Source organism: Eublepharis macularius, chromosome 2 (assembly GCF_028583425.1).
Source record: "Eublepharis macularius isolate TG4126 chromosome 2, MPM_Emac_v1.0, whole genome shotgun sequence".
Classification (NCBI taxonomy): Eukaryota; Metazoa; Chordata; class Lepidosauria; order Squamata; family Eublepharidae; genus Eublepharis; species Eublepharis macularius.
In genome coordinates, this window is record NC_072791.1 from 218,403,490 (window position 1) to 218,631,993 (window position 228,504).

The following is a 228,504-nucleotide window of genomic DNA, read 5'->3' on the forward strand; positions in this document are numbered from 1 at the left end:
CATAAGCTTTCGAGAATCACAGCTCTTCGTCAGATGCATCAGTAACATAAGCTTTCGAGACCCGGCAACTCCAAATGCAATCCTGTGCGGAATTATTCCAGACTAAGCTCCTCTACGCCCACCGGTTGACACTGGAGTAACTTTGTTTAGGATTGCAACGCAAAGCAGGTCGCCAGTGGCAGGAAACTCCGGCTGGGGAGGGAGTGGTGGTGAGAAGATGAGATCGGTTTGCCTTCTGCCGTTTCCTTTTGCGCATCTGTTCCAAGGCAAGATGGCCAGGAAGACGCGAAGCGCAGATCAGGGGGAGAAACCCCCAAATCTGGGACAGAGGAACAAAGGAAACCCGAGCAGCAGAAAGCCCGAGCGCAGCCTCGCACTTCCGGCAACGAAGGCGGAGCTGGGGGAGGGGGCGGGGAGCTGCTTTGCAGGGCTGGGGTCGGTAGGAGGCGGCCTTGTGCACGCTCAGGCCCGGCGGTGCGTGTGCATTTGTGTGTGTGTGCAAGCAAGCGGTGTGTGTGTGTGATGTCAGCCCAGCTTATGCCTCCCGTCCTTCCTGTATCAGGCGGGCTTGGCTGAAGACCAGCCCGGGCTCCTCTGCTCGGGACCTGAGCCGGCTGCAGGGCAGGAGGCGGGATCTGGGCCGCTGCTGCTGCTGCCTTTTGCAAGCGGGGCTTTGACGTCTCCCGCCGAGGAGAGCTGCATGTGGGGGCGCCCGACGCGGGGCAGAGAATGGCGGTCCTCAAACTCGCCGACCAGGTCAGGATGGAAACCAGAAAGGGGGCCGGGAGGGAGATCGCAAAAGCAAACGCCTGGTGGAGGAAGATCAGGGGGTGGGGGGAGATGCATGTGTGTCCTCAGGGGGCTGCAGCCAGTCCCCTCCATTGGACCGAACGGCATCCTTTCTCTTTCGGAGGAGGGTCGAGCCTTGCAGCTCAAAGGGGGCTTTCCTTTCTTTCTTTCGCCTGGGAGAATTCGTGCAGAATAATTCGCGCAAAAAAATAGAGCGTGCAAAGAAATGCCTCCAGAATGTCTCGTTTGCAGATAGTCTTTTTTTTTAACCCCCCAACTCCCCCCCCCAGGCAAATCCCCCTTCGCCAGTCAAGTTCCTCATTGTCTGGGAAGCCCCGCAAGACCGACGGGGGCTGGGGGAGCCGCGTGTGTTGCGATGGCTTAAGCCGGTTCGGCGGCTGGACCAGAGAGACGAATCTTTTTTTCTTTGAGGGGGGGAATGATTCATTGTGTGGATTTGAGACCCCCCCACACATATTTCTTTACTTTTCTTTTCAGACCTCGACGCAGACCGCCGCCCCCTTTCCCTCATAATAATCAATTTGAAGCCCCCCCTCAGAAGCAGCCTGAGGGGGACGTTGTAACGACCGCCTTTCCCTGTCATCCAGCCCTGACAGGAAGGGCTTTTTAAATCGACCTTGACGCCTTGGGGGGGGGAGAAACAGCCCCCCCCTTTCCCTCATAATAATTGATTTGAATCCCCTCAATAAAAAGCGCCAGGAAAGGCCGCCTGAGGGGGGACAGTGTCAGGACCGCCTTTCCCTGTCATCCAAGCTTGACAGGAATGGCTTTGAATTCTCCTCATCTTTTTCTCAGTGCGCCCCCCCATTCCTCGCCCCCTTTTAAAAAACATGACACTTTACAGCTGGCTTCATTCGGGGCTGCTGATTGGCTGCTCTGTCAGCCCCCCCCCCCAGTTGCTGCAGGAGCTCAAATATATTTATGCCTTTTTTTCCTCCCTCAGAGAGAATCCTAAAAAGGGGAGGGGGTGTTGTTCTAATAGGCTGTTTATTTAACCACAAGCCACAGGACTGGGAGATCCGATTAAGGAGAGGACTGGATTTAGTGGCCAAGGAGATCCTGGCAGACCTGAAATCTAGCAGGGCCTTGAGGCATTCGCATTTCAAAATACAGGCTTTTAAAAAGCATTTTGCTGTTTTCTTTATGCTTCTGTAGAATTATATGTGCTTAGTGAAGGACCCGGTTTTTGAAGGGGATTTTGGGCCCGGCTCGTGCATTCTTAGTGTCTGCTTTTTGGGATTTTTATCTCACTGTAAGATTTGGGTCTAGTAGTACCTTAAAGACCAACTAGATTTCCAGGGCATGGGCTTTTAAGAGTCAAAGCTCCCTTGAAAGCTCATACTTTGGAAATCTACTTGGTCTTTTAAGGGGCTACTGGACCCAAATCTTGCTCTCCTCCTACAAACCGACACGGCTGCCCACCTGAAATTATCTGAGTTCAGTGACACCTTTACAGAGTGACTAGATTTTCAGTATAAGCTTTCTAGAGTCAGAGCTCCCTATTTCAGATAAGCTTTGTACCTGAAGAAGGGAGGTCTGTCCCTTGAAAGCTTATACCCTGAAATTCTTGTTGGTCTCCAAGATGCTACTGGACTCAAATCCTGCTGTTCCGCTGCAAACCAGCACAGCTACCCACCTAAAATTATCTCACTGTCTGGCTGTTTTAGCAAAACTTGTGACTCCCCAGTCATTAACTAGCTTAGCATACTGTAATGAACGGTCTCTGTGTTTTTCCTGAGTGGATTTGAATTTTACATAATGACATTTCTCCATGAATACACTTCCTTATTTTGTGGGCCCTTTGACCCTGCTGTTTGTTTTTAAAAACGAGCCACCTCCATCAAATAACTACATATCCGCTTGTAACATCTGAAGAAGTGGGTTGTAATCCTCTTGAACAGTTTATGCTGGAATAAAATGTCGTTAGTCTTCAAGATGCCATCAAGATCCTGTTTCTTTTCACTCATAAGCCATTTATAAATGTTTATGACGAAGTGTGTCGAACCAGTTAGCTTGCTGGAGAGGTGGCAGTGCCGCCGGACTGCCTGTAGGTATTGAACTGTGATGGCTTATTGACACATGCAGCATTAGTGCTATTTCCTAGAGTATCGTGAGCCCTGTAACTGTAATTTTTGACACTTATGGGAGCTTCCATCCCCTACTTTTCACCCTGAGTGGGGACCCAAAGCATTTTTTCATATAATTCTTTCTTTCTTCACTTAATCCTCATGACAACCACCTCACAAGAGGTTAGGCTGAGAGATTGTGTCTGGCCCGAAGTCACCTGGCGGACTTCCATGACAGAGCAGAGGATTCGAATCTGGTAGGCCCAAATCCTAATCTGACACTGTAACCACTAGGCAACACCAACCGCTTCAACTTGTTTGAGTGTTACAAAAGGAGGCACAGTCCTAAGCAGGCATGCATTTTCCTGCTTCTGGTAGGCAATCTCCCAGCTCTCTGGGCCAGTGGGGAGAGAGTGGGGGCTGGAAGTGATGTTGCACATTGCATCGATGTCACATTTGACTGAAAAGTATAGTTTTCTCATAGATGTAATGTCCAGTAATGCCGTAGAATTTCCAGAGTGTTGGTATCCGCATTGATGCTATATCTGGGTGATGACAATACAATGTGTGACAACATGACATCTTACCCTGCCCCTCAAGCTCCTGGGGTGCCAGGCTGCTGCCTACTTCTGGTATATAAATTGAGCTGGTTTTCATTCTATTTTTCAACGGAAAGGATTCCAGCAGAGAGAGGGATGCCACTTGGTATCCATGGACTGTAACAGGCAATCGCTGTCTTCAGTTGAATACCTGACGTACAGGTTTCGTGTGATGCTGATCGTTTTCTGTTTCTATGAACAGCTCTGAAAGTTCCTCCAGGCTCCTTCCTGCCCCTGTTGAGTTGGCCTCTGGCTGGAAATTATTAACCAATAAGGAAGTTTTTTGCTCTCTCTGACCCAAAGTCTCATCCAATCAAGAGGTGAGATTGATTAGAACTCGGGTCAGGGCCTTGTTGAGTTGTGGCCCCATAAACTCAGCTACCCTCTGAGATCTGACCTTGTAGGCCACGTACAGACAATACAGGCATTTTGCTTAAACTTGATTTTGCAGTGCAGCTTATAAGGCTCTCATGGTGTCGTTTTCAGGATGCGGGCCTCCACAGGGCTTCTTCGGCTTGCCACACATGCTTAGAAATGAGGCGGTACAGGATGTGCTAGTGAGGATGGAGGGGGAAGTGTGCGGTCCACAAAATTTTAAAATCAAAATGGGGTTCTCTGAGTTACTAACGTTTCAGTATTGTGTCCTGGCAGTGTCCTCTTTTATACAGCCTTGTCTTCATATTTGACATGTCTAGCTAAGGGCAAAATTGTTTCACGCCAGGAGACTTTCTCCATGCACTACAGGGTAGCAAAGAGTCTTATAAATCAGAAAATCCAGATAGGCTTTGTAAATTGAACATCCGGGCTGCAGTTGCTATTGGAGGTATCTGTGTGACAGCTGATAAAAGTGTGGCATTTCAGGTCTTAGCTTGAAATCGTGTCTATAATGGAATCCTCCTGGGAATTACCGTTTGAAAGGTTTTAAACCTTTGCTGAACCTCTGCCAAAAAATTAATTTTTGCTTCCGACAGTGGTAGTGATAGGAATAAACTTGGGTGAGAATGAAGAGCTTTGCTGTGTTTGCATCTTTAGAGGCAACTGGTTTGGTGCCAGTTCTCGCTCCCCCCCCCCCCCGCCCTGGGATGTCGGCTGAACTGCTAATTACCTTCTTGGGTGCTTCCGGTTTCCTTTTTATCTTGCCAGAAATAGAAACTTGTAGGCAGCCAGAAAGATTGGGTGGATTGAGAATAGACTAGAAGCAGCAGCTGTTAATTGAGGGTAAGGACCAGTGTACATAACAGGCATATTATATTTAGGATTTTTTCAGAGGTTCTCAAGGTGATTAATAAAAAAAGAAACAATACAATGAAATCAGCAAAACTCTTAGACTAGCAGCCAAGATTACATTTCCAGCAGTTTGAACAAATAGTCATAGCAATAATAAGCCGTTTTTAAAAATTAATTAATAAGTGATTAGTAGCCGTTTTAATGCGATGTCCCCTCAAGAGAACTGTTTTAAAGAACAGTTGAAAAGGAAACCGCAAGTGTTAAAAGCAAGAATAGATCCACCTAAAACAGTGTCATTAAATGCCTGAGAAAATAAATCAGAGGCATCTGCCTGATGCTTAGAACTTGAGAGTAGGCCCCAGGTGAAGAGTTATGGGGAGGGAGTTCCAGAGAGACAGAAACCACCATTAAAAAGCCCTCTCTCTTATGCAGATCTGTCTTGCTTCTGAAGGTCTGGTGAGGCTCTTTAACAGTTGCGCAAGTTTCCTGTAGGATCAGGCCATCCAGAAGGTACCTGTTCCCATTAGAAATTGCCTTTGGAGTCCTTTTAATACTGATGAGCTATGTTCCTAATAAAACAAAACCAATTGGCAGTCTTGTCATCACATTCTGCATCAACTGAATATTTCAAACAACTTTTAAAGACCGCCCCTCGAGTATAGCGGACTGCAACAATCCAGTATTGGTGTGGTTATTGCATGGATAGTTGTAGCCAAGCCTTGCGATTCCAGGAAGAGAGAAGGCTGGTGAATAAACCAGAGCCTGTTAAAGGAATTATTAAGTGCTCCGGGTGCGATCTGAATGCCCATCTATTGACGTGGATCTAACCTTACCCTAAGAGCCCCGTGGCGTAGAGTGGTAAGCTGCAGTACTGCAGCCCAAGCTCTGCTCATGACCTGAGTTCCATCCCGGCGGAAGCTGGGTTCAGGTAGCCGGCTCAAGGTTGACTTAGCCTTCCATCGTTCCAAGGTCGGTAAAATGAGTACCCAGTTTCCTGGGGGTAAAGTGTAGATGACTGGGGAAGGCAATGGCAAACCACCCCCTAAGAAAACGTCGTGATGTGACGTCCCCCCCCCATGGGTCCGTAATGACTCGGTGCTTGCACAGGGGACTACCTTTACCTTTAACCTTACCCCCGGCTGTGAGCCTGTTCCTTTAGTGCATTCTAAAACAGGTCGATTATTTTCTTCTTGGCTAACTATTTTAGCCACTAACAAAGCCTCAATGGTCTGAATCAATAAGACTGTATAGTTCATGATGATATCAGAATCGCAACAGAAATTAAAGTCGTTTCTACCCATCTTGTCTCTGGACTTGGATTTTGCTAGATTTCATGCAGTGGATCTGTTGGGAATGGATTGCCTTGAAGAATGTCGTCTTATGAAAATATGCTTTTGTGTGTCCGTCAGCCAGTGTCCTAGGTAGGCTTGCCAGTCCCCAAGTTGAGGTGGGGGATACCCCTGTCCCCAGGTCATGGAGAACAATAAATATATAAACGGCAGTGTCACATGTGTTGTTACGTTACTTTTGTTTTTTTCACAGAAGTGACAGAGAGTAGCTAGAGCTTCATGGCATCATGCCCCCGCCCTTAAACCTCCCACCAGTTGCCAGACATGGCCTAGTCCTAGGTTATACTGGTTTGGATTTTATCAGCTTTTCCACTGGTGCAAGAAAAAGTAGGTGCTAGATCCTCTTTCTTACTGCAGTGGCAGCCCTACATGGCTTTTTGTCCAGAAGATCTTTGGCTGAAGGAGCTGCTTCTTCCTCTCGTGCTGGGGAAAAGCTTGTTATTAGTATATATTTTTTAATCCTCTTACTCTCAGGAGCAGCTTGTCATGAAATGTGGATGATAGTAGAAAGAACGAGATGGTGAAACAGATCTCTTCCATGAGCAAAGCCTTGTTTACAGTCGTCTGGATCCACCTTGATGTTTATGATGTTGTGCAGTTTAATTGATCAACTAAAATTCATGTGATTAATTGATGAAGGTTTCCTAAAATTGGCTGTCTTTGAAGTTGATGTCACACCGAGTGATTTATGAAAGGACCGTCTGTGGTTATTAATCTGCAGTGGCTTGTTCACACATGCAAGACATTCTCTTGGTGGTGCGTTGAACTCGTGAGGAACATGCATGTCTGAATTATCATCCCCTTGGGTGATCATAGCTGGTATGTTTGCATATTGTTGTCGCCGTTGATTTTGCTTGGCATGATTGGCTGGAGACATCTGGGGATTGTTTCGGCAGTGTTGAGACAAGACTCCCTTGAAGACACCTTTGAAACAAGTCAAATGGAGAACTAACTTCTGCTGGTTGGTGCGGGCGGAGAATTAGTGGTTTCTATAAACATCCTGCCTGTGAGTGTTGCATACATGAGGTTGGAGCAAGGTCTACAGTGACAAATCACTGGTTATGGCGATACAGGTTTCCATGCAAAACAAGAGGTTGTACTTCCTTTGTTCCTCAAGCAAATGTTCTGAATTTGATTAGCTCAGCTTTTGTATGATAATGAGTAACTACAAGCCCCCCCCTTTCTACTTGGATGCTGCATGCACATTGCTTCTAAACCTCAGGAGGAGTTTGTGCACTATGAATGTTGGATCTGTGATTAAGCAAGCACTCAACAGTTGTATGTTGTAATAAGTGACGCAGCTCTTTCCGTTGGTGAAAGAAGCAAACCAAATACCCGGCAAGAATCTTCTTCTTTCCACTTGCTCTGTTTTTTTACCAGCAAAGTATTGGAAACCAGCTTGACCTCCAGATTTTGAGGGATAGGCTGAGGGAGACCTGTAGGAAAGCTGATTTATTTAAGTACTATCGAATAGGCTAATTCTGGTATTGAAAATGAGAACGCCAGCGATGATTAAATGGTCCCAGTTCTGCTTTCTTGTACAGACTCAAGGAAAACTGGGCTGCAGCCAGGATCCAATTCTGCATTCAGGTGTACGTGCTACATGCGCCTTGTAGCTAATTGAACATGCGATATGTGTAAGAGCTTATGGAGCCATATGTGGAGGGGTGCAAGTGATATTCACTCTTCAGCTCATGGTGTGCTCTTTGTTAGCCTGAATATATCTTCTGTTAGAAAGCACAGAGTTGCAGCTTTGTAGTGGGGTTGCTGACTTTTTAAACTGGTATCTGGGATCCATATGGAGATGGAGGAGGGAGTGTAGCATTGCGGAACCGCACAACCACCAATTGCATTGCGCTCTTGAAAAAGGAAACCACGAAACAGGAGTTCAGCTTGCGCCCTGTTGAGCGCTTGGTGGTCTTCTGTCTTCCCTGTGGGCTCGGCGTCCCAGCTGCTGATTCTCCTGGTTGGGTTGGTCATCGGAATGTGTTCGTCGTAGACCACTGCAGTTAAGAAGAAAGGAATACCCTCTACATCATTTTGGAAGTGACGGTTTTGGGACGTTACCCTGAGGGGGGACTTTTGGTTTGTGCATTCCTTGTGTTGATTACTGAAGTAGCTGACATCAGCAGCCTTACTTTAGAGATTTTCATATAAAGGGGTTGGCTTATTTTGCTACATTAGTGTGGTTGTATATTTCACCACATTGTGTTGGTCTGTAGACCTTGTTACTGCAGGTTCCTCCTCCTGGCCAGTTGGCTAACTTGTTCTGTGAATTAGGTCTCTTAAATTGCTGAAGTCTTCTTCGCATACTCTTGTCAACAACAGAAACTACCGATGTTCATGTTGGTCTTCAGTATTTAGCTTGAATTAGTATAAAATAGAGTAGTCCAATTGCTTTGATGCTTAGAATGAGAGCGAGCTCATATTAACACGGCCAAAGAGAAGTTGCTTAACTTTTTGCGTTTGAAGAGTCATACACTTCTGTTCTTGTTTGAGCATCATTCTACACCAACCTTGTGGTTGAAAAGTATAAAAATTACGCAAATACCCACACAGGGAAGGCTTGTGCTAGATAAGCAAGCTATATGAATTTTTAAAAGGTCTGTGTAATTTAGTTTGAATGCAGCCTTTTCTTAGCAGAGAATCTGTAGTTGTTACTGTAGTTGTACTTTTGCGATTGTTAAAGGTGATGATTATTAAAGATTACGGTATAGGGATTGGTGGCTATTTGAGAGCGGAACTACAAGTGACAAAAGGCACAGGTTGGACACTGGTCAGCTTCCCTCAAGTTTTGATGGGAAATGTAGGGATCCTGGCCTTGCAGCTTGGCTCTCCGATGGCTGTCCAACGGACTTTTCAACTGTCACTTGTCCAACATTCCGCCAAGCTGCCTACATTTCCCATCAAAACTTGAGGGAAGCTGGCAAGTGTCCAACCTGTGCCTTTTGTCACTTGTGATTCCGCTCATAGATAGACCAGTTTGGGTTTGCTCTGTCATCATTATGTTCGTGGCAAACAAGCTTTGTTCCCATTCTCTGATTTCGAGGAAGCAAGAGGTGAAATGATCAGGTGGTCTGTGTTTTTAAAAAAATGCTGTTCCAAAAGGAAGCAAACCGAAACATAGTTCTCTTGCGGAAGGTGACTAATGTAAACCCTGAAACAGTTATATCATGAGAAACGGGGAGGAGTGGCGTTCTACTGACGGCTGTCAAGTTATGCACATGAATCTCTGGGTGTGTGTTATGGGCATCGCTGGTCCCTAAAATACACATTTTCATCCAATAAAACATCATGCTTCTCAAGGTGTGGTATTCTGTCTCTGTATGACTTGTGCTTGTGTTGCTTAACTACAAAACAGAGATTTGATTGTTGTGGTGACACTTGCATAGATGAGTGCCTAGTCCTATCTGTTGTGTGGTGATCTCAGATTCATGGCTGGCCTTAGGATTTTTAAAGATAGGCAGAACTGGGAAAATAAAAGCAGGAGTCCTGTGGCATCTTAAAGACTAGCCACATTTATTCCAGCATGAGCTTCCGTGAGCTCACTTCATCAGATGTTATAAAGAGAAAATCATATTCTATGTTTTTTTAAGGAAAAATTACTGGAGGGGAGGTGTTGGGGGCCCGAGAAAGGCTTAGTGTGAATCCTGTCATAAATCTATCAGGTGTGATTCTCTGTGTGGAATGTATTAGGTTGTTACACAGAAGGCATGATGTGAGAGGGCAGAGGTTCCAGCCTGCCTGTCCTTCCATGGGGTGCAAATAAAGAAGTGTCCGTTAAGTTGGATAAACAACAACTAATTGAGGAAGAAGCAAAGCTTGCTTATTTTATTTATTTCAGATTTCTATTCCGCCCTCTCCGCGAGCCGTCTCAGGGCGGATAACAACATATTAAAAATACAATTTAAAAAATTCATGTACATTAAAAACAACACATTTAAAACAGGATGGTGGACAGCCTTCAGCGTACAGCTTCAGTGTAAATCCTAGTATTTTGAAAGAATGCAGAAACAGACACATGGAAATAGTGGACAGAAGTTCTGTGTCCTCTTAACATATCATCTGAGAATGGAGAAACTTGAAAGCAGGCTTCTAGGTTGCCTACATAACGTTACTTTTCATTTCAAGGTTGAAAAAAAACCTCCATTATTCTAAGACTGCAACATATGTTGGCAAGACTGTCATGCATAGGTGAAGCAACTGGACTCCTGACTCTTGAAAGCTTACACCCTGAAAATCTTGTCTCTAAGGTGCCACTGGAGTCCAATCCAGTGGTGATCCCTGAGCCTGTATATCCATCAGGAGGCAGATGGGGTGAAGCAAAGAAGGGAGTCAGGATGTAAAGGTACAATGCAGCTTTATTAGAGCAGAAATTAGCATCTGTAGTGAGATAAGAATCCTGTGTCTCCGTTCAGCCCAGGATGGGGTTCCATTATTCTGAATTTATAAATGTACTCAAGTTCAGCAATCTGATGTTGTAATCTGCCCTCAAAGCTCATTTGTTTGAGGAGAGCCACTTTTAGGTCAGCAGTGGACTGTCCTGGTGTTACCACAGCCCTTCAAACACATGGACTTGCATATTCAGACAGTCATGGGGAATGATTAATTAATTCCGATCTGTTCTACTGCAGACCGACGCAGCTTCCTACCTGAACCTACCAATCATGCACTCAGTCAGAAGCGGACTGGGTTGTTAGAACAGTCCTGGAGTGAGCTGTGCCCAACAGCCCTGGCAATGCTGTAGGGTCCACAGAACTTGGGGCCAGGTTGTGGCATGGCCCCCATTGCCCAGGTCTCTGCAGAAGAAACAGTGCCAGAGCACTTGTCTCTGTTAGCTCCTAGCCTCCAGTGGCCCTCCAGGGCAGCTGCCCATCCGGAACTTGTCTGTTCCCTCTATCATTGTCTTTTCCCAGCAGGTGGAGGCTTTTTTGTTTGGTTTAACAGACCCCCAGTAACTCTTCTTGGGCACCACCTGGTTGTGTTTACATATTTTTATTAAATGGTATGCATATTTTAAACGCTGTTTTAATTTTGTACATGCTTTAATGTTTGGATGTTTGCCACTTTGAATGGAAACACGGTAAATCGTCGTTTTAAATAAGTGAAAACAAATTAAAACCACTGAGTTAAAGGACCAGTCAGACCCTACGTACAGAAAAGATCAGACATCGACTCACAGGCCATAATTGCAGTGCATTTTCCGCAGTCCTTGAAGGGTTACAGTGCTGCTGCTATTACAGTTTTTACCTATGCAAAAGAAGTTTTCGGAACAATGCCTTTCGGTGCTTCCGCGTGTTCAGCATTGTTTATTCATTGTGAAATGCCGTTCCAGTCCATGTAGCTTGGCCGTTTGACTTACAGCTGCAGAAAACGCACATGCCATTTATTGATATGTAAATTTTCTGGTATTCACACTGAAAAAATTATATTGTAATATATAATGCCAACATTTATAAGAGTGCAAGGACAAATTAAAACCACAAATGCTGCATTAGTTAAAACCGCAGTCAATAAGGGCCACTTTCATAATAAGGCTGTCACTTGATTAAGGAAATCTCTGTTAACGGGATGGATTTGAGTAGATCGATGAATGAAACAATTCAGAACCAATTTGCATATGCATAAAAAACAATCGTTTTAAAGCCAAAGGTTTTTCATTGATCAGTCTAACCAATACGTTGTCTACAGATTATTGCTAAAGTAGCTGAGAGTCAGCGTGGTGTAGGGAGCGATCTAAAGGTTAGAATGTCAGACTAGGATCTGGGAGACCCAGGTTTGAATTCCCATTCTGCCGTAGAAGCCTGCTGGCTGACCTTGGACTAGTCACACACCCTCAGCCTAACCTACCTCAAAGGGTTGTTGTGAGGATAATATGGAGGAGAAGGGAATTATGTACGTCAGTTTGGGTCCCCACTGGAGGGAAAGGCAGGGTACAAATGAAGGGGAAAAATAGCGAACCACTCTTGGGAGTGTGTAGAATCATGGCGCTGACTCATAGTTCCTTCGCTTATAAGTGAAGAATGAAATGGTGCCCTCAAGTCACTGCTGACTTATGGCGACCCCTGGTGGCGTTTTCATGGCAAGAGACTAACAGAGGTGCCGCAGTAGTTCAGTGGAAATCTAGTACTTTACAATTATTCACAGTGAGAAGGTTCCCCCACCCCCACCCCTTCTTACTTCCTCCTTTCCTTATGCACCAGTGTAAAGGGGAAGTAGAGATTTTGCAAGAACAGTCTGTTAAAATGTGTTCTTTTGAAAATTATGACGAGCCTGTCAGTGCCTTCAGGATACGCAAAAGTTAGCGTGGCCCAGACGTTTAATGGGCTCAGACAGAGTCCACTTCATCAAAGAGATCTGTTGCAAAGTTATTAATATTACAAAGCTTGCACAAAAATTTCACTGTGGAAATTCTTTAGAGAAGGCACATAATCTAGCAATAAACTCAGCCCTTATCTGTAGTCAGCCTCCCGTGGGCCTGGAACTGCGCATTGAATCAGCCCTGCATTTTGTTGATTTCTCATTTATTTGTAGGATTTCAGCCACAGCACCTGAATTCCCCTAATGCAGAATAATTTAGAGCTCTTTGTTTGGTATATTTCTCAACTGAGGGGGAAAAAGAGAAAGAAACAGCAAAACCTAAAGATCCCTGTTGCCTCTGTGCTTTGGGATTTCCTCTTTCTTAATCATTTCCCTGTGTTATTGATCTTTTGGCGTTAGAATAAAAGAGGACTTAACGGATGCTAGCTGCGTTTCCAAAGCGCTATGCAAACTTGTTAAATTGAGTGTGCTCAGTTCTGTGGCTTTTTAATCCCCCTTGTTTCTCTAGGCACCCTCTTTGTTTCAAGGTAGAGTAAATGACACTTTCCACAAGCTGGAAAAAGGCTGGTCTGTCCAGATAATGCATTTTTGTTACGGGTACCCGTGGTGAATTTGCTACAACCTTTTCAGACAGTGATTGCATGTAGGTAGATGGGCAGATACAAACAGGAAGAGAGTGCTTGTGCATTTGTCATCTAAGGTGTGTGTCTGAAATTGTGTTCCTTTACTGTCCCTCGCTCTCCTGTGCTATTAACGGCTGCTCGGTCTGCGGACTAGCAAATGGTAATACTGTACTTATATCTCTGTCATTCTTGAACTTGAATTCATGCACAGATTTGGAACAATGGATCCTCCAGGACTGAATAGGGACATGGTATTCTTATCTCATTGATGGTGGACAGTGCCATCAGGTCGCAGCCAATGTATGGCAGCCCCTCAAGGGTTTTTCAAGAGAGGAGACTAACGAAGGTATTGCCATTGTCAGCCTCTGTGTAGCAACCCTGGACTTCTTTGGTGGTCTCCCATCCAAGTACTAACCAGGGCCGATCTTGCTTAGCTTACGAGATCAGGCTAACTTCAGCCATCCAGGTCAGGGCTGTCTCACTACAGATGCTAATTTTCTGCATTTCCTCCCCTACTCTAATCAGGCTGATCACATTTTGCATTGCATCTTTGCGTCCTGACGCCCTTCTTTGCAACACCACTCCCACCTTCTGACCGAGATATAAAGACTCAGGAATCTCCGTTCCTACTTGTATCTGATGAAGGGAGCGTTGACTCTCGAAGGCTTACACCTTAGAAAATCTCAGTGGCCTTTATGGTGATGCTGGACTTGAATTTACTCTTCTGCTGCAGACCAACACTGCTTCCCCCCTGAAAATATCTCTGTGCCGGGGACCCCGTGCAGTATAGTGGCTAGAGTGCCAGACTGGGATTTGGCAGACCCAGTTGGGGTCCCCCACTCTGCTATGGGAGCTTGCTGGGTGACCTTGGGGCAGTCATATATTCTCAGCCTAACCTACCCTTCCGTGTCTGTTGTGAGGAAAAAATGGAGAAGAGAAGAGCGACGTGAACTGCTTTTGGTCCCCATTGGGGAAAAAGGTGGGGTATAAATTAAGTTCAATAAAATAAAAACCAAGAAAAGTGTTACCTGGTTGGTGACTTCTACAAACCAAGCAGCTGTTTAAATGTATAGGAACACGTTGGCCCACTTTTTTCTGGCTAGATGACAACCGTGCATGCATCTGGGCTTTTCCCAGCCTTGCTCTTGGATTCTTTAGTCCAGCCCGTAGCATATCTTCCAGACTAGGCTATGAAATGATTCCAATTGGGCGGCAGAGCTTGCTGGCACAATCTTGAGGGCACAGAGACAGCCACAGTGCGTCATTTGATCAGGATTTCTGGGGCGTTTCCAGAGAAGTTTCCAGAGGGTTGAAGTCTTTTGTGCAAAACCAGAATTAGGGTAGGGAGGGAGGGGAAGAAAACAGTAAGACAAGAAGAAAGATGGTTATTGTGTTATGAGAGATTTCCATGTATTGGACAGGATTTGGAAAGTAGAGACACAAGTTCAAATCCTGCCTCAGTCCTGTTACTTCCTAGGTACCTTTGAGCAGGTCACAGTTCCTCACAGTTTGTGCAGGGCTCTTTGGAAGGAATAAATTAAAAGAATTTAAAACACACTTCACAGAGAAAAGTGCCATAGAAGTGTAAGAAGACTGTAACCTTAAAAGCTGAAAGTATGGAACGAGAACCCTACCATTTACAACTGAGGAACGGTTTTCCATCCATTTTTCTGTCTTCTTTCAATTTAGTCTATTGACTTAACAACATGTGTGTTCACAAGTTTGTTACAATACATTTGCATCGATTGTGATAGATCTTGTGTCTCAAATGCATTGAAGGTGTTTGAAACACTGACTAAACATTTTATTTCTTTTGTCTATGAATCTAGGCCCTATTATTCCCCCAATCTGCCTTCTGAAGTACTGGAAAGATGAGGGCTGGTTCACACACGCATGTACACTACTAAAATCCCCTCTGCACTTGACTGGTGGTAGCTGAATGTGTGAATCGAGCTCCAGGGCAAAATGTTCTGTTTGAAGCGACATGGGCTAATAGAAACGTGTTCTGTGGCAGCCCGTTCACATGGGCTAACCGTTCCTTGATGTTACAGTCATCAGGTGATAAAGAACAGGGGCAAGCCGAGTCAAGTCTTTTATTGTTGACGCAGCCTGGGTTTGAGATCAGTGGGAAACACCAGACCTTTACATTGAAGCTGGTGTTTGTATTCGAATTGTATATATGATTGTGAACATGAATTCGCCTGGTGCATTGTTGTTGGTGGCCTGATGAAGGACCCTCTCTGAAACGAGCAAAACGAAATAGTCCGGTATAGCTCGTTGCCACCTCTTTCTTCTCAACTTTGGATGCCATCTATCAATTCCCGTTGGCATCGGCATCTTCCGGCGACGTGAGCAAGTTCCTGAAGGAATATTTTTGAACATTATATATTGGGACTCTTTCTCTCTCCCCGTGTTGAATTGGATTCACTTACACTATTGTAATAACTATTGTAACATATTTGAAGTTATTAGCATTGTACATCACATAGGTAATATATTTGTGGTTAAGTAATTGGCATACTTCCTTTTTTCCTTTTCTGGTTTGAGATCAGTGGCCCAGGAGTGTGGTCACTCACTATCACAAGAGGGGGGACATTCGGTTCAGTTGAGCGCACGGTTGCCAGTTCCCTTCAGTTCAGCAGGCCATCAGGAGCTTTCTGGTCAGTCAAAGGGGCAGTTCTTGTAATATCGTTGTAATACGATATTACAGACTCATATATGTGTTATGTTTCAATGAAATGGCTTTCCTTAATGCTTATGGCTGCAAGGACTTCCAGCTGAATATTGGAAACAAGCACAAGTTCCAAATATAGAAAACTGGCTACGTAATATTTTTATTTATTTTTATTTATTTTATTTTATCATATTTATATTCCGCCCTCCCCGCAAGCAGGCTCAGGGCGGATAATAGCATTAAAAACATTTAAAACATTTCATTAAACATTATCATAAAACATTAAAATATTAAATTTAAATATTTAAAATATTAAAAATAGCAGCACTTTTTTTTTAGTGGCGATTACAGAAAGTGCAACAGTGCAATTGGCAGCAGCTTCAGAACAGTGGTGGGCAGCTCTCATAGGGAGGGGAGTAGATGTTATATCCTCCAGCCAGTGGAGGCCCAGCCTCAGCCGTAAGCCTGGCGGAACAACTCTGTCTTACAGGCCTGGCGGAAAGATAGTAAATCCTGCCGGGCCCTGGTCTCGGTAGACAGAGTGTTCCACCAGGCTTATGGCTGAGGCCATACAGAACATGATGCTAACGGATAAAATAACTATATTAAAAAGATGGTGAACATGGGAAGCTTCATGCCCAGATGCTTTCTAGAAAGCAGTGGACTCCCTTCCTCGTTTTTTGAAACCAGATTTTTCCAGCTGAGTCAGCAATGAATGAAATTCAAAATTGAATTTGATCGTAAGATAATGACACGATTTAAGGACTTGGACATTCTAAAAAGGAATAAGGTAGAATTCTAGAACTATTGGTGTATTATGAATGACCTGTTTTAGTATGTCTCTACATAATTTAAATTTATGATTTAAATTTTTAAAAATAAAGAAAAAAAAATGAATCAAAGTAGGTCCAGTAGTGCAGATACCATTATGGCTCGCTGAGGTTTCATACTTTGAAGCAGCAGTCTGTTTGCCCAGACCCTTCATTCCAGCATTACTTCTTCCAAGTATAGACGTGAGAAGGAAAACGTGTGTCTCGTGCTACCGCATTCCACCAAAGTGAAGCCGCGAGCACAGTTGTGGAGTTAAGAACATCTCCTGTATATCAGTCGTCCTTAGAATGCCAAGGTTTCTGATTTGTGGTGCTGTACTCCACCACCTAAGTCCTGTGGTGTAATAGGAATCTGCCTTATACCATATATTAAAACCTGCTGACCTGGAAGAAGCTTGTGGGGCCTTCCAAGGGGGCTCTCTGGCAACAAAAAAAGGCCCAAAATGAATTGTGGTATGCACGCTTTGAGAGCTGCTCTTACCCATTGTCTAATGAGGCCAAAGAATCTGCGTTCAAGAAAGCTGTTTGCTAGATATAACAATTTACTAAAATGAGACAGCCGGGAGATTTTATTTTTGCCTCTGTACTTTGGCACGGAAACCTTAAATTCATTGCAGGAGCTTTGGGCTCCAACATCTGTTTGTCGTTACCTGTACAGTGTGTGGCAGGCAGAGTTTAGATTTCCAGCCACAGACAAAGCACAGCTAGCGATGAAAAAAATCCCACTATTTTGGCTGTGTGTGTTTATTTTCTTGTTTGGAGACTATAGAAAAGATTGTTATTTAAATTGATACTGTATTCCTGCTGTTGCGCTGATTTTTTGTTGTTGAGCTCTACATCAGTAGACTTAGAGAGATGCAGCTGGTGTCACAATTAATGCTTATATTCAACTTCACTCCCGCCCTTTCCTAAGATGCAATAATTTTCTCTGTCTATGCACCTGCATACACCTGTTTTTCTCAAGCTTTTCAGCTTTGTAAGGGATGGCGCCCATTAGAATGCGCTCTTTCATTAATACGGAGGGATAATTTTATCCATGGCAGTAGTGTGACCTTACTGCACCTAGGTAATATGTCAGTTTTTTGTAGATCCCAAACAAGATTTTAAGTAATGCTTTGAGATAAAATGCTTTGAGAAATTTTATTGTATACGGAAAAATGTTTTAATTGTTTATTGATGATGTTTTTATTGTTTTAAATTGTATGTTGTAAATGGTTGGTTGTTACACCGTCCTGAGCCCGTCTGATTGGGAGGGCGGTCTAGAAATGTAATGTAATAATAAATAAATAATAATAAATAATAATGAGCGGAGGGTTGCCAGGTTCTCCGCCCTCCCCCGGCAACCAGGAGGGGGTGGGGTAGCAGGAACTTACTGAGGGGTGCATGCACAATTGTTGTCCCTGGCTGATGATGTCATTTCTGATGTCCCCCAGAAGTGATGGCATTGTACTGGGGCCTATTTTTTTAGCACTCTGCCAAAACCAGCATTTTTGAGGGCAAAAATACTATATTTTGGCGGAGAGTTAAAGAATTGGCCCTGGCACAACACTGTCCCTTCTGGGTTGTGCCAGAACTGACGTCATCAGCCAGAGATGATGATCACGTGAGCTCCCGTTTTAAAACGTAAGGCCCAGTAATCCCATGAGCTCTTTGGAAAGTTGTGTACGTGTTTGCACGCACTCGCTGGTTGGGTCTCCCGGCAGAGCTGCAATGGCAGCAGTTTCTGTCAGGTCAACGTTTTATAAAAGGGCAGGTCCCAGCGTAAAGGGAGTCGTTTTCCCATCTACTTTTACAGCTCAACTCTACAGGGCCTACCTAGGTATACACTGGGAATTGCGTACCATAAATTACCGGTGGTGCCCTCCTCTTGAGTTTTCTTCCCGACTGTGTGTGTGTGTGTCTGATTCATACCAGGAATATGGCACAAGGAGACGGTTTTTTAAAGCCTTCCATCTGCTGTTTCCCCAATCTAAAGGGCCTGCAGGAGGCCCATTTGCCACACCGAGAAGAAGTGTGTGCGCTGGAATTGGGAATGTGGTTTCCAAGAATGAAGCTTATTGATGGTGATGATGGAAAGTTCCGAAAGTTTTTGCTGGTAGGGCAGAGAGCTCCGATAGGAAGTTTAGAATCGGGAAAAGAACATGGAAGGAAAGGGTAAGCGACTCTCCATCTGGTTTGGGATCCCTCTGTGTTTTCTTAGATTCCACCCCTCCTTTTAAAGAAGTCTGTAGGGACCATCTGTCTAGCACGGTGCTAATGTGTGTTGCCAGAATGACAGGGTTTCTGTATTTTCTTTTACAGACCAATTTTATCATCCAGTGGTACTTTCTGAATAAGTATGCATTGTTTAAATAAGCATTTAGTTCTTTATGTTTCTTATTTAAGAGTGTGGCCTCTCAGGGTGTGTGTAGGACTACCCATCCTACAAATATACAGTCATGTATTCTTTTAAAAGGCAAAGGGGGCAGTGACAGCAGCTGCGAAATTAGCTGCCTGCTGACCCTAGGCAGGTCACTGCTGTGGATTAACGGCCTGTAGCTCTGAGTAAATTCCGCAGGTGGTGGCCAGTTTGGTACAGTGCCAGTTTGGCGTAGTGATTAAGAGCAGCAGGACTCTAATCTGGAGAACCGGGTTTGATTCCCCACTTCTCCACTTGAAGCCAGCTGGGTGACCTTGGGTCAGTCACAGCTCTCTCAGAGCTCTCTCAGCCCCCCCCCACCACACAGGGTGATTGTTGTTGTGGGGATAATAATAACAACGTAGAGTAGAGGGAGGAGTAAAAAGTCAAATCTCCAACAGTGGTCATTGCCTAAAAGGGTAATATTATTGATTTTATACACAATTGTGGGAGACGATTGCACATTAATGGCCCTGAAATATTGTGAAAATACAGAATGGCTTTTGCTCTGCATTATAAACGCTACAATGATTCTTGGATAAATGTGTTCAAAAACATTCTATAATTCAGTAAGGCTGCTTGCTGTTTCAGAACAATCTGATTTAATGGAAGTTGGGTCTAAATATCGCTCGGTTATTAAACTCAGCTGCTGCCCGCGTTGCTAAAGTGATACCGAAGGCTGTGTGAGTTCTGTTCTTCCATGCCAGTAGCTGACTATTAAAGTTTACCCAGTGTTATTATGCAGTTAATCCAGATAAGTTTTACTACAGATGCTTTTGCAATGAAAATGGTGACAATAATTATGCTAATAATCAGAAATCATTGGAATAATTTCTGCAATAAGAAATATCTATAGAACTGCTCTAGACAGAGTTCCAGTTCTGGGAATATCACTTACCTGCCTTCTCCTGGATATCTTCCCTTCTTCCCTTCCTTCCTCCCAGATTTTGCAGGGCTCCCTCTGAGAACCATTCTACTTTGTTCCCAGTCGCAACAAAGATAGATCAAGATGGGTAGCCGTGTTAGTCTGTCTGTAGCAGTAGAAAAAAACCAAGAGTCCAGTAGCACCTATAAGACTGTCAAAATTTGTGGTAGGGTATGAGCTTTTGTGAGTCACAGCTCACTTCAGTCACTGAAGAAATGAGTATTTGAAGAAGTGAGTGGTGACGCACGAAAGCTCATACCCTACCACAAATTTTGATAGTCTTGTAGGTGCTACTGGACTCTTGCTCTTTTCATTTACCACAAACTACTTGATAAGCCTTGCTGGTTGAGAGGGAAGATTAGGGGAATGAGTTCTGGGGGCCCTGGTTATTCGGTCGTTCCCAGTTGCCGGGCAAAGAGCAACTGGTACGTGAGTGACTATAAACCTGTCTGCTATGTTTGTTGCAAGGATAAAATGGGGAGGACTATATACACTGCACTGAGCTCTTTGGGGGAAAGATGAGGAAAAATTTGAGGAATGGGGGGGGGATGCATGATGCACATAAAGAGAACTGATTACGAGCCTGTCATTGCTAACAAGTCATGGAATTTGTTTCCATATGTTGATACGATTGGGTGTGGGAGGAGACGCAGAGGGAATTTTGGGGGGGGGGTCCCCCATGCTGGCTTTTGGCAGCTCAGATGGCACTGGCAAATGCTTTCCCTTGCTAATGCAAATGGAGGAATCAGCTAAAGAAATTATTGAGAATGATTATTCTTCTATGCATACAAAACAGCGGCCGTTTCCACACTACTTACCTTTATCCGGAACGCCGTGGAATGCTGCGAAAAAATCAAGGAAGATAGCATCTTCTCGTGCGAGTTTTGCGCGACATCGCGCAAAACTCACGCGAGACGACACTATCTTCCGCGTTTTTCTCGCGGCGTTCCGGATGAAGGTAAGTAGTGTGGAAATGGCCAGCTTTAGACTTTCGGTTTATAGCTCTCCAGACATCTACCGAATGTAACATTTTCATATGTCCAAAAACATTTTTAGGAAGCTTTCCCCTCTTTGTTTTCTTGGATCTATCCTTTTTAAAAATCCAGTACTCCATGTCTCCACAAATCATAATTTCTCCTTGAAAATCCAATCATTTTCCAAAAAATTTCTCCTAAGATTTCTCTTTTGCATTGTTTGGTGCATATAGTGATATTAGAGGACTAATCTTCCCATCCGGGAGTCTGATTTTCAGCATGATATATCTCCCCTCAAAATCCTTCATGTCTTCAATAACATTTATTTGTTGCTTGCTGACAAAGAGAACTGTGATTCTCGAAAGGTTACGCTACAGTAAAGTTGGTTAGTCTTAAAGGTGCTACTGGACTGTTTTCTATTTATTTGTTGATTCATTATATAATGGGGTCTCTGAGTCTTGAACCAGTTCTTCTGTTTCCAAGTGTGAACTCTCAAAAAACTTATCACAGGCTGGCTGTGGTTCACATTCCAAAAATTATGTCTGCTGAGAGTCTTTTCCTGGAACCTTTTGAGGGCTGAAAAATCTTTCTCACCGAAGCCAACGCATAAAGCAGCATGGGCTGTTTCTGACGGTGGCAGTGAAGGTATCTTTCAACCCTTGATGCTTCTTGCTTTGACAGAGGTTGAAGAAGAGCAGAGCCCCATTTAATTTTACTTCCCAGTCATTTAATTTCTTGCCAACAGAGAGCAAAGTATTTGCTTTCTGGTACCCGGCTCTGCTGGCAGAGGTGGCAGCCGTGCTTCTGGGTTCAGCTCATAACCTGATTCAGTTCAGTGCTAAGGGAAAGCGCTATATAAATGTGCACAAATAGATGCTGATAATATGCTTCCTCTTCCAATAAGGCACAAGAGAGACACAAACCACATTATCATTAAAAAACCTCATCTATATGAATATAGTATTACAAATGTTAATACTTAGCAATTGTACAATTGCATAGACAATCCTGGTCAGGACAGATTTAGGTCCAAGACAACGGAGACATAAAGATTGCATAAGGCTAAGATCCAAAGAATCGATACTATTTTGATATGAATGTGTGGTTGCAAATGCAAGTGGGAATGGGTTGTACAACCATAGCATTTTAAAAACGCAGCCAAGCTGCCAGTGTTTGCCAGTGTGAACAACATCTTTAGATATGGCAGCTTACCCTTTGCGCATTGCTCCACCACAGACTGCTTGCATGGCTCAATAAAAACTTCTGCAAGCGGCACGTGGCTTCCACTTGCAGTTGGAGATCTTGGGATCTCCAATAGGAAAACCTGTGGAGATTCTGGAAGATTTAGAGGCTTGGGTGCAACATTTTTGGGAAGAGAAACCTTTTGCTCTATTTAAAAAATGAGCATCTGGCGTTGGGTGCACATATTGGAAAGCAGGAAGGACCAGAGTGAGTCCAAATATTTGCTGAGGGGGGGGAAAGACACCCTTAGGCAGGCGTGAAAATCTGATTTTTTAAAAAGTAGCCACAGGGCCATCCAAGCTGGCACTGTGGGTCCCCTGTTGCCCCCAGATTTAGGCAATAGACCATTGTATACATGACCAAATATTGAGCTGCCTGATACTGAGTCAGACCTGACTCAGTATTGTCTGCTCGGACTGGCAGCAATGCTGTGGGGTCTCAGGTCTGGAGTTCTTTAACACCATTTGCTGCCTGATCATTTTAACGGGAGATGTTGGGGATTGAACCTGGGACATCCCGCACCCCAAGCAGATGCTCTTCCTCTGAGCCATGGTCCCTCCCTATGCAAGTCTGCATTTTGAGCCAGCCGCTAAAAGGTATCAAATGCTCTGTTTCCCGCAACCTGGGATCCAAAGAAGAGGAGAATTTGACCTTGGAGGAACATGCACGTGTGCACCCTCTGAGCTGTGTGTGTTCTAATGTAGTGTGGATTATAAATATTTTTAAATGGATGGAACCAATTTCCCCTCCCGCCTTGATCCTTTAAGTGATGAGGAGTTAGCCATGTTAGATACATCTGATGAAGAGAACTGTGATTCTCGAAAGCTTATGCTTACAATAAAGTTGGTTAGTCTTAAAGGTGCTACTGGACTCTTTACTATTTAAGTGATGAGGGAACCCCTAAGAGGGATTGACTGCTTTATGATTCCCTGTATGTGTTCCCCCCATAGACACAGAGCAGATTGCGTTTGGGAAATAGTGTGGGGCACTAACCCCCTTCCCATATCAAAGGCCTTGTCTGAATCCCCTCTCCCCCATTGCTATTTACATTAAAACCACCCTCTCACCTCTGTGGGAGGTCATTTCACGGATCTGCTTTTGTTGCATCTAGTTTTGACCCTCCTTGGGACAAGGGGTGAGGGAGGAAGCGCAAGGCTTGTGGGAAAGGGGAAACTGAGGCGGAAGAGAATACCTACGCTTTTTGCATCCCGTTCCTAACAGCACTGCATAAATTATGTGTGATCTGCGAGGATGGAAAGTGTTGTATTCAGAAGTAACTGACTTCCTTAACAGAAGCAAACTGATCTCCATATCAGAAGGAGCTGTTTGCATCTACTCCTCCCTCCCCTCTCCACCTATATATCTGACCAGTTTCTTGTTGCCCTCCATGCATCTGACGAAGAGAACTGTGATTCTCGAAAGCTTATGCTACAGTAAAGATGGTTAGTCTTAAAGGTGCTACTGGACTCTTTTCGATTAAAAGTACTGATACTTCTGGAAACATGTTCTGTGGTTTCTGATAGTCAATCCTGTTGGCGTTGCTTTCGCACCATGCAAGTAACATGTGGTGTTGTCCGCACATTCAGGCATTACGTAGCTATTCTGTCATTTAATTTAAAGCAAAACGCTTCAGGTGCCACTCATGGATATGTGCGTACATCCTGGGACCCATGAGCTTGGTTGTAGCTTAAAAGGACAGACTGTATTACAAATGCCAACATGTCTAGCCAAGTGTCAGCAAATCTAGCATTTATTGAAAGCATGAAGGTTAGGACAATAAAACTTCCAAATAGAACTGCATTTTAAAATGAGGAACAGATCTGGGGTACCAGTGTTTCAATATCTGTGAAAGAAAAGTTCACACACAGCAAATGAGTTTTGAATCTAAACTTTTACCTGAAAATTCAAGTGAACGGCATGTTTCTTGTTCTTATTTTGGCAGATATCAAATCTGTAATCTGACAAAATGTACCCAAACATGACACATTTGTCATTGCATTGAGTTTTTAATATGGAAACAATTGGTATAATTTACGTAATCCTGCATATTTGATGAGTGTTCAGGAAATACTCAAACATTTGGAAAACATTTAGAAAATATTTAACACAGAAATTAATTGGGTGCCGCTTTGAATTAACGTTTGGGTCCAAATTCATTTCAGTTTCATTTGGTTGTCTACCAGAATAAATGGATGCAAATTTAATCTCCTCCCTTTCCCCATTGTCTGAAAAATACCTTCTTCCGATTCCAAATATAAACGAAGCTTGGGGCCATTTCTTCTTACAGATTTCACTTGACAGAGAGAGTGATCTCTCCAGGTAAAATATAAATGGTGGATGGGAGGTTTTGCCCACTCATGAATCAGGCACAGATGTGCTGGTAAAGATCCAAAACATAACTTGAGACCTTGAGCCAAGCATATAAAGTCTGAAATGGTCCTAATTTTTTTTGCAGTGAAAGCAGAATGAAATAAACTTCATCAAGTTATGTCACTTAAAGGCGCGGTGACTTCTCACTTTCTTCATTTGGATGATTATTTTTTCTTACTGTGGGTTGGATTCTACTATCCGAGAGCAGAGCAAGTCTGTGGCTTTAAAAACACAGTGGATTGGATCCTGCCATTCACACACCAGGAGTTTGTGGAGAAGGATTTCCCTGCCAGTATGCCCCCCCTTTGATCACTGTGAAACTGATGCCCTGCTACTGTGTCTGTGTAGGGAGAGCAATTTTTACCTATTTCCCCTTCTTTACTGCAGTTCCTCATGCCAGGCTATGGATGACAGGATACAGCAGACAGATCTCTGGCCCATTTGCAGCAAGACAAACGTACATAGTCAAATACATCACATAGTCAAATGGATTTCATTCAGAAATCAGATCATTTCCATATACAGGTCTATAGGACCACTTAGAAGCAAGGCAGGCATCTAAGCAGCATGAGTAGAAGTTAACAGGAATGACATCATGTGAGAGACACTTCTCTTTTACCATTCTAGTTTACTCCTTTCTCCCCCCTCCCAACCGTAAACAATCCTTTGGTGCTCTTTTTGTGTGAGAACATTTCACGTATTTGTGCTATCACGTTGAGTTACTAGGAAGCAAGACACAGCACTGTCTGGGAATGAGCACAAGGTCATAAACACTGGAAGCTGTTACAGTCCATTAGATAAACACCTGTGAAAGCCTGAGAAAGAATAGTTATGACACCAGCAAAGTGAATGTGAGCTATAGCAAGATACACTGTATTCAGTAGAACAGACTGGAACCAACATTGGCATGGATGGGGTTCAGACATGACACCTCCCCTCCGCTGCTGCATAGCACTGTTCAGCATCCTCTCCTGACCCTAAGCATTGGCTTGTGGGGACACGTAAGGCTGCTGGGTGACAGGGAACGTGAAGCTATCTGCCTCCATGAACTCCTCCTGCTTGTGGATACGAGCCATTGTGCGTAACCATTTTGCAAATTGCACGAAGGAACAATTTATCCACATACCCCAGCTGCACAGTTCCAGTCCTTGTTGAATACCCTCCTTACATCACAAAAGTACAGCATCAGTCAAATCAGGGGTGCCAGCCTCCTTGGATTCTTAAAATATTACAAATGATCTGCAGACCACAGAGTTCTAGAGAAAATGACAGTTTTCGAGGGTGGACGTTATGATACCCTGCTGGGATCCCTCCCTTCCCCTCCTCCAACCCCACCCTCTCCAGGCTCCACCCCCTCCAGATCTCCAGGAATTTCCCAACTGAGAGTTGGCAGTCCTAAGCATCATACATGCTTTGGTCAGTCCCAGGGCCATATTATTCATAAGGCAGACTAGGCCAAAGCACAGACTAAAGTCCCATCAAGTTTTTTTTGCTGAGGCATACCCCCACATAAATTACAATTTATTTTCTTATATAACCTCTATTAATAAGATAATTAACTGCTTCCTTATTGAAGTGAAACAGTTATCCACAAATTATATTTTTAGTAGATAATAAAAATTTTATTCACTTCAAAATATTATAGTATTGAACAATTATACCCCCAAAATGTGCTTTCCTGAAAAGTTCTACTCACGCAATAAAAATATTAAAAAATTGTGAATAGAATTCACAGCTTTCACAGAATCACAGAGTTGGAAGGGGGCATACAGACCTTCTAGTCCAACCCCCTGCCCAATGCAGGATCAGCCTAAAGCATCCCTGACCAATATTCATCCAGCCTCTTCTTGAAAACTGCCAGTGAACCCAACCTCACAATTAGGAAAATTCCAACTTATAAGTGAAGAGGGCTGGTTTAAAATAGAGGAGAGAATGGGGGGAAAGTGGTATAAAATGTTCCTTTTTCCTGTCTTGAAATATAGTAAGAATCATTTATCTTTCTGCTTATATCCTCTACTTTTCTATTTTTATCTTCTACTCCTGGAATAATTAAGGGATTAACAATTTTGGTTAAAATGTAAGGGATTGGAAATGTGATTTATGCATAACATATATAAAGGAAAGAATTATTAGAAATGAATTAAGAAATAGAGTAAAGTGGATAAGAAAGTATAGAATGTAAATAATAATTGCAGAGATTCAAAGGGAAGCTTGAAGGTAGAAGGGGCGTTAACTGGGTATTTAATATCTTGCTGTAATTATGGATGGAGGGATATTTGTCTTGTACACGAATCTGCTATTGAAACCTTTTTGCTATTCTTTCTGCTATTGAAACCTTTCCCCACTATAAAATCAAATAAAAATTATTAAGAAAAGAAAAAGAAAACTGCCAGTGAAGGGGAGCTCACCACCTCCCTAGGCAGCTGATTCCACCTTTGAACTACTCTGACAGTGAAAAAGTTTTTCCTAATATCCAGCCGGTACCTTTCTGCATGTAATTTAAGCCCGTTGCTTCGGGTCCTGTCCTCTTCTGCCAACTGGAACAGCTCCTTGCCCTCCTCCAAATGACAGCCTTTCAAATATTTAAAGAGAGCAATCATGTCCCCCCTCAATCTCCTCTTCTCCAAACAAAACATTCCCAAGGCCCTCAGCCTTTCCTCGTAGGGCTCTTTAGGTGACCCTCAAAATGGATATAGGACTATGTTCTGTGGTCTAGTACCAACCATACCAGGGTCAGGCTGTCAACTGTAGTGGGGTGAAAGATTGAAGTGCCGGAGGACCCCCAAAATATCTGAAAACCTAGGGGCCCGGCCATGGGTTAATATGGCCCAGGCAGACCGCTGGTCCATCTTGCTGGGCCTACTCTGCCTGGCAGCCAAAATTTCCCAATGTCCCAGGTGGGAGGTATTTCCCAGTGTTTGCATCCTGAGATCTTTTGACTGGAAATACTAGGAGTTGTGCCTGGGACCTTGTGCACGTAAAGCGTGTGCTCTGGCACCAAACCATGGCCCTCTTTTCTTCTAAATCCCTTTGATTTCAAGGAATGTTAAGCTTAAACCTCTCCCGTTGTAGTCACCCAAAATTTAAAAAACGCTTTAATTTTGGTTCAGTCGTGTCCAGTTCATGCAATGCCTCCTTCTGCTTTGGTAGATTTGCGGCTGAAGCACGATCATATCAGAAGCCCTACTGGGCGGTGTCCAAAGATAGGGATTGAATATTTTAAAAGTCGTTCGTGACTTGCAGAGATAATGAGGTTGTCAAGGTCAGGAAAATAAATTCCACTGGAACGCGGGCATGCCTGCCTGCCCCAAAGCACCTTCCTTTGGGAATATTCCATCAGAAGCCTGGGAAGAGGAAGCATACCTCACTTGGACTTCCTGTCCTGCCCCCCTTTTTTTGTACGTATGAAGCTGATCTCAGGTTTTTTTCTATCCAGGTTTACTTGACAATAAATCCTTGTTTGTGTTCCAGTAACTTGCTTTCTAGCGAGTGTGTGTAGGACTGATGTGTAGGGCTCAATGCAGGGTGCAGAGAGATTGTATCTTAGCAATTTCTGCCACTTCCATCACGTTCTGTGGCCATCTACATACGTGGTGGAAAGAAGGAAGCAGTACAAAATGTGCGTACTGAGATAGTGCCTTGATTCAGCTAAATGGCAAAGCTGCCGTAGATTATATTAATAAACAGCAGTGATGTTTTACTGCTTTTCTGAAATGCTCAGTGTGCTCTGCGTACATCCAAGCCCTTATAATAACTCTGTAAGGTAGACCAGCAATATCGTTCTCCTGTAATACCCTGGTTCATAGCTGTGGTGAATTTAGTTTTGGGGCCAGGTTGCTCACTGGCCTTTGCGTCAGGTTGGGCTTGCAGGGAGCTCCCCTTAACCTCGTCGTGAGTATTTGTGTGGTGTTGTGAACCCCAGAACCACAGTTTTTGTGATTTGGTTACGCAGCGTCTCTCTGCTTATAGCTAACAGAAATATCCAGCATGTGGTTGGGGAAATCAATCATTTATGACAGAGTGCTGCTGCCTTTTAATATTAAGGGATGTAGTGTGGTAGGTGATTTCAGCATCCGTATAAACGTGGCCAGCAGATCTGGGCTAGAAGTCTGCCGGAACTAAGCATTGCTTTATGTGGTGTCTCTGTGCCGTTAACATCTCCAAAACAGGCTGTGCTTCAGATAGCAGATCATGCTTGGAAGGGGCCGGCGTGGGTCTGAAGTTGCTGTGGTATTTGAGGAGGTGTTTGTTTACACTTGTGGAGCACCTCCTGTGTAACATACCTTGGTCTGCAAAGCAGGGTGGGGCCAGCATGTGCACTGGAGCATCATTTTTGCCCCACCTAGTTCTTGTTTTTCAGAAAACAAGCTTTTTACTTGCAAAACGGGCAGTTTCCACTTAAGCACCGGCAGATTTTTTTTTTAGGGTAGAGGGGGAAAAAACCCTTTGGCTTCGATGATGGAAAGTGTGGTAGGGGGCTTAAAGGGCTTAAGAGGAATCTTAAAGCAGAGGTGGTCAACTTCTTCAGCTTCTCCTTGGCCATGGCATTACCGCTGGGGTCTGGTTCTTTATAGGCCTGGAACTGCCACGACCTTACTTTGTTGCACCAATATAGATAAAAGCACATGACAATAATCAATACTGAGCAATACTAGGCCATGTACTTGTATTCTAGATGAACTTTCAAACTTTGCATGAACCGTCTGTGTGTTCCCCCCCCCCCCAAGTGTTAGGTAATTCTAACAGGTGTGCTTTAATCTTTTGACAGTTAATTAAAATAGTGGACTCTATCGAGATTAATGTCCCTCTATCAGAGATTCAACCAATAGCGATCTCTTAACTTTTTATGACATTTCTCAGATATTTATAGTTTTGTTTTGCAAGTTCGAGTATAATGTCATTTTTTACTAATTGGAAGGTTATACAATAGAAACTATGAATATTCCATGAAGCATCAGACCAATTATCGTTTGTTTGTGCTATCAAGTGAATAGATCTTAGATATTTGCATAAGATGACTTATAAAAATGCAAATTCAGATAGAATGGCAGAGCTCTGATGGAAGAAATCTCTTGAGAGAATTTAGGTGAGAATTTATCTTTACCTATGCATTTCATAGAAACTTTGATTATGTTAAACCTCCCAGCTTCCGATTATTGCATGAAACTAACAAAACAAAAGCCCCAGTTCCCAAATACGTGTTTCAAAAGCTGGAGTGAACAGACTCAGATATTGAAATGAGGTCACATCCTACCACATCTGTATCTGAAGCCTTTTTTGTCTGAAATCCCCTGCGCAAGGCGGTTTTACCAAATTGTTTCTGTCCAGTGTCGCACCAACCCTGTGCATAGCCATCATATCGGATGGCAGGCATTTGCGAGTCCTCTGTGCAGCGAATCAAAAAGAGTCCAGTAGCATCTTTAAGACTAACCAATTTTATTGTAGCATAAGCTTTCGAGAATCAAGTTCTCTTCGTCAGATGCATAGTACAGAAACTGGTCAAATATCCTCCCCCCTCCTCTTCTATATTTGACCAGTTTCTGTACCATGCATCTGACGAAGAGAACTTGATTCTCGAAAGCTTATGCTACAATAAAATCGGTTAGTCTTAAAGGTGCTACTGGACTCTTTTTGATTTTGCTACTACAGACTAACACGGCTAACTCCTCTGGATCTGTGCAGCAGGAACACTTGCTGGCTCCTAGAGTTTGCAAGATTTCATACATGCAGAGCGTGTTTTATAAGTTTACCTGTTGTTCTGCTGCTTTTGTCTTGTGGGGACTCATTAATAATGAAAGGTATAAATAACAATTGCGCTAACAGCCCTGCACAATGCTCGCGGAGTAGAGGACCGGCTTACGCTTGTGACTCCCTTTTTGTTCCTGTGGGAGAACCACTGTTTGATAAAATGGGGAGGAAAGCTCCACGCTCAAGAAGATTGAATGAAGGATCGCCAGGAGCAACATCTCGTAGCATTGCACACAGGAGTATCTGGTTCCTTGGTTCATGGCTAGCGCTTGGTGGAGTCTGATCTGCTGTAGTTCTGCACTCGCTCGTGCTGACGACTTTCCCAGTCCTGCTCGATTAGATTTCAGGAACTGACTTGGAGGCCTTGCGTGCAAATCGTGACCTTTGGCTGTTGGCCTCTACTGAAGAACTTAAAATGGATTTCCATCTCCCTGTTTTTAGCATGGCTTCCTTGCTTTATTATACAGTTGTCGTATCTTCACCTGTCTAATTTCCTCCCCCTAGTAATAGGCGGCTTCATGTTTTCCACACCTGCTGGGACTTGCTTTTTAACCCTTGAGCAGCAGCATGGGACCCACTGAGCTGGAAGCACCTGAGAGGAGGTCAGATTAAATGAGTCATATGGCAGAGAAAGCAGAGGGCAAAATTATGGCCGCACCGTTGGGGGGCGGGGGCTGTGCACACAAAGCATTGGAGGATCTGTTGAGAGGCAGGGGCTGACTGGACTGTGCTTTTCCAAGGGCGAGGCAGGGGGAGAGAAGGCAAGAGAGGATTTCAAAGGGAAGAAGGGGTTTCTGAATCTGCCTATGCAAAAAAGGAATCCACTACTGTGGTTGCCGGGTTTCCCACCCACTCTTGTTACCATTGCCCACAGCCACTCTGCTGGACAGCTGGAGAAAGTTCCCCAGCAAAATGGGACAAGGGGCTGATCGTTGTTCCCAGCACGTTGACGTTGCTTCTCGTATGAACCAGAAATGACATCATCATGTCAGGCAATGCTCTAGCATTCGCTCAAAACTCTATGGATAGACCATAGACTTTTGACCTAATTTGTGTATTTTAATTGTTTTTTTTATTTGATTACATTTATACCTAGGGTTGCCAGGTGTCCACCAGTGGGAGAGAAACTCCTGGCCGTTTGCCCCCATGCGTGCCTGGCCATTTGCCCCCATGCATGCCTGCAGTGGGAAGTGGCAAGCCACCTAGCGATCGCCCACCGCCAGCAGGCAACTCAGGCAAATGTGCAGTGTTTGCACTCCTGACCGGGTGCAATGATACCACTTTCGGAAATGATGTCAGTGCACTAAATACAGGAGTGGTCCTGCGTTTTGCACGTAGCCGATTCCTAAAGAAGTGTGAGAGCACTTCTGTGGCTTGCATGACAACATAACTTCCAGAAGTCACATTGTTGCATGCAGACCGGGAGTGCGCCTGCACAAAGGGGAAAAAACAGTAGGGGGTACCAGACCACCCCCCTTCCTGCTGGTTGCCAGGGAGATGTGGTGACCCTATTTATAACCTGGCTTTCTCCTCAAAGGAGAGCCAACGTGACTTGCATCATTTTCATCTCCTCCATTTGATCCTCTGCTGTGGGGCAGGTGAGACTGAGCATGTGTGAGGGGCCCAGGGTCACCTGGCAGAGTGAGGATTTGAACCTGGGCCCTCCGAATCCTAATCGGACACACTCACCACTGAACCACGGTGGCAAATGGTATAGCATCCCTTCTGGCATGATGATATCCCTTTTGGGCCGCACTGAAGTTACGAAGGGTTATAAAGGGTGTGTTGCCCTATCAGATATTACAACAGGGTGAAGTTTCAGCATTAGATTCTGGAAAATGTCCTTCTCAAGGCCAAATGAGACATTTGGCTGCAGGCAGAAATGCCTTTCCATGTATCCCCCCCCCCCATAACAAATCAGTGGAACTTTCTTGTTTCCTGGTATCGCCGTGTTTTTACATCACCCTGCCCTTTGCTTCCAGCTAGAGTTGCCAGGGGTCCTGGGGCCCAAGCAGGGGTTCAGGAGGCTGAGAGGCAGGGGACAGCTGGGCACTTACCTCCCGTGCGCACGGTGCGCATGCACACACTCCCACACTCCCCCTCTGCAGCGGAATCCCAGTGCAGTGAGTGAAAACCACTCCTTTGGAGGCAAGCATGCACACACGTGCTGCAGCGCCTTCCTTCGTCCCATTGGACAGTATGTCTCCCCCCTTTGAGGGAATAGGAAGTCTACTTCCAGCAACCAGTGAGGTAGGTCCCACAATACAGACCATTTATAATAAAAATACTTCGCATTTTCATTGCTGTGCACATATTCTTTTGTTGTAGTCACCTGGATAGGTGTAAGATTTCTCCCTAGACTTTATGGCCTGGGTTGGTTCCGAGAGGGGAGAGAATTGGGGATAGAATTCTGGGCCCCCGGAAAACTTGGCAAGGCACTCTTGGTATAGGTGCGTATAAATTCTGCACGTACTTCGTTGAAGGTAGGAGGGAGAAGTGTGACATTAGGCCAGCCTACCTACTATCAAGCCAACCTACCTCATAGGGTTGTTGTGAGGATAAAAGGGGGGGAATATTATACACTACCCTGCACTCCTTGTAGGAAGCCTGGGGAATAAAATATGAGCAACTGAAGGAGAAAAAAATGTGCGCACAATGAGAAGATCTATTCATGCTAACATTGTCATGTGATTATTTGTTTTCATATGGCTTTGGGTCTGGATAGTGGGCAGGGGAAACCTTTGGGGGTTGTGGTGGTTCTTGGTAGTTTTGGCTATGGATGGGGAGAGGGCAGGATGAGGAGAGGGAAGGATCACCCTAGTCTAGGGTTGCCAGGTCCCCTTACCCTCCTGGCGGGATGGTGGGGAGGGGAAGATGCATGCAATGATGCCACTTCCGGGAAGTGACATCATCATGCAGGGTGTGGTCGGGGTCGTGTTTTGCGCAGGGCTAATTCTGGTCTGTTTTGGCCAAAATATCCCCTAACGAAGCACAGGAGCATGCCTGTGGCCGGTGTGATGACATCACTTCAGGAAATGACATAATCGCGCTCCGTGGGAGTGCGTGCGTCACATGTGTTCCCGGGGTGCCTGCTGGTGGCGGGTGACCTCTGGGGGGGGGGCTTGCCACCTCCTGCTGATCGCTGGAGGATCCCTACCTAAATCCCATATTAATCTACCCTTCCACTCCAGTCGTTTTTGGAGACCCTGCATCCAGTGCCCCCAGCCCCTGAAGCTATCTTAATTGCAACGGACAAAGCAACAATAATAGTTTTCCCCAACATATTCCATTTCTGCATACAGGCTAACGTTTTTACTCAAATAACCACTGAGCAGGTTTTTTTTGGGTCAAATCCTTTAAAAAAGATTTTTTGTGAGCTGTTTTGAAGAGCCATTGTGCTGTCTGGCTTTGTACCAGCCTCAGCAGCTCTTGATGAGTTTTCTGTAAGCGGGGACAACGATCCTTTTGGGCCCTCCCGATCCTCACTGGGGTGTTAACATACGAATCCTAAATGAATTTAACATATGTCATTCAGCACTTTCCTGTATGCTTGTGGGTGTTTTGTTTTTGCAAGTTTAGATCTCGGGAAGGACTTTGCGTTTGCAAGGAATGCCTTAGGAAAGAAAAGATGAGGTATGTAAAGGATGTTAAATATATCTTTGCAAAGACAGAATCTTTTGAACATCCTGCTTAAGAATCTCTCTCTCTTTCTCCACCCATTCACAATTCCTCGCGCTCGCTCTCTTTCTCCCTCTACCCCCCTCTAGAGAAATCAAGGATGAGCACAAACAGGAAATGATACAAAACAAGTTGGCTCTCTCTACACCAGAGTTCATGTTCTATTTTAGGATCTGTCTTGGCCAAAAACAGAAGAGGCGGGTCTATTCAGAGAGAACTTCTCTCATACAAATAATGGATAAATGGACACTGTGGTAGAAATAAGAACTGGACATTTCACAGTTTAAAAGGATGTCTCCTGTACTGTGAGGTGCATTGTAAAGTTTTTTTGAGATCTCAGTCCATTTGAAAAGTTAATTCAGAAGTTTTATTGGTTCTGGTTTTTTGGGTGGTGTAGCGGCTAGAATGATGCACTAGGTGACCCAGGTTCGATTCCCCATTTTGCCGTGGAAGCTTGCTGGGTGACCTTAGGTCAGTCAAGCTCTCTCAGACTCAACTACCTCACAGCCTTGTTGTGAGGAAAAATGAATCAGAGGAGAATAATGTAAGCTGCTCTGGGTTATTCATTTGGGGAGAAAGGCATGTAAAATAAAGTAATTTAAAAAAAATTGGTTTGTTTGTATTAATCTTTGCTTTTTAAGGATTTGATTCATCTTTCGGGGATGAATCTTCCCTCTTTTCGTATTGCCTGCCCCAGAAGCCTGAAAGAGACGGAGCAAGTATTGAGACCCATATTTATCATGATGGAAATCTGTCTGCTACTCTACAAGAGCCCCGTGGCGCAGAGTGGTAAGCTGCAGTACTGCAGCCTGAGCTCTGCTCACGACCTGAGTTCGATCCAGGTGGAAGCCAGGTTCAGGTAGCCGGCTCAAGGTGGACTCAGCCTTCCATCCTTCCGAGGTCGGTAAAATGAGTACCCGGTTTCCTGGTGGTAAAGTGTAGATGACTGGGGAAGGCAATGGCAAACCACCCCGTAAAAAGTCTGCCAAGAAAATGTCGTGATGCGACATCCCCCCATGGGTCAGTAATGACTCAGTGTTTACCTTTTTAACTCTGTCTCTCGGGTCGCAGTATCTTTGTCCTAGTGGAGAGTGGTTGGCTTGAGTTCTTCAGCTTCTTGATGGAAGTAGCATGTTGACTGAGAGCTTGCTTGGCAGCTGCCATCATCTCCCATCATTCTCTTCACATAATTGTTGCTGGTGGGGCTTTAATGTTGTCCCACAGCAGGAGGGAGAAAAGAGGAGTGCTGGCTTCAACCCACTGGCGGGATAGGGGGCTGCCTACATAAGTATGTGCCATCAAGTCATACCCAGCTTATGACAACCCCAGAAAGGGGCTTTCAAGGCATGTGAGAGGTGGTTTGCCACTGGCTTCCCCTGCAGAGTTGTCTCTTGTGGCTCCCCTATCCAAGTACCAATCTTGCTTAGCTTCCGAGATCTGACAAGATCAGGCTGTTCCACACCACCTTTCCTCCAGGTGGCTGCCTAGGGCATCTGAATTCAAGGGGGGAGGTGAACCTCTGAGAAAATCCTAAAATGCAAATAACTTCACCCCAGAATCTTGGAAGATGGAATCTGGGGTAGAGGCGTGCCGCCATCCTTACCGCCTTCCAGAGATAATCCCTATGAGACCCCGACCGCAATCGGCGTCCCTTCTTTTTGTTGCTTTAACTTCTGTGATCTCCATTCTCTTTTGCTGCCCTACAGACAACAAGAGGTAAAGTGGAAATGAATAGATTAAATGTCTCCTTCGGTAGCAACATAGCTGGCCCTGAAGGAGGGTCCCAGACCCAGTACAGTCTCCCACTGCTGGGTGCTTTTTAAGCTCCATAAGGACACACATAACGGGTTCATTCAGTGCAGGCTAACAAGTAAATATGTACGTGCAGGTAATTATGTCCATCTCATACCTCCACATCTCTGAAAAGTCATGGTCTAGGAACTGATAGAAGGAAAGAAGAGTATGTTTCAGCTTCAGAAAGCAGAATAAGTTTTCTTCTCTATGGGGCATGAGATGTTCCCTAGATATTAGTAAAATAGTAAAGAGTCCAGTAGCACCTTTAAGACTAACCAACTTTATTGTAGCATAAGCTTTCGAGAGCCACAGCTCTCTTCGTCAGATGCATCTGACCAGGGCTCGTTTTGAGGGGGAGCGCGCCGGAACACAGTTCCGGCAGTTCCCCAAAGAGGTCACGTCAGGTGGCCCCGCCCACCTGACTCTTGGCCATTTTGGGCCTGTTTCAGCCCGGATCGGGCCTCTAACAGGTGGTGGATCACTCTCCCACTCAGCAGTGGCCCAATCCTGACCATTTTGGGTCCCTTTTCGGCCATTTTCAGCCCATTTTTGCCATTTTGGGCCCAACTTCAGCCCTGAATGGCCAGGATAGGTGATGTCAGGGGTGTGTGGCATATGCAGATCAGTTATGATAATGACACACTTCCGGTGCTGTCAAGGGGCATGGCATATGCTGATGAGTTATGCTAATGTGTTATGCTAATGAGTCCCTCCAGCTCTTTTTCTACGAAATGACCCCTGCATCTGACAAAGAGAGCTGTGGCTCTCGACAGCTTATGCTACAATAAAGTTGGTTAGTCTTAAAGGTGCTACTGGACTCTTTACTATTTTGCTACTACAGACTAACACGGCTAACTCCTCTGGACCTAGATAATAGTCTGTACAGCAGCTGAGCCTGTGTTGTTTTTCTTTATTCTGCTCCGCGGTAATTAGAGAGAGCGATGTCTCTGTGGAGGAAGTCATTTGTAACCTAACTACCACATGTCAGTGCTGTTTGGTCTGTTTAATCCCGGCCGTTTCCAGAGATCCAGGATAACTAGAAGCTCAGGAAGGCCTTGGGCCAAGCGCCCTACAAGCTTGGCATTTGTCCAAATCAAGGACTGCACATTTCTGATGGTGGCTTTTTAAAAAAGTAGAACGTTCTGGATTATAGAGCGGATTATTAATATTGTCAGAAGACAAAATGTGCCACAGGAAGCGGCCTTGAATGAAACCATTTATTTCGGAAGGCCTGTGTTGCCGTGTAAGACAACTCATTCATACCAGTCGAGAAAAGCTGCTCATGGTAACAGCAAAACAGCACATGGGTTTTTTTAAGGACCTGCCTTTTCTGATTTTTAGTACCATATTTACAATACTCAGTTGAACTAGGTAGGTGTGTGTTAACAATAATTCATATATTTATTTGGAACAGTGTAGAAGTTGGGAAAAATTCAGAGGAAAAAGTTCAGTGGCGTGGATCCAATATGTTCCTTCGGCTTGCAGAGTGCATTCCGCCTTAGAATAAATTTTCAAGGTTTAGTCCTGCAATTGGAGAAATTCTAATAAAGTGCAACTGAACACGTGCAGCAGAATGCATTTCTCTAGGTCTTCTAGGGTCGCCAGCTCCAGGTTGGAAAATTCCTGGAGATGTGTGGGTGGAGCCTGGGGTGAGTGGGGCTTGGGGAGGGGAGGGACCTGAGCGGGGTATCATGCCATCGAGTGTTGGCTGGTGTGAGTGTCAGACTATGACTTGGAATGACTGGGTTCGAATTCCTTGCTCAACCTTGGAAGCCTGACAGGTGATCTTGTGCCCGTCACAATCTCTCAGCCTAAGCAGCCCTCACAAGTAATATGTGTGCGTGTGGGGTGTGTGTGTGTGTGATGTGAAAAGCCACTTTGGGTCCTTGATCAGGGAGAAAATCAGGATATAAATTAAAAAAGAAGAAAAAGTAGAAGCCAATCTTCCAGAGCAGCCATTTTCTCCAAGGGAGCTGATCTCTGGGAGATCTCCAGGTCCCACCTGGATGTTGGCAACCTGGAATCTCTCCCATCTAGTTTTTATAAGCAGGCCAGGAGCCTCAGAAGTCATGGTTTACAGGCAAGTTTGAGCCCCACTACTCACTATTTTAGAAAATAAGCTCCACTCCTCTCTACCTCTTCTCCATGTTCTGTATCCAATTCTGTGGTATTTTAAAATATTTGTGGATCATCAGTAGCAGTGCCTCCCAGCAGCATAGCTTCAGTAGGAAGGGCACTAACAATTTTCGTGTGTCGGCTGTTATGCAATATGACTATTCCTTCAGGTTGCTGGTCCAAAATGCCATATAACCTGTTTTTATTCAGGAATTGGCATTTTGAAAATCTGGTACACCCAGCTGGATGGGTGGGTACGTTCTGTGTCAGTGTAAGCCTTCTCATTGTGAGTTCTTAATGTCTGCCAATCAGCAATGCAGTGGCTAATTCCCCTCCCCTCCTCCTTTTAATCTCTGGACACAGAAAAATAGATAGATGTTGCGTTTTAATGCTTTCTACAGCCAAGGAGGCAAGAGAGGTTTGTTTTGGACCAGTTCCCCGTTCTTTGGCTGACGGACAGTGACTGTGAACAGTTCACTCTTCAAGCAAAAGTCCATGTTCAGTAATTCTCAAGAGTCTGTAGCCTCCCTCTTCAGGCAGGATAAAGAGCCATTGTATTGCCTTAGAGAGAGAAAGACTTGTTCTTGTCCCAGGGTGGCCAGCTCTACATTGGGAAGTTCATGGAGATTTGAGAGCAGGCTTTGAGGAGAGGAAGGACCTCACCGGGGCGTAATGCTGTAGAGTCCATTCTCCAGAGTAGCCATTTTCTCCAGGGAAACTGATCTCTGTCTGGAGATTGATTGTAATTCCAGGAGATCTCCAGGTCCCACCTGGAGGCTGGCAACCCTGTCTTGTCCTTTTCTCTGAAAAAAAGATGGTGAGTGCAATTTGAAGGAGCCAAAGTAAGGTAGTGAGAACTTGATGGATCAAGTTATGGTTGAGGTGTCCTCTGATACCTCTGCTTATCTCTTAGCAATCATGCATAACACTTTGCCATGCTGAGTGCGCATGCTCTGTGCTCCCAAATCTGTCCTAGTTGCACCCTACGTGCACAAAAACGCTGAAGACAAAACTGGCTGTACTCCATTTGTGTTTGAGTGAAGGGTGTGACGGGGGGAAGCCCAGTGCTGAATCTGCGGGCTGCGTCTTATGAAGCCGATTTGCATGCTGAGCTGCCCCTCTTTCTCTCCCCTCCCTACTTTATTTGATACGGGTTTAAAACAATAGTTCAGCGTAGGACACAAAAGGTTATCTAGCAAAAGAAACAAGAACAACAATAAGCTGATCACAGAGAAAGAGGAGAAGTCCATGAAGGGTCGCGCATGTCTCTCATTCCGCAGAATGTGTAAAACAGAATTGCTCAGAGCGGTGTTTTTACAGAGGGGATAGGAGTATAGTTTATTGCACCGTTTGTTGTATTTGTTGTCCTGTTTATTGTATTACCTCAATTTTACTGGATTGTTTTCTCATTTTTGCACTGTTTGTGGCATGTCGTCTTACAATTTATGTTCTTAAACTAGATTTCTTGTATCGTTTCTTGTATGTTTTATTTTCTTGTAATTGCATTGTTTTATATGTTGTAATCTGCCTTGAGCCTCCGTGTGAAAAATGCATTGTAAATTAAGTAAATTCATAAGTAAGAAATTAACAGATGGATCTGGTAATAGTCATAACATTTTGGAAAAAAATGCACTTCTTTCTTGGGCCACCTTCATGCAAGGGCATGGAGCAAGGGGCTGGCCAGATTACAACCTTTTTGTGGGGGCCTAATTATATGGATCTCAGACAGCATAACATTTCTGGCAGAATTTAACAACAACAATAATAACATTCGATCAGAATTTAACAGAAATTTTTACTGATTGAGGAAGATTGAAAACATATTTAGAAAAGAAGTGGGACGTGAAAGGGGAATTACGGCAATTTGAAAATTATTAGAATGGGTTTTTTATTGGAAGAGACAGAATCTTTACTATATGAAGCGAAGTATTAGCTAATTGTTAGCCTAAATTTAAGTGGATTTGGAGTTAATAGATATTGGTAAAATTAATAAAGTAGATATTTTATTTAATTGTTAGCTTAAATTTAAATATATTTGAAGTTAACAGATAGTAATAGATAATAGATTTTAAGTTAATAATAATAGATTTGAAGCTAACAGATAGGGCTTAGTTTAACAAAACAGAATGTGAACATGATATAATGAGTTACAGAAAAGGGGGATGGATTAGGAATAGATTAAGATATAGGGTTGGAAAGCTGTTGGAAAATGATATTGAGATGCTATTTGAAAGTTGTATGTATTAATATTCTCACCTAATAAATTTTTTTTAAAAAAAAACAATAATAACATTCAATTTATCTACTGCCCTTCAGGACAACTTAACACCCACTCAGAGTGGTTTACAAAGTATGTTGTTATCCCCACAAATTCACCCTGTGAGGTGGGTGGGGCTGAGAGAGCTCTGGAAGAGCTGTGACGGACTGAAGGTCACCCAGCTGGCTTCAAGTGGAGGAGTGGGGAATCAAACCCGGCTCTCCAGATTAGAGTCCCACTGCTCTTAACCACTACATCATACCCAAAAGTTAATGTGGTCCAGCATTCAGTGTGTAACAATGGCTAACAGAGGCTTCATGTAGCGCGTGGTGCATGAAAGCTGTAGCTCTTGCTGATTGTAACAAACATCTGGCATGCAGGGGTAATACTGCCTTTGAACATGAAGGTCCCAGCAGAAGATTCCAGCCTGGAAAATCTCATATTGTGCTTAAGAGACTCTCTTAGGCCTTCTTTTGCCCGGGTGATTCTTGCTGCTTTTGGCCTCACACCTCTTCTGGTTTTCTTCCAAATTCTGGACACTTAACTCTCCCTTCAGATTCCATTGCTGCAGAAAATTCAGAAGACAACTCTCGAAACGCTGCATTGAAATCTGAATTTGGAAGGAATCCTGAAGAGGTACGAGGCCAAAAGTGGCAAAAATCGCCGTGCAAAAAAGGCGTTTCTGAAGCGCACTGTGAATCAGAGAGGAGCCTCTGGTATGCGCAGAGTTCTTTGGAGAGAGACAGTGTCAGTGGTGACGTCAAGTAATGGTTGGCTGTTGAGGCCTGCTGAAATGGTAAACTCCTTTATTTATGGCTAATAGCACTAATCCCCATTTAAAGCCAAACTCTGTAGTTGAGATTTGGTGTACCCTAACCACAAGCAGCGTTAAGGGAGAGAGCCCTGTGAGAAGAAGCGCTGCAATGTCCAGTCTGTAGAGAGAAGTCGAAGGTCTATAAAGTAGAGAGGGAAAAAAAGATTTGCTTGAGTGACGTCACCCAAAAAGAGAGAAACGTGGTAAATAGCACCAGAAAAGCAAAATTACCCACGTCTGGCTTACTAACACTAATAAATCTATAATACAACCAATATCAAGTCTCACAGTGGTATAAAGCAATTCACACAGAAGTACAAGGCTTAATATACAATTTCTTCAGTTTTAATAATTGCAAACCCTACTCATAGGCAGAAAACCATTCATACCAGTGCTAACATGGAAGTTCATCTACGGTCTTCCTGTGCAGTCCCACATGGGACTGCGCACGCGCAGGCCTGCCGATACCGGAGATTCTTATAGCTCTAAACCACTAGGGGGCGCTCCAGCCTCCAATCGCGCATGCGCGGCCGCTTTCCCGCCAAAACGGCTCCTAGGAGGCGGAGCGCCCCTCACATACCCTCAGTTTCTCTTTCGCCGCCGATCGTTGAGGTTCTTGCTCTTCCTTCGTCGCGATGGCTGAGACGGCCTTGTTCAAGCGTTGTGAGACCTGTAACCGCAAAATGACAAGGTCGGATGGCCATTCTATTTGTCTTTACTGTCTTGGAGAAACGCACAATGTTCAGGCGTGTAAACATTGCCGTGCGTTTACCTCCAAGGCTCGGGCCGAGCGGGCGGATCGATTGCATGCCTCCCTCTGGCAGCGGGCAATGTCGGTAGAAGATCCTCCGCCGAAGTCCTCTTCTGCACCGGCTGCGCCTTCCCGTCCTCTCTCGGAGACGTCGGTTGCTAGAACTCCGCGTTCCAATCCGTCCCCGAGTCGTTCGGCCCCGGCTCGGAGTTCGTCGGAACCGACAGCTTCGGCTCCGAGAACCGTTCGGAGTCGACCTCCTTCAACTTCGTCGGCGGTCTGTACTCCACCTACCCGTGAGGTCAGCGGTGACAGGGCTACCTCGGGTCCGAAGACGATCCCACCGGCTCCCCGAGAGATATCGGATCCGAGGGCTTCGGATCCGACTTCGAAGTCACCTACCAGAACCGAGCCTGAAAAGAAGAAGAAGAAGCGTAAACATTCCAGCAAACATGATAGGGCAGTGTTGGAGACCCTGCTTACCTCTTCGTCCTCGGTTCCGACCGGTCCTACCCCGGCTCCGTCGGAGAGACGCGATGAGTCCGCTGTCCGCCCTCCTTCCAAGACTCCTCCGCCGGAGGCGATCCAAGAGGTGGATGTGGTTCCGATCGACAGGCCCCCTACACCATCGGGTCGGCCTCGATCGACGTCGTATGAATCGGGCTCGATTCGTTCCACTGGGAGCCGACAAGCCCGCTCCTTTGACCGGAGTTCCCGCTGTTCTTATCGAAGCCGGTCTAGAGGTAGTCGGGGCCGGGACGATCCAGGTGCCCGCTCTTATACTAGAGAAGACTCATACTTCTCGGACCAACGTTATCGGAGGGTCTCTCTGTCGCCGTCACCCAGAGCCGGTTCCTATGCTGGTCGTGATTATACACCCCGTCCCTCGGAGGTGGTGTCTCCTCGGAGCCGAGCTCGGTACAGTGAATCCCCGTTGTCGGACTCTCCGGAGAGAGAAATTGGGCCCTCGGAGGAGGCTTCCCCAACCGATGATTTCCGAGCCTATAATGAGCTTCTTCAGAGAATGGCCAAGGCTCTGGATTTGGAGGTCACGTCGACTGAATCCAAATTTACCGACAAGATTCTACAGCATATCTATTCGGGGTCTACTCCCTCGATTGCTTTCCCCCTTATTGAAGGGTTTGCTGATATGTGGAAGAAACTTCAGTCGAGACCGGCATCAGCTACCGCTACTAACAGGAAGGTGGAGAGCCTTTACAAGACCAAGGACGATGTGCATTCCTTTCTAGCAGTGCATCCACCTCCGTCGTCACTTGTGACTGAGGAAATGCAGGCTCGTTCTCGCCAGGGTTCCTCTTCAGCTCCAGCTGACAAGGACAGCAGAAAGATTGACAGCATGGGTAGAAAGCTGTATACCTCTGCCACGTTTGGCATTAAGGTGGCTAATTATGCAGCCATGATGTCGGCATACCAATTGTTTTTGTGGAAGAAGGTGGCTTCCTTCCTTCCTAAGATTCCTGAGGAGCAGCGTACTCTCCTTAGGGTCATACAAGAAGAGGCTGTCCGTTTGTCCAGGCATCAAATCAATGCTGGCAGGAGTATGGCGGACACAGCTGCCAGATCTCTTCTCTCCTCTGTGGTCTTGCGCAGGTACGCATGGCTTCGTACAACTGCCCTCCCTGCTGAGACCAGAAATAAGGTGGAGGATTTGCCGTTCGAAGGCACCACGCTGTTCTCGGAGAAGACCGATGAATATCTTTCGAAGAAGAGAACCGACCGCCTGACGGCTCGTTCGTATGGGGTACTACATCAGGCCCCACAGCAATCCTCTCGTCCGTATTACCGTTCCTTCCAGCGGGGCAGACAACATCGTTATCAGCCCTACCAGGGGTACGCGTACCAGCCACACCGACCCTACCAGAGCCCGCAGGCTTCCTTCCCTAGACGGAGGCAGGGCCAGCGTCCTAGGACTGGCTCTCAGCAACATCAACCTAAAGATCAGAGCCAATCACAAAAACAGTTCTGACAATCACAGGGACCTGATCCCTTTTTTGGGGACAGGCTTAGCGCTTTCTGGAGTTCCTGGAATTTGATCTGTTCTGATGTTTGGGTTCTTTCCATAATACAGTTTGGTTATAAAGTTGAATTTGTTGGTTTACCCTACCTGTGTCTCCCTGTTTTTTCTTCGGATGTTCCGCGGTCAGAAATCTTGGGAGAACTCTCAGCTCTTTTACAAAAAGGAGCGATAGAGGAGATTCCTGCAGAGTCAGCTGGGTTGGGCTTCTACTCCAACCTGTTCCTAGTGGAGAAAAAAGATGGGGGGCTTAGGCCTATCCTGGACCTCCGGGGCCTAAACAAATTTGTACGGATCCGAAAATTTAAGATGGTCACATTGCAGATGGTTTTGACTTTGCTGCCCCCTTTCTCTTGGTTTGCAGTCCTGGATTTAAAGGACGCCTACTTTCATATTTCTATTTTCCCAGACCATAAAAAATTTTTGCGTTTTACCTATGACCATCGTGTTTTCCAATACAGGGTCTTGCCCTTTGGTTTAGCCACTGCCCCCAGAGTATTCACTAAATGTATGGCAGTGGTAGTAGCCCACCTGCGTCTTCAGGGCTGTTGCATTTTTCCGTACCTAGATGACTGGCTTCTAGTGGGTCAGTCTGAGGCGGATGTGTCCAATCAGGTGGCTCTCACCCTGGACTTATGTCTCCGTTTGGGTCTTTTTGTTAATCAAAAAAAGTCTAAGCTGACTCCTGTTCGCTCCATTCAGTTCATAGGGGTGATTTTGGACGGCGTGCGTAATGCGGGTTTCTTGCCTGAAGAGCGCGCCTCAAAGATTAAGAAGCTCATTTCCACCCTTAAGAGGTGTCGTTTTCAGTCTGCTAAGTTTGTTCAGACTTTGTTGGGTTGCATGGCTTCTACGACTGCAGTGGTCCCTTTGGCCAGGCTGTTTATGCGACCTCTCCAATTATGGTTTAATTCAGTTTTTTCCCCGAGTAGTGATTCCCAGAATAGGAGATTGTCAGTCCCTAGACGGGTGGTATCTGCTTTGGACTGGTGGTTAGAGGACTCTAACCTATTTGGAGGGGTGAAATTTGGGCATCGCCAAACCCATTTATCTGTCACGACCGATGCTTCTTTATTTGGTTGGGGGGCTCACTGTGACGGAGCTTATGCTCATGGGTTATGGTCTGGGTCAGAACGTATGGAGCACATTAATGTCCTTGAATTAAGGGCAATCTTTTATGCTCTGATCTCCTTTTCAGGTGCGGTCCAGAACAAGTCCGTCCAAGTCCTGACAGACAACACGACGGCGATGTTCTATGTCAACAAGCAAGGGGGCACGGCGTCTGTGGCACTATGCACCGAAGCGATGAGGCTTTGGCAGTGGGCTATAGACCATGCTGTGTGGTTGCATGCTGTTCACATCCCGGGAGTAGAGAACTCTATGGCGGATCAGTTGAGCAGGATAAAAGGGGACAACCACGAGTGGTCCCTTCAGGACATGTATCTTGCTCCGATTTTTTCCAGGTGGGGGGACCCGGAGCTGGACCTGTTTGCGACAGCAGAGAATCGCAAGGCCCCATGTTTTTGCTCCAGGGGAGGCGTAGGCCTAGGGTCACGTGGGGACGCATTTCAACTAAGTTGGTCAGGTCCCCTGTGTTATGCCTTTCCCCCATTCCCGCTGCTAGCCAGGGTGCTCAGCAAGATCCAGAGGGACGGGGCGGCAGTCATCCTGGTGGCCCCGTTTTGGCCGAGGCAACCCTGGTTTCACTCCCTCCTGAGTTTGCAGACTCAGTCCATCAGTCTCCCAGTAGTTCCAGACCTTCTGTCCTGCGAGGGGGTGTTTCACCACAACATCGGGAAACTCAGACTGACAGCGTGGCTGATCAGACCGGGGGTTCCTTTTCTTCAGCGGTAAAGCACGTCTTGCTTAACGCTAGACGTCTGTCTACGAGACAGTCCTATGCCTTGAAGTGGGACAAATTTTCGGCCTGGTGTCGACAGCGAGCCTTGGACCCTTTTTTGGCTCCTCTCTCTGACATATTGGAGTTTTTGTGGGAAGTTAAACAGAAAGGCCTGTCTAATAGTTCAGTTAAGGTTTATTTAGCAGCTATTTCGGCTTTCCATCCTCCTATTGATAAGAAATCTGTGTTCTCCCACTACTCTGCACGTTTGTTTTTACGAGGGTTGAATAATTTGTTTCCCCCCATTCGGGCTCTGATCCCACAATGGTCATTGCCTTTAGTTTTGGCTCGCCTAATGTCCAAACCGTTCGAGCCGTTGGCCTCGTGCCCGTTACGTTTTTTATCCATGAAAGTAGCCTTTTTAGTTGCGGCCACCTCGGCCAGGAGAGTGGGGGAGTTGGCGGCTTTATCTTGCGAACCGCCTTATCTAAAGTTACACCCTGAGAAGGTTGTTCTTCGTACCAAAGTAGAGTTCTTACCTAAGGTGGTGTCTCGTTTTCATCTGTCCCAGGAGCTGATACTGCCAGTTTTCTTTCCAGTTCAGAACTCGGAGGCAGAGAAAGCTCTTCATTCTTTGGACGTCCGCAGAGCTATCCTGTTTTATTTAGATAGGGTTAAGTCTTTTAGGCTTGATTCTAACTTATTTGTTTGTTTTGCGGGGCAGAATAAGGGGAAACGGGCTACGTCTCAGACCATCTCGAGATGGGTGGTCCAGACTATTTTGACTTGTTATTCTGCTGCTAACTTACCTTGCCCCTTGGAGGTGCGTGCCCATTCCACCAGGTCCCAGGCGTCGTCTGCGGCTCTTCTCAGAGGTGTTCCTCTTCACGACATCTGTAGAGCGGCAACGTGGGCCTCGGCGGATACCTTCGTGAAACATTATGCGCTGGACATCCTGGATAGAAAGGAGACAGCGGTGGGCACAGCGGTTCTCCATTCCATCTTTGTGTGATGCTTTGGCGTCACCTCCACCCAGGTATTAAGCTTTGTAATCTTCCCATGTGGGACTGCACAGGAAGACCGTAGATGAAAAACAGGTTTTACTTACCATAACTGTTGTTCATCTAGGTCTTCCGTGCAGGCACACATGCCCTCCCTCCTTCCCCGCTAACTCTCTTGGTACTTACCTTGCAGGGGGCGGCGAAAGAGGAACTGAGGGTATGTGAGGGGCGCTCCGCCTCCTAGGAGCCGTTTTGGCGGGAAAGCGGCCGCGCATGCGCGATTGGAGGCTGGAGCGCCCCCTAGTGGTTTAGAGCTATAAGAATCTCCGGTATCGGCAGGCCTGCGCGTGCGCAGTCCCATGTGTGCCTGCACGGAAGACCTAGATGAACAACAGTTATGGTAAGTAAAACCTGTTTTTCTGTGCCAATAAATAAAGTGCAAGGTGTCTAAAGTGCTATTCATATATTCATATATTGCACAGAAAACATAAAGTGCAAATGCATTAAGAACACCATATACACAAGTCCACTCAGCTATTGTAGTTTCCACAGCACCGTGTAACCGCTTTGTAGGTAAGAATTATTCAATGTCAGTTGCCTCACAGATGGCTGTGGTTCATTCAGAATAATATTTTTTCTGATGAAATGACTTGGTAGTAATTCCTCTTGGTGGTAATTCCTCTAACGGGTTGTCTAGATTCCAGTTGCCCGTTTCAAATCATCTTTCTGAAAGAGTACAGTCAGTATTCTCTTCAACCAATGCTTTCTTCAAAATTAATCCTCACGGGTATCTCATAGCATAGCCTTTCTTTGTAGCTAGCCTGTACTATACTAACTGGAGGAGATGTTGTCTGGATTCCCTTGTCATATAGAAGAAACAACGGTTGCATCTTCTGTGACCACATTTGTCTGGAGAGGGCCTCTTTTCTGAAGGCACCGTTTTACTGATCTTCCAATTTAATATTACGTTGAATAATTGTTTGCTGGTATTGTGGTTAATAAAAGGTGCTCTGAGCTGGAAGGGGGCAGCTAAAACAGAAATCAGAAAAGGAAGTAGTGGTAGGATTGCTGCTGGAACATACCTTTGGTAGATTGATAGCCACGGGGGAGATGTGGCCTTTTGGTTTATGCTCTGATGAATACTTCATCTCCTTTTATGTTGTGTGCGCATAATTGTATACATAAAAATTTCTTGTACATGATGCTTCCAATGTTCTGAAAAGAGAGTTTTATCGATATTTGTAATGGAGAAAGCAGCTAATTTTGCTGCTCTTGCTGCTTTCACGTTCAAAAGAAAAATCTCACCGCAACACTCAGTTCACCATTCAGTTCCTACAAGCTGGAACCACCTGGGTATGATCATCAAAAGAGTGTTGTCTATCCCTCACCAAAGAAGAGGTCAGGAAGACCAAACAGCTGGCCGAGACTGTCATCAGAGTGAAAATCACTTCTCACAACACTACCCAAACTGATGGGTTTGCTAGGGGCCAGCAACAAGGCGATACTTTGGGGTCGTCTACATGCAAGACTGCTTCAGACCTTTCTCAGATATTATTAACAACAGATCATGGAGAAGACAGATCTTCCCATTCAGGTACCACTTCAGATTAAAAGATCCATGACTCCTTGAGAACAACAAATACAGACACAAGCATCACAGATTAGGCACGTCTTCCTATCAATGTCTTGGAAATGTAAGCGATTTGTCTGGCCGTGTTCCAATTCAGAGATCAGATAGTGAATTCACACATCCTGATCTGCATGGACAAGGTCACAGAAAAGACACATATAAACAAGCAGGGGGGATAGAAGACCTCGAGGTGGCACAAGGAGGCAACCTGGGAGGAAGGTCACCTAGTCTCAATCAAAGGCATATCCAATGTCCAGGCAGACTGGCTGAGCAGGTAGACCATTCAGCAAGTGGAATAGTCCCTTAAGAAAGATCTCATCTAATGGATAACATCACACTTCGCAACACCTTTCATGGACCTGTTTGCTTCCCAACACAACCATCAGCTACCAAGGTACATGACAAGGTTTGTTCCACTCACAAGCAGGTGCCCTGACATCGCAGTGGCCATTAGGCCTCCCCTACGCATTACCATCCTTACCAGCAATACTCAAACTCCTGAGAAGGCTCAAGGAACAGGGAGCGAAGTGCTAGTGATTGCCTCTTGGTGCCCCACGGACTGTGCTTTTCCACACTCCAACAGATGGTGATATCTCCACCCCTCATCCTACCAAACTCTCCAGTCACATTACAGCAGGAAATGATTTGGCACTCTCATTTAGACTCGCTCTGCTTAACTGTGAGGAAACAGAAAGGAAAATCTTCCTAAGATAGGGATATTCCGGAGAGGTGGCTGACACTCTCCTAGCATCCCGAAAACAGTTCACGGTCAGAATTTTCAATTCGTCTTGGAAAGCCCTCACTCAGTGGGGCAGGAGGAAAGCACTGGACCTTTTACACAGCCATGACCAAACATCCATTTGGACTGGTCAAGGATGTTCCCCTGAGAAGGCTGAGAATGAAGACCATCTTCCTTATTGTGGTCACATCTGCCAGAAGAATCTCAGACCTAAGTGCACCATCAGTCAGACCTGAACTCTGTATCTTTCACAACGATAAGGTGATACTTCATACTGTTCCCACCTTTCTTCCAAAAGTCTATTCCAAATTCCATAGATTGCAAGAGATAAGGCTACCATATTTCTACCTGTACCCTAAATATACTAGGGAAAGGCTCTGACACAACCTGGACGTCAGAAGGAAGCTCAAGACGTATCTGCCCCAAACAGTACAAATCAGAAAGTTGGACTTACTGTTCATCAGTATATCTCCCCTCAATTTGAGGAAGAAAATGCCTTCAGCAGCCATAGGTGCCAATAACAAAACATACACTATCGAAGCTCACAGAACTCTCATTGTAGAGGTTCCTAATGGAATAACAGTTCATTCTGTGAGGAGCACTGCTACCAATGCAGCATAACAGAGGAACACTTCTGTTGAAGAAGTCTGCAAGGCAGCAACATGGTCATCGATCTCGACCTTGGTGAGACGCTAGAAATTTATATTATTCTGTAGACACCACCTGCAGTAGAAAAATACTGCAGCACATGATCTCGGATGAAGACTACATCCCACCCAGAAAGTAGAAACTGCTTTGGAAGCACCCAAGATGTCCTCCGTCTCAGAGGGAGAACGGACCATGGGACACTTACCGTGAAGGGCCCGTCTCCTCTGAGGAAAGGAGGACATCTTGCCCTCCCTGGGTCTTCGTCCTCCAACACACTGCTGCCTCATTCTTCTACCTCCTCCAGGTTATGCTTTATTTACAGTGCATGTTAATACAACAGGTGTTTTTCTCTCAGTATTGACAGTTGCTGAATGATAAATTCAGTGTTACTGCTTGGTGGAGTCACCTGAACGGAAGAGAGAGGGTGTCCCACATGCCAGACAGGAAGAGGAAGAAAATAAGTTCCTGCCTCCCTGATTGGACAGTGGGAATCACCCAAGATGTCCTCCTTTCCTCAGAGCAGAAGGACCCTTCAAGGTAAGTGTTCAAAAGTCCGTTCTCGTGCAATTTCTTTCTTGTGACATGATCAGAAGTAAACTCAGTCTTCCCATTTCTAAGACCTGATGCCCCTTTCTTCTGGTTATTACTTAATATCCAAGAATTATGACTTGGTGAAACTTACATCTCACTGAAGAAGTACAGACTTTTCCGCTGAAGTGTAACATTATCCCTTCTCTCGTCTTTTGTTATTGGAACCTTTTCCTCCGCCTATTAAATTCGCCCCATTGCATCTGTTCACCCTCTTCTCACCTGCAAAACCTTAGAATTTCTTCCACTTACTGTTTTTTAACCAAATTCCAAGAATGATCACTTCATCATCTGGGAACTTAAGTCACTTCCTGATTCCATTTCAAAAATTCTGCCTTTGGGGAGGGGGAAATGGTGCTGCATCTAATTAATGGTAGGGGGAGGATTAAAGCACCTTGGATGCAAAGGCAGAGGCAGAGTAGGAAAGATGAGAAGATAATTGAGATCGTAAGATCAAAGTGGCCCTGGCCTGATCTGGAAGCTAAGCAGGGTTGGCCTTGATTAGTAATTGGATGGAAGACCTTCAACGAAGACCAGGGTTGCAGAGCCAGGCAATGGCAAACCACCTCTGTTAGTCTCTTGCCATGAAAACCCCACCAGGGGTTGCCATAACTCAGCTACGACTTGAGCGAACTCTCCACCACCAAGGTCAAAATGACATGAAATACAGTAGGAATGTTGGTTTGGACGTAGGCTTGGGACCTGGTGAAAGAAGTTGTTGGCAGCCATGTGGACCTCAAAGTAAAATCCAAAAAACCAAAACCACAATTCATAATTTGTTAATACCTGTGGAGTTTATTCGCTGGGTGCATCTTCAAGCCATCATCGTTCAGGCATAATGTCCAGAACTCACCAGCATTACGTCCTGAGGAGTTTTCCTTTCTCTTTTAAAACATTTTTGGTTAACTCCAGCTTGTTCGAAAGTTCTAGAGAGCATGAAAGATTGCGCACTTGTGTGTAGTTTGGTTGTTCCTAATAAAAGGTATTGTGTGGATTGTGTTACGGTTTTGGGGGACTTAGTGCCCTAGCTTTGCAGGGCTTGAACTGCACGTAGGAATTAGCAAACAGTTTCACAAATAACATTGACAACAGATCTACATGTCGTTTGCTGCCATTTAGGATTGGATCTTGGTACCCTGTATTCCTAGGAAGATCCCGTCATATGACTGTGGGGATTTTCTGCTCCATAAATCATTTCCAGTTGCTTTGTAGCTTCATAACTTCTGCAGATCTTTCCAGAGGGAGATGGCGGAGTATATTCTAGCAGGTGAAGAAAGCAGGAAGCAGAGAGAGAGAGAGAGAGAGAGAGAAAATTTCTGTGTTGTTTCTCTTTTGAAAGCAAGCAGGGAGTATAGGAAAGCATGTTCTTTATACTGGAGGTTTACACATGTGGTAAAGAGTTTGGGGACAGAACACAGGAAGTCTTAACTAGAGACAAATCTGATCATGTGGCTTGTGAGGCAGCAGAAATAATGCCCGGGAGGAACTGGTTGAAATTATTTGATACATTTTCCTCACTCCCAGCAGTACATTTTGGAATATCTCTAAGCGATCTCTTTGGAAGCTTTGTGGCAAGCATGTGTTCTGGTTTAAGGGGAGGGGGGGAGCTTAATGGGAGTTAATTTCTTAAAATGAACTTTCATTGGATCTTTTCCCATTTGCGAGAGTGCATTACCATTCTTGGCCGTGTCTCATTTTTACATAGTTGGCCTTTCACAACGCAAAGTCATATTGGTTTAATTTCTCTATCTGGCTTTCCAGAAGGGTTTGCTAAATAAGCCAGCCGGGAGCCCGTGGTTCTCTCCTTGCCTGATTTCTTACTCTCTCAAATTAAATCCTGGCGTAAGGAAAGGGTGAACAGTGAGCTAGCGTGCATTTCATTCTCTCTTCCCTCACTGATAGGAAATTTAGGCTCGCCTTTCCTAGGTCACCTTTCTGGGACAGGAATGGGAGAAGAGTGATGATTAAAAACATCTGCTTCTTTTGCAACGAAGTTATACACATTTACAGATCGAAAAGGAATGCCAGAAACTCACAGCAAACCCAGATTATTCTATTTCTGGAACAATATTAATGCAGTATCCAATAACCACTGAGTATTTTAAGCACCAAGAGAGCAAAACCACAACACAGGCTTTATCTACTCTTAACTAAAAACTGAACAAGTTTTCTATCTAATCTTCTATGCAAAGTTTTATCACAGAGATGTCAAGGAGTAGAGTAGTAAAGAGTCCAGTAGCACTTTTAAGACTAACCAACTTTATTGTAGCGTAAGCTTTTGAGAACCACAGCTCTCTTCGTCAGATCTGACGAAGAGAGCTATGGTTCTCAAAAGCTTATGTTACAATAAAGTTGGTTAGTCTTAAAGGTGCTACTGGTCTCTTTACTGTTTTGCAACAACAGACTAACACGGCTAACTCCTAAGGATCTACGACCAAGGAGTAGAGTGACACATACTGTGTCTCCACAGATACTGATGACCAAGGGTACCCTTTTCGTTTTCATAGGAAGCGCAGACTCTACTGGCAACGACTCTCTAGGATCTCAGGCAGAAAAAGATCCATCCCGACATCTGGAGATGATGGGGATTGAAACTCAGACCGTATGCATGCAACGCAGGTGATCTGCCCTTATTCCATTGTCTTTCCCTATCTTCAAGTTATTTTTCTTTATCTACAGCTAGTACAAAATTGGGGAAGGGCTGTGGATCAGTGGTAGGACATCTGCTTTGCCTGCAGAAGGCCCCAGGTTCAATCCCCAGAATCTCCAGTTAAAAGGGTCAGGTCATAGGCGATGTGATAGACTTCAACCTGAGACCCTGGAGAACTGCTGCTAAGCTTGACAGACCAGTGGCCTGACACAGTAGAAAGCAGTTTCTTATGTTCAATTTGTCAGTGCTACTTTGGATGCTACTTCTAGGGATGTCAGATACCTAGAATGATTCTGAACTGAGAAGAATAGTAAAGAGTCCAGTAGCACCTTTAAGACTAACCAACTTTATTGTAGCAGAAGCTTTCGAGAACCGAGAACCTCAGTTCTCTTCATCAGATCTGACGAAGAGAACTGTGGTTCTCGAAAGCTTCTGCTACAATAAAGTTGGTTAGTCTTAAAGGTGCTACTGGACTCTTTACTGTTTTGTGACTACACACTAACACAGCTAACTCCTCTGGAACCGAGAAGAGTTTTTTTTCCGTGCCATACCTAAGAGTTCTGTTGTTACACTATTGCTTGTGAACTTGCAAAACAAATTACTCTGCAGATCCCTAGTAGCTCTCATAATCTTTTGAATCTTGATTCCAGTCTTTTGTTAGGTGTCGAATAAACAGATTTATTCAGACTATGGAAGTTATTTCAGAGTGGTGTCTATTTTTTCCAAAGCACGGAGTCTGAATCGAGAAATCTTCGTCGTTTAAAAGCAGAGGTGTTATTTCTTTTCAGAATTATCTTCGCATGGCATTTCTTCGTCATTCCTTTTTTTTTTCCAAATAAGGAGAAGGTAAATGCTTCTGGAAAGAATTCGGTTAATGCACATTTTGGACACGTTACTAAGAGCAATAGAAAGAAACGACGGCGTAGATAATGTTTTTTCATGTCTCCATAAAAAGAAACTTCTTCAAAATATCATTAGGAAGGCAATGAGGCAGTGAATAAGGCTTTGCCTTATTTGTATTTGTTTGCTTTTCCTTATTTGTGTTAAACTGACCATTTGAAGAACAGCTAACTTGCTGCCCTGCCAGGTTAGTTGGTTTGATAAAAGGGCATGGATCCTTGTGGTTCATTTTCTTTCTCTAATCGGGACTATTCAGTAGCCACGATTGCAGTCTACTTTCAAAGTCCGCCCCCCCGCCCCCCCCCCCCGGCCGTGGTTGCAAGAAGGCAGTAGAAGTTGTGCTCCTTTATGAAATCCAGGGCGAGGGGTTGTTTTGTGGCTTAAAGCAGGCGAGGAGACTCCGTCAGGCTGGATTCTTAACTGGTTTATTCTTCTGTTACAGGCCCTGCTTTCCTCTCTCCTCTGTCTTTCTTTCCTCCTTCCTCTGCCCTTGCCAGCTCCTGGTTGAGAAATTCCTGGAGATTTGGGGGGAGGGGGTGGAGCCTGGAGAGTACAGGGTTTGGGAGGGAGAGAGACTTCAGCAGACTAGAATGCCCTAGAGTCCACCTTCCAAGGCAGCCATTTTCTCCAGGGGAACTGATCTCTGTCACCTGGAGATCAGTTGCAATTCCGGAAGAGCTCCAGCCACCACCTGGAGGCTGGCAACTAGGGTTGCCAGGTCCCCTTACCTTCCCGGTGAGGGGGGGGAGACTCGGCACTTACCTTTTTTTTTGTTCCCATCATGGTCTTCCCAAGAAGTGACGTCATTGTGCAGGGGTGCATGCGTGCTTTGCAGCGGGCTGATTCCCTCCCCCAAACAACCCCGTTTGGGGCCCAAATCAGCCTGCTGTGAAGCTAGGGAGCGCTCTCGGGGCAGTGCAATGACATCACTCTTGGGAGTGACAACATTGGGCAACCCCGGGAGCACGCCTAGGAGACCTGTTCTGGCATCTTGCTGCTGCTGGCCAGGTGAGCGGTAGAGTGTGTGTGTGTGTGTGGGGGGGTAGAAGCAGAGTATCCCTCGCCCCCACTGGGGGGATGGGATACCTACTAGCAACCCTACCTCTAGTCTAAAGGGTCTCGTACTCCTCTCGTATGTCTGTGGGCTCCCTAAGGGACACACTTATAAACTTTAACAATGAATGGACTTGCAAAGCAGGTATTAAACCCTAGTAGGTTGTCTCCTCCCACCAGAGCTGCTTCCTGTTCATGGCAAGCCACTCCAGAGTTGCTTCAGACAGACTGTGCCCCTGTGCTTCCCAAGTGTGCTTCCTCCCAGTAGAAATAATTTAGCATCTCAGACTTGGAATAACAATTACAGAATTACCAAGTAGTATTAATAAGTATCAAAGAGGAGTAGGCTGGGAAGCTTTGAAAAGGCTCTGGAGAAAGACAGGCGGAGTGGTTTTAAGAGGCCGCTTAGCTGAGAACCTGGCCAGCAGTGTCAACAATGGAATTGGCTTACCTGTTGCCTCCTTTGCTGTTCTCAACGAGAGGGAAATTAAGTACAGCTTTTCCGTTTGCAGACAGAGTCATTATTTCATTGTTGCCCTGATTGTGTAAGTAGTACCATTGCAGTACTGCGAAATCATGATGCAAATGAAATAAATAACGAGCGATGGCTTTGCCTGCAAAGGGCAAATTGGTATTTAACCTACCCCTACCCCCTATCCCCTAAATGATAATTAACAATTGTTTTGGGTATCTCATGTTTTACAGAAAGAAAAGGATGCAATTAGTTAAGTTGGAGCAAAGGGCATAGTATTCTGAGAAGCCTGGATGGGCAACTTGCCATTCCATTTGCCTTTTATATATCTTTTAAACATTGCCACAAATCAAGTCCGGTGAAAAAAGAGGAGAGGACAACAGGGGAAACACTGGAAAGCAATGGGTTGCCAACAGTGTTGTCTCAGTTATCTGTAAAAACTAAACAAACAAATCATGGCTATTGCAGACTAAACAGCTAGCATGGAAGCAACTGTTGTGTAGTGCTGGCAGGCTGCAATACTTTGGTGAACAAGATAGCTTTTCTTCTCCAGTGTCCATTTATTAATTTCCAACATTCAAAGGTAAATCTATAAACCGATTGGTGCCATTTGGATGAGAACGACTGCTTCAGAAACGGTCTCATCACATTACAAGGACACACATGGCAGCAAAGTTACAGAGAAGACCTGGGAACTGCAAAATAGATTTATGGGAGAGAGTGCACATGTCATTTAAGCACTGGCAGCTAGCAGGTGCTCTGCGAGGCAGGAATTTAAAACATCAGTCCTCTCCTTGTCCAAAAATTCCAGTATAAATCCTGAGTAATGTTATTCCCTCTTTTTATAGTGAAACAGCCACAGCAAATGGAAATAAATAAATCATAGAGGGAATCCAAAGGAAGAAAAGAACCCAAAATAACAGCTACATAAACACTAGGAGCAGTATAAAAATATTGATTACTGGAAACCAAATCACCCATTTGTTTTGGACTGCTGTGGATGATATAATGTAAAACATAGTTTAAAAGTTGGTGATCCATATTACAGAGGGCAGTGTAAAAGGTAAAGGTAAAGGTAGTCCCCTGTGCAAGCACCGAGTCATAACTGATCCATGGGGGGATGTCACATCACGACATTTTCTTGGCAGACTTTTTTACGGGGTGATTTGCCATTGCCTTCCCCAGTCATCTACACTTTACCCCCAGGAAACTGGGTACTCATTTTACCGACCTCAGAAGGATGGACGGCTGAGTCAACCTTCAGTGGCTACCTGAACCCAGCTTCAGAGGGCAGTGAGGAATGGTGTATATTGATATCAGGGGTGATGGAACGACAGTGTCTGTTTTTTCCTTAAATCAGGCCTGCACAACTTGTGAACCCCCAAAGAAGCCAAAGGCATCCCAGCAGCCATTCATCAAAGCCTGCTAGGTGTTGGGTGTTCTCAACAAATGGAAGGTAGCATACACTCTGGAAAGCCTTAGTATGTCAAAATGGTTTTATGGCAGAGATTTGGTAAGGGAGATAGAACTGCAGGGACTGAAATGCATAGTAGAGGAAGCACATGTCGAGCTCGCTCGTTCCATCTGGACCTTTTTTGCAATAGTATGAACTATGCAAACATGCATTTCAGTCTAGCAGCAAGCTGTTGTGTCACATCGGCTGGGGAGGCTGTTGGTATTAAAAGATACGAGATTGCTGTGTAGGGCTCCTCTGGGAAGGAACAGAAATACAGATTTAAAGCTTAAACAATGAGTTCAGAAAAAATTGTTTCTGCTAGGTTTCTGCTGCTACTATGATCATACATCATTGTTACAAAGAACACACAAACGGTTGTATTGTTCTTGCAGCAAAGCCACTGTTGCAAAGAAACATCACAACTAGGTCCATTTGTGAAGATACAGGTTGTTAAAATAATCCTGTGGAAAGATCATAGAAGTAATTTCCTAAAAACTCCATGGAAGTATACCAATTTCCCCTTAATATCAGCATCATAGCACTACACTATGTACAGCTGATATTTAGGTCACAGCAGTTCTCTGAATAATGGTTCATAACCAATGATCAGAGGTTCAGAACATACCAGTGACCCTGGGAGAGGTCACAAACAGGTGTTGGGGATAGAGGGATATCTGCCTATTTTCATGGAGAAGTCATTGCTTCCTACTCAGTTCAGGCTTGGCACTTAGCTGGAATGCTTTGCCATCTCTGCCAGTTGCTGCCACCAGCCTGATAGCTGCATATGAAATATCAGATGCTGAATAATGGCTCTTACATTGCTTTGGCACCTGAAATTAAAAGTAACTACTGCCATGTTTATCATCGATAGTCTCACGGTATTTCTAAAAGCCTGAGAGTAAAGTATGAATAGTGAAATACGTACAAAGAGGAACTGCTGCAACTAGCCCTTCTGGTGAAGAACTGTGCTTCGTCTCTCTCATCAAACGGCTCAGTTAATGCAATTCTCTGGCCAGTTAGATTACTTCTGGTCAGTGGTAAAGGAAGGTACATAGATTTTTCTCCCTCTCTTCCTTCACAAGTACACAAGAAAGCAATCTTCCTATGGTAAATGTACTGGCTAAGTGCTGTAATAAAGAATCATCATCATCATCATCAAGAAAGCAATCTCCTACTTGAAGATCTCACAGACAGTCCTAGTTTGCATGAGTCGTCTCCAGGGCTTTTTTTCTGGGAAAAGAGGTGGAACTCAGTGGTGGAGCTCAGGACCGCACAATGACATCACTTTGGGTCAGCTGGAACAAGGGGGGAGTTTTTTAAAGTTTAAATCGCCCTCGGCAAAAAATGGTCACATGGCTGGTGGCCCCGCCCCCTGATCTCCAGACAGGGGAGTTTAGATTGCCCTCCATGCCACTTGGCGCAGAGGGCAATCTCAACTCCCCTCTGTCTGGAGATCAGGGGGCGGGGCCACCAGCCATGTGACCATTTTCAAGAGGTGCCGGAACTCTGTTCCACCGCGTTCCAGCTGAAAAAAAAGCCCTGGTTGTCTCCCTTAGAAAGAGGCAAAGTGATAGGGAAAATTGAACCTTCCCTATGGAACCCTGACATCTGAGTTACATGCGAGGAGAGTGTGGATAAGTGCTTTGGCTACCTAAGCTCTGCTCAAGAAGCTCTGATTGCAAATTGCTGTGGTGTATTTTGGCGTGATGGTCTGAGATAAGGCTTAGCTCTTGCCGGAAGAAGCGGAGATGTGTGAGAGACTGCCATGAAGTAGTCTGAAGAGCCTCCTGAGGTTTTTCTCAGAAATTCTGAAAATGAATTCCTGCTGTGGAGGGTGATTGGCGCTGTTAATTCAAGTGGGTCGATGAAAGCACTTGCTCTAGTCGTTGCAACCTGAACAAAATGCAAAACAAAGTCTCAGCCTTTTTCATCTAATTTTTACATCTATTAAAATACATGTAATTTTCCATTTTGGAACACTTAAGATACCTTCAAGATGGTAGATGAAAAGCCAGATATGAACTTGGTTGAGAGGCAAGTGCACTGAATGGATTGGTACCTTTGGGGCTTCTCATTGTTTCTGTAGTTGTGTCCTAACACAGTTGAAGTGTGTGTGTGTGTGTGGGGGGGGGGGGGTGGGTGGGGGGGTCTTCTGATTTGACAGAAGTATCCAGCAGGTCGATTGAAACACAGCTTATGAACTGAGGGTGAGACTACATTGATGATGATGGTGATGATTATAACAACAACAACAACAACAACATTCGATTTATATACCACCCTTCAGGACAACTTAACACCCACACAACAATCACTCTGTGAGGTGAGAGGGCCTGAGAGAGCTCTGAGAAGCTGTGAATGACCCAAGGTCACGTGGCAGGCTTCAAGCGGAGGAGTGGGGAATCCTACCTGGCTCTCCAGATTAGCGTCCTGCTCTGAACCATGACACCAAACGGGGAGGATTGAGAAAAACCATTCCCCTGCTTTTCTGTTTGCAACTTTTGATTTGATCCATTTTCTCCCTCCTCCTTTGCACTGTGACCCCATCCCCAAACGATGGCCCTTTTGTCCTCCCAAGTCCTGCAACTCTTGAATTTGCGTGGTGGTGGATGCTGGAACCCTATCCTGGGTGTTAAAGTGATTAGTTATGGTAGGGACTTCCTACCAAGTGAACAGTTTTGCAGCAAGTTGTCTAACTCTCTTGCACGCTTTATGTAAGGCTGCTAACTGCCTAGAGAAAAAAAATAGTGTCCTGTGCCTTTAACAGAGCATTAATTTTTTTATTAGGCAATTTTGTTTGTTTGTTTATTGCCAGCCTTTCTCACTGAAACTCAAGGTGGATTACATGATGCAAGTCAATATGTTAAATGTTCAGGAGCCCCCTTCTGCCTGCCACCAGACCCCTCTCATGTTTCCCTTTCCACCCATCCAGTTGTGTTGCTCCACCGGACTGTGTATCCCCCCACATGTAATTCCCTATCAATGCTGGGAAGCTGGTAGCATGGCTAGTGGAGTGCTTGCAAGCAAATGGGCAGTGAAGGGGCACATGGGCCATTTCCACACGGCTTACCTTGTTCCAGAAAGAGAAATCTCTCAAGAAGATGCTGTTATCTCATTTTCTTGCGCAATAACAGCATCTTCTCGCATGATTTCGCGTGATAACAGCGTCTTCTCACAAGATTTTGTGCGAGATTTCGCTGATTTCCAGAACAAGGTAAGCCGTGTGGAAACGGCCCTGATCAAGTGGTAGGGGAGATGCAAATGTGTGTGTGTGGGGGGGCATCAGCCACAATGGGACCCCCTCCAGAATCCCTGGGCCCCGGCAGCTGCCCCACCTCAGGGTATGCTGACACCAGCCCTGGTGCAAATAAATGTCACCTGTGGAAAGGATACATTGGAGAATTGATTCATCTGTAAGCAGTCAAAAAAACACAGATGTTTCTATGCTCTGAGGTAGGATGAGGTAGAGATTCTCTGTTGCTTTACCAGCTGGTCACAGAATGCGAAAATAGCGTAATGTTGAGAAGGCATCAGGCTTGAAGCTTTTGTAGACAGTTGAGCCTGAGATGATGCGAAAGTGATGGAATTCCCTTAGGTGGTATCATGTATTCATGTCACCAGGATTCGTAATGTTAGCTTGATCATCTGTTTTATTTCCGAGTGCCACTGGGACAGACCTTAGTATTTCCAAATCCCAACACCCCAGTCTTTCCCTTTTCCAAGACATGGTTGAGATTACAAAATCGCTTTAATTTTAACACATGGTTTCGTAGTTATTTCATCGGCTTTGGTATGGGCTGTACAAACGGGCTATAATAGGTTGGTAACAAGGAATACACTGATGTGCCAGTGCTGAAAATGGAAATAATTATATCTTTTCTCCACTGCATTCATTCACTCCTTCCAAGGGAAGCCATAATTAAGGGGAAAATTACACTGGTGTTCATTTTCTTGAAAGCAGTTTGCTCGCAGGGGTAACAAAATTGTGGTGCTCCAAAATAAACCCTTCTCAGCATCTTGATTCCAAACCTGTATAGCGGCACAACGGCTCATTTGCCTTGTTTAATAATAAGGATTTATATTGCCCTTTCTGATGTTCAAAGCACGTCATATATTTTACTGTATGATCTTTACAACAATATCATCTGGTAGTTCAGTATTACTGCCTTTGTATTGCAGATGGGCTAATGCGGAGAGTCAATAGCCTAACACTGCTTAGTTCATAGCTAAAAATATGAAGGTTCGGATGGTGGGCAGAAAATTTGAGGAATTTTAATTTTTCTCCCAAGAGGAAAAATTGGAAACGTTGGAGAGCACTAAAAAAAATCCCTTTACAATATTTTCTTTTTTGGAATGAATGATTTTTTAAAAACAAAGTTTTACTCAAAATGTGCAGTATGTGGGGGATTTTTCCCCGGCAACATTTTTTTGGAAATTTGGGCGAGGTAAATTGGAAATTTATGGGTTTGACCATAGAGATTGGTGGGATTTCTAGAGCATTGCTCGATGCAGAGACCTCACTTTGGCGTTTTCTTCAGCATCTCTCTCCCGTCCCCCTATTTTTGCCTGCTGCTCTGTTGCTGGGGGAAATACGAAACACGGCCTGGAGGTATAAGCTGGCAACTGGCAGGCCTGGTAACTTTTAGTTTTAGAATTTCCAGATGCTCTCATTCTGTCGACTGTTTTTCAGGGTCGAAGAAGTGGTAGGGGAATCAGAATAGCTGTGCACACAGAGAGAAAACATGTGGAACGGCGTTCCTCTTGCTTTGATAGCTGTTCTCATTTGTGTGTTTTTGTAGTATCCTCTTCCCCACTTCCTCTGTTCATAAGAGCCATTAAAATAGTGCTTTTAAAAAACTCAAAAGGGTATCTTTAAAGTTAAGATTTTATTGGGAGGGGGGTAGCAGTTAAATACTGAGATGGAGAAGAAGGAATGGGGAAAACACACGGGTTGCTGGAGGAGGGGAGATGGCACTGGATATTGCAATAAGTAATCTTGAAAAGATTTAAAGGATTACCATGCAAAAAGCATCCTTCTCCATAGTGTAATGAAATGCTTCTGGACAGGAGGTAGAGCTGCCAAGCTCCAGGTGAGGCCTGGAGATCTCCTGGGATTAAACTGATCGCCAGACAACACAAGTCTATTCTCCTGGAGAAAATGGCTGCTTTGGAAGGTAGCTCTGTGGCAATATAACCTGTTAACGTCCCTTCCCAGGTCTCCACTCCTCACCCCCAAATCTCCAGAAAATTTACAACCCAGAGTCAGCAACCCTAACAGGAGGTGTCCAGCAGTTATGAAATTGCCTCCTCCAGAGACTTGAATAGTGACTGGATTAGCGTTTCTCAAGTATGCTTTAGGGGATGGTTGCCAGTTCCCCGCCAGGGGTGGGGGATCCCCTGTTCCCACCCTCCACCCCCGCTCCCCACTTAGCTGGCTGGTAGGGGGGGGACGCGCTGCGGACGTGCTCCCAGGTGGTACAGTGTGCTCCTGCACGCCGATTTGGGCCCAACTTTCGCTGGATTTGGCCTGAATCTGGCCTGAATCAGGCCGGATTGGGGCCAAATCGCAGTCAGATTGGGCTGCTGCAGAGTGTCCCTGTGCGTTGATCCGGCCCAAATCGGGCCCAAATTGGGCTGAATTGGGCCACTGCTGAGCACAGCAACACTCATTCTCCACAGCAGCCCAATCCAGCTAGATTCAGGGTGGATCGGGCTGAATGCGGAGCACAGGAGCACTCCCAGGGCAGCTCCTACACTGCACGATGATGTCACTTCCTGCAAATGACATCATTGCACAGGGTGGGACCGCGGGAGACACAGGAGGGTGAGTACAAGGTCCCCTCCTCCTACCCACAAGCTAGGGGGACCTGGCAACTCTACTTCAGGATAAGGTCTAGGGAATTTGGTTCTTACATGGTTTTTAGAAGGCCTGCCTCTGAACTTTGTACTTAAGGGGAAATAAGGCCTATTGAACTTGGAAGTTTAGGGTATGGGATTAATTGCAAATAAATTTGCTTAGGGGTGCATGAATCCCTTTATTACACTGAATGAGATCCATAAACCAAGAATCAAACCACATCCTATGGCCTGTTGTTGGTGTTCGTTTGATCATTCAGTGACAGTCCAGATAATCTGTTTACCTGCTGCATAACTGTACACGTTTGTGGGGGAAGAAGGAGGAATAATTGATTTTAGAATTATTCTGGCTATTATTAATGATTTCACAATAATTGATTTTAAAACGGCTTTGAGTTTGGAAGCTCTTAAAATGAGAGTTCTCATTTGAAGCATGCCAACAGGACTTGGTCAGGCTCGGTGTCATGTGTTTCCCCTTTCTTCCCTCCCTGAAGTGGACCTGTGCAGATCTCAAAAATGGCTCATTTTTCCTAATCGTTGCTCAATCCAGAACACTCTTGTGTTTGCACACACCTTCTCCCCCTTCTTTTGGGCATGCGATTATTCTCCTTTAATTTTTGCAGCTTTTAGGTTGTTTAAAACAAGAACCTTTTGAGGTCAGTTTGCTATCCTGGCCCTGACCTAGAGGACCTGGCTAGTTGATCTAATCAGATCCCGGAAGCTTAGCAGGATCAGCCCAAAGGAAGACGGGCAATAGCAAACCATCTCTGAATGGCTCTTGCCTTGAAAACCCTTAACAGGGCCACCATAACTTGGCTGCAACTTGTTGGCTGTTTCTACTATTGCCATGCTAGCATGAGTGCAGGGCAGGGAAGCTGGAGCTCAAGGAGCGAGCCCCAGCCTGAGAACGAGTGCTGCAAATACACACATTCCCTGTTTTAATGTGTGAAGCATTGCAGGACATGGAAAGAGAGTTGAGGAACAGGGAGGGGAGGTAAAGAAAGGTGTTGTAATATATACCCTGTCACATCAGTCTGGCACTCATAGTGTAAATTATTGTAGTTAGCTGAAGTGGATTGCGTTACATCTATTAACATGATCTGAGAATCTCTCTACTTCGCTCCCTCTGTTCAAAGGGTAGGATGTAAACATTTTGCTCTCTAGTGGCCCACTAAAAGCTCGCAAGGAAACTTTTTTCCATTGGCTTTGCCAGATGGAAGAGGGAGAGTCAGCAAAAGACATTTGAGGGCCCCACATCCTCCTCCGCAAGGCAGTCTGTGCAGAAATCTCCCTGTGGTCAGCTTGCTTTCATCTGCTGGTTTAAAAGCATGCAGGCTGAGAAATCCTCTGGAGAAACACAGGGCCGCCTGTGGCAGGAGTTTCACTTCCCCAGTGCTGGGCTTCCGGCTGTGATAAAAATACGCGGCTTAATCTGAGCACATTTTCTAGCAAAAGCATGCAAAGTTTGGCAGAGTTAAGGCTTGTTTACACAATATAAGACATGGTTTTAGAGGTTAATTCAACTCTGTGAATTTTACAAAAGCAGGGGATCCCAGACCCTTTGAGCCACAGAACCCTCCTTTTCGTGAATTGCATGCCACAGTTGGTTTTCTTCACTTGTAACTTCATTCCCATCTTAGCTATTCATTTCAACTAGATGTCATATGTTCATGGAGGCATAGTCTGTTAGCGCAACTGTCGGCAACAAAAAACTAAGTAAGGAAGAGGAAATACTTACTTACCTTCTGCTGTGTACGCTACTGAATATCAGTTGCAGGGAGCAGTTTAGAACTCCGCCACTGAGTCATGATTCCATGTGAAATCAAAAAGAGTCCAGTAGCACCTTTAAGACTAACCAATTTTATTGTAGCATAAGCTTTCGAGAATCAAGTTCTCTTCGTCAGATGCATGATCCGAACTGGATCTGACGAATGCATCTGACGAAGAGAACGTGATTCTCGAAAGCTTATGCTACAATAAAATTGGTTAGTCTTAAAGGTGCTACTGGACTCTTTTTGATTTTGCTACTACAGACTAACACGGCTAACTCCTCTGGATCTATGATTCCGTGTGATTACTCTTCTTTAGTTGTGGTTGTGCTTCTTACAAAAAGTTTCAGTATCCCTGTCTCTTGCTGATATTTTTCTATGTAGTTTTTAAAAAATAAACTGACGGTATTCATACCATTCCCATAGTGCAATCCTAAAAAGAAGTACACCCTTCTAAATCCATTGAAGTCAATGGACTTAAAAGGGTGCGGTTCTGTTTAGGATTGCACTGTTAATCTACTGGGAAAACAAATGTGAAAGAAACACTCTGACATCTCTTACATATACTGTTTCCTGAAAATGTTTTCAGCTCTGGAAACTCTCACCTGAGTCTTCACTCGTCTCTGCTTATTTCAGTAATATTGGGAAATCGATGCATTGAGGTTTTCCTCTAATTAAAGTCTACTAGCCAAACATCAGTCTTACGCTCATGTATGTGTGAGGTTTTTTCCTTCATGTTGATACAAAAACAGTGAACATGCAGAGAAAAATTGCAAACATTAATGCAGATGTATTATGGGCTTCTTACGTTCAATGATAATTATTCTGTACATTTGTAAGGGTTTTTTTCCAAATATGGCACATTTTGACAAGAAATTATTAAAAGCCAAAAAGCAGTTGAATCAATCTAGCTCTTGAATAACTGAAGCGCCACCAACACATACAAATGTAAAACACACATCACGGTTCATCACCATTTCAAAAACATCTTCTCAGGGTCTTGAGCATAGGGAGCTGCCAGTTAAGGAGCTGACTTAGGGCCAAACTACAAGTGACAAATGACACAGGTTGGTCACTTGTCAGCTTCCCTCAAGTTTTGATGGGAAATGTAGGCAGCTTGGCGGAATGTTGGATAAGTGACCGTTGAAAAGTCCATTGGACAGCAGTCGGAGAGCCAAGCTGCAAGACCAGGATGCCTACATTTCCCATCAAAACTTGAGGGAAGCTGACAAGTGTCCAACCTGTGTCAGGCATCACTTGTAGCTTGGCCCTCAGATTTAGTCAGTTCTCATTTGAGGGTGCGTCACCCCTCAAATTTGAGGGCCAGCGCTTCTTTGTGTTCTGTACTTCACTAATAACTATTGCTGGCCGCCATGTTGAGAGTCAGAACTCTGGATAAGACAGAGTGACATAATGTTAACTGAATGGTGTCTACCCCTTGACATAAGGAGGGCTCCTCTGAGCGTGTCAAAAGTGCATACAGATGCAAACCGGATAACTTTATTATTGGGATTACTTGCCTGATGTGTAACAGGGTCCAAGATTTGGGATGGCACATTAAAGTGTGCTAGTTAGGATTGTGAGGTCCCCCTACCCTCCCAGCAGGATGGGGGAGGGACCTGGTGCTTACCTTCTTGTTGCTCCCAGCATGCTCCTCGTGCATACAGTCCTGTGCCTGCATGATGACATCACTTCTGGGAACTGATGTCATCGCGCACGGTGGGGGAGAGCGTGCATGCTTTGCAGTGGACCAACTTGGGCCTCAAATGGGCCCAAATCATGCCTCTGCAAAACACGGGAGAGCTTTGGGGGCAGTGCAACTACATCAGTGATGTTGTTGCACTGGCCCCAGGAGTGTGCCTAGGAGGCCCGTTCCCCACCTTTACCCCTCACTGGCCAGGTAAGCGGTGGCGGGGAGGTGAGAGCAGGGGATCCCCCGCCTCCACTGGGGGAATGGGATTCCTAGCACTAGTTCCTAGAAATGAGTTGACAAGAGTTAAACACAGAAGAAGAGTTTTATTGCAATCAAGTAAATGAATAGGGGAATAGCAGCAGTTACACAAACTAAGAAGAAAATGACTATGAAAATGTAAAAGAATAGTGGAATATTGACAGATACAAACTCAATTTCAGACAAGGGAGACCACATAGTTAAAACATACACAGTCTACTGTTTCCTAAGTGCTAGCTACCACTATCCTACATAAGGGTGTGAAAATGTACGTAAAATAAACATAAAAGCTTGTCCAGATAATAAAGTTAAGGCAGGTAAAGAAACCTTGCACATCTCAGTGGTATCGATCAAGAACAAAATGCTCTTTATGGTCTATAAGTGTGATGATGAACAAATTTTGGGGATCTCTAGCGTTATACATACTCCAGAATGTGAAAGAAAGTTTGGATTGTGGAGGATTGTGGTACGTGCCTCCGTTTGGATTGAATATAAACCAGAAAGTTTAAAGGTTACTGGTGGATCTTAGCTGGTAAAGGTTTGGTGTGAAAATTAGGTTACGAGAGGAGGGATTTGATGGATGTTAGTAAATGTCTGAAGTGACAACTAGTGACAGAAGTATAGACAGGTGTCAGTTTACATTAGATTGATGAGGATAGTTCCCTTTGATCAGGATGCTCTTCACTGGAGAAAACACCTAAATTTTAATAACCCTTGGTGTGCTCATGCAGAGTGTGGGAAACACAAAGACACAGGAAAAAGGAATAAAGTTTCTTTATTGAGAGATAGATATGTACCTGTGTTAATGTCGAAGGTAGGACTGATCCATTCACGTGAGAGATCAAAGAGCTGAACATGGATGTCGGAAGTTTAACCAGGTAAATTGTATCCTTTCCCAAGGCTGGTGTGTTTATGGGCTTTGACATGCAGGAACACTCGTGCTTTGAGCATTGATTTCCCCTTGCCTCTCAGTATTACATAAATGACAAACTATATGCTTGATTTCTGCCCTCAGGAGAGACTGAATTAAAAAATAAAATAATACAGTGATTTCTCTACCTGGAGGTTATCTCAGAAGTCTCAGATTCTCCAGTAGTGTACTGAGCCAATATCATGGCTGCTCATTACAACAATACTAGGTCAGGATGCTCAGGCATAAAAAAGTTTCTGGTTTTAGAGGAGGGTTTTTTCCTGCTATATAGGGTTGCCAGTCCTGTACTGGCAATTGACAGGAGATTTGGAGGGGAGGAGTGGATGGGGAGGGTGGAGTTTCAGGGGATGTGATGTCACAACCTTCAGGGCACTATAGAAATTTCCCCACTCTTTATCTTGGAGACTGCTGAAATTCCTGGAACATCACGGAGAATCTGTTCGCACTTCAGGGTGGAGCGATAGACAATGTGACATCACTTCCGGGCGATAATGTAGTAATCCATGCAATCTCTGCGATATTTATCATAGAGATTGGGGAAGATCCTAGAGTGTCATTATTGCTATTCCCCCAGTTTTTCTTCTCATCCTCAAATCATTGAGGGTGAAGGACTGGGATTGAGGGTGAGGGTTTTCCTGTTGCAGGTAGGCAAATAGCAAATCTACTGCTAAGACATGGAACTTACCTAGGGTTGCCAGCTCTGGGTTGGGAATTTCCTGGATATTTTGAGGGTGGAGCTTAGGGATGGTGGCGTTTAGGGAGAGGTGGGATCGCAGCAGGGTATAATGCCATGAAATCCACTCTTCAAAGCCAGGGAAACATCCTTGTAGTCTGGAGATCTGTTGTAATTTTGGGAAATCTTCAGCCACCACCTAGAGGTGGGCAACCCTAAACCAAGGGAAGCAGAGAAGGCAGAGCAGTAGAGTGTGAATGGAAATAAAAAGGATTCCGTAAGTTCCACTTCCATGTGGTTTCTGTAAGTTCCACTTCCAGGAGGCTCAAAATGTGTCTCGAGTGAATACACGAAGCTCCCGCAACTCACTAGCAGGCCCCTGAAAATAATCTGGGAAATATAAGACATTCTCTAAGAAAACTGGATACTTACATATAATTTAACCACAGAAATGGGTGGGTGGCTGTGGGGGGGGGAACATTCCATCATCTTGGTTGCCAGTATCAAAATTATTTCCCCCAGCCATCTGGAATTTTTCAGACCGTGTCAATAATGACATAATGAGAAAGGACGAAGCACCCCGTGACACCTCCCAAGTCTTGTACGATACTGTCGGGCCAAAAGAATTATAAATTCCTTGTGTCTCCCCGTTTACACCGGTAATATATAAATGTCACTTCCTGATAGAAAATAGAGTGTTTTCAGATGTCCCCCTGCACATACTTTCTTAGAGTACAAGCGTTTCAGGGCAGCGATTGTTCTTCATGTACTCTAAATGATAATGTCCAGAGAAGGTCCTGTATAAATTAAGGAAATTGAAGAAATGCAAATCCCACTAACGTCTAAAATGGGATTTTAGCAACCTGCATGCGGTGTTACACCCTTAATTTCATCACGCCGGCCTTAAATCAATACGCTGTTCTCTGTTAGGGCGTTTAAACCCAGGGCTGCAGCTTGCTCATGAGTCACAATGAGAAGCAATTTATTTGGGCACAAAAACGCAAAAGCATTTTATCTAATAAATCTTAACAGAGTAACTGCTGTCCTTGGCTGTCCGCGAGAAGTTACGATTGCTCTGTAAGTAAAACAAAACAAGATTATTAACACTGTTCCTAGAAGAATTAGCTTTGGTACGGAAAGCTTTTATCAATCCATTTACAACATCAGCTATATGGACACATATCCTCTTGAAATTTATCATTTCAATACATTTTTTATTTATTTTATTTTATTTTATTTATACCTCACCCTCCCCACAGATGGGCTCAGGGCAGCTAACATTAAAAAAATACATTAAAAGTCAAAAAACCATAAAATCAATAATTTTTAAAAAGTCATTAAAATAGCCCGGGAGCAGGTTGTTTAAACAAATATTGGGAGTCCGTATATGGGCATAGCAGATGGCCGAGGGCAGCCCCAGAAATAATAGCTAAACCCCAGTATTTCATAAAAGTGTTGTCAAATCTTGTTTGCTTTCTCCTAACGTAGCTCAGCAGCCTCTCGATCATTCTAGCAAGATCTCTGATTTTGTAATACCAGCAGGTAATAGAGGGCAGCAACTTTTAAGTCTGTATCGGGGAAGTGTATAGAGTGAAAACTGAACAGGAATGACCATAAATTAAACCACAGACTTGCTGGCACCCAGTTGTTCCTTCCAGCTTGAAGAGAAACCACCACGACTGATATTTGAAGGGCTCGAAGCAACAGCCACTAAGTTTAAGCCTTCCAAAGAGTGGGGATTTGTATTATTTGTATTATCCTCTACCCTAGCCAAGTAGTTTTGCAACTGACCACAAAAGATGTAAGTTATGTAACTCTTTAATAATTTTTAAAAACCCTTTCCTCTTGCTGTAATTTTTATTTGCTCCAGTCTTCTCCAACAGTTGAAGCGAGGACAACCCCGTCTCTCAGACAAATGAGAAGTTTGGACAAGTATGGTTACCACACATCCAGCGTCCCGTTTCTTCCTCGTAATGCTTTTGCGTTGTGACTTTATGACATGGCTTGCTTCTCAGCCAGTGACTTGGAACATGGCTGCGGAAATGTTGAATGCCCTGATGCTACAAATGCAAGCTATAAATGCCACTAGAGGAAACAGAGCGCGTGGTGGTCATTCTGTGTTCGCTTTATGGTCCAGTTTGGCTGTCTGCTCCAAGTCACATTACTTGCAATTTGAATGGGAACCATTCACTTATTTGATACGGCAACGAAAAACAATGTAATACAGAGATGAAAGACGCAGTGACCCTAATTGCATTGGGAGAGCTCATCCCCTAAACTTGCCAGCCTCCGCCCCCATTTGCTTTCCCCCTTACAACTGAACCTACCTGCATGATATAATGACCCCTTCCCTTCATCTGCAGCCCCTACACCCCAATAAAGGACAATTTGCAATGTAACCTTTGCACATTTTGGATGGAGAGAGCATTTTGGATTTGCATCTCCCAGGGGTCATTTCGTAGAAAAAGAGCGGGAGGAACTCATTAGCACAACTCATTAGCATATGCCACGCCCCTTGACATCACTGGAAGTGTCATTACTATGACTGATTCGCATATGCCACGCCCCCTGACAGCACCTGTCCTGGCTGTTTTGGACCCAATCCTGGCCATTCAGGGCCGAAATTGGGCCCAAAATGGCAAAAAGGTGCTGAAAAGGGGCCCAAAATGGTCAGAATCGGGCTGCTGCTGAGTGAGAGAGTGATCCACCACCTGTCAGCGGCCCGATCCGGGCTGTTTCGCCCCCAATCCGGGCCGAAATGGGCCCAAATGGCTGAGAGTCAGGTGGGTGGGGCCACCTGTCATGTGACCCCTTTGGGGAACTGCCGTAACTGCATTCCTGCGCATTCCCCCTCAAAATGAGCTTTGGAATCTCCATTTTTTTAAAAAAAAAATTTTTATTTCAATTATTAACAAAACTATTTACAATATGAAATACAACATGGGTAAATTGTTAAAAACTACATAACAGAGAAAGGTAAAACATGGAAAGACAAGTTCAAGTTGAATGATCTGATATATTTTGGATTATAGATTCAGGATTGTTTGGTATATTTCATTGGGAGGATATAGATTTTCTTTAGAAAAGTATTCAAAAAAGGGGAACCACTTTTCCATAAAATTTGTTGTTTTGGGGAAATTTTCAGCTTGATAGATTCCATCATTGATTTTTTCAAATAAAAAATGGTCCCATATTTTAGAATACCAACTGGTAATTGTCGGTAGAGTATGTGATTTCCATTTTAGAGCAATTAAATTTTTTGCTGCCATTAAGAAGATATTGATGAGGTCTCATCGAATTGGTGGGATCTCTATATCATCCCATTGATTCAGAAATATCAGCTCAGGTTTCTTTGGTATTTTGTAGCCAGTTGGTGCAAGATTGTATTCCAGAATTCTTCTATGTAATGACATTTCCACCAACAATGTATATATGATCCTGTATCCCCACATCCTTTCCAACATAAAGATGAACTGTGAGAGTAAATAGCTGCTGATATTTTGGGTGTAAGATACCATCTTGTTAATATCTTATAGGACTGTAGTTTAATATTAACTGTTGATGAATTAAATATTTTAGAGGACCATAATATTTCCCATCGTTCTTTTGATAATATTTTGTCACAGTCTTGGTGCCATTTCGATTGATATGTTAAGGTTTTAAGTTTAATGTTTTGTAGCAAAATATTATAAATTTTGGAGATGACTCCTTTATTTGAAAGACCTTTCCTATCTATAATTTGTTCAAATGCAGTCTTTGGTTGTTTCATAATGTCTTTTAAGTTTATAGAAGAGGCTAGATTCTTTAATTGAAAATAAATAAACCATGATACGTTACTATTAATTTTTTGCTCCAATTATGGTTTATCTAGTAAGCCTTCTCGGGAGGCAATATCAGTTAGCCTTGTTATGTTGTTTTGGTTCCATTTTTTAGTGAATGCGGGTGAGAGACCTGGTGGAAACCAATCCTGAAAAAGAAAAGAAGAGAACATGGAATATTTGGGGGTGATTTTATTTCTATAAGCATCCCATACTTTTAGGATAGCTGTAAAAAAGATGTTTTGTTCAGTATTTGTGGGGACGGACGTGTTGTTTATTCCATAGAAGATCCTGAATGGATTCATTTTGTTGTGTGTTTTGTAAAAGGTTGATCTAATCCATATGATCTTCCTTCTGTATTATAGAGATTACATTTTTTAATTGTGCAGCTTTTTGATAGAGATCAATATCTGGGAAATTAAAGCCTCCTTGTGTGTTTTTTAATCTTAGTGTTGTAAATGCAATTCTTGGATGTTTATCTTGCCACAAAAATGTATTGAAGAAGGTTTGTCATTGTTTTAAAAGTTTTGGTGGGATTAATATTGGAATTGTTTGAAAAAGAAAAATTAACTTGGGAAGTGAAAATGATTTAATTCGATGGTATCTATCATACCATGATAATTGTTTTTTATTCCAGTCACTTAATTCTGCTCTTATTTTAGCCATTTTATCTATGCGATTTAACTTTAGTAACTGGTTGAGGTCAGATGGTAGGATTATACCCAGATATGGTAGGTTTTTTGGTTCCCACTGGAATTTATATATGGAATCTCCGTTTTTGAGTGACCAAAGGAGAGTAGAGCAAACACAAAACTGAACGTTTACAAAACCATATAAAGATGTACCTCTATATTAGGGGCAGGTGGCAAAATAAATCTGCACCATCTCCAAAAGAATAGGGGGCGGATTTCCCAAGTGTTCAACAGAGATAGGAATAATAAAGGTCTCCAGTTCTAACTTGATCCAAGCGTAGAGACTGTTATTTCCCCCTGCTCAATTTTCTTTCCGTGTAGTGGTTACGGAGATCTGCCAAGATTAAAAATCTCTTGGTTCTTCCTGCCCCCTCATAGCCATCAGCCATTAGGTAAGAGTCATAACAAACTCTGGCCATTTCCACACGGCTCCCTGCTGCTCATAACAACAACGTGACGCCGCGCAAATCTCGCGCGAGAAAACACGATCTTCCGTGTTTTTTTCACGATATTCCGGGTTGTTATGAGCAGCAGGGAGCCGTGTGGAAACGGCCTTGGTGTGCGGCAGAATGGCACAGAATTTATAACAGTGTAGCAACATGATCCACGGGAACCATCATCCAACAGAGAATAAGACATACCTATGTGGTCATAGACAGGCTTAACTATGGGATCCTAACCAAAGTTACATCCTTCTGAAATCATTGAAGTCAATGGATTTAGAAGGGAATGACCCTTCTCAAGCCCCCCTGCTGGGCTGGATTTGGGGCTGTATCATGGTTGTCGTTCTGCTGTCCAGGACTGGTAGAGACATAAGGAGTCTGGGAGGGCAGTCCAAAGCGGGTCTACTCAGAATTAATGCCATCTTATTCAATGGGGTTTACTCTCAGAAATCCTAGGATTGCAATCAGAATGCTCTACCCACCCCTCTCCGTCACGCAGAAATTCTCCTCCCTTTCACTTGTGGAGCTGTTAATTTTTACTCCTGAATCAGCATTTGACTTTTTCCAAGGTTAGTGGTAAGCCACGGCCAACCATCACACTTGGCTAATCTGCTTCTCAGTGCAATTTCAGCTTGGAATAGCAACAGTGTGTTGCTGCAGTGAGAAAATAAGGGACCGTCTCTGCAATATCTTTGTGGCTGAAAACAAAATTTTTGACTTATTTTCTGACTCACCTTTTTGCCTACTGCAAAAATAACCATCAAAAGTCCACAAAATGTTAAAGGCAGCTTGAATAATTTTAAGAGACCCAGAATAGACGTGAGAGAAACTTCATTGACTGTAATGTGACTCGAAACCTCCATACAAAATACTGGTTAAATCCTACCAGCGACTGTCAACTCTGTTCATCATAGAAATGAATGTATGGAACGTGGAGGCCAATGTCCCTTTCATACATACGGCCTTCAGCTCTTCAGTGTCCGTCCTGATGGTCAAGTCTGCACAGTTGAAAGAAGCATAGAGCTTCATGCCGTAATGCTTTGTTGAATCCTCCGTTACCCCTTCCCATTACCTTTGGGGTCCTAGCAAGTCCTGGCAACAGGCAAGGACAGCTCGAGGACAGGCGAGCTTTTTCCAAAAAGGCCAAGCAGATGCCCCCCAAAGAGTTAAAAGTAGCTTCCTGGCAGCAAGGAAAAACGGTCCGTGAGAGGAAAATGATTTTCAAGGTCAAAGGACTAGATATCCCAAGAGTGAGTCAGGCTCGGTGCTGTTTTCTTGTGGAGGCTTGATTAAATTATATTTGTTGATATTACTCCGCTGGAGAAATTTTCCCTGCTCGAGAAGGAGGAAATAAAACTTTACGTGTATGTTTTATAGCATCGAGTTTTACTTCTTAAATTGCTCGACCTACAACGGCTCTTGCTTTCTTTCTCCAGCTGTCAGGAGAGCAGAACGGCCATGGATGACCCCAGGTCTGCAAGCCCCCACCCCCCCACTCCCCTTAAAACCTGGAGCTGAAAAGAAAAACTCTCTTAGCATACTTCTTCTGAGAGAATACCTGACTATCGATTTCAGTTCATGTTTGCTGTTCTGGTCAGCATGTGTAACATGTAGTTTGTTTGTTTGTTTATGATTTTTATTCCGCCCTCCCTGCAAGCGGGCTCAAGGCAGATCACATCACTTAAAAGCCACACTAAATATTACATTTCCAAGTTAACTATGGGAAAGGCACAATGACTGAACAGTCTTCTTGTTTGGCACTTGAGACCGTGTCATTTAGTTCACAGGGCTTGTTTTTCTGCCTAAACCAACAATGTAAGCCCCTGAGTGGCTGGTGGTAGGGAGAAGGCTGCTAGCATTTCTTCTTCCCATCATCACCTGCCAGATCATGAAGCCACCAGCTGGGTCCATTGTGAGACCCCGAGGCAGTGATCATGCTGCCGGGGCTCCGCTTTCTACTGGCCAAGTATGGCCATCATCTGTTCTCTCCCCCCGGCCCCGCTTTTGTTTGCAACACATGTAACTTCTTCACAGGTCATGGGTTATTTTTCCTGAACGTGTGCCAAAAAGGTTGTGAGCCCATGAGTTAGTCCGTGAACTGGCCAGGTGAAACGGGGGTACCCCAAATGTTTATGCTGCCATGTGAGTTGCCCATATATTTGGATCTCTTTATTTAAAATAAAAGCGGAGAATCCAAATATTCTCCTAAGGCAGTGCAAGGATGCCATTTTGCTCTGTGATAAATAGCTGGAAGGTTCAATTGAGCACAAAAAAACCTGCTCACAGGGGGAGGTGCCTGCTGTGTCTCTGAGCGATTTCTTGGTCTAGTCTTGCCTCCTTCTAGACATCCTCGATTGGAGGTATCTGATTCTGCCGCAACAGAACCATGCTTGTCAAGGAAGCTGCATGTTGCATCTTTTCTCGAGTAATGAATCTGGGCCTGACTCCTTCTGTTCAGGAGGGACGCTCCAGATTTATGACTCATGCAGAGCCAAAGCTAGTTGGATCCTCTGATATTCTAAGACTTTCTAAAAATAAATCTTTGGGAGGGTAAAAGTGGCACGTGTCCAAGTCTGACTTGGGAAAGAGCGCGCCTCAGAACCTTAGTGCGTGCAAATGTGTGACAAATCCTGATGGAAGTTTTCTGGGGTAGGAAGGAATTTGGACTTTGAAGCAGAGAATCAAACGGGGAGAATCAAGCCTTCCTCCCACCCAACATTCCAGATGAGTGATTTGCAAGCAGAGAAACAGGCACAGTGGAGTATTCCCCTCAGGTTAGTTTCTGTGCTGAAAATCTTCTTAAAGCCACTATTTCCTTTAGGTAGGGTTGGCAACGTCCAGGTGGGGTCTGGAGGTCTTCTGGAATTGCAACTGATCTCCAGATTACAGAGATCAGTTCCCCTGGAGGAAATAGCTGCTTTGGAGGGAGGACTCCATGGCATTATGCCCTGCTGAGGACCCTCCCCTCCCCAACCCCAGTATCCCCAGACTCCACCCCCAGATCTCTAGGAATTTCCCAACCAGGGCTGGCAGCCTTTCCTGTAGGCTTGCTCTTGGGTCATAGGAACACACAAAGCTACTTTACTTCCAATCATACCAGAGGTCCCTCTGACTCAGCCATCATCTGTGCTGACTGGCCGGGGAGGGGGGGGGCGGATCTCTAGGGAGCGGGGCAGTGAAAGGCCTTTTCCAAGCACCTGAGGCCCTATAATTGAAGATGCCAGAAATGGAATCTTGGACCTTGTGGCTTTCCACATCTCCTCAGCACGTATATCCAAAGTCTGGTTGGTATTATAATAAGGCCCCCATAAAAGTGATGCAGGGCCCATGAACTGCCAGTAATTGCAATGAAGTTTTAGTACGGAGGGTCAGCTAGGATTGATCTTGGAAGTCCTGCTTCCCCCTTCGTGCGCTGAGCATCCATCCCTAAGCTGTAGTTGTCTCCCTAGGGTAAAGGGTCTTTGCCTTGTGCATTGACTTTGAAACTTTTTCTAGCACGGCAGATTTCAAAAACAGACATTGGTCTAACTACTGGATGGCAAGGACAGTGTGTTAGTGTGTATCTAAAACTTTGACATGCCGCCAATGTCGTAGAAAAGGCCATCCTGGAAGAAACAGACCTGTACCGTTGAGTTCCTTTTCCAGAAGCAACAGAGATTGTTTAAAAAAAAACATCTCTACTACAGACTTAACACGGCGAACTCCTCTGGAGCTGCTTCTCTGTACACTGTCTGAAAAGTTATGGAGCTTATTTTATTTTGAAATAGAGTTCAGTCAGTGCCATTTTTGGCAGTAGGAGAATGAATTGATCCCAGGGTCTTTCTGGAAGTGGCCGCTGATTCACCTGGAAACATTCGCATTCCTGAAGGCAGCAGTTTAGCTATATAAAGAAAAACAGAAATGTGCCATCTTGGAGGCAAAAATAGCCCAGGAGCCGCTGGAGAAAGTTGTGTATTTATTATGATAAAGGTTGACCTTAGCAATAGTTAGCATGAGTGGGTGATTAACCCTGAGGTGGAAAGGGGGAATTTGTATAGGCAAGGGGGAGGGAGAGTGTAAGTCTGTTGTCCGTCCATTCCCCACCAGGGATTTTTTTTTAACCATTTACAGATCTTGTATATCTTTGCTAGATTCGTGGATAGTTCATGTAGCAACAGAGATATAACAGATATTTTTGCACTTGCTTTTTATATTATAACTTTGAAAATAATTTTGCCCTGCTTTCCTCCCTCCTCCCCCATCTCAGTGACTTAGATTTCAAATCGGTAGCTTGGTGTTGGCGTGTTTGATCGATTGATTATTTTGGAAATCCCCTGTTGTTGCGTATAAATTGGCATCAGTGGTGCTCTCTGGCAGGTTCAGGCATGTACCCCTTCAAAACAAGATATGTCCTTGCAAATTAGGAGTCCTCGGCTCATTGTCCCACGTTATTCTAGAATGCCCTCTCTTTGGTCTGTTACGCAGACCATTTTTAACTGAATACCTTCAGTATAATAATTCTATTAAAGGAGGAATTTTAGTTTACCTTTTAGAGGATTGTAACCCTTGTGTTACTTTAAGTGCTGCAGAATTTCTAGCAGAAGTTTATAAAGTTGAATCCAAGCATATAGCCGCACCTGTTTGCTGAATATTTATTAATTTTATTATTAACCGTTACTAATTGCCTGTTTATGCTTATGCTTCTGCCTATCCCTATCTCTGATTGTCCCTATTTCTGATTGTAGACTATTATTATTTCTAATGCCAATAAAGGTAATTGATCGATTGATTGAGTGTATAAATTGGCATATTTCAACTGCAGATTGATGAAACACACCCAAATACATTGGAAACCAAGCCTCAGAATACAATATCAAATGAAGAGCACTGTGTGAGTGCAGTCCTTGGTCTGCAGCAACATTTGGGTTATATCACACAATACAAGAGATAAAGCATCGGGAGGCTTTCTGTATTGGTTTCTGAATATGTGGGTATATTTGATTATAAATATTGTACAGTTGACCACTGAGGAAAGTCTTAGTTTATCAAGTAGAGCATTACCCGAAAGAAACTGATTTTACAGCAAAATGGTTACCATTTCTTGACTATATGACCAAAAAAACCAGGCAACCGCCTAAAACCTTATTTTTTATCACTTTAGATCAATGAAATAAAAACAATTTGGTAATAAGAGATAGAGTTAATTACATTGGTTAATTTGACTATTGTATAGTTATGTACAAAACATAACTATACAGGCCTCCGCCGGCCTGAAAAAAGGGGTGTATAAAATCTTAACCCTCCCTGTGAAGGCTGTTCACCATCCTGTTTTAAATGTGTATTAATACACTGTTGTTTTAATGTTTTAATGTAGATGAATTTTTTATTGTATTTTATTATGTTGTTATCTGCCCTGAGCCTGCTTGCGGGGAGGGCGGAATAGAAATCTTAAATAAATAAATAAATAAATTTATAAGCATTTATATACAGTTAATGTATACTTATTGTTATCTGTTCGTTATGTATAATGATTTTGCATTAATAAAAATTATTTATTTATTTATTTATTTATTTATTTATTTATTTATTTATTTATTTAATTCGATTTATACCCCGCCCTCCCCACAGATGGGTTCAGGGCGGCTAACAACATTAAAAATACATTAAAATCACAAAAACATAAAATGAATAATAATTTTTAAAAAATCATTAAAATATTCCAGGAGCAGGCTATTTAAACAAATATTGGGAGTCCGTATACAGGCATAGCAGATGGCCGAGGGCAGTCCCCGAAGAAGTGGGCTGCCCCACTTAAAAATTTTTTTTAAAGGAAGGCCTTAGGCCGAAACGCGTGTGGTCTGTCTTGGTATTCATCATTGGACTGTATCATCATCTGTGTATGGAGAACCTTTTAGCAATTTTTAACATATGCTTGTAACCTACCATTCAGGTCTTATGTTTTAAACTTGTTTTTAACCTATATTTCGTGCACATCCATAATAAATACCTTTTTAGAATATATTTTACGTTTTAGATTCTAACTTGACCCCTATATTTCCCCCCCCCCGCTTGTTTGGGTTGAGTTTGTGCGGGCTTTCCCCCCACCCCCTTTTCTTCTTTGTTGTAAATTGGCATACACTCCTGTGGCCGTCTTTGTTCCAAGACTGTAAAGGTGTGTCTGTACTAGTGGGATTTGGGGTGGGGGAGGCCCACAAAACTCTCTGCTGTGTCATAATCCTTTTCTTTTTGCGGATACCATTCCCAAAACCTTTCACTGCAGCGAAGCATAACAGCTTTCAGTGGCCATGCCCTAAGAAGGATGAATTAAGGAACATGAGAGTTCCTACTGCAGCCTTGTGAATATCAGATGAATTTTCTACTAAAATGGTCTTGAGGTTGCTTGCTGTTGTCGACAGCGCTCGTAAGTTCGGCTGTCAGATTTCTTCTCCCTTTGCATTTATTATTCCTGGAACATTCCATGTCGTAAGGGTTACAGGCTGTTCCAAAGAGCAGGAAAAGCCTACTGCACTTACTAGATGTTCTTCAATGTAAACAAACGGATTGGTCCTCTTTAAGGTCTACGCTGACTGCAAACTGCCTCCTCCCCTGGAATTATCTGCTCCGCTCATGGATCAGTGGGGGGAACAGTTACTGCTGGACAGACCTTGATCTTTATACCAGCTTGGCCCAAAAGCGGATTGTGAAATGAGTTCAACTAGCTCCCAAGCTTCTACAGTTTTATTGATTTGTTTATATTCTGTTTTTTTAAACGAGTGACCATGGCCGTTTCCCACGGCTTACCTGTATGCAGCATGTCCCGGCAAATCGCGCCAAAACCGCTGAAGATCGCGTTTCCTCACGCGAGATTCGCGCGACGTCGCGTGACATCGTGCAAATCTCGCGCGAAGAAACGCGATCTTTCGCATTTTTTGCGCGATTTACCAGGACATGCCGCATACAGGTAAGCCGTGTGGAAGCAGCCTAGATCACATAAACTTAGACTTGTGGGTCACCAAACCAAAAAGATTGAGGACCACTGCTTTATACCATTACTACCACCGCAACACCGGAGAGTAATGGTTATTTAGCACAACCCTGCTGAATTAATATCAGGTGTAGGGTAAGAGACTTCTGTTTCTTCATTCTAGAGTGGAATTTCTATATGCAGAAGTCCACTCCCCCTGGAGGCCGAAAGAACCTTGGTCAAAATATATGTAATCTTCTTTGATGACCTTCATAGTTGGAAAGTGGGATACACATTTTTGAGAAATGAACAAACATCCTGCCCATCATAAGCCAGGATACAAAGAACCATACAAGGTGGCTTTGAGATTGTTACTTCAAGAGTAGCCCTCTTTTTTTAATGCCGTATGATAAATCAGTTCCAAATCTAAGGAGACTTTCAAACGCAGTTGTTCATGCTATGTAATGGTAGTCTGTTGTTTAAAGGAAAAAGCCCCCAAACCTACTGGCCAAGCCCAGCTCTTTGGGTATGCCTAAGGTAGGTCTTCCTATCGGCATGCTGTTTTTCAGTAGTGAAATTGAATAGACATTTGGACATTTTTAGAGTTTGCGGAAGATTGCTGACAACTTTCAGAAAGGACACCGACTGTTAGGAAGACTTACAGATAAAAACTGAAGGAACCTCCAACATAGAAACATTTAAGTTGATTTCATTTAAACACTGAGAAAGTCCCCACGTTATGGCTTGCATTCAGTAGGTCAGGGAAATCTTAAATAATGTTCTGTTTCTTTTACCATTTGAGAGTGGCTTTTAAGGTGGTGTGAACGTACGGTTGCCAACTCCGTGTTGGGAAATTTCTGGAGATTTGGGGATAGAGCCTTTAGAGGGCAGTGTTGGGGGGGGGGACCTCAACAGGGATGTGATGTCAGAGTCCACTCTTTGAAGCAGCCATTTTCTCCAGGGGAAGTGATCTTTATAGTCTGGAGATAAGGTTGTAATTCCAGGAGTACTCCAGCTCCCACCTGGAGGCTGGCAACCCTATGTGAGGAGCAGTGTTCAGGAATCTTTATGGCGTACAGAAACTCCCCCAGTGGCCCCTTTGGCTTCATTAACAGCAGAAAGAATTGATCGTTTCTTAGAGAGGTGATTGAAGTTTCTAAGAAATGCACTGCCAAACATTTTCTCTCGGGAGTGAGGGAATTTAGCACCTAGCCAACTGAGAAACCGTGGAGTGAGCTCTTCAAACATGCGAAAGAATAAAGATGTGCTGCATCGACCCCCATGACTGACTGTTGTTATGAAACTTCTGGACTGGCCAGATTTGCCATCAATATTAGATGGTTGGCTTTCTGTCTCAGTGTGATCAACATAGTGTGTTTTGTTTGGTTGTGACACGGGTGTTAATGAAAACATTCTAGTTTTTAAAAATTTTAGTGATAAAGGAAACTTTACAAAAAGCACGTTTTAAAACAGCAAGGAATGGCTTAGAATACTGACACCTGTTTTCTTTCTTTTCAGCCTCCGCTTGTCCAAGCGATTTTCAACGGGGATCCGGATGAGATCCGTATGTTAATCTACAAAACAGAAGATGTTAACGCTCTGGTAAGTGACTGGGCATAATTCTTTTCCAACGTTGTCTTCTGAAATGTGATTAACGTGGGGGAGGAGAGGTGTTTCAGAATGTAGGGGGGAAATTTGGGTGCGGAGATGAGGCAGGATTTTCGACAGACTCCAAAAACAGTACTTTTAAGGTTCAATCTCTCTGCCTCCCCCAAACCTGCTTTCAGAGTTCAACCTCCCCCCTCAAAGAACGTTCACTGGTAGAACCAGATTGGTGTAGTGATTAAGAGTACGGGACTCTAATCTGGAGAACCGGGTTTGATTCCCCACTCCTCCACTTGAAGCCAGCTGGGTGACCTTGGGCCAGTAACAGCTCTTTCAGAGCTCTCTCAGCCCCACCCACCTCACAGGGTGTTTGTTGTGGGGATAACAATAACACACATTGTAAACCTCCCTGAGTGGGCATTAAGTTGTCCTGAAGGGCGATATATAAATTGAATGTTATTATATAAATCGAATGTTATTATTATGTCTTTTTTAACGCTCCTGATAATAATTGTAGTAATATTATGAACATAGATGAATTGTTTTGCTTCTTTGCATTTTAAAGAAAGTGTTGCTCTAGTACGTATTGCTGTATATGATGGACTAAATTCCTTGGCCAGCGATACAAGTGGTCCTTGTGGTCTGTAATATATGGATCTGTCCCATTCCCCCACCCCCTCCTCTCCTATTGAAATTCTGTGGTTCTCTAATAAGATCACTGTAGTGTGGAATACACACAGCCCTGACTGGAACTGATAAATGTGAATGGAGTTCCTTTTCGGTAATTCTAGAGCATTTGGGCCAGACCCTGGCCCTGGCAAGACTCCAGTTGTGTGACTGTATTCAGGGCTGCTGAGAGACCTGCCCCCCACCCCAGAGTCAACCCACACAACTTGCCCGTTTTCCCCCAGACAAGGGGTGATTCCCCACTAGTGGTTTTCCACAGTTCAGCTTCCAAATGACCTCGATTTTTTTTTGTGTTTCCTCACATGGGAAGGCGATCCTAGCAGCAGCTTTGAAGTCACTTCAGGTTTTGTCCGTTTTTTCCCCTTCCTGCTTTCCCCCAACTTATTTGCCCATTCGCTGCAGATTAGGGATTTTAATCATGCAAAATTCTTTATCCGATGTTCTCCCCACCCTTGCCCTTTTCTCCCGTCCTTCAAATCAACTAAATTTGATTGGTTGATCACATTTTCCAAGCCACACCCACTACCCTTCCCCTTCCCCTCTTGTTTCTCTCTCTTTTAAATAAGTAAACAAACAAACAAATAAATATAAAATGTTGCAATGTTTCTACATGTCTGCAAAAACATATCCTGTATCATGTGACCGGCTGCCCAATAACGGGTCCATTTTTCAACACGCCAAATTTGTTACCTGTTGCTCGCTGACAGCTGACAGCTTCTGAGGCAGAGGGAAAGTGGGGTCATCGGTAACAATTTCCCCTCCAAATGTCAATAACCAATACTCATTCCACGATATCGGCGGGAAATGCTCTGACTTGTCAGATGTGTTTGTTTGATGCAACGTTTATATGTAGCAACATGTGTTTTGAGAAAAATTTTGATGTGTTTGTTTGATGCAACGTTTATATATAGAAAAATAAAAATGAAGAAGACTGTTGAAAATGAAGAAGTCTGTTGACACTTCGCCCGAAAAAAGCCACGAGGAATTGATTTTTATACTGGCAAATTCTGCATGATGGACTTTGAGCATGATGAAATGAAATGTCAATACAAAACAAAAGCCTTAATGTGGAATCGGGGAGGGGTGGGTTCGTACGACTCCACTGCAGCACGACTGCTCAGAAAGTCCGATCAAAGTCGATCATGCGGAATCCCCCAACAGGACCCCTGCACCCCTGACCCCTAGCCAACCTAATTGTACTTTAGCTATGATCACATAAGGAGAAGCCTAAGAGAAAAAATCTCTGCTGTAATTCGGGTCTCATTATTTGGTATACCACTATGTGTCTGCAGGACATGGTAGTTTTCTATGGATTACAGTTGATGCTGTGCAGAGAGCATCTGATATTAAATCTGGGTATAAAATACAGATTTCTAGTGTCTCTTAGCATTTTGGTACCGAATACAGGACATATAATTCAAAAGAGGACTGTCTTGGAAGAAACAGGACGAAAGGTCACATTGTAAAGAAACCGTTCTGTGATCTAGAAGGTTGGATCTTGAATGAGTGTTTTATTTACAGCTCTAAAACTATTTCTTTAATTGATGGGTACATGTTGTGTGTTAAGCAGTTGACAAAATATTTTTTGAAATTACTGACCTGGTGTGTGTGTGTGTAGATGGGCATATCCTTCTCTGAGCATGACAGCTGTAGATGCACTGCTCTAGCTTTGATTTGCAGAGTTTAATATGCTAACTCTAGCTAGCTGATTAAAGGGTAGGTGTATCATTTTCGATTGGATTTTGAAAGATATACAGAAATTCTCATTTTGAAAATCTTAACACTTCTTTAAAAATCGGCGTTTGCAGCATAGTAGTATCAATAACCTCCGCAAATTTTTACAGTTCCTGTTAGCAAAGTACATGGATAATCCAAATAAGTTTTGCATCCGTTTTTGAAGATAAATGCACCTATAGAACATCCTGTTTTTCATTATTTTCCTTCCTTGTTTTAGCAAGAAAAATCTCTCTCCTGATACATTAGTTTCTGTCATCTCTCACATGTTCTCTAATTTAGAAATAGAACAATGCAAAAGATAAGTCTGTTGAAGGATAAAGCCAAGAGACAAATTAATCTTGGATTTTCCTTCAACAAATGTTATCTTTGGCATTAAGTGTATCTTATTGTCTTGGGCAGAACTTTTTTGTTTATTTAAGAACTGGGGTTGAAACAGGCTGCCTTCATCTCTCTGAGGTGTGTAATCCTTCCTCCATTGTCCGATGTCGCTCTTTTGTGTGGGATGTATACATGAAGTTGAGTCCTGCCAAAATGTTTATCTATGGAACCGGAGGTACCTTCGTCTAGTACTCGCTTCCCTGCCACTTAGTTTTTTTCTATAGTTCAGTAGCAATCTTTATAACTCATAATTATTGCAGATTGGTCTCTTTGGAGATCGTTGCTGCAGTCATAAGATCATTTAAAAGTGTCATTTAAAACCATATCCAAAGCTGGATTTACGCTTTGGGAAAGCAACACAAAAGTTTATGTGAAGAAAACTTGAATTCTTTATTGTGGGATGATGCAAATTGAGCAAATATACATATATTTGCTTACCTTCCATAGTTCTGTTTCCATTAGCCATCAGGGTGAGGGCAAAGGGCTCTACGGTGCCCTTGGCTACTGGGATGCCTGCTCAGTTGGAAAATTTAGGCATAACCCACAAGCTTCCAAGTGTCATGTATGCCAGCATACCTGCCATGATTGTGCCAATTTCTGCATCTTTGGGTGAACACCTGTACTGAATGGATCTCAATAAAGCTACTCTAACTGGAACACCTGCATGTTAACTGTAGAGGGCTTGAGGGACCTAAATGCTGGGCGCTGACATTTTGGCAGAAGTCCTTTTTTCTCTCTGGACCCCAAACCTCTGGAGGTCGGCTACCGGCAGAATGCTGTATGAGTTGGACCCAGGGACAATGGAGCTGGAGGAATCACAACCCAATCTCAAACCCCAGCCGGTTCCAGTGCTGGGAGACGGAACGGATGGGGATATCATTTCTGAACTAGTACCCAGATCCCAAGATGGAGAGGACCTGGCGAATCAAGCCCCCATGGAGTCGTGTGTGCTCGGAGCAGCGGTTGCTGCCCCAACATACAAAGGACATGGAGAAAAATGCAAAAGGAGCGCTATTAATTGGAGTTGGGCGCCGCGATGGTCAACGACCCAAAAGACGAGCAAGGGAGAGATGTGGCGGAAGGGAGCGCTTTTCCCCTATTAGTCCCTTAACCTGGGAGAGTACTTTGCATTTGGGGAGGTGAATAAACAGGAATCCTCCACTGAACAAAAGGAGCCCATGCAGTATGGAACCCTAATGCCTGCAGAGTTGACTATTGAAGTCCCCGCAGCAGGACGTGGGCTCAGCTCAACAACGGATGGACTGGTGCTCCCGTTATGGACTATGACCACAGAGCATTACCTTAGGACTGTGTTGATATAAGATGAGGTCACCTCGGGGGGAGAGATTCTCCAGGACATTCCACGACCCCAATTAGGGGGAAATGAAAATGTTGGCTTGGTGCCCAAAGAGCGTGTAGGGGGGGAGCCCCCATCAAGTCTCACAGGTGGAGACCTGGAGACAATGGAGTCCCAAGAGCTAAGGATTATGCGAGCCGAGATGGATGAATTCCAGTGGGACATGGGACGACTAATGCAAGATTTACAAGAAATGATGCGTGGGTCACCTTGAGTTGGGACCCAAGCAGGAGCACCACCTGACACAAAGGGACGAGTGTCAGGGCCACAACAAGGAGCACTCGCGCCACCATCTTCAGGACTGCTCCCAAGCAGGATGGGATGGTCAGGGGGTTGATTCCCCAGAGCTGTTCCCAAGCATTGCCACAACATGGACTGGCAACGGGGACACAATTGATCCAGGGTGATCAACAACAGGCCACTGCACCACACCCAAGAGGAGAGGCACAGGGATGTCGCCACAGGTTGGGCAGGCAATGGGATTACAAATAGTCCCTGCGACTTCACAGCAGGCTGGATTCCAGTTAAATTCTGCTACTTGGCAGCAAGCTACTACACAACCCCAGACCAGGGTGTCGCCGATACATGGACAGGCAACAGGATTACAAATGCCTCCGGCTGTTATGCCGCAGGTTACTCTGCAGCTCCCAAAACAAGGCGTACTAAGGGATCCACTGCCTCAGGGAGCACCATTCATGCAACCACATCAAGGAACGGGGCCAGGGTTGCCACCACTTCTGCCCGGGGGGGGGGGGACAACCGCTACAATGTCCCCCCTGTTCTCCCGCTCCAAGCACCACTAGCAGGGATACTGATGGCGCAGACAGGGTATGGAATACCGTGGGGTTTGCAGCCTCAGGGGGTTCCTCCCCCGCAACCATTCATTGGAGCACCAAGAGGGCAACTGCCAATGCTTCAGCCACAGATGATCCCTCAACTAGATAGAGGCCCTGTGCTACCACCACCCCCAGGAGGGTGGGGAGTACTGCTACCACCGCATCCCCCTGTGGCCCCGATTTTCAGAAGGCAGGCAATGTCAGGGGAAGGACCCCATGCAAGAGCCTTACACCAGAATTGGCCAAGCTTGGTGCAAGTTTTGATAGGAACCCAGAAGAATTGGGATTCTTCATAGCACAAACCCTGGAATTTTTTCAGGACTGGGGTCACCTTTTCCCAAATGAACATAGCCAAGTAAGCCACTTAGGATCGCGATTAAGTGGACCCACAGCCACATGGTATGTGACCTATATGAAGCTGAAGCGCCTGAATTGTGGACCCTCGACACCTTTGTGCAGGCACTGAGAGTCCAATTTGAAGATCCTCTGGAGGAGGAGAGGGCCAGAACAAAACTAAAAGCAATCCGGCAAGGACACCGACCCGAACGAGAGTATGCTGCTGAATTCAGACACTATGCAGCCAAAGTACGTGACTGGACTGAAGGAGTCAAAGTTGAATTCTTTCGAGCTGGGCTGAATGTGGACTTAGTAGCAAAAGCCCTGGTGGAAGATGACCCCAGAACCCTGCTGGGGTGGAACCAGCTAGCGTGTGAGGTCGAGAACCGAGACCAAGTGGTGAAACTCCTGAGGCTGCAGCAACAAGGAGGCGTCAGGAAACCACACTCGGAACCGGGAGGTAAAGATGAAAAAATACCCAAGCCTTACTCCCCGGAGAAGGAGAAAGCCATGCACTGGAGGAGAGGCCTATGCATAGTATGCGGAGGAATAGGACACTTTGCCTCAAGGGGCCTCAAGGGACGAAACCCAGTGCTAAGTTACTGGACTGAAGAATGCCAAGAGGCATTCGAAGAATTAAAGAAACTATTAACCTCAGAACCAGTCCTACAACACCCAGACGAAAACCGTAAGTTTGTGGTGCAAGTGGACGCTAGCAATGTTGCAGTGGGAGGGGTATTCTTGCAAGCAGATAACAAGGAAAAATTGCATGCCTGCGTGTATGTGTCAAAGAAATTCTCTGAGACTGAACGCCACTGGGCGATTTGGGACAAAGAAGCTTCGGCTATTAAATTAGCTCTTACTACTAGGAGACATTGGTTGGATGGGGCTAGGGTATCATTTGATGTATGGACGGATCATAAAAACCTGGAAGCCCTGTGTACCCTCTGCAAATTAGGGGCCAAACATTTGCGGTGGGCAGAATTCTTCTCCAAGTTCAATTTTACTCTGAAGCACCTCCCCGGCAAATCCAACTTCCTGGCAGATGCGCTGTCACGCATGCCCCAATATGAAAGCCAAAGGGAGGAAGTGACAGACACTATGTTCTCACCAGCCCAGTTAGGAGGGGTGGTGATCACCCGCAGCCAAACTAAAGCGCACCTGTCTGATCTCCCTGACTGGGAGAAAAAAGTTAAAGAGGAAGTGGAAAAAGAGGGGGAAGCTGTGCCAAAGCCGACTTGAAAGAAGGAGAAAGTGGCAACTGGTACAGAAACAATACATTGTACATTCCAGTCAGCATGAGAGGTGAAGTGTTTAAACAATGTCATGATTCCAAATTGTCTGGTCATTTTGGATATTTAAAAACTCTGCATTTGGTGCAAAGACAATTTTGGTGGCCAAACATGTGCAAAGACATTGCTCAGTATGTGTCTGCATGTCCGGTGTGTATCATGGGAAATCCCAGTGAAGGGAAACTCCCTGTATTGTTACAACCCCTAGAAACACTCCCCCCCCGACCATGGGCTGTGGTCTCAATGGACTTTATCACTGATCTACCCCCCTCAAAGGGGAAAACCATAATTCTAGTGGTGGTTGATTTATTTTCTAAGCAAGCTCATTTTGTTCCCTGTGCTACTATCCCCACAGCGAAAAAAGTGGCCACTCTCTTTGTGCAACACGTGGTCAGACTACACTCTTTTCCAAATAAGGTAATTTCTGACAGGGGAGTCCAGTATGTTTCCAACTTCTGGCAGGAGCTACTCAAAGTACGAGGGATTGAACAAGGATTTAGCTCCACCCATCACCCAGAGACCGATGGGCAAACAGAAAGAACTAACCAAGTGTTAGAACAGTTCCTAAGATGCTACATCAATTATCAACAGGATAATTGGACTGATTTCTTGGCGTTTGCAGAATATGCTTATAACAACTCCATACACAGTTCCACAGATGCCTCCCCATTTAAAGTAGCACAAGGCTGTGAGGGAATAGCAATGCCTTTTGCTCAAACCTCAGAATCTCAGCAACCAGGAGATTTGGGGGAATGGTGGACTAACTTAACGACCCAATGGGAGGTCATAAAAAAGACTTTGGACAAAGCAAAAACAGATTATAAAAAGTTTGCTGACAGGAAACGATCTATCCAATGGAAGCTGCAAGCAGGAGATTATGTGTACATCTCCACCAAACACTCGCAGGGGAAGCAAACCAGTAAAAAACGTGGATGGAAATTTTTGGGACCCTTTCCAGTAAAGAAAGTGATAAATGAAGTGACTGTAGAGGTGGATCTACCAAAGAACTTAAGGCAAATCCACCCAGTCTTCTACTTCAGCCTCCTGAAGAAAGCTCCCCCGGAGCAGGGAGCTCCCCGCCCCATCCTGGTGATAGACAAGTGCATCATGAAACAGAGGACGTTTTAGACTCTAAAATAAAGCATGGGAAGCTTTTTTATTTAGTTGGAAATATTTTTCCGAAAGCCACTGGGAGTGGATTGCAAATTCTAACATGAATGCTCCAAGACTTATAAGTAAATTTCATAAACTCTACCCTGACAAACCTGGCCCAATGTGAGGGGGGGCAATCTTCGGGAAGGGAGTATGTCGTGTATGCCAGCATACCCGCCATGATTGTGTTCGGCATTTTATAATGGTCAGTGCTATATGATTCTGGTTACCTGAATTATATGCTGTAACTTTGTGTGCTCATCTGAGAGTGTCTTAACTTCTGATATTAAGTGCAGGAGAGCCAGTGGGCCCCTCGTTATCTGTTGCAAATATGTGCTTTCACTTTTCACAGCAAGTATCCTTGAAGGAGCTGCTAGCCGCAAACATGGTAACTTTCCCAGAGACAGATTTTCTTTGTATTTCATGTAGTCTAAACGACCTTGTTCCCATGCAATCTCTTTGGGGTTTCGCGCTAGAATGCCGACGGACCCAGGAGGGCGGGAAGTTTTCCTATAATAGTCAGACCTTTGTTTGAATTGTCACTTCTGCCAATTTCTGCACCTTCGGGTGAACACCTGTACTGAATGGATCTCAATATAGCTACTCTAACTGGAACATCTGCATGTTAACTGTGGAGGGCTTGAGAGACCTAACTCCTGGGCACTGACACCAAGCCTATCTTTGTAGTTTGAAATTTGCTTGCAGAGTAAGGTATGGTCTGTACCAAATTCTACAGGTGAATGCAGCATCATAACATTCTGGTCCTTGCATGCATCATTACAGTAACTACACAACCTGTTTTATGCACTTGCATGTTTATATTCTTGTATTCATGTGACTGAGATGTTGTGACCCGCCCTGAGTCTGCTTGCAGGGAGGGTGGGCTAGAAATCTAATCAATCAATCAAATCTTGAGGGTTTTTTTTTTTTTAGTATTTGGGGTTTCCCCCCAAATATTGTACTCAGATAGTGGAAGGGGTTTTTTTGGTACTGTTTCAGGGATGCCAGGTCTCCCGAGTATTTTCCCTGATCCCTGCTGGCACTTCAGAGGCTGGGGGGGGGGAATATGGGGGGTCATTCCAGCATTGCACTGGTGTACAAAATTACTTCCAGCCAGGGCCGGATCTAAGGTTGCCCACGCCTGGGTCAACCCAAGTCCTGCAGTGTCCCCCCCCCCCCCGAGCACTCCCGGAACTGTGTGATGACGTCACTTTTGTGATGTCATCATGCAGAGCGCCCCCCCCCCCCCCCGGAAAAGCATGCCGCCCCGCTGCTGCTGGAGGGAAGGGAGCATGCGGCAAGCCAGCCGCCACGGAACACAGCGTGACACGGAGGTGGCGGTGGCTGTGCAGGTGGCTGAGTGGAGGGCTGGAAGGCCGTCCACACACATTCCTTTTCCCTGCTGATGGGGCGGCCAGCTTGCCACGCACTCTGTTGCCTCCAGCGGCAGGTAACACAGGCGGCATGCTCCTGCGCTGCTGCCAGCTGCCCCATCAGCGGGGCAGGCAAATGGCTCGGTGGCCTTCCAGCCCTCCATTCAGCCACCCGTGCGGCTGCTGCCAGCTCCGCGGCACACTGTGTTCCGTAGCGGCCGGCTTGCAGCCCCCTCTTTGGCCGCACTGGGGGCAGGGTAACTCCCCTGCCCCTCCCCTCGATCCAGCCCTGCTTCCAGCAAAACCAGAAGAGACATTATGACATTGAGGGTATCTGAAAACTATGATTAAACCATAGAGTTTTAGCAAATCCTAGAACATGATTCTCAGCGCCTTGATCTCACTTCCTTTTTTTGTTGGAAGTAATGTTGTGTGCTGTTGCAATGCCACACATCTTTCCTTGTCCCCCAGGTCCTCTGCGGGTGCCAGGCATTGGCCTGACATCCCTGTCCTGTTTTAATGTAATACAAAAAGAAATCTATACAGTGTTTCAACAGAACAACGCAGAAAATATGTTTTCTGAATGTTTGCAACGAGCAGTGTTCTGAGACTGCCGGAGAGCAAGTCAGCCTTTGTTATAAATCATAATTACTGCCATGATGAATTGAGCTGAGACTGAAAACACACTGGGTTTCTTGCCTGTCTTGTGCCAGGTTGGACTGGTTTTTTATTATTGTATTTCGTAGTTCTGCTTGGTGCAAGAACTTAGAAGCTGGCAAGTTTTCCTAAGAATTAAAAGTCAGAAGAGAAACTTGTTTCTGGACATCTGCAGTTGTGGAATATGCCTTGTGCTTTAGGCACCTGTGGCTTCAGTGGGGTTTTGCAGCCCCTGCCAATATATGTACTTGTTTAGCATTGAGCAAAATGGAGCCATTGGCTGCCATTTCAGACACCTGTTTGAGAGAAAGCAGTAGGCACAGATCTCAAGATCTTGCAGAGACAATTTGCAAAAACACCTGATAAGATAAAAACGGAGTTTAATCCAGACAACTAGCATGTGTGCAATCTCTTCCTGATCAAATCTGGCAGCTGCTTAATTCCACTGTCAGCATTAGACGATAGCTTGTGACATGATTGTGCTAGCGTTTGCGCTTCCATCCGCACCACCTCATAAGCAGTTATTTATTTTCTGCTCGCAGCCTTTTTCTTCCTAATTAAACGTATCCTATCACAATTGTAATTAAGTCTAGGTGGAGCACAGCTGGAGAGCGAGATGTGGATAATTAGAGAAATGTTTATGAAAATTTTGCAGCTCTTTTAGGAGATAAAGGCAAAGGCAAACTAATGAAGTTATTGTCTTCTCTCTGATCAGTGAAGTTAGTATTGCCATCATTGCAAATTCCAACACCTTTATCCGCTGCTGCCTAAGTGACTTTTGCCCAGAACTCAAGATTCCCTAGACCACCAATATGTTTCCTGGCACTGATGCACACATGTGGGATATATCATCGGGTCCTGACCGGTATATCCTACCAGTCACATATCACACCTGTCCTGCGCCAGCTGCACTGGCTTCCAGTTGAATTCCGAATCAGGTTCAAGCTGTTGGTTCTTACCTTTAAAGCCCTGAGCGGGTTGGGACCGGCCTATCTTCGGGACCGCCTCTCCATGTATGTTCCCCGGAGACCGTTTCGATCAGCGGATAAATGTTTACTGGTGGTCCCCAGCCCTAAGGAAGCCCGCCTCGCTTCAACCAGGGCCAGGGCCTTTTCAGTCCTGGCCCCAGCTTGGTGGAACGCTCTGTCAATGGAGACCCGGGCCCAGCGGGACATATTATCGTTCCGCCAGGCCTGTAAGACAGAGCTGTTTTGCCAGGCATTTGGTGGTTGAAGGGGGTGGTGCCATGTTGGCCTCCCACCTTTGGGGTGGTGGGTTCTCCCCACCATTGCACTTTAATGTATTTGGTTAATTTATTTCATTGTTGTTTATTGTATGTTGATTTTAGAATGATTGTTTTCTTGTTTTTATTGATTTTAACTGTTGTTCACCGCCAGAGCCCCTGAGGATGGGCGGTTTATAAATCGAATAATAAAACAAAATAAATGTGCTGTTCCTGATGGTCATACTGTGTTGAAAGAGGTGTGGCCGGGAGCAAAGCAGGCCTGTCCCTAGAGCCTCAGCCGACTGACCAGCCGCACCGGTAGCTTTAGGCCCCTACTTAGTCTTTAAGAGCTTCTGTGATGATCACGTCTTACCATCTGCTCATGTCTTTTCAGGACACGGAGAAGCGGACCCCTCTCCATGTCGCTGCTTTCCTCGGGGATGCAGAGATTATTGAGCTTCTTATTTTGTCAGGTACGTAAGTGCCCATATCGCTACCGAGCTGTCGATGAAAATAAAACAGTTAAAACGGTCACAATCGGGCAGATACAGCAATTATAAATCTTCAGATGCCAAAGTAATACTTTTCGCTGCACGTCAAGCGAATTGGTGCGTAGCACGTTCGTTTGCATTCTGCAAGTGTGCGGTTCTTAGGTAGCGTTCCAGTGGTCTTCTTTCCTGGTACTGTGTTTCCCTTGTGCTCAACTGAAAATGTCTTGGCAGTGGGAAAATGAAGTTCTGTTCCTGGTTGCGATCACTTTTAATGAAGCTGCTGTTTTGAAAGTGATGATGTGACTGTCGTGGAACCCTACGTTTAAAAAGAAGGGTGAACAGTGACATAGCTGTCTTCCTGTAAGAACTGGGCACAGCTTTCTTCGTGACCCAATGGGCAGAGTCAGTGTGGCGTTGTTAATACAAATGAAAACATTTGTATTACTAAAACGATCAAACTTTCTTTTGACCAAGAATCATCAGGTGTGTCTGCATGACCAGTCATAAATGTACAAGCAACTCTGATTAAAACACACAAACTAGAAAAGCAGACAGAGAAAATGTTTAAGGAAAGGTCTGGTTGAGGAAGTAAGTAAAACTAGCCAGAGTTCAGAGTAAAGAGTCCTTTCAGAACACCAGGGATTGATACTGAGGCAGCAGTCCAAAACTGAAGGTATGATACTGAATCATTCCTGTGGCAGCAATGTTTGGAGTAATAGGAAGATTTGGGAATTTTGCGCTGTCACAGAGCACTTAATGCCCAGATTACAAGATGATACAGGAAGTGGAGTCTTTGCTTTTTGGTGGGTCTTTCCCTTCCCAGTTTCCCCTGCAAAAAGGCCTTTGCTTCATAAGTTGTCACTGCTGCAAGATTATTGCTTTTGCTGGCAGTATCGTTGCTGCAGGATCCATCTTGAGACACAAAACATGGCGATTGCCCTCCGTGTTTTGCGCCTGCCTCTCAGGGGATGAAACTTGCTTACACTTTCCCACATGCAGTACATATGTTCAGGCCAAGAGTGGGGGTGTGCAGGTAAAGCGGAGGTGGGTTGGCAGTATGTATACATACATATGGGCCGTCAAGCCACAACCGAATTAAGGTGATCCAAGCAAGGAGCTTTCAAGGTGAGCAAAAAGCAGAGGATGTTTGCCACGGCCTTCCTCTGGAGTCTTTCTTGGTGGTCTCCCCTCCAAGTACCGACCCTGCTTAGCTACCAAGATCTGACAAGATCAGGCTATACCTTTCCTCGCACATGCTATATATATATTTCATAATTGCGCAGAGTGGTAAGCTGCAGTACTGCAGCCCAGCCTCTTCTCATGACCTGAGTTTGATCCTGGCGGAAGGTGGGTTCAGGTAGCCGGCTCAAGGTTGACTCAGCCTTCCATCCTTCCGAGGTCGGTAAAATGAGTACCCGGTTTCCTGGGGGTAAAGTGTAGATGACTGGGGAAGGCAATGGCAAACCACCCCGTAAAAAGTCTGCCAAGAAAATGTCGTGATGTGACATTCCCCCATGAGTCAGTAATGACTCCGTGCTTGCACAGGGGACTCCTACCTTTACCTTTTTACCAGACATAGGTCAGTATGTTATACTGTCTCTCCCAGGTAAGTATTAGAAGCACCCCTCCTTCGTTGTCAAACTCTTGTCAGAGATCAAGAACATGTGATAAAGCCTTTGACTGATTCATAGAGGTATTACACATATGCTTTTAGAGTACAATGGAGAGGGGTTTTGGCCCTGAAAACATTTCCTGTTTCTCAAACCTTGAATTCAAAAAACTGTATTGTGTAATTTTAAACAGAATTATCTAAAAAGGTTAGAAGCGATAGCACTTTTTAGCACCTTTCTTTTCCATCTATGGCCACTTTTGGATGAGCTTCATATGTGGATCAGGCAGGCATGAATTATTAACTGAAAGGATACTTGAAAAGTTTGAGAACAGAATATAGTAATGATGAAGTTGGTGGAAGCCCCTCCCTCAGTGCGGTGTTCATTAAAGACATTTGTCTTACACCTCTAGCCAGGTTTTTTTTTCTGGGAAAACAGGTGGTGGAACTCAGTGGGTTGCCCTCAGAGAAAATGGTCCCATGGCTGGTGGCCCCGCCCCCTGATCTCCAGACAGAGGGGAGTTGAGATTTCCCTTCATGCTGCCGCGTGGAGGGCAATCTCAACTCCCCTCTGTCTGGAGATCAGGGGGTGGGGCCACCAGCCATGTGACCATTTTCAAGAGGTTCCGGAACTCCATTCCACTGCGTTCCTGCTGAAAAAAAGCCCTGCCTCTAGCACATGAATATATGGCTGTCAATCAGGACTCTGTACCAGAATGAGATCCAACGTTCAAAATGAAAAACTGAGCTAGTCGTGAAGCTCAAAACACATGCACTTAAAGTATACACATGGTTTTAATTACTACATAATCTAATTAGAAAGCGGAAGCGTCCCAAAAGACACATGTCCAACCCTACCGGCATGAACACCTGCAGCACCTTGTGAAAGCAAATCGCTTACAGATGTGAAATAATTAAATACTAATTAAATATAATGATTTGGTGAGAACAGTAAACCGAGGCTTACCATTCCCCCAGTCGGGACAGGGGATCCCCTGCTGCCCACATGGCTGGTGGAGGAAAAGTGGTAGGAAATGGGTTTGTGTGTACTCACCAGTGTCTCAGTGCGCTGATGTCACTTTCTGTGTGCCGGGAAGGGAAGTTAGTGCATCTCCAAGGGATGCCGAGGATGCTCTGGTGTTTGGGCAGAACTCTTAACCGTACGGTTCTGCCCAAATACCAGAACGTTCCCAGCATCCCCTTGTGACGTGATGATGTCATTTCCAGGCGCATGGTATTGATGTCAGCATGTTGCATGTTGTGATGACATTGCTGCTGAGTCTCCCCCCTCCCTCCCTGCAGCCAGATAAGTCCCCGTTCTCCACTGGTTTGCCTGGTGGACCCGGCAACCCTAAATATACAACACCAACAGTTCCCCTCTACACTATAACTATATACTATAACTATACACTGTAAATCAGTATACATTTAATAAGCAATGCACATGAAAAGTCAACAACATGTAAGGAATATAAATTCCATCAAACATAAACCATCACATAAATATAACATCAAGTCCAATCTGTTAGAAATATATCCAAAATTAATCACAACCAGAATCCATTGTCCACACAATCTCTCAGAACATACAAATAGTATATCGAAACATTCAAATTTCCAGTGTTAGAATGTCCCAAAGCAGTGATATATACAGACAGTAAGGAAGCCAGCCAAATTCTCCACAGGGAACCAAGATGGCACGTCCGTGGCTCTAACGTGGTCCAATCTGTCCTGGGAGCAGCTGGCAAGAATCCCAGCCCGACATGCCGCTAGCATGACCTGACATATCTCGTAAATATGTCAGGTCAAGTTATAGTGTAGAGGGGAACTGTTGGTGTTGTTTTGTTGTGTTCCCCGTAAGTGCCTTTTTTGAGCTAGACAAACCCTAAATATACTCCATAGGTAGGTCTTGGTGGACATTTGTGTAGTAAATGTATTTCCTTTGTTATCGTAGTATCTTTCTTCTCCCAGACTTTAGAAGGTACAGTGCAAGTACCAAGAAGGTAGAGGGCAAATACAAAAACATGTTCAATGTGAACGTGTTCCTGGGCTGTCCTACGTTATCTGACTCTTCTGAGAGCTGGTCTAGAGAACGTGGTTGCCACTTTAGTTATTCTTTGCCCAGTTTCCAAGCTTGCTTGCAGGGAATTGGTCAGAAGTGGCAATTAAGGCCAGGCAGGTCTGGTTGTTGCTTTACCCACTTCTGGAAGGTGGCATAGCAAATTGCAATCTTGACCAATTTGTTCACCAGAAGTTAAGTGAAATCTAGGACAGCCGGTCTGTGGTTATGTGAATCACTTCTAAACCAGCAGTGGGTGACGCTTGGATTGGATCCCTGTTGCACAATTGCCTAGCTGTGTGCAAAAAATGGCTTCACAAGTGGGGTGGATGTTACCCCTACCCCACCTGCCCTCTTGACTCAGTTTTGAAGTCTTCCTCTAATCTGAGGAGCCGTTCTCTCAATTAAGCAGCTCTTCTGTTGGAGGAAGAGCCACTTAAGTTGGAAGGAGCCTCCTTGGGGTGGAGGAAGGCTCTTTGGAGGATGGTTGGTTCCACCTCAGTATTTGGAAGGAGGCTAATATATGTTGGAATAAGCTTGTGGACTAATTGCTGCTGCGAATCCACATTTGCAGTGGTCATTTGCAGTGGTGGTTGAGCGTCCACATGGAGCAGTTCTCTGCTCATCTCCCTCACCCCATGTCACAGAAAGTTGTTCTTGACCATTAAAAAACTGGCAGTAGGTCTATTGCTATAGTGTTCCTTGGCATCGTGTTATGATATTCCTGCTAATGATAAAAAGAAAATGGCAACCAGTCTGCCAGTAGTGGGAGAGAGGGAGTGGCAGGTGGGATGAAATAGGAAAAGAAGATGGTGCTGCAGGGGTAGAAATCTGCACCTTCCCATCCACATTGCAGGACACCCCAATTTTACGCCAGTGTTTTTGGAAAACATTGAATCAAAGCAGGTTCTGGAAACATCGCAGTAAACCACAGAAGAAAATAGAAGGGGAATGGTGGGGGGGATGGTGTTGTGCGGCGCTTTCGAAAACCTCTGTGGTGGTTTGAGAGCTGGGGCAGAACAAGTTGTCTTTGTGGAAAGCCACCCAAGTCTAGCCGTGGGGCCAGTCTAGACATTTTGGTTAGTGCTGAAGGACTAGAAAAACGCAGGGTGGAGTTACTTCAAGAAGGGAAGTAATGGGTGAAATTATTGAAACACTTCCTCCCCCCACTTCCTTTCCCCCAGGCTGTTTTTCTCGCTTCTTCCTCCTGTGCGTGTGTGATGTGCTGTCAAGTCGTTTCCGACCTATGGCAACCCTATGAATGAAAGACCTCCCAAACGTTCTGTCTCTAACAGACCTACTCAAATCTAACCAGGCTTATTTACAGTTTTATGCAGGCAGGACAGGGAGGAGAGCAAGAAGCACAGGTTAATATGCCCCTTCCGATTCTTTCTTCTCTCCTTGAACCCCCCCCCCCCATCTCATTCTGCTAACTACAGCTGTTCAGTGCCGACTCACTTGTTGTCCTCTTAGACTCCCCCCACAAATCTCCCGGCCTCAGCTCCCCCCCCCACTGTCACTATAGGCATATGGACCTGTCGTATAAGACTATTTGTAAGGATTAGAGAATCTCCATGAAACACTTTGAAATGTGCTTTATTAATTCAAGCTTTAATATCGCTGTAATATTGCTGTTGTAATATCACCGAACCCTGTGATTCTCAGTCTGCTTTTTAAAGAGAAACTGTTAACTCTGCCCCATGATGGCAGCATTTAAAACTTCCTTTTCAAAATAAAATATTAACAGGAACAAGATGCAAGTGTATTCCCTTCCAAGTTCTGCAGTGTGCAGTATCTTAGACTGGAGGGCTTGAAGCCATTGTCCTTTACTGGTCCCCCCGCCCTGCCTTGGATTATCAGACATGCACTACCAGTTGTTTTTTTCTTGCCACAAAACTGGTCTGCTTGCACGAACGGAGTAATACGCCAGCATACAAACTTGTGGATTTCTGGCACAAGAGGTATCATCTGTTCAGCACTGAAGCAACCACAGAAGTCAATGCTGTTGAAATCTACGAGCGTTACTGCTCGGGTAACAGGAAGCCATGTATGTGTATGTATGTGTGTAGCTCTCTGTCTGTGTGTGTTGGCCTTCTGCCTCCATATTATAGTTAACTAATACGGGAATGGTTTTTTTCCCAGTGGAAAATGCCAACACATTGTAATATGTGGGGCTGTTTTGCAGAGAATCACAACACAGTGTAAATGTTCCTACGTGGGGATTATTTTTGCCTGAAATGTTTCAGTGACACCTTCATGTCTTAAAAATAAAGCCTAAAAAACAAAAGGAAGCATGAATGCTTTTCAATATCATTCTCAAAATGTATCCCCCATTTCATTTATACTTCTTTTTAGTTGGCTCCAAGAGAACTTGTCCATGTGAAATTGTGTGCGGAGTAGCTGTCTTAATGTATCTCCTTTTACGCAAGCTAAAATATGAAAAGGTCATGTTTTATGAGCCTTTCGTTCCAAACTAGACTGGAATCAATGCCATACCCCACCTCCCCACACACTTGTTTTCTGGCTGTTTTTTGTTTTTAAATCTCTGAAGTATCATTATTCACAATACTGCTTGTACCCACTTGTACTGGCCCAAGGTTATGACTCGAGCATTTTGTTGCTGTAGTGACATATGTGTGCTTAAATGAGAAGCAAGTTTTTCTGCTGTGTCAAGAGAAGAATCTTTTATCATAACCAGGGCTTTTTTTCAGGGGGAACGCGGGGGAACGGAGTTCCGGAACCTCTTGAAAATGGTCACATGGCTGGTGGCCCCGCCCCCTGATCTCCAGATGGAGGGGAGTTGAGATTGCCCTCCGCACCGCAGAGCGATGTGACCATTTTCTCCAAGGGCAACCCACTGAGTTCCACCACCTCTTTTCCCAGAAAAAAAGCCCTGATCATAACTCATTTTATTACCATAATATTTGGCTTGCAAAGCTTTATAAGGGATTGATTGGATTAATTTCATCCAGATAAACAGCAGACTGTGTAAACTTGCATTATTTTTTTGTCCTTGTTGTTGATAAATATGTGCAGGAAAGATTTACAACCACTAGCAATATCATGGCTAAGTCCCTGTGAAAAGAATCAGCCCATTGAACTTCACACAAGACTCAGGAGAGGTTTTCGGTGAAATATGCTCATAGTTAAATTGCAGCATGTGAACCGGTGGCCGTGCTGCTAAACATAGCATCTAATGAATAAAGCATACGTCCTGTGCACCGAGACGGATCTCAAATGGGCCTCTTGATTACCATTAAAACAGAAATTATGCAGATGTAAAGTAGAAGACCTGAAGCCAGATGTATAAAAATGGCACTGTGAAGCCAAAGTCAGCTGGGCTGTACAGGTTTATGCTCACTCAGAGGATCTCGCGCTGCCTTGTTAGACAGAAATGATGGTGTGGTGGCAGAAGGGATTTTCCAGGTCTTTGCGCACAATTATCTGCCGCACCACAGCCTTTTGTGAAGAACGTCCCGGGTTCGATCCCTGCAATCACAAACTTAGAAAGTTCCTGGCAGCAAGGAATAAAGCCCTGGAGAACATCTGCCTCCAAAGGAGATAGCTCTATTTATTTATGTCATTTATATTCCGCCTTTCTCACTGAGACTCAAGGCGGATTACATAGTGTGAGATTAGTACAACCAGTAGCAAGGAAAAGGGCAGGCATTTCCATACAGTGTCAAGGACATTTCCATAAACAACGCCATGGGGTAAATAAATACAAGTTTACAAAGACATAGCATTAGCAAGGATCCAATACGGAGTTGAAGAATGGTTGAAACAGAACATAATCAATTCTAGGACTAACGTTAGACCATATGAAGCACAGGTAGTATATAGGAGAACATATTTAAAGCAACAGATAATATATAAGGCAACATAGTGGTGAAATCTATGGTTCCTAACTCATTAGTGAAACATCTGAGATCCCCTCCCTACAATACCACCCTCCTATCTTGTCTGGGTTCAATTTCAGCTTGTTATTTTTCAGCCGCTTCACCATGACTGTCAGGCAGTGATCTAAGATTTCTACCGCATCCTGTGGGGACTTGGATAGCCAGGTACAGAGTTGGGTGTCATCTGCATGTTGATCTAACAGCAAAAACCATGTGATGTGTCTAACAACAATCAAACCGAAAGCTGGATTTCATACAACCATTATGAAATAACAACAAGAAATGAAATAATATACAACAAGAATTGATTTTATTTCACTGGAATTTCTCACTCACTGTTGGACTGTTGCTATCCAGGACCTGTGAAAAAGAATATGCTGAGTTGTTACTATGCACTTGCACTTTAATTATATAAATGTGCAATGAATTTATGTAGCAGTTTGTAGCACCAGCACTTTATCAGTTTGTGGTACCTGTATTTTAGCAACTTTACTAATGGTTTTCCATATGTGAGGTGTTGAATCTGTTGTTATTTTAGCGTATATGTGTTTTACTGTGTAATGTGTTTCATGTATTAAATATACTGGTTTGATTGTTGTCAAACACGTCACATGGTTTTTGCTGTTAGACCTTTTGTGACACCACTTGATACTCTCTTTTTTGCTGCTATCTGCATATTGATGACACCCAACTCCATAGCTGCGAATGAGTTCTAAAGGTTTTACGTAGAGGTTGAATAACATGGGAGATAAGATTGCGCCCTGTGGAACCCCACAAGATAGTTCCCATTCTGGAGATAGATGATCTCCGACAGCAACCCTTTGAGTCTGTTCCATGAGAAACAATTTGAACCCATCCAGGGCACATCCTTTGATGCCCACTTCTGTTCCTAAATGCCTCAATGGGATGACATGGTCTACCGTGTCAAAGGCTGCAGATAGATCCAGGAGGAGCAATAAGAAGGAATGGCCTTTGTCTATAGTCAGATTGAGATCATCCATTAATGCTACTAGTGCTGTCTCTGTCCAATGCCCTGGTCTGAATCCAGACTGGAAGGGGTCCAGAGCCCTGGGAGTTTCCCAAGAAGATCTGGAATTGGTCAGCGTCTGCTCTCTCAGTCACTTTGCCCAGAAAGGGCAGGTTAGAGACTGTTACCGGAACTGGTCTCCTTGCAACAAAATGATTTGTGGGGGAATTAGCTAGCAAGGAGAATGGCTATGCAAGAGGCTGGTAACCGCAGGGATCTGTCACCAGTTTCTACCAGGTCCCTTCCCAAAGTAGCAAATGAGGCTCGTTCTTAAGGTCCAACAATAACTTCTATTAAGAACAAAATGACATGCACATACACGCAGGATTACGGGGTAAAAATAATTACACACACACAGAGTCCTAAGAAGCTTAGTCAGAAATTGGGAATAGAGAAAGAGGGAGCAAATATATCTACCTATCCTGAAGAGGGGTCCAGTCCGCGGGAGAAGAGAGTAGCTTCGAACGGCCAGCATCCTCGGCCAAGAGAACAAGAGGCTTAGGGCAAACCTCAAGGGAACAGCACTTGTGGATCCGGAAGCATGTACAATTTGAATGAGGCCAGGGCTCTACCTTTATAGGTAAAATGTGTTCTGAGGTGGAAGAGCCCACCTAGCCATTAGAACAAAGGCTCCAATGGTCGGTTCCTGGGTTTGACAAAAAGTTTGAATACCTTGATTGGTAACTGCCGGGGTGTGTGAAAGCAAATGCAAAACATGTTCTAGTGCTGTACAAAGGGGATAGTTTGTTAGTGAATTCCACCAGAGCTAAGTTGATGGATTTTAGTTAGGGACTGTACTTTCCTAGGAACAACTGTATATACTTATGAATGTCATTTGATTAGCTCCTCAATCGAGGACAGGAGATCTCATCACGGAAGAAGAGAAAGGAATGTTTTAAGTGGGGATGACTCTGTGAGACTCTGCTTTGTTGCACTGGGCACCTTTGGAGCTGGAAGGATAGTAAATCCAATCGCCTCTCAATCACTCCGCATTCCTGTGCAGCATTCCATGCATGCCATGTTCTCCTGGGTGAGACTCAGCAACTGTTGGAGGCTCTCTAGTGGCAATACCGCAGCCATTTTAACTCCAGAGGCCTGAATATCTTTAATATCACAAGCAGCCATATCCAGAACTTCTTATTAAAATGGCGGAGGCCAGGCCAACTGCTTATGACTGGATTGGCCACATCAGTTTTGTCTAGGGATGGTTTTTTAATTAGCGGATGGATAACTACCTGTTTGAGCAGCCGGGGAAACTGCCCTGAGTTAGCGATTGATTTACAATAGATCTCAGTGGTTCACTTGTGTGAGCTTTCCTTGATTTTAACAGCCAAGATGGGCAAGGATCAAGCGCACAAGTAGTTGCTTTCATAGATACTGGGATCCTGTTAAGGTCTGTCATTGTAACTGGTTCAAAGCAGTCCCTATGTAGGCCAGATGGTGTAGGTTATGTTGACCAGTTGTTCTGCATTGGGGAGTTTGCAGCATATTGAATCTGTTGTACTCTTAGACATCACTTGAGAGAGACTTCATTACATGTAGATTGGCTACTACATGCACAGTGGTTCAAAGCCATGCTAAGCAGGTTTACTGCATTACGTGTCCCGAATTCATGCCTAGCCTTTTCCTTGCTCGTCTCTCTTTTGCTTGAGAGCCTTGCCCTGTAGTTCGGAGATAATCTTTCCTTTTCCTCCCTCCTAAGCAATCAAACAACTGCTTGAGGGTCTTGGGTGTGAAGAGACAAAGGTATTGGGAGCAACAAGCCATTTGATCAAGGGCGCCTTGCTAGATTCAGCACCATGGACAGGTATTCAGAGCATCAGATGAGCAGAGATCCACCCAAGGTAATGCCTTGGAAGGATGGTGTGCAGGGAGAGTATTGTCAGTTATTAAAATGTTGCTTTATGCACCTGGCCCCTTGCAGAATCTGACCATCTTGCAGCCATGCCATGAAGCAACAATGCCTTTTCAAACATGGCAGCTCCAGGTGCTTTTCTGACACATGGACTTACAAACACAGCCAGGATAATGCAATACATTTTTTTTCACTGTCCTTCTATGCTATACAATCTCTCAATGAACCATTTGTGGTGGTTTGAATAACGAGATTCCATTTCCAGTGACAGCTGGGGAATCTCGGTCTCTCTCTGTCGAAGTGAAACATGAAAAGCAGTAAGGATCACCCCCCCCCCCGCTCTTTAAGACTTGCCACTGAGGCTTGAGTTCAGAATACCGTCTCAGGTGGGGCCTTCTCAGCAGCTGCCCCATCAGTGTGGAATATGCTTTCCCTAGAGGCTAATCTTACTCCTTCACTTTCTGCAGTTTGGAATTTCTGTTCCATTTGAGATTAGCCTTCTCTAGAGCCTAATCGTATTGCTTCTGTTAAGCAGCTTTTTTGGTGGCATTCAGTTAAAATTGTTGTTCCTTGTTTTTGTAATCTTTTGGTTAAAAAGTGGTGTACAGTACTGTAAATAAATAATCTCTGGCACCAAGGAACTGATCTGTAACAAGTTCTAATATTACGAAGAATATTTGGGCCAGAGCCACATTGAGTGAGAGTAATGTTGTTAACTTTGGTTAAACCACTTTAATTGTTGATATTTGTAGTCAGGGGTCATTTCGTAGAAAAAAGAGCTGGAGGAACTCATTAGCATAACTCATTAGCATATACCACACCCCTTGACATCACCAGAAGTGTGTCATTAGCATAACTGATTTGCATATGCCACACCCCCTGGCATCACCTATCCTGGCTGTTTTGGACCCAATCCTGGCCATTCAGGGCCAAAATTGGGCCCAAAATGGCAAAAAGGGGCTGAAAATGGTTGAAAAGGGGCCCAAAATGGTCAAAATCGGGCTGCTGCTGAGCAGGAGAGTGATCCACCATCCATCAGAGGCCCAATCCGGGCCTTTTCGGCCCCAATCCAGGCCAAAATGGGCTCAAATGGCTGAGAGTCAGGTGGACGGGGCCACCTGACACGTGACCTCTTTGGGGAACTACCGGAACTGTGTTCCTGTGCATTCCCCGTCGAAATGAGCCCTGTTTGTAGTTATGACTTACATATTTATATCAGAGTGGTTTGTGTGTTTAGATTGTAAGGGCCTTTGGCTATAAGCAATAAACTTATCTACCTATCTACATATTAAATGAGTTGTGTTTGATTCAAGTGCAGTAGCACCTTAAAGACCAACTAGATTTCCAGGATGTGAGAATCTTCAGGTGGTATCTGAAGAAGGGAGCTTTGACTCTTAAAAGCTCATACCCAGAAAATGTAGTTGGTGTTTAAGGTGCGACCGGACTTGAATCTTGCTCTTCTAACGTGGCTATCCACCTGAAATTGTCTTTTGAGTTTGTTACTCTGTGTTTGTGTGTGTGCATGTACGCACACACATGAGAGAGAGAGACTGAGAAAATAAGGTAAGTATCTCTGTATGGGGCTGAATTATTTCAGGAGTGTTCTGAAAAACTGCTTTGCTTGTATATGTACTGAAGCTGATGTGAAGGAGGTTTGTTTGGGAAACAACATACTGAAAAACATGCAAAGGAAGAGGCTGCGGAAACCAGAATATGATGAAACTGATAACACTGACGCTAATTTCTGTACTGTGGTCACTTTGCTTTTTACCATTTTGTGGCTGGTTTGGCAACTGTAGTGGATCAGTGAAAAACATAAGCAACTTCCGTGTGTGTGTGTGTGTGTGTGTGTGTGTGTGTGTTTCTGATTGCAAATTTTTTTCCTGGTGGATTATCTGGATGGTTTGGCCAAGGAATATCCAATTCCCAACCTTCTGCATAACTCCATTAAAAGAAAATGGAATGAAACACAATCAGGGGTGAAGGAACTTAAATTTCTTATCAGTACTGTCCCTCCCAGAGGAGGGGAGGAGGACTCAAAGCAGAAATTGGGAGTATCACTTTGTCTACTTCCTTATCTGCTCACTGTTACCAATTTACTTTCGCCCTTGTGCCCAGTCTACATATAATGGTGGGGGGATGAGAACTTTTTTGTTCTTCTGTTTGAGCCTTATTTTATTTAAAGTCAGTGCTGGAAAAGGAAACATGTTGGATTTTTAAAAACTTAAACATGTTGGATTTTTAAAAACTTAAATACAATCAAGTACACTCCCTAAATGTTACCTTTTTAAAAAGTTTAGATGGACATTTTCACATTGGTGTGGTATCATTGGAATGTATTCTCTTAAAACAAAAGGACGTGGGGGTTGGAATGACTTACCTTTTCTGTGACCTGGGAAGTCCTATTCCAGATACTGAGAAGGAGGCCAACATAACCAGCATACAGGGATCCGCAGAAGTGCTTAGGCAGGGCCTGTTCTGGTGTGGGCACCTCTCACTATTCTGCACACGAGCAGTGCTGGCATCCATGAGGGCCACCTTCAGAAGTGTCACTGGCATCGAGGGACTGGTTCCCAAGGGTTTCTTCTGCTAAACAATAAGCATTTTGTTTCCTTTGGTGGAAGCCATACTTGGAGGAAGGTACCTTCCTCCAACAGATCATCCAGCGCACGATTTCTCCATTGGTGGAAGGAAACCACTGGATCCGAACCAACGGTTTCCAAACCCCCCTCTCCTTAGCGTTCCAGCTGAACCTTGATTCCCAGTGGCAGAATCTCTGCAGCTTGGGTACGTGGTGGTTTGCTTGCTTTTTGAATACCCTTGTCATGGAAGTTGCAGGTTCCTATCCTGGATTACTTTGTTCTGTTGTTTTCACATCTCCTTACCTTTAGAAGAAGGTGCTAATCTTGGGGAAAAAACAGTTGAGCTCTTATTCAAGCGTCAGATTAATCCTGTTACCATGTTGAGACACGCACTGGCCAGGTCCAGTTCCAGAGTTTGGGGGCCCTGGGAAGAGAGTGTCTATGCCCCCCCATGTCAACCTCTAGGCTCTCCTTCTTGCCCTCCCACCCACATGCCCCCACCGGCCTGTGCATCCTTCCTTTGCCCCTCACATGCTCTCCCACCCACTGCAGACAGAGCTGCCCCACTGCCTCCATGCCCTTTCCTCGGTGCTGGGTGGTGGTTGCCGTTAGGAGTACCTCTGCCATGGCCACCAGGCATGCTGGTGCTTTGTGTGCCACCCATTGCTGTTCTTCATCACCGCTAAGCAGCACATGCAGCTGGGAACAGAAGTCACGAAGCAATCACGAGCAGGCAGCGGACGGGTGTGCATGCATGCATCAGAGGAGATGCATTAACAAGGAGTCGGCAGCATTGGCCCCCACCAGAAGCAGCATGCCCCGGCAGCTGCACCACCTTGCTGTGTACTGGTTCCAGCCTTGGCACTGACAACTGGGCAGCAGGCTGTTTGGGTTTGGAGTGGGCTCCCAGATCTTGTTCCCTGTTCAGCTCATGCAAACTGACCTTTCTCTGTAATGAAACCCTCATCGCCAAGTGTCTCTTTGACAAAGACCATCTTAAGAGGTATGCTTTTAATTTGCAGGAGCCCGTGTCAACGCCAAGGACAACATGTGGCTGACCCCTCTCCACCGAGCCGTTGCTTCAAGGAGCGAGGTGAGTGATGCATCCAAGGCATTGTGACCATGTGAGGTACACGCTTCATCTAGGTCACTGGAAAATGAAGCATCCTTTTTGGGTAGCTGTGACCGGTTACGAGCTCTTCCCGTAGCTGTATTCTAGCAATTGGTTGCATTACAATTTAGATGCCACCAAAGTAATGAAATGATAAACCATAGTTGTTTTGAAAAAATGACAGATTCTGCATATTTAATTTGAAATCCACAAGTGCCTCAAAACTGTAAACATTAGAGATGACAGAAAGAAAGAGGCATGAAACTCACATGACAGGAGCCCCCTTGCACCTTGGGGTCCTGCTGCCTCTGCCAGTCATCAGGTCTTCTGTCTTGTCATATGCTGCCTGAAGTCAGTTGTCTCCTACTCATGGGCCAGTACGCTTGGCTGGGTCATGGGACCCCATCTGATAGGTTGCGAACCTCTTACAGAGCTGCAGTTTTTGATGCTATTTGACAGTACCTGCTGCTAGTTTACATATGCAAACATCTAGTTCTCTCCACCCCCTACCTCTCTTTGCATACATGCTGAGAGTAGCAGCAGAGTGGTGGATGACATCGCTCAGCAGTGGGAAGGATTCCTTTTTTGCACAGGCAGGTTCTGAGACTCTGAGGGAAATTACATGACATGCGTGGGAGCATATCGGATCCCTCAAGGCTCCCTGGGAAGTGTAGTCTTACGAAGAACAGCCGCTTGATGAATTTCTGGTTTGGAAGCACCAAGGGGAAGTTCCCTTTTTATTCTTTTTGCAGAGAGCCCTGCGCAAGTGAAACTGTCTGACCTTCCTCAATTTCACCTCCTAGCTAGGGGTGAAATTGACCAGTCTTCTCTTAGCTAAGAGGTGAAATTGATGAAGGTTGGTCAGTTTCAATTGCAGGAGATCTACAATAAGAATAAAAAGGAAACTTCAAACCAGTGATTCATTGATCCTGCGATGGACTTAACATTTAAAAAAGAAAGACAGACAAAAGGAAATATTCTGTTTTTGTGCAATGGGGACTTATACTGGGGAACCCACTGCCAGTGGACGTAGTGATGGCCACATGTATAGGTGGCTTTAAAAGGAGGGTAAACAGATTCATGGAGGAGGATCTGTCAATGTCCATCAATGGCTACTAGCCCTAGTAACTAAAGAGGAACTCCATATTACTTTTATTTTGTAAGCCACCTCAGGCAGGTTCCTGCAGAGGCAGCATTAAAATATTATAAACAAACAAATAAGGGCGGAGCTTACTATTGCTTTTGTATCCCCCCCAAGAATACATTTCTGGCTTTCTTCCTCCCTCCACCACCACCCCGGCCCAACAATTTCCCTCCTGCTAGCGCCAAGAATGTATTTGAGGACAACTTAACAACAGTGAAAGTAAGCTCATATCATGCTTTAAATATTTATCTTAATGCATTATTATTAAATTAAAAGTGTACGTTGCTAAAGAAAGACCTTTCTTCCCTGTCTCCCAAATTCCCACCCGGGGCCATTTTGGCTGGGTTCTCAGTGGAGGAAGAGCTAACAGATAGTGAAAGCATCTGACATAGGTTTCAACAACCCAACAGCTTGGGAGAAGACAGTTCAGAGAAAAAAAATCAGCAAATGCATCAATAATTATTTTTATGCCACTTTTTCTGCATCAGACGTCTTATTTTATTTATGTCATTTATATTCTGCTTTTCTCACTGAGACTCAAAGTGGATTACACAGTATGAGATTAGTACAATCAGTAACAAGTACATTTCAATACAGTATCAAGGACATTTCCATAAACAATGCCATTTTAAAATATATAGTATTAGCAAGAATCCAATGCAGAGTAGAAAAAAATACTGAAACAGAACATAATTGATTCTAGGACTGACATTAGACAACATGGAGCACAGGTGGTACATAGGAGTAAACGACTTTTTTTCTGGGAAGAGGTGGTGGAACTCAGTGGTGGAACTCAGGACCACACAATGATGTCACTTTGGGTCAGCTGGAATGGGGGGGAGTTTTTTAAAGTTTAAATCACCTGCAGTGAAAATGGTCACATGGCCAGTGGCCCCACCCCCTGATCTCCAGATGATCTCCAGACACAGGGGAGTTTAGATTGCCCTCCGCACCGCTCCAGCGGCGCATGGGGCAATCTAAACTCCCCTCTGTCTGGAGATCAGGAGGCAGGGCCACCGGCCATGTGACCATTTTCAAAGGTGCCAGAACTCCATTTCACTGCATTCCCACTGAAAAAAGCCCTGGGAGTACATATTGAAAGCAAGAGATAATATGTAAGGCAATATAGTGATGAGACCCAGTTTGGTGTAGTGGTTAAGAGTGTGGGACTGTAATCTGGAGAGCTGGGTTGATTCCCCACTCCTCCACTTAAAGCCAGCTGGGTGACCTTGGGTCACTCACAGCTCTCTCAGAGCTCTCTCAGCCTCACCCACCTCACAGGGTGTTTGTTGTGGGGATAATAATAACATACTTAGTAAACTGCTCTGAGTGGGTGTTGTCATCCTGAAGGGCAGTATATAAATTGAATGTTGTTGTTGCTGCTGCTGCTGCTGCTGTTGTTATAAGTCTACGGTCCCTAACTTATTAGCAAAGCATCTGAGACCCCATCCGTACAATTCAGTTGCCAGCCATATTTTCAGTACATGTTCCTCAAGATAGATGGAGGATGATTTTCAGTGCCTATTCTGGGCTTCAGCTGCCATAGACAATTATAGTGTCTGTAGAAACAAGAGTTCAGCTGGAGAGAGGTGCCCCCTTCTGGACTTTGGTGCCCTTTTAGTTCTGCTGCCCCAAGCAATCTCTTTTGTGGCCTGCTGAGAGAAATGACCCAGCTTGCATAGATCAGATGCATTCACTTTTACTAGTAAAGTCCACCCGAAAAAAGCCAACAAAAAAGATAATTAACAGAAGTTTCTTTTGACATTTATAATAATTTACGTGGACTTTTGAAATTGCTCTTCAGGATGGATACGTGCGATCTTTAGGTCACCATGTTGCGCTGTAATTGTGCTGGAAAGGTAATACATTCTACTTGTCTTGGAAAATAAGTAGAGTCGACAGTCTCTGATGAAGATCAACGTGCAGTTTACAGGCAGAGAGCAGTTGCTTCTGAATGAATGTATACAAGGAAATCGATGATGAAGGCAGGTAGTGAAAAGTTGTAAACGGTCATATTGGTCCCTGTAAAATGCGAACACAAGAACAAAGTCCATGTAATAATACCTTTTATGAGGCTCAACTGAATCAGCTGGGACAAATCAAAGTGGCGTTTTGATTGTGTTTCATAAAAGATCCATCCACACAATCAAAAGCTTTGCTGTAATTTATAAAACACATGCTGATTTTCTTCTGAAATTCCCTGGTGCGTTCCAGTTTGGTGTAGTGGTCAAGAGTGTGGGACTCTAATCTCGAGAGCTGGGTTTGATTCCCCACTCCTCCGCTTGAAGCCAGCTGGGTGACCTTGGGTCAATCACAGCTTCTAGGAGCTCTCTCAGCCCCACCCACCTCGCAGGGTGTTTGTTGTGGGGATAACAATAACATACTTTGTAAACTGCTCTGAGTGGGCATTACGTTGTCCTGAAGGGCGGTATGTAAATCTATCATCATCATCATCAATCATCATCATCATTATTATCCATTGTAAATTTGTGATGTGGGCTTTAGTGCCTCTTCCTTTCCTGAATCCAGAATTTCTTGTTCCATAAATGGTAAGAGTCTTTGCTGTAGAATCTTGAGCATCACTTTGCTTGCATGGGAAATGAACGAGATGGTCCAGTAGTTGCTGCACTCTTTGGCATCCCTCTTTTTTGGAATTGGAATGTAGACTGAGAGTTTCCAGTCTGTGGGCCATTGTTTTGCTTTCCATATTTGTTGACAGATTCTTGTTAAGATTTTGATGGACTCTTTTGATTATGTGGTTCATGAAAAGCTATGGATAGTGTTAAAAGAAATAGGGGTGCCACAACATCTGATTGTTTTGATCTGCAACCTGTACTCTGGCCAAGAGGCTACTGTTAGGACAGAATATGGGGAAACAGAATGGTTTCCAATTGGCAAGGGTGTCAGACAAAGATGTATATTATCTCCCTATGTGTTCAACCTCTATGCAGAGCGTAACATAAGGAAAGCTGGATTCGATCTAGAAGAATCTGGAGTAAAAATTGGTGGAAGGAAAATTAACAATTTGAGATACGCAAATGACACTATGATACGGGCAAAAAATAGTGAAGAAACAACTACTGATGAAGGTTAAAGGATAAAGTGCCAAAGCAGGATTACATCTGAACATCAAGAAGACAAAACAACAACAACATTCGATTTATATACCACCCTTCAGGACAACTTAATGCCCACTCAGAGCGGTTTACAAAGTATGCTATGATTATCCCCTCAACAAAACACCCTGTGAGGTGAGTGGGGCTGAGAGAGCTCCAGAGAACTGTGACTAGCCCAAGGTCACCCAGCTGGCTTCAAGTGGAGGAGTGGGGAATCAAACCCGGCTCTCCAGATTAGAGTCCCACGCTCTTAACTGCTACACCAAACTAGCTCTGACTACTGAGGACTTACAGAATTTTCAAGTTGACAATGAGGAAACTGAAATTGTCCAAGATTTTCTATTCCTTGGGTCAATCATCAACCAACAGGGATACTGCAACGAGTAAATCAGAAGGAGATTGAGACTTGAAAGAGCAGCTGTGGGGGAGCTAAATAAGATCCTTAAAGATAAAGATGTCTCTCTGGGAACCAAGATCAAGATAATTCAAACAATAGTATTCTCCATTATGATGTATGGATGTGAAAGTTGGACAATAAAGAACGCTGACAGGAAGACATTTGAAATGTGGTGCTGGAGGAGAGTTCTGCAGATACTATGGACAGCCAAAAAGACAAATAAATGGGTACTAGATCAAATCAAGCCTGAATTCTCAAGCCTGAATCAAGCCTAGAAGCTAAAATGACAAAACTGAGGCTATCGTATTTTAGTCACATTATGAGAAGACAAGATTCTCTGGAAAAGTCAATAATGCTAGGAAAAGTAGAAGGCAGTAGGAAAAGAGGAGGACCTAAAACTAGATGTCTGGACTCAGTAAAAGAAGCCACGTCCTCCAGTTTGCAAGATCTGAGCAAGTCTGTGAATGATAGGACGTTTTGGAGGTCTTTCCTTCATAGAGTTGCCATAGGTCAGAGGCGACTTGACAGCACATAACACACACACACACACATAAAAAGTATTGCATGGATTTTGTTCCGGTTTTCTCCATGAACGATTCTCTGATCTGAGCAGAGCCCCACCCTGCAACTCGATAAGATTGGTGGCTGCCCTTATACGCGCCTTCTCTGTTATGGCCCCTGCCTTGTGGAAGGCCTGCCTGAGGAGGCCAGGAAAGCTCCCACACTTCTGCCGTTTTGCAAACTATGTAAAACAGAATTGTTCAGGAGGGCATTTTTATCAAGGAAATAGTGCTGTTGAATAATGGACTGGTTTGGTAAGGTTTTTTTTAATGAAGGGAGCAGGACTGTAGTCCATGACAGCGTGGGGTAGTGGTTACAGTGATGGGCTAGGATCTGGGCAACCTAGGTTCAATTCCCTGTTCTGCTGTGGAAGCTTGTTGGGTAACCTTGGACCAGTCACATACTCTTAGGCTATCTCGTAGGGTTGTTGTGAGGATAAAATAAAGGAGAGGGAAATGGTATAAGCTGTTTAGGATCCCCACTGGAGAGAAAGGCAGGGTATAAAAGTCTATTGTGGCCAGGGCTTTTTTTCAGCTGGAACGCGGTGGAACGGAGTTCCGGAACCTCTTGAAAATGGTCACATGTCTGGTGGCCCCGCCCCCTGATCTCCAGACAGAGAGGAGTTTATATTGTCCTCCGCACAGCGCGGAGGGCAGTCTAAATTCCCCTCTGTCTGGAGATCAGGGGGCGGGGCCACCAGCCATGTGACCATTTTCTCCGAGGGCAACCCACTGAGTTCCACCACTTCTTTTCCCAGAAAAAAAGCCCTGATTGTGGCTGTCAGTCTACTTATGGAGAAAGGTCTGCTGTGGCTAATGAGCTAAGAAGGGTAGTTTAAAGAGACGAAGTGCATGTTCTGAAATTTCTCGTTCACAGTAAGTCAGTATGACAGGAGCGGGTTCGGTTTCGTTTTCTCCGCCATGTCGGACGCTCCTCTTCGCTGGCTCGAGAGGAAGCGGCCGAGCACCCTGTCCGGGCGGCTGATCTGCGAAGATTAGCCCCCAAAACTCCCAGTGAGGGAGGCTGGGTCCGGGACGCTGCGGGAAGAGCCCCCCGGAATCGATGCGGGGGGTTAATTGCCCGTTTGTCCCTACGGAGGCCGGCGGACGTGCGCGGCGCCTCGAGTGCTGCCGGGCCATGAGAAACGGCAAAGAGCAGAACTAGGCGAGAGCCTACAAGTAAGCGAATTCCTTCTGTTATTACAAGCGTACGTGAAGGAGAGGTGAGATCTGAAGCTAAGAAGGCTCACTCTTCCCCTTTGCTGAGTCTCAAAATTTGGTTGGTGCCCCCCCCCCAAAATGGCAACAAAAAAACAAAGTCCTGCCCTTGGCAAGTCAGTTTCGGCTGCCTTAAAGGGAGAATCGCTGGAGGAAATTGTACGGAGGGCAGTTGGTGAAGCTATAAAACCCTTTGTTGACAAGCTGAATGAAACAGATCAAAGGGTGGGCTTAATTGAGAGCGAAGTGAAAACCATCAAGGAAGCAGCGGGGGGGGCAGAGAAGTCTGCTCGGGAAAGTGCGTCACTCGTGAAGGCTACGAATAAAGAGCTTAAACTGGTGGAGAATCAGTTGATCGGGCTACAAGTGGAACGAACACAGACAATTTTGCGCCTCCAGAATGTGAAAGAGGAGGAAAACGAGGACTTACGGGGTCTTGTCTCGGAACTATTGGCGATACCCGCGAGGGCAACTAAAGAAGAAGTTAAAAGCGCCATTTTGGAAGCCCGTCGGGCTACTTCAAAGTATGCAATGAAGCGTCAGTTGCCGCGCGAGATCATCATCGATTTTTCATCTAAGAGGATCCGGGACACTATCCTATACAATTCATATAATGCGGATTTGGACTTTTTGGGCAATAAAATTAAGATATTGAAAGACGTCCCATTTCTAGTCCGGAAAAGACGTTTTAAGTATAAAAAGTTCGCAGCTCTTCTGAGAGAACGTGGAATAAAGTACAAATGGTTATTTCCAGAAGGAATCTGGTTCACCCATAAAGATCAAGCCTTTAAGATATTATCAGAAGATCAACTAAGGGATTTTGAGGACAGGAACCCAGAATTCCAGTGCACCAAGCTAGACGAAAAGGAGAAGCCTGAGGGGGAGGGGGAGGAAACGAGCACTGCGGCTGCAGTTGCGCAGAGAGAACTCCGTCCGGGACCCAGGAGGGGAAGAAAAATCTAACTTGAAATTAAATTGTAATTTGCATTTAGTAAGGTCAACCACTCCATCAATATAATATAAAGCTTTAACTTTTGAATAATGGCAGTATGAAGGGAAAACAGAAATGTAGTGTTTAGTGTTTAGTGTTTGTAGGGTACCTTCCCCTTTTCTCCACCCCTCCCTCCCTCTCTCTTTTTTCTCTCTTCTTTCCTACCCCTTGTGCTATTGTAGTCTTTTGTAGTTACTGTTTTGTAGGGTATGTATGTATGTAGTAGTTGTATGTTAGATATTGAAAATAAAAAAACTATTATAAAAAAAAAAAAAAAAAAAGTATGACAGGAGCAGATAGCTCTCTCTCTCTTCTGGATGGTGGAGTTGACCTAGATTGGAGTGTTCGGGAAGCAGGCCTTAGCAGGTTAACTCAGAAAAAGTCCCATTTTATTCAGCGGGAACTTAATTCCAGGAAAGCATTCTTGGGATCACTGCCTTTGTTTGTAGAGGTTGCATTAATTTTGTAAGAACCGTGTTCCTTAGACATTTCTTTTCTTGTACGCCTGCCTAATGAGAGTAGAAAGGTAGGGTATAATTTTGCAAACAGATAAATAAAATTTTATGAGACCTAGGCCGTTTCCACACTACTCACCTTCATCCAGAATGCTGCAGAACGTCGCAAAAAAACCACAGAAGATAGCGTCTTCTCACGCGAGTTTTGTGCTACGTTGTGCAGAACTTGCGCGAGAAGACGCTATCTTCCACCATTTTTTCACAACGCTGTGCCCTGTTCTGTATGAAGGTGAGCAGTGTGGAAACGGCACTGTTCTAAAAGTTTTTGAAATGTTATTAATATCTCACAGAAGGATGATTTTCTGTTGGTTGTCTGACTGTGGCGCTGTAGAACAGTTTGTATATTAAGAACCGATGTGAGCTCTCAGTCAGTATTCAAGAAGCTCAGCTTCTGGAGTCAATGCCTCTCTCCCGCCTTCCCTCCCTCCATACCTGTGTGTAGAGGAGAAACAGAAACTCAGCCACATCCTGTTTAGCTGCTGCCGAAGAAAGCCACCCGGAAGAAAACTGATTTGTTTGAAATGTGGGGCTGGAAGAGAGTTTTGCAGATACTGTGGACGGCCAAAAAGACCAATAAGTGGGTTCTAGATCAAATCATTCCTGAATTTTCTCCAGCAGCTAAAATGGCTAAACTGAGGCTATCATACTTTGGTTGCATCATGAGAAGACAATACTCCTTGGACAAGACAAGAATGCTAGGAAAATTGGAAGGCAGTAGGAAAAGAGGAAGATCTAAAACGAGATGGCTTGACTTAGTAAAGGACGCCACAGCCTCCGCTTTGCAAGATCTGAGCAAGGCTGTTAATGATAGGACATTTTGGAGGCTCTTTAATTTATAGGGTTACCATCAGAAGTGACTTGACATCACCTAACACATGCACTCAGCTAGCAGGGGTCTTCCCCACAATATATGTCAGGCGTTAGGAGGGAAAGCTAGCTGGTCATGGAGAAGAATTCAGAATACTCCAAAGTCTAAGCTTCAGCTCTTTCAGGAGCAGATCATATAGATGTTCACTTCAGTTGTTTTCCATCTAGGTAGTTAATTACTTCTAATTGTGGCCCCCTGCTGTAACCCGTAAGTTGATCATTATCACTTACAATTTAACAGTTTGCTGATCAACATTACAGCTGGATGTGTGTGTGTTTGTGCGTGCGTGCCACCAATAAGGCATCCAGAACTGTGGTAGGGGAGAAGGTAGGCTTTATTAAAATCAAATTTTACATTTAACTGAAGCAAGAGCAGTCCACTCACCACTTTCCAAACGTCTGGCAGAGATTTTCCTTAAAGTGACACTTGGTTTGCATTGTATGGAGCAGATAAGAAGGCACTGAAAGAACCTTGACATAAATGGGTCATTTTGCAGAGACCTTCAGGCTTTGCCTGCAATTCTGTGTACATTTAATCTGGGGGCAGTTTTTCAGAGTGGAATGATACATCTGTCATTACCAGTAGCATCATTCTCATTCTTTGGTCTCAGTGGCCTCTCTGGTCAAACTGACTTTGTAAGTTTTTGAATCATGAAATCCTGCCAAGTCTATTTGGCATGAATAATAGTGGGATACATGAAGCAATGTCATCAAAACTTATGAATACCCGGCTTGAAATACGAATTTGCACAGCTTGCAGTGCTTAAATATCCTACTATATAAAAGGCTAAGCGTATTCAAGACAACTCACTTCCTACCCTGGTGCGCCTCCAGAGGGGCACTGCTGTGGAGGGAAGCCCAGATGAGGCAGCCAGGACTCCAGACAGCGCAACATGGCAGGAAGTCCAGGCTGGGATCAGGCGTGGAGCAGGTGGCAATGCCTCCCCCCCCCCCGCCTTCACCCAGCTGGGATCAGGAGTGAAGCAGGTGGCAATATCTACCCTCCACCTTCACCCAGCTGAGATCAGGAATGAAGCAGATAGCAAGGCCTGCTCCCCATTTTCACCCTGCTGGGATAAGAAGTGAAGCAGATGGCAATGCCTGCTCCCCATCTTCACCCTGCTGGGATCAGTAGCAGAGAGGGGGCAATGCCTGTCCCCCACATTCACTCAGCTGAGATCAAGAGGGGAGCAGGTTGCAATGCCCACCCCCTGCATTCACCCATCTGGGATCAGGAGTGGAGTAGGTGGCAATGCCTGCCCCCCACCTTCACATAGCTGGGATGAGGAGCAAAGCAGGTGGCAATGCCTGCCCCCCACTTTCACCCATCTGGGATCAGGCGTAGAGCAGGTGGCAATGTCCACCTCTGCTTCACCAAGCTGGGATTAGGAGTGGAGCAGGTGGCAATGCCTGTCCCCCGCATTACTCAGCTGAGATCAAGAGGGGAGCAGGTGGCAATGTCCACCCACTGCATTCACCTAGCTGGGATCAGGAGTCGAGCAGGTGTCAATGCCCGCCCCCTGCATTCACCCAGCCGGGATCAGGAGTGGAGCAGGTGGCAATGCCCAACCTGTGCCTTCATCCAGCTGGGATCAGGAGCAAAGCAGGTGGAGTGCCCATCCCCCACCTTCACCCAGCTGGGATCAGGAGTAGAGCAGGTGGCAATGCCCACCCGCCACATTCACCCAGCTGGGATCAGGAGCAGAGCAGGTGGCAATGCCTGCCTCTGCTTCACCAGGCTGGGATTAGGAGGGGAGCAGGTGGCAATGCCTGTCCCCTGCATTCACTCAGCTGAGATCAAGAGGGGAGCAGGGGGCAATGCCCATCCCCCACATTCACTCAACTGGGATCAGGAGTGGAGCAGGGGGCAATACCCGGCCTCCCTTCACCCAGCAGGGATCAGGAGCGGAGCAGGTGGAGTGCCCATCCCCCACCTTCACCCAGCTGGGATCAGGAGTAGAGACTCACAGGAGCCACTATTCAAAACCCATTTGAATATATAATCACAATCAAATATATTAATGCATTTACTATTCAATGTTATTGATCACAGTCAAAAATATTAATGCATTTACTACTCAATATTATAAAGCATATATGAGCTATTCAATAAAGTTAGTCCAGGGTTTCCATCGTGTATATATGTGTGTTCTTTGGCCACGAGGAACAGCAGAATCTTCACAAAGTCTTCTTAAACGAAAAATTACCAGGTGGAACAGGTTCCAAAGCAAATTAGAAATTAGCCACGCCCAATCTGGGGCCGGCTAAACTCAGATTTCGTCCCCTTCTTCAGGGGCGTGGTTCATAACTGTAATGAAAAATTAATTTTGTGTTACAGTTATGAACCACGCCCCTGAAGAAGGGGACGAAATCTGAGTTTAGCCGGCCCCAGATTGGGCGTGGCTAATTTCTAATTTGCTTTGGAACCTGTTCCACCTGGTAATTTTTCGTTTAAGAAGACTTTGTGAAGATTCTGCTGTTCCTCGTGGCCAAAGAACACACATATATACACGATGGAAACCCTGGACTAACTTTATTGAATAGCTCATATATGCTTTATAATATTGAGTAGTAAATGCATTAATATTTTTGACTGTGATCAATAACATTGAATAGTAAATGCATTAATATATTTGATTGTAATTATATATTCAAATGGGTTTTGAATAGTGGCTCCTGTGAGTCTTTTCTCTCATTATATACAGTTTTGAACAGGAGCAGCCTCTTTCTTTTCTTTGCGGGATCAGGAGTAGAGCAGGTGGCAGTGCCCACCCCCCACATTCACCCAGCTGGGATCAGGAGCAGAGCAGGTGGCAATGCCTGCCTCTGCTTCACCAGGCTGGGATTAGGAGGGGAGCAGGTGGCAATGCCTGTCCCCTGCATTCACCCAGCTGGGATCAAGAGTGGACCAGGGGGCAATGCCCATCCCCCACATTCACTCAGCTGGGATCAGGAGTGGAGCAGGGGGCAATACCCGGCCTCCCTTCACCCAGCAGGGATCAGGAGCGGAGCAGGTGACAATGCCTGCTCCCCCTTCACCCAGCAGGGATCAGAAGCGGAGCAGGTGGCAATGCCCGCCCCCTTCACCTGGCTGGAATCGGGCAAGGAGCAGGTGACAATGCCCTCCCCCTTCACCCAGCTGGCATCTGGAGTGGAGCATGAGGCAATGCCCACCCCTCTTCACCCAGCCTGGATTAGAAGCAGAGCAGGAGGTAATGCCCACCCCCAACTTCATCCGGCAGGGATCAGGAGTGGAGCAAGTGGTAATGCCCTTCTCCCTTCACCCAGCCTGGATCAGGCGCGGAGCAGGAGAAAATGCCCACCCCCTTTCAACCTGCTGGAATGAGGCGCGGAGCAGGTGGCAATGCTTCCCCCCCCCACTTCACCCAGCCAGAATCTGGTGCAGAGTAGGAGGCAATGCCTGTCTGTTCTTCACCCAGCTGGGATCTGGAACAGAGCAGGTGGCAATGCCTGCCCTCTGCCTTCAACCAGCGGAGATCAGGAGTGGAGCAGGTGACAATTCCTGCCTCCCCTTCACCTAGCTAGGATCAGGTACAGAGCAGGTGGCAATGCCCGCTCCCCTCCAGCCTTCATCCAGCTGGGATTAGTGAGAGAGGAGGTGGGAATACCCGCCTGCCCACCCACCCCCCTTTCTAGAGCCCGTTGTATTTTCCCCCACAAACGGACTTTGTTGCTAGTCAAACATAATTTGTTTGGTGTAGTGGTTAAAAGTGGCAGGACTCTAATCTGGACAGCTGGCTTTGATTCCACTTGAAGCCAGCTGGGTGACCTTGGGTCACTCACAGCTCTCAGAGCTCTCTCAGCCCCACCCACCTCACAGGGTGATTGCTGTGAGGATAATAATGACATATTTTGTTATAATTTCCCCTTGAAATCCTAATACAACTTGGAATGCAAAATGCTTTCTGCACATGTGCTTATTGGGTGTCTGTTTTATTTTACTTTCTTTTATACATTTATATCCCACTTTTCTCCCCCCTTCTCCAATGGGGACCTGATGCCACTTACAACTTCATTCTCCCCTTCTCCAGTTTATCCTCATAACAAGGATCCTGTGAAGTAAGGTTAGGCTGAGAGCATGGGACGGGCCCAAGGTCACCCAGTGATTTTCTAGGGCAAAATGCGGATTTGAATCTGGGTCTCCCAGATCCTAGTCCAGCATTCAAACTATGACACCATGTAATGCATGTATGATACCATATTTTCTGGACAAAAGTGTCCTCATTCTCTATTAGTCTGCTTAAATGCTATTGCTAGGAAAAGTGGAAGGCAGTAGGAAAAGAGGGAGACCTAAAATGAGATGGCTGGATTCAATAAAAGAAGCCACGTCCTCCAGTTTGCAAGATCTGAGCAAATCTGTTAATGATAGGACGTTTTGGAGGTCTTTCATTCATAGCAGTAGAAAAGAGCAGGAGTCCAGTAGCATCTATAAGACTAAAAATTTGTGGTACGGTATCAGCTTTCATGAGTAATAGCTCACTTCTTCAGATACAGCTAGAATGTGAGTCCATCTGCCCTTATATCTTGGAGAGTTGAGTGATTTCAGATGCCAAATGACAATAACAGGTAGATGAGAAAAGCCAGTGGTGGGGTATGCAGAGGGGTGGTGGGTATGGAGAAATCAGCATTGGTAATGAGATTAAAAGCCTAGGTCTCGATTCAGTCCAGGTGGATGCATTGTCTTGAGCTTTATTATCAGTTGCAATTCAGCAGCCTCTCTTTCTAAGCTCCCTTTGAAATTCCTCTTCAGGATAACTGCTGAATGTCCTGGAAGGTTAAAATGTTCCCCTGCTGGTTTTTGAATGTTGTGGTTTCTGATGTCAGACATACCCTACCACAAATGTTGTTAGTCTTATAGGTGCTACTGCTACAGACAGACGAACACGGCTCCTTATCTTGATCTTTCATTCATAGGGTTCCCATAGGTTGGAGGCCACTTGACAGCACATCACATGCACACAAATGCTTTTAAAGTCACCAGGATCTGAGAATTCTATCTGTTCACAGCTTTGGAGCTAAACCACTTTTTGAGCAGCTATGCCTAATGGTCACATGGACTCTGAAATGTTTGCATCTGATTTATATAACACAGTGTACTAACTTAATGCTGTATATCAAGTTGAGTCTTGAGCCTGAGCTTGGTTATGATCCCCATCTCAACCACAGATGTATAGAGCAGTTTTCTGATTGCAAAACGGAGCACAGAGTAAAACTGCCGCTCTGCTGTGAGAATGAATGGCTTTTGCACGGAGCTTAGCAAAGTTAAAGAGCTTTAGGAAACGGCTCTAGCCTTCCTTGTCCGTGGTGCACAAATCTAGCAGTGCTGTTTGTAGGTACTTAAAAGAACACAAAACAATTCAGCAAAATTGAAGGGAAAGAGGATTTTGAGTTAAGCATGAAGGAATGTTCCCAGGCTGAGACAGCCATTTCACAGTGACACCAGGTGCCTTTTAGAGACTTGTGTGGGATGGATGGAATACCTAGCGGTGCTGGTGTCCCATTCCAAACATTAAGTGAACATAATGCATGCCTGTGAATTGCTGCTGAGGAAGCCCCCCCGCCCCCCCCAGAAAAGTTTGCTCCAGTGGAGTTGCCTCCATATCAATCCTAATGCTAGCACAACCGGGGCACCTCCACAAACAAGCAAGCTAACCAACTATCACAAGGAGGCAGTATAATTATCTACTTATATGAATTTTTATATATCTCATTTTTATATTATCTCATATGAATTTTTATATATAAATTTTCCAGGTTGTAGAAACTTTAAAGTGCAACGTGCGAATCATACAAAATATACAGAAGTGATTACAGCTCCTTTTCCATTTGGAGAATGGTCTGCTCTTTGAAAATGAGATATATGAATAACAATAAGTGATTCTCTCACCAGTTGGACTGTTCATAATTTGAATGGCTTGTCCTTGTTAATTGACTGAATGTGTATTGTTCTTTATGACTTCTGTCTATTTTGTATGATTCACACGTTGCACTTTGCACTTTAAAGTTCCTAAAACCTGGAAAATTTATATATCAAAATTCATATAAATATTTAGATAATTATACTGCCTTTGTGATAGGTGGTTAGCTTCCGTATCAATCCAAGCGTTTCCCAGGATTAGAGGCCCAAGCGTTATTCGTCAGCTGGCAAAAGTTCTCAGGTGCTGGTTTCTTGCAAAGCCCACTGAAATAAATCTCTAATAGAATACAAAATACTTGGAGAGAAATGAAAGGGCGGCGGGGCGGGCGGGGGGGGGGGGAGAAGCAGCTCTTCTCATGTTACGTCAGGGTTAAGTAGCAGCTTATCAAAAGCAAATCCCTGCAGTGGTGGCAATTTTAACAACTCCAAAATTGCAACATACCAGCTGATTTTGCTTCCCAAATCATAGCTGGTAATATGGATAAGACCGTCCTGAGCAGATAGGTTTGTTATTCCTTTATTACGCATTTGAAGTGCAACCTTTCTATTGCTAAACACTACAGCGATAATGTGAAATCCGCCTGCAATACACAGTTTTGTGTTTGTTTGGCAGAAATCTCCATTAGTTATGCATATACACGCCCTGGTATTGGTGCTGACTTCTCAGGTTAATCTCTTCAGGTAGAACTTTCAGGTTCGCCACCTTGATGTCCTGTTGGGCTGGAGTGGAACATTACTTACCTTTATGCTGCCACCACTCCAAGCAGTGGCCCCACACCTATTCTCTAGTGGTCTGAGTGGGGCAGTCAGGACTTATGGGTAGCTCCTCCTCCGTCTCTTGAGCAGGGTCGAACGAAACACGCGATCCTGAGGGGGAGGGGCTCCCAGGTTGCTCCAGTTTTTTCGGCCCTGCTCTGCAGGAACGCACGAAATTCTTTGCTCCGAGGGAGCAGCGATCCAAAAAAACGGCAAGACTCCTTATCGAGGCGCGCGCTCGCGGGGGAAAGGAAGTTTTTTTCCTCCACCCCCCCCCCCGTCCTCCCTCCTTCCACCCGAGCAAGATCTGGGGCGGCCAGGAAGCCGCGGAGGCGAGCAGCAGCGCCGACGATCCTAGTTAGCTAGGACCCGGCGTCTGCAGAGGCAAGGCAGCAAGGAACGGTCGGCAAGAAGCCGCGGGAGCGCGAGGCAGCCCGGCGCGGCTTTTTTCCTTGCGGAGGCCTCTTAATCGCGCCAAAATCGTGAGTAGCTGCTCGGACCCCGCGGAGAGGCTTGGGAACCTTGAGGACGCGGGGGGGGGGGAGGGGGGGAAGTCTTCCCTTAGGCCCCAGCTGGGCTAGGAAGCAAGCAGCCTTAAGTCCCAATAAGGGCGGGAAATGGCCAAGACGGATCCCTTTTGTGCAAGGGAGATTTCAAACCCTTTTCCCCAGGGGCAAATGGGGAGGGCGGGGGTGCCCTGAAGACCATGGCACAATAGCCCTTGCAACTGGCATTAGAAGAGAGGAATTTTTCTCTCCTGCTTGAGTCTCATGACCCTTACTGTTTCTTTGGAGGGAAAATTGAGTTTGCTTAATTCAGACTGTATAAGTAATCCCCGCCCACGCCTTTCTCAACCCTAGGCGGGAAGATTTTGGCGGGAATGACATCACAGGCCGGGGCAGCAGAACAGAAAGTGGCTGAGTCTGCCCTCACTAGCATGGAGTCCCCAAAGTTAACAAGACAAAATCATCCATCCCAAGGGGAAGGTCTAGGAAGCGGGGACCCTGACCTGACAGGCCCAGAAGCAAAGGCAAACATCTTAGCCTGGCTACAAGCAGAAATAAAAAAAGGGATTGACAATGCCGTTAAAGAACTCAAAGGGCAGCCTGCTTCCCAAAAGAAGGATAAGCGGCCAGCCACCTCCAAAGGGAAAAGGCCTGCAGAACCTACTGTCCACTCTAAAGCAAAAAAGAGTAAAGCAAGGGAATGGCAGGATGAGGACTCTAGTGAATCAGACATTTCCCAAGAAGACTCAGCAACATCCCTTAGATCCTCAGGGAGTGAAGAAGGGGAACTGTCTGAGGAGGAAGAGGTGGACACTAACCAGTCTCAATATAGGCTGTTCCCCCCTGAAATGTTTTCTAAATTGCTCACCAAGGTATTAAGGACCTTGGAGATTTCACCCTCTGCTGCAGGAAAAGGGGAGACGGAATCCTCTTACCCTCAGGGGTTGGAAAGAGCACTGCCAAAGATGGGACCAAAGCACTCGGGAGTGTCCCTGCCGGCTATCTTCCACGATGTCTTGAAAACAGAATGGGACAATCCAGCAAAACCAAAGCTATACCAATCCATCTTCCACAAGTTTTATGCCTTGAGCCCAGAGGATGCTAAAAAGCTCAAACTACCAATCGTGGATGATCCGGTCACCAGCCTGGCCACGACCTCGGTGTTACCCATGGACGCAGAGGGCATGCCTAAGGACCCGTCAGACAAAAAGATTGAACAGGCATTGCGCAGAGACTTCGAGGCTTCGGCTGCGTCCCTGAGATCATCGGCAACTGGATCCTTGTTCGCCAGGGCAGCTTTCACCTGGGCCTCAGATTTGGCAGCAGCAGGTAGAGAGGTACCCAAGGAGGTCAAAAACGAGGTAAAGAAAATTGCCTTAGCTGCAGCCTTCGCAGCAGACGCCACTCTGGATTCATTCCAAATGTCATCCAGAGCCATGGGCTTTAACGTAGCAGCACGCAGAAATACGTGGTTAAGAAATTGGGACGTGGACCAACAAGCCCGCAGCAGGGTTGCAGCGATTCCATACTCGGGATCTAAGCTCTTCGGAGAGGCTCTGGACAAATATCTAGTCGAAAATGCTGAAAAGAAAAAGGTGCTCCCATCTAAGAAGAGAGACCTCCGGTACAAAGGAAAACATTCCTTTCGTGATTTCAGGAGACCAGTCAGACACAACACCGACAGACCATTCAAGAACAGATGGCAAACCAAGTCAAGATCCGACTCCAGGCCCTTTGGCTTCAGGAAGGCGGCCACCCAGTCCAAGGGACATAAGAAGAACACCTCCGCATGACTATCCCGGCAGAGGGGAGACCGAGCTCATTGGGGGTCGCCTACAGTTGTTTGCACCCAGGTGGAGGCAGACGATTACAGACCAATGGGTATTGGAAACGGTATCCAAGGGCTACTCCTTGGAATTCGAGAAAACGCCACCCAAGAGGTTCATCCATGTGTCAAGGAACCAATCTCAGCAAAAACACCGGAAAATAAAAGAAGCCATTCATCACCTCTTACAGATCGAGGCCATAGAGCCAGTGCCTTTTCAGTTCAGGAGACAAGGGGTTTACTCAGTGTTTTTCATCGTCCCGAAGAAGAACGGAGAGATCAGAGCCATCTTGGACCTGAAGTGGCTGAACCTTCACGTAAGGTCCAGACGGTTCAAAATGGAGACGATGAGATCCACTACTGGAGCCATACAACAGGGGGATTATCTGGCATCCATAGATCTGTCGGAGGCCTACTTGCACATACCTATACGTCCCTCTCACAGAAGGTACCTGCGCTTCGCCTACGACGGGGAGCACTATCAATACACGGCTCTCCCCTTCGGCCTGAAATCTGCACCGAGGGTATTTACCAAAGTCCTGGTGACCTTGGTGGCCTACCTCAGACTGCAAGGAGTAGCCCTGTCGCCCTACCTGGACGACATTCTAATAAAGGCGCCGTCCCTGCAGGAGGGACAGGCGGCAGTAGCACGGACCATAGCCTGCTTGGAGGACCACGGTTTCATTGTGAACCGACGAAAGAGCATACTATCTCCATCGCAGAGGATTGTTCACCTGGGGGTGATTGTGGACACTGTGCTGGACAAGGTTTTCGTTTCTCAGGAACGACAGCAGAAGATCTTCTCACTGATCAAGTCCATTCAGTCGGGCAGGCAGGTGGAGATAATGCAACTGGCCAAGCTGCAGGGCATGCTGGTATCCTGTCAGGATACGCTCCAGTGGGCCAGATTTCACACCAGACCCCTTCAAAGGTTCTTACGCCCTTATCAAAGTGTCATATGTCACAAATGGCACAAACTAGTGGAGATTCCCCTATCTCTGTCCAGGGAGTTGAACTGGTGGCTGGAACCGAGCAGATTCACAGTAGGTACCCCCCTCAGGGAACCGAACAGGAGACAGATGACAACAGATGCCAGCCTGACAGGTTGGGGAGCCCACACGAAGGACAGGATGACACAAGGGGAATGGCTTCCCGAAGAAAGAGAAGCAAGCATAAACCTCCTGGAACTCAAAGCCATAAGGAATGGCCTATTAGAATTCGAAAGCGACCTCATGGACAGTCATGTGATGATTCTAACAGACAACATGACAGCGAAGGCCTACATAAACAGGCAAGGGGGCACCAGGTCCAAGCTCTTGACAAGGGTGGCGGAGCAGATCTTTCTATGGGCAGAAAAGAACGTGAAATCACTGAAGGCAGCCCACATTGCTGGACAACAGAACACGCTGGCGGACTGGCTGAGTCGGAACAGGGTGGATCAGTCCGAATGGGCTCTGAACAGACAGGTGTTTGTGCAAATATGCCAAAGGTTCGGCACTCCAGAGGTGGACCTCTTCGCCTCCTTGGAAAACAGGCAAGTACCACTATTCTACTCAAGGTACAGCGAACCAGAGGCGATGGGAGTAGATGCACTGACTCAGGAGTGGCCACGATGTCTTCTTTATGCCTTCCCTCCACCGAAGATCATCCACAGGGTGCTTCAGAGGATCCTCGACCAAAGGGCGAACGTCATACTGATAGCGCCGTTCTGGCCTCGGAGGCCCTGGTTCCAGGATCTCAGGAGGATGTCCGGCGGGAACCCATGGACTCTGCCGTACAGGGAGGACCTTCTAACACAGGGGAACATTCGGCATCCAGACCTGGCGTCCCTAAGGCTGACAGCTTGGGCGTTGAACATGTCCAGCTCCGGGACCTAGGATACTCGGAGAAGGTCATTTCCACGATGTTGGCTTCAAGAAAAGGTTCTACCAACAAAAGCTACAATAAAACGTGGAAAGTTTTCAACGACTGGTGCATCAAGACTTGCCACGATCCGATTTCGGCGCCCGTGGATCAGATTCTTCTATTCTTACAAGATGGTTTGGACAAGGGGCTTAGTACCAGCACGTTGAAGCGGCAGGTGGCAGCAATTTCTGCCATCAGAGGCACCAAGACTGGTTCATCTCTCACGTCGCACCCCCACATCAAGAGGTTCTTGAGAGGGACCACCTTGCTGAATCCGCCCCAAGTACATCGTTTCCCGACTTGGAATTTGAATCTGGTGCTGAAGGCACTCACGAGGGAGCCATTTGAACCTATGGCAACCTGTTCTTTAAAAAAACTTGTCTCTCAAGACAGTCTTTCTAGTGGGTTTGACATCTGCCAGGAGAGTGTCGGAGATAGGGGCACTCTCAGTGAATAGGGACTTGTGCATTTTTCACCAAGATAGAGTAGTGCTAAGGACAGATCCTGCCTTTATCCCTAAGGTCAACTCGTCCTTTCATAGGGGGGAAGACATTGTCCTACCCTCCTTCTGCACTAACCCTAAGCATGACAGGGAAAGGGAGTGGCACAGGCTAGACGTTAGGAGGGCCCTAAGCTTCTATATAGATAGAACTAGTCAGATTCGCAAGGGAGAGTTTTTGTTCGTTTCGTTTAAGCAGAACGCCATGGGTGAAAAAGTTTCCCCATCCACACTAAGTAGATGGATCAGGGAATGCATTGGTTTAGCCTACAAGGCTAGGAATTTATCGCCCCCAGAAGGCATCACTGCCCATTCCCTCAGGGGAACAGCCACCTCAGCAGCTTACAGGTCTTTCCCATCCCTGGAAAAGATATGTAAGGCCGCAACGTGGAAATCTGTCCACACCTTCACCAGGCATTACAGGATAGACCAGATGGCCTCGGCCGACGCGGCCTTCGGCCGTAGGGTTCTTCAGCACGTCCTAGATCCATAGAGAGCCCGCCCCTGGGTTAACTGCTATGCTTATGTCCCATAAGTCCTGACTGCCCCACTCAGACCACTAGAGAATGGAAGATTTTTCACTCACCGTGAAGCTTCCTTTCTTGGTGGTCTAGGAGTGGGGCAGTCACAATCCCACCCAATACAGACATGGTTACAAACGACAGGGACATAGCCGACAAGGACGTGAGGAAGGGACATATAGCCTTCTTTAGTTCGTTAGACTGAGATCTAGTTATAATGTTATGTTTTTTCAATAAAGTTATCAAGTTGCCGTTGTAGTTATCTGAAACAGGACGGTTGCAGTCTTGACCAGAACTCCGGGGGAAATCGTTGAGGGCTTGAAAAGGAACTGGAGCAACCTGGGAGCCCCTCCCCCTCAGGATCGCGTGTTTCGTTCGACCCTGCTCAAGAGACGGAGGAGGAGCTACCCATAAGTCCTGACTGCCCCACTCCTAGACCACCAAGAAAGGAAGCTTCACGGTGAGTGAAAAATCTTCCATTCTCCCCCATCATATTTAGCGAGGCAAAATTCATAGGGTGATACTATCGTGCATCCCAGCTCCCAGCCACTTTATTGGCAGCTGCTTGCCCCAAAGGGGAAACGCATAATGCCATGCCAAGAAGTCACATGTTTTTCACTTATTTAAGCATTGAGGGAAGACAGGAGGAGGAGGAGGAGACGTGGGGTTGCTGGTTTATAGCAAGTCTGGCTCCAGCCTCCAGCAAAATACTTTACAAGGGAGACGGTCGACACATTTGGCTGAGAGTAATTCAGCCAGAGATCAAGTGATCTTGATCTATGAACCCATCCTTCCTGAGAAAGTGAAGGGGGATCATTGTGCAAAGTGTTTGTATCACTGGAAAACTGGAGAAAAGGAGCGTGGTAGGTATCGATCTTCATGGGCGTGGGAATGCCACACCTACAGTGGTTAAATATGATCACTGGGCATTTGGATAACTTCTGCAAACCAGAGATTCAGCCAAATGCCTAGCAGAGCTATATGCAGTCAGGTGGAGAGTTGGAGAGGGATGTTGGGTTTTTTGTAGGTAGCATTAATATGTTCGTATTCAAAGTTGATGCATGCCCGTCACTTTTATTTGGCGGTATTATAAAGAGGTCGGTTAAGGAGTCCCATGTGCTCTGTAAAGGCTATCAATCGACATTCATCAGCTGCCATCATTGGATTCAGGAACCTGATACAAGCATATTTAAGGCTGCCTTTTTGTTTTTCGCACATATCAACAGCAGGAGAGGACTCCTGAGGCGCAGAGATTTACAGCATTAGTCTGCCCACGTTGAATTTCATAAACCAGCAGGCATATGAATCGGAAGGACTTTTCAGATTCTTTTTTTGCATAGGCAGTGCTTCAACCTGCGCTGGGCTTTTAAAATTCCACTCTAAAGATTGTATTGTCTTCATTCTAAACATTGTCGATGCTTAGTAAATTAGTAAAGGTCTTGATTTCAAAAGGATTCGGTGGAGCGAGGTCAATGCCTGTCATTATTATCCAGTATCGGCTTATTTAATCTGTGTCACTGTTTGGTTCCATTAAATACATTCAGGTAGCAATTCCTGGCTATGTGCCATTGCTGCTGAACCAGCAAATGAAGTCCAGAAACCAACTGAGTCGTGAACCCAGCACATCAGTTTTCCGTTTCATCGCTTTGTGGTCTGGCCACTCCCTGAGACTGCATTTGCAAATGCCCTGATATCCTTGTATCAAATGGTCACTTTCTGTAGTGCCCTGACCTTCAGAAATGCGATGGCCCGGTACCAGAGAGAGTGGCCTTTATTGTAATTGGCTCCTTGTTTTATGTAATACCCTTCCTTCTGCTTCACCTGGCACCAGACCTGCTTAGTTTGAAGCTTCAGATAGGGTGGTATAGCCGGTCCACAAATATACCAGAAAAATAGCTTATTGGTATTTTTCAGCTATATTCAGGAATCCTAATAATATCTTAGATGCAGGGCTTTTTTTCAGTTGGAACACAGTGGAATGGAATTCCGGCACCTCTTGAAACTGGTCACATGGCCAGTGGCCCCACCCCCTGCTCTCCAGACAGAGGGGAGTTTAGATTGCGCGGAGGGCAATCTAAACTCCCCTCTGTCTGGAGATCAGGGGGCGGGGCCACCGGCCATGTGACCATTTTCACCGAGGGCAATTTAAACTTTAAAAAACTCCCCCCTTGTTCCATCTGACCCAAAGTGACGTCATTGTGCGGTCCTAAGTTCCACCACTGAGTTCCACCACCTCTTTTCCCAGGAAAAAAACCTCTGCTTAGATGTACTGATATTTCTATCCCAGTCAATTCCACAAATATCCAGGAATAACTGGCACTGCCATTTCAAAGGTCTCAGCAGTTTGTTTTTCTTACTTCGGCATGTTTCCCTGGCAAAAAAAGAGAGAGAGGTCACTCACACAGGTTGTTGCTCAATAGGGGGTTCTCAACTGTCTAGCCAATTGTGAGTGTTCTCTCATAGACCACGTGAGAGAATCATAGTGATTAGACAGACAATTGGGTTCCCCCTAATAAGCAATGCCGTTTGCCTGTGAGACTCCCCTCCCCTCCTGCCCCTCTCCTTTTTTGCCCAGGAAACCTGCAAAGAGAAAATAATAAACAATCTGCCCTGCGACCGTCTGCAGCTTCAGGGCAATTTTTTTTTAGTGCGTGCCTCTGCTGCCTGCTGTCAGATTGAATCTGTTGGGATTTGCTGGTTTGGCATCGGTTCTCTTGGTCTTGGTTGGTTCTTTTGGGTCAGTAGTTGCTCTTGTGTGTTGGCTAAGGCTTCTTTGTCCTGGAGGAAGTATTGGATTTTTTCCCCATTAGGAAACAATGAGAGCCCCATGGCGCAGAGTGGTAAGCGGCAGTACTGCAGCCCAAGCTCTGCTCACGACCTGAGTTCGATCCTGGAGGAAGCTGGGTTCAAGTAGCCGGCTCGAGGTTGACTCAGCCTTCCATCTTTCTGAAGTTGGTAAAATGAGTACCCAGTTTCCTGGGGGTAAAGTGTAGATGACTGGGGGAGGCAGTGGCAAACCACCCCGTAAAAAGTCTGCCAAGAAAACGTCAACATCCCCCCATGAGTCAGTAATGACTTGGTGCTTGCACAGGGGACTACCTTTACCTTATCTATTCATCACACTGATTTAGCTTGCACATGGGACTCGGTGCTTGCACAGGGGACTACTTTTACCTTTTAGGAAACAATGAAGAGTGGATGGAGCATCTTGTCCAGAGGCCTGTAGAACTGGGCTCCTTGATCCAATACAAATACAAAACCAAGGGAGGATCCAAATATCAGAAATACCAACATTGATGCCCTTTCCAATATCAAAATCTGAAAAATACCATTTTTAGTGTATGTCCCCTAGCTTCAGGTTAAGTGGTTTTTATTTACCTAGTCCTCTGGTTGATTGCATTGGTTTTGCTGCGCGCGCGCGTGTGTGTCTATTTTTATTTATCTCTTCCCATCCCTCCAAGCTTGAGTAATGTATTTTACAGTTTTAACTCTGTTCTTTTGGATTTGTGGCTGGTTTTATGTGTTGCTGTGTTTTGAATCTGTTTTAATTGTCAGATTTTATGCTGTTTCCCACCCCAGGAGCCTGGTGGTTGATAAGTGATATGTACATTTGCTTCTTTTTTTAAAAAAAAAATGTGCAAAGTAAATTTAGAAGCCTTCTCCAAGAAGCAGAGGAGTTAGCCGTGTTAGTCTGTGGTAGCAAAATCAAAAAGAGTCCAGTAGCACCTTTAAGACTAACCAATTTTATTGTAGCATAAGCTTTCGAGAATCAAGTTCTCTTCGTCAGATGCATGTTACAGAGACTGGTCAAATATAGAAGAGGAGGAAGGAGAAGGGGAGGAGAGAGAAGAGGCAATTGGGGGGGGAGAGGGGGAGGGTGCAACCAAAACATTCCTTTGCTAGTATATGTAAACATCTCCAAGAAGAGCAGCCAGAACGTTTTCACAGACAATCTTGTTCGATCCAAATCACTCAGGACATCTCATGTTTGAATGGGGATTTGGAAGATTGGATTGGCTCCAACGGAGGGATTTCTGCAAATGGAAGGGGGATGGAATTTTACTGATTCCCCCCTTCCACTGCAGCCCTCTGACTCCCCAGCCCACTTTGCCGCAAGGGGACATTTAGGGCTATCAAGAGAGGAAGGAGGCAGAGAAGTCCTCCTCTGCAGGTGGAAATCCCCTCCGTCCATTGAAATCCCACAAGATTCAAGTCTGTATCTCCATTCCTAGCCCTAAAAGTCTGATTTGGCTGACAGGCAAATACCATTTCACATCCTTGTTTCCTAACATAAAATGTTCAGAGAAGTTGGCTGAAAATTAAAAGCGGCTATGTTTGTACCAGCCGCCAGACAATGCAGTGGTTCATAGCAACTTTTCACTGACGTGGGACCTGTTCAAATGATTGCTTGTTACCACTTTTGAATCTCACATCTGTCCGTAAAGGTGTGTCTGTTATAGAGAACAAATACCGATGCGAACGCTCGTTTGGAAGATTCAACTGCGTTGTCTTTGTAGGAGGCCGTGCAAGTATTGATCAAGCATTCCGCCGATGTCAATGCCAGGGACAAGAACTGGCAGACGCCCCTGCACGTCGCAGCTGCGAATAAAGCCGTGAAGTGCGCCGAAGTGATCATCCCGCTTCTCAGCAGCGTCAACGTCTCCGACAGAGGGGGCCGGACAGCATTGCATCACGCAGCCCTGAATGGCCATGTTGAAGTAAGTGGTGTAACTGCACGGCTGTCCTGAACTTGGTACCCTTCCCAGATGTTTCCTGTAGTGCCATGCTGGGTGTTATCCCTGATCCTCCACCAGGACTGTCAGTCTTCAGTTTAAAGGGGAGCTGCAGAAAGCTATTACCTTGGATGAGAGGCACCTGCTATGAAGGGCTATATACAATTTAGGAGAACATCTGAGCAATATTCGTTTAACTCCCTTGCTCAAGATTTGACATGCCTAGAGGCATATAATCCAGAAGGACAGGAATAGGGGGGTGATGAGGCATGATTATTGCTGTGGCTTCTTCTCGTTACAGCCTCTTACCACCCCCATCCATCCCTTGGATCTAGTTCTGCTTCTCTAGTCCTCTTTTAGTGCAAGGATAAGATTTTATTGGGGGAGGGTTGAATTATTTACAGAAAGTTCCAGGCAGGCACCGAGGCCACGTTATTATAGTGGGATATCCAAATATTAAGATCCTCATGAGTGACCCATACGGTGTTATAAAAACCAAGGAATTTCATGGGTTTCAAGGAATTTTTTTAGGACATCCCCAACGGTGAAACCACCAGCAGAAATCTGTCAGCACTAGGGGTTGCCAGGTCCCCTTACCCTCCCTGCAGGAGAGGGGTGGGGGGACCTCCAAGAAACAACACGATGATGTCACTTCTGGGAGTGACACCATCATGCCAGCTGCGCGGGGGTGATTCTTTAAGAATCGGCCTGCAAACTGGCCGCAAGCGAAGCGTGGGAGCATTCTTGAAGCCAGTGCAACGATGTCACTCCCAGGAGTGCCGTCCTTGTGCCCCACCAGGAGTGTGCCTGCTGTGGGGTTCCTAGGAGGTATTTTGCCTCCCAGGCCTGTCTCCCCATCTTTCCCCCCCGCCAGCCAGGTGAGTGGTGGTGGGAGGTGGATGCTGGGAGCAGGGGATCCCCTGCCCCTTTGGGGGGACTGGCAGCCCTTGTCAGCACAGAATGTGGTGAGCGTAGTGTGAAAGGTGTTGGGGGGGCGTGAGGTGAGGCATGGATCCCTGAGAGATTTCTGGCCTGTCTGTGTTCCCATGAGATCAGTTAAGGGTATTGATGGCTGGTTGAATCCTTTAATTTTGGGAAGTCAGATTGTTTCTGATCTGGGCCATTCTTCCCTTTGGACTACTCTGCTTCTAGAAAAAGGGTTTAAAAAAATAACTAATGCCTTCTTTCAGAGGGGCAGAATTGTGTTGCTGGTGACAGTTTTACCGGCAGAGACAATGATCACAATAAATCTGTACTTCCTTGGAAGAGATTTTAAAGCTGCGTTTGATTTGATGTTCTAAAATCGGGTTTTTCTCATAACAGTATAAAGCATTTTCCTATGTTCACATATTATTGGCAAATCACAAGCGTTCCCCAATTCGTTTACCCCCAAGTAATGTTACGCCATAATCACCTGCTTGATGGACCAGCTTGGATTAACCTCAGTCAATGTCCACAAAGATTGACATGTATTTGTGTGTGTGTGTGTGTGTGTGTTTGACTTTTTCCAGATGGTGAATTTGCTTTTGGCTAAAGGGGCCAACATTAATGCCTTTGACAAAAAAGATCGAAGAGCTTTGCACTGGGCAGCTTACATGGGTAAGAGCTTTTTCTTTTTTAAAAAAGGAACTGATTTTTATCATGTGATGTATGTTGAAGAAGATTTTGAAGGCTGAGGATTCTTTTGTAGAGATATATTTATTTATCGAAAAGCAACAATGCGTCTGATGTTTTAGAAAGTACCAGAAGAGAGGCCCTTGCCCTGAGGCGCTTACAATCAAATATATTGGAGCCAAAGGTGGGGGAGGGAGAAATATGGACACAAAGATCAAAAAGGGGAAACGTGAATTCGAGTGTATAGAAAAAATTAGAATAAAAATGGCTAGGAGGATCCATTTATGCCTCTTAGGAACAGTCCCTTAAGCCCTTTACAGAACTCCACCTGTGTGAAAACCCCATCTGTCTATTTTGCTGACTCACAGGTTAAGTCTTAGTCAAGGTTACTTGCCCCAGAAACAGTTTCAGGTGGGTAGCCATGTTGGTCTGAGCAAGATTTGGGTCCAGTAGCACTAACTAGACCAGTTAGATTTCCCAGATATCTAGTTGGCTTTTCAAGTGCTACTGCACTCGAATCTTGCTCTCTTGCTCCAGAAGGAGTCCGCAGTTCCGGCAGTTCCCCAAAGAGGTCACATGTCAGGTGGCCCCGCCCACCTGACTCTCGGCCATTTTAGGCCAGTTTCAGCCTGGATTGGGGCTGAAACGGCCCAGATCGGGCCTCTGACGAGTGGTGGATCACTCTCCCACTCAGTAGCGGCCCGATCCTGACCATTTTGGGCCCCTTTTCGGCCATTTTCAGCCCCTTTTTGCCATTTTGGGCCCAATTTCGGCCCTGAATGGCCAGGATTGGGTCCAAAACAGCCAGGATAGGTGATGTCAGGGGATGTGGCATATGCAAATCAGCTGTGCTAACGACACACTTCTGGTGATGGCAAGGGGCGTGGCACATGCAAATCAGTTATGCTAATGAGTTCCTCCAGCTCTTTTTCTACAAAATGACCCCTGCATATATCCAAATGTTTGGTGCGTACATTCTCCGATTGCTTATCTTCTTTTGCATCATATTAGGTTAGACCTTTGGAAAAGCTTGTGGAAGGAGTTGGCAGAGCAGATCCTTCTCCACATTTCCCTTCCCCCAGCAGCCTGCTGCTTGCCCAGCAAATCCTCTCTAGGGTCACAGCAACCTTGAGAACAAAATGTGCCACAGGCCAAGAGGCTGTAGTGAGGAGGAGGAGGAGGAGGAGAAAGAGTGAAATTCCTTCCTTCCTTCAGTCCAAAAGGGCAGGAGAAGAGGAGATCGTTTAGCCTGATTCTTCTCCTCTTTGTCCCTGCAGCCTCCCAAACGGCAGTGCCTCTTGTCCAAGAATCCCCTGACCATCAGAGAAGCTTTTCATGACAGGCAGCAAGGTGCTGGGGGTAGAGGAATGGAGGAGGAAATTCTCTGTTTCAGTTTCTCAAACTCTTCCACGGGGTACAAACCCCACTATTATAGGAAAGTCTTTATCTTTTCTTACTTGCTCTGCTTTTTTGGATTATTCCTTGCTGTTAGTTTGAAGGTCTGATAGCAACACGAAATGAGAAAAATGAGGTATTCTATTTCTTGCATATTACTCATTTTGAATTTAACAATTCTCCCTATGCAATTATTATTTTTTCCCCCAATGTTTTATTTTTTTTTACGTGGAGCAGTATAAATTAACTTGAAAACTTTTTTGGGTTATCAGATAAAAAACATTTGGGAATTCAATTAACTTTTCATCTCCAGTAAAAAGTTTTGCTGCTTTGTTTTTTTTACTGTTTCAGGCTCTTTTGGTCACATTTGGAAGTAGGCCAAACCAGAATAGGCATACCCACAATTGGAACAGAAATTCAAGCCATTTTATTTTTTTTAATGTTATTTACAAAATTTATATGCTCCCTTTCTGCCCAATGAGGGCCACCAAGGAGGCTAATGGTTAAAATAAAACATCATAAAAACATATCATAGAACAATTAATAAAAACAATTAAAACCAAAACTAAAATACATATTAAAAGCGGCGGCAGCACCAGGGTTTTCGGCACCGGCAGTGGCCGGCGAGCCGGGCGCCTGTGTGCACGCACACACACTTGCACCGGCCTGCGTGATGACGTCGCGTGTGATGTTATCACGGGTGCACACGTACACCAGCCCGATCACTGTAGCGGGCGGCTGGGAAGGCGCGCGGGTGGCCTCCGAGCTCTCCCACTCGGTTGCCCTGCACCGCCGCAGACGCCTGCCCGCGGCTGCTGAGCCTGGCCGGGGGCACGTGCTGGCGGCGACGGCAACACGGGGCGGGAGGGCTGGGAGGCTGCAGCTCCGTGGCGCGCGCTCTCGACCCCCGCGCCTCCTCTGGCGCCCCCTCCACCACCCCGCGCCCTGAGGCCACCGCCTACCTGGCTTACATGGGCGCCCCGGTCCTGATTAAAAGCACATAAAACGTTAGTTAAAACATAGAATAGGAAGGAAGGATCATCGAGGGAACTCCAGATGAAACAAAAAAGTCTTAACTTGCTGGCAGAAATCAGTGACGTTATTTATTTATGTTATTGTACTTTTATTGCAAACACACATGATCTCGCTGTAAAACAACCTTAGAGCAGATCATATCAAAAGTATAAAAAAAAGTTGCATAATAATTAAAAGCAATTTCAGTTAATAAAACCCAGTGGGTTTTAAAACCCATAAAGGGACAGATGAATCTACCTAGGGAAGGAGTTCCATAGTTTTGGTGCCATGGCTGAAAAGTCCCTCTCTTGATTGCCACCCACATAATCTCAGAAGATAGGGACACACAAAACGGCCTCAGAAGATGACCTTAGCAGCCAGGTAGGTCTGCATGGGAGTAGGTGGTCCTTCAGGTATGCTGGTCCTGAGCCATATAAGGCTTCCAGGCAACAGCCTTCAGCTCTCCTAAAAGCTATTGTTTCTTTGCAGATTTAACATGCTTGGAATTAACTGGTAAATGTTTCCGACCCTCCCAATGAAATGCTGCATGCTTTAAGGAAAATTGTACTATATATGGAAGCAACATAGACTTACTCTTTTCCTTTCTGTTTCAAAGGCCACTTGGAAGTTGTTGCGTTGTTGATTAGCCATGGCGCTGAGGTGACCTCTAAGGATAAGAAGGGCTACACACCACTTCATGCCGCTGCATCCAATGGTCAGATCAGTGTAGTAAAACACCTCCTCAATCTCGGGGTGGAGGTAAGAAGAAAGGCCAGGTTGTGTTTAACAAGCGCTGTAGTTCTTTTTTCCCTGTGCAATTCCTTCTTGTTGTCACTTTCATTCTGCTATAAAGTAGATTTTCAAAGCCTTTTAAAAACTTTATTGTCGGCAGGGTTTATGGAGGAACGTATTTCTGTCATCTAGACTATTGATTTCTGCATCCTTTTCCCCATGAGACTTACTGCTGTTGAGAGTGACATATCTTGTGTGATTATCTTGACTTCCCCTTCCCACCAAGCGGGAAATGCATTCAGAATACAGAATGCCATGTAGAGGTGCCACTGAAATTGTACACATGCGTGCGCGCATGTACACACTCCCCAGTTGTGCTTTTTGAAAGTGAAGATAATAGATCCCAAGTTGTTGGGTAGACTTTTTAATGTTTAATATTTTAGGAACCCCCTCCCTTGAATACTGCATAGATAGTCAACTTGGAAATGAACTGGAAAAGTTTCCATAGCAATGCCCCCACCAACCCCAGAAGCCTTCCGTTTCTAAATATGTCTGTTGCATACCAGTAAAAAGTAGCCACTTTAAAGGCCTGCCTTTACGACTTCTATCAAAATATTTTGAGGGGAAGATACATGTTTCTTCAACATAGATCAAGATGGGTAGCCATGTCTGTAGCAGTAGTAAAGAGCAAGAGTCCAGTAGCACCTATAAGACTAACAAAATTTGTGGTAGGGTATGAGCTTTCATGAGCCACAGCTGAAGAAATGAACTGTGACTCATGAAAGCTCACACCCTACCACACATTTTGTTAGTCTTATAGGTGCTACTGGACTCTTGCTCGTTTTTATTTCTTCAAGATGGAATTGTGAAATCAAGTTTTTAAGAGAAAAAAACCTGACAATAAAACATTCCCTAAGCCAAAGGAAGCTGCACACAGCTCTTCTGAAAAAGAGATGTGTTCCGCTTAAGGACGGGGGGGCGGGATTTGTAATGATTTTAAGTAAATGTGTGTATGTGTCTCTAAATGCTTGGTTTGAGCTCAGTCCAAATGCTTGGACTGAGAGTGGAGAGAAAATATTCAGTCAGAGGAAAGCAGGCGAGCTGTGTGCTGCCTGAGTGCGTTGAAGTATTTATGAGAGAAATATAACCTGTGTGGAACCTGAACTGAGCATGTTTGTGAAAGAACACTCAGTCAGGGAAAGAGAGGCCAGCTGTGTGCTGCCTGAGGGGTTTTAAGCATTTCTGTGAGAGAAATATTGAGTCAGAAGAAAGCAGACTAGCTGTGTGCTGCCTGAGGGGTTTTAAGCATTTCTGTGAGAGAAATATTGAGTCAAGAGAAAGCAGGCTAGCTGTGTGCTGCCTGAGGGGTTTTAAGCATTTCTGTGAGAGAAATATTGAGTCAGAAGAAAGCAGGCTAGCTGTGTGCTGCCTGAGGGGTTTTAAGCATTTCTGTGAGAGGAATATTGAGTCAGAAGAAAGCAGGCAAGCTGTGTGCTGCCTGAGGGGTTTTAAGCATTTCTGTGAGAGAAATATTGAGTCAGAAGAAAGCAGGCAAGCTGTGTGCTGCCTGAGGGGTTTTAAGCATTTCTGTGAGAGGAATATTGACTCAGAAGAAAGCAGGCAAGCTGTGTGCTGCCTGAGGGGTTTTAAGCATTTCTGTGAGAGAAATATTGAGTCAAGAGAAAGCAGGCTAGCTGTGTGCTGCCTGAGGGGTTTTAAGCATTTCTGTGAGAGAAATATTGAGTCAGAAGAAAGCAGGCTAGCTGTGTGCTGCCTGAGGGGTTTTAAGCATTTCTGTGAGAGAAATATTGAGTCAGAAGAAAGCAGGCTAGCTGTGTGCTGCCTGAGGGGTTTTAAGCATTTCTGTGAGAGGAATATTGAGTCAGAAGAAAGCAGGCAAGCTGTGTGCTGCCTGAGGGGTTTTAAGCATTTCTGTGAGAGGAATATTGAGTCAGAAGAAAGCAGGCAAGCTGTGTGCTGCCTGAGGGGTTTTAAGCATTTCTGTGAGAGGAATATTGAGTCAGAAGAAAGCAGGCTAGCTGTGTGCTGCCTGAGGGGTTTTAAGCATTTCTGTGAGAGGAATATTGAGTCAGAAGAAAGCAGGCAAGCTGTGTGCTGCCTGAGGGGTTTTAAGCATTTCTGTGAGAGAAATATTGAGTCAGAAGAAAGCAGGCAAGCTGTGTGCTGCCTGAGGGGTTTTAAGCATTTCTGTGAGAGGAATATTGAGTCAGAAGAAAGCAGGCAAGCTGTGTGCTGCCTGAGGGGTTTTAAGCATTTCTGTGAGAGAAATATTGAGTCAAGAGAAAGCAGGCTAGCTGTGTGCTGCCTGAGGGGTTTTAAGCATTTCTGTGAGAGAAATATTGAGTCAGAAGAAAGCAGGCTAGCTGTGTGCTGCCTGAGGGGTTTTAAGCATTTCTGTGAGAGGAATATTGAGTCAGAAGAAAGCAGGCAAGCTGTGTGCTGCCTGAGGGGTTTTAAGCATTTCTGTGAGAGGAATATTGAGTCAGAAGAAAGCAGGCAAGCTGTGTGCTGCCTGAGGGGTTTTAAGCATTTCTGTGAGAGGAATATTGAGTCAGAAGAAAGCAGGCAAGCTGTGTGCTGCCTGAGGGGTTTTAAGCATTTCTGTGAGAGGAATATTGAGTCAGAAGAAAGCAGGCTAGCTGTGTGCTGCCTGAGGGGTTTTAAGCATTTCTATGAGAGGAATATTGAGTCAGAAGAAAGCAGGCAAGCTGTGTGCTGCCTGAGGGGTTTTAAGCATTTCTGTGAGAGGAATATTGAGTCAGAAGAAAGCAGGCTAGCTGTGTGCTGCCTGAGGGGTTTTAAGCATTTCTGTGAGAGGAATATTGAGTCAGAAGAAAGCAGGCAAGCTGTGTGCTGCCTGAGGGGTTTTAAGCATTTCTGTGAGAGAAATATTGAGTCAAGAGAAAGCAGGCAAGCTGTGTGCAGCCTCAGTAAATTTAAGCACGGCTGTGAGAGAAATATTGAGTCAGAGAAAGAGGCTAACTGTGTGTGAAGCCTTGGAAGAGATCTGTGTGAATGAGTTTAAATGAAGTAACTTTAAGAACCGAGCACTACTTTTATGAAACCGATACGCTTCTTGAAAAAATAAAAGTTTGTTTTGTTTTTATTATAAAGAGAGAGAGGGAGAGAGAGAGAGAGAGAGAGAGAGAGAGAGAGAGAGAAAATGCTTTCGCTTCAGAAGTTTCTTGTAAGCTTCTACTTTTTTATTGATTAAACTGGGACCATACACCCCCAAGAGACAAAAGATTGGTATCTTTTTTTTCAAATTTTCTTCTACCATTACCTATTGTATCTCTTTCACAGAACATCCTAACTATTATTCATTATTGTACCTTGCTCAGTGAATGTCCTAGTTGTTCAATTATGTTGTATTTTTACTTGAACTGTGTAATCTGCCTTGGATCTCAGTGAGAAAGGCAGACTGTTAATAACAACAATGACAATAACAATCTTCATTATATGAAAATAAATATCAAATATTTGTGGGGGGGAGACGCACACAGTTTAGATAATTCATGATTGAGCTTGCTTTTAGGTTAAAAAACTTTCATTTCATTGCTGAGTTAACTATCTACTCAATTCTCCACAAGATGAAGAACAACAAAAAAATTCAAGGTGTGAAGACATCTAAATAATTGCTGTTTACTGGAGTTTGTCAGTAAAATCTGCTTGCACACAATAATATGGGATTGCCAGCCACCTGATGGGGCTTGGATATCTAAAGGAATTACAGCTGGTCTCCAGACTACAGAGATCAGTTCTTCTGGAGGAAATAGCAGTTTTGGAGGGGGAACTCTGTGGCATTATGCCTTGCTGAGATTCCTCCGCAAACTGCACCCTTCCCCGTAAATCTTCAGGAATTTCCCAACTGGGAGCAGGCAACCCTACAATAACAACCCAGGGGCTGTACCAGCCTCCAGCTGTGCCAGCATGAAGTCCGCTGTGGTTGAGGTGACGGCCAACAAGCTGATGTCTGTCATTGAGTTAAGCATTCCTGTCTCATTGCAGATTGATGAAATGAACATCTATGGAAATACGGCGCTTCATATTGCTTGCTATAACGGGCAAGATTCCGTGGCCAATGAACTGATCGACTACGGTGCTAACGTCAACCAGTCGAACAACAGCGGATTTACTCCTCTGCATTTTGCGGCAGCTTCTACTCATGGAGCGCTTTGTCTAGAACTGCTGGTGAATAATGGGGCAGATGTTAACATTCAGGTAAAGCGAGATGTTTTACATTTCTAAGGCCTACCGTTCATCTCTGCCCTGGTTTAAAATGGTCTGTTAAATTACTGAGAAAACAGGTGTTGAGATAACATGACTGAGGAATACTAGTTTTATATCAGGTTTTGTAGCTGGGTACTGATATTCAAGCACACAATATGTTCTAGTTTTCAAGGGTATGTAGAAAACAACGCTTTTCATTTTTTAAAAAAAACCTGTAGCTACTTGAGCTTCATACATTCTTTCGATTCCAGTTGAGAATGAAAAGCCTCAGTCATTATCAATTTTTATACATTGGGAAGCCTAATGGAAACACATTGGTTGTCTAGAGTTGCCACCTTTTAACCTGGCAAATGTGAACAGTTCAGACATTGAGTTGGGCCCAGTACAAAATTTCCACTTTTGCTAGAGCTCTTGCTCAAGCCGAAACACAAAAGAACATAGAAACTGCTTGCACTAAGTCAAACTTGCTATATCCCCCCCTTGCATTTTTGCTTGCACAAAATTTTGTGAAACCAGTTTTGGGGCACTATGATGTGTAAGGGAGGAAAGTGCTGGGTGTTGCACACAAACTTGTGAAAGCAGGAATGTGCCAAGCCTATTTATGTTTCCTTTGGCACATTGCTGGTTCCAAGCCATTAGCTGTACGTTATTGGGGGGAAAGGGCTCCTGAGAGCTACCACAGGCCTCCAGACAAGGTTTCCCATGCTCCCCCCCACACACATCATGCAGGCGCATAGAAATCATCAAATGAAAACAAATCACATGACTTGCTTGCTTCCATGCCCCTTCCCCCCCAGGTTGACAAGGGCCCCTAGAATATTGTCTCCCTTGGCAGACGTGGTTTTAGTGATTCTGGGGGCCTGGGCAGAAATCCAGGATGGGGCTTCAGATTCACTAGCACCACTCTGAGCTGGAAGCTGGTTGCTTGAGCCCCAGATGGGCCGGGTGAGAACGGCTGTCAATGATCTGGTTTCCTCCTTCATTTGGAGGGGCAAGACCAAGGGAAGATGGGGGCCTCTCCCCCCCAGTTCAGGGCCCAAGCAGTTGCTTTGTTGCCCATGAGTGTATAATGTTGCCCTCTCAGGCTGCGTTGCCCTCTCAGTGAGTAATTGAGGGTATCCACATTCATTTCATGTTTTACATTGTAAAAAACATAATGGGAAAATGGGTCAATTTAGCCCATAGATGCAGTTTGTCGTATACCTAAACACGAGGAAGAAAGATTGCAACATTAGCAGGGGGAGAGTTAGATACCCTCTCATATCTAGCTTTCCAAAAAGTACCTGCAGTAAAACTACCCCAAAGGAGAAGGGTAAGGAGAGGAGGCAGTTTTCTGTGTTATGGCAGCTCACACAATTCTGGGCATTAACTCATAATTCAAATTTGATTTTTTGACACACAGCAAAAAGTTGTTTTGTTTTGATATGGCCTCTGATTACAAACTGAAATTGAAGTGTTGGATAGAGTGACTATGGCAAGCCGTTATGCATTAGTGCTCCTATTCACATCCATATTTTAAAAAAAATTGCACTGGCTATTTCTCTTTGCCTTCTCCAGGAACCTTTTTTCTCCTTAAGTCCATAATAACAACAACAACAGCAACAACATTCATACTGCCCTTCAGGACAACTTAATACCACACTCAGAGCGGTTTATAAAGTGAGTTATTATTATCCTCACAACAATCACCCTGTGAGGTTAGTGGGGCTGAGAGAGCTCTGAGAGAGCTGTGACTGACCCAAGGTTACCCAGCTGGCTTCAAGCAGAGGAGTGGGGAATCAAACCCGGTTCTCCAGATTAGAGTCCTGCCGCTCTTAACCACTACACCAAACTGGCTCTCATGTTTGCGAAGCTGAAGGCAGGGCTGATTTAAAATGTATTTGGACACACTATTCTCCCCCCCCCCCAATATGAACAAATTCTATTCATAACACGTCTTTAAAACCTATAAACAGAACTCTGAAATTTTAAATAATCCGTATACATGGACAGGTGGAATACCTAACTGAACTTTAAAACGGTTGTGATCAAAGTTATTTGGGGTGTTTTCTTTTATACTTGATAGAGTACAGATGGGAAGAGTCCACTGCATATGACGGCGGTGCATGGGAGATTCACGCGGTCCCAAACCCTCATTCAGAATGGTAAGATGGTCCTTTCTGACACTTTATTCTTTGAATGCGTATTGGTCCCCTGGGCTGTCTGTTTGCCTTAGAAAATTTAATTTTCCCCCCTTTCAGTAAGCCTCTGATTACCAGTCCCTGGAGGGAGCATCAACGGAAGACTTTGGCTTCCATGCTGTTTGTTTGGCCCTCTGGGGCAAGGCGATGGCTGCTGTGGGAAGCAGAGGCTGGGCTAGATAGAACTCTGGTCTAATCCAGAAGGATTTTCCGTATGTTCTTATGATTGTGGCATCGATCCCATCTAGATTGCCTCATGTGCAAGGAGGGGGGTGTTATTTTTGCTGATTCTCCCCTCCCTGGCAAACCTTGTGGTCCCCCCCCCCCATGGCTATTCCTCCAGGTCTCCCATTCCCCAGGACCAGAATTTTGGAGTGATTTTGGGGAAACTGCAAGAGGGAGGAATCAGCAGATATCCTTCCTAGGCCCACAGGTATCTAGGCAGGATCCAAGCCAGTGCTTTTGTTTGTACTATATTCTGATGGTGCAGTTTCGATGCAGGCTTTGGCATGGACGCACCATTCGGTGGCAGTTCTTTCTAATTACGTTCATGATAATTATGGCATGATAAAGAGCTACTTTGATGGTGGATCTGCACAGTGGAGATAGTAACAGTAAGAAAATATGGAAGAGAAATCAGAGGACATTACTGTATGTTGAGCTCTTCCCATCTCACTTGGCAGTGTACCTTAGTGCCAGTCTTTGCCCTGGTTTTAATGCTGCTGCCTGCTGCTTCCAAGGTTAGAAAAATGTGGAACATAATTCTGTCACGTGGTGTGTTTCATTAGACATTATGGGTAAAATGAAAGAGAGGTAGAGTCTCTCTACACAAGATCCCTCGGTGTGTGTTCGTCAAGTGTAGGGAGATGCAATGTTAGCGTGGCAGTGTAGTTTAAAAAGACAGAGCTGGCGGAGATCCCTCCTCAGAGGGTTAGTTAATTTAATTTTTGCCTCCCGAGGGCTCAGTCAGTTTCATCTCTCCAGTCTAAAACTGTGTGGGATGGCAACCAGAGGGCAGTGAGGAATGGAAATGGGCTGGAGCTGCCTTCCAGAGTTGGACTTGGACCTGGAGAGGTTATAATGGGCTGAAGTTTCCCTTCTGGCATTTCACAACCCCTTCACACAGCTCCAGTGTATAGCGAAGCCTTTGACCTGTTGCCGGCTCTGTCTTTTTAAACTACCCTTTTTGGCTACCGTTGCATCTCCTGACTCGTGTTCTTCACGTGCCAGGTGCCTTGTGTAGAGAGAATCGTAGTCACAGGGCTATTGTGTTTGGCAGCATCTTCAACATCTGCCATAATTACTTGGTCTACTTTCGATAAGAGATTTTCTTTTTTTATCAGAGTGGCTCCAGCTGTGAATAAAATCTCATTTGCGTAGATCTAAAACAGAAGTGTTCTAATATCCACCAGTGCTGTTATGTACCAGTTAAACTATACAAAATACATAGGCAATGTCTAGATGTGTGTTGAAAAAACTGTGCAAAAACTGCAGACTTGAACTTACGGAATTGGCTATAAATTATTATACATAATTACTGGTTCTACGGTAACTTTCAAACCAGAAGAAATACTGCTTTGCTTGCAAGATGGAGTGCTGGAGCTTGATTTGATAGCTGTAGCTGGAATAAGATGGTCAAAAAGTTAGAAAAGCAAATCTATTTCTGGATATCTGGATTGGCTAAAGAGGATGTGGGGTATCACGGAAGTGAACAAACATAGTTAACACATTTATTTATATGAGAGAAGGTAAAGCTGTTTTTTTTTTAAAAAAAATCCTTTTTAAGGTTCATGGAAATAATTTTGTATGTTTTGGAACTCTGTCAGGAAATACAGGGTTGTGCATAATTTCTACAGTAGCAATACCAGTAATGCACAACTAATGATTTGTTTGCAGGCTGGGATCTTGCTTCAGAAATCGTTCATATTGTGCAAAGTCTAAAAATAATATATCTTGTATCTGTGGGTTGGGGCTGGGGAGGAGAGCTGTAATTCTCATAAATGCAGTAGCCCCTCACCCTTTGCAGATTCACGACTGGCCATGGTCCAGTCACATGATGCTGTCTTTATTCCCACCATGCTGTCATCAAAATCATCATCACATCGTTAAATTTTGCAGGAAATTCGATTGTTTCGCTAGAATGAGGCAGCAGACCCCTGCCTCCCAGTCAGGGGCCATTTCATTAAAAAAAGAGCTGCAGGAACTCATTAGCATATGTCACACCCCTTGACATCACTGGAAGTGTGTCATTAGCATAACTGGTTTGCATATGCCACACCCCCTGACATCACCTATCCTGGCTGTTTTGGATCCAATCCTGGCCATTCAGGGCCGAAATTGGGCCCAAAATGGCAAAAAGGGGCTGAAAATGGCCAAAAAGGGGCCCAAAATGGTCAGGATTGGGCCGCTGCTGAGCGGGAGAGTGATCCACCACCCATCAGAGTCCTGATCTGAGCCATTTCAGGACTAATCCTGGCTGTTTCGGCCCCGATCCTGGCCGTTTCAACCCCAATCCAGGCCACAATAGGCCCAAGATGGCCGAAAATCAGGTGGGTGGGGCCACCTGACACGTGACCTCTTTGGAGAACTACCGGAACTGCGTTCCTGTGCGTTCCCCCTCAAAATGAGCCCTGCTCCCAGTATTCGCAGGCCATTTATAGCGATCTCTGGAATGAATCCCCCGTAAATGGCAACCGTCTAGTGTCACATAAAAACTCGAGTCGCTGAATGATGCTAGATCCTCATGCATTTATTCTTCTGCTTAAAAATGTCATTTTCAGGAGGTGAAATAGACTGTATCGATAAGGATGGCAACACTCCTCTCCATGTGGCGGCAAGATACGGACACGAGCTTTTGATTAACACCCTAATAACCAGTGGAGCTGAGAGTGCCAAGTAGGTTGCTAACAGAATGCTGCTCATCACTGTCAAATTATATCTATGGGTCTGTCTCCAGCGGAGGGGTGGGTGGGTGGATGATGTGCAAGTTCATCATGCGCAAGGTTTGAGCATCATTGTGAACGTTCTAGCAAATGGAAGTAACATGAAGCCACATGGATTCAGCGACTGCTGGTTTTTAGTTTCTTTTATTACCTAACTCCTAGTAATGCTAGATAAATGTTGAAGGCTGGAATGGTGCGTGTTTAAGTCTCTTCCTCTGAAATCAGTATAAATTTCATAACAGTATTTCCAGACCTAATTTGGCTCTTTGCAGGTTTTTATGGGATGGAGCCAACCAGCTTTTTTGATGTCTAAAAAAGGGAGGGAGGGATCTCCTTTAGCCACTAAAAAGGCTGTGCCAGTGATCAAAGGATTTGCATGGTCCAAAGCTATGTGGAATGGGGGCTGTAGCGAAGAGGGGAATTGGGCTAATTTGAATGAAAAAAGCTGATCGAATGAAAAACTATATATTTGTAAGGTTTTTGTTCCTGTTTGTGGTGGAAAATGAGGATTTTATTTTTCATAGAGTGGATGTATAGATTTAGAGAGGGGTGACTTTTTTTATACTTCCTTTGGGAATACTAACTTTTTTAGCCAGTTCCCTTAAAAAATGTTCACAGATTCTTTTTCTTGGTGCTTAAGGTAGAAATGAGCATTGGCAAGAGAAACAGGTTCGGTAGTCTGGCTTATCCACTCGAAATTTCTATTACGCACTTCAGTGGCCTGTACATTGATCATATAAAATACCCCTGCCAATAGCTGAGACGTCTAGCGAAGTGAGAAGCCTGCTTGAAGGTGTTAGGCAGACATCCATGACAGGAGCAAAATGAGCTGTCTGGGACCTAGAATGAAAATCTGAAAATACATTAGTAAAAAAGATTGCATCTTGATCTTCTGGATGGACATCTAGCAGCAGGTATTTTTGGAGTGGAATTAGCAGAAAATGCCATCAAGGAACAAGAGCTGAGACAACTATGTTTTAAAAGGAAGGAAAAATACGCACTAGATCAACCTCAGTATAGTAGAGAGAAATCACAGCTTGAGAGAGAGAGAGAACCGGCCAACCTGGTTATATTCAGACTGAACAATTTAACCCACATTCTTCACATTGCTGATGGACCCATCACACATACAGCCCCATAAAACAAGATTGGAATAAGCCTGTTACATAAACAAAGATGAACCCCCCCTCCCCTCAAGACCTTTATGCACAAAAGCTTGTAATGCTAGCCCGCTGCCCTTTAAGAACCGAAAAGCTGCCTCTTTGGAGTTGAGAGATGACCAGAAGTACCGAAATGGTTAGGAAAAGGGGGATACTTGACCCTTTCCCATACTCAATTGTCTCTTGGACTCTGCCCCCTCAATGGGGATTACGACAGGAAAGGGCCTCTTGGGACAGCAGATCAGGCTATGAATTTGGAGTCATTTAAACAAAGAGAATAAATTCGAGCCCCGTTTTCTTTTTGGATGCGAAAGTGCTAATGAGAGAAATTCAGCTCTGTGTGGTATCCTTTGTGCATCCATGAATTTTTCTTGTACCTCACATGTGGAAAAGCGTATGCACGTGGAGCAAATGTTTGATAAGGCTTTATTTTTTACAGATCCAGAGGAGTTAGCCGTGTTAGTCTGTAGTAGCTAAAATAGAAGAGTCCAGTAGCACCTTTAAGACTAACCAACTTTAGCATAAGCTTTCGAGAATCACAGTTCTCTTCTTCAGATGCATGGAGAGTAAGAAGAAACTGGTCAGATATATAGGTGGACCCTCCATGCATCTGAAGAAGAGAATTGTGATTCTCGAAAGCTTATGCTACAGTAAAGTTGGTTAGTCTTAAAGGTGCTACTGGACTCTTCTTTATTTTTTACATGTGTGAAAAAAACTTTTTTTTCTATGGACTACATATTGGGGGATGTCTCATGGCCAGCAAGAATGAGGCTGTGGTTGAATTCTTCTTCATCATTCACTCTCCTTCAAACTTTGCCTTCTGTTCTACTTGATCCGAAGATACATGGTAGACATAACGAAGTTCCCTTTAAAACAGATAGAGACAGACAGCACAAGAAAGATAGGGTTTCTCGAGAGGAGGCCTGCAGATAAATCCAAAAGTCTTGCCTGTCTGCCTGTCTACTACTTAGGTTGTTGAGATTCCTGAACAGTCACTGTAGCATATTTCTTGTCTGGCTGGCTTCCTGCAATCTGAAAAGGGTTGGTGCTGATGGCCATAAAATAAGCCCGGACAGGTATATCATTCTGTTAAGGAAGCCTATCACGACACCCTCATGATTTGCCAAGAGTGGTTTTGATAATGTCTTTTATGGTTAATGTCTTTTATGGTTAATCCCTTCCTTGTTTGTATTGTACGGTTTTATCATCTCTTGTATTAAATTTGGATTTTTAAAAAAACTATAAATGACATAAATAAATTAAATAATAAGTGGGTTTTTTATTATATAGGAAGAATTCTAAGTAAAAACAGAGAATTTTAAAGTATGCATTTTTAACCGCACATACTATTTTTTGCTTTTGATTGGGAAAAGATATTTTTCCAAGTAGATGAGAATGGTTGGATAAATTGAACGACTCTTTCTGAATGACATATTCTGAAAGCAAAAGACTTAATGGGTATCGATGATTAGAGACAAGCTTTAGCACACATGAAAAATATTTATTAAAAAGGTGAAATATTGTATTGTCGAAGGCTTTCACGGCCGGAGAATGATAGCTGTTGTGGGTTTTCCGGGCTGTATTGCCGTGGTCTTGGCATTGTAGTTCCTGACGTTTCGCCAGCAGCTGTGGCTGGCATCTTCAGAGGTGTAGCACCAAAAGACAGAGATCTCTCAGTGTCACAGTACACTGAGAGACACAGTACACTGTGACACTGAGAGATCTCTGTCTTTTGGTGCTACACCTCTGAAGATGCCAGCCACAGCTGCTGGCGAAACGTCAGGAACTACAATGCCAAGACCACGGCAATACAGCCCGGAAAATCCACAACAGCCAGGTGAAATATTGTATTTATAGACCTGTATAGTTCAAAAGGAAGCTGGTGACATATGTGATCTTGTATGTTTTTCTTTTTTCTTTTTGTAAGTCATTCTATTTGATAATTAAAAGGAAAAAAATGACACCCTTATGATGAGCTCCACTTCTGGTAAGTGAAGTTTTCTTGAACTTAGAAGGACATTCCATGAATGTGTTCTCAAGCAAGTCCTTCTGTTTCAGATGCGGCATTCACAGCATGTTCCCCTTGCATCTGGCAGCACTTAATGCTCACGCTGACTGCTGCCGGAAGTTGCTCTCATCAGGTAAGCAAGTCCCAAAGAGAATGCAAAGCTTGTGCTTATTCCTCCTTTTTGTTCTGCGTTGCTGTGTGTGATGTTCTTAAAGTCAAAGCTTTCCCTGTTCGGTGCGCCGTGTATGCTTCACTCCCACATGCAGAGCTTTTTCAACTGGCATGCATATCGCTCTTACCCTCTCTGCTGCTTGTACTTCAGACATGCAAAAGGCTTCTCTTCTTCCCTGAGTCTTGTATTTAAAGGTCTTCCCAGAACAAATGGCTTGGATCCACCTGCAGGCCCGAGGGATTTGCATCAGTGGAGCACAACATCTTTGTCTCCCCCCCTTCCCACAACAGCGCAAAGAGCCCCCTGAAAAGCTGTTCCTTGGGGGACAGAGAGGCTCACAGCCCCAGGGGCTTGGCCTGATGGGTTCACCTGGTAGGCCTTTTGGTCTTTTAAAAACAATGCATTCTTGTGTGAATTTGGTTTAAAGTGTATTTTTATAAGCTGCTTTGAGTCCCCCACCAGGGAGAAAAGTGAGATAAAAATATACTACATAAATAAATAAATGATGGGGGAAACAAGACCGCAGTGAGAGGGAGATTAGCAAAAATCCACCCCCTTTTCTTCTTTCCTCTGGGGTATCCAAACCAATGGTTAAAACTCTGGTGCGTTTTTTGAGTACAGACACTAGGGTTTTCCTTTACTGCTTTTACTGTGCTTTTTAATCATGCTTTAAAATTTAGTTTCTGTGTAGCTTTTTATTTTTACTAGTATCTTGGGTGTCACTCTTAAATGGACAGTAGAAGACAGAAGAGTTAGTTCTGGAAAACGCCCCTCACCGTATCCCCATCTTCTTGCATGCATCCCTTCATCCGTACTACTGCTGCCCCCCAATTCCAGTTTCTTCCTTCTTTGAGATGGGAACCCCATGATGTAAGCCACCTTTGCCCACATGGTAGCGTACTCTCCAATATTTCCCAACTCCTACCAGTCTTAACTCCTCCAAGTTTCCTCCTCTCCTGGCCACATGTTTCCCACATCCATTCCACATCTTCTTGCCTTGCCGGTCAAGAGTGGCAGTTTTCAAATTCCATGTTCTCTCCGTTCCTTGACAACAGTGTGGCTGGAGACACTTATGCTGAAGCATGCAGTGGCAGCTGACTATAGGACAGCCCCCCTGCTTTACTCTGTTGAAGGCTTCAGATGGTTCAGTCGTTTGTGTGGAGAGCGGGAAGATTGCCACAAGCTGCAAGGGAGACTTGAAAGGATCTCATAAAGTCTCAGGCCTTATACTGGACAGCTAAGGATGCCACCTCCCCCCCCCCCACTGGGCACCTGGGGTAGAGGCACGCACACAAAGCACATGCATGCTTCATCACCACACTGAAAAATGACATCATTTTCTGGTACAACATGGAAGCTCTGGGTCGCTCTGGGGGACTGTTTTGAGAATGATTTTTGTGAATTGGCCGCCGGTGCAGCCCTGTAACTGCCACATTGCTGGAAAAAGATGTCATTTTCTGTCATGATGGGTGTGGGAGTGCATGTGTGCTTTGTGAGCGCACATGAGTAAGTACCCTACTGCTCTCTACCCTCCCCCCCTCCATTTTCCAGTTTGGCCCTGGCAGGCCTGGCACCCCTATGGACAGCCTTGTCAAAATCATCTGTGTTTCTCTCTGCAGGCCTCCACACAGAGAATGGTAATTGGACATAAATGTGACCAGGGCTTTTTTTCTGGGAAAAGAGGTGGTGGAACTCAATGGGTTGCCCTCAGAGAAAATGGTCACATGGCTGGTGGCCCCGCCCCCTGATCTCCAGACAGAGGGGAGTTGAGATTGCCCTCCGCGCCGCTCTGGAGATCAGGGGGCGGGGCCACCAGCCATGTGACCATTTTCAAGAGATTCCGGAACTCCATTCCCCCGCGTTCCTGCTGAAAAAAAGTCCTGATTACCACCACAATTATGAAGGATGACCTTGGGACATCCCTTTTCTCTCAGCCTAAGCTACTTCACAGTGTTATTGAGTGGATAAAATGAAGGAAGCAGAACTGTGCGCACTGCCCTCGAGTTTAGTGGAGAAACAGCGGGATAAAAGAATGTACTAGATAGATTTCAATCTTCAGACAACTTTGGGGGTACGTTAAGATGAGACGCAGTGAGTAGCCCATGGTCATCTTGTGAGTTTCATGACTGGGTAAGGATCTGAATTTAGGCCTCCCTAACACAACACTGCATTCCCCAACCATTCTCTCTTTCACACGCGTGTGCGCACACACTCACACACAATACAGACCGCATGATTAAAGGCTAAGAGGTCAGCATGTTTTGCATTTCAAAATAAGTGCTTGTTGATTTACGTATTCCTCTGCTGTAGCTCTTTCTTCCTTTGGGGCTTGTACAGATGATTGTTCTTCAGCAGAAGGGTCTTGTGCTATGCAGGGGTCATTTTGTAGAAAAAGAGCTGGAGGAACTCATTAGCGTAACTCATTAGTACAACTCATTAGCATATGCCACACCCCTTGACATCACCGGAAGTGTGACATTAGCATAACTGATTTGCATATGCCACAAACCCCTGACATCACCTATCCTGGCTGTTTTGGACCCAATCCTGGCCATTCAGGGCCGAAATTGAGCCCAAAATGGCAAAAAAGGGCTGAAAATGGCCAAAAAGGGGCCCAAAATGGTCAGGATTGGGCCGCTGCTAAGTGGTAGAGTGATCCACCACCTGTCAGAGGCCTGATCCGGGCTGTTTCGGTCTCAACCCAGGCTTAAATGGGCCCAAAATGGCCAAGAGTCAGGTGGGTGGGGCCACCTGACATGTGACCTCTTTGGGGAACTACCAGAACTGTGTTCCGGCGCGTTCCCCCTCAAAATGAGCCCTGGTGCTATGAGGTCTTTAGCCTTGTTCTACAATAGTAAAGTGAGTTACTCCCAGGGCTTTTTTTCAGCTGGAGCACGGTAGAACGGAATTCTAGAACCTCTGGAAAATGGTGACATGGCTGGTGGCCCCGCCCCCTGATCTCCAGACAGAGGGGAGTTTAGATAGACAACCCACTGAGTTCCACTACCTCTTTTCCCAGAAAAAAAGCCCTGGTTACCACACAAAAAGAATGGGGGAGGTGGTGGTTGAGATTAGGAGATACCAAAATGTCCTTATCCTTGAGCTGTAATAAACACAACATGCATTGCCAGAGTTGTGCGCTCTTGCTGGGATGATGTGTTATTCACACCCACACATTATTCAAATAAGACTAAAAAGCCATTTTGTTGATAGAAAGGCAGTACTATTGTGGACGAAGTACTTAAACTAACCCCCGGATCCAAAAGTGGCTTTATGCCAGTAGAACATGGTTCAGATTTGATTTTCACACTTGAAATGCACTGCACTGTTGACCCACTGGAGCAAGTTTTTTAATGGAATGGGGGCGGCAGAAAGTGGTGGGATGTGGGAAGATCCATCCCACTAGCAAGCTCCAGTTTGTGTTGCTTAAGATTTCTCCAAAGACTGCGTGAACACTTGCATTCAAGGAAGTGCTGATCTTTCACTGACCTGAATTGAGTGTAAAACCTTTAGAAAGAGCTCCATAGGTCTGAAAGGCGGGTTGTGCCTTCGTAGGAGATGACGTCACAGCTACTGCCCAGTAGGTGCCAGTGACAGTCTAGCTAATGGGGAGGGGGCCGCTTTTGATTTCAGCAGGCACCTTCTGAAAAAATGGGCTTGCAGACCTGTGACCCAAAAAAGTACACACACATATATCACACGCAAGAAGCGGGCAGAAGTGTTTCTACATTTCTGAAAATGTGTCATCTGTACTAGCCCTTAGGGAAACCACCACAACCATTTTCTTGATTCCTTCCATTTCCCACAGACTACCCAACCAACCTTTCACTGTGGATTTTGCCGTGTTCTTGTTACAATAAATTTTAGCTGTTTTCCATTAAAAAGCATGTGCGTTTTCCTAGAAAGTCGTCCTTTGTTCCTTCGACACAAAATGTTGTCGATAAATAAAAATCCCATTCGCTGCACGCTGAGCTAATCTCTGCGGCTCCCTTGTGCTCCTTTTCTGCCTTCCTGCCCTGCTGTCATAGTTCTCTCTTGATAGCAGTCTGCCTAAAAATGCCTGCTGCATGATTTAAGTAGTCACATAGCACAGGGCTGAATATGAAAATAGATTCTTTTTTACTGTAACAGTCGTCTCTGTATAGCTGCCAAGCTTGAGCAGCCGCTGTCCGTTTCCATGACAACCTCTTGCTGACTACATTTATGTCTTCCTTCTGTGTGTGATTTTTTTTTCCTGACTAACTGATTTTTCTGTCTCTGCAATGTTTCTTGCGGCTTAACTAGGACAAAAGTATAGCGTAGTGTCCTTGTTTAGTAATGAGCACGTGCTGTCTGCAGGCTTTGAAATAGACACCCCAGATAAATTTGGAAGAACGTGCCTCCATGCCGCTGCTGCAGGAGGGTGAGTAATTTTGCAATTGTATACTTCAGGGTGATGTGTAATTTCAGTGCTGTGGTCTCTCCACAAATGAATTTGTTCCAAATAAGGACTTGCAAAATGACACAAGTTTTCTTTCAGAAGAGTGTAGTTTGCACTCTTGTGTTCTCTGTACATGACAGACTTGCTGTTGAATTGAGTGGACGCCACCGCTTGGCTCAACCAGATGGTTCTTTTTTACCTCATCCAAGTGTTCCTTCCTTTTTTAGTCATGATAATCCCAAAGAATCTTACGACAGCATGTGGAAACTCCTCTCTGTAAAATCATTTCTTTTAAACCTCAGGAGGAACTGACCCTAACTTAACACTCTGTCTACCGAGACCAGGGCCCGGCAGGATCTACTATCTTTCCGCCGGGCCTGTAAGACAGAGTTGTTCCGCCAGGCTTATGGCTGAAGCTGGGCCTCCACTGGCTGGAGAATATAACATCTACTCCCCTCCCTATGAGAGCTGCCCACCACTGTTCTGAAGCTGCTGCCAATTGCACTGTTGCACTTTCTGTAATCAACGATATTGCCGCCACCAAGAAAAGAGTGCTGCTATTTTTAATATCTTTATACAATGTGTTTAATGTTTAATGTTTAATGAAATGTTTTAAATGTTTTAATGTTGTTATCCGCCCTGAGCCTGCTTGCGGGGAGGGCGGAATATAAATACGATAAAATAAAATAATAAAATAAATTAATAAATTGGCTAGAGTAGCATGGTAGGCAACGCTAAATGAAAACGCATGAGGCATGCCTTCCCATACGTGTCTCCCCTCTGGCTTTGCACATGCAGCACAGAGAGAGGAAACATTGCTTAGAGATTTCTAGACTGCCTTTCCTCACAAAAAGCAATTCTTCAGCACAGTGTAGAGTGTGAATGTCCCATCTGCTGCTTCTCAATAAAACATGACATTTTCCCTCAGCTGAAAATAAGGTTGCTAGGGAACCTATGGAAGCTTTAGGGGCAGGGACATGAGGCGGGGAGGCGTTTTGACTGCACCATGACATCACTTCTGGGAAAACCAGAAGTGATGTCAGGTAACTCATGGAATCACAAGAAAAAGGGTTTCCCCTCGGAAGTGATGTTGCAGTGCAGACAACGTTGCTACTGCTGCTTGGAGTGGCAGAAGGCAATCAGGGATGCCAGCATGAGCCCTCCCACCTTAGCGGGAGACTTGGCGGCCCTGGCTGAAAATAGTGATTGTTGTTGTCTGTCATGTGACACAAACTGCCATGTTCTGTGGATTCCCACAAGAGGAGAAGCACTCCCCCCCCCCCCGAACTCTAAATTTACTGTTTTTTAAAATTAACCTTGACACATTTTGAATAGGGGTGCCATCCCCCTACTGGGGCAGGGGGACACTAAAGCACACAGAGCACACACACATGCTCCCCCATCACGCTGGAAAATGACAATTTTCCAGCACAACAGGAAAACTACGTCTTGCACCCGGGGGTAATTTATTAAAAATCACCTCAGGTAAGCCTGTTCTCATCAGATTTCAGAAGCTAAGCAGGGTTGGCCTTGAATAGTAATTGGATGAGAAACCTTTAACGAAGACCAGGGTTGCAGAGGCAGGCAATGGCAAACCACCTCTGTTAGTCTTTTGCCATGAAAACTCCACCAGGGGTCACCATAAGTCTGCTGTGACTTGAAGGTACTTTCCACCAGCACCAATCTAGTGCTGAATGGTGATTTTTAATTAATCCTGCCCCCGCAGGTGCACCCTGTAGTTTCCCCATTGCGTTGGAAAATGATGACATTTTTCTTTGTGACAGGGAAGTACAGGAGCATGCGCAAGGCTAAGTACCCCGCTGCCCCCCCTGCTCTCCCCCCCCAGTTTGGCCCCTGGGATACCTGACAATCATTTTAACAGCCCATTGAGTAGGATGGGATATTTTGTCCACACAAATTATTTCAGAGACTTACTCTACTCCAGGTACCCATATTTAGTTGAGTATGAACACTAACCTTTTGTGAAGCCCAACAGTTGTACTAGGTCCTGTTTACTATCTCTTCAGAGTAGACAGATCTTTTCCTTTTGGCTTCTTGTACTCAAGCCAGATGAGATAAATTCATTCACATGTGAACTTGTAAATTAATATAGGTCAGTTATTAATTAAAATCCCAGAAAGCAAGTGGATGAACAAAAAACGAACTTTCTCCCTATAGTTCCTCCTGCATTTAGATCTTTTCTTTTAATAGACTATGATTTGCCATTCTGTAAAAGAGTAGTAATAAAGGAAGTATTTTACAATGAGCTATTTTAGAAATTATTTGTGTCTGTATGCAGGGCTTTTTTTCATCTGGAACGCGGTGGAACGGAGTTCCGGCACCTCTTGAAAATGGTCACATGGCTGGTGGCCCCGCCCCCTGATCTCCAGACGGAGGGGAGTTGAGATTGCCCTCCGTGCTGCAGTCTCGACTCCCCTCTGGAGATCAAGCGGTGGGGCCACCAGCCATGTGACCATTTTTGCGATTTAAACTTTAAAAAACTCCACCCTTGTTCCAGATGACCCAAAGTGACGTCATTGTGTGGTCCTGTGCTGGCAACCCACTGAGTTCCACCACTTCTTTTCCCAGAAAAAAAGTCCTGTCTGTATGTGTGTTGGTGAAAGCAAAACAGGGAGTTCTGCTCGCCCAAGAAACTAGATGAATGAATAAGAAGAATGTAAACTGAATCTCTTCTATTCCATCCAACTCATAGCAGGATTCCTTAGCAAATTAAGGACACCAGAAACTTACTCTGAGTAATCTCTTTGCAAAAAAACGGGAGCTGTGATTTTTTTGTGCAACATGCATTCTTTGCATATTGTGCAGGAGAACTTCCTAGTGGAAGGTGCCAATCTTGATATGAATTGGGCACATTAGTTCTTTTGAATGAAACACAATGAATTACATTTGATTCATTTGTTAATATAATCTTAATCATACACTTAACAAAGAATATAATCTTAATCAAACACTCAACAAACATTTTAAAATGTTTGCCTAGCTTCTGTTGAAGAAAACAATACTTTTATCATTGCTCAGAGAACTAAAAAGTAGAATACTTTTACTGGCTGTACAACCAAAATAGATAAACTGCTGAGGGCAAGTTGTGAGGTTAAGAGGTACATAAGGGGGCCAAATGGCTAGACTGTATCCCTGAGATAACATATTTTCATTCTTTTTTGGGTAATTTCCAAATTGTATCCTGCTTCTAGGTGCCATTTTTGCTGATGTAGTCATAGAACTGATGAGTAGGTCTGAATCTAACAGGTGCCTTAACACAGCTTCTTTTTCTGAAACTGGATAACTTAGGGATGCCAGTCCCCTGCCAGGGGGTGGGATCCCCTGCTCCCACCCTCCACTCCCGCTTACCTGGCCAGCGGAGGGGGGCACGCCTCCTAGGGTGTGCCCTCGGGTGGCACAGTGTTCTTCCAGGTGGCGGGGCACTGCAGGGTTATGGGAGCACTGCCATACTCTGCAGGGCCGGATTCAGTCCCGAATCAGCCCGTATTTGGGCCGAAATAGACCCAAATCAGGCCAAATCAGACCCGATTTGGCCCCCTAGGGAGCACAGGAGCACTCCCAGGGCAGCCCATGACCCACACAATGACAGCACTTCCCGGAAGTGACATCATCGCGCAAGCTGGGAGCATGGAAAGGAAAAGGAGAAGGTAGGTGCCAGGCCCCAGATCTCCTGCCAGGGGGGTCGGGGGACCTGGCAATCCTAGGATAATCTACTCCCAAAACATCTTGCACAGATGTGTGTCCAAGCTTTTTTTTCTGGTTTCTTTAAGTAAAGTTGTCCTGAAGGGCTCAATTTATAGGTTTAAAGCTTAAGAATACTCCAGTAAATAGTTATGGCAGTACACGTAGAATGATGGTAGGTGCTGGAATGAAGTGAGGTCCAGAAACTCTCCTTATTATGAGCCAAAGATTTCTTTTTTGGACTGTCCTTATGGGAGTTTGTAAAGTACGTTCCAATCAACGCAGGAAGCATTGACTGACATTCTTAGTGAGCCAATCATTGGGTGCCATAGTGAACTTGGGTCTGCGAGACCCCCCTGCCTGAAAAGTGGAGAGGTGGGAGAGTACTGAGGATGGGTGCTGATAGTCTCATCCCTCGCTGATGGTTTAAACCAGAAGCTACGGTGTCTCAAGAGGCCCAAAACATAGTGTTTTTACTATTTTTGGCCAATTCTTAGAGAATTGGCCCCACCGAGACACTGTAGCTTCCGTTTTAAAACGGAAGTGACCTCTTCAGAGCCTGCGTGCTCCAGCGTGCCTGCCTGCGCTCACCTTTTACCTTTGTTTTTAATATCTCTGGAATGGGATTTCCAGGATATCTGTGTGTAAAAGAAAAGATGTTTTACACACTGTGAAAGAACATTGAAAGAACTATTTTCCCATCACTGTTCATTTGTTCTTGTCTTTTCAGTAATGTTGATTGCGTGAAACTCTTGCAGAGCAGTGGAGCAGATTGTAATAAAAAAGACAAATATGGACGGTATGTAGTTGGTAAAACGATAAAAAAATCCAATTGATTTGCAGGATTTCAGAGTCCGAATTATGAGCCCTTCAGAATGATAGGAGTACAGGATCTGTGGTCACCATAGGTCAGGCTAGGAGGAGAGCTAACTCCTGGCAGCGTTAGGTTTATCTTTGGAACCCATAAAATAAAACTCTTTTGTTCAGGTATGGAACAACATCCAGAATTGCAGTCAAAGTGCCGTCAATGGAGCTCCGCCAATGGAACTGGACTTTCTTGCTTCTTGCATCCTGCTAGCTATTTATTTATTAAAACATTTATATCCTTTCTTTCCACATGGTTCAAGGTAGCTACATCCTGATGACCTCCACAAAATTCTGGGGGATGAGGGTGTCCCCGTCGACAATGGGCACCCCTTCCCTGGGGTCCTTTAGCCCCCCCTGTCCTTCCAGCTCTCTTTCCTCTGGAGCAGGCAAGGGCCTTACTGGCTGCCACCACTCTGGTCTGGGAGTTACTAGGGAGGGTCCAGAGCAACCTCCCTTTCCCTTCACCCCTCCTAACAACACCTCTTTATTGGGGAAGGTGTTGCCAGGTGACTGGTCGAATTTGAGGGGTGAGGAGGACCCAGAGAAAGTAAAGCAAACGGCTTTATTAAACGGGGGCAATCAATAAACAGGTGGGAAAAGAAATGCTTGTGAGCAATAGACTTAATAGGGGCTACATTCACAACAAACAGGCACAATTAACATATAAAGCAGCTGGAAGAAAACAACAAAGCCTCCAAATGCGGCTGCCTGACTGGTCCTTACAAAACCTGGCCCTTCCTGCTGGTAGTGACTTCTCTGCCACTCCTGGGAGAGTGGCAGATATTATCTAATATCTGGGCCTGATATTAGTTCTCCCATGGCCCAGCCTTTGTGGTTCCGATTGGCTTTCCTTTCCCCTCCAATTTCCCTTAGTCCAGTCCTAAAGCTAGGAAGGATCTTGATAAATGGAGACCTACAAGAGAATTGGCAACCAGGCCTAGTGGAAATTTACTGGAAGGCCTGCAGGCCCAGGATCGTGATGCACCAGCATAAAACTAGGTTTGGCCTCACCCTTTGCATCTAGGTCCTCAGTTTCGCCCAAAGACCTTAACCTAGTTCCAGGAGACAGGGATGCGGAGGATTCTCTCTCAGTATTCAGAATCTGAGGTTGAAATTATCTCTGAACGGCGAGGATCACGGACATGTTATGAGAATGACAGTAATTGTTGTTTATTCCTGGCATTGTATAGGGTTGGTCTCTATACTCTATTACTGCTTGAAGGGAAGTTCCCAAAAAGTGAGGTATAGAATTCTTCAAATCTATTTTTAAAAGCACCATCTATTTAAAAAGAACCATCTCCCCCTGCAGCGGAGGATTGTTTGTCGCGTTCGGCCTACGGGTCCATTAGCGAAACTGAGTACGAGGGAATCAGACTCACGTGCAGAGGCCCGAGGCCTTCCTTTCCCAGTTTTTCCAGGCAGGACGAGGGATGGTTTGACAATGAATGCAGGCAAGCGAAGAGGCAGGCGTGGCTTGTCCATCGATGTTTTCGGTGGGTCAGTTCTGCCATTACTTTGCATAGATTACTCTTGGCGGAAAGGACCTACAAGGCCCTTATTTCCTCTTAAGAAAAAGCAGCACTGTAGCGGCAACAGCTGATTGTAGCCTACCCTACCATCTTACTTTTGTTGACCAACCGTTTCCAAATATCAAAGGGCTTTTCTTTTGGCTTGGTTAAAAGCTTTCCTCTCTGTTGTTTTGCTAGGCAGGTTCTAAGGAGTAGCTTATTCAGATAGACTGCAACCTGGGCCATTTCCACACTACTCACCTTTATCCGGAACGGGGCGCAACGTCACGAAAAACCGCGTAAGATAGCGTCTTCTCATGCGAGTTTTGTGTGACATCGTGCAAAACTCGCACTCTTCCACTGTTTTTTCGCAACGTTGTGCCTCGTTCCGGATGAAGGTGAGTAGTGTGGAAACGGCCCTGCTCCTGACTCCCCAGGGCAGCATTTCCAGGAGCATTTTCGGCTGCAGCAGAAAGAAGGCAGCAAGGAAGTCATGCCTCATGGGTAGAAATCCTTCTGTCCTTGGAAATGGATCCCAACCATTCTTTTAGATCCAGCACCGCATTGCCTGTGCAATGTATAGCAGAAACAGAGATGCTTTTCTTAGCTCTGTTCCGTACTTCTGGATTAAAGTTACTCTGTTGTCAAAGCTAACTCTTGATGGGGATGATGGCTAGGTTTCTCTCTTTTATTTAGTAAGTTGAATAAGAGGCTCAGAACTGAATCAAATGAGACAGGAGTTCTATGCATATTCACATTGGAACTGGGAGATGAGCCATCCTGTTTTTTGTTTTAGAGAGCATGCAGGTCAAGGGAGTTACACTTTGCCCTTCCCTCTGCCTTCCCTTGTTGTTCTCTGTTGCTTTCAGAATCTTTCTTCCAGCCCAGTCTACCTTTGGCATTGCAGCACTAGTGTCAAAATTCAGCTGCGCTGGAGGAAAACTACAGAACCCAACAGAGCCCAGTGCAGTAAGATGAGGCCGGATTTAGATCCTCTTAACTGGCCTTTTGGTTTGTTTAAAGTGTGGACCTATGCCTCTCCCCTGTCAGTCACACACATGAACACATGAAGCTGCCTTAGACTGAATTGGACCATTTTCCCATCTAAAACACTACTGTCTATTCAGGACACCAGTGGTTCTTCAGGGTCTCGGATGTAGGTCTTTCTCATTGCATCCTGCTGAGTCTTTTCAGCTGGAAATGCTGGGGATTGAACCTGGGACTTTCTGCATGCCAAGCAGATGTTCTACCACTGAGTCACAGCTATGGTTGTATCCAATTTGTCCCTCAGAGTCTGATTAATTGGAATTAGTAGTGAGTTTTCTTCATGCTCTTTGAATAGTTGATTGTAATGATTTTTTTTCTGTTCTGTGGTTTTATTCTGTTATACTCAGGGCTTTTTTTCAGGTGGAACGCGGTGGAACGGAGTTCTGGAACCTTTTGAAAATGGTCACATGGCCAGTGGCCCTGCCCCCTGATCTCCAGACAGAGGGGAGTGGCACGGAGGGCAATCTAAACTCCCCTCTGTCTGGAGATCAGGGGGCGGGGCCACCGGCCATGTGACCATTTTAGCTGAGGGCGATTTAAACTTTAAATAAAAACCCCCTTGTTCAAGCTGACCCAAAGTGACGTCATTGTGGCGGTCCTGGGAGCGTGCGCGCACTTTGCGCACATGCATGTTGTACCAGGGCACCACCTCCCGCCAAGAGTTGCCCCCTCTGCTGGCAATCCACTGAGTCCCACCACCTCTTTTCCCAGAAAAAAAGCCCTGGTTATACTTGTACACTGCTTTGTGCAGGTTCTCTGGGGAGGTGGCATATAAATGTTCTAAGCAGAGAGCTAATAAGCAATAGCCCCATTTGTGGATTCTCTAGGAGTGTTCTTGAACTGGTGCTGCCGCCCCTGCTTTCCACTCTGCGTGGGCCTTGGGGAGGGGAGGAGTTCACACATTTCACTCCCATTCCTTCTCACCATTGTGAGAGAAGCATCTGGGGGAACTTCTAAAATGGAGTTTCTGTTTTCTGTGAATCGTAATGTTTTTTTATTGTTCTTTATTATTGACACTATAGGGGACATTTTATATTCTCCCCCCCCCCTTTTATTATTTATTATTTTCTCTCCCTGGCCTTGCGTTTCCTGTGTGCCCATTCCTAATCCCCACCGCAGGAGGACAAACATGTTTTCAATTAAATTGAAGCTTTTGTTACCTTGAAATGGGTTCCCCCTGTAGTAATGTTGCTGTCAGGAACAGTTAGCGTGACGGACGCCGTTCCTCAAGCGGTGCTTGAGCTAATGCATTTCTATTTATTTTCCAGGACACCTTTGCACTATGCAGCTGCAAATTGCCATTTCCAATGTATGGAGGTGCTAGTGACCACGGGGGCCAATATTAACGAAACAGATGACTGGGGCCGGACAGCTTTACACTATGCGGCTGCTTCAGACATGGACAGAAAGTAAACAAACCTATTTGTATTCCTTGCTTCTGCTTTGTTGCTAAGCCAGTGTCATTTCTGTTTTCTTTCTGTAGCAGCCTAATTCAAGCAAAAGTACTTGCAGTAGTACCCAAAGTATTTCTTTTTCTTTTCCTTAGCTGTTGGAAATGCCCTCCTACGTACTGAAGCAGTAACACAGCTGTGTAGTATCTTTTAAGCAGCTGGTGAACCCACAAAATGTTTGTAGTGAGTTCTTGTGTGGTTATGGATATGGAAATCCTCTCTTTATCTGCATACATCAGCAGAATTTGTGAGCCATGTATAGTAAACGCTGTTGTTATAGCTGCTTGGATTCCAGAGGTTTGTTGAAGAAGCCAGACGCTTACAATTCTAATTCAGATAGGACGTTGTTCATGTAGGTAGACATAGAATGAACTCTTCTAACTGGAAAAAATGTACAGAAACACGTTTCCCTGACTTTCCCCATTGTTCGGCTGTTGCTGTTCACAAAATTAAAATGCACAGAGGTGGTTCGTGATCGATGGCAACAACGATGATCCTGTTACTGGATAATCCGGGCCGTCTATCGGAGAGGGAATTGTCCCTAGGAACTAAGTGTATTCTTTTTGATATTCCGGATGCGGTCCCATTCGTGATTCTGAAAGTTTTAGAGAACCTGAAGAATTAGCGGTGTCAGACTAAACCACGTGCAATAAATGTAGCATTCATGAATTTATGAGCGCAAGAGTAGGCAATAGGATTTCTAAAGAACCTTGCTTAGTAGTGGAGATATCCCTATCATACTTGTCCTCAAACTTTCTGATCCCATTATATTGATCTTGTTCTTCCTTTAATAAGGCTTTTCGCTCCATGTGTAATTCACAGCTGGGTGATTTTTTTTTCTTTGTCGCATTCCATTAAGTGTTAATCCCTATCCCTCTCTCTACAGTGTCCAGTGGTTCATCGCATTATACTTTCTGCCTCACTTGGTAAAGATTTAAAGGCCACTGAGGCAGATGTACAGTCTCCAGTACAGATATTCCCAAGGAGAGTATCAACTGGAAATTATCTTTTTTTCCCCATTTCCATTAGGAAGATATACATTTTCTTTATCAACTTTTCATCTGAGTCACATAACAGTTTTTCAGACTCTTTTTGTTCTAGATAAAAGCCCCCCCCCCTTTTTTAATCTTTATTGTATCTGGATTCAATCTGCGCTGTTGGCCACCAGTCTAAATTAACATCTTGGTTTTGTAGTTCTTTTGTTTTTAGTAGTCCTTTATCATCTAGCAACTCTATCTAATAATTTTACTTGCCGAACATACATTTGGTTGAGTGAATGCTTCTAATGGGGAGACCCATTGAGGGGTCTTCTCATATATTTGCGGTGCAATTTTTTCCCATATTGTCATTAGGGATTTCCTTATCAGGTGGTTTTTAAATATTTATGTCCAGCTATCTTCCCATACCATACAAATGCATGCCATCCCAGCTGCAAGTCATGACCTTCAAGGGCTAGTAGTCTTGAATTTTCCGATAAGATCCAGTCTCTCATCCACACTAGACCACATGCTGGGTAATACTTTTCCCAGTCTGGTAGCGCGAAGCCTGCATTTTCTTTCAATCCTTGGAGTACTTTTAATCTAATTCTTGGTTTTTTCCCTTGCCGAATAAATTTACTCAAGTTTTTGTTTAGTTCTTCAAAATATGATTTGCTAATACATATAGGGATGGTTTATCGTATTGGCCTTGGAATGTTAGGAAAGGAAATCTGAGACTGTAAAGGTGAAGATTTTCATGAGGGCGAAACAGGATAAATTTTCATGAAAGGGGAAAAAGAATGAAAACGAGATGAGGTTTATACTTTTTAAAGAACTGCTTCACGTTTTACACAGCAGCCAGTGTAACTTACCTATTTAAGCGTTTTTATAATCTGCTTTTATAATTCAAATAGCTTTTCAGAGTGGAGCATAGTGTTAGCACTGCTTGCGATGAAGACCTTCAGCCAGTCTCTGGCACACGCACCTCTTCGATGTGAGCAGCTGAAAAACGTGTGCACGGCTTGCGCACAGTTTTATAAGGATGAGTATTCTGTGTGCAGGTGTAAAAAATGTAACATATGCAAGAAGCTCTAGAAACTGGAGATGCTTTTTTTGGTTTTCTGTTTATGGCTGAAATATTTTAAATCCTTTAAAAAATATTATAGGTGATTGTGACAAATAGTTCGATCTCAGTGATAATTTCCATAAATGGAAGAGGTTCCCATTAACAGAATGAAACTTCCCTCCTCTCTCTCGCTACAGGCCCAGGAATAGTAGGAGGGGCAATTAGAAAACTGCAATAGGAGCAGGGAGTGCCATTTGGGGGACTTAACGTTGGGATCCAGTCCAGAGCCATTCACCCAGCAACACGTTCCGGTGCTGCTGGGTGAATGGCTTGGATCCAGTGTTCTCTGTTCCCTCATAGGCTTTACCAGGGCTTTTTTTCTGGGAAAAGAGGTGGTGGAACTCAGTGGGTTGCCAGCACAGGGGGCAACTCCTGGCAGGAGATGGTGCCCCCAGTACCACATGCGTGTGTGCAAAGTGTGCGCACACTCCCAGGACCGCACAATGGCGCCACTTTGGGTCAGCTGGAACAAGGGGGGAGTTTTTTAAAGTTTAAATCACCCTGGTGAAAATGGTCACATGGCCGGTGGCCCCGTCCCCTGATCTCCAGACAGAAGGGAGTTGAGATTGCCCTCCGCACCACTGCAGCGCCGAGGGCAATCTCAACTCCCCTCTGTCTGGAGATCAGGGGACGGGGCCACCGGCCATGTGACCATTTTCAAGAGGTGCCAGAACTCCATTCCACCACGTTCCAGCTGAAAAAAAAAGCCCTGGGCTTTACCATCTACAGAAGCTCTTACAGTTATAAACAAAAGTATTTCATAGTTAGGACTTAAGCTGTAGCATAGCGGTTAAGTGGTTGGACTGCAAATCAGCATTCTGCTGGTTCAAATCCTGCTAGTGCCCTGAGCTCAGCAGGTGGCCTTGGGTAAGCCACCCCTCTCAGCCACAGCTCTCCAGCTGTACTATGGGGATAATAATAACACTGACTTTGTTTACTGCTCTGAGAGGGGGCACTACTCTATCATTTCTGAAGGCAGTTCTGAATTTAGTGATTCAAAAAAAACCCGATTTAACGGATATTTTGAGCTTTTTGTTCCCACTGAACAGTTTTATCTATGAACACTGAAGACTTTGACACTGGAACTTGGAAGCCAATTATATATGAGGATATGATTTTGGGTTGAAGTCAAGTTTTTTGCTAGTTAAATAGACATATTTTAAAAACTGTGACCTCCACATCCTCTTCCGTTCTATTTTTGAATGAGTAGGGACATCCTGAAAAATGAGCCAGGATTCTAGCTGAACACATGCTGTGAGCTGCCATAGAGTTGCAACTTCCTATTTTGCTGATCTTCCATAAAATGAAAAGGGGACTGGGAATAAGTCTCGTTCATAGTAGTAGACGAGATAAATGTAGGTAAAACTTCAAGATAGTTCAGACTACTGAAGTCCATCTTGTCTAAGGTCTGCTTCCAAGATTCAAGAAGATTTAAATGAAAATTGTTTTAGATGCATCCTATTTTAGGGTCAGGAAGTTGGGACAGATGACTCCAATGTATAGCATGCATGGGTCATGAGTCTCTTGAGTTACCACAAAAATTAAGTCTGCGCTTGCACGCAGTTTGGTGTAGTGGTTAAGAGTGCAGGACCCTAATCTAGAGAGCCAGGTTTGATTCCCCACTCCTCCACTTGAAGCCAACTTTGTAAACAGCTCTGAGAGGGCATTAAGTTGTCCTGAAGGGCAGTATATAAATCGAATGTTGTTGTTGTTGTTATATGCACACACAGAAGTGTCATGGCATGCTTTGCCTCTGTTAATGAAAGTCCAGATACAGTGTTTGATTTAGAGCAGGAAAACATCAAGATTTCTAGGAATGACAATAGCCGGGGTGCGGGAACTGAATTTTATTGTATAAACTGTCCTTGAGGAGCGTGAAGTCAGGCAGTGTTATAAAGATGGCACAATTTGTCAGTGAAGGTATCTGCTATGGCTAACTCTGATTTAAAATATTTTATACTAATTTAAATATTTTATTATTTAATATACTTTTCTTCTGCTCTTCATGTAAGGAACTGTGGACAGCACAGATTGTTCTCCCTTCCTACGCTTTTATCTTCAGAATAGACCTTGTGAATGGGGTCAGACTGAGGATGGCTGTACATGTCACTTTTTAAACTAGTTCTCCATGGAGCTAATCTGTGCTCCGCACAATCACACAGCAGCTCTGTACAAAAAGGAGAGCTCACATGGACTCGGGAAGCTGCCACCGGAGGAGTGAGAGCTCCTCCCTTTCTCCCAAGCTTTTTTCTCCCGTGCAAAAACAGTACGAAGGGGAAACCTTTCCCCATTTCTGCTGCTCTATGTGGAGGTATTGTGTGCACGTTCAGCAGCAGAAATGGGAAAACTCCGCCCCCCCCACACACTGTTTTTGCATGGGGGGGGCGGAGTCTGGGAGAAAGGCAGGAGCTTTTCTCCCTGCCCTGGCAGCAGCTTTCCAAGCTCATTTGCACTCTTCTTTTTTAATAGAAGCCATTCCCTGGTGCTGGCTGTGTGCCAAATTTGTGAAAGAAATAACATGTAGAATGACCCTGAGAGTGTGTGACTGCCCCAAGGTCACCCAGCAGGCTTCCATGGTAGAGGGGGGATTCGAACCAGATTCTCCCAAACTCTGGTCCAACACGCTAAGCATTCAGTCACACTGACAATGCTGTCCTAAGCTGACTTATACCCTTCTAAGTCTTTTGAAGTTGATGGGCTTAGAAAGATATAACTCAGTTGCGGATGGCGCTGTGACTGTCTTAATAGGGTTATATAAAAATTGTAACAAAATATTTTCTGAAATATCTGCAAATGTTGCAGTTCTGTGAGTTTCAAACAAAATGGAGTACGTGGAATGGTTCAGTCTTGCTCTCAGCTGTACATCAGATCAAATCTTCAGGTTGTTTCTCATTTTGCAAAATTACGGAGGAGATGTAAAGTGCAGTGATACTTTGTACATAGATGAATCACTGTGTCTGCATATGCTGTCTAGCTCATCATCTAAGCGACGCTTGGGTTACTAGGCTGGTAGAAGCCTCCAGGGCCCTGACGTGGATAGCCCAGGTGAGCCTGATCTCAGAAGCTAAGCAGGGTTGGCCTTGGTTAGCAGCTGGATGGGAGACCTCCAACGAAGACCAGGGTAGCAGAGGCAGGCAATGGCAAAGCAACTCTGTCAGTCTCTTGCCATGAAAGCACTACCAGGGGTCACCGTAAGTCAGCTATGACTTGAGGGCACTCTGCACCTCCAGAAGCCTCCAGGAGTAGAGTTGGTTGGCTCTGAGGGGTCCAATATAGTCTGGTCACAAGAAATAGCTTCAGCAAGGAACTTAGTGGTGGGCAAAGATGATGCTGTGTGACTTGTCCTCTCATCTTCTTCCCTGGCATTCTGGTGAGGGGCCGGTGCAGGGGTTGCTCCTAAATCCACGTCGACGTTTCCATTCTTAAATTACATGTATTTTGTGACCGGTATTTCCTTCTCCTTTATGCCCGTATACTGCAGCGGGCACAGGATAATTCTGTGGTCATCATCTTGAATCTGTAGTCATTTGCATGGAACTCGGTTCCTTTCTTGCAAAATTATTTAATAATGAACCCTATTGCCTACATCCATTTAAGTATGTCTGGATGCAAGGAATTTCCATGCAGTTTTACTCTCCTAAGATGAAGTAATACCTTTGGGATATCACGATGTACAACCCGTTCTCATTCTCTGGGACCAGCATGGCAGTAATTTCCACTTTGCAATGAATATTTAGATACTCTTTCTGTTTACACATGAGAAATAATTAACAATGATACCTAAAGCCCATATACAACCAAATTGCTGTTGGTTGTATATGTGTCACTTACCATCAGTTAGATGGGTTGGTCATACATTTGCGAAACATACTGTAAGCTTCCGGTGTCATTTGAGCAGGGCTGATCTCTGGAACCCTTTACAAAGCGCAATTGATCGATCGATCAATCAATCAATCAATAAGAGCAAGAAGAGGCACGGTTTCAGGGCAGAGCTAAACATGTCACTTGAATGGCTGGGAGAACATGTGCACTTGAAGTAAATTTCTCAACCCACCTTTCCCCCCCTCGAGTACAGAAACCAGAGTACAAAATACTTGCATACCAAATCAATTGTGGTTGCGTGCCTGATCAAGTGAAGAACCATGGAAACATGTGCTTGATCCTTGCCCATTCCTCATATTGATGTATATTTTGTAGGGAAATGTAATTTTCCTAGGCGCTCACCCTTTGTACGTGACATGGGGATGCGTTAAGTTTCTGTGCGGAAATTGAATGACAGAATATGTCAGAAGCTGGCTCACACATCAGTCTCCATCTCTGAATGCTCTCCATACAAATGTCCTCGGCCACTGCTTGCCTGAGCAACAGCTTTGGACCTCTGTTAATAACCGTAGCAAGTTACATACAATCGTAAATGTAGCTGCAGCCCTTTATGAAGCCAGCAAAGTGGAGGGATTTGTGCGTCATCTGTTACAAGCGCACTATTGAATCATAGGCTATTTCCTCCGTGCACATATAGGCGGCAGGAAGCCCAAGGCAGAGTAGTCGGTCGGAATAGGCTCTCGGGCAGAAGTTTAGAAATAGTAAATAACATTGTATGGGTATATTATCCTGCCTCTGCTAACAAAGGTGAGATTAACCAGAAGCATCAAAAAAGTGCCCTCCAGACTATGTACCTTATTTTAACTTTTTGATATAAGGAAGATATAATAAGGTGTCCTGGTTGTGCTCTGAAAAGAATCGGTGACGGTTTATACGAGAGAACCTTTGAAGTGTCCGCTTTCAAACCAAGCTGCGTTCTTCTGTCCCTTATGTGAAGAAGAAAGAACGTTTTGGGTAACTCCCATGAGAACGCAGAAGAACTCGAAAGAGCCAATGAAATGAAGGAAAAAGAAGCGGCGCTGTAAGTGTGCTGTCGGCAGAGCAGCTGGGCTCCGTTTCTGAATAATGTGTCTGCTGCTTCTGTAGCTTGCCGTTTTTGTGCATTCCTCTGTTTTGCTCGCTCGCTGTGCCATTGCACTCAGCAGTGGAGCCTATTGAAAGCGAACTGTGGTATGCTGGTCTGTTGGGGTGTGCGTGTTTCGTTCTTAACCTTTCTGCTTCAATGTTGGCTGCTGCATCTGAATACAAACTGAACACGATGTACGGTTCCATTTAGGTGAAACCCCTTGTGCTGCTGTGCTGCAAAGAATATTTGTCCGTCGCAAATATTATGTTCATGCTTGATGTTTCTTTTTGTTGTTGTTGTAGCGATTAGTTTTGTGTCAGTTGGCAATGAGGTAGGATATGTATAAAAAGTAGTTACAAGAAAAATATAAAAATCTCTTTCCGGAGGAGAGCTTTCCCCAAATAAGCAGCGTCATGTCACAAAAGAATTTGCAATAATATTTGGGGTTAAAGCTGTCATTTTGGTTGCCAGTATCTGAGATACTTCCCTTCCTTTGAATTCTTGTATCTCAGTATCTGAGATACTTGCCTTCCTTTGAATTGTTGGGTGATGGAGAAATGTACAAATTAATAACTTCTTTCATCACTGTAGCACTGTGAGAAGAGACGTGTGCATCCATTAGCTGCACAAATGTTGGAAACGCAAGAGCCCGCCTGGGCAATTCCAAAGCCTTGGTTCAGATGAATGAAATCAGCTGAGTGACAGTTCAGCCTGTAGGCTGAGTAACAGTGCAAGCAGATCAAGCCCATTGGATTAACTGCAGTAACTCTGCAGTTGTAACCCTATGAGTTATCTACCCAGTTTAACAAACAACCATACACCGTGCTCTTTGCTTTTTCTACAGAAACACATTTTACAGTGTTTACATGTGATTGAGTTAATTTCCACAGAATTCAACAGCAACCATATTACTCCCAGATTGTCAATTTTGCCTATACAAAACCTGAATGAATATGGGTGCTGCTGGGAAAGGCCAACTTGTGCCGAGTGCAAAACTTAAGCAATGTAGCAATGAGAAAGCTAGCATTCAGAGGCCTCACAAAACCGACTGCAGTGCAGTATTGACATGGAACTTTATGAGCAATGAGATGGTGTATTGCTTTTACTCACCCTTGTAAATCATCTACAGGTGTCTAGAATTCCTTCTTCAACATGAGGCCAACCCATCAATTCAGGACAAAGATGGATATAATACAGTGCACTATGCTGCAGCCTATGGACACAGGCAGTGTTTAGAATTGGTAAGTAGCCCCTGTTTGGGGTTAAGATGTAGCATACCAAAACAACTCTTGAACACAATTCATATTCTCTTTACTCTGCCAAACAGTTATTGTTATTTTTGGAGACTTGGGCAGTATTCAGTGTTTTATATTTGCAGGGCTGGGTAAAAGAAGAGAGGTAGTTTGGGATCACGGTGGCTTAATGCATTGGTTCATGAATACCACCAAGCCAACAGGAATTCATTTCAGATTACGGATTTTCTTGATTTGATTTATCTTAATCAGATTGTGGATTTTCTTGATTTGAGATGGCTACTACTAGTTTAGACTTCTTTTTGATCTTCTTACAGGGAATCGAGCTTGCTGATGTTACAGGGACAGTGTGGATCTTTGGTTTCTTTCAGTGAGAAATAGTTTTAATTTGTAGGAAAAGTGGTAAAATTACTGAAAGTGGCTGCTATTTATACAAATGATTTATTTTTTAATCGCCCTGTAATGTGAAAGAGGAAGCAGTTTCAGTGTCAAATTGAGTCAGAAGAGAAACTGCATAATCAACTGTTATCCCCCCAAAGTTGAAGTTGGAAACGGAAAAAGAAGTTGCTGGTAAATCAGCATCAAAGTGCCAAAGACCTTTATGTTAAAATTGCAGATTTGGAGCACCATGGATGATTGAGACAGTGAGAGGGAATTCTAGATGGAGACAGTGAGAGGGAATTCTAATTGTGAACCAGTGTGATGTTGTGATTAAAATTCTGGACTAGGATCTGGCTGACCCCCGTCCAAATCTGTACTCTGCCATGGAAGCTTGCTGGGTGACCCTGGGCCAGTCACACGCTACCACCCTAGCCTACCTCACAGGGTTGTTTTGAGAATAAAATGGGGAGAAAGGCAGGGTATAAATGAAGTAAATACACAAGTAAATAACTGTGTTAATGGCCAGAGTTTAACATTACTATTAACAAAACAGCAGCAGCCAAACTCGGTCTTCCTTTACCCTCAGAGAGTTCATTAACCCTTTGGACTTAGAGTTGTCAGATATGAAGCTGTGTCTTAAGGGAGTACATGGAAGGGGAAAGTTGTTTTCATAAGAAGTATAGTTAGGCTGTGACAGCTATGGGTTTGCAGCTCCTTGTATCGTAAAATGCCTCTTCTTGTGGCAGTGCAAAACATTGTCACATTGGCTCAAACACCTGTTGGACTAGTTGTTTCCTGAGGTGATGGTCATTGTGGCCCAAACCTGAAACCCCCCATCAAGTTGAAGTCCCCCAGAACAGGAACTGGGCCCGCCACCCCACTGCTTATGAGACACATTGCATGAAGAGAGAAATCTTTCTCCCACAGGTGCTTCCACCTGCACCTCTGGGCTGCAGTTCCCACCGGTGTTGCTTGCGGATCATTTGGCAGAATGCTGATTGACTTGAGGGGCAGAGCCACCCGGGGTGTTCCACAATGAAGGCAGGACCTCCCTAGTTCTTCCTGGAGGGGATAAAAAGGATCCTGGTTTGTTGGAGGAGTAAGCATGCAAGTGTTTTTTAGCCGGGCCTTTAATCCACTCAGTGGAAACAGCTTCCCTTCCATTAGTTTCCTTTGCTACCAGGTGGGATGGAATTCTACCTAGTTACTGTCAGTCTCTGGCAGTTAGATCCCCACGTTCTCCACAGTTAACACACAGGTGTTCCAGTTAAAGTAACTTTATTAGAGATCTATTCAGTACAAGGTGCTTAGACAGTGAAATTGGCAGAAGTGACGTATATGGGGCCAGCAGTGTTAGTTATAGGGAATATTCCTGCCTTAACCAGGAGGGGGGTTGGGGTGAGACAGTATGAGACATTGTTTTAGACTAGACAGTGAGAAAGATGGATTTATCTTTAGTTCTCAAGAAGGATACATCTCGAGCCAGTTTCAGCTGGCATTGAAGGATACTGGCTCAGTGGAGCGAGAAAGAGAAAGTAAACATTTGCAAGATAACCCACTGGCATTACAACGATAAAAAACTTCCCATACTCTCAGAGACCAAAGTCAGAGACAACATACATTCATGGCAGATATGCAGGAGGCATATATGACAGTTACCTGGAATGCAAGGTTTTCGTCTTTGTTGTAGTAAATGATCGTGTTGATTAGAGCACAATCATTATTGTGTCCTAGTAACAAAGCCCATTGTGTGAAAAAATACAATGGGCTCTAGAAAGAGGAGGGCAGGCAGGCATTTCCTCCTCCTCCATGACTGATCCTGGCCGGGTGAAGGCAGGGGGAAGACATTGCCACCTGCTCCACTCCTGATCCTATATGGGTGAAGGGGGAGTGGGCATTGCCTCCTGCTCCACTACTGATCCTAGCCGGGTGAAGGAAGCGGGCATTGCCTCATGTACCATGCCTGATCCCGGCCGGCTGAAAGGGAGGTAGGCATTGCAACCTGCTCTGCTCCTGATCCCGGCTGGGTGAAGGCGAGGGTGGGCATTGCTACCTGCTCCTTGCCTGATCCCGGCCTGGGATTCCCACCACGACACTTTCTCAGAGGGACAGGCTGCCTCTTCTGGGCTTCCCTGCACGGCTGCACTCTCTGGAGGCGCACCAGGATAGGAAGTGAGTTGTCTGGAACACGGTGAGCCTTTTGTATAGTAGGGTAACCATTATTTCCCTGGTTTTGTCACAGTTGGCGGTGATGATTGTGCATTGGACAGAGACTTGTAGTCTGTGGGCAAGCGAAGGTGACCCACAGGTTCCAGATGATTCCCCTTAGAGGGTAGGGAGTCAGAGATCAGCCCATTTCAAGCTGAGCTGCTGCCCTACTGGTTGCTGGTGGTGGCAGGTAAAGACGGTGGCTCCCACCTCTTTCTGCCTCAGCTCAATCATTTCCCCAGCAGCCAGGCTGGAGTTCAGAAGTCATGAAGCTGCCTTACACTGAGTCAGATGATTGGTCTATCATGACAGTATCGTGTACTCAAACTGATAGCAGCTCTGAAGGGTCTCTGGCAGAGATTTCTCACATCACTTACTACCTGATCCTTTAAAGTGGAGATGCTGGAGATTGAACTTGGGACCTTCTTCATGCCAAGCAGATGCTCTTTCACTGAGCCACAGCTCCATCTGCTGAAAGCTACATCATAATAATAATAAAGTCATGGTTTTGTTCAGCACAGTCAAGTGAACTGGTTGCCTTCAACAGTTGCTTTGCCCCACCATAAGTAATAATAATAATAATAATAATATTTGATTTATATACCGCCCTTCAGTTCAACTTAATGCCCACTCAGCGGTCTGCAAAGTGTTATGATTATCCTCATGACATTCATCTAGTGAGGTAGGTGGGGCTGAGAGAGCTCTGAGAGAGCTGTGACTGACCCAAGGTCACCCAGCTGGCTTCAAGTGGAGGAGTAGAAAATCAAACCCGGTTATTCAGATTAGAGTCCTGCCGCTCTTAACCACTATGCCAAACTGGCTCAGGCTTATACCTCTGAGAGCCAGACTTCAAGAGACGAATTACATGAGGACGCTCACGTGAAGGGAGTTGCGGTGTTAGCCAGGAAGCCGAGTTTTAAAAGACAGATCGGAAGGCTCTGTCTATTTCCCCTCTCTACAGAGCAGCAAAGATTGCTCCTCAGAGGGTATATTTATTTCCTCTTTGCCTCCTAGAAGGGGAGCGGAAACGGACAGAGCTTTTGGGAGGTGAAGAGGAAATAAACAAACCCTCTGAGGAGGATCTTTGCTGGCTCTGTCGAGAGGGGAAATTGACAAAGCCTTCCGATCAGTCTTTTAAAACTCGGCTTCCTGGCTAACATTGTGACTCCCTTCACGTGAGCGTCCTCGTGTGATTCTTCTCTTGTAGTTTAGTTCTTAGTAGGAGGCAATGATACTTTCATCAGTTTCAGTGGCCTTTACCACAGCTTCGCAAGCGGGAACCACCCGCCTCTCGTTATCATCCCAATTTGTTGTAAAACAATCAGATTGGGAAGGTTTTTTTTGTCTGCCTGACATGACAGAGTCTGGAAAATAAAGGAGGAAGTCTTAAATAATATGTCACACTACCCAAAAGAACGATTCCGATACATGAGTGTGTCACCTATTTCTGTCTGTAACCAGCCATTCATAAAACTTTTGAGGGATAGAACCCAGTATTTGTGGATAAATATGTGTAAGTCATTCCTGCTTGCTTTTACTATATTAAAAATAACACTGCACCACCACACAAAAGCTAAGTTCAGTCGGTTGCTAATTCATTCAAGTCAGAAATAGTAACTGATGTCATTTGATAATATTTCATAGTCGTGGGTATGATTAAGTGTCCAAGTATCACTTGGCGATCTATCTTGGTGATTAGAATCTTGAGCAACTTAACTTTTTTTCTTATCACTTGTGTCTCTCTACTGCTATGGTTTTGGAGAAAAGTTTAAAAATGCAGGACCGCTAAGCTAGTTGAATGAGGCTCCTAGGTACCCAGACTCTTAGACTGTAAAGCACTGCCTTGTGGACAGAAATCAAGTCCCACTGGTTATAAGCAGGGCTCATTTTGAGGGGGAACGTGCAGGAACGCAGTTCCGGCAGTTCCCCAAAGAGGTCACATGTTAGGTGGCCCCGTCCACCTGACTCCCGGCCATTTGGGCCTGTTTCTGCCTGGACTGGGGCTGAAATGGCCTGGATTTGGCCTCTAACAGGTGGTGGATCACTCTCCCGCTCAGCAGTGGCCCGATCCTGACCATTTTGGGCCCCTTTTCAGCCATTTTCAGCCCCTTTTTGCCATTTTGGCCCAATTTCGGCACTGAATGGCCAGGATTGGGTCCAAAACCGCCAGGATAGGTGATGTCAGGGGTGTGTGGCATATGCAAATCAGTTATGCTAATGACACACTTCCGGTGATGTCAAGGGACGTGACATATGCTAATGAGTTATACTAATGAGTTCCTCCAGCACTTTTTCTACGAAATGACCCCTGGTTATAAGAAGCGCCTACTCTATTCGTTTTAGCAACCTAAGATCTCATTCATTCTTCCTTTCATTCCAAAAGATCCTGTAATCACATGTTTCTGGAATCACATTCTGGAAAATTCAGCAAATGTATTTGTCCAGTTTGTATCACATTAGAGCCATATTGAGGCTTTAGAGCTGATATTTTAAAGTTTTGTGTAAAAGTCACTCTGTAGCGGTAGCTCTGTTGAGATGAAAAAGAATCGTTTTTTTAATTTGCAAAACTTGTAACTAGCGAAGTGGCTGGAGTCTCTTGAATCTCCTGTATTGTTCCACAGTAAGTTCTCTCTTCATTTCATTTGCTTTTTTGAAGAGAGAAAATTGAAAACATTGGCTCTAAATACTCCAGAATGCAAATAAAATATCAGTTTTGAGATAGGATGAGCTATACAAGTATCTGATAAACTGAATAAGATTGGCCTAGCAAGTTGGTTAACAATTTATTAGCCTAAAAATGGTAGTGTTACGACCTTTACTTTCTTTAGGGTAGATTTTTCTTTTAATCTATCCCTTAACCCTCTGGATAGTCTGCTGCCACCAGGAATATTTTATTCCAAGATATTTTATTTAAATGTTCCCTTTGGTAACGTTCCTAAGCGTCAGGCTCCTTCGTGGTTCTATGTGGCCCTGAGGATAGCAATGGGATATAGCAATGACAGCTACTCTGGGATATAACAAAAACAAAATAAACTTTTATTTAGTCAAGAAGCATATCGGTTTCATAAACGTAGTTCTCGGTTCTTAAAGTTACTTCATTTACTCTCATTCACACAGCTGGCCTCTCTTTCCCTGACTGAGTGTCCTTTCACAAACATGCTCAGTTCAGGTTCCACACAGCTTATATTTCTCTCATAAACACTTCAACATATTCAGGCAGCACGCAGCTCGCCTGCTTTCTTCTGTCTAAAAATTTTCTCTCTACTCTCAGTCTCATACTGCATTTACTCCGCCCACCCTCTCAGTCCTCAACCAATCATATCACTCACTCATCCATCACCCCCCACTCTTCACCTATCTCATCAAGCATTTAAAGATACATGCGCACATTTACTTGGAATCGTTACAGGTAGTCTATGAGCCGAGCTGCAAGTGACGAATGACACTTGCCTGGCGAGTGAACAGACTCATGTGTATTCCTCCCTGTTCACTTGTGCTCCACTTGCACTCCACTTGATCACATAGTGATCAATTGGAGGGCAAGTGAACAGGGAGGAATACACTTGAGTCTGTTCACTTGCCAGGCAAGTGTCATTCGTCACTTGTAGCTTGGCTCTATGAGTGTCAAATGTCTCCTGAACCCTTTGCTTCTCGTCTCTAGTTATCACTCAAGGGAGTCAGGAGTGAGAAAAAAATTTTAAGATCTGAAATCTGTTGGGTGACCTATATTGCCTAATACATTTCTTCATTAGTACCGTTCTCCTTCATTTCTAATTAAAAAGCAGTGCCTGTCTCATTAAAAAGCGCTTTCTGCCGCAAGATCTGGGACAATTGATCAGCTTCATTGAAGTCTTGGTTTGCATTGTTTCACTGCCTAATTTCAGTGCAATGTACTTTGGAAGGCTTAGAGACTTAACTACCCTGACCTGTGTGGCCCAGGCTGGCCCAATCTCCTCAGATCTTGGAAGTTAAGCAGGGTCAACCTTGATTAGTACTTGGATGGGAGACCACCAAGGAAGTCTAGGGTCACTACACAAGAAACAACAATGGCAAACCAGCTGTCTGTCTCTTGTCTTGAAAGCTTTATGAGGGTTGCCATGTCGGCTGTGACTTGACAGCACTTTACACATACACAGAGTCAATTGCATTCTCTACAGCCACACTGTGTTTCTTCACTTGTTTCTCTTTCATGTGTGGCAATAAAAGTAATATTCTGTGATCAAATGTGGAGCCCATCTGAGGTTTGCAAAACCTAAAGCCAGGAGGTATTTACCAAGTTTCTCTCTCACTCACACACACTTACACTCGTACACATTTCTCCAGTGAGTCTGTGTATATGGGCTGTGTGTGTGTGTGTGGCGCAATGCATAATTAGATCAAATCCCCACGGCAGTTTATCCTCAATTAGTATGAAGAATTATGCTTGACAAGAGGTGCTTGGGAACCATGACTTGTATCTCTTTGAGCCTTGTTTTTATACATTTGTCAGCCTACGTTTTCTGCCTGCGTAGCTGAAAGCCTGGGATGGCATCAGTTTTGCTGTCAAATCTGTGTTTATGCATGTAGCGGAGGCATGCCGCATTCTGGGAACTGAGCTCCTTAGCATTCACTTCCAGCATTGTGATCTGCTTCGATAGGAAACCAGTGGATGTTCCTTTTCAAAACACCTTCCAGTCCTGCATGCCCTTAAAATTACTTCTCAGGCCCTTTTATTTTAACTCTGAAATCCATTTGCGGTTTTGCTCAGAGACTTCTGTTAGAGTTTCATTGTGGGTTTTTGGAAGTTGTTCGGCAGTTGGAATGAAATGAATTGCGGGGGGGGGGGGGGGAGATGAAATTAGCTCATTTTAGGAGCCGCCTTTGAGACATGGGATCAGGATTAGCGGCCCTCTTATTTGTAATGTGCACGTGCCCACTAGGGAATGATACAGCCATAGCTCATGTAATCGAGAATAAGTTGGCAAGCGTTTATAGTTATGCTAGGCACTGGCAAAATCCTATCACAATAACACCAGCAGCTGCTAGTGTTGAGGAATTTTTTTTTTTTTTGGCCAGAGATTTAACTAACATTCTTTGTCATATACATTTTTTAACGACAGTTCCTACCTTCAGGCGTGGATGACTGTGCATTTCTGTCCTAGATTATCTTATATCCTGTCTCTCCATTCAGCAAATTTGGAAGCCTTCTTTCAGCCCCGGGAGCCTCCGGCCAATGGAAGAACCAGTGCTGTTGAAAGAAGGCTCTACCTTTTGCTGAGTGGGGTGGTGGGGTCATGCAAGCGTTTAAAAAAAAATCTAGAAGGGTACCCACTCCTGCTTAGTTTTTCCTGCAGAACCCAGATGGGAGTAGAAACAACCACAAAAGAAAATAATAATAATAACATTCGATTTATATACCGCCCTTCAGGACAACTTAATGCCCGCTCAGAGCGGTTTACAAAGTGTTATTATTACCCCACAACAATCACCCTGTGAGGTGGGTGGGGCTAAGAGAGCTCAAGAGAACTGTGACTCGCCCAAGGTCACCCAGCTGGCTTTGTGGAGGAGTGGGGAATCAAACCCGGCTCTCCAGATTAGAGTCCCAAACTGGTTAGCACCGAGCCAGATGCAGGCCCACGAAGTCAAACATGCTGTGAAAGCAACAAAAACCAGAACGGGACTAACACAAAGGAGAGTTACTGTCAGTACAGACTTGCTGTGAAAGATGGCTACTGCCTTTGGCCTCTCAATCACAGAAACACTCTTCGATAGCATTCAGCAGCTCACACCCAAGAGTGAGCATGCGTGTGCAGGAGAGAATGGCATGTTCCGCCCGAACTGCCCTTTCTGTTTTCGCTGAAGATGCAAGCTGGTTTGGATTTTTTTGGAGCGGTAGGTAGGTAAATAGCTCTGTAATGCTTTGCCATGCAAATACTTCATGTGTTTTATTTCTGCTCATTAAAGTGGGGTTCTGAATGTATGTTTACTATGGTTAAAAATGCAGGCCTCTAAGAGAAGAAAGGGGGAAGCTGAAGGGGGTGTGTGAAGGGTGTTATGATTGGATGGTAGCTGTACCCTGGGGGCAGAGTGAACTGGAGTGAAAGAAAAGAGGCCGTTTCCACATGCCTTCTCCCCCTCCCAAAAATGGTGCAAAACTTACAGAATGGTGCACCTTCATGGCGTGATTTCCCTACATGACTTTGCTTTGTGGCTCGATAACATCAGAAAACACGCCACGAAGCGAATTCTTGATTTAAAATCGTGCTATGAAGGTGCGTCGTTCCATAAGTTTTGCACTATTTTTCGGGAGCGGGGTGTGTGTGTGTGGAAACAGCTAGAATTTGGTGTATGTTGTAGAGCTGATCAGAGCTGTTCTGGGGAAAGAGAAAGAAAGAGCGAAGTGCTGTAATCTAGGAGAAGTCTGTATGTCTTTTCTTTGTGGATATTATTAGCCTAAGTGAAAACTCAGAGAAAATAAGTCTTTGTGACTGAGTCTGCTTAGAAATATTTGAAAATCTGTACCTATCTTGAAATCATTACACTTATGAATTACTTGAAAACCATTACACATATGTACTTACAAATTAACCCTAAGTGAAAGATCTGCTCTATATAGAATAAGGGATCCCCTTTTACCTCACAGACACACCCACACTTTGCCCATTCTGTCATTCTACCAAATATAACAAAGCTCTCCAACACTACAAGTCAAAATGAGAGAACTCATGCAAGAGCCTTTGGTAGCAGGGAAACCCTTTTGGGAACAGTAAGGAATGTACAGAGGCAGTGTAATATAAGTACCATAAAGGGGGCAAAATGCCACATACATCCTGGGCAATTAGTCTGGCCCTGCTCAGGTAGTACTGCCAACAACCTGGGAGGGGTGGAATGTCAAAAGGACAAGACATTGTGTATGGAAATGGGCAACTGAAGCTTTTTGTGGCACAGAAATAAATACTACCTGGGGAATAACATCCTGTTAAACCTTTGTTAAAGAGACAGGACACTTGTTTTCTCCAGGTTGTTGGCACCTTTACATCCAGGTCCATTAGAAGATCATAGAATCATAGAATCATAGAGTTGGAAGGGGCCATACAGACCATCTAGTCCAACCCCCTGCCCAGTGCAGGATCAGCCTAAAGCATCTCTGACAAGTATTCATCCAGCCTCTTTTTGAAAACTGCCAGTGAAGGGGCGCTCACCACCTCCCTAGGCAGCTGATTCCACTTTTGAACTACTCTGACAGTGAAAAAGTTTTTCCTCATATCCAGTCGGTACCTTTGTGCATGTAGGCCCATTGCTTCGCGTCCCACCCTCTGCTGCCAACTGGAACAGCTCCCTGCCCTCCTCCAAATGACAGCCTTTCAGATACTTAAAGAGAGCAATCATGTCCCCCCTCGACCTCCTCTTCTCCAAACTAAACATTCCCAAGGCCCTCAGCCTTTCCTCGTAGGGCTCAGTCTCCAGACCCCTGATCATCCTCGTCACTCTCCTCTGCACCCTCTCGATTTTGTCCACATCCTTTTTGAAGTGAGGCCTCCAGAACTGCACACAATACTCCAGGTGCGGCCTGCCCAAGGCAGTATAGAGAGGGGCTATGACCTCCTGCGATTTTGACAGTATGGCCCCTTTGATACAACCCAGGATTGAATTGGCCTTAATTAACCATTAACAAACATTAGATTATGATAGGAAAGCTGTTGGGGAAATTCCTTCTGTTTATACCCACCAACACAAACACGCTACTGCATCCCACCTCAGATGTCAATATAGTATTGCTCACACGCTACAAAGGTGTTTTATTGCTGTTCTCTTATTATCACAGATACAAAAGCCTATCACTTTCTTTATTTGTTGTAGCTTCTAGAGAAAACCAGCAATGTTTTGGAGGAATCGGATTCAACCGCTACAAAAAGCCCTTTGCACTTAGCTGTAAGTACCTGAATTTTGCTGTCTAATTCAAACAATCAATTCAGATCATCAAACAGCCTCTCCTGCAAAATTTATCTAAGTCTATCTACCACATTTATATCTCTATGAAGTAAATTAGGCAGCTCCATGGTAGACTGGCCAGAGTTATGCCAGAGTTAATTTCAAGATAAAGATCTAATTTTAGTTGAGGTCTGCATGTATGTTACATTTTTAGCGGGGAACTAAATGGGAGTGTCTTATCCGTGATAACGTTAATCACTTTGCTTCAATGGTACCTTTTGGTGAATTAAGTAACCCACCCATAACTATATTATAAAACAATCCCAGGAGCATATTAGGTTGTTCTTCAATTAAGATGGTTATGGAGAAGCTTCAAATTTCCACTAATTTTAAACCATGCTGATAACCAAGGGATTTCTGATTTTAAAGGCAGTAGGGGCAATTGATAGTTATCACGATCTCAACGCAAGGGAAATTGCTTTAGGAGCCGAACTTAAGGTGGCTGCTTCCTGGTGGAAAGGAAAAAGAATGACTAGGGTGGAAGTTCAACATTCTGGAGATTTGTATGACTTTGATCTGTGGTCACACTGAATTCCTAGTCTTCTTCACCTCTGTCACTTCAGTTAAAGGCATGTAAATCTAGTTTATGGGAATATTGTTGTTCTTGGAGAAGACATTAAGCATGGAACTTGTATAACCTTTGACCAGTCCTGTGCTTTGTATACTTAGAAGATAAAATTCAGTATGAATTTTGATTACATAGCCTACTTCCATATTCTGTTCTCATTAACATAAAAAGTTCAAGGGAATAATTAGGACTTTTTAATCTTTCATGGACTTTTTGAATAGAATATTGATTTTCAGTTATTCAGTTCAGGTGAGGAAAAAAATGATATTTTACAATGAAGACTCAGAACCAAAGAGGAGAGATTTTGGTGGTTCTGAGCCTGCAGTGTAAAGCATCGTGTTTTGTCTCGCCTGAATGGTGAAATTTGATAGGTCCATTTGACTTCTATAAAGAGCCCCTGAGGCTGGGCGGTTTATAAATCCTAGTAGTAGTAGTAGTAGTAGTAGTAGTTGTAGTAGTAGTAGTAGTAGTAGTAATAATAATAAATGCACAGCTTTTTTGGTGGTGGCATCCACTCTTCAGAATGGCCTTCCGGAAGGGATCCAAAAGACTCCTTCTCCAGCACATCTTGGGAATCTGTGCAGGTTTCAACTTCGGCTGGCCTTTGGAAATTAGGCTTGCTGATGGTGGGTGCCACTGAATTTTGCTAGCAGTGCCCTCCTGCAGATTGACAGCACTGTTCAGTGGCCTTGCTACGTTTGGCTTCTTTGCTGTCCGTCATCTGTTTTTTATTTGGGGGCGGGTGGATCCATTTGTCTTGGGCTGGTTGATGTGGATTGCAGAATACGCCCGGCTGATTTCTTTCTCATTTTGCATGGGAGAACTTCCATTTCCCTCGTGCTGCATTTCTATTCACTCCAGTGACCGCCCCTCAGGGGAAAGAACACCCTTTAAAAATAATCCCTGAAATTAATGAGGATCTTTCACAAAAAACAAAACATTTTTGGATTATTATGTTTACTATAATCATAGGGAGGAAATTGCTCCCACTGAAGTGGTGATTGCTCAAGTGTTTTGTATTTATACTTTACAAATCCTTTTTTTTTAAAAACCCTCTAGGCCTATAATGGTCACCATCAAGCCTTGGAGGTGCTTCTCCAGTCTCTGGTAGATCTGGATATTAAGGATGAAAATGGCCGTACTGCTCTGGATCTAGCCGCGTTTAAAGGGCATGCTGGATGTGTTGAGGCTCTTGTGAACCAGGGTGCGTCCATCTTAGTAAAAGATAACGTCACCCAACGAACTCCTCTTCATGCCTCGGGTAAGTGACAGAGTCTGTTATTTCGATCACTTGGCTGCAACCCAAAGAAAGCGTTCTCCCAGAGAGAAAAGAAGGGCCCTGATTGTTGAAGAAATGAGTCGCTTTTTAAATGGAAGAATGCCTGTCTCTCTGGCAGTGTTAAATAACTGCAGTAGAGACAGGAAGTGACGCTTAACCTATATATGTAATACCCACCCATAGATCCATATGTCAGATCTTTGGGTTACGGCCACAGCTTTCAACGCCTGTTTGGGCTAAGAAACTAAGAATTGCCTCCAGGGGAAAAGACGTGTTCTAGTCATCAGCGTCACTTTAGGCACTGGCATGAGGAACTGAAGAGTACGCTCTGTTCCTTGTTCTTTCAACTTTCTCATTTCCCCCCCCCCGCCCAACAATCTCTCCCAACATTTTTCACTAACAAGCAGACCTTGGCTAGATGCAGGAAGCCAGTCAATCCTTTCTTACATACCAACAAAAGGGAACCACTTCCTGAAATGTACAAAACCAAGAGAGCACTCAGGCTCAAGGAAGTTGCAAACCACACACAAATTACAGTGTGATTACGATAGTAATTCTCGTACAGTCCCAGGCTTTCGACCCCACAACGCCCAATTTACGGACCAATGAGATATGAAATTAACATCCAGTATATATCCAGTTCGAATTAACCTTTGTTGGTACAATTTCAATGTGCACCGCTCATGCGTGATCTATTTACATATACAATGTCCAGAAATGGTCAATAGCAGCAATGCCAAAATAGAGTAATAGTCGCTATTAAGTTCATTAGAACCAATGTCCACGGCATTAAGTTCACTGAAACCAGTGTCCACGGCGACGAGTTCAACCGGTCTCCTTCACTTTTACTCGTTTCAGCCCACTTCCTTCTTCAGGCCGTTACTTATCCATATCTTCTTCAACCATTTCAACCTCCAATATTGAAAGAACAATGACCAATGACCAATCCTTTCTTACAATCAAAAGCTGAAATCTTTATAATAAGGAAGAACAGATGGACACCACTGTTTCTTCCAGCGCTAGAAATCACACATCTGTGACAAAACTTGTTCCTTCCTTCACCCTCTAGACTATGTCCAGTTTCCAAGCAACCATCACACTGAAGATGCTACTAGGATCCCTTTTTAAAGCCCACCTTAGAATGATTGTAGACACCTAAAGATTGGAGTGTGGGGGAGGAGGAGGCTTTTTAAGTTGTGCGATTATGAGAGCCCTCTTTTAGAACAGGAAAAGAATGCATTTTAAAAAAATCACCGGCAGCAAAAGTGACCTAACTCCACCCACCTGATCAGCCCATCTCTGCCTTATCCAAGACTCCTGTTGGCTGACAGTAGATTTTTCAAGATTAATTTTATTCTTAACATAATCAAAAAGAGTCCAGTCGCACCTTTAAGGCTAACCAATTTTATTGTAGCATAAGCTTTCGAGAATCAAGTTCTCTTCGTCAGATGCATGATACAAACTGGTCAAATACAGTATTTGACCAGTTTGTATCATGCATATGACGAAGAGAACTTGATTCTCGAAAGCTTATGCTACAATAAAATTGGGTAGTCTTAAAGGTGCTACTGGACTCTTTTTGATTTTGCTACTACAGACTAACACGGCTAACTCCTCTGATTCTTAACATAGCATCATTTCCTAATGTGGTGCCATAACAGGCACCTTGATGTGGTTCCGGGCACCCACTTGCTTCCTGACCCCTCCCATCCAACTTCCTCATCTTGTTTCAAGTTCCCCTTGTCTCTTTGTCTTCCATGAGTCCCATTCACATGCCACTCCTTTTCTACTCTTCCCTTTGTTACTTTTCACATTTCTTCCCTCTCCTCTGCCCGCGAGTCTCTCCCATTCCCTCCTACCCTACCCCTCTTTCTCCAGTTGGCTTCAAGGCATGCCCGGCACAATGCAGAGAAGAAGCTGTGGTGTTTGGGGGTGGGGAAAGAAGAGGAGAGCTGAGCCAAGCTCCAGTCCCTTCCAGGAAAATCGCCACCGTTTGAAAGGGTAACGAGCCCCTGAGCTTGCAGCTGGACTCCATTTACCGCCTTTAGGGGTGTGCTTTTGATTGAAGCTACTTGCCAATAGCAACAGTTCCATCACCAGCAGAAGAAAGGGATGAGATAGTGGAGGCAGGAAACCTTCACTACCAGAAGTGAAAGTATCTAGGAGAAGAACAGGAGGGCAAAAGGGAGGAAGAGGAAGAAAAGAATTTAAAACTCCGCCAGTCTCAGCCAGGGAAACCCACACCATCCTGCAAATGCCTGCCATACCCAGAATGCCTTTCTCTCTTTTGAACAGTCATTCCTCTCCCCCTCTGAAATAAAATCCACAGGTTTGTGAACTCCCCATTATTGTCGTCAACTAGATTTTGCTATTCTTCTCCATCCCACAAAGAGTTGTGCAAATGGTAACTAAGGCCACCTACCATCAATTTGATAATTATTAATAAAAATGGAAAAGTATTAATTAGCTCATCATAATAATAACAACAATAACCAGGGGTTTTCTTCCGGGAAAAGAGGTGGCAGAACTCTCAAGAGGGAAATGAGGAAGAAACACATGGGATTCTTTGAAATAATATTATTTTCAAGCATTATTTCCAAGTATTTTCAAGAGGTGCCGGAACTCCGTTCCACCACATTCCCCCTGAAAAAAAGCCCTGACAACAACAACAACAACATTCGATTTATATACCGCCCTTCAGGACAACTTAATGCTTTACAAAGTATGTTATTATTATCCCCACAACAACAATCACCCTGTGAGGTGGGTGGGGCTGAGAGAGCTCCAGAGAGCCGACCAGCCCAAGGTCACCCAGCTGGCTTCAAGTGGAAGAGTGGGGAATCAAACCTGGTTCTCCAGATTAGAGGCCTGTGCTCTTAACCCCCTCACCAAACTGGCTCTCAGCCATTTATATTATTGCCTGAAAGTTTCCTTGCCCCCTTTAAAAAAAAATAATCAGTTTTCCCACTGGACATTTCATTTAATTGAAACTATTTAAAAATACATATGCAGAAGTGTGGCGAGAAAACTCCAACACGTGCCCTCCTCCAAATATATTTAAATAGTGGACTGCCCCTAGAGAAACAAGAATAGTGAAGTGCCCCCACCCAACAATTACTATTCCCCCCAAATTCCAGAAAAGTCCGTGTCCCGGGGCCACCTAGCAGGCTTCACAGCACAACTATCTTTGCCTTAAGAGTGTTTGATGTTCATATTGAATCATACCCAACTGATAACCAAAATGTAGATATATTTCCTGTTCTCTGGTTTAGTACTGAATGTATATTGTTGCTTCTCCAGTCTTTACAGTAATAAACAGAATGGGAACAATCCTTTGTATTGACGAGTCATATTAGCACAGCATGATCTAACAGAGACATCTATTGGCTGAACAAAATTTGTACACTGTAGGTCCTGTCCGGGGTTGGTTATATTAGATGAGTTTCGAGCATGACGAAAGAGCCCACAAGCTTAACTTCTCTATGTATCCCTGCAGGTACTGCTTCCCCTTACTCTCTCTCCTTTGCCACAAGAGTCCTTTTTTTAAATGTTTAAAATGTAACTACAGATCTATTCTATACTAGAGAATAATGCGAACAATCAGAATTCCTCCCCTTCCCTCTGATTCCTAGCACTTAGTACCTAACATTTCAAAAAAATGTCTTTTTGATGGTGGCAGGTCAGCAGCTAGTCATTAAGTGGTATACTTATATATGTATATAAATGGTCCCAAAGATGTGATAGCTCCAAATTTATTTGGATCTTGTGTGTGTGCATTTTAACTCTTGTATATCACCTGATCACATGGTTGCTTTTCCACATGATCCGGGTCCAGGAAGCTTCCACTCAGGGCCGGCACGCCCATTGAGGCCAGGTAGGTGGTGGCCTCAGGTGCGGGGTGCCGGAGGGAGCGCCGGAGGAGGCACAGGTGGCGGGAGCGCGCACCACAGAGCTGCAGCCTCCTATCCCTCCCGCCCCGCGCCGCCGCCAGCACACGCCCCCGGCCAGGCGCAGCAGCCGCGGGCAGGCGTCTGCGGTGGCACAGGCACACGTGACGTCATCACGCCAGGCCGGTGCGTGCATGCGCGCGCGCGCAGGGGGTTGCCCGGCCGGCCATGAGTGCCGAAAACTCTGGCGCTGCCCCTGCTTCCACTGTATATTCAGGTTTCTGTTTTAAAGAACACATTTCTTCCTTGTAGGTAGATGATCATATACATGCTAAGAACAGAACATCTGGAATTTGGGACAGCAGTAAATGCAAAAGTGCATGAATGTTACTTTTATTTGCAGAATTCTAAAAAAAGTGGGTTTTTTTTCCTTTGCAGTCATCAACGGACACACACCATGTTTACGGATTTTATTAGAAGTTACAGATAATCCTGATGTGACAGATGCCAAAGGACAGTAAGTATATGTTGCTTTGATAATATTGGTGTGACGTGATTTGACACTTTCATCCTTTTGAATGTTTTTTTGCTCATTGGGACAAATAAAGGGATCTGTTATCCTGACATAGAGAGATACTTTTGTGCAGCAATGAATCACACGTTCTCTAATTCACTCGAGGATTTCTCTCCTTCCCTTGCCAAACAGACAGTCGGTGCTGTCAGCGGGTGAAGAGAGGTGGGAGGGTGGGGGAGAGAATGACTGGAAAGAATAAATACTGCTAGAGGCAGTTGGTAACCAGAGACTTTGAATCATAATTCCATTTGAAAACACGCTGGATTTATTTCTGACACGGAAACACATATATTAATTATATGTAAGGGCCAGTGCAAAAAGAATACATTTGCTTCTGAGTTGGTCCAGTCAGTGAGGCTGGATAAATGGGAAAATATTTAGCAATACTAAACTTTCTTACTGAAACTGCAATATGTTGAGCAAAAAAACTACAAAATTGGTTTGATCCTACTGTTGTTTCTCCTGTCACAGGACCCCACTGATGCTAGCTGTGGCTTACGGGCACATAGATGCTGTTTCCTTGTTACTTGAAAAAGAAGCATCCGTGGACGTGGCTGATATCCTGGGATGCACTGCTCTACATCGAGGGGTAACTGTGGGTTTTATATCTCTTGATACTGCATCTCTGTTGTATTTAGGTTATATAGTTATAGGTTGTATTTTTATGTTTCTGTTCTGAAATACATTGGATGGCATTCGTTTTCAATGGATAGTTGTGTTAGTCTGTAGAAGCAGAACAAAATTAAAGTCTTCCTTAAAGACAAGTAAGATTTTCCAGAGTATAAGCTTTTGTGGGTCAAAGCTTACTTCATTTGATACATATTGGAGGACATTAGACATTTTAAGTACAGACTGTAAAAACAAGTTAAACTGAGTGTCTCTCTACGTGAGACATTGGACACGTGAAGAATGTGTTTGGAAATGCAATGATAGTAGGGAAGGGTAGTTTAAAAAGACAGAGCTGGTGGCAGGGCAAAGGCTTTGTGATACACTGGAGCTGTGTGAAGGGGCTGTGAAATGCCAGAAGGGAAACTTCAGCCTATTAGAATCTCTCCAGGCCCCAGCCCGGCTCTGGATGGCAGCTCGAGCCCATTTCCATTCCTTGCTGCCCTCTGGTTGCAATCCCACACAGTTTTAGACTGGTGAGGTGAAATTGACAGAGCCTTTGTGGAGGCAAAGATGAAATTAACAAACCCTCTGAGGAGCGCTCTCTGCTGGCTCTGTCTTTTAAAACTATGCTTCCCAACTAGCATTGCTTCTCCCTACACTTGACGAACACATACCGAGGTGTCTCGTGTACAGTATGCTCCACGGAATGCATAAAATTATGAGGTCTGCCTAGGATGGCATTGACCATTTTCTTTCATCTTGATTTTATGTACATATGAATAAATGTTGAATGTTGTCACTCCAGTACCTTTCCATTCCTTGCTGCCCTCTGGTTGCAATCCCATACAGTTTTAGACTGAAGAGGTGAAATTGACAGAGCCTTCCAGAGGCAAAGATGAAATTTACAAACCCTCTGGGTTGCGATAACGGTTGGCTGTCTTCCCAGCTAACATTGCGTCTCCTTATACTTTACAAACATGCGCCAAGGCATCTCGTGTAGAGAAACTCTGAGAAGCATCACAATCGATATTTCCCTTTATACATTTCCGAATGCCAGATCTTGAGAAAATCAGCAAGTGATGGCCATCTAGCCATCTAGCCTTTCGGTGTAAAGCTCACAGGGCACTTAAGAGTATAAATTAAAACAATGCACAATAAAGTAACTGTACAATTAACCAAATGTCCAGGCCATTATTGCTGGAAGTTAGAAGATCTTTCCTAATTTGCCAGTATTTATTTTGGGCTGTGGAAGAGACATTCAAACTCTTGTTGCTTTCAACAGCGGTTCTTCATTTTGGGATGCCTAAACAGTAAGGCTCAGGGTTGAAACTCTTAGAATCAATGACTGCTCCAAATCCTTCTCTCCCATTTTTTAATGTTTGCCTGAGAAATAAACAAGCAGTGATTTTCAGAGTTTCTGCACCCCCTGAAGCTGTTGAGAAATAAGCTCATGACATAGTAAAGAGTGCAATAGCACCTTTAAGACTCACCAGCCTATAGTAGCATAAGCCTTCAAGAACCACAGTTCTCTTCGTTGGATGCATCTGATGAAGAGAGCTGTGGTTCTCGAAAGCTTATGCTACTATAAGACTGTCATGAGTCAGCCTTGCCCAGTGCTCAGTGAAGCGTCATCAGACAACGAGCTGCCTGCAGTTCACCCCCCCCACCTGTACAAGTGCAGCTTACTTGCTATTGAATGCAACTGCAGCTGACCTTGAGTCTGATGAACAGCAGTTGCAGGTTAATCAATCAGCACAACCTCAGCTGTAACAGACTCGTCTTCAGCGAACTCTGAAGTAGATGACAAGGCTGCAGAAGCCCACTCTTCCCTGTCCAATTCCCCGACACCCTTGTAGCACCAACGCTGTCAGAGACAGCTGGAGCAGAAGGAGTGCAAGGCTCAGCTGTCAAATGACCAGGATGAATGAGTGAGGTCAGGATGTCTGCCTAGTAAGTGGCTGATAGATTTGCTCATTAAGACTTTCCCATAAAAACGGCTGGAAAGAGCAACAGTTTCCGGAAGCCACTAGTCTGCTTGATGGCTGCTCCACTGGCCTTGCTATTGCTCAAACTCTGACCCTTGGACTGGACCTGACTTGTGGCTTCTCTGGAACTCTGACCCTTGGACTGGACTCTGTTTATTCTTTGCTCCCTGGTTGTGACTGGCCCCCCGCACCTTGGCCCCTGGGGGACTATGCCAGTAAACTAACATGGCTAACTCCTCTGGATCTAAGCTCTTGACAGACTTCTTGACTCAACAAGTAACTAAACTATGGAATTCAGCTGCCAGTGGAGCTAGTGAGGCCTATGAGGATAGCTTTAAAAAATCCTGATTAATCTACCATGCATCCATCAGAGGCTACATTTTTTAAAATATCCAAGTTATTCTGCTGCTTGCCTCCTTTCCCCCTTCCAAGCAGAATCCCTGGTTGCCATCCCAACCTTTTCTTCCCTGCCAGGCTGCTGGCAAATCCTCCCTTACAAGTGCAGCCGACTTGCTATTGAATGCAATGAATGGGAGAGACTGAAGGGGAGGAAGCAAACCAAGCCTCCGTCTCTTTGTCCTTGGCTAAGGATTCTTAGGGTGCAATCCTATGCAGGTCTACTCAGAAGTATGTCTCATTTTATTCAGAAAGACTTACTTCCAGGAAGGTGTTCTCAGGATTGCAGCCTTAGCCTCCCTTCTCCTCCCCTTTTCCTTCTAGCCACTTTAGCAAATTGCTGAACTTTTACAATTCTAAAACAGAATAAATCTTTTACGGCCTTCACCTCCTTTCTCATTTTCGGATTAACAGCCCCCCCCCCCCGGTCTCTCCCATTTCTGTTCAGCAACACGTCTGCTACAACGTGCTCAGAAACAAAACGGAGCTTTTACAACCCTCTCACCCAAATTTCCCCCTGAAGAGGCTGAACTCTCTAGCCTGTATTTTACTATGGATTCCACTCAGCCGAAGCCTTCCTCTGGCCTAAGCAGCCATTCTCCAACGAGCGGCTCTTCCACCAAAGAACAAGGCAGTTGAGTTGGAGGAAGGCTCCTGGGCTAGAGAAAGGCTTCAGATTTTGCTGTGCGGAGTGGTAGGATACAGGCCACTGGTCAGTCACCATCAGAGCTGCAGTTAGGTGTGTTTGTGTCTGTAAAGAAGATGGAGGGAAGGAGCATCCTTTAAAAAACACCATCCATAGCTGATGCAGCTGGCGGAGCAACATATTCTGTTCTGTGCTTCCCTCTCTCTATGCAGGTTGCTACTGAACAAACTGGAATTTCTACATATGATAACAAACTACAGTTAATACCAAGGCTCATTTCAACGGGGAACACGCAGGAACGCAGTTCCAGCGGTTCCCCAAAGAGGTCACATGTCAGGTGGCCCCTCCCACCTCACTCTTGGCCATTTTGGGCCTGTTTCAGCCTGGATTCGGGTCGAAATGGCCCGGATCAGGCCTCTGATGGGTGGTGGATCGCTCTCCTGCTCATTAGCAGCCTGATCCTGACCATTTTGGGCCCCTTTTTAGCCATTTTCAGCTCCTTTTTGTCATTTTGGGCTCAATTTCGGCCCTGAATGGCCAGGATTGGGTCCAAAACAGCCGGAATAGGTGATGTCAGGGGGTGTGGCATATGCAAACAAGTTATGCTAATGAGTTCCTCCAGATCTTTTTCTACAAAATGACCCCTGGTTAATACATACCTCAGTCAATAAACTAGGCACAAATCATAGTTTGTAATTCTTGTTTAGCACCCACCAGCGAATAGGACTTTGTTGAACAGTCTGCATTTAGATTTCAGATGGTGAATGCAGCCACCATGTGATGATGACTAATGATCTTGATTTCATTTCTTTGGGTTTTGCAGAAGGTAACATGGACAGCCATGTAATTAGAATATGGGTGCAAATGACATGCTTTTCACTAACCTTTCAAAAGGCAGACAGTACAACTCATGAATTCTTAGCATCTGTCCTCAGCACCCAGAGAGCCAGTTTGGTGTAGTGGTTAAGAGCACGGGACTCTAATCTGGAGAGCCGGGTTTGATTCCCCACTCCTCCACTTGAAGCCAGCTGGGTGACCTTGGGCGAGTCACAGTTCTCTGGACCTCTCTCAGCCCCACCCACCTCACAGGGTGTTTTGTTGTGGGGATAATAGTAGCATACTTTGTAAACTGCTCTGAGTGGGCATTAAATCATCCTGAACGGCGGTATATAAATCAAATGTTGTTATTATAATGTTATAAAAACATACCGTATATCTTAGATTTATGTTACTTTACCACTCTGAAACTTGCATTTATAATTATTTGTTTGCTTGTATGTGTTTGATCAGATTATGACGGGGCACGAGGAATGTGTTCAAATGCTGTTGGAACAAGATGTACTGATTTTGTGTAAAGATGCCAGAGGCAGGACACCCCTACATTACGCAGCAGCTCGCGGTCATGCCACGTGGTTGAGCGAATTAATACAGTTGGCGCTTTCAGAAGAAGACTATAATTTTAAAGATAACCAGAATTATACCCCGTTGCACTGGGCTTCTTATAATGGTAAGCTTTTCTGTCAAGCTCCAGTTTAGCATCAGGTATGTAAAGGTTGACCAGCAGACTTGCTGGACTTCGCCAACTACACCAGAAACTCTTGCCGCCTCCTCGGGCTGGTAGTACTGGTTCAGTAACTGTTTGTTTTGTTTGTATTAATCATAGGTCTTTATAAACATAACTGGATAGTATGAAACCACGTAAACTGATACACATGAAAAAATACAAAGAGATGCAAACCGCGTTTATAAGTCAGGACAATTCTCCATGTTTAGTCTAAAGAAAGTTCTTTGTAAGGCTGTATTGAGAGTTTAATCCTGGTTTACAATCCTGAATTGTATGTGAACACTAACTCCAGTTAGTCCATGTCCCTAAATTTGGATGTCATGGGTCTCTGGTGTTCGTTGCTAACTGCAATTCTCTGTGCAAGCAAGGGAAAGGCAAGGTTTGCATACAACCTCCCCCACCCACCCCCTCCAGTAACAACCTGGGCCGTTTCTTTTTTTAAAAACATTTTTTATTAGGTGAGCATAATTTACAAATAACATTTATCTATTAAAACCTTAATATCTATGTTCCCCCACCCTTTCTCTCCCCCCCTTTTTCTGAGACTTCCAACAGCTTTCCAACCCAATAACAAAATCTATTACTTGCTTATCTATTCTTTCTACATATCATTATAACATTTTACTTTACTATACTAAATAATATCCATTAATTTCAAATCTAATTCTAATCTTAAACTAACCATAGTTAAAACTTCCCTTTATCAGATAAAGATTCATATCTCTTAATCTCCAAATTTAATAACTTTCCAGTTGCCACAGTTTTCCCTTTACATCCCACTTCTTCTTTAAATATTGTCTTAACCTCCCCCATTCATTAAAAAATTCTTCTAAATTCTGATCTCTCAGCCGCCTTGTCATTTTATCCATTTCTGCCATGTACAGCAATTTTTGTATCCAATCTTCAATAGATGGTATTTCTTGCACCTTCCATTTCTACGCATATAATATTCTTGCCGCTGTTGTCATATAAAATATTAATGTTCTGTATTGCATAGGACCATCTTCCATATTTAAGTTCAGTAGCAATAGTTCTGGGTTCTTTGTTATCGATATCTGCAAAATTTCATTTGTCACTTCTAAAAGATCTCCCCAGTACTGTTTAGCCACCTCACAAGGTTTGGCAAGGTTTGCATACAACCTCCCCCACCCCCCCCCCCTCCAGTAACAACCTGGGCCGTTTCCACACAGCTTACCTTATTCTGCAAAGTAGCAAAATCTCGCACGAAGTCTCGCGAGAAGACGCTGTTATCGTGTGAGAAGACGCGATAACAGCGTCTTCTCGCGAGATTTCGCTATTTTGCTGAATAAGGTAAGCCGTGTGGAAACGGCCCTGGATTCATGTGTATTCTGGCTGAACGTTGGCTAAAGTGACATCTGGCTACAACTTATGCAAACCAAACTCCATGTGATTTCAAGGCAGAATTGCAAAAGTAGGGGAGTTTTGCCAGTGCCGGGAGTGTCGGGCTAGGACCTGGGAGAAACAGGTTCGGATCCCCACTGTGCTACGGAAGCTCGCTGGGTGCCCTTGGGCCAGTCACACGTTCTCAGCCTAACCTACCTCACAGGGTTGTTATGAGGATAAAATGGAGGCGGGGAGAACAATGTAAGCTGCTTTGGGTCTCCATTGGGGAGAAAGGCAGGGTCAAAAATAACAAACTCCTCTTTGCGCTGTATGGACTTACTGTCCATTTATGAACAGGCAGTTCAAAACTAGGAATACGAGCAGCAAAGGTAAGGGCTGAAGAAGATTGATGGGAGCACCTTTTGCTGGGAAACCTTTCATTCGGCATAACAGGTGATTGTCCCCAGGTGCTGATGCGTCTGAGCAGAGCACCAGGAAATCCTTTCTCAATATAAACTTGCGTTTGGGCTGTTCATCAGGTTTAGGATCCTTCATTAAAATGGGTCTCCTTAGCATCCGTTTCATGTAATTATGTTTTTCCTTAGATACTGTCCTGCAAAGCTGGTATTTCTTACTGGTAGGCATGGAACTTTTATTGTGCGGTAGAGAGGATTTGGCTTTATTTGAAGGATTTGCCACAAGATGATCTGGGCCATAAAAGGGGATTAGAGTTCAGCTATTAACAGTCCTTGTTTTATTAGACTCCCGGGAATGAGGGTCAAAGAAAGTGGTCCATAAAAAGATGTACAGTAGGATCTCTCTTTACCTTTTCAGTCTGAGGAAAAGAATCTGCTTACCTGCAGAAGAAAAAAGCTGAAGTTCTCTGGAACTTCCCAAGGAAAAAGATAATAATGATAATAATAACATTCAATTTATATACCGCCCTTCAGGATGACTTAACATCCACTCAGAGCAATTTACAAAGTCTGTTATTATTATCCCCACAACAAAGCACCCTGTGAGGTGGGTGGGGCTGAGAGAGCTCTGAAAGAGCTGTGACTGACCCCAGGTCACCCAGCTGGCTTCAAGTGGAGGAGTGGGGAATCAACCCCGTTTCTCCAGATTAGAGTCCCACGCTTTTAACCACTACACCAAACTGGCTCTCAAGATGGCTTGAAAGCAAAGACTTGCTGGCCCGAGTAGCATGTATTAATGGTAACAAGCAAATTTAGGCCAAACTCAAACTTGGCAAATGATCACACTGTGTGCGAAATGCAAATTGCAGTCTTATGCCGCCTCATTTCACTTGGAGCCATGCAGGAAATGAAGAGGGAGACCAGCAGCTGCTTGGTTTTAATCATAGAAACCCAGAATCCCTGCCTTGTTGTTTGCATTTTAAAGGGGGGAAATCATGTTTTTACAGTATATATTTTTAAAATGCTAAACAAAGAGTGTGGGAGCTCGTTTCAGTGACTGGAAATGAGCAGAAGCTCCTTTTCTTACCGCACATGGCCATGAGGCAAATTGAGGCTGCACAAACATTTTATAGACAGAAGTCTGTTTTAAACTCTAAGCAAAGGGCTTGCTTGCCTTCTCGGGGGCCTTGTTTTGTCTCACATGCAAATACCCGATTAGTGCCCAAATTTGAATGGCTGTAGTTAGCAGAACTGAAGAAAGTAAGATACATGATGCATGCCAGCAGTAAACAATAAATTCTCCTCTGCATTATAAAATTATTTTCAACAATCTGAAGCATTTCCTGGCTTTTATTTGATCTCTTACAGGCAACGAAAGCTGCATAGAGGTACTGCTGGAACAGAAACCTTTCCGAAACTCTAATGGGAACCCTTTCTCTCCATTGCACTGTGCTGTGTAAGTAATAATGGTTGCATCCAATCTGATTTGCTGTGGCTTTTAAAAAATATATATTTAGAAAAAGAAATAAGAAAATAGCAATTAAAAGTGCATAGAACCTTATACAAAGAACATTAGGTTACATCAAAAGGTATATGTATAATATATGATACTTTTTGCTCCTCTCCTTCAATTCCGTTTTCTAGAAAAAAGAGAAAAGTTAAAAAACAAAATCCACAGAAATAATTATTTAGATCACCAGTAATTGTAAAAAACAGAGCAAATAGACCCAGAATGTATCTTCACTTCCATAATCCTCAAGACATCTCAACAAACAGATCCTCCATGGTCAAAATCACTTTGAACCTTCTCGTAATCTCTGCAAAAGCCCTAAGTATAGCCTTGAACCATTTTTTTAAAACTCCCCTTACTCAATTCCAAGCAAATAGTGCAAAGCAATACAAATTATACTTCCACATATTGTTGAGGATGCTGCAAGAGAAACTATGAGCAGAACCACAAGTGACAAAAGGCACAGGTTGGACACTTGTCAGCTTCCCTCAAGTTTTGATGGGAAATGTAGGCAGCTTGGCGGAATGTTGGACAAGTGACAGTTGAAAAGTCCATTGGACAGCAGTCAGAGAGCCAAGCAGTAAGAGAGCCAAGCCAAGACCAGGATGCCTACATTTCCCATCAAAACTTGAGGGAAGCTGACCAGCGTCCAATCTGTGCCTTTTGTCACTAGTAGTTCTTCTCTATAAACGTCTATGCATTATATTCTATCACAAATTATTTAATATTAGTTCCATTACTCGACCTAGCATCGTGAAGTTTAATCTAAACTTAAATTAGAACATTTTACTAGGTTATTTATCTAGCAATTAAAAACATGATACTTAAAAACACACACACACACACAAATAATAATATTCCAGCAGGGAAAGAAGATTCTTTTAAATTGAAGCTTTGTCTAAGGGAAGATTCCACATATTTGGATTTCAGCATTTGCTCATTCTAGAAGCTTTTTCATAAGTTTTGGATATTCTGTATAACACAAATTGATGACAGTTTGCACACAATATAATAAGGAATTACTAAAACTCATTCTAGAAAGCTATTAGCCTTCTAAATTACTATTTTGATTAATTTGTTTACCTCTTTCCAAATCTTCTAAAATTTTACTTTATAGCAAATTTTAGTTATTCAAATCGAGTAAATTAATGGCAGTTTTACAAAATGGTCAATCATAATTGCATATAACATATGCCCTCATTATCCCCTTTGCGTTGTAATCCTTGGTGTCTCAGTAAGGAGGGGCCTCCTGGGTCAAATACACCATAGATCTTCACATAGTCATCCTAGAAGCCTAAATTATCTCTTCTGAGTTCAAAGCCTGCTTGTAGTAAAGATAGGAATTCAGTTCCCTTTCCCACATCAGTAGTTTTCTTCAACTGTTCCTTGAATTCTTGGATGGCTTGATTAATTCCTTGAGATGGGTGATTTATTTTGGGCAGTCCTAAATGTAATTCAAATCCATGGCTGTGTTCTTCAGAAAGTCCTTCCGTAGTCTGATCAGTTTGCTGAGATAGGAATTCTGGTACGTTGTCTTCTGAATTTAATTCTGAAGAATTCTCATCGCCTTGACATATCTTAACTAAAATATTTCCATGGTCTTGTTTTACTTTGCTTAACAAACTTTCCAATTTGTTTAAAAGGGAGGAGGCTATTCTTTGGGAAATTCTTTGTATAATTTCTTCTCGGTTTTGCTTCATGACTGCAACCATTTTTTAATCCAGCAGGTGGTAGTAACTGGTGGAAATACGCAGTTCAAAATCCACCATCTCCCCCCCCCCCTTTTTTTTTGTTTATCTCGACAAATGTAAGAACTTTTAAGTCCGTCCTTTTAAGTAATTTGCAGTCCAGATTAGGCCGCTAATGAAAGGTAGTAAAATCTGTTGTCTTTTTACAAAATCACTTGTCTTGATTCTTCTTAAGAAAAAGTTCAATAAAGCAAGGCAAAAGTGAGAGGATAAGGAAGAGAAATGATCTGGCAAAGTTCCCAAATTCAGTTAGGAGAGTTCTATAGAATATTGACTGAGTTCCGAATGTGATTAAGAATACTCTGTAGTTATCAGAGGCTTGCCGGTCAGAGAGGAAATCCCAATTATTTTATAACTCACTTACTGAATGTCCAACTGGGATCTGAATGTCTTGCTTGGTGTGCCAATGCTGAGATGAGTAGCAGACATCTTTATTGTTTTCCGGAGGTGGAAAATAGAAGAAAAAGGAGGAGAAATAAAGCACAATTTTGTTCCTCTTGAATAGCACAGAAAGAAAAAGAGACTAGGGCTGTTTTCACACTACTTACCTGCTCCCAGAACGTTGCAAAATATCGCGCAAAAAACATGGAAGATAGCGTCTTCTTGCGAGAGTTTTGCGCAACATCACGCGTTTTTTGCGTGACATCTTCCGTGTTTTATGCGCAATATTTCACAACGTTCCAGGAGCAGGTAAGTAGTGTGAAAACGGCCTAGGTCCTAGCACAAGACAGTTAAATTATATTTACAAAAGTCCCTCTGGCTGACTTAATTAGCTTTTGGCCACTTCAGTTCTGCTTTGCGAGATGTTCTTTCGTCTTCAGGAGTCAGGGAGTATCCAACTCTCTAATTAAAGAGAGCCAAACAGTTCCCCAATCAACCTGATAATGCCGCTGGGTGCCTCTTGATAAGAGATAGGTTTCAGACTGTGCAGTCAGTCCTGCCTGGCTACAATAGCCCTTAAAAACAGAAAGAAGCAAGAGAGCTCATAAAAATGAGCCTCAGAGCCAAGCTACAAGTGACGCCTTGCACAGGTTGGACACTTGTCAGCTTTCCTCAAGTTTTGATGGGAATGTGCTTTCTGTTAAAAATGTCTCTTAAGCAAATTATGGCAGTAGGAATTAAGCTTGATAATTGTTCATTTTTCTCACTGCATAAATGTCTGCAAATATTAACTATAGTTAAGAAAATGCAGAAAGGGGTGGTGGTTAATCATTGCAAGACCAGAACCGACATGGATCAGATCATGTCACAAGGCTTCTTGATTTCCCCAGGACTAAAAGCATGTCACAAATACTTCGTTCTGTTGTCTCAATCCCAGAAGTGAGTGTAATATTCTTTCATATGCAAGAACACCCCTCTGTAATTTATCTGTCTTGGAAATCAGTTTTTCCCCGATCACTTGACCTGTTCCTTGATTTCATATTATACCCTGATCCTTTCATTTGGAATAATAATAAGCTCTTTTCAAAACCAGTCATTTAATTTTGCCTGCTACCTGTCGAATAGGACTGCAGCCTTTGGATTGGTTCCCTAGTGAATAACTAGAGCCAAATGCTGCCCCTTCTGAAGTACAGAGCCAGGATACTGTAGTGGTTAGAGTACTGGGCAGGGATCTGGGAGAGCCAGGTTCGAATCCCAAGCTTGCTGGGTGACCTTGGGCCAGTTTCACACCATCAGCCTCACAGAAAAAATGCTACCCCACCTATGTCAATATAGTCTTTATTCATATATAGTTGTCAGGGGTGTTGCGCTGCAAATCAGTCAGATTGGATAAATTAAATGTGGGGTGTGAAGCAGTGCTTGTACATTGGCCAGGCATGTACGCTGTGCATTTGTCTTCTTTTGCTAACGTTATTTAAATTATTGATTTAACTGTGAATTGGAAAATTTCCCGATTCAGATTTTCCCAGAAAATCCACATTGCTGGCGAGAACATTGTAAGCGGCTTTGGGTCGCCATGGGGGAGAAAGATGGGGTGTAAATGAAGTAAGAGTTCTAAGCGAATTGGTGTCAGTGGACTTAGAAGGGTGTCGCTCTGTTAAGATGCTGCTGTTAAGAATGACTAAAGATGTGCCACGTGGAGACAGAGTTTCCTTGCTGTTGTCTAAGGAATCTCCCGAGTGTAGCCTGGAGCATCTTTCCAAATACCTTAACACCTATTTGGGTTGACATTTGGTGGCCAGTGCAGCTTTTAACTGGGAGTCAGATTTTAGCCTGTGTTCAGGCTGATAGACATGGGTATAAGCATCCTGTGGTGACAGGAGCGTGGTAGTGACTCACCTGTCCAAATAAGGTAAAGTCCTAGGCTGCATAAAGAGGAGGCCATGCCACCATTCCTCCCCAAGCTAGCATTATCCTTCCTTGAATCAGCGGCAGTTCCGGAATGGGGAAGAGTTACAGGATGGGCCGTCCTCGGACGATTGGTGGCTTCTCATGTTACCATCACATCATAATGTGGGAAGAAGCCATGCTCCAGGGGTTCTTATGCTGAGATATAATGCCAGTATGAGCTTAGAGATGTGAGGCCTGCAAATTAACCTAGAAAAAAAAACAGAGAATACCCTCTTTCCCCCCTAGGACTTCCCGCCACAATTTTTCTAATGAAAACACTGGAAATTTGGAGAAGCATTGAAAACAATCTCCTATGATTTCCGCTCCCCCCTTTTTGGAATGAGTGAAATTTTGTGCAGTTTTTTTGCGGGGGAACACACATTATTTTGACATGTTTTCTGTTTTCAGTTATTCAAATATTCCTATCAGATGGCAGAAATATGCTAAGATTGCATAGAGTTCAGCAGTTTATAGCTCTCTCTCTCTCTCTCTCTCTCTCTCTCTCTCTCTCTCTAGCATTGGGTATATTCACAGTTTTGTGCAGGGTTTTTTTTCAGCTGGAACACGGTGGAACGGAGTTCCGGCATCTCTTGAAAATGGTCACATGGCCGGTGGCCCCGCCCCCTGATCTCCAGACAGAGATCAGTTCCCTGAAAAAACGCCCACTTTGCCCGATGCCAGAGGGACGAGGAAATCCCCTCGCCCCTCTTGCACCGGGTGAAGGAAGTACCTTTCTCCTTGCTTCAGCAAGGGAGGAGGGAGCAGCGGGAGGGGCGATTTAAACCCCTCCTTGCTCCAGCTGACTGGGTTGCTGCACCCTGCACAATGACGTCACTTCCCAGAAGTGACATCATTGCGCGGTCCCGGAAGCGCACGCATGTGGTACCAGGGGCGCCACCTCCTGCCAGGAGTTGCCCCATGTGCTGCCAACCCACTGAGTTACACCACCTCTTTTCCCAGAAAAAAAGCCCTGATTTTGTGTCTAGAAAACTAAAGTTTTTATACTTTTACATTTAATAAATGTAGCAAATAGCACAATTTGTAAATTATACATTTTCAAAGGAATCCTAAACAGGTCGTCTTGGAAGTAAGTCCCATTTTATTCCATGGGGCTTACTCTCATGAAAGTGTTCTTAGGATTGGCGTCTTTATGTTGTTAAAGCAGAAAAATACAGCTAGGCTTGATTAGAAATTATTGCATATATTTCACACCCTCCCTCCCCCATCCCCAGAAAAATACATTTTCCCTCATGGTTTTCAACATTCCCAGAAATTTTACTTCTCTTACAAGGGTCCTCCTAACACATTACAGAAACCACCTTAGTTCACCCCAGTGCTTTCTTCTACCTCCATCTCCCCCTCGCACCCCCGCAACAGGTATGTGTATCATCCCCAAGGTTTTAGTCGCTCTGAATGGTTACAGCAGCCCAGTGGAATGGCCTCCCAGAGGAGATGTGGCCTCCCTTTTTGCGGGCTTTTGTTTTACAAGCCTTTTTGGCTTTAGGGACTTTCCCAGGCTGCAGCCTTTTTCACACGGTCGATTTTTGCCACATTTGGCTCCATACCTCTTTGGGTTGTCTTCTGAATTCTGGATGATTTAACTCCCCCTTCAGATTTCAATGCGGCATTTCAAGGGTTCTCTTCCAAGTTTTCTCCCTGCATTTTTTCTGTGCAGAGAGAAAACTTGGAAGAGAACCCTTGAAAAGCCGCATTGAAATCTGAAGGGGGAGTTAAATCATCCAGAATTCAGAAGACAACCCAAAGAGGTATGGAGCCAAATGCTGCAAAAATCACCTGTGCAAAAAAGGCCTGCTTCACTCACTCACTCACTCACTCAATCAATCAATCAATCAATCAATCAATCAAGGGTTTATTACGGTCACAAGACCAGCCAAGTAAAATACCTGCTTCTGGTGTGTGTGTTGGGGAATTAATATTTTTATGGCTTTTTCTTTATTGTGTGTTGCAGTTGAATTGCATTGGTCAGAGCGTAAGCTGCTCTGAACACAGGGAATGATGTATTAGAATTTTTAAATAAATAAATATTGCCTTACTTCATACATCAGTTTTTAACTAAGTCAGTTCACATATTCTATTTCATACCATTATGTTGAGCAACCAGATTTAATCACACGTATGTGTCAACCTGCTCGGCAATTTGGATATTTTAAGAGTTTTTATATTCTGTTCTACTGTCCTGAGTGAATAGGTCTCAGTAAATAAAAAAAGCTGTGGGGAGAGAAAGCACAGCTATAGAGGGTGAAAATATGTACAATAGATATCTGCTGTTAGATCCGTCGAAGAAATCATGGCAAAGTCAGAGGCAGAAAGTCATAGGGAAAAATGCCTAAATGTGTGTTGAAAGAAATGGAAGAACTGACTTGGTAAAGCAAGAAAGATTATTCAAATGTGTACTTTCCTCTCCCTGTTTATAGAATCAATGATCATGAAAATTGTGCAGCGCTACTCATTGGGACCATTGGTGCTGGCATTGTCAATTCTAAAGATGACAAAGGAAGGTAAGGTTGGCTAGGATGGAGCTCTTGGGTTGGTTCCGAAGGTCTGCTCATAAAACGAACTTCCCTGAGAGTCTCTCTACACAAGACATCTTACACGGGGATGCTCAAGTACAGGGAGACGTAATGTTAGCCTGGAAACGTAGTTTAAAAAGACAGAGTCAGCAGAGATCGCGCTTCAGAGGTTTTGTTAATTTCATCTTCGCCTCCCAAAGGCTCTGTCAATTTCACCTCTCCAGGCTAAAACTGTGTGGGATCTCAACCAGAGGGCAGCAAGGAATAGAAATGGAGAGGCTATAATGGGCTGAAGTTTCCCTTCTGGCATATCACAGCCCCTTCACACAGCTCCAGTGTATAAGAAATCCTTTGCCCTGCTCTGTCTTTTTAAACTACGCTTCCCGGCTAAAATTGCATCATTGAGCATCCCTGTGTAAGATGTCTTGTGTTGAGAGACTCTCAGTATAAGAATGTCATCTGTGGGTGGAAGGACCCTTTTGGATCCAGCGCCCTGATTTGGATCAAACCTTTTATTTTCATAGGACGTCAAGACACTAGCTTCTAAAATACAGAGTTAATAAGGTCAGGTTGAATCATCCCTTACAAACTGAGCACAATTAAAACCAAATGTTTACTGCCATAATAAAAAAACCCAAAAACATTACTGTTTTTGCTCAGTTCACATACCAAGGACTGAAGACTGTTATCTTTAAATAACGGACACTGAGAGCCAGTTTGGTGTAGTGTTTAAGAGTGCGGGACTGAGAACCTGGAGAACCGGGTTTGATTCCCCACTCCTCCGCTTGAAGCCAGCTGGGTGACCTTGGGTCAGTCACAGCTTCTAGGAGCTCTCTCAGCCCCACCCACCTCACAGGGTGCTTTGTTGTGGGGATAATAATGGCATACTTTGTAAACTGCTCTGAGTGGGCATTAAGTTGTCCTGAAAGGCGGTATATAAATCAAATGTTGTTGTTGTTGTTGTTGTTGTTGTTATTATTATTAATTGTATGGTCCATCTGTTATGGCTGTTAGCATACTGTAGTTTGAATCCTATGCTCCTTCACAGGTAAAGATAAAAGCCACAATTTTAGCATCAGTAAAAAGATATTAAATAGGTGCCATGACAACCATCTCTACCGAGTTCCTAGGAACTGCTTTACCACCTGCTAATCAGCACTTCTCTCGGGGTTAAACGAGATGATATGTATGACTGAGTTGGGTCAAGGGACTCATGTCACACACAGCATTAGGGAACGAATATTCTCAAGTCCTGCGAGGTCTGATTCGGGTCCTGGCTACAGCATAAGGAGAGGAGGGGCTCCAGTCCCCCTCCCGTGCTTTTTTCCCGTAAGCTGAAAGCCGTGGAGGGGAAGGCTGTTTGCCCCTCTGTGGAGCTTTTGGCGTATCACATAATTCAGGTCTCACTTGCATATTGATATAGAGGGTACCAGTCACCGTGCGAAACAATATTTTTCTCGGGTCCCCTTCCTGCAATGTTTCCTCGATCAGAAATTTACCCCCTTCTTCATACAACAAATTATACCGGTACTGAAGATAACTGTTTTGCCTGTTTTTGCTGTACTTGAAGTTCCTTACAACAAACACTACTGTGTAGCTGCTTGTTCAGGTATTCTTCAGTGTCAAACATCTCTCAGTGTGCTGTGTTCGTTTACAGAACACCGCTTCATGCAGCAGCCTTTTCCGATCGTGTGGAATGCTTGCAGCTACTCTTAAGCCACAGCGCACAAGTAAACGTTGCGGATAATTCAGGGAGAACACCACTTATGATGGCAGCTGAAAATGGGCACGTAGGTGCTGTAGGTAGGTATTTGCTGGGAAATGATAAGGGCGTTTGATACTTTCGTACAGATCTTTACTGTCTTTTTTTCATTTAAGAGGAAGTAGTGATTGTACATGCAAAAATAGTTCCTGCGACACCTACCATTCTTTCGCATTGCACTTCCGATCACTTCTTGGCAAAGAAATATCTGTCCAATTGAGCGACATACAGATCTTGTTAGTTTTAGAGAACACACAAAACAAAACAGATAAGGAGATAGCTTAGAACACTGGTTTGTAAAAGTGTTGAATTATCCTTCATTAGGCAGTGTGGGAAAGGTTGCTAGAATTCAGCTATACAAATTTGACAGCTTAAAAATGGTCTAATCCAGTTACCTAATGTGTTTATCCATGTGCAAATCTGCTGACAGTTCTTAGAGGGCTAACTGGTGAATAAACAATGAATAATCTGTTTACCTGTATAATATTAATTTATGTTATCTATAGTCTGCCTTTCTCACTGAGACTCAAGGCGGATTACATCATGTTGAGAGTTTTTTAAGTATATGATGTGAATAGAGGTGGGAAGGTAACTATTATTATATAACTAATCTTGTGGCATACTTTGTTTCTCTCTGAGATTTTTTGGTGAACAGCGCCAAGGCTGATCTAACTTTGAAGGATAAGGACTTGAATACAGCCTTGCACTTGGCTAGCAGTAAAGTATGTTTCTAAGCTTCCCTTTTTGTGTGTGTATGTGTGTAAATAATACATATGGCCAATAAAAATACGAAAACAAAATATTAGTAGTGTATCAGTGTGGGTCATGAATCCATTGCCAGCACTGACCTCCAGAAGTAGAAGGCCAAGTTGTCCCACTATTGCGGCGTACTTGGCTGAATCAAAGGGCCTTGTTGCATCGAGAGCTGGGACAGATATTGTAGACAAGATCCATGCAGGCCACATGCCTCTGGAGGAGTGAACTAACCACAACCATACGGAAGGCAATATGCAAGGAACTGTACCATTAAAGAAACATAGTACAAAACTGAATTATATCAAACAATTTATAAAGTGCAATGTGCCCAGTGTAAATGCAGTCAATATAAAGTCAAGTAAATATTACAAGGAATGAACCATCAGTAATGCATATGAACAAACCAACTGGTAAGCAATACAGGTAAATAAGAGTCTCTCTGTGTGTAGACCATGTTACAATCAAACGTCCCAGTAGAACAACCACTGCAAACCGTTCCTGCAGAGTAGCCACTGCAAACCGTTCCTGCAGAGTAGCCAACGGGTCTATGCCAGGCGTTTGTCAATTCCCGTTTGTCAATGCCCATTGTCCCGTCACTCTGCATCGACTGGTTATTGACTGGCTAGAATGATTGTGTATTGTGAGACCTTATTAACACCTTGCCCGTGAGGAAGCGGTTGTCGCGAAACGGGAATTGACAAACGCCTGGCATAGACCCGTTGGCTACTCTGCAGGAACGGTTTGCAGTGGCTACTCTGCAGGAACGGTTTGCAGTGGTTGTTCTACTGGGACGTTTGATTGTAACATGGTCTACACACAGAGAGACTCTTATTTACCTATATTGCTTACCAGTTGGTTTGTTCATATGCATTACTGATGGTTCATTCATTGTAATATTTACTTGACTTTATATTGACTGCATTTACACTGGGCACATTGCACTTTATAAATTGTTTGATATAATTCAGTTTTGTGCTATGTTTCTTTAATGGTACAGTTCATTGCATATTGCCTTCCGTATGGTTGTGGTTAGTCAGTTTGTCAAGTGGAGGCACCCCTTTGTTTTTTGCTGGAGGAGTGAAGGCAGCAACAGATGGGCAAAAGTCATGGATGGAACAAAGACCCAGGAAACCCGGCAAGGGAGGCGTGCTTGATGTTGGCCTCTGCCAGATTACAGAAGCAACCCCACCTGCGAGGGAGGGAGGTGGCTCCATAGAAGGACAAAATATGAGACCAGTGAGGGCCAGAAGAGAAGGAGGGGGAGATTGATTGGGCATGGTAGCAAGATAGATGTAGCTGATGGCTTGGAAGTGGCTGATTACAGGAGAAGATGGGGTGGTCTACCCTGCCTGGAGAAGTCTACGGAACAGTGCTGACAAGCAGAAGTAGAGAAGGAAGAGTCAGACGGGAGTGATGGAATTGCCCACCATGTCAGACTTAGACCATCGCCTCTTGGGCCTCTTGCTGGGGGAGTAACTCAGGAGCTCTGAGTAGTAATGAGCTTCTCCTAAATAATTACACCATAAACCTCATTGAACTGTGAACGGAGTCAGAGTAACTTCTTGTACTGATTAACCCTATATTCTCCTATGTATGCCTGTCCCGTCCCGCACGAAAGACTCACAATCAAACATACATTTCTGCTGTAACTTGGGTTCTTTGTGCCACGAAGACATGATAACAAGCTGTAGTGTAATGCCACAATCGCCTTATTCAGAAACACCTTTTGCAAATTTATAGGAACCAAAAAAATTATAAACTGTGCCAGCATATTTCTGGAATACCGATGATAATTTTAGGACTTTGCTAGTGTATAATGAAAATTCACAGGATGGAGGGTCAAGAACAGCTTTGTTTGTACAAAAATGGTATCCTTTATCCTCAAAAAGTTTCAAGATTAACCCTTTCTCAAAGGAACGTTATCTTAATAATTCTTGCATTAACAAATAAAGCAAATACATCAACTACATTATGTGCATATTTTTACAGCTCATAGATTCTCCTTGTTTCAAAATTAAGTGAGATCTGCCAGAATAGTCTCTTTCTGGTGTAGTATTAATATATCTTTGTAGCAAAATCCCATGTGACAGAGCCTCCAGTGTAATTTCGGAATAGAGGCCTCTCCCCTCTTTATGTGAATAATAAAACAGTGAAAACAAGAACCATTGGGTAGCTGTGTTAATCTGTAGAAAAGAGCAAGAGTCCAATAACACCTATAAGACTAACAAAATTTGTGGTAAGGTGTGAGCTTTCGTGAGACACAGCTCGCTTCTTCACATACAGCTAGAATGTGAGTCCATCTGTCCTTATATCTTGGAGAATACATATAATGGCAGTTCAGAATGGATGGAGAAGTCCTTTCCCTTCTCCTTGTTCACATAGTTTTATAAACAGAGAAGCATATTCTGAAATATGGTTATGTATTCCAGGGTCATGAAAAATGTGCCTTGTTGATACTTGACAAGATACAAGAACAGAGCCTTATTAATGCAAAAAATAATGCATTACAAACGTAAGTATAAGCTAGAAAAATGTACTTTTCACAGAATTCTCACATCAGTTTGTTTTTTTGCATTCCATTTTTCTTCTTTTTGTTTTGGACCGTATTTAATCTTTTCAGGAAACGTATGGTATTTTATACTTTCTGCAGGGTTATTCTTAAATACATCAAAGCCGTTTGAACTGAGATACTCTGTTTTCTAGGCCTCTTCATATTGCTGCGCAGAATGGCTTGAAGATGGTGGTGGAGGAGTTACTGGCAAAAGGGGCATGTGTGCGAGCTATAGACAAAAATGGTAAGTGAAGCGATCCATGTTGTCTTTCATTAGCAATAATAGTAAAGTGGCATATTTGCCCGGGGGGGTGGGGGGTGAGGAAGTGTTCTTAAATACTCATACAAACTGCTTGAGCAATGCTAATGGTTCAAATGAGTAAACTCTGCAATTTCTTAAGCAAGAAAAATTGTCATCTACTGTAGCACATCTATTCAGTGCACCAGTCCCCCCCATTTTTTCATGCATGCATACGTTGTTGGGCAACTGGTCATTCTTTAATGTAGTAAGGGTTGGAATTTTCTAGCATCAGAAAATTTTGACTTCTTATAATTTAAAAGCCCTGTGTTAAATACATCATCAAAAGCATGCTTAGGAGAAAAAACAATCAACATCAATCCTAACTCATTCTGAGATCGAGCTGTTTCTTGTTCCGACCACACTGAGGATTTAGGTGTGTGAAATGCTGCATACATACAAGTGCTTAATAACTTCTTTGTCGCATGTCTCTTCCAATTTCCATCTCTGAAACACTTTACATTTTATTCTGTGTCACCCAATGTCTTTTTGCCTCTGAAGACTCTTAAAGACTGAATGGCAGTCCGATATGAAAACAATAGCTACTCATCGCTTTGAACAAGATCCAAACTCATTATGTAACTAATTCTGCACAGAACTTTGGGCTTTGGAATTAAATTTCTCACATACGAGTCTCTCAACTTGAGGGAACTTTGGGGAGGCATTTTTACTGTGACATCTGAGGTCTGCTGTTCAGAAGGGGGAAAAAAAAATCAAAATTCCCATTAGACGCACACTATACTTTAAGCATTCTGCAAAGTAACTCTTTGGTCCTGGACTTTGAGAGCTAAAGATGTACGTTAATTAAGCACCAAATGGAATACTGGCCAGGGAACAGAGAGTAATGGGGAAGTTTAATCTCATTTCCGAATGTTTTATTTGGTCTTACACACCTGAACTAGAACATTGGTCAGCTTCCAGAGAAACATGCAATTGGTTCTGTTCCCAAGTGGGGCAAGATTTGTGTTACTTATAAAGAAATTTCATAAGCTTCCATGTTACAAGGCAGATTGCTTTTCAGATCAAGGGGAAGTTCAGAATTGGTTTGCGATTTGGCATGGCTTGGAGGAAATCTGCTGTTCTAGGAGGGGGGAGGGATAATTTAAAACCCTCTGGGTACACGGAAGCACTTCAGTAAACCTAAAGTTGCTCATTGAAGCCCAAACATTCATTTGAATCCCAAACATTCAAAGAGATTTGTAGAACTTTTTTTTCAAATTGAGATCCACAAACCTCTTGTGCCTAGCAAAAAGGGCAAATAGCACCTCCCAGCCATGTTTAGTACCCATGTAAGAGAGGGAAGGCAGTTTTGGAGATTCCTGCTCTCACTGCTGCCTTCCATTTTTACTCCTGACAATTTTCTGGAGAGCCACTTCCCCGTGGGGAAACAGTTGTGGGGGGCATAGATGGCTGCAGAGGGAGAGGGGAAGTGTTCGTGCTGCATAGGATCCAAGCCATGGTGATGTATAATTAACGTTAAGTATTTATTCTGTCATAAATAAGACAGTTGTTAAGGATACCTTCCCGTAGCTAGTGTAGAAATGCGTGTTTGTCCCATTGATCCTACTGACTGCCGATCCATGGATCTGTTGTAAGAAAGTCTTAAAGAATCTTGCTGACAGGACCCTTCTCCCAAGATCCAACTTCTCAAGTAGACTGCATAGTTTTCATCGGCCTGAAAAGTCAAAAACCCCAGGTCAATACTGAATTCCCCTTCAGAGCACTGTGTACAGTTCCAAACCTAGCCCTGTATTGTATGGACAATTCTAAAGCTTTTTTGAAAATTAGAATTGTAATTGTAATGCTTGCATGGCACCTGACTTGCTGCAAAATGTGCTCCGAGGGTTCTGTTGTTGAGCGCAAAGCAATTAATTCGTATCAGGAAGCTGTGTAGAAAAACACATTCACAAAAAATTGTATCAGTTATAACTAGTGCTGGATGACTACCATGCATGCACCTCCACCCAGGTATTTCTGTATGTTTAAAAATTAATCCCCCATGCTAATGCTAAATGTTGTAGCTAGTATATTATCTTTAACTTGCAAACTATGGCATGCAAACTACAAATAGCACACTGGAGAAGAGTTAATGAGTATACCCCTGGTATGTGGAGGACAGGGGGGGTATATTCTTAATGTGCTCCCATCACCTTGCTACTGAGGTCCAAACTAGACATGATGGCATCAACAGGTCTGACACGTAGCTGCCGCTGCCATTTTAAAGCAATTTTAAAAATGCCACAAGGCCCCAATTCTGGTCAGACCCACAGTAGGGTGTACTGAAGTGCTCTTGTTTCCTCCCCATGCTGATACAGCTCCCCCACCCCCAGCAGCTGTTTGGCACTTAGAAAGGTGTGGAGCCATGCTGCGGACTCAACTAGCATCGGGTCCTTGCAGTATATTCATATCGCTTCCAAATGGTGCCTTTGTCCATCGAATGGATCAGTGGATGCTGTCATGTCTACTTTGGCCCTATGAATTGCTCAGGAATGGGACAAGCAGGTCACTGGATGTGTGACAGTTCTACTTTGTGTTACATATTATTTGCATTTTGTTGCCATCATTTATCTTAAAAGGTAAAACACACTTTCTTATAACCCGATAGTTTGGTCGGTGTCGGACAGATAGACACTGAGACCAAGGAATAATGAGAACCAAAATATATTTTGAAAGTTTATTAAGTAATTATTAAAAAGCCAATATGGTTAACTGGACATTAGTAATGTAGGTATACCTTTTTGTTCATTTACGTAGCTTTACTGTAACTAGGGGAAATGGCAATCCCCGCACTAGTGCTGCCCCTCAATTCTATTCCAATAGTGGATTTCCTTTACTGCAGCCTCTACCCCAAGTCTGTGCATACCTAGCCATGCTTGCTTTGATCTGAAGTTTTCTTTCGGGTCATGTTCTTCCTTGGCTATTCTGGATATTGAAAAAAACAGCTCAATTTCCGAAATTAGAGATTTCTTTCTGATCAGGACTAATGTCCATTGAAGACACTGGAACTATTTATTTCTTATTTATTTAATGCTATTTATAATCCCTCTTTCTCACTGAGACTCAAGGCGAATGAGTGTGCATCAGTGCAGTCAATTTCAAAGACGTTTCAATAAATATGTAATAGGGTACACGCATGCAAATTTGCAGAAATTTAAACCGGCAGAAATCCAGAACAGAGCTGAAGAAATGCTGACACTAGGGCGCAAGGGCGGCAGCGCTCCTTGGAAGATCCCACTGTCTCCTTGGGGAACGTCTCCAGATCCTCTGTTTTCCATCTTCCTTTCAGGCCCATGGCCAGCCCACAGCCTTCTTTTCTTTTGCTGCTGTCTTGTTCAGCTCTTTGCTGCGACCACCAGCAACCAGCTCTGGGACTTTTTCTCAACTGCTGTGTTAACTCGGCCGTGTCTGGCCTTTCGTCCTGTCTGCCCAGTCTCCTTCAGCTAGCCATGGAACCATGTGGCAGGGCTGGATCTAGGGTTGCCGGCACCCGGTGCCACCCTGTCTGGCCCTCTGTGCGCACACACAGTGCGCGCACTCTTGGCACTGTGTGATGAGGTCATTTCCATGACCTCATTATGCTGGGGCGGGAGGCGTGCCGCCCACGCGACAAGCTGCCCTTCCCGGTGCACTGTGGAGCTAGCAGCAACGGCGCGGGTATACACTGTGGCGGCTGGATTGCCGCGTGAGCAGCTGAGCACAGGGCTAGGAGGCCCTCCATGCAGTTTTCCTGCGCCACTGCCCCGTGCCGCCCGCGTGGCAAGCTGGCCACCCCAGCGCTGCGGAGCTGGCGGCACGTTCATGTGCTAGGGCGGCCGGCTTGCTGCGCAGGTGGCTGAGTGCAGGGCTGGGAGGTCCTGTGCATGCAGCAAGCCAGCCGCCCCATTGGCGGGGCAGGTGAGGGCCTCCCAACCCTGTGCTCAGCCTCCCACAGGCAAGCTGCTAGCTTTGGCGCACTCCCAGCAGCTGGCAGCCACCCCCGGCGCCTCCTCTTTGGTGGCGCTGGGGGCAGGCTACCTCCCTGCTCCCCCCTCGATCCGGCCCTGCCATGTGGTAGGTTTCAGGGCCCCAGCTCATTGGTTCTTAGCTGAAGACCAACGAAAATGGATAGATTGTCCACTAACTGCCCGATGGTAAGGTAACCAATTGTATGCGATGCATTTGGGATTCCTCCAGCCTATATAAATTTATTTATTTAATTTGTAGTCTGCTGTCCCCTCATGTGGGCTCAGAGTAGATTCATAACACGTGGAGATTACACACACACACACACACACACACACACACACACACACACACACACTAAAACAGTAAACAATAAAACAAATAGTGAAATTGAAAACAATCATACAAATATCACTAAAACATAGGAAGGCAGCCCACCTTGCACCCTACATCAATATCCTTACCATCCCTCGGGCAGGGTGGCAAACTCTAATAAATACAGGTCGGAGCACATAACCCCCCCCCCACACACACACACACACACTGGAAGGGCTGGTTTGGTGATTCGCCTGCTTTAGTCCTCATAAGCCTGCCTCAGTCCCCATCTCCATCTTACAGGCCCGGTGGAAAGCTAAAAGATCTTGCTGAGTCCGGGCCGCCACAGACAGAGTTCCACCAGGTAGGACGGAAAAAGCTCTGGCCCTGGTTGAGGCAAGGCAAACTTCCCTGGGGCCAGGGATCACCAGTAGCTGTCTGTCTGCTGATCGGAGCAACCTCTGGGGAATATAGGGCTCCACTTGAAGAGCATTTGGAAGCTGTAGCTAGTGCAGAATTCTGTGGCTAGACTGCTGGTGGGTACATGAGAGAGGGCCTTTTTGGTGGCAGTCCTACAATTATGGAACAACCTCCACAGGGAGATGCACCTGGCCCTCTAACTGCCCATCTTCAGGAAGCAGCTGAAGACATTTTTTATTTAGGATTGCTTTTAATTAACTTTGTTTTTATGTTTATTACAGTTTTTAAACTTTGGTTTGTTCATTTTATGGCTGTTATTTATATTGTAAGCCACCTTGAATTTCTGCAAGGTAGAAAGGCAGCTAATAAATGTTTTAAATAAAGAAATAAGTCCTGACTGTATACAGAGAAAGATCGAACACCATCCCAATTTGATGGAAAAGATTCAGTCAGCTCTAATTGTAATTTGGATTCACTGTAGTGGCTTACAAATTTTTCACCTCAGCAAGTCCCTGTAATATTAGGTATTTTTGACACTCATTGCAAGCTTCCTAAAAACCCCCCCACCATTTGCTGTACAGCAAATACTGTACCACTAGCTAATTACTGGGGTTGGTTCTTTATCCAGTCACTTAATTAGTAAAAATATTATTCTAGACAAAATAACTAATTAATGGTCATGCTTCTGCGTTCAAACTCAGCCTGTTAGGGAATTTTCTTAAGCCTCGTACATTTTACTTTCAAAGGAAGGTCATCGTTCTCAGAATAAGAATTACTGATATGGTATGAATTGAGGCCAAAGATGGCTTAGTTCATGAATTCCTTTTGTGATCATATTGTCCTTGTGGAAAGTGGTTTCCTTGTGTGTTTATTTCATTTTTGCAGAGGCTGTAAGTTGCCTGCAGCTTTTTTCTTGTTTTCAAATATTGCTTGTTATGATCATATCAGCTTAAACCCCTCTGTGAACTGTGCCCATTCCCAGCATGTCTAATTTGAAAAGTAACCCTGCCTTGCCTGTTGTGATTGTAACTAAAACATACATCTCCAAGCTACAAACTCATCTAGAGATGTATCATCTGAGGAATGCTCCGATCCCTTTCCTTGGACCCCCAGTACTAACCTTGGCTTTGTCTGCATTTGTGCCCAGGTCATACACCAGCCCTGGCTTGCGCTCCTAACAAAGATGTGGCTGACTGCCTGGCACTCATTTTGGCTACCATGATGCCTTTTTCTCCTTCCAGTACAGTGACGGCTCTCAACTCCACTTGTTTTAAAAAAGACAATTTGAGCAGGACTCAACTCTGCAATAGCTCCAATATGAGCAGCGCCATTAACTCCTATAGTAAACCATTAAGAAACGATGTAGGAGCAGAAAATGGATACAATGAAAATGATTCTGATTCTGAAACATTTTGACTTTTAGCATTCAACATCTTTCTTGGTTGTGTTGGGATTTAAGTTGGTATTTTATTCTTTAAAAGTCCCGAATCCCAGAATTACGGTTGACCTTCACTTATGGCTGGAATGACAACAAAACGAAAAGCTTAAAGTTGCAGTTAAATACAGCTTTTCAGAAAAATAGAGGTTTTTCATTGGAATGCATTTATTCTTTATTTACGGTCATTTGACCAATCATATATCACCGTTACACCAAAAACGAAAATTCAAGTAATACAATAGAACAAATAAAACAATTTGAAATTAAGATCTAGTTACAGTACAATGTAATTTCAGAGACCTGAATTATCACCAAACAGTATCTGGCTACTTGAATGCATTCTTGTTGATGTTCTGCTCCTTCCGCTATGTCATCTTTTCCGTAGGCCCCTAAGTGGTCCTGTGGAAGTTTCTACCTCCTATTTTATGCAGAAAGAGAAAGCTGCCTTTTTCTTTTTTGACAGCACAAGTAAACAGGGAACTGTTGTGTATATACATATACATATATACATATATATATTCATGTGATAGCTATAGTATACTGTTAAAATGAAGACATATTTCTGGTATGTTGTACGTAGTTCATAGGAACTCAGATTTGTCTTCACTTTTCTTGTCGATTTTATAGCACTCTAGTCTCATGTTTTAGATAACTTTGTTATCATACAAACCAAAGGTAGAACCACATTTTTTAAAAAAACTGCCAGTATCACCACTTCCTATGGAAATTAAAACATCTTCATTCTCCATGTGTTAAGCACTTAAACACACAAAAGGCACTTTTAAAAGACAATATTCGCATCTTCATTTTACAGTTTACAAGTATTTAGGACCAAATCCTGTTTGCTCAGTCACCACACATCCACTCACTTCAAAGAGTTTATTGGCCAAGGCAGGCGTGGTTTGCCTTATGTTTTCATCTTTGGTACAAGTTTGCATCGTTTATTTGCACTCCACAGTTAAGGGTCCCTGAGCTGTCAGCCATTGAACTATTTTAAGGGGAAAAAAGGCTAGAAATTGATATGCACATACACGTTTGAGATTTGCCAATTCAAACTAGCTTTTAACTCTAGAATTTCTAAGCTGAAGTATGTTTTTTATCTTGAACATTACCCTGTTTTAAACATCTACAAAATCTAAATGAAATTAGTATTCTCTGTAATTACTATCATTGTTCTAAGGTGTACACAGCAGATGAAACCAAAACATGCAAAGTGGAAAAGCCAAGCAATCGCGAGGAAGTGTATAAAGGGGATTGTGATGTACTTAAAAAGGCCTGCTCGCATCTGCTTGCTTATTAAACATCCGCATTATGAATATATCTACTCCTTCTGCCAAAGCTTCTAGGTCAAATGGACCCTGTTCCTCGCCCGAGAAAGATGTACAGAAAGAAGAGTAAGACTTTAAAATACAAAGAACTAACCAGCTACTATATCATGAGGACCAAAAGGCTTCAGTATCTTATACGGGAAGACTTTCATTATTTTTTTAACAATGCAAGTGGGGAAAAAATTAACTTTTCTAAACACACACACACAAAGTGTTTTACGTAATGAAGAGTCTTGGCTGTATTGTACACTTTAAGACACAAGTTTCTAGTAGACTTTTTGACATTTGTAACCGATGATGATGTGTTGATCACAGTTTATTTTTCCAAACTAGAAAATGTTCCTATACTTTTAATGTTAAATGTGTTTATATTTATTTAAAATGAAACAAGTGCCCAGAAAAAGATGACAATGGTTTGTTTTTCTCCTTCTTAGTTTTCATTGTGTATGTCTGTCTTCTTATCTCTGAATCTAGACAAGCCTAATAGTCTGAGCTGAACGAACGAAATGGGCACTCGATGTAGCCACCATTTCCAGTTCTTACACAGAAAGCTGGGTGGTAATGTGAAAGTAAAACTTTGTGCATGGCTATCTGTGACAGGGAACTGTGTTTGTTTTGTGATTCAATGGCACTCTCCTGGGGACAGCATCAGAAATTTGTGATGGATTTATCCCTTTGGTAAAGAAATGATGTTCCACACTTTATAATGCAAAACTAAGAGAGGACTGTGAAGCCAGGAGAGAAGTCCCCACCAGCCCTGTAAGAAGTAGTTTAGATACAAATGCCAGTTAGATTTGGGGCGGGGGGGGATTCAGATTGAGATTGCATTTTGGCAGTGCTCTTCCATCTCACATAAATTGCCCTCCGAGCCAATATCATAGGTGCAGTTTCCCATGTTCCATTTTATAGTTGGGTACAGAACTCAAGTACAAAATACATGGGACCTGTGTTAATTATTAATGGTACATGTGTTTAAATGGCCACCATTCCCTTGTAAAGATGCATACACAAGAATGATCTTCTCCCCATTCATCCTTAGTTTTTTAAAGAAAAAAAGCAATACTTACGGATACGTGTATAACCTGCACAATCGACGCAAGGAAAATAATTATTTTGAACAATGAGTGGGAAGTGTGTAGTGTGAGTTTTCCCAGGTTAGGGATCTAGTCCAAACCAAGCGCCTGGACTCTAGGCCGTGAAAGCTTATGCTTCAATAAAACCAGTCCTGTGTTTGTCAGCTTTTCCAACCATGGGGTCCACTTTCAATGACCAGGCAGCAGCAGCATGGATCCCACAAGCCGCCAGCAATTTACAGCAAGTCAAGTGACCTCAGAGTCTCATAACAGGAAGAGGAAGATCCAGGGTTGTGACCTCACCACTGAGGAGGAAGATTCTGTGCTGTAAGCATGCATAGAACATTGGATGGCCAACTAGCAAGTGGTCTAAGAAGAATTCTCTCCAATTCTGAGTGAACTTGTCTTGCCGTCATGCATGTAAGGAAGGAAGCATGACACTTCACACATGCACTGGAACAGCAAGTCCTTTCAAAGGAAGCAAAAAAAAAAAGGCTCTATACGAGCATGCAACCCAGCAGGTGAGGCTCCATGAAGTTCTCAACATATGGTCTGTCTTTAAGACACCACAAAACATCTTGTTTTCAGAAGGATCCTGCGAAAACAGGCACGGGCTGCAGGACCTTGCAGTTCACTCACTGCTAAGTTGTGATAAATCCATGATGGCAAGATGCAATCGCAAGCTCATCAAGTAACTTAAGAGGTTTTATGGAGCAGAGCAGCCCTGAAGTAGGGATGGTTCTGGAAACTGTAAAACAGCAAAAGGTAGTTGCAGCGTAAATGTATTCTTTGATGGAATCTGGTGGCAATTTCCATCTAGGCTGGTGGTGCAAACTGAAGGGAGGGACGGAAAGCTACGACATCAAATTCTGCAGCAGGCCTGGCAAAGAAACACGCCTCATTCTAGGAGGTGTACGGATCAGCTATTGACAATATTTTATAGGTCAAATGCATGTGACAGATTCCCATTTTCATATGAAAAAAATGCAATCATAGATGTTTAACTCTTGTGAGAATATCTAAAACACTTAAGAGTAGTTAATAGTATATACTATGCATTAACAGTAGGGCCCCCCCAAGAAGGACGTGCATGACAGAGGAAGAAAACTGAATGGCCATCTAATTCACAACCGTGGTAATTCTATCTACTGTGTTTTGCCCGGCTGTTGCGGATCAAATGGGTGGGGCATTTCCAAAGCTTGAAACTGAAATGAAAACCTCTTGGGCTACTGATTTTAAAGATTAAAATTTCTTTTTGTGTGTTGGCTACACTGGGAAAACTGAGCACCAGTTTTCCTTCTTCTGTGTACTGTACTTGTTTTTTTAATAACTGAAGCATACATGCTAGAAAATTGCTGGACAGCAATAACTAATACTCGGGGCACTTGAAATGGGGGAGAACCAATGTGTCTATGTAGAACTGAATAGAAACCCCTCACTTATTTCTATGTTGAAAGTTCAAAAAAAGCAGGGAATGTTTTCTTCACAGCAGATTATTTACTCTTATCTCTAGTTTAGAGTAGAGATCACATTTACTGTTGTTGTTATTTACTGACTGTAATCTTACTGTGCTGGGTTTTTTAACACGGATGTCTCATATCCCCATATTCTTCAGTGTATTGGCTGGAAAAACTAAATAGGTGTTTGTTTTTATGCATACTTACTTGGACAGGGACTTTACTTCCAAGAACACATGCTTAGGATTGGGCATGCCTTTCTTCCCTTAGAAAAAGTAAATAATGCTGCAAAGGAGGCCCTCCCAATATAGTGTCTCACTCAAATACAGTGCAATCCACAGCCATTAAACAAGATACTTGCAATCAATGTCAGTGTGATGTGCACTCGAACAGTGAAATCCTAGGCAGAGTTACTCAAAACTAAGCTCATTGATTTGATTTCAAGCCCATTGGCTTAGACTTGAGTAACTCTGCTTAGTATTTCACTGTAAATGTTCTCTTACCCAAATGGCAATGCTGTTTTGTAGCAGACAAGGTACTGTTTCTAAATTATAGTAAATACCAGGTTTGGTTGGTCTTTTTGGTATTTTTTTCCCTTTATTGGAGGCTAAGCACTCTTGTTAATCAAAAGCAAGTTGGACTTGCTTTCAAACAACTGTCTCTAAGACTGAGAAGTGTGGCCCTGATAGTGAGTTGTGCTGCATGTGTTCCCTTTTACATTGTCATTCCTGCCTTGGCAACTGGTATTTAATTCTTGTGACACTTCAATCGCAGGGTCATAATGCATGGCACTTACTGCTTGTTGGTTTCTCAGGGGATTTCTGTTTATCACTACTAAAAGGGCACCACGATACATTTGGTACTTCTGGCAGCAAACATCTGCTGTACTGAACTATGAATTATAACCAACACGTAAAAATTCATTTTGTTTCTGGTCTGTTCTTGTTTAGCAACTTGATAACATATCTGGGTTTCATTGTGTAAGGAAACTTTTAGAGTGCCTTTTCTATTTGTGTATGCTGGGTTTGTATTGTGAGTATGTCTTTCATTGAGTGATAACTGAAGCAATATAATACCTATACATTTTCATTTCAAACCTTTATTTGAAAGTGTTTTTTTAAAAAAAACATTCTACTTGTGTTAATATAAAAATTAATATGCTAAACTTGTATAGGAATTGTGCATAACTTTTTGCAGTGCTATACTTTCTTATTACACAAAGCAAACTTTAGGTCATTGTTATTGGGAAGGGTGTTTTAAAATGGTGACAATCTTGAGTGTGTATAAAATACAATTATGTGGGTTTGTTATGCAGTGATATACATATTAAAAAGCCAATATCTAATGTTTTTGTAGTTTTGTCTTCATATTTTATGCTTTTAGCATGTGCAATATTATCTTTACAAACCATGGTGATATGACTCTGGTGCCAGTGTTACATTTTGTATGAAATGTTTGTAATAAACAATATGAAATATTGTTGAATGGTTTCAGTGGGTTTTTAAATGTAAACTGAAGTTTTAATGACCTAACGTTGAAGTTAAATGACATGGTTGAAGAAAATGAGAATGAGAGATTAATTTGGACCCCAACCTGAATTTGTTCAAGCACAAATATCTTTTTCAACTACTGAATGCTGTGTTAATTGTAACAGAGTATCCAAACTGCAGATGAATAATGAAATGCATTCAGATGGATATTTTTACAAATAAATGGTACAAGTATTGTGACAAAACCTGTGTCTGTTGTTTCAGTAGTTCTGAATATATTCAGATTTCAGTATACATGCACACACCCTGAAATACATAAAGACAAAACAGTGATATGTCTCTGTATTTGCTATTTTCTGTTAATTGTATGAAAATAGGGAACATGCTTACTTGAACATCCAACTTGTATAGGATTAATACGTAAATGCATGATTTTCTCATTATCTAATCAACATTTTTTCCTTTTCATTGAAACCACTCAGATTTGTTTGAATTTGCCTGTGTAGTCATCAGCACCTACTGAACAGTTTCTTCGACATCAACTTGCTTTCCAGTTCATCTTGCGGTTTTGCAAGTTACTTAAAAAAAAATAAAATGTGCATTCAATTATAAATGTGCATTCAATTACCTGGAATACTGTGTGCAGTTCTGGGGGCCACACTTCAAAAAGGTTGTGGACAAAATCGAGAGGGTGCAGAAGAGAGCGACGAGGATGATCAGGGGTCTGGAAACTGAGCCCTACGAGGAAAGGCTGAGGCCCTTGGGAATGTTTAGTTTGGAGGAGATTGAGGGGGAACATGATTACTCTCTTTGAATATTTGAAAGGCTGTCATTTGGAGGAGGGCAAGGAGCTGTTCCAATTGGTAGCAGAGGATAGAACTCGAAGCAACGGGCTTAAATTACATGCAGAGAGGTACCAGCTGGATAGTAGGAAAAACTCTCTCACGGTCAGAGTAGTTCAAAGGTGGAATCAGCTGCCTAGGGAGGTGGTGAGCTCCCTTTCACTGGCAGTTTTCAAGAAGAGGCTGGATGAATATTTGTCAGGGATGCTTTAGGCTGATCCTGCATTGGGCAGGGGGTTGGACTAGAAGGTCTGTATGGCCCCTTCCAACTCTGTGATTCTGTGAAGTTGGAAATATAGTAAGTAAATACTTAACGGATGGAAAAAAAGTATTCTTGAATTGGTATTTATGTTATATGTTGCTATATTATGTATTTCATAGAATGCTTACAGATCGATCCCTTTAAAATCTGCTCTAATATCTTCCCAGCAACAGAAGTCAGACTGACCGGCCTGTAGTTTCCTGGGTCATCCTTCCCTTTCTTAAAGAGTGGGATAACATTCACTCTTCTCCTGCCTTGTGGCACAACCAGATTTGATCAATGTATTTAAAATGCTTAAATGTTCCAGAGCATTCAGCTTAATCCCTTTCATTGTATTCCTTACCTTCAATAACCATTCATGTTTATTTGGAAAATGTCAGGTCTTCCATTATCTTGCAAACACTGTCATGCTACTGTCAGTATCTTTAATACTCTTTATCTATATGGGTTTTGCAATTCAAATACAAAAGAAAAAACTTCATTATAAGTTCATTATAAGCTCAATATCTCAAATATAACCTCTTACCCTTTGGACTTTTTCTCAATAAATTTCTGACTTGAAACATTGCCATTGTAGATTAAAAGAATCTGCATTTTTTTTCAGAGCAAAACCCAACATTCTCTGCTCAATTTACAAGTAATTTTGGAGCACCTCTATGATGATAAGTGCCACTGATTTATTATTTTTAAGTAATTTTCTCTAGAACACATATTGACCAAGAACAGAGCAGCTCGTTTGTATATAAAATTTGATTTTTAAAACTCAGATCATAACTGAGGACATGACACTATTTCTTTTTATACAATTGCACTTATTATATTCCAGCACAATCAACAGATAATATGAATAAGACCTTTGATTATCCAATAAAACCTGTTCAAATTTAGTAAGATCTTTCCTGTTCTTAGCTGCCAGAACACGAAACTCTTGATTTACAGATAGCTGAATAGCAATTTGGGAAGTAAATTAATTGTGGAAATTTTCCTCCACAATTCTAAGGAGTGTGCCTCCTTTAGTGTGCGCATACACTTCAACTGCAGCACTCAACCACATCCCGTTATTTATTTCTAAAAGAAAAGAAAATCATACCCCACCCCACCCCACCCTGTTGAAATGTATTATGGCACTGGGGCAGTGGAGTCAGGGATGTTTGAAAGGAAGAAATTTCAGGAAAATTGACTGCAGAAAGAAATAGTTTTCAAGGGGGAATTTTCAGTTTTTAAAAAAACGTAGCACGGTTATCTCCCTGAAGCAAGGCTATTTCAGCAGAGACACATTCACAGTCCTGCATTCCAACAAGTAACCTTTGCCTTCTTGTCCAGCATAGTCACCGCACCGCACCAGGTACACTTTAAAGTACAGATCATAATTGTGGTTCCTCCTTTTCCCATCATGTAACTGATATCATATGACTTCCTGTTACGGGCTTGATGTTCAGTGAGTCCCATTCTGCTGCCTAGCATGTAAAGGTGGATCCCAGTGTGGAAAGACAGAAATCCATTGCATTATATGGCAGCTAACTATTATACTTGACAAAACTAAGGCTATCGTAGTTTGGTCACATCATGAGATTCTCTAGAAAAGTCAATAATCCTAGGAAAAGTGGAAGGCAGTAGAAAAAGCGGAAGACCTAAAACAGGATGGTTTGACTCAATAAAAGAAGTCATGTTCTCCAGTTTGCAGGATCTGAGCAAGTCTGTTAATGATAGGCCATTTTGAAGGTCTTTCCTTCATAGGGTGACCATAGGTCAGAGGCTATTTGACGGCCCATAACGCACGCACTAGTATTATACTACTGGTTACCTATGGAATATGCTCCAGTGTAGTACTTTATGCATAACACACTTCCTGTCATAACTAGGAGTGTGTGATTCAGGTTTCGGATTCGGGTAAAGAACCCGAATTGGACCCAATTTGCAATGATTCGGAAACCCCGAATCAAAGCTTCCTGAAGCGATTCGCCTAGACAACGTGGCATCATCTGATACCCTCCTAGGGGCTTTAGACCACAGTCCATTTGATGGTAAATGCTGGTTAATCGATGCATTTGACCTCGGAATCGCAACCTCCAAGCGGGGAGAAGGAAGATCAGACAGGTTTCCTTCCTCTACTGTCCGTTTCCCACCTAGATGTTGGGAACCTTTCAGGGGCAAGAATGACAGTCCTTTGGGACCACAATCCATAAGAAGAGGCCCACTGTCAATGAGCGTTCCTTGCACCTCCTTAGTCTGAGGAGAATCGTTTGTCTTGTTCGAGGGGGAGATCACCATCTGATTAGGATTAATCAAGCCCTTCAGGGAATCAGCTTTGTTTAATAGGGCACATGTAGAGTGTCTCAATTCCTGGATCATATCGTGATGGATGGCAGTTCTAGAGTTGATGCTCCTATCCCTGATCCTGACGGATGTCTTTGCTTCAACTGTGCCATGTTGATTTAGTAGTTTTGGTGAGCCTCTGTCCAAGACAGAGGCTCGGACAGAGATAGTAAAAGTCCGCGGCTCTTCAATAGTTTCAGTATAAACGGAGTGCTCTTATCTCGTGCTGCTGCCATCTTCCCTCACATCAAGAAGGTAGACTGCATACAGCTACCAAAGACTAAAGTCACCTGAGGGTTGCAGAAATCACACATTAATAATTTGTTTATCCATTTTAGTTGCCTCTTTGATTTCTTTTTAACTTTTCACATGAACATTAGAATTGTCTTTTTCGTCGCTGATAGAGCGCCTAAATTATCCAAAATGCACATTGAAGCAGGGCCAGGGAAGGCTGGTAGCGGTGCAGGAGGAAAATATGGGTTTAGATAAACGTTTACTCTTTCATATTCAAAAAATATATTCTACTAGCTGCCAAGTCCGTTTTAGTTTCTCTGGAGGATTAACGTCAAAAATACCCTCTTAACCGTGGAGTCAAACAGGGATTATCCTGGCCCCTTATTTGTTTAACCTATTCCTATGCAATTTAGCTTCTTCACTGAATACAATAGATGGCCATTCCCCTAAACTTGGCTCCCATACTGTCCCCCTGTTACTTTACGCCGATGATGCGGTAATATTATCCCAAACCCAGAAGAACCTCAAGCGTCTTCTCAATGCTTTTGTCTCTTACTGTGAAACAAACCTGTTGGTTGTCAACTATGTGAAATCCAAAGTTACGGTTTTCTCAAGATCCTGGAAATGTTTAAATTGGCAGATTATAGGAAGCAGTATTGAGCAAGTAAAATCCTTTAAATATCTGGGTGATTCCTTTCAGTATAATTACAGTTGGACAACACAACGGAATCAAATAGTAAATTTGGCCAAGTGCAGCATAGCAGCAGTTGCCAGATTTTTCCAGGTGAAAGGCAACCAATTTGTTCCTGCTGGTCTCCGTGTTTTTAATATTAAAACTATGTCCCAAATACTATATGAGATTCCTATCTGGATTAGTGCTTTTAGCTACCAGATGGAACAAATCCAGGCAGTGTTTTTGAGGTGTATCTTAGGGATCCCTAACTGTGTTTGTTATGCAGCTATGTGTTTGGAAACTAAGCAGAACTACCTTGAGACCCAAGCATGGATTTCAACATTTACATTCTGGCTACACATTCATTTCAGGGCTGACCTAAGAGTTATATTTATTTGATGCTCTCAGATGCTTTTATATCCAGTTGGGCTTCTTAGATTCTGAGGAAACTAGAGTCCATAGGGATTTCTTTTACCTCCCTTCTTATGTTAACTAAAAGTCAAGCATATATATTCCTGAATAAATGTTTTTTTTTAAAGGCCCTGCTTCTTTTAGTTACAGATGATAGAGGGTATTTTTATATCCTGATAGCAAGCTGTTCACCAAAGGCAGAAATATGAACTTAAGGAGAAGTGGTAGGCAAATGAATTGCTGAGGACCAACCCCAAATTTTCTTCCCAACAGCTTCCTTCCCCTCGCCATCTTAGAGGGTGGCCAGCATAAAGTGTTGCTGATTTAGGAGGAAGTATATGGGGCATGGCCTAAACTGAGCTACTCTAAACTCTGTCAAGCAGTTTTCTCTTTTTTTAAACTCCCTCTCCCCCTACCCTACCGACCCTTCCCATAGCACTATTTGGTATAGACTGGCAAAAGATAATTGCATCTCTTCCAGCAAAATCCTAAACAGAGCTACTCCAATCTAAGCCCATTGATTTCAGTGGGCTTAGATTGGAATAGATTTAGATTTCACTTAGTAGATTTAGATTTCACTGTTAGTCACAATGCAGGATATGACAATATAGCATAAGGCTAGGAATTTCAGCAAGTCAACCAAACATACCAGGCTAACATACAAATGCATTATTTATTTCAGAGAGTGAGCATTTTACGTAACTTTTATAAAGACTAAACAGCCCTGATAAATTTCTTTGGCTTTACGCACCAGCACAAAACTTTAAGAGCCAAACTAATTTTTCAGCCTTCAGGGTTTCACATTTTAATGACCAAATTTTCTAGTTATTGCTACTACAAAACCTAACCCTCAACTCTTCAGTTTCTCATAATTGTATTAACGCTATGACAAAAGTGTGGTAGTATATCCTACTATATAAAAGGCTAAGCGTATTCAAGATAACCCACTTCCTACCCTGGTGCGCCACCAGAGGGCACTGATGTGGAGGGAAGCCCAGATGAGGCAGCCAGACCTCCAGAGAGCGCGCCAGAGTGAGAAGACCAGACCCGGATCAAGTGTGGAGCAGGTGACAATGCCCACCCCCCGCCTTCACCCAGCTGAGATCAGGAGCGGAGCAGGTGGCAATGCCCACCCCCTGCCTTCATCCAGGTGGGATCAGGAGTGGAGCAGGTGGCAATGCCACTCCTCCGCTTGAATCCCCACTCCTCCACTTGAAGACAGCTGGGTGACCTTGGGTCAGTCACAGCTTCTCGGAACTCTCTCAGCCCCACCCACCTCACACAGTATCTGTGGGGAAATAACAACACTGGCTTACACTCAAACTAGACGAGATGCCAGACACAAAAACAGCATGTGTCAGTTTCCCGCAAGTTTTGACAGGAAATGTAGTGAGGTGTCTCATCTGACCGCTGCCTGCCCTGTGCTTGCTTCACCCGCTCTGTGCCTGCCGCCTTATGCCTTCCTTCAAGCGGAGGGGTGAGAGCTCTGGGGCCTTGCCCTGCCCACACTGTGGAGCTTCCCAGCTGTGTAACAGCATGTGGACTGCCTCCCTCCCATATGCTCTGCCTGCCAGCAACATGGGCGCTGGATGAGTGAGCAAGACTGGTGGGAAAGGGGGGGAGCTGCAGCTATTCCCTCTGGGCTTCTCCAGTGGTGGAGAGTGGCGTTCGGCTGTTGCTGCCAAGGAGCAGCCATCCAGCATCACCCACCCCCCTTTGCAGCTGGCGTCTGGCAGGCTGACCCACTGCCTCGTTCTCCACCCTGCCCGGACCCGCATGGTTGCTGCCTCGCCTGCCCTGCACTTGCTTCGGTCAGCCCCAGTGCCCTCCCAGAAGGGCACTCCCCCAACCCGGGCTGGGAGGGGGGGGCCATGCGGGGCCACTGCACCTTCCCGGACACCTCCCCCTATTTTTTCTACTAGGTTTCAAATAATAAAATTGATAACTCGCTGGTATCTCCCTCCAACCAGGTTGCACCGTACCTATCTTTTAAGTCCACATTGTAATAAAAATGTGGTCAAATAGCAGATTATTTTCACTGTTGGTGGGCATGTCTGGTAAAACAGTGATTCTGGTCTCAGATTAAGGTTCAGATATTCCAAATAACAAATCTTTGGAATTTACACCAGAGATGTTATCTATAGCTAGGAGCGTAATAGCAGCAAACTGGAAAAATGACTCATCTTTAAATATCCAAGTTTGGAACACTCGAAAATGGAAATATTTTGTGTTGTCCAAAGTAACAGTGAATCTGGCAAACCCTTTTTCAGAAAGAAAGAATCATAAATTTGTTAATGTCTGGGCTCCTACAAATTTTGTCACAAAAAGATCTCTTGTCGTCCAAGCCCTGAGATAGAGATATGCTTTTATTTTAAATGACAGGGGTCTGAGGAATAATAATGCTAAGCAGATTTCTTGTAGTTAGGAGTTAGAGAACATGTTGTATGTGGTTTGTTGCTTATTTAGCTTTTCCTTGGTTTAACCAGGTTGTTCCTCGCTAAAACCAGATGCAAAGTGCACTAGGGGTATGAGTAGATATGAGCTATTTCCTGGGTATTTGCATCGTAACTTTTTAATATTCATCTTTTACCATTTGTAGCTGAAATTATTTTAATATTTTTTTAAATTTAAAAAATTAAAAAATACATAGGTCATTAAAAAAAAGAACCATAGTGGGATGCCCTTGGGTCACTCTCTTTCAGCCTATCTCATCTCCAGGGAAAGTGGAATTATGATGCACGCCCTGCCACTAGCTTGTCGTAGGAAGAGTGAAATAAAAACACACTTAATACTGGAAGCAGTGGTTGCAATCCACTCATGGTGACTTTGACCATTCTCTCTCCAAAAAAAGTGCAGTGGCTTCTACAGTGAGAAATAAATGTGATTAGTCTTGAAGGCCTCACTAGATTTTTGTTTTGCAAGGATAGACTCACCAAGCTACCCATTTACAATTGCCCACTCTCAGCTCTACCTAGGGTTGCCAGATTCCTGGTTGGCTCCAGATTTCCACTACACAAGTACTATGGCATTGCTAATTGGATGTTCCAGTCCTGCTGATTGTATTAACTTGCTCAGAGTAATCCGCCTTGAGTCCTAATAAGAAAGCAGGGCCTATAAATAAATAAAATTAATTCCTGGAGATTTGGTGGGGGGCAGAGCCTGGAGAAGCCTGCTTGCGGGGAGGGCGGAATATAAATACAAGAAAATAAAAATAAATAAAAAATAATAAAGGGGGGGGGGTGTTGGGGAGGAGCCTCAGTGTAGTGCTGTAGAGTCCACCCTCTAAAGCAGCCATTTTCTCCAGGGGAACTGATTTCTGTGACCCCTTTCTAAGGTTACCAAGCTCCAGGTAGTGGCTGGAGATTTCCCAGAATCACAATTTCTCCACAGACATCAGTTCTCCAGGAGAAAATGGCTGTTTTGGAAGGTGGACTCTACGGCATTATACCCCACTGAGGATGTGCTGAAGGGGGTAATGGTGGTGTAAGCGGGTGACAGGCTGCTTGCCAGCCTCCTGGTTTAGACCTGGAGATCTCTCAGGTATTACCACTGACCTCCAGGTCACAGACATCAATTCCTCTGGAGAAAACGGCTGTTTTGGAGGGTGGACTATTTCTATTCCATTTCTGTTTATTCAATTTCTAACCTACCCTCCCTGCGAATGGGCTCAGGTTACATCCAAGTAGAAATACAATTAAAACCACAATAAAATCATGCCAATCATAAATACAATTTAAAAGTTACAGTTTACAATTTTTATAGCATCGTGCCTCGCTGAGGTCCCTCTCCTCCCTAAAGCCCGCCGTCTC

General features: G+C 44.2%; 1 protein-coding gene across 8 annotated transcripts; it reads left to right on the forward strand.

The window, feature by feature from the left end:
• The first annotated feature begins 526 nt into the window (after positions 1-526).
• ANKRD44 (ankyrin repeat domain 44) lies at positions 527-220,193 on the forward strand. 8 transcript variants are annotated; one of them, XM_054972776.1, is made up of 28 exons: positions 527-756; positions 81,172-81,255; positions 92,683-92,761; positions 106,833-106,903; positions 132,197-132,397; positions 133,924-134,011; positions 137,052-137,194; positions 141,197-141,409; positions 143,484-143,562; positions 146,379-146,493; positions 149,759-149,841; positions 154,165-154,282; positions 158,733-158,801; positions 162,693-162,833; positions 169,798-169,881; positions 171,056-171,167; positions 181,608-181,679; positions 183,367-183,568; positions 187,912-187,990; positions 188,519-188,636; positions 192,974-193,190; positions 196,376-196,463; positions 203,032-203,115; positions 204,785-204,930; positions 205,529-205,611; positions 208,075-208,157; positions 208,349-208,440; positions 214,319-220,193. In XM_054972776.1, exons 1-28 carry the CDS (start codon positions 730-732, stop codon positions 214,585-214,587), a joined length of 3,240 nt encoding a protein of 1,079 aa, XP_054828751.1. In that variant the 5' UTR covers positions 527-729; the 3' UTR covers positions 214,588-220,193. The 8 variants fall into 8 exon arrangements, with proteins under 8 accessions (XP_054828751.1, XP_054828756.1, XP_054828755.1 ...); XM_054972781.1 differs by having other exon boundaries at positions 215,790-220,193; XM_054972780.1 differs by having other exon boundaries at positions 215,949-220,193.
• Positions 220,194-228,504: the final 8,311 nt, after the last annotated feature.

What these genes read in the sequence shown, in the direction of transcription:
- ANKRD44 (XM_054972776.1), top strand. Translation starts at nt 730, where the DNA reads ATGGCGGTCCTCAAACTCGCCGACCAG. An exon ending in CCCTGAATGGCCATGTTGAA is followed by an intron (nt 132,398 to 133,923) that starts GTAAGTGGTGTA and finishes GACTTTTTCCAG; the next exon opens with ATGGTGAATTTGCTTTTGGC. An exon ending in ACAGGCAGTGTTTAGAATTG is followed by an intron (nt 171,168 to 181,607) that starts GTAAGTAGCCCC and finishes TATTTGTTGTAG; the next exon opens with CTTCTAGAGAAAACCAGCAA.